This window comes from Schistocerca cancellata, chromosome 4, assembly GCF_023864275.1.
Source record: "Schistocerca cancellata isolate TAMUIC-IGC-003103 chromosome 4, iqSchCanc2.1, whole genome shotgun sequence".
NCBI classification, from domain to species: Eukaryota; Metazoa; Arthropoda; class Insecta; order Orthoptera; family Acrididae; genus Schistocerca; species Schistocerca cancellata.
The window spans coordinates 180,676,401-180,918,870 of NC_064629.1; the positions used below are offsets into that span (position 1 = coordinate 180,676,401).

Sequence of the window (242,470 nt, forward strand, 5' to 3'; positions counted from 1 at the left end):
ACAGGGAGAGTCTGTATAAGATCTGTGTCAGTAGTTATCAAAGGAAACCATTTTTATTAACGACTCTGCCTCAAAACGCCGACACATATATCCTTATGCGTGTTCACTTATCTTCCTACTGCATTGTGGAAATATCCTTAATTTCATTAGATGCATTTGTAGCTGTCATTCAGTTACAAATTAGCTGCTTATATTGCTTCGATATACAGTGTCATATAGTAATACCTTCCCTCTCTCTTCTCGATTTTCGTTATCTTTTGCTAAGGCTATTTTTCTCCCATATATATTCATATTATTTCACGTGCAATCTAGACCGTTACCAGAGACTACCTTCCTTTCTTAACGTATTGCGATTTTTGTGTTATTACCCACAAACATGCACTATGTGACCAAAGTATCCAGATACCCCCCAAAACATAAGTTTTTCATATTAGGTGCATTGTGCTACCACCGACTGCCAGGTACTCCATATCGCCGACCTCGGTAGCCATTAGACATCGTGAGAGAGCAGAATGCGGTGCTCTGCGGAACTCACAGACTTCGAACGGCGTCAGGTGGTTGGGAGTCACTTGTGTCATACATCTGTACATGAGATTTCCACACTCCTAGGCATCCCTAGGTCCATTGTTTCCGATGTGATAGTGAAGTAGGAACGTGAAGGGACACGCACAGAACAAAAACTTACAGGCTGACCTCGTCTGTAGACTGACAGAGACCGCCGACAGTTGAAGAGGGTCTTAATGTGTAATAGGCAGACATCTATCCAGGACATAGCACAGGAATTGCAAACTGCATCAGGATCCACTGCACATACTATGACAGTTAGATGGGAGGTGAGGAAACGTGTATTTCATGGTAGAGTGGCTGCTCATAAGCCACACATCACGCCGGAAAATACCAAACGACGCCTCGCTTGGTGTAAGGAGTGTAAACATTGGACGATTGAACAGTGGAAAAACGTTGTGTGGATTGACGAATCACGGTACCCAATGTGGCGATCCGATGGCAGGATGTGGCTATGGCGAATGCCCAGTGAACGTCATCTGCCAGCATGTGTAGTGCCAACAGTAAAATTTGGAGGAGATGGTGTTATGGTGTGGTTCTGTTTTTCATGGAGGGGGCTTACACCCTTGTTGTTTTGCGTGGTACTATCACAGCACAGGCCTACATTGATGTTTTAAGCACCTTCTTGCCTCTTACTGTTAAAGAGCAATTCAGGGATGGCGACTGCATCTTTCAACACGATAGAGCACCTGTTCATAATGCACGGCCTGTGGCGGATTGGTTACACGATAATAACGTCCCCGTAACTGACTGGCCTACACAGAGTCCTGACCTGAATCCTATACAACACCTTTAGGATGTTTTGGAACGCCGACTTCGTGCCAGGTCTCACTGACCGACATCGATACCTCTCCTAAGTGCAGCACTCCGTGAAGAATGGGCTGCCATTCCCCAAGAAACCTTCCAACACCTGATTTAACGTATGCCTGCGAGAGTGGAAGCTGTCATCAAGGCTAAGGGTGGGCCAACATGATACACACCGAATACTTTTGATCACATTTAATTTTTGCAAAAGCACTCGTACAAAAACTATCATTCTGTATTCTGCAACATCTTGCTTCCTTGTTCGTTACCGTCTTTCCTCACATCGGCTGCTTTATTGCCTTCAGTAATGCCACTAACCACCTCGACCGTTTTCATGCATACGGGTTAAGCTTTTTTAATTTCTCTAACCAGTATGGCGGCAGTTGTACAACACTGTGATGTCTATGGAGACAGCTGCTCCAACACAATTACTAGCAATTGTATTGGGATGGAGGCAAATAAAAGTGGCGCGAATCGTTAATCAATTCTAGGAAATCGTTTTGCGAAGATACTTTCTCCTATTATTTATAAAATAAAAGTGATAGTATAACAATCTTTTATGTTTATCTTGCTATACAGAAGATGAGTTTGGAGACTGCAAGTAGTTCGAACAGAAAGTATGTTAAGAAAACTGAAATAAAATAAAAACTAATGCCTGGTGACTACAGAATCATAGAGCCTGATCCAACTCTCAAAAGTTCAATTTGATCAGTGTTTAAGCCGGTAGTAGATGGTGATGGCAACAGTGTTAACTATCTTCACTGTGTCGAGTGCAATGCCAACAGTCATCTGGCACTTCGCATATTTAATGGCATTCGCGTTTGTCTTTACTAACAAGTGTCATGCGTTGGCCAAAAACGCCTTCCCAAATCTGCTCCGGACAAATTTACTGACTCTGTGTACAGGAGAAGCTATTGGGGGTGAAGGAGTTTAGGATCCTACTCAGAGATTAATCGACAATCAGCGACTTACGGAAAATTATCCGTAAAACCTACTATGCCTCATCCCACAACTGTCTCACGGCACATAACAGAAAAAGCGAAAAACTTAGAAAGGAAATTGTGCCTAAAACAAATTATCGAGTGAATGAGGTGAAAGCTAGGCGACCACAGACATGTGAGATGTAGCACAACGAGAGATCATTACCTGAGACGTGAGTGTCTTATTTCGTTAACTGGGACCTCAGTTCGCACTTCTTGCTTATGACACGGTTTCTTGATGAACCTAAAAACAATATCAGAAACAAATTGTTGAGACTATTTATCTCCTTTTGTATTCACGAGTTGTTGTTGTTGTGGTCTTCAGTCCTGAGACTGGTTTGATGCAGCTCTCCATGCTACTCTATCCTGTGCAAGCTTCTTCATCTCCCAGTACCTACTGCAACCTACATCCTTCTGAATCTGCTTAGTGTATTCATCTCTTGGTCTCCCCCTATGATTTTTACCCTCCACGCTGCCCTCCAATACTAAATTGGTGATCCCTTGATGCCTCAGAACATGTCCTACCAACCGATCCCTTCTTCTGGTCAAGTTGTGCCACAAACTTCTCTTCTCCCCAATCCTATTCAATACTTCCTCATTAGTTATGTGATCTACCCATATTCACGAGAATAGTCTCAAAGATGTATCTTTTACGACTGACCGAGATATCAACATTACCGCTACTCTTCATAAATATTCTACACTGAATTTTCCCTGTCACATGCTGAACAGAATCCTAAGAAATGAGTTTAATGTGTGGTGTATGCTGTCCAATTGCCGACAACTTTATATTGTTCTGATTGTAGTGAAGGAACATTTGGAATTTGCAAAGCACAGTGGCGTTGTTCATACCCTAGTGAGAACACTGGAGCAGTCGAACGATACTCACTGGAACACAGGATTGACCATGCTTGAATCAGTTAAAAGCCAGTATTCTGTACTGTGTAAAAAGGTCTCTGAGAAATGAGATACAGAGAGAACAGAAGGATCTGACACCACATTTATGGACGAACTGGTTTCTGTTCTGACTGTATGTATGCTGTAGTGGTTTTATATCAATGGGACATTTTATGTCCTATGCTACCAATGTTAAATTATCGAATTTTGTGACCCATTATCTTGGAAACTTTTTAAGACATCAACTTACAATTTTCCATAATCTTTCTAGATACACTGAACTAGAATTATTGCTAAAATTGTATTGTGGGGCATGTTACCTTTTTTTCAAACACTCAATTTTTGACAGAATTTTGTAAATAAATTAACATAAAAACAAAACAACTCAGGATATTTTAATTATTCTAGTATCATATGTGTTGAGTCTCACACTTGGTATGCTGTGAAAATTTCATGTCTCTACCATCAGTAATTTTTTAAAAAATGGGTCATTTATTGCAAAAAATTTAGGTCAGAGATATTGAGGTTTAAGGGGACCACACCCTACCTATCTAACCCACGATAATTTAGGCAAGTATTTGACCCATTTCTGAAAAAACTATTTGATGCAGGACCTCAATATTTTTACTGTACGTTACATGATGCTAATGGAGTCTACTGCACTAAAATTTACTTTATCCATTTTATAGTTTTTAAGAAATACTTTTTTTTAAATCTATTAGCAAATAATATTAAGTTTTTTCTGCAGAAAATATTTTTTGTGAACTTCCTAATGGGGGAATATTAATGAATGTATTACCAGAGGTGGCTTTTTATGTTATGCAGAGTCTCTGAAAATTTCATTCATTTTATCTATGATAGTTTCTGATGTAATGGGTCATATGTCCTGAAAATTTTAGTTTGCGGGAAATTGACTTTAAAGAAAAAACTTTTGAAATTTGTTACTTACAGTTAATTAAAACTGTCCTGCTGCATATGATGGCCCTTCTTTGGCCTCTAGCAGGTCTTCCAGCTTCTTTATCACCCTCCTAGATATTTGTCTTGCTGCCTTGGGCATATTAGATGCAGACCTGTCTGCACCAGCTATCCTCATTTTATCGCAGTGTTGCAGCCCAGTGACCATATTTCCACCAGGGTTGATTCCCAGCTTTTTCAGTACCCAACACTTTCCAATATTACCACAATTGAATGTAATAACAGCGTGATGAACTCCTAGTTTCGTTGTATGCATGCCTACAAATACAGTTTTAGGAAGGCGGTTCCAAATTATGCTGTTGGAGCATTCATTTGGGTTCTGTGTCTTCCCATTCAGACATTTACTTAGAAGGTCAGGATGAGACAAGTCCCTGAAAATAGGTTTAATTGCTGTAATAACAGCAGCAGAAAGAGAATGCTGGTGAGAATAAGATTCTCCAGTTGCCTGAGCCCTAAGGCTATGGCCACACGAGCGTTTTTTTCACGCGCGTTTCTGCCGGCGTTCACGCCGACATTATAGACCACTGCGTGTTGAATGGGGCTGGCCACACGAGGCGTTTTCGCACGGCGCGGGCCCGCAAACTTCAGCGTTCACGCTGAGCGAACGCTCTCGGGTGCATTCGTTCTGCGTTTTTTTCACGCTGGGCGCTGGCCACACGGGCGGGAGACACGCTGCGGCAGAGTCCGGAACCTCAGCCCTTTCCTCCGACGCTTACCGACAACTACCGAACTGAAATCGTAGCGATGCCAACATATCCAACAATGCGTGGAGCGGTATTATTTCAATAGGTATTTCATACTAAGGAACATATGCAGTCTAACAATGCGTGGTGCGATATTATAAAAAGTAGGTATTTCATAATGAAGTAGCCACACATGTCTTATTTTTGGTTTTATAACATGTCTAATGCATGATAAATGTACTTGGTTTGAAAGCCAAAGTACGAGATTTTAGTTGTTTATGTACGAGGAAAAAAGTTCTATGGTTGGCAACCCTGCTCGGCAGCTCGCTGTTCAGTTTACGGACAGACTTTGCCGTCCTCACTTCGTTGTCATTGTAGCAGTCTTCTTGTAATTTATAAAGTGCCAGAATGGAGCTTCTGGACAGTGAAATAATCATTATGGAAGTGCAGAAACATCCATGGCTGAACAATACAAGGGATGCAGAATACAAAATTAGAGAAAGAAAAAGAGAATCGTGGGGAGCAGTTACAGCGGCAGTTCTGGGAGAAAAATGGGATGGAATGGATAACAAGCAAAAATCAGATCTAGGTAATTACAGACAGTAAATATTTTATTAATTGCTATAAACAGTGTATAATGAAATTTATACATGAATAAAATGTTAACAAGCCAATACACAAATTAGTCTTCATCCGAAGATGTTTGCATAATGATCTTGCCATGGTACAGATCCTTGAGGGGAACAGATGTAATAAGCAAAATGATCTCTGATACTTTTGCCACTGATCGTCCCTTTTGTCCCATGTGCAGGAATACTTTCCATTGTGCAAGTCAGTGTGTCTTCAAAATTGTAACCATTCATGTTGTCTCACAAAATTGTGAAGTACACAACATGCTTGAACAATAGTATCCGCTACATCCACGTTAACATCGATTGGACGATGGAAAATTCTCCATTTATTGGATAAAATGCCAAATGCATATTCCACATAACGTCGTGCTCGTGACGGTCTGTAATTAAACACTTTTTGTTTATTCGTAAGCTTTTTCGCGGGATACGGTCTTATTAAATGGTCACTCATCGCAAAAGCCTCATCAGCCACAAACACATAAGGAATTTTCAGTCCACAAGGATCATTAGGAAGTGGCGCAGCTTCTGGCAAATTCAAGGCTTGTTGGTAAAATTTTTTACCCAATTCAGTTGCTTTGAATATATTGCAGTCTCCTTGATGATCAAATGCCCCTACATCTATGAATCTGAAACAATATTTGCTGTCTACTACGGCCATCAATACAATAGAAAAATACTTTTTGTAGTTATAAAATTCGCTGCCTGATGTCCATGGTTTAACGATTCTAACGTGTTTTCCATCTATGGACCCCACACAATGAGGAAAGTCTGCTGTCTTCTCATACTGGTCGCTGATATTCTTCCACTCTTCTGTAGTCGGGGGTTTCATATACTCCACTTTCAGCATCTCCCATATGGAAGTTCAAGTGTCTCTAATAATATTAGCAATAGTGGATCGGCCGAGAAGAAACTCAAAATGCAGAGAACGCATCGAATTTCCAGTCCCCAGATGCCTGTAAAATTTGATTTGATCAGTTAGAAATGGTTGGGGAAAGCCAATGGTTTTTTTTTATTTATGTTTCAGGAAATTGTTCTCAATGCCAAACGTATTTTTGTGTGCTATGCTACTTTATCGTGATTTTTTCCGTGTGTAAGGTGCTCCGTTGTCCTGTTGTCTTCATTGTAATATATAAAACAAAGAGGAATATTGAAATAATTGTCTGTCTTTATATATAGTTAATGGTGAAAGTCTGCAAAAACGTCGATCATTAGTTAAAAACTGCACATGGATTTATACATTATACTAAAGACAACACAAGACTGCAGTACCGGACAGCACGCAGAAATTCACTTGAAAATGGGAACCATTTCATAAAACACATTGTGGAAAATATAAATGGAAAAAATCGTTCTTGGTAGTAGAAAAATTGTTTAATACACAAAACTGTTAAATGAGTTCATTTTAAGTATGAGAAATTAAATGAGCTCCAGGTAATTACATAAATCTACAATACTTTTATTCATTATCTTTTAGGGATAGAAGTGGAAAAGTATGAGAGATTCCTATACAAAATATATGAAAAGCAAAGGAAGAAGTGGTGATGCCGCCACATCCAGCAAACCATATGTATTTTATAAGCAAATGACGTTCCTTGAAGGAGTGCTGCAACTAAGGACATAAGTGACAATTACCCCTTACTGTCTGTGGATTATAAGGTCACTTGTTGAACATAGTAGCTGTTTCAGTAGGTTTAATATGAAAGGATACCGTTTCAAATTATTAAAAAAAGTTATTTTTTCAGAACTGCTGGGAATATGAACGTCATTGAGAATGACGACAGAACAGAGAGGGCACTAGCACCAGAAACTCGACGTGCAGAAAATATTTCAAGGCCAAAACCAAAAAAGCGGAAACAAGATACGTTCGAGGACGAAATTGTGAAGGTCTTAAAACGGCATTTGGAAAACCTGCACGTCACGTGCCTGATGCGGATGAGATGTTCCTCATGTCGCAACTTCCTGTTATCAGGAAGCTTAAAACGGAGGACAAATTAGATTTTCAAATGAAATTCCTTCAACTTTTAAGGTCTTACACAATTCCGACGTCTTCACCTTCACCAAGTGGCAGCGCAATTAATCAGTCTTTTGTACATCACCACGAAAGCTATTCGTCACAGTCCACAGAAGAAAGAGAGTCCACAGAAGAAAGTGAAGATGCTTTTGTGACACTTTTTGACTTGTAATTAAAAACTATGTCAGGTCTTTCAGATCTAGATTTTTTCCTTGGCATAAACATTTTTAATTAATATTAATTTCTAAACAGAGAAAGAATTAAAAAATAAAACGTACCTCAAGGTTACTGGGAGTTTTTCTTCTGCACTGATACATTCCCTCATGTTCGTGTTCTTTTTAGAAATTTTCTCTCCACTCATATTCAGAAGCATTTCAAATGAGTTAACCGACATCCTGTAGTATTCAAAGAACCTGTCTGGATTTGCCTTCAGTTTGTTGTGTAGAAGCACGAACTTTCCTTTAGTTGATCTGTCGCTTAACATGGGATGAATCCAGTATTTTTTTCCTGCCGTCGTTTCCGACGCCTATGTACAACTAACGCAGCACATACTGCAAAAACCGCGTTCTTGTTTAATGTATTTCCGCTCATAGTTGATACTAAACTGCGCACAGTAGATGTTGTCACAGCTTGCACCAAAGCACTATTGGCGTTTCGCTGGGCTTCACGCCGCGTGAGAGGCGGCCATGTGACCGCGCGTGTTGCGTGAATTCTGGCAGAAACGAGCGTGGAAAAAACGCTCGTGTGGCCGTAGCCTAAAGTCGGCGTGCACGCCGGCAGAAACGCGATGTATTTACACCACGAATTTTCTCCTGATGGACACAATACATGACATGGTTTATCATCAGTAGAGGACTTATGGAAGAATATGGCCCAAACATCTCTCTTCATTGCCTTCAGATTTTCTTTATTTCTCTTAATTCCCTGACCATTGTATACCTGCAAGTTTTCTATTTCAGTTTTAGTTAACCGAGCCTCTCCAGTCAACAATTTTCCACCTTCTAATTTTGTTCCTCTCATATCAACAGTTAGTTTTCTTAGCCTTGTTTCCAAACGTTTTTAAACATGGTCTACACATTCTATTTTGTTAATAATGGCGTCTTCATATGGCTTAGAGTTCACCACATTGTTGTATGCCTTACTGTCACCATCGCCCAAATATTTGGTGTACCGTACGCCTCTTGTTTCTACAGAGCAATTAAATATTTGTTGTACTCCATGAACTTCCATACCACCACGTTTTCCTCTAAAATTAGCCACACAGTTGTGTTCTTTATATTCATTGACTTTACAACATTTGAAATATTTAGACATTATCTCCACATCTAACACTTTACCAGTGTCTACACTCTTGACAGTCACTACTCCATTCAGAGAAGTATGTCCTCTTTTCTGCCAACTTCCATCAAGTGCAACTGCAATATCCGAACATCAATCATTTTGTTCCACTGCTTCCCTAGCAGCCAGCTTCATGCTTTGCTCACTGACCTCACATACAGCTTTCTCTAATATTGCAGTCAGTTTTTCAAACTTATTTGGTGGTTGATGTAAGTTCATCACCGAACAAAATGTTCTCCCAGCAGCCATGCTCTTGCCAATGGATCGTAAGGCATAAACTAATCTAGTATTGATTTCGTAAGGGCCACTTGCATCTGGTTTTGAAGAACTCATAAATGAAGTCACAGCTGAGCATTTAGTGCAAATTATATCCAAAGCAATTTCTAGGCCTTTGCTCCCACTGGCACTCTCACAAATTTTCACACTCTGTGACTCATCACACTGCTACATTGTACAAATTTAGAAATTACATCTGATAATATTCTCAAATTTATAATAATGTTACTGCACCCCTTGTCACTTACAGTAAATTCGTTGGGACTCTCTTGAAATGCTGAGAGCTTCTTTGATGATGCACTTGTTGAAGAATTACAATTAGAAACATCGTTGCCATGAGACATAACCTCTTGTACAGAAAGATTTCTAAACTTCTTTCCTCTAAATTGTCATTTCTTGAAAATGCCTTTACGTTTCATCATCTTCAATAAACACAACGAAACACACGTAAACAAGCACTGCAAACGTAAGTATAACAACTACTCGCAATCACCCTTGAATAAAACTAACTGTGTGCTTGAAAGCATGTTGTTTACAAACAGCAGAAACAAAAGAATACCAATCGTTGCATTCCAATTATATCCAACACAATCGGGGGTAAAAAAAAAGTCCATAACGTGCAATGTAGGAGATATGAGGATCTAAAATATATGCAGAAAAGTGGGTGACAGAAAAGTGGGCATGGCACATAAACACATGTGGTAGGAAAATGCTCTTTAAATGCTCAAAACATTTTTTTTCAGCAAAATCCTTTTCAGAGTACGTAAATAAAACCTTAATATATCGAAATATGATGAAAACCGAAAATCGATTTTTTCGACCTGAACCATGGTGTTGTTCCCTTAAAACTTTTTTTGTTACAAAATCTTATAGACTTACATGTTTGTGTCTTTTATGCACTAGAATTGCCCTTGCCGATAATCTGTCGTCGTCTTCTGTGTCACAACAGCTCAGTGCTTGCCGCCTCCATTTCTTTCTTGCTTCTTTCGTCATTTGCTGAGTGGCTAACTCTACTTCACGTACACAAAGCTCATCCAGTTCCCACAGTCCTTTAGCTGTGTTCTGTCCAAAACTAACCCCTAACTTCTCCAGAACCTTAAGTCTTTCATAGTTCCCACTATTAAAAGTTATTATAGCATCACAAACTGCTAACTTTAAAGGCATAAGGCCAAAAAAACACATTTTTAGGCAAACAGCACCACACAACATTATTGAAGGACTCATTCACATTCTGGGTCTTCCCATGTAACTTCTTGAGCAGCTCAGGATTTGCCAAATCTCTACAAATAGGTTTGATTGCCTCCATTACTGCCAAAGGAAGAGAATGTTTGTGTGTAAATTCATGCAGGGTGCTAGGAAATTCAGCTTGCCTATAGTTACACCAAGTGTTTGGTGCAGGTAGACACGAGGCATGATATTACTTTTCATCAGTTGATATTCGATGAAAGAAAGTGCTCCAGACAACTCTTTTCATCTTCTCTGAATTGTCACAGTTATCTCTAATGGCCTTCCCATAATTCATTAATCACTTTGTCCATTAGTCTAGCAGCACATTTTATTGTCTTGCCATCAGACAGTTTTGTGTTACCCAGCTTGGCTTTTAGGTTACACAGACGTGTTCCCATCCTTTTCCTGACATGTCATACACACTCAAGTTCTGAGACGTAGCAGTAGGCACAAAACAAAGCAATTTACAGTCTTCTAGACTGTGCAGTTCCCAAAATATGACCGCTCAACTGTGGCAGTATATGCATAGCAGCGAAATTTGAAGTCACACGTCAACATTCAAAATATTATTTGAAGGTCTCACAACTGTCCGATTTTAATGTATTATGTACCAAAACATTCAGGAAAGTCCAAAGTACATAACTGGCATACATAAGCACGTAAATTAGAGTAGATCGGAAGAAGATGCCATACTTACGGTTTTGAGGATCAAAAGGCTAGCTATAATTGGAGATTTAGGATCAGCACTGAAATATTGTTCATTGATGAGATTTTTTTATGTAAAGGCCAGTTGGCGTTACGACACCATTAGTAATTATATGTGTATTTAATTTTTTTATGAACAGTGTCGTTTAGGCATCTCACCCCAGGCATCAGGGTGAGATGACAGTTATATTGCAAGGAGATTTCAGCACTAGTTTTGTGCATTTATGATACAACACGGCTACATAAGTAATTCAGAAAGCAAATTTATTACGTTTGTAAGGAATAGAATACAAAACAACTATATAAATACATTTAAGAATAAGCAAATGACACGAAAGCAACCAAATGAAATCACAATTCCTTTGCACAGTTATTGCACACGTTTTCTTCCTCTGTACAGGTTTCATGCAGCCATTTATTGCAAATGACACTCAATTCAATCCACCTGTGGACCATTTTTATCATAGTAATTCTTGGCACACTCAGCACAATAATCACTGTTATTTGCTGAGTTACTTGGTTTGCTAAACTTAGACCGACCTGGAGTTGGTTTTAATTCACTGTGACCTAGCTCTTGCTCATTCTTTCAGACTCCCTTCTGTGAGAAATTCAGCGGTTTTCTATCTGCACTTAGATGGTAATGGATCCAAGAAAGGCATAGGAGTAATTTCTTCGAACGATGTTCCTGGCATCACCTCATTATCAACCTGTGCTTCAAGTATTCTATTGTCTTTCTGTGGGAGAACAACCTGAGCACATCCTCTACAGTCGGTGTTATATCCTTCATTCTTGTCTGCCACAACAGTAGCAACCAGATCAGAAATTTCCTCTGGAATTTTTTCCGGGTTGTATGGGTACAAGCCACAAGTTTCAAATCCAGATTGAGCATCGGATGGAACTGCAGCTTTCTTCCAGGCTTCACTGAGGAAGAGTGGGAACTGTGCTCTTGAGACATTACGAGGTGCATTCAAGTTCTAAGACCTCGGATCTTTTTTCTCCGGACTGGAAAGAGATAGAAACATGTGCATTGTTTTAAAATGAGGCCGCGTTCATTGTCAATACGTCCCAGAGATGGCAGCACCGTATGGCAGATGGAATTTTACCGCCAGCGGCGAGAATGAGAACTGTTTTAAATACTTAAAATGGCGACGTTTTCCTTACTTAAACGGCATGCAATCATTCGTTTTCTGAATTTGCGTGGTGTGAAACCAATTGAAATTCATCGACAGTTGGAGGAGACATGTGGTGATGGAGTTATGGATGTGTCAAAAGTGCGTTCGTGGGTGCGACAGTTTAATGAAGGCAGAACATCGTGTGACAACAAACCAAAACAACCTCGGGCTTGCACAAGCCGGTCTGACGACATGATCGAGAAAGTGGAGAGAATTGTTTTGGGGGATCGCCGAATGACTGTTGAACAGATCGCCTCCAGAGTTGGCATTTCTGTGGGTTCTGTGCACACAATCCTGCATGACGACCTGAAAATGCGAAAAGTGTCATCCACGTGGGTGCCACGAATGCTGACGGACGACCACATGGCTGCCCGTGTGGCATGTTGCCAAGCAATGTTGACGCGCAACGACAGCATGAATGGGACTTTCTTTTCGTCGGTTGTGACAATGGATGAGACGTGGATGCCATTTTTCAATCCAGAAACAAAGCACCAGTCAGCTCAATGGAAGCACACAGATTCACCACCACAAAAAAAATTTCGGGTAACCGCCAGTGCTGAAAAAATGATGGCGTCCATGTTCTGGGACAGCGAGGGTGCAATCCTTACCCATTGCGTGCCAAAGGGCACTACAGTAACAGGTGCATCCTACGAAAATGTTTTGAAGAACAAATTCCTTCCTGCACTGCAACAAAAACGTCCAGGAAGGGCTGCGCGTGTGCTGTTTCACCAAGACAATGCACCCGCACATCGAGCTAACGTTACGCAACAGTTTCTTCGTGATAACAACTTTGAAGTGATTTCTCATGCTCCCTACTCACCTGACCTAGCTCCTAGCAACTTTTGGCTTTTTCCAACAATGAAAGACACTCTCCGTGGCCGCACATTCACCAGCCGTGTTGCTATTGCCTCGGCGATTTTCCAGTGGTCAAAACAGACTCCTAAAGAAGCCTTCGCTGCTGCCATGGAATCATGGCGTCAGCGTTGTGAAAAATGTGTACGTCTGCAGGGCGATTACGTCGAGAAGTAATGCCAGTTTCATCGATTTCGGGTGAGTAGTTAATTAGAAAAAAAATTGGAGGCCTTAGAACTTGAATGCACCTCATACGTCCGGGATGACACAATGTCCACTTTCGCATTGTCCTGTAAAAAGCTTTTTCAGTGATTTGAAAACACACCTGTCAAGAGACTGAAGGCTGTGTGCTGAACGCGGAGGTAAACAAATCATGAGCACATCATTTTCTGTTGCAAGATCAAGCACATCTGGATCAGTAGCATGTGAGGTGTGCCCATCACGAAGCGAAACTACTTTTCCTTGTTGTTTTCTGGGAATAAAGTGGTCTTTCATCCAACTCATGAGTATATCAGGGTTGACATACCCTGGTCTCTCATTCACAAATACAATCGAACCATTCAGAAGTTCATCCTCCCATTCAGACTTCTTTCTTTTACCTTTTAAAATGCACGCTGGAGGAATAAAGTTGCCCTCAGCATTGCAGCAATTGATTACCGTTAAGGTTTCCCCTTTTTCTTGGGAAGTTACTTGATAAAAAGGAGAACCTTTTTCTGTTATCACTTTGTCTGGCCTAGGATTCATCTGAGACCCAGTTTCGTCCATGTTGTACAGGCGACCAGGCTTATCCAGTAAAAAATTTGCTGTTAAGACATCCAGAACTAAAGAAAAAAAATGCTGCAATATCTTCTCTCTTCATTCCCATAGTCCTATCAATAGAGACCTTGTAGCCTCTTCATAGCTAGCTGTGGGTTACGTTTCAGAAAGGACTGTAACCAGTTCCAATCTGCCATTTGATTTCCTTTACAAAATCTATGAGGAATTCCATTTCTTTCCACAAACTAGAATACGAGCTTACGAACAGTTTCACCAGTTGGTGGAAAACCACACCATCGCAATTATTATCTAAGTGAGCAATTGTTTCTCATTCTCTTCACCAAGGCTACAGGTAAATAATAAAAATAATTATAATGTGACAGTTATTCATCACTGACAAAAGTTTGAGGAATTAAAAAAGTGCAATTCAATCATTAATTTTTAGGTGAATTAATATTTAAGCTAGAAATTACTCTCATTTTGCTCCATAATCAAAGAAAACATAATTAATAGAATACTGCTTACTTTGTGGGCCCACGCCATGCTTCCTTTCATCTTTCTTCGCCAGACATCGTTTCAGAGTTCTATGTGGGATCCCATATTCTTGAGCAGCTCTAAAACAATTCATTTCACCAGTCCTTACATGTTCCATAGGGATTCTTCAGACCACTGACCCTTGTTTGAATGTTCTAACGTATGTTCGAGGGATTTCCTACGAAAAGAAAGTCTGTGTACCTGAGGAATGCGATTCGGCATCTTACACCGAGAAAACAGTGGCGTCTCTCCCGAGGAGTGGAGCGAGATGCTACTTACCATGACTGGCACAACATGGCCATTGTGTGCCAACGGCGGATGGAAAATTAAACTCCAAAGTATCTTCTACACTCAACATGTGCTGCATTTGGCTCTACTACATTTTTCAGACGCTCTTACGCTCTTGAAAATAGCTATGCACTATTAAGAAGGCGTCAGTTTTAGCTCTTACCTTGTATTTGTTGCTTCCAAAGCGGAGAAACTATTACCACAGCAATACACGGAGCTGCCTTCGCCCCCATACAACAGCTAGCGATTGCCGTGCAGATTGGTGTCGCTTTAGGCATCTCCCCCCGATCTACTCTATTTCAAGAGTTGTAAAGTAGGAATTTTTCTTATATCCCATTAAGGAGACTTCAAAAGAAGTGGAAAAATCACCTGCACTGCACCTCCTGTTGCCACTGAAGGTGATATTCCTGAAACACTTAAATGAAGAACCTTAGGACGGAGACGCCCCTGAAATAAATCTTGCGAGTCAGCCTGAAAAATTATCTAGAGGAAAAAGCCCCACGAGCTAGGAAATTTCCCGTGGGCACAATTTCGCCATCTTAAAATGATGTCAGAACCTCAGAGGTGTGAAGTCATGGGAGAGGTGAAGCATACCATTCACTAGCTACTACATCAATAATTTGTAGTGACCAGTCACAAAAGGGTGCTTCCCTGTGAAGCACCATCTGCCAGACAAAACTAAATTCGGCTGTAGAAAAGACAATCATCTCAGGTACTCTCTCACCTAAAGTATAGCCAAATATACGTGAACTATTTGCTAGACTGTTCCGGTAGAATCTGAGAGCAACTTCGATGAAGTCCTGCAGTTCTGGAAAATAATTCAGATATTTTTAAGAACGGAACATTTGGTTTAGTTTTCAGTAGTACTTTCACATTCTATTGATTTGCCAAACGGTAATTAAAAGTCTTTGTTTTACTGCCATGAACAAACGTATAGAAGTTTGCTCTGTAGGCAGATATTGACGACAATCATACTTCCACAGATGAGTTACATAGGTGCTTAAACCAGAACTGTAAACAGACAAATGTTAGCGACTCTCCAGATCACCTGAAAAATTGTGTGTGTACCGTCATCCAGTTTTGCATCAGAGAGAAATCTGAGTTCTGCAAGTTTCATTCTAAATGCAAGACTGTCACTTCTCTTTCTTCATAGCAACTCCAATAACAGAGAAACTGAATGATGGAATATGTTGTAAATATTTTTTCCACACCACATTTTGTTTTACATTCTCTGTAAATTGATTATTGTATGTTGGCAGTTTTACCACACCCAAAGTCGTCATGTTTTGAAGTTAGTGCAGTAACAATCGTTCAACACGAAAACGCTTAATTTGAATAATGCATCGACATAAAATAGTACTGTGTGGACCCGGCGTAATGTCGTACTCAGTTTTTATTTAGCACGAAACAAAATTGTTTGACATGGCGATAATCTGCTTCTCAGGTAAACTAGATATTCAGTACCTACTTTATGCAGTCGCTTCGACACTCAGAAGTTTTATCTGTTTATTTGTTTGACCGAACAGCAGTAACAATGCTGCCTTTGGGCAGCTTCAAGTACTGCCAGTGTCAGAGCATTTCATTATACTAGTCAGTTGGTTTTCGAATTCGGTTCTGGATGTGTCGAAATCCAATAATGGCTTTGAACTCTACACGGATACCATCCTTCATTTTGCTTAAAGTGAGGATATTGAAAGTGTAAACAAGCATATCTAATCAGCTGTATTAGCAACTGCATGTGTACATTTTAGCAGCAAATAGCATTTCAAAAAATTGCTTCGAATTTGTTGCTGAGCATTTATTTCACATGCATTAAGTAAAATGAAACTCTTAACAGAGAAAAATACTTCGTCTCCATGGGTTCAGTGTTAAACGCTTTTCAAGGTATAGAGAGGAGGTGACAGCACATCTAGAGTGGTAGAGCTCGGTATGCGGTGTGGGACATATGTTTGATAGGCGGCCCAGCCCATCCAGTGCGGTGCGCTCAGCAGCCCAGTGCGACCGTGTCACATGAGGTGGTGACCTCGAGGCCTGGACTGGGCGAGCCCGTGGGCTGGCAGTGCTGAGCGGCAGCCCGCCGTTTAGGAACTTTGGTAGGAGAACCATCACTGAGGAGGCAGAGATCATTATCTGTGATAAGTTGTCAATTAGAACACACCTACCAGATGAAGTAGTATTCCTCCGCAATGGGTTGTGTGTGTTGAAGTCCCCAAGTATAAGAAATAGGTGGTGGTGGTGGTGATTGCTGGATTAAAGTAGCCAATTCAATATAAGTAAGTGACTTGGAAAGAGACAGGTAAATGTTATAAATGGTAATCGCTCAGGTGGTATGCACTTGCACCATTACTGTGGTATGAAGGGGAATCTGTTCAGGAATGACAGCTGCACGAACCAAAGTACAGGCCCCTCCAGATGCCCTCTAGGGGCCAGCGCGGTTCTGAGAGATAGCATGATGACCACAGAGTGTTGGAGAATGGTCACCAGCATTTTACAGTTTTTCCAAGAGCAATGCAAACCACAGAAGAAGAGGAAATAGGGTGTTACAGTTCTGGCACATGACAGTGGTACTCATTACAGTTCCCTGAATGATCACGTGACGGGTGACCAGGTTAGTCGTGAAGGGGCCAAGGGGGCCAGTCATGCAACAGGATCACTGCCTGTCAGTGGGGATGGAACCACATCCACAAATGTTGGTTCAGAATTGGACTGTGTGAGGGGATCTGGTGGCCCGGGAGCACTGGTAGAGTCTTTTCTCAATTCTTATTGATTTTCTTCATAACCTCTAGTGGGCAAGGTTCGTTCAAGGGGCTATGCGCAGTGTGTGTGGGGACAGATGAAGAACAGCAGCCCTGTGACCCATAGGCCATGGCTCCTTCAGCCTTTGTTTGACATCAGGCCCCTAGTCCAGCGGTTGTCAGGGAGAAGAGTCCCCGAGACAGAGCCCTGTCACTGGTATATGCCGAATGAGGACAATGCTTCTCATGCTGAGAGCGGCAAGTGGATCCCGCAAAAGGACTGTGGGAACAAGAGGAGAGGAAGGTGGAGAGAGGGTGACAGTCATTATGTTAGCATAATTGATTGCCCTATCTGCAGGGTCCATATTTCTTCCATACCTTAGTATATGAGAGTCAACAGATTTGTATTCCTGGATCTTCGGTTCTTTTTTGAAAACTGGGTAAACTGGCTAATGTGGAGGATAATGGTCCAGCAGTTGACACACAAAGGTGGATGTTCACAATGATTATATGCGTGGAGTGATCATCCACAGCTGCCGCATTTTGGGTCTGCCGTACAGCGAGATGACATATGCCCAAAGCGTCAACATCTGAAGCACTGCGTAGGAGGTGGGACATATGATTTCAGTTCGCAACTGTAAACCATGTCCTTCAACTTCTCCGGAAGGCCAATTTATTCAAAGGCTAAGATACGAGTGCCTGTGTCTGGACAATTATTTTTTGGCACTGACTGTACACATCTCATTAAATGCCCACATCACCGCTGGAGATTAGTCCAAAGTTCCTGATCTGTTAGGTTAGGAGCGTATGATTTCTGCAACAGTTGGTTCCTAGGACCATGTTTGAAGTATCGTATGGGGGCAATAGTCACAGGTATGTCACCTAGACGATCACATGCCTCAAGAGCTGTAAATTGGGCAGCAAAGGAAGTTTTAATTAGTAACAAACCATTTAACATTTTTCCCAGAGGCTCAAGTTGGCAAAATTTGTCTTTAGTGTTTTTGACAAGAAATAATTGTTTTATTGGAGTAAAGGTGTCCAGACCAAGCATTGTGTGGAGTATTTCAATTTCAGGTGTCTTGCTTGTCCCTCTTCCCACTGTGCGGCCAGGGAAGGAAACATAGTATCTTTCTAAATTATAATCATCTTTCCCATCTAAAGAGACTTCTGAGGTCTTGTGGCCACTAGCAGAAGAAAATTTAATTTGCTTCATGTGTGAATCTTACGCCATGGTACTACCTACTCTGAACGGGATCTCTTCCCATGGGCACCACCCAGCCACAACAATGGTTACCTAGCCAGCAAACTGTTGCCTGCAATCCCCGAACCCAAGCCCTGACGGGCACATACTCCTTAGCCTGCGTGGGTAGTTTCCAGCTCAGGCACGAACAGTGTGAACCCAGCATGGTCAGGGGACTACCACCCTGCAGGTGATACTCGACGACACCCCTCCTCCACGCAACAGAATGGCTACCATGCTGGGTTTTGGGTGTACTACCTTTGCAAGAAAGGAAGGGTGCAGAGCATAAGAGGTGAAATATATGCCGCACTGGGCTACCTTCCCTGCATGATAAAATTTAGAAAAGGAGTAGCAAGTCAAAACCAAAAAGGGGACAATGACTGTAGAATGCTGAAAGGGAAGAAAATGAGTCTCCAAAGTCACAAACAAGATCTAAGCACAATCGGTACCAAGAAGACCATCCAATGGAAAAGCAGATAGGGTGGGGATGGGGGTAGGGGGTAGAGGGTGGGGGTGGGGGAGGAGAAGGATAGTTGGAGGACAGACTTGTAGCATGGAAAGGGAAGTAGTATTGCAAGGGCTGGGGTCCCATGTTGGCCAAAGAAGAGATGTGAGCCCCCGGGAGGTGAGCAAGTTTTTATTGTTTTGTGTGTGCCTGTCAATGACTCAATGTTTCTGCTATTTGGTGAGTGGTCTCCTTTACTCCTAAATTATTTACATTCTACCACGACTTTCCTACTATATTTATAACACAAAATAATAAAGAGAAGGCCTCAGAGAGATGATCATCAATTTTAAAGTAAAGTTTAATTCATTTCTCTTCCAGCCTTTATGCACTGAATTTGTGGCATACTATAAATACAGTATACACATGTCATTGTTGATTTGTACCATCAGTAAAACACATTAAATTCACACTGGTTGACAAACAATGGTTATAAAAGTAATTTTAAATAGTACCTAGTTATCTCAAGTCTATGTGTTATATTTTTGTAGTTCATGTCCAGTTGAGCATAAAATATTGAGTAATGTATGACTACATATTTATTATTTCTTTGTACAATAAGTTCACTTACTGCTAAAATATAGACGGATAACAGTCTTGACACAGTATGTATTAAAGCCCATTGAATGAATTATTTACAACATATTATACCAATAAAAACTGGTAATTTACAAATCACAGAAGTGGAATATCCTCAGCCATATACAAATGTACTATGCTGAGAACTTGTATTTTTGTTAACAGAGGAGTTATGGCTATAATACACAAATATTTTGTTCAGGTTGCAACTCTGTATACACATGACATACTGTTTCTCTTGGCTACACGTCACTGTCATCAAGTGGAGCACACCACTGATAAAGCAAGTCTAAACAGCTCATCCCAGAGTCCTTTCACTGTCTTTTTCACAAAACTACATCTACTGACTGAAAACAAGAAATACCTTATCACTTAGGTAACTGCACAAATATCACAGCCCTGTAGTGGTTTTTAGCTACCATTTCAAGTTTTCTGTAACTGACAATGTCGCATGTTCTTGCAACCCACAAAAAATAGACCAGTTTTAACTACTCAGTCCCAGCCATTGCTGCTTGATGTAGAATTATAGGGATGAAATTACTTTCCACATTAAGAGGTCCCATTCAACACTGGAATCGAATCGCTCTCCCCTATATTCTCTTTTTTCAGTTGTTGATCCCACATGTCTTTGTATACTCCATCAAAAGCCAGTAATTCTTCATGACTGGAATCAAAAACATAATTTTTAAATGGAAAGTTTTCTTACAATACTAGATCTGCTTAGTAGCATAATTATTAGTAAAGTACTATTTACATTAAGGGCTCTAAAAATATTTTAAGCAGATGCGATGGTTTGAATGTATAAAGAGGCAAGATTTCCCAATTAAGTTTCAGCTGTATCAATAAATGTTTACCTTCCTCTTTCAATTATTTCTCCATCTTTGAGCACCAGTATCTGATTGGCATGAATTATAGTAGACAGTCGATGGGCAACAATTAGAGTGGTTCTACTTGCACACACTCTTGAAAGCGCAGCTTGTATATTTCTCTCTGTCTGAGTGTCCAAAGCACTTGTTGCCTCATCCAGAAGAACTATGGGAGGTGATTTCAAGACTGTTCGAGCAATTGCAACCCTCTGTTTCTCTCCACCGCTCAGCTTCAGACCACGTTCACCAACCTAAACAAAAGAGAGAGAAAACATTTTTTCTAATATATGTCCAGTGGACTAAGTTTAAGATTCAATATATAACACTTTTCCAAAAATTCCAAGACCGATTTTATTCCTGTCATATAGGCAACATCAGCACAGTAACTACAGCAGCAGTCTGAATTAACAACTGAGAACATTAGATGTTCATTCAACTAGTCAACTGCGAGCAGGCAGTGTTAAATAGTGAACATTGTGTCACAAATCACAATGAAGCACCATCTTTAAATCAAGTGCTCAAGACATTCTCCAGAATGTTTTGAAGAATAGAAAATGTGTGCAAAAAGTTTATCTAGCAAAACCAGATCTGGTGCATTTTGAAAACACACGTCTGAAAATGAGAATGTCACAACAGTGTCACATCATGCAGTGCATTCTAATATAGAGGAACATGTCTCACCCCCCATTATGGTATCGGCTTTCTTAGCTCTTTGAGTAGACTGATGGGTCATCAAACCCAGTGCCCACCATGGAGCTATGGTCTGAATCCTCATCAGGTTCCTTTTTTATTTTTTAGACGTCCATTCCCTAGTTCTCGTCATTTGCAAGCAGAACATAATTTTGTCACATGACAATAGCCTATCACATGACAGAGGGGTCCATTAAACTGCCTGGATGTGTCTACTAATCACACAGAGCACAAACATAACTGGTCCTGTAATACTCATGTAAGGTGGCTTCCTGATGGAGCACACAAACAATGAATGCGTTATGCTTTTGGTGCTGGGTGCATCCGATAACCAAACCGCCGCCGCTGCTGCTGCTGCTGCTGCTGCTCATGCATATGCTGCATTTTACCCTCGAAGGTGCCATCCCGATAAGAATGTTTTTCATCACCGGGGGCAACACGTTTGGGAAAACAGTAATCTTCATCCACAAGTAACAGACAGAGGTCGTCCAAAAACAAGACGTACTATACAGGGGATGCGATTCTTGAAACGATACAATAGTCATCTTGGGGAAGTACCCATGGTATTGCAAGGCAGTTACAGATATCTCAAAGACTGATTGTTCACATACTGCGCGATGAAGAACTGCATCATTACACAGTAACACCAGCAGCCAAGAGACCACATTCGAAAAGCACAGTTTTGTGAATGGCTTTTGCACCAAATAGAAGATAACAAACATTTCAGAAATAACTTTTTATGAATTGACAAATCGAGTTTCACTTGTGAAGGTATTTTCCACCTCCACAAAAGCAATTACTGGACGGAACACAACCCACACATCATCTGTAAATGTGGGTTTCAGTCATGTTTTGGCATAAACCTGTGGGCTGGAATCATGGGAGGAATGCTTTTGAGCCCATATCTATTGCCGGACAAGTTGAATGCATCCCTGCATCATGTGTTTTCTTGCAATAATTTGCCTGACACATTAGAAAACGTTCCACTTTGAGTTCGGTAACAGCTATGATTTCAACATGATGGTGCACCACCACACTTTGGAATGAATTTACATAACCCTTTAAATGAAGCATTTCCAAGAAAATGGATTGGATGTGGAGGTCCAATATTATGGCCTCCATGATCCCCAGGTCGTGATCCACTAGATGTTTATTAGTGGGGACACATGAAGGAACAAGCTTATAGTACTCCACCCATTGATGTAAGCGAATGGTGGATGCAAGTGTGTTACGTAGGGTTCAGAGAAGTATGATCCCATGAGTGGCAAAGTGATCACAAATGCATGGTGATCGCTTTGATCATCATCTCTAAAGTGAATGTTGCTCATATGTATACATACTGGCTCTGAAGAGATATACCTGGACATCAAACATAGAGAATGGAATTATTGTACATGGCATACTGTGCAATCTAGTGTTGCCTACCTATTGTGTTTTTTGTACCTCTTTGGATAGAGATTGGTTGGTTGGTTGGTTTGGGGAAGGAGACCAGACAGCGTGGTCATTGGTCTCATCGGATTAGGGAAGGATGGGGAAGGAAGTCGGCTGTGCCCTTTCAGAGGAACCATCCCGGCTTTTGCCTGGAGTGATTTAGGGAAATCACAATAGAGATGATATTACTGTATTCACTGTTATTTTCTATTGCCTTTATTTTTGTCATGGTTGAAACAAAGTGGTCATTTATATCTGTAAGGAGGTCATGTTATGTCTTTAGAAAGAAACACACAAGATACCGCATTGTCGAGTGTTGAGGCATAAACTGGAAACAAGTTGATGCTATACCAGGGAGGGAGGGGGGGGGGGGGGGGGGGGGGGGAAGAATGTGACTCAAACAGGTGAGTCTGCATATCCATTTTTCCCATCACTGCCACGTCTCATTGAGCTAATGGGACAGTTCCAGCACAACACAGAGTTCATGCTACCTGTTATTGGCCACACTGCACACAGTTACAATGTTGCCAGAGTCTCATTTTTTAGATCGCAACACCCTGAATCATTCAAGCAATAAAAGAGGAGCAAGTTTCTGGTGACTCGTCTTGTCCCTCTCCCTCTCATTTTGTGTGTGTGTGTGTGTGTGTGTGTGTGTGTGTGTGTGTGTGTGTGTGTGTGTGTGTGTGTGTTTCTGGAACTGGGATGAGGAATTGCATGCCGACCGCCAAGTGCAGTATTTTTTCTTCACCCTGTACAATCATTACCAGCGACAGCTTATCCATGTAGCACTTGCTACAGGCACTGCACTGTCTAGGGCTCCCACAGCTACAGCTATATTGCCCCCCCCCCCCCCCCCCCCCCCAACCATAAACCCCATCCCTTTTTGGGAGAAATTTATAGTTAAAAGCTTTCGGTAGAAATTAATAAAAAATTTAGGAATTAGAGTGTATTATCAAACTTTTGAAGAATATAATTGACATACTTCTATTGTATTCAACCCACATTTTACATATTAAAACTTGGGAATAAGGTTTTTATCTATGTCTATGGTTCCACTACAGTTTGCTGTGCATTATTACAAGCTTGTGCCACACTATTCTGGGCATGGGCACCCACAAAACTTTATCCAAAGAAGGGGAGCAACAAGATTTTAAACTTTTCATATTTTTGTACAGGGTCACTCATCTAAAATGTGTACCCTTTTTATTTTGTGAGCAGTTCAATATATCAAAATGAATTTTTTGGAAAATGATTATAGGCAGAGGGGAACATAATCCTGTTTAACTGTTAATCTTCATAAGACATGTACCAACCAACAAATTCAAGACTGTAAAAAAAAACCACAATAACTCAATGATATAATTTTTAAATGGCATGTGAAAGCTTGTGAAAAGGTAAGTACAGTGATGTAAAACTTGTTAATGCTGGCATTTAAATTTACTGCAAAAGTGAAAAGTGCTGACATTGAAATGCTAGGCTGTCTAAATGGACAACTGCACTGTTAACTCTGCCAAGTATGTTCTCGTGCCAGGCTCTGTCATTACACGCATTGAGAAGACACGACTAAGGTACAACATATTTCCTCTCTGCCTTACTTCTCAAAACAGACACAGTCAGCTTTCGTTGTTGTAAATGGTATTATATACTAATTTCCAGCACATCAAAAAGGTATTAGGGAAAGTATTTCAAATGTCTGCACATATATTTAAGTGAGCAGCTTTTGTGGGAATGAGTAAAAAGTCAACAGGCTCAATACGGTGGTGGTGCTGGACACACGACACACATCTGGTGACATCTGCATTGCAGTTGTTAAGTCTGGCCAACTTGCTTTTCACTTTAAGCAATTTTCTCAGATAAAGGAAACATTCTCTCTCTCTCTCTCTCTCTCTCTCTCTCTCTCTGTCTGTGTGTGTGTGTGTGTGTGTGTGTGTGTGTGTGTGTAAAATTCAGTTGCCCCAACAACTGAATTTTACAGGAGATATACAACTTATATGCCAAATGAGTGATAGTTATCCATTAGTATTTATAGTAGATAGATTACTACATATGTAAAATGTACACATGGCAGTTGTTATGTGCCAAGAGTGGTTTGCACTGATATGTGAATGAAGTTTATAAGAGTCAAATATGATGGACCATTTTATTGTCTTGAATAATGTCCCTTATGTTTCTCTGATAATGGTTAAAGAATCCAAGTAAACAGCATCTGTTAGTGCTTAAATTCATTAAATAAAAAGTATAAAAAATGTGAGTACAAATGACAGAATATGGGCCCCACAGTACGTCTGTGCTGCAGGCCCTGCCCAAGTGTAAACAGGTCCTTATTTCTCCCAGCTGTTTAAACTATGCTTGTCACTAATTTAAAAGCAACAATTACACAATATAAGATGGTAAACACTCCATCAATAACGAACACAAATTTTAACACAGACGAAATTAATCTCTCATATTTTATGTTAACAGAAACGAGTTTGTTCAAGTCATAGTGAAGATCTCTTTGTACAGAATAGAAATGGCATTTATACCAATGAAATTTTGTTTTTGGTATGTTTGTACATGTGCAATAATTCAAATTAAATATCAACTTCATCTACTTTCTGGAGTAGGCTAATGGTTTGTGTGTGTTTTAATGAAATGGCTCAGCTCAAATAGTGTGACCAAGCTTCATTCTAGACAGTTAAGAAATAGGTGGTTAAATTTAAATACTTTACTAATGTAAATAATACTTTAGCAATACTTTACTAAATACAACACTGATTGACGTATTTTCACAAATTTACAAAACATGAGGGTGGTCAATAGATGTACATAGAACTACTTTGAATGCAAGCTAAGTGGATTTTGTATATTCACACTGCCAAAAACCCTACTAACTGCTGACAGGCATATGAAGTGTGCTTGACTTCTGCCAGTGCACCAATTCTTCTTAGAAGAGAAAGTGCCAAGTACTATCACTAAGCTACTATTTTTAAAACTATTAACATAAGAAAGTTCTTGTGTAGGAATGTGCGAAGAGAGCCACATGAATGAATTTAAAATATTAAACGAGTAATTCTCTTGATGAACATAATGCCTCCGGCTGCTTACATTGCAGTTGGTTTGGAGGACATTACACACAAGTAATTTCTTGTAATTACCTAACATAGTTGGCCTGGCATCTGTAAACTTCAATGCTGTAGATTTTTTATTGAAACCTTTATTTACCAAGACCACAATCTGCTAGTTTCAACCGCCTAACTGGTCATCTTCAGATCAAGATATCACACACTATGTCTACATCAAGAGAACAGGTATGACACTGTCATTTCAGTGTTTCCTTAATGACTTCAACACTGAAATGATTATTGTATCTATTCTCTTGACTGACTGATCGAGGGGTGCAGGCTGTTATGGTATCTATTCTCTTGATGTAGGCACTGCATGTCTGTATCCTGTTCTGAAGATGACCATTCAAGTGGCTGAAACTAGTAATCACAGTTTTCTATACTGCAGTCTTGGTAAATAAAGTTTTGAATTAAAAAAATCTACAGCATGCAAGTAATTTCATTTGTGTTTCTAGCTCTGTCCCGTGTACTGCCCGATGGTGAACTGCACTTTCACCATATTTCCCTTTTGCTGACCACTGCTGCTGTACTCCCTGCATTATCAAAAATCATTTGCTTACTTCCACATTGAGTACCATTCAGTAACTGATCAAGTGGTTTACACTTTACACAGGTAGATTATGAAGAAATTTCCCATAACTGAATTTTACTAGAGCTCATCATTTTAATTACATATAATTAACTAATATGAAAATAATATACCAACATGGTGTGAAAAAAGAAAAACTGAAAAGGCACAGATAAGCTGTTCTCCATTATCAGCATATCTAAACGAACCAACAGAAAAGGAAGACTTATGGGTCAGCATTATTACATCAACAGGTAAGGACTATTTTAACTTGTGCTGCTACCCTGTTACCATTAAACAAGAAGAAAACAACAATGGTCTCTTATCACAATAAACAGTTTTCCAACATCAGTTCACTTCCATACAGTTTAATTGCTTATGTTAATCTGAGGTAAAAATGAAAGCAAGCTTACCTATCATTTGTCGTACTCCTTGTTAAAAAAAATCTAGTATGATACTTCAAATACTCTGTAGTTCGTACGTTACACAATTTGTAGTGTGGTGATGACACTTGTTTGGGAATACAATAACTGTACATTATTCTCATGAAACAATTGTGGTTAAGAGAGGAACCCCCATCACATTTTTAACATGAATTCACATGTAAATGTTCCCTAAAAACATACGGTGTTGGTAGTATGAGATGGAGATGTGTGCATGGCTGATGGCCATGGAGGAGTTCTGCCGGACTCTTCTCCCTGGTTAGTGTCAAGCAGTAGGAACTTAAAAGGTGTTATGTCATTCATAGGAGTGTCTGCAACATATTTCTTCACCTGCAGTACACACTGAGGACAATCACCCACATAGCATCCAGGAAGAGACTCACAAAGTCGAAACAAATGCACTCCCACAAGGGTGAGGGCTTCACCCAGGCTGAGAACATTAGATGGTGATCTGCTTGTTGATGTTCACACTGATGACAGTTGTGGACAAGATGTTTGACCTGCCAGTCTATGCCTGGCCAGTACACATGGCACTGGGTGAGCAGTTTAGTTTCCTAGACACCCTAGTGACCTTGGTGCCAGAGCCTTAAGATAGTCAGGCACAGAGGTTCTGCCAGGACTAACAGCACAGCCTGTTGATCTGTGAGTAATAGGATAACTCTGTTCACTAGGGTAAGCCACTGATGGAGATGAAAGTAATGCTGCAATGGGCTGGAGTCCCATCTGAGAATTCAGTCTGACAAACCCTTTTGTACATATCGCTATAACTGTCCTTGGCCATGACTGCAGCCACATGGGGCCTCACAACAGGAAAATATCCACTGCCTGTTCAGCCTCTTCGTCAAACTGGAAGCACAAGATCTCTTTTTGGTCGAACTCCACGATGGGGCCCACTGGGAGACAGGACAGGGTGTCTGCAATGGCATGTTGAGCGGTACTGTGGAAGTGAATTTTGTAATTGTACCTGGTGGGAAAGACTGTCCAGTGCTGGAGTCTGTGGGCAATCCTCTCAGGTAGCTGTGCTGCAGGACTGAAGAGGGTGATCAGTGGCTTATGATCCGTAGTGACTTGAAACTTCATTCTCTCTATGAATACATGAATTCCTTCAGTTTAAAGATCATCACAAGGGCCACTTTTTCGATTTGTGAATACCTCTTCTTAGCAGCTGTGAGCATCTTCAATGCAAATGCGATCAAATGTTTGGAGCCATCCATGTCTACGTGTCAGGATGGCCCCTAGGCCCCATTCAGAGGTATCTGCAGCTCCTGCCAGTGGCTGTTTTCACACACACACACACACACACACACACACACACACACACACACACACACACACACACACACACAGGATTGTCCATTGATCGTGACCGGGCCAAGTATCTCATGAAATAAGCATCAAACACAAAAAAACTGCAAAGAACGAAACTTGTCTAGCTTGAAGGGGGAAACCAGATGGCGCTATGGTTGGCCCGCTAGATGGCGCTGCCATTGGTCAAACTGATATATTCCTTCAAAATATTATGGTGGTTACCTCACTTGAAATGCCAGCTCGCTTAAAGATCTTTGTACAAACAATTTCTTATCCTAATTTACTTTGAAAATTTACCTACATGTAGTCAAAAGGATACAAGAAGCAAAGAAAATTACAGCAATTGACAGCAGATATAAGTAACACAAACAATTTAAATTTTTTAAAATAATGACTCATTTTGACATCAGTGTCTCAAAGAATAGAGTCCATCTTCTTGACTAAAATTAATTATACTAGTATGTGTTGTGTTTTTATTGATTTAATCACACACACTGAATACACATTTTTCTTGCATATTTGTCGAGCTGTGATGCTGAACAATGAATAGCATGATAACAGAACACTGAATTACAATGGCAGTGCCACGAAAAAACCACTACAAATAGCACAAACAATTTTCTCTTTGTAGATGACAAAAGTATCATTGTGAAAGACATGGAACATAATTTAAATAATGACATGGCTAATAGTGTAATCAATAATATCAGCATGTGGCTTTCAGAGAAAAGATTACAACTTACGTGTAACAAAAAGCAATGTAAGCTGTTTCTCACATGGTACTCTCATAACAGTGAAACTTTTTTGTCTGAAAGTGAAATCAACCACTTTCAATTTTTAGGACTGGGGGAGATGGAAGGTTACAGTGCTTACCATCACATCATTATCTTGTACAGTATTATATTTAAGGACAACTCCGTACATTCACTGAGAATATTTTCAGTCCAGAAATGGGTAGTCAGCTTGATCTGCAATTTCTGTCTGTGAACTTCATCTAGGCCTTTGTACAGGTGTCTCACAATTCTAACATATATAATCCACCATGGGCTTTCTTGTTGACAATAGTAACTCATTTAGAAGAAACTGCAACATTTATTTAGTGAGCACATCATAACACTTCCTTAAGCACTGTACCGAAAAGTGTGCACAATACAGCAGGTTTTAATTTTCAACTGGTGTCCAACAGAACTGAAAAAAATTGAATGATAAACTCGAAATATTCAAATCTGAGTTGAAAGGTTTCCTTGTGATAAAATCCTCTTGTTTTGTTAAGGAGTTCCTTGCAGTATTTGGTAACTTTTCTTGGTGATGTGTTATTTATTTGCATGTCCTGTTTCTTCATATTTTATTAATTCTTTACTTCTTTGTTTATAAATTTTCTAATCGGCATCTGTAAACTATGTAATGACTCATTTCATGACCAAGTAGCTTTAGCTTGTACAGTTCCACAGAACTTACTAAATAAATAAATAAATAAATAAAAAGGGACGTTTGAATGAGAAAAACCACAAGTGCCTAAGCCACATACGAAGTTAACTAATAGTAGTGTAATGGGAGGAAGACAAACCTGTGCCATATTACAAGAAGCCAGCCCAGTCCAGATGAGTAATCTAGAATTGAGCCACTTATGAAATGAAGTCAGAGTAATGGGAGGAAAAAGAAACTGAACCATATGAAATGAAGAGAGGCCAGTTTAAGCTTAGACGGTCATTCTCATGTCAAATTAGAGTTTATTTTGTGTCAATATATGTCTTTCTCAAATACAGAATACAGTGAAACCCTTTTTAATGAGTCCTTGTGGAATCCATTATTTTTTTCCTTACAGGGGTTTTTCCTTAAACAGGGGTTTACCTCATTTACACTGAAGAAGTGACTGGGATGTACGTTTGAACATTTTAGTATTCATTAACCATAAACTATTATGTATGGAAACTAAAGTGTAGCTTAGCATGAACTTAGTAACTTTTCACTTTCAAGTTACTTGTTAAACTGTTAATTTATATTGCGAATGAAAGAAAAAATGCAGAGTGTATCATTATTATTCAAATATTGTTTTATCTGTCTCATGATGCCATGAAGGCCATAAAGGAACAAAAATATTTTTTTTCCTTTTTTCCCTACAAACAGAATCAGTTCTAATCCTACTGAATTTCAATGTGCTGACAACTGGTTGTCACTCTAGTTGAAAGATGCTGCAAGAATTAACTTAACTGATGCAAAATAGCTTCTAACACTACCAAATTCTTGCATAGACACAGTGACCACCACCACCACCACCACCACCACCACCACCACCACCACCACCACCACCGCCGCCGCTGTCGTTCTGTCACCACCTCCACTTCAATTCATACACTCTTACATCTACAACACCATACATAATGAGATTTTCACTCTGCAGCGGAGTGTGCGCTGATATGAAACTTACTGGCAGATTAAAATTGTGTGCCGGACCGAGACTCGAACTCGGGCCTTTCGCGGGCAATTGCTCTACCATCTGAGCTACCCAAGCACTACTCACGCCCCGTCCTCACAGCTTCATTTCTGCCAGTCTCTCATCTCCTACGAGAGACTGAGAGAAGTGAAGCTGTGAGGACGGGGCGTGAGTCGTGCTTGGGTAGCTCAGATGGTAGAGCAATTGCCCACAAAAGGCGAAGGTACCGAGTTCGAGTCTCAGTCCGACACACAGTTTTAATCTGCCAGGAAGTTTCAACCCCATACATATTCTGCAAACTACCATATAGCATGTGGTGGAGTGTACCCTGTACTTCTACTAGCCATTTCCTTTCATAAGCAAGGGAAAAACAACTATCTCTATGCCTCTGTACGAGCCCTAATATTTCAAATCTTACCTTTGTGGTCCTTACATGAAACATTTGTTGGTGCCAGTAGAATCGTTCTGCAGTCAGCCTCAAGTGCCGTTTCTCTAAATTTTCTAAATAGTGCTCCTCGAAAATAATGTCGCCTTCCCTCCAGTGATTCCCACTTCAGTTCCTGAAGCATCTCTGTAATACTTTTGTGTTGTTCCCAACTCTGTCTCTGATTTTCTTCGATGTCTTCTTTAATCTGACCTGGTGTAGTAACAGTACTCAACAAAGGGTTACACTAGTTGAAAGATGAATCACACTTTCCGAAAATACTCCCGATATACATAAGTCGACCATTTGCCTTCCTCACTTCAATCCTTACATGCTCATTCCATTTCATATAGCTTTGCAGTGTTACGCCTAGGTTTTTAATTGATGTGACTGTGTCAAGCACCACATTACTAACGCTGTAGTTAAACATTACAGGTTTGTTTTTCTGACTCATCTGCAAACTTACATTTTTCTACACTTGGAGCTAACTGCCATTCATCACACCAACTAGAAATTTTGTTCAAGTCCTCTTGTATTCTCCTACAGTCACCCAACGATGACACCTTCTCATACACCACAGCATCATCAGCAACCAGCTGCAGACTGCTACTTACCTTGCTGCCAGATCATTGATGCATATAGAAAATAACAGTGGTCCAATCACACTTTCCTGGCACATTCCTGATGACATCCTTTGTCTCTAATGAATACTTGCCATCAAGAACAACATTCTGGGTTCTGTTACTTAAGAAGTCTTCGAGCCACTCACATATCTGAGAACTTATTCCATATGCTTGTACTTTCGTCAACAGTCAGAAGTGTGGCACCACGCCAAATGATATACAGAAAGCTAGGAATATGGAATCCATCTGTTGCTCTTCATCCACAGTTTGCAGGATATCATGCGAGAGAAGAGCAAGCCGAGTGTTGCACAAGTGATGCTTTCCAAAATTATGGTGGTCTGTGGACATAACCTTTTCCTTCTCAAGGAAATTATATTCAAACTGAGAATGTGTCTAAGAACCCTGCAGCAAACTGATGTCATGGACACTGGTCTGTAATTTTGCGAGTGTTGTTTTACCCTTGTTCTATATGAGTCGACTGCAGTTTTCTCCAGTTGCTTGTGACTTTGCACTGGGAGAGAGATTCACGATAAATGTGAGCTAAATAAGGGGCCAATGCTGCAGACTACTATTTTTAAAACCAAACTGGAATTCCATAGGGACTTATTTGCTTTCAACTCTTTCAGTTGTTTATCTACACCAGGGATGCTTATTACTACATCGTCCACAGGGGAATCTGTGTGATGGTCAAACAACAATAAGTTCGTATGATTCTCCCACATGATTTCTTAAACGTGAATTTTAAAACTCCAACTTTACTTTCTTCCACTGCAATACCAGATGGGTCAAAGAGTGACTGGATAGAAGACTTACACCCACTTAGTGATAATAAGTGGGACCAAAATTTTCTCGGGTTCATGGCAAGATCTTTTGCTAAGGTGTATGGTGGTGGGAGTTGTAAGTTGCACACATCTATCTTTTACAGACCCACTAATTTCTACTAACATTTTCCTGTGGTCATTTGCAAATTCTGTTTTGAACCGAGAATGCAACAGCCTTTTGCTTCCTTATCACTTTTTTTAATTTCATTGTTAAGCCACGGTAGGTCTTTTCTGCCCTTAATCCACTTCCTCAGCCCATACTTCACCAGAGTATGATTTACAATGTGTTTAAATTTTGCCCATAATTCCTCTATGTCCATTGGACTAGAAGTAAATGATGTCAATTCATTGTCTAAGTGGAATGCTAACAACTGTCTCTCTGCTCTTTCCAGCACAAATATTCTCCTAGCCTTCTTGACTGATTTATTAACTTTAGTAACCAAAGATGCTATGATAACATCATAGTCACTAATCAGTGTCCCTGATGCCATCGATTAGGTCAGGCCTGCATACACACTATGTGATCAAAAGTATCCAGACATCTGGTTGAAAATGACCTACAAGTTTGTGGCGTCCTCCATTGGTAATGCTGGAATTCAAGATGGTGTTGGCATACCCTTAGCCTTGATGACAGCTTCCACTCTCGCAGGCATACGTTCAATCAGGTGCTGGAAGGTTTCATTCTTCACAAAGTGCTGCACTGAGGAGAGGTATCGATGTTGGTCGGTGAGTTCTGGCATGAAGTCAGTGTTCCAAAAAATCCAAAAGGTGTTCTATGGGATTCAGGTAAGGACTCTGTGCAGGGCAGTCCATTACAGGGATGATGATGATTAACCATTCCGCCACAGGCTGTGCATTATGAACAGGTGCTTGATCATGTTAAAAGATGCTATTGTCATCCCCAAATTGCTCTTCAAAAAGTGGGAAGCAAGAAGGTGCTTAAAACATCAATGTAGGCTTGTGCTGGGACAGTGCCATGCAAAATAACAAGGGGTGTAAGCCCCCTCCACGAGAAACAGGACCACACCATAACACCACCTCCTCCAAATTTTACTGTTGGCACTACACACGCCGGCAGATTACGCTCACCGGGCATTCTGCCATACCCACATCCTGCCATAGGATCGCCATATTGTGTACCATGATTTGTCACTCTATGCAACGTTTTTCCATTGCTGAATCATCCAATGTTTATGCTCCTTTCACCAAGGAAGGTGTGGTTTGGCATTTACCAGCGTGTTGTGTACCTCAAGAGCTGCCGCTCGACCATGAAATCCAAGTTTTCTCACCTCCCGCCTAACTGTCATACTACTTGCAGTGGATCCTGATGCAGTTTGCAATTATTGTGTGATGGTCTGCCTATTACACATTACGACCCTCTTCAACAGTCTGCGGTCTCTGTCAGTTAACAGACGAGGTCGACTGGCATGCTTTTGTGCTGTACATGTCCCTTCACATTTCCACTTCACTATCACATCAGAAAGAGTGGACCTAGGGACGTTTAGGAATGTGGAAATCCTGCATACAGACGTATTACACAAGTGACACCCAATCACCTGACCACGTTCGAAGTCCATGAGTTCCGCAGAGTGCCCCATTCTGCTTTCTCATGATGTCTAATGACTACTGAGGTCGCAGATATGGAGTACCTAGCAGTAGGTGGCAGTACAATACACCTAATATGAAAAACTTATGTTTTTGGGGGTGTCTGTATACCTTTGATCACATAGTGTAGCTATAATGTCTACAATATTTCCAATGTGTATGGGGTGAAAAACTAGCTGCTCAAGACAGTTTTCAGAAGACATGCTAAAAAAAACTTTGCAAGATCGTCTGTACTGCTGATGATACATTTGTGAAGTATTTGTATTTGACAGTGTTTGTATAGTTCAACGCCATGTTCCTTCAGACATATATTCATGCATCGAGATGTGCTCGGATAGCCGAAGTGGTTAGGGCGACCGCTTGCGACAGTCAGGAAATCTGGGTTTGAGTCCCAGTCTGGCAAAAATTTTCATGTTTCTAGTAAATTGTAAAGCTGTTGTGGTGTCATACTTGCAATTTGTGAATATATTTCTCAACTTAATACAACTACCCATCATCACAGAGTCTGTCAGACATGCATGTATGTCTGAAGGAACATTGCACTCAACTATACAGCCACTGCACTAATGTACTTCATGCCACAGCCAAAGCAACCTGGCCTGAAAAATAAAATAAGTCTCTCACCGTATTGGAATCGCCTAATTGTGTGACCATTATAGGAAGCAGACACTGGGACATATAGAGACTTCCTGGAGGTGTGCTTGAATAGCGTAAATGGTAAGACTCATGACAAGTGAGAAATCCAGGTTCGAGTCCTGGTCTACACAAATTTGTTTCTAGTAAACTGTATAGCTGTTGTCAGACTGTGTTCACAGTTTGAAAATACATTTCATGATACTGCTGATGAAACTTTGCTACATAATTTTGATACAGGCAAGTATCAGCAAAGCTCCATGGTAACCTCAATCACCAATTTAAAAAAAAAAAAAAACTGAAGTGGTTGTTTTTATATTCACATAATGGTTTATCAGCATGTTGTACTGATGCACACATCAACAACTGACCAATAATACAGGGCTGTTCTGAAAACCTTGCAATTCCTTATCAGGCACAAAATGCCATATATATCTGTAAATTGGGCTGGACACTGCATCATGATAATGCACAGCTGCATATTGCAAATGATGTTAGTGAATATTCCGCAAAAATCAGTGTGAAGTACATCCCTTAAGATCTCCACAATCTTATTTAGACCCTTGTGACTTTTCTGTTCCCAAACCTGAAGAAACTGATCTGTGAGGCATTTTCCACCATCAGAAGCAGCAGTGAAGGCTGTGTCAGTGATTCTGTTGGAGCTTTGAAAAAATTATTTCTATCATGTCTTTGCAGACAGGTAGAAACACTGGGACAAGTGTGTCACATCCAAAGGAGACTATTTTGAGAAGATTCATCTGAATTATGATGATTAATTAAGGTATTTCAGTATCCTACGCAGTTTCGGGCATCCTGCTTCCCTCTACATTGACCCACACAGCGAGTTTCCATTCCCTCTTGCCAGGTTCTGTCTCTGGCTTCTTGTCAAGCCACTGCTGGCCCACCCAGGGTCTTGTACCAACAGTGTTATTTAGAGGCGTTGTAGTGACAAAGGGTGTTCTTATGCATGTGACAGTTGTAATTTTTTTTCTGTTTTATAGTATTAATTATGGACCAGCAATTCTGGCATTTCTGCAATGCTGACAGGAAAACTTGTGTCTACAGAATGAGCAGCAGTAGCTGCAGCAGCAACAGGTGCAGGTTCTGTTAACCCAGGATACATAATTGCTTTGTACCCACACCATGCAGGTGGCCAGCCAAACACTTTTTGTGCTATTTTCTTCCCTGCCCCTGATGTTTGCCGGTTTCGATGAGTCTACAGAAAGGTGGGAAAATTACCTACAACAGTTCTTCCTGCACTGGCTGGTAAGGCATATCATTGACCTGGTCAACAAAGCTACCTTGTTATTGTCCAGCAGTGCAGGGTTTTAAGAAGAAGTGCAAAAGTTGAAGCCTTCCACTGAGCCCATGAAACTCTCCTTTGATGAACTTTTGTCGGTTACTTACACATCATTTCGGGCACCAAAACCATGTGATGGCAGCATGGTTGATGCTTAATCTGCACCATAAGTGCTGCAGGCACTTGTATGCAACCTGGATTGCTGATATGCAGGGTCTCTCAATCAAGGGTCATTTTGAGTGCTCCAAATGTGTTACCTCATATGCAGACTTGCTAATGCAGAGCTGGATTGTCCAGGTAGCACATAATCCTGAAATCCAAACTTAGGTCTTTATCTTGTCCGATCCCCTTTCAGCCGACATGGCCGAGACTGCAGAGCCACGTGCGCTAATAGCAGCAGCAAGGAATGCACTTCCCAACGATTGGATGGTGGTGCAATTAGGTGTGCATGATAAACAGCATCATGGAGTTTCCCCATCTGCCTTTCCTCCTGTCATATTACCATGTGTTGATGCCCTGACAGTTCCACCACAGTAGTGTCATGGCTCTGCCTATCGCCCGCTGCTCTGCCTATCGCCCGCGTTGCACTCAGCAGATTCGCATCAATTGCGGCATTGTAACTCCTGCCTGTAGTGTTTTGCAGGTCCTCAGCGTCACTCTCCATCCGCTCACTGGGAGATCCAGCGATCCTGCCCTAACTGTCTTTTGGGACATGTTCAAAGAGATTTCCTGGAGATGAAGGCCATATGTGAGATATGCCATCAGGTGGGCTATTTAGCACCTGTTTGTGACAGCAGGTGAACCATGTGTCGGTCATCAGATGCACCTGTGTTTTCCATGGTCTCTGATGCTGTCTCCAATGCCCTACAAGTGATGCCCCAAAGTATTTTACTGATGCTTGTAGTGGATGGGTGACCAGCTGAATTTAAAGCACACATGAGAGGGATGGTCAGCTGCAATAATTCCCATAGTTGCAATGACAGCTACATCAAGTTGTGTCTTATAGTAATCAGTATATTCCTTGGGGGAGGGTTGGGGGGGGGGGGGCAATTCTCAGTCTCTGCACATTATAAGAATGTAGAATGGAAACTTAAATTGTTAGTGATCAATTCCTGCTGGTGCAATACCAGTTGTTTGAGAATACCTTGGGCTGGACAAAAAAAAAAATTTTGAGGCACACATTTCTCTCAAGCTATTGGCTGTACCTAAATTTTGTCAACCTCAGCCATTCCTTTCTCCATGTGCAACAAGGTAAAGGTCAACTTGCAGAGTTGACATGATCAGGGCATCGTTTCTCTTATTTAATCAAGTCAGTGGGCCACCCCTTTGGTGGTGATTCAGAAGCCCGGTGGCATTGTGCGCTTTTCAGGCAGGGGAGGGGATGGACACAACAGTATTTTTCATGATTTGACTTGTACAATGTGCACCCGCAGTTGCCATTGAATGAAGATTCTTGGACTTTCTTGATACTCATGACCCCCTTTTGGTTTAACCAGTTTAATCGGTTGCCTTTTGGAATCTTGTCTGTGCCAGGAATTTATCAATGATATTTGAAGCAGTTGATGCAGGACATTTGCTGTTGTATAAACTATCTTGATGACATTTGCGTTATGGGCTCTACATGAGATGAGCACTTGGATAAACTACATACAGATTTCCAATGTCTTCTAGAGAATGCCCTCCACTGAAAACTGTAAAAGTTCAGTTTTTTCTGCCAAATTGTGCATTTTTTGGGACATATGCTTAGCAAAAATGGCCTCATTCCTACGGATTGAACACACCAAAGCTGTTGCCAACCTGCCAGCACCTAAGAACCACAAGGAGTGCCAGTATTTTTTGAGCAAGATTTCATATTATTCTAAGTGTCAAAGGGTCATCCCATTGCCCTTGCATATCCGAGTTGCTGCGTGTCTTCACTGGGGTACGGCTCCTACAAAGGTGTTGACGTGGCATAATGTGCACACATTGGCAACTGATTGTGACACTGAACATCTGAAGCGAGCTTGTGGGACCTGTGCACGGAACCTGGCTGCGTCATAACACCAGGTTTCCCTATGGCCAGGTTTGGAGCACCATCGGGATAGGGTGCACATTGATTTCATGGGTCCATTTTTGGGCAGCATGTGGTTGTTGTGGTCAATGTTTTGTCAAATTTCCCATGTGTAGCCCAGCCATCCTCCACGTCAACAACTGCCACTGTCTGAACGTTGTCAGTCATTTTTGGATCAGGGGACCCCCCAGGGTCTCTTGTCTGATAAAGTGACACATGAGTTTGAAGACTTATTTTCACTATGATATTCAGCTTATGACTACTGTCCCATTACACCCAGCTTCTAACTCAGAGCTGGAGCAGTTCATGCATTTACTCAAGACAAATGAACAAATGAAGAAGTTTGTATCTGCCTCTTCCTGCGACTATGCAATGTTGGGTTTTGTGGGAACATACTGGGCGACACAGGTCAATAAATGCAGTCCGGAGGAACTCTTACATGGGCACCAGTTGTGGAGTTTCTTAGATTTGCTGCATCCTGAGTCACATGACCTGGACCACCAAGGCCCGCTGTGTTTTCCTCACAGGACTGCAGTTTAAGCTTGGTCTTTTGGACAACAGGAGGGGGTGGACACCACGTCTCATCATGGGTCATAATGTCAGGAGTAGCTATCCCATCACGCTAATCAGTTGCGCTCACACCCTTCTGGGTCCTCACAGTCGTGGTCTTCCACCCAGCTGGCTGGAGGGGTTTGTTGTGATGCTGTTCAGGGTGCAGGCTCCCACCTACAGCGGTGCACTTCCTCATACTCCCCCCCCCCCCTTTCATTTCACACCCTGGACTGCCTCCCCTTTGTCTGCCACCTTGGACCCCGGCACGTCTCATTCCCCATGGACTCTGGCACGCCCTCCTCCTCCTCGTCCTCGCCTCCCTTCCCCTTCCCTTTCCCTCACCAGTATGGCCTTGTTTCTGCCATTGGTGGTGGACCTACTGTTGCTTGTGCCTCTGAACTCTTCTGTCCCTCTGGTAGAGCCAATGGTGTTGATCTCCTTCTGGCACTCGCTCTGGTTTTGAGCTGGAAGTCTTGGCCCAAGCCAGGCCACTTCCAGCTCTATGTAGCCTTTTCAGGGTGAAGGTATTTAGTATCCTCGCCAACAGACACCTGGCTGAAGGTGGAGCAGCTGGGAGGGTTATCGAGATTGGAATAGTGTGGACAACTGCCACGGGGGAAAGGGAGAGGGAAGGGCACGCGACATGGTATGGGCAGACCTGCCAACAGGAGTGTTTACCTGCCGGCAGCAATAAGCCAGGAAGAGTAGTTATAATGCTGAGTTTAACCAATGTGGACCTCGTTTTATGCATTGTGCAGTATACATGTGCTCAATGGTCTGTTGACCACCCCTGCCATGTGTTGTGTTTATCTTCGTGCACGCCTCTACATGGTTTCAGACTTTCTGCTTCCCCGTGCATTGACTCACATGGTGAGTTTTCATTCCCACTTGCAAGGCTCTGTTTCCTGGCTTGCTGTCTACCATCATCGGCCTGTTCAGTACCTTACGTAGACAGTGCTGTTTGGTGGTGTTGTCACACTTCTGCAGAAACTAAAGGTACGCTGCCAAAACCAGTCATTCTTTATTGACCAGCCCTTGTACTAAAGTTAAACCCAATTGTTTTTTCTGTGTGTGGGACTGTGAAGAACTACTGACTGACTATGAAGAACTATATGGTAGAAGAACCGATCATCAGTTGTTCACACACACACACACACACACACACACACACACACACACACACACACACACACACACACACACACACTTACCTGTGTTTCATAGCCATCAGGAAATGAAAGGATCCTTTCGTGAATATCTGCCGCTTTTGCTGCTGTTATAATATCTGCGTCATTGGCACCAACTCTTCCATACTGGATATTGAACCTAAAATTTCAGGCACTAATTAGTATCAAATATGGCCAGTAGCATGAAATGTACTGAATAATTTGAAGAAATGTTGCAACAATTAGAGAGTAAATGACTTCTTTGATTAATAGGCCACTAAATGTCCAACAAGACAAGCTCCTGTTACATCTAGCGTTTTTCCACTTTTAGGGGAAGGAAGAAGAAGATGCTGAAAACGAAATGATTTTTCCTGCCTGTATCACTGTCAGGAAATTTTTATAATAGAAGTGGCAGAAATGAAGTTATAATGCTCTCTTATAAAAAGAAATTGAGATGGGAGAAAATGTAGAGAAAAGAAGAGATCCAGAATGAATTTTTCACTCTGCAGCAAAGTCAGCACCAATATGAAACTTCCATGGTCTGAGGCTCAGTCTGGCACACAGTTTTAATCTACCAGGAAGTTTCAAAAGAATAGAATATATGTTCAACGAGGGAGGAAGATAGAATAAGTGTACAATGAAGTATGAGAACAGTGGGTTACAGGATGGAGGGGGGTTTAAAAAAGGGGAATGTAGTTCTCTGAAGGCCTTCACCTATTAAGCACACCTGATAACCCTCATATTTTACAGTCACATGTATTGTTCAATGCTTTTTTATGAGATTAGTAAACATATTACTATTCTAACTATTTTACATCAATATATTAACATTTCATAATATTTTCATGTATTCCATATAAGACTGATGTTTTAGAATATGCACTGTTTGTAGAATTTTGATGCAATACAACATACTTGCTATAAATAGGAATATGTGGACATTCGTGTTTAAAATATTTTCTTGCTCAAATTGGTTTTAGATATTGCACAAAGAGAGAGAAATAAAAAACTACCAAAACTTCTCTGTAATGCAGCAGAATGTCGATAGTTGAAATCAGCACAAGGCTGTGTGACTAGTACGAGCCGACAGGTACAACACCCTGGATGAGTCAATCACAATAAATGCAACAGTGACTAGCTCAAATATGCATGCTTGTTAAAGGAAATATGTAGGTGCGCGTAACTTTCCCAGATACAAGGATATTTCATTGAAGTGTCAGAGTCCACCAGTGTACTGATAATACTGCATTTGAACATTCCAGTAATGTTTCTCCAACCCATTTGTATTAACTTTTATGCATCAACATTTAAAGTGAGCTGACATTCATTACACCAAATAGAAGATATGTCTAGGTCATCCTGAATCTCCCAACAACAACTCGACAGTGACATTTTTCTGTGCACAACAACAATGTTAGCAGATGGTGCTCCATAGTGCTATGTGGTTGACTTGAAATGCAGTCACTGCTGTACAGGGAGTAAACAACCATGGCTCTGCATGCTAGTAAAAGTCTTTTCCAGGTACTTCCTATCCAATTGCTGTGTTCATTACACTGTAAAAGCTATTTTTGCTTATGCACCTTTAAGTGGAGTGAGTCATGCACTTAACATTTCCTTTAACAGGTATTTGAGCTAATCATTTTTGCAATAAGTACCAAAGATGAGCAACGTTCAGTGATCTGTTTTTTATCGTTGGAAGGTGTATCAGGTGCCAAAATTCATGGAAGACTTTAGATCTTTCGGTCTTTTGCCACAACACAGTGACTACGAATGGATTTAAAAATTCCAAAATGGTCGCACAACTGTTAAGCACGATGAAGGAGCCGGACGACAGTTTACCGCCACAAACGAAGACACCATTGAGTGTTCACATGAAATGATTCTCTCAGACACACAATTAACTATTGACAAAGTGGCACATTGTCTGCAAATTAGTCACGGTTCTACCTACAAAATCATCCACAACAGACTTGGGTTTCATAAAGTTTGTGCAAGATGAGTCCCATAACAACTCACACAGTTGCAAAAACAAATGCACTGACATCTGCAAAAAACATTTGGATCGCTATGGTCATGTAGGGGACAGCTTCTTAGGCAGGATTATTACTGGTGATGAAACATGGATCCATCATTACAAGCCGGAGAGTAAACAGCCGAGTATGGAATGGAAACATCCAAATTCACCGTGCAAGAAAAGTTCAAGGCCCAATCATCCGCAGGAAAACTGATGCTTACAGTTTTTTGGGACTCACAAAGTCCAGTACTGGAACATTATGGGGAGAGCGGCATAACAATAAACAGTTTACGTTACAGTGAGATGCTTACTGCCAGGCTAAAGCCAGCAAATTTGAAGCAAACACCAAGGATCGTTGTCAAAAAGGAGTTGTGTTGTTGCACGACAATGCCCGTCCGCATACTGCTGGCTACACTGCTGAAATGCTCCAGAAACTCAAATTTGAAATGCTGGATAATCCTCCATATTGTTGTGATCTTGCCCCTCCTTGCTATCACTTGTTTGGTCCACTCCAACAGGCATTAAGGGGCCACCGATTTGCCTCGGACGAAGCAGTGCATTCCTGGCTAGCAGCTCAACCGAGAACCTTCTTTTATGAGGGCATCAGGAAGCCTGTACAACGATGGACAAAGTGCGTTGAAACGCAAGGAGACTATGTCGAAAAATGATGTTCTTATATGTTTCCTATTTGATTACAATAAAATTTTATAACTACGTTGCGGATAATAATTGACTTAGCCTCATACAATTGCTTGCAGAGTAGAAAACAAACCAGACAGTGCATACATTGCACTCATTGGTCTGCTATGTTGCCATATTACCTATGTTTTTCTAATTTTCCACAGAAACACTTTCAATGTTAGCCTAGAAACGTACAGACATTCTTTACGTATTTTTTTTTGTGTTGAAAGAACACAATAACTATAAAGTGCAGTGGAAACTCCTTTTATAATATAATCATATACTATGTGTCGGTTAAACAACTACACAATTTTTGTGTCTTTTAGCATTCTCCTAGAAAACATTACCACTTCCAGTGCATTGTACTCTTGTGGCCACATCAGGGGTTCCTCCTTGTATTGGGGATACTTCCTTCTAACAAACTCCCATATATTTCTGTTGTTCTGCCAACTCTACAGTGCACTCACAACTCGCAATCATAAAAACAATGTGACTACAGGAATAAGTCCACAGCTGTCACATTAAGGCGACAGAGTTCGTTAGTGTGTCAACACCTAAATGAATAAATCTATGTTCCTTAAATAAAAAAAAAAAATAAAAAAACTTTGAACTAAAATTCTTTCTAGCACAGGAGTACTGTATCTCATTAAACATTTAAAAGAGGGATGCTCACTTTTAACATACGAGAAGGACATACCGAAAAGTAATGCCTCAGAATTTTTCACGTGAAAATAAAGTTTTTCAAATAAAAACAAACATTACTAATATTCTACATCTTTATTGCTCATGTCTATACATTTGCAGCCCTCTGCCACTGGAGGGCTTCAAGTTGTAGCATGCAACGTGGCAGCATGTAATGTAATTATGTCAGTGCATGAGAAACAGCATGCTGCAATAGAGTTTCAAATTCGAAGAGTTTGTTCACACACTGAGCATCCTCTCCTTCAGCATGACGATGTCAGAGCACACGTGAATGTTGGGACACCTGCAACATCTTATGCCTGGGGTTCACTATCATCAGTCACCCTCAATAATTCCCAACTTGGCTCCATCCAATTTTCGTCTGTTTCCGTATCTTAAGGAACGCCTTCAAGGCACTTCACTTTGATAGTGACAAAGCAGTGCAAGCTGTGGTGAGGTAAAAAAGTCACTCTACAATGACAGTATCAAGAAACTTGTGTCTCATTGGGGGAAATGTGTTCACTCTCAGGGTGACAATGTTGAGAAATAAATATGTAGAAATGAACAATAAAGATGTTGAATGTTAATAACATTTGCCTTACTTAAAAAGATTTAAGAGGTTTCACATAAAAATTTTTGGAGGCATTACTTTCCAGCATGTCCCCATAAATTGAGTGATACCACTTACATTGTACTGAAAAATCTTTTGTGAGCCACTATTTTCAAAAAGTTTTTTGTCAGAAATATTTTTGTGTTATACAGTATCTCTTTTCCTTACAGTTACTAGGGATCCAAAAAACTCATTTGCTGTAAATGCAAATCTAGATGTAAGTTTTGCCTCAAAATCCAAAAACACAAAATTAGCTAATAAACACAGTTTCATAATAAACTTTATCCAAATGAACCATTTTATCAGAGATAATTTAAAACGGTCTTCTTTTCTGCGTGTAAATATTGAAAATTTAACCAATTTTTGGTTAATAGTATTGCACGTCAGGCAAAGTCTCACTTTGAAAGATACTGTGTTTAAGAAAATAAAAAGCTCACAAACAAAACAATCCATCAGTGTGCAAGGTGCTCTGTTGCCGTATCAACTGTGGGAGGGTGACCCATATCTACATGATACAAAGCACGTAATGCAATGTAGGACCTATCATTTTAAAATAAAGAGACGTGTACGTTTGTCTGCTAGCTAAAGTTCAAAAGTTGCTCTAGTGGCAGGTGTTTTAAACTGTGGTTGCATCAAATATTGGTAGAGGTCACACTCCAACCACCTCGTTTACAACACTGCCAACCTCGGCAAGCAATTTCAAGTAGCTGTTACCAAATGGTTTGTATTGTGTGTTGCTCATCATTTTTATTTCTTATTTTGAAATTACAACTCTCACAATGGCAGAAGATATTAGTGATCCCCAAGGCCATGTGTCACTTCTGCTTTCGCAGAAATACACAACACGAGTGTAGATGCTCACCTGTGACAGGGAGGCAGGGCTTATTTCCCTGCTTTATTCCTCTCCCCTCTGGTGGTCATATCACTAGTTTGTTTAAGATCATTACCGAATGCCAGTTTATAGTGCCCGCACTCTGCACAACACTGATTGAAAAACAAAACCTGTCAATGTATTTTGAGCATGCCGAAAGTCATCCCTTAATAGGCTCAGAGTAATTTTTTGCTTATACTTCTAGGCTAGATACCTTTCAATTCTATCTGTAGCAGTTACAAATGCCCATGAAATATCAGTAGCAATGTTCTGCTGATCTTGTAATAATCAAATTGTGTGGGGGTAAAAAGAATAATGTCAAGAAACAGCGTAATTCAGAAAAGCACTCTGTTCACTGGTGGGTAAATAATACACCAGTGGGTAAATAATAATGATGATCAAGATAAACACTCATTTGTTGAAAGCTTAAATAGAGAAAAAAGAAGAAAACAAGGAAACACCATTTTGTAAAGAGAGTGTTGAACTTTTTGCAAAAGCAAACATTCCAATTGAACAGCTCCCCAATCTCCACTTTTTTTCCCTTTAACAGTCAATTTTGTCTTTAGGCACACAGCCTATTTCACCAAAATTAGATGTGAATTTCACCAATAATGGGGGCTGTATTTTCAGATGACTAATGAATATTAATGCTTGTGTGTTTATAGTGAGTAAAATTCAGTTACGTTGTGTTCAATACTTTGTTGCCCCACAACTCATTATTTCAACAGATGATGGATCCAGCAATGCAAGATGAACCCTATTTTCGCGAGAAATTTATATCGAGTATGCAATGGCACTACCTGACGTTATCAAGGAAAGCGAGTAGCTACCACGACATTAGTACTGTCTGCTGTGGTTCCACTACTAACTCTGTGCCGATCCTCAGACATGCCCTCTGATGGGATGACGACAGACTCTGGCATATATATATCAGCCCACGGCCAGCCTAAGCCAGTGCCGACGTGAACAGTGGCGTGCATGTCACAAGTGTTATCGTACTGCAGAGAGTGTTAGTCTGGTGGGCTCTATTTGTAATAGACAGAACTCTGATGCTGCCTGAAGTGGTCTGTGTTCGGTAATACAGAGCTATGAATGCTTTCACTGTTTCTAGATAGTGTCCACTATTTAGATCTCTCGTTGTGAATAAACTCAATTGTTTGTGGGTGTAGATTACCTTTTACAAAACTCAAGATATGAGATGTGTACAAATCGGACTTTGAACAATTTTACAATTAGCTGAAAGTTCAGGTTTTCAACTGTTGAACATTTACAATTCCTTATGCAAACGGCACAAGGTGAACGAGAGCTAACAACATGTATATTACACATAGTGTGTCAGTGAATGTAGCACTCTCATCAGCCACTATTACAGTCTTCCAACCATTTATCGAACAACTTGAAGAGCTAGATGCTTACAGTTGATGGTTGTAGCTATATTTTTCAGCCTGTCAAGTTCCTGATATGGAAACACAAAAGGTCATCTCAAAATATATATAAAATGTAATGTAAAAACTAGGACTGTAAACAAATCCATCAGAACGTGAGTTGCTAGAATGTTTTCTTTATTGGAAGAACATTTTCCTATACAGAAACATATTATTGCAGCCAGGTTATAATTCTGACAGCACAAAAAGGACATGTAAGCTTTCACGGCCAGCGTCTTCATTAATTAAAACTTCCGGGCTGAATTGCCATGGTCCATATATAAAACTGCTTCTCCTTCCTGATGTTTCGTTGCCTACTGCAGGCAACATCTTTTGAGGTGAGCCGGCTCACCTCAGAAGATGTTGCCCGCAATAGGCAATGAAGCGTCAGGAAAGAGAAGCAGTTTTATATATGGACCACGGTAATTTAGCCCGGAAGTTTTAATGAATGAAAAAGGACCTCTATCAATCATATGCAAACTAGGCTGCCAATCAACAAGGATTATGTACGAATTCCAAATTTAAATGTTTGTGTGGAACGGACTACATAGATACACTAATGTGGACGTTACGGTGCAGTTTATGCTCGGCTCTGGATGGAAGTTATGTGAATAGTCAAGCTCATGAAGAAGTTGGTGCAGTCCAGATTTTGATTCTGGTGGAAGAAGATGTCATGGAGGTCACATTCTCCAGTACAGGTTATGTGGGACATCCTGCTCATGCCACTTCTGGGGGGGGGTACCCCACCTACACTGTAGCCAGGAAGACCTCACAAACAACTACACCACCAGCAGTGCTTCTGTGTCACTGCTAAACCAGTCCAGTTTCTTAAGTTTAGGGTCACCAGTGTTGCAGGCAGCCAACACAAACCTTTGGGCATACATGCATCATTTGTCTTTTACAGCAGTTCCCAGTTTCACTTCACCCTTTTAGTAAATTTTCTGGTGATAGCTGACTCCAAGGTGGACATTGTTTGGGGGCTGACTCTTTCCACACTTTTGGATTTATGGCTCATGAAACAGTGCATGCCATGCAATCTGAAGGGCCTTGCGTCACCATAAAGATATTCTGAGATAAACAGGCAAAAATTCTCTCACGTGAACTAGGGAAGACACCTGGTTTCGAAGCTCATGTCACTAAGTCATGGTGACCCACAATTCTTTCAGAAGCTGTCAAGTGTCCTTGGCTCTTAAGAACACTGTCATAACTAGAGCTGGACAGACTTACTCATGAAGACATTTTAACACCTTATTCCCCACACTCAATGGGCAACTCTCCCAGTCATGGAACACAAACTCAACAGCACCTTAAGACTTTGTGCTGATTTCAAAATAACAATAAATGTGCAAGCTGAAGTGGAGTGTACAGAAGATTAGTCTACCTCAAGCAAAAATATTATTTGTTGTTAAAACTACATTTTCTTGTGAGCTATGGCTAGGCTTGGGTTATCTGGTACCAAATGTTTGCTGGATGCCACCATCAACTGATGCCCTATTCATGTGCCTGGGCAAACTCCACTCGCATGGGTGGCAATGCTGATGAGGCCACACTTCCAGAACAAGCATATGTAGAAGCAGCCTGCCAATCATGGAGTTGGAAATGATCACATGAAGGCCAGTTGCAGACCGAGGAACATGGTCGAGCCTAGACGTCAGCCTCTTTCATCAGCTGGCTCTTAACCTAAACAGACGCTCCTTTCCCATCCTCTCAGAAGCCAGATCCACACACCATCGGTGACCTCCGTAGACACTGATGTATCCCACGATTTCTAGAAAATAAAGCTGGAAATTGTCCAGTTTTACCATGGGATCTCTCTGTTGTTATTTCAACCATCCTCGCAAACTGGACACCCACAGATCTGGACAATATTTCCATCAGCCATCATGCACAACTTGTGTCAGAACTTGGTATAGTTCACAACATTTGGTCCAGTATTAGGATTAATTATCCTCCGAAGATGGTGGCCACACGAACATTGTCAGTCGAGAGCTGCGAACAGCATATCATTTTAGCCCATAGTCACATTAGAGTGCTATCTATAGTCAGTGTGACTGAGCAGAGCTCGACCTCCTAGTGACATATTTTACCATCTGCCACAGGCAAGTGCCACCGGCCCTGACTTGGCTCTCCCGTGCAACAGTGGGAGGCTCCTTAGAGCCAACAGTCACTCCCAGCACACTGTATGTGATGCATGCCACACCATCCCATGGAAAGCCACCTGTGCCGATCGCTGTTGGCACCAGCACTGTGAGGGGCCTGCGGCCTTTACGGTGGGTCAACACCACATCACATAGCCACTGTGGAGCCAGCACTACCAGCACGCCACTGTTGCTGCTAACCCCATTCACGCGATGGACTGTCATCACGTCCACACCCACTGCTTCCACACAGTGAAAATTAATATAAGTGTTATTAGCACCGCACACTCGTTTGTTGCTGTCACTTCACTAAGAGTACAGTGAGAACATTGTTGTGGACAGACACGAGTTTCAATTTCTGTGAGAATATCAGCCTTCTCTCAAAAGTTTATCATTCAGTAATTGCCTTTTCCTAAATTGAAACCGTGTCCGATTTGCATTCTCAGCAACAAGAAAGACAGGAACCTGCTGCCGAAAGTAAAAATTGAATCCCGTTGCCACTTTAAATGAAGAAATTAATAGGCTCACTCTCAGAAAAATTCAGGTAAGGTCTGAAGCATTGAGGTATCGAGTGACTATGCAAAAAGGTAGTAAAAACTATTGTAGGAGCCCCTAAGAAATCCACAGGTAGTTCCATTACCTCTCTCCCTGCTACTGCAAACAGTTTCCCTGCTGTAACTTTTATACTCATCTTTTCTAGAAAGACTAATGGAAATGCCACTACTTTCTTGCAAAGTGCCTGTGATGCAGTACACACTTGGTTCCTAACCACATGGATTCTTTTTAAATGTAGCCAGGTTGAAGTTCTCAGGATATGCCCCTACATGCGTCGAACCAGTAAATGCCTTAACAGATACAAAAATATTCGAAGTTTTGGCACAAGGGTTATCAGAGCGCAACTCAGATAAGAGAGGACTTAGTTACTGCAGAGGCTGTTATCCACACAGTGGTAAAAACAAAGTGAGGACTTCGAGGCTTTTGCTGCACAGGTATACAAACGGTTTTGTGTCACTGATACGTATTGGTGTCAGATGTGAAACAAAATGAAGTACTAATTGAGGGGGCTGAACCTATTGCTGTGGACGTATTCATTAGGGGTAGTATAAACCCACAAATAGGTGAGGTTAAAGTGGCCTCACAGCCTCCTTACATGAGGCAGTAAGGTTAGTCTTGCTGCACAAAGAGGCAGCAAGATTTGTGTCCATCTCATTGTGTAGTACCAAGCTGCACAAAGTTTTTAAAAATGACACCCACTGTTATCTCTGTGTAAAACCTGGATGTCCCACTGACTGGTGTCAGGCAATATACTGTCCACACTGTCATGAAGCAGGGCACATTAGCAGTCACTGTCCCCAGATGAGAGGGCAGTACAACCAGCAGAAAAACCCTCTTCAAAATTATAGACAATATGAGGGACCTCATTGGTGAAACAGGAAAGGGGTGTGGGTGGATTTGGTGGCAGGCACTCAGGCCCTGCCACCAAATACCATCCCCATGAAATTTACAATCCTTACTGTTATAAGAAGATATATGAGGTGGAGAACATAATTTTAGAAGGAAAACTTGATAGGAGGGCTGTCAAAATTGTAGTTGATACCAGTGCACAAACTATTGTTTTATTTCTTTCTCATAGCTATAAGCAGTTGCTGGGGGTTGGGTTGTGTTGTTTGGGGGAAGAGACCAAACTGTGAGGTCATCGGTCTCATCAGATTAAGGAAGGAAGTCGGCCGTGCCCTTTCAAAGGAACCATCGCCTGGAGCAATTTAGGGAAATCACGGAAAACCTAAATCAGGATGGACGGACGCGGGATCGAACCGTCATCCTCCCGAATGAGAGTCCAGTGTGCTAACCACTACGCCACCTCGCTCAGTAAGCAGTTGCTGAAGTCGCACACTGCCACATTAATGGGCTAGACGAGGACCTAATAGTACCGGCAGGAAAACATTTTGTGAAGCTACAAATCAGTGGTAGCAGTTACCAGTTTAATGTGGAAGAAGTGAAGGAGTGAAAAAGGGATTTCAATGTAACCTTAGGGAATGATTTCTTACATCAGCTTCAGGGCATGGTAAGATTATATGATGCAAACTGCTTAATTCAGTGTGGTAACTCACTGTTTCGGCAGTGCCCACACCTCACAGTGATGAGGAGCTTGCAAAGAAAGAAACATTTTGCAGATTTCCACACAACCATGAACTTGGATATTAAAAACCATCACTACCATTGCAATCAGCAGATGGCAAGAGAAAGTTCTCTGGACTGATATCAAAGCCCAAGAAACTGCTGAATCTGTCTTTTTTGTTAGTCCATTGAGCCAAAATGATGTTCTTGACAGGTTACAGATTTGCATAAAGAGAGGTAATAGTACAATGGAAGCAGTAGGAAAGAAGTTCTGTGTTCCAGGATGTATTGCTAACTTTGGTCAGGGAGGAATGGATACACCCCTTGGGACAATTCTTGCAAGTTTACAAAAGATTGAGAGGGAAAAAGTTACAGTAGTGCAATCAGTATAGATGTGGGAAAAAGAAACAGTTACCTGTAAAAAAAAAGTGAACAATTGCACAATTCCCTATAAATTAGTCGTATGAGAAGTTAGCTCACCTACCTCAGTCAAAGCAAAATTTATTATACCCAGTTTTAGAGGGTTTTGCTTGGTTGTTCAAGCAACAGCAATATTTGCCAGCAACAGCCCTGCTGCACTACAAAATTCCAACTGGAGATGCTAGGCCAATACAAAGAAACCATACGGAATTACTCCTCATTTACAATCAGTTGAGGAGGACACTATCCAAAAAGCAGTTAGTTGCAGGAATAATATAACCTTCAGATGGCTCCTGGGTTTCACCAATCATGGTTGTGCCACAGAAATCAATCAATGGTGAAAAGAGCTATCATCTACGCGCAATATGGGAACTGTAAATAAAATAACCACACCTGGTACTTACCCTCTACCCTGTATTGATGAAACACTAGACAGAGTAGGGAATTGTGGGTATTTTGCCAACCTTGATATGCAATCTAGCTACCACCACATTCCAACTGCACCCCAAGACCAGCCAAGAACTGGTTCTATGGTACCCTCAGAGTTGTAAGAGTTTTAAAGCATGTCCTTTGTTTTTAGAAACACACCTGTCACCTTTCAGAGGTTCGCTGACTTGTTGGAGGACTAAGCATACTACGCCTCTAGTCTATCCAGATGACAATTATCTTTCCCAGGACCATTGATGGACTTGTGGACAGGTTGAGAAATGTACTGTCAAAGTTGCAATGTGCAAATCTAAGTTTAAAGATAGAGAAGTGTTGTACTGCAGAGTCACAGGTTCAGTACCTGAGGCACATCATTAGTTCAGTGGGGGTGACGCCACACCCTTGTTTAACAGAAGAAGTTGAGAGTTTCCCAGTGCTCACTAATGCTAATGAGTTAAAGTTTTTCAGGTCTCATGAATTATTACTCTAGATTCGTGAAGGATTACACCATGATAACTAACCATTAACTAATGTGTTAAAAGAGTGTGCAGTTTTTGAGTGGATTGAAGACAATTAGTGATGAAGATGAAAGATATTTTGACAAGTTCACCAGATTTCTAAAAGCCTTTTATCTTTTCAACTGACACATCGGATTTTGCTGTCAGAGCAGTTCCGAGTCAAGAATATAATGATGATGAAAGGCTCATTAGTTATGCCTCCCACCAACTTAACCAGGCAGTGATAAACTACAGAACAATGGAGAAAGAATTACTGTCTCTCGTGTTTGGAATATACTACTTCAAATGTTATTCGTAAGGAAGAAAATTCACTGTGGTCACTGACCATGCTGCCATTTAGTGGATGTTGAGTTTCCAGGACCTAAGTAGTCATGTAACCCACTGGCCCTTAAAATTGTTGGAATACAACTGTGACGTGTGTCACAAACCAAGTAGATTACACAAAAACACAGATGTCCTAAGTTGGAAAGTCAGGGTGGTAGAAACAGATGATATGCCGATAGGGTTGAGACACACAAGAACGGAGCTGTAGAATATCACCAGTATGCTTCTCTTCCAGATTTTGTTACAAAGGACAGCATTTTATACTGAAAGATTCCCATTGGGAAGGGGGTAGTAATTGCTAAAGTTACACAATTTTGGTGGAAAATAAGAAAAAGTGATGTTGAGAAATATATTTGGAACTGTTTGTCTTGTGCACAACCCCCAAGAACCATGCCAGTTTCACATCACTGGATTAGGTATCATAGGATTGTTTCTACAAAGCATATAAGAAAATAAATATGTCCTACCCATTATCGATCATTTTTCTAAGTACTTAATCCTCGTGCCTTTTGCTGACATGGCAGCAGAAATGGTGGCTCATGCATGAGGCTATCATTACCGATCAGGGGACTAGTTTCATGTCTGTCTTGTTTCTGCAGGCAAGTAAACTATTATGAATTAAGAAATGGAGAACAATGCCTTTACATGATAAAGTGAATGGCCACCTTGAACGTGTACACTGAACTATAGTTCAGATGCCATCCTACTATGTTAACAGAACACATAATGACTGGGACACACAGTTTCTGCATATAATAGTCATATCCTTGAATCAACTGGGTATACACCCTATGAGGTGACATACAGGTGACTTAGGAACTCCTCATTCTTACTCAATAAGCTGCTGCCTGATGCAGAGCTTGCCAAAATTAAAATGCTGTCTTAAAACCATCTGTAAAATAGTGCAACAAAAATATGCCAAGACTACTGCCACACAAGTTCAACAAAGCAACAAAGGAGCTGTGCTTCCCCCTTACAAACTGGGTGATTTTGTCGTACTCTGTAACCCAGCCATTAATAAAGGAAAAACATAGAAATTCTCTCCCCTGTATGAAGAGCCTTATCTGGTCACATACTTAACATCTCCTGTTACTGCAGAAATTCGACTGTACCATGCTGTAATTTTTCACTTTGACAGACTAAAACCATATCATGGGCAAGCTCTGCCACCACCTGCTGTAACTGTGTAACCACCCCAAGCTAAAAATTCTGTTGTAAAGAAAGCAAAAAACATCCATATGCTTTACTGTCAAGGGATTGAAAATATTTCCTATTTCAATGTAAAGTCTTGCTGCCTACTGTTTTACGGGTATTATGGTTTTATTTGTTACTGCTAGTGACCCGTTGATGTCGATTTGAGTTGGTGCTGTAGTCTGTTTTATTTGTTCTATTGTGGATGATTTTTGTGTGGTTACTGATTTCATTGTACTTTTGTGTCATAAAGAAACAGATGCAGTCACAGATTTTCAATGAGAATATTATGTGGTTGCATAGAATTAGTGTAATTTTTTGCTATACAGAAAGGATAGTTTCGTAGGACAAAGAGTTTTTGTGAGCTGTACTTTAAATGTATTACGTTACTATAAGTTGTAACGTGTTATAAGGGTTAGCAAAGTGACAAGAGCAGTGACACCCCTTGCTTTTACTGTCTAAGTAGTGTGAGTAAAGTGAATATTTGTGTAATAACCGGCCGTATAAAATTAATTGAACCAGTATGTTGCTTTACGCCAAGTATTAGTAAATCAGTTATAGGAGATATGGGTGTGCTGCTGATACCATGAAAGTACAACTTTTTTCACAATAAAATTCAGTCATCAACTGCAAATTTACTTTAATTATGCTTTACTGGATGCAACAAATTAATTTGTCATCTTCAGAAGCCTACTGACAATATAAATCTTTAGAACTTAGCTACAGATTTATTTAAAGCATAAGAAGTATATTACAGAAACTTACTTACTATGGTTTAGCAGATGTCAATATCTTCTTCATACAAGCATAATGCCATGATATGTCCCAAAATGTATATATTGTATGTGAGTATTGTAAACACAGATTGACAATTTAGAGTAGCTGAATCACATCTATGTATCTGTTGTGCTAGGAGCAAGGAACATATATAAAATGTGAAAATTATCCCATTCCTTTTATATATTAGTAGAACTATGTGCCATTTTTTTCTAAATGTAACTGCTTTATATACAAACAACAGAAAATTCAAGATGGAACACAACAATATTATGAAAAGGATAGTTGCAACTCACCATTTAGCTAAGATTCTGAGTTGCAGATAGGCACAACAAAACAACTTCCAGAAAGCGAGCTTCTGGCCTCAATCAGACCCTCAGCATATTTCGAGAGGAACTGCTCCTCACTACAGATGTAACGGCATTGCTGTAGTTTTGTTTTAGGGTGCAAGAACAACTAATGTCATACATACTCATATCAGAACCTTAGAACATGAAAATGAAAAAGGAGGTAAGAGCAACTACACATTAAGCCCAATCAACAGAAGGAAAGACTGCTAAAAACAGGAACTTTCTCTGGGAGAAAGGTCCATAAAATACGTCACAGGGAAAACAGAGGTCCTAAACTAAAGATTAAATATCCTTTGCCATATTGCTATGACAGATAAAAAGTAAAACACAGTTGACAGCCCACACATCATTCGCTAAAGCAACCGATAACTAAGACGACAATCATACATTAGAACGAAAGTGGTTAAAAATGGGCGATCTGTCAGGAAATGGCGAATTGTCAATGGTTGACGACAATGAGCACGAAGTAGTGGGAGATCACCAATTAACAAATGGCAGTGGCTAAAATGACGGTGCCCAATACGCGACCTAGCTAAAATGATCACCTCGCACAGAGTGCTGAGATGTGGTCAGCCAAGCATTGGGGCAGGTTTAATTCCCCAGAGCTCATTCCTATGAAGGGAAGACCATTTGTGATGCCAAAGTGACACCACTTGCTGACAGACAGCAGCACAGAGATCATCAGAGGTGTTGCTGTGTAAGTCCAGCACTGGCTTGCCAGTTGGGAACGATAGAGAAGAGATGGCTGTGAGAAGACATCAGCCAATCGCATGCTGAGAAACTCCTTTCCAGGACAACAACACGACAGCAGGCCCCCCTATGTGAGGAGGAAAGAGGCGCCACACCTGACTGGTCACAGTCCATGGTCCAGTTGAGTAGCAGGTAGCAGCTTCGAGATTAGGCACTTAGGACTGTCTGTATTGCAAAAGATTGCTTATTTAGTACGTCACCCTTTGCTTGTGAATCATCTGTGTAATTCTTAAGTTAAGTATTGTCATTTACTTTTTTGTAATAAAATTCATCAAAACAATTTGTTTGAATGTTGTCTAGTGATCCAAGTAAGGAGGTTTCCTAGACACCCCATATTTGACGACTAACATGGAAACATAATATTTAACGATGAGGTGACAAGAAGGTGAACAAATACCATAGCAACACTGCAGAGCCTAGCTGCCACTTTTCTTTTTTTTTTTTTTTTGTGGTTTTCTGGCGCCTTAATTCTACCTTGTCTTTTCTATGCAGGGATGTATTTACAAGTTATAACAGGGTCTTCTATAGTGTTTTTGCTAATCAGTGTTTTCAGGTGGGCATTGCAGAAATTTTCTTTGCTTGTGTGCATATTTTTGTTGCTTGCATTGTCTATTTATTGCCTTTGCCTATTCCAAAATGAGCAACCAACCTCTACCATCCCCTGCTCAGGTGTCTCAGCTGCGATCGATAGATGCGACGCAGCTAATACAGATTTTTCAGTTTCAGATGCAGCAGATACCCACACTGCAGAACACTGTACAGCAGTTGCTGGCAAATGCTGCATGCCCAAAAGAATAGCAAGCAATACCTGTAGCTCCAAGTGCTATACCGCCTTTTCGCCAGTCTAACGAAAAAGAAGAGGAACGACTAATGGCTGCAACAGGATGAAGCCCATGTAATTGCTCAAAACATACCATGTACTGTGAAACTACATTACTTTTTGTCAACAAAGTGAATGTAGTAGCAACTAGGTACCAATTCTTTCATTGCAAGGAAAGGTCAGCACAATCTTATCACAAGTGGGTAACAAAATTGCAGGATATGACGAGGAAATGCAAATTCAAATTTTATATTCAGATGTTATGTTGCGTGACGCAATCATGTACAATGTAACTGATGTCAAACTTAGAGAACAGATTTTGAAACAGTCAGATCCATCATTTCAGCACGTAGTGCAAATTCTCGCTCACTAAGATTCAGGTGCCGTAACGGTTGATAAATTGGATTTAGTCATCCCTTGTTTGCAACTGGCCCAATAGGCAGCAACAGCGCGTGCATGCGACACTTTGCGTAAACAGTTCTCTAAACAGGCGAACAGAATTAAGTCATGCACTCGGTGCTATTCACAGCAGACACACCAAGACTGCCTATGCAGACAAGCACAGTGTTACACCTGTGGAAAGACAGGTCACATACAATCCATATGTTTGCAACGGAACAAACATAAGAATTCTGCCCACTCATACAAAGCTAATCACAAGGCCCATGTAATCAATGCAGTGTATTCAAAATACAAATTAGCAAAACTAGCAAGCGAACAGTTTATTCAGTGCTACGTCAGTCCAACAAACTCTGTTCATTTGCGTATTGGTGGAAAATGTGTGATGTTTCAGTTGGACATACGTGCCTCTGTTATATTGCTGAATTGTAACACATATGAACTATTAGGCTCCCCAGACCTGTCTAGAACTAGCACATACCTGTCAGCTTATGATGGGCAAGACATTCCTGTTCTCGGAAAATGTACTTTGCCTGCCATGTATCGCTCGCATACGCGAACTGTGACTTTCACTGTGCTATCATCACGCGATTGTGAGAACATATTTGGCCCTGATTCATTTGTGTTTAAAATTCAGATCAATGTGTTGTCAGTGACTGCATTCAATGCCAAAGACATTGTAGCTAGCTTGCTGAAAGAATTCCCTGAACTCTTTTCTGAAGGTTTAGGCAAGGCTAACAATTTTGTTGCACACATTACTATGAAAGACAATGCTCAGCTGAAATTTTGCCGGGCCAGAAGTGTTCCCATTGCATTACAGGACAATGTCTCTGCTGAATTTAAAGAATTGCAAGATAGCGGAGCTATTGCACCCATAAAGCTAGTCAATGGGAAAGTCCACTGGTTTTACTCCCCAAACCTTCAGGTCGCATTCGCCTCTGTGCTGACTTTAAGTCTACAGTCAACCCACAAACTGTCATTGATACTTATCCATTGCCATGCCGGAGGATATCATGGCCAGGTTAGGTGCTGGTCGCTTTTCAAAAATTGATTTGCGTGACTCGTACCTTCAAATACCACTAGATGAAGAATCTCATTGTGAACACTTATATGGGCTTGTTTAAATATTTGGCAGCGCTCCTGCACCTGCCATTTTCCATGGTATTTGGAACAGCTGTCTACGCCAGTATCAAACTGTTTGAACTATTTGGACAGTATTATCATAGCAGGTCGTACACCTGAAGAACACATTGCAAATTTGCGTGCTTTGTTTCGTGTGTTATCTGAACAGGATTTAAGTGTAGACTGGACAAGTGTGATTTTTTTTTAAACCTGAGTTGCAGTATCTTGGTCATGTCAAAGCCACAATGTACAACCTCTTGTCACATTTGTTAGCCATACGGGACCTGCCAGTTCCCCCGACAATGTCACAGAATTGCGGTCAGTCTTAAGAAAAATGATCTACTATATTTGGTTCATACCAAATGCTACACAAATCGCAGCTCCATTGCATCACTTGCATTACAAGAATGTTCCCTTTGATTGGACAGATGAGTGTTGAGAAGCTTTTCAAAAACAAAGATGCATTGCTCTGTGATCAATGCTTGGTTCACTTTGATCCTGACAAACCAGTTGTTTTGCAAGTTCACACTTCTATCGGTGCAGTGCTTTCACTCAGAATTTGTGATAAAGACAGGCCTATTGCTTTCACATCAAAAGTGTTGTCCAGAGCACAGTGTAACAATTCACAAATAGAGAAAGAGGCACTGGCTATTGTGTATAGTGTCATCACATTCCACCATTATTTGTATGGCAGAAAATTCTAATTAGTAACGAATCACAAGCCATTGCAGTCCTTGCTTCATCTGATGAAGCCAGTTTCTGTACAAACTGCACAAAAACTGCAAAGATGGGCTTTGTTGTCTTCTCAATACCAGTACAAGATTGTGTATCGTCTGACAACTAAACATGGCAATGTGGATGCACTTTCACGTCTTCCGATTGGCCCTGATACAGACTGATGCTTCTGCTGCATCTTCTTGTCCAATTGATGCTCAGGATTCTGAACTGCTTCAATCCTTTCCTCTGAATTATAGGAAAATTGCACAGGCCACGGAAGCTGATACAGGTTTGAACATTATGCTAAAATACATTCACACATCTTGGCCTCACTCATAGCATAGCATTAAGAACTCTGTAGTGCACCGATACTTTGCAATGTCTGCATAACCTCACTTACGGCAAGGTGTGATTCTTGTTCAAAATGACAGTGGACAGTCATATGTGTTTATCCCTAAAGCTTTGCCAAAAGAAGTGTTGCAGTTACTTCACCAAGGACACCGGGGGATTGTTTGTACGAAACAATAGCGCGTCGACACTGTACTTGGCAGAGTATGGACACCCAAGTAGAAAAGATGACGTCAGTGTCACGCATGTGTGGAAAATCAGTCCACTGCACCACAAAAATTCTCTGCTTGGCCTAAGTCTCTATCACCATGGCAACGTGTGAACATAGACTTTTGGAACATTCGTTGGTTGACTGCGGTTGATTCGTATATCGAGTTTCCTTCTGCTGCACCAATGAACTCAACGACGTCATGTAGCACAATTCAGGTGTTGTCCTGTATTTTTTTCTTCGAAGGTTTGCCTGAAGTCATATTGTCGGACAACAGCCCTCAGTTCATGTCAAATGAATTTCAAACATCCTATGAACACAATGGCATACAGTATCCAACTAGTGCACCATTCAAACCAGAGTCAAACAGCGAAGCGGAATGTTTTGTCAGAACCTTCAAGTAGTACATGGCCAAACTTCACACCGCACACAGCAGGGATCAAGCATTGCAACTTTTCTCGCCTCCTGTCATTCGCATACACAAGATGGACTTTTCCGGCGGAATTGCTTCATGGCTGCCGCCATCGGACACTGCTCCACCCTCCTCAGCATGCAGCACCAAAGGAAGGCCACAAATATTGCTTCGCGCTGCATGATATTGTGTTCTTCAGGGTTTTTAATGGCAGCAGATGGTGGGCACGAGGCGAGAGCCTCCGTCCACTTGGCACATGCAAGTATCTAATTTCATGTTCCAACAGATTGCAGTGCCGACATCGCAATCAAATTTGCCACTGTCACATGCATGGTGATCCTTCCATATCTCTTCCCCCAGATTCACGGATCCCAAGGACAGTGCGGCCACAGCAGCCGCCAGAGGGTGGCAGCACGACATCGCAGGACTACCCCCACAGAGATGGAACCTTCACCATCTCCACCACCTCTTGTGCTACCAATGGAGCTGGACCCGCCCATGCTGCAGCAGCCGTTGCCTTCTAAATCTTGTTATGGTCCTCAGGAGGTGGACGCGTAACCTTCTGGGCATTTTCCGGGGAACGTTTCCATCAGAGTGAAGGCTGGATATGACAAAGTTTGACATTCCCCGCAGCCATAGCTTCCAGTCCATCACGGCGTCCACGCTCCTACCTCCCTCACCATTGTCACGCTCCATATGCGGCGATGGTCCATTGCTTTGGGGGGGGGGGGGGGGGGGGAAATGTTACAGTGTAAAGTCAAGTGCCAACAAACCAGTCAGGAACGATAGATAAGAGATGGTTGTGAGAAGATGTTGGCCAACCGTGAACTGATCGACCCGTCTCCAGGATGACAACGCGAAAGCAGGGTGGTACGACAGCTTCCGCGTACAAACTCTCAACTGGACTAGTTGAAAGGTGCCAGTGGCCAAACGGACTCCGCGATGGTGGATTGTATTGAGATGGCATCAGAGGGACAGACGTGCAGATGCAGAAACGAAACACCCATAGTCTAGTTTCGAACAGACAATGGATCGGTACAAATGGAGGAGGGTGGTCTGATCAGCTCCACAGGAAGTACTACTGAGGACACATAGGATATTGAGGGGCCAGGTATAGTGGGCGGCCAGATAAGACTAGTGGGAGGACCAAGAAATTTTCCTATGAAGCATGAGCTCCAGGAATTTTGTAGGTTCAGTGAATGGAATAGCAACAGGCCCAAGGTGTAAAGACAGTGGAAGAAACTCATTGCACTGCCAGATATTCATTGGAAAAGCAAAAGCTGTTGTCGATGCTCCACAAGTAAAGACAATTGAGACATCACCAAAGATGCAGCTCACAGAGCAAAGTCCAAGGAGAACTGCAATAGATGGCAAAATTGTCAACAAAAAGGGAGCTGGAGATGCCCAGTGGTAGACAGGCCGTTATAGGGTTAATGGCGATAGCAAAGCGGACAATGCTCAGGATGGAACCCTGAGGCATGTAGGTTACCTGGATAAAGGTGTCCAACCAGGCAGAACCCACATATACCCATTGAGGATGTAGAGATTGATGACCCTGTGAATCTGGGTGTGAATGTTACTTTAGCTGGAAACAGATTGGAAAGGGTTTTTTAGAAGACTTTTCTGAGGAACCTGTTCAAATTAGAATAACTCACCCTATTATAAAAACTGACATATCAGACTTGACAGAGCATTGCCTTCTTGATAGCTGTGAAGCAAGTGCTTTGTCCCAATCATTCTTTGATTCTATCCCTAAAAAGTATGAACAAACTGTCATGAAAGGAAGTGGCTTAAGAATAACAGGTGCTACTGGAAAAGTTTCTAGACCAGTAAAGCAAGAGGCTTGATACCAGTTGGCATAGGTAACATAACAAAATTTCTGATCAACAGAGAGGCAGTAAAAATGAAGCATGATAATTGCCTGTTAGAGTAATGAGGAATAAGGGATAGTTGCACAAAGATACTGAATTTGGTAAGAAGGTGCAAGATGCTAATGCAGAAGGGAACTGCATCCTAAGAGATAGAGGCAAAGGCTCAGCCAACAAATCAAATTTATGATAAAAGAGCCTTGGATGGAAAAAAGGCATGATGCAAAATATTCCCCCACTAGTTTTAACATTGGTGAACTAGTGTTAGTCAAAACTAAACAGAAACCTAAGAAAATTTCAGCAGAAACAAGGAAGTTTATGCATGTCTATCAAGGACCATTCAGGATAATTGGTAAGCCACATGCAAACACATACCACTTGGAGTACCTGAAAATTAAGAAAGAACTAGGTCTCACGAAGCACTGTAGATCTGAAAAATTTTCAACTTAAAGAGTGACTAGATTTTGCAGGGAGTCCGCCACTCTTTTGCAGATAAACAGTTTGGCGTACTGTGCGATCCCAGCTGGATGAAACTTTATTTCCCTTTCAAGTTTCATTCTCTCCTTCTGTCCTACCATAGTAAGTAAGGAATATATGTCTTCATGTTGTACATAGGCTATTAGTTTGTAATGTCTTCCTAGTAAGTAAGAATAATTCCCGAAAGACTATACCCAAATGATGACTTACAAGAAAACATGACGGGTAGTTTGCAGTAATAAATACTAAATGTTAAAATAATAGTGGGTAACTTTTGAGCACCAGTGATAGAAAAATAATGGCTGACATAAATAAATGAGATCCGCAAAAAGGACTACTAACAGTAAAATACGGAATACTCTGCATTAACAGAGGTTATTGAACCTGGAAATTCATAAGATCTGAAACAATAAACTCTGGCACAAATTAATAATGTTCAGTTGGAAGTAAGATTGTCCGTAGTTAAGAGAGGGTAATAAAATGGTGCCACTATAGTGCGCGTCATTTACGACAGTGGCTGAGTTTAGGTTCGTTCTGCACATCTGACGTCACAAAACACAGTCAGCCAATGAACAGAGAACGACGTTGTCAAAGCGCGACTGCAGTTCAGAGCTCGGACGGGGGTCTTCAGTTTTAGAAACGTTCAGTCATAAATAAAGTAACAGAACAAAAGCAATGTCTTGATAGCAGACTCTTTTATAGAAAGTTTGGAAAAACCACTCTTCATACCAATTGCTTCATATTCCATTAATTAATTAAACCAAACAAGCAATAAGCCTCCTAATTCAGGCGACAGCAAGGAAAGGTGTTTGTATCATTCTCACGAACCGCTTTTTTGCAATAAAGAACAGCGGTAATTGTTTATTTCCTATTGTACTTCGATGAAACATGAGTAATTCATAATCATAACAACAGTGTTTGTCGGTATTTTGCGTAATATTTTAGAGTCCTCCAGGAGTACTGTTGAATGATGAGCTGCGTTAGCGTAATGCTTAAAGTGTTTGGCTGCGAAGCGAAAAGTTCCGAGTTCAAACCCCGTTCAGTGCTTAAGATTTTCTTTATTTAAAAACAATATCGAAGAGTCTTACTTCATGAATTTATTAATTTGAATGTAATTTTTTGAAATTTCTAGTGCTTTGTCTCTTCATTATAATCTTCAGTGGACAGTATTTTGTCTCCTCAATTGCCATGTCACCTTTCGTAGTTTTGTCTGCGGTAACAATATTCAACATTTGTGTCGGCTGATCAGAGTTTTAGCAAATAAATGCTGTTTGTGTGTGCCACACACAAAAATTATGTTTGACATAGTTCAGAGCACTTCACTGATACACAGTATATTCAACTCCTAATGTTTTTGTATGTCCACACTTTTGTTTAATGTATTTTGTCTACTTCCTTTTGGTTGATTGAAGTGCTTTAAAATAAAGCCAAACGCGCCCAGTGTAAATAAAAATTTTATTAGTCGCGAAAGACGGAATATTTCTCAATATTACATACGACACCTATCTGGTACTTAAATTAAATGAGATATTGTTATATAGTAAATTTTATATGAAATTTAGGTATCTTGTCCACATTTCATTCTCAACATTGTGGCAACTAAACTCGACCATACGGAAAGTATACGCTATGAACTTTTACCTCTGCAAACTCTCCAAAATGTTGTGCAATGGTTTACTATATTTAATGCTGCACAATAACTGTGTTGAACATCGAAACACAATTAAGTCATTTGTGGGGGGAAGGTATCAGTCAAGAAGACGTGTAAAAATCAAATTTTTGGGCCAAATAGTTTTTGTGGAATCGAATGATAAGTGTGTCAAAGAAGTCTGAACACCATGTGTCTGCACAGGCGAGCAGTGCAGTGATGACAAAATCGAGCACAGGGCGGAATGGGGGGAGCACGTCTCTAGCAGCGGAAGGGTTAATGCGGCCTTTTTTTTTTGTGATTTTAGGGCGCACAACTTCAATGGTCATTAGCGTCCTGACTACGTTAAGAATGCACCGCGAGGCACAAGTTTAAAACAACAACTAAAAGGGAAAACACGATAAAAGACAGACTGACAGGCATAGGATTAAAAAACAGCATCATCAAATGTCCTGAGAGAGGTTTGTCAAATTGATAAAACGAAGAACACGAGCAGCTGCTCGTGGGTCATCCACTAAAATGGCATCTAAAGTACATGGCAGGTTAAGATCTAGACGCAGTGTGTTAAAATCCGGACAGGACATTAAAATGTGGCGGACCGTCAGCAATTGCCCACATGGGCAGAACGGCGCCGGCGCAGCCGTCAGCAGATGGCGATGGCTGAACCGGCAGTGTCCAATTCTTAACCAGGCCAAAACTACCTCCTCCCGCCGAGAAGGGCGTGAGGAGGACCTCCAAGCCACGGGAAGAGGTTTTAAGGCCCGAAGCTTGTTGTCTGTAAGTGCAGCCCAATCGGCATGCCACAGCGATAAAATGCGCCGACAAATAACCCTGCTACAATTGGATGAAGGGACACAACAAGAAGCTGTCCGAGGCTGGAGGACCGCAGCCTTGGCCGCGGCATCTGCAGCTTCGTTCCCAGGGATACCGACATGGCCAGGGACCCACATAAAGCTAACCGGAGAACCGACGTCCACCAGCTGCCGAAGAGAGCATTGGATCCGGTGCACGAAAGGGTGAACCGGATACGGATCACTGAGGCTCTGGATGGCGCTCAGGGAATCGGAGCAGACGACATAAGCAGAATGTCGGTGGCGGCAGATGTAAAGAACAGCCTGGTAGAGGGCAAAGAGCTCAGCTGTGAAGACCGAACAATGGCCATGGAGCCGGTATTTGAAACTTTGTGCCCCGACAATAAAGGAACACCCGACCCCGTCACTGGTCTTAGAGCCATCTGTATAAATGAAGGTCATATTGATGAACTTCGAACGAAGTTCCACAAAACGGGAGTGGTAGACCGAACCGGGGGTAACCTCTTTTGGGAGCGAGCTGAGGTCAAGGTGAACGCGGACCCGAGCCTCGAACCAAGGTGGCGTGTGGCTCTCGCCCACTCGAAAGGTTGCAGGGAGTGAAAAATTAAGGTGTTGAAGGAGGCGACGAAAGCGAACTCCAGGGGGTAGCAGGGCAGAGACATACAACCCGTATTGACGGTCGAGAGAGTCGTCAAAAAAGGAACGATAAGACGGGTGGTCGGGCATTGACAGTAGCCGACAGGCATACCGACAAAGCAGTATATCGCGCCGGTAGGTGAGTGGCAATTCGCCAGCGTCAGCATGAAGACTCTCTACGGGACTAGTATAAAATGCTCCGATCGCAAGTCGTAAACCCCGATGTTGTATGGAGTTGAGGTGGTGTAAGATGGATGGCCGTGCAGAGGAGTAGACAAAGCTCCCATAATCCAACTTGGAGTGGACGATCGACCGATATAGACGAAGTAGGACGGTTCGATCCGCTCCCCACGACATACCACTGAGAACACGGAGGACATTTAAAGAACGGGTACAACAGGCAGCCAAATATGACACATGTGGAGACCAGCTAAGTTTCCTGTCAAATGTAAGACATAAAAATTTGGTTGTCTCCACGATTGGGAGAGCAACGGGACCGAGTCGTAAGGACGGTGGGAGAAACTCTTTGTAGCGCCAGAAGTTAATACAGACCGTCTTCTCGGCAGAAAAACGGAAGCCATTGGCGACACTCCAGGAGTAAAGACGGTCAAGAGAACGCTGAAGACAGCACTCCAGGACACGTGTACACTGCGCGCTGCAATAGATGGTAAAATCGTCCACGAAAAGGGAGCCTGATACATCAGCTGGGAGGCAATCAATTATTGGATTGATCGCGATGGCGAAGAGAGCGACGCTCAAAACTGAGCCCTGTGGCACCCCATTCTCCTGGCGAAAGGTGTCTGACAGGACAGAACCTACACGTACCCTGAACTGTCGATCCATTAAAAAGGAACGAATAAAAAGAGGGAGGCGACCGCGAAGGCCCCATGTATGCATGGTGCGGAGAATGCCCGCCCTCCAACAGGTGTCGTAAGCCTTCTCCAAATCAAAGAACACAGCCGCGGTCGGGCGCTTCCGCAAGAAGTTATTCATAATGAAGGTCGACAAGGTAACCAGATGGTCAACAGCAGAGCAGCGCCTACGAAATCCACATTGTACATTGGTAAGTAGGCGTCGAGACTCGAGCAGCCAAACCAATCAAGAGTTAACCATTCGCTCCATCACTTTACAGACACAGCTGGTAAGCGAGATGGGTCGATAACTGGAAGGCAAGTGCTTGTCCTTCCCCGGCTTCGGAATCGGGACAACAATAGACTCGCGCCAGCATGCGGGAACATGTCCCTCAATCCAGATGCGATTGTATGTACGAAGAAGAAAACCTTTACCCGCAGGAGAAAGGTTCTTCAGCATCTGAATATGAATAGAATCAGGCCCTGGAGTGGAGGACCGTGATCGGCCAAGTGCGGTTTCGAGTTCCCGCATGGTGAATGGGGCATTATAACTTTCACAATTCGAGGAGCGGAAGTCAGGTGGCCTAGCCTCCTCTGCCTGTTTGCGGGGGAGGAAGGCAGGGTGGTAATGAGCGGAGCTCGAAACCTCTGCGAAAAAGCGGCCGAAGGCATTGGAGACATCCCCAGGGGCCACAAGGACGTCATTCGCGACCGTCAAGCCAGAAACTGGTGAGTGGACCTTAGTGCCAGATAGCCGGCGCAGGCTACCCCAGACAACAGAAGAAGGAGTAAAACTGTTGAAGGTGCTTGTGAAAGCAGCCCAGCTGGCTTTCTTGCTTTCTTTAATAATACGACGACACTGAGCACGTAATCATTTATAATTGATACAATTCGCCACTGTAGGGTGGCGTTTAAAGGTGCGTAAAGCACGCCGACGAGCATGTAAAGCGTCTCTACATGCTGCGGTCCACCAGGGGACCGGTACGCGACGTGGAGAAGAAGTATGGTGAGGGATGGAATATTCAGCAGCAGCGAGAATGACGTCCGTGAGGTGTGCGACCTGACGATCACAGCTTGTGAAGGTTCGATCCTGAAAGGTCGCCCTGGAAGAGAAGAGCCCCCAGTCTGCCTTGGAGATGGTCCAACTAGAGGAGCACGGAGAGGGGGTATGCTGCAGGAGATGGATAACACACGGGAAGTGGTCGCTCGAATATGTATCAGAAAGTGCATACCACTCAAACCGGCGTGCAAGTTGGGGAGTACATATAGAGAGGTCTAAATGGGAATAGGTGTGAGATGTGTCCAAAAGAAAAGTAGGGGCGCCAGTATTGAGGCAGACAAGAGTGAGCTGGTTGAAAAGGTCTGCTAACAGGGAGCCCCTCGGGCAGGATGCTGGAGAGCCCCAAAGGGGATGGTGGGCATTGAAGTCTCCAGTTAACAAAAATGGTGCAGGTAGCTGAGCAATAAGTTGCATCATGTCTGCCCTGGTAATGGCAGATGACGATGGAGTGTAAACGGTACAAATGGAGAATGTAAAAGTGGGGAGAGTAATGCGGATGGCAACTGCCTGCAGGCCGGTGTGCAACGTGATGGGATCGTAGTAAATATCATCCCAGACCAGCAACATAACCCCTCCATGAGCTGGGATACCTACCACAGGGGGTAGGTCAAAACACACAGAGGTGTAGTGTGCCAAGGCAATGTGATCGCATGGGCGTAGCTTCGTTTCCTGAAGGGCTACGACGAGCGGACGGTGCAAGCGGAGCAGCAACTTCAGGTCCTCTCGGTTGGAGCGAATGATGCGAATATTCCAGTGAATAAGTGCCATCGTAAGAAGAAAGGAAAATGAAAGAAGGGGTCACCTCGAAGGCCGCTGAGGGCCTGGCTTCGAGCGAGCACCGCCGCCGCTATCAGTAGGCGGACAGTCATCGTCCATTGGGTCTATAGGTTCATCGGCCATCTTGGGAGTATGGCCGGGAGGGGGAGCTTCCTCCGCCGGTGAACGGCCAGATGTTCGGCTACCAGCGGTGCGGCCAGGCGAAACGGATGACGGCCTGGGGCGGCAACTGCTGGGTGGCGCAGGAGAAGAAATGCGCCGTGGCGGAGAAGGAGAACTGTGCTTCCTATGAGCCTTCTTGGAAGGACGTTTGGTGGAAGTACCGGTCGAAGGCTGGGAGGTCGAGGTACGTAGGAAGTCTGCACGGGATGGTTCCTTCTTGAAGGCCCGTGCATCTGACTTCTGGGTCTTCGTCTTAGCAGAAGCTGATGAAGGGGCTGGTGTCTGTGGGGTGATGGGAGGAAGAGGAGACGTCGACCTCGCGATCTTAGCACTGGCCGAACGGACGACCGTGGTGCTGAAGGTCAGATCGCATGTCTGGGTTGCCACCTCCCTGGTAGTCCGAGGGGAGGCGAGGACAGTACTGTATTTCCCCGCTGGGAGCAGCATGGGCTTCCTACTAGCCAATAGCTTGCGAGCAGCCGAAGTGGACACTTTCTCTTTGACCCGAATTTCTTGGATACAGCGTTCTTCCTTATAGACAGGACAGTCGCGGGAGGATGCGGCATGGTCAGCCTGACAGTTCAGACAACGAGGAGACGGAGGTGGACAGTCACCCTGATGGGCATCCCTGCTACAAGTGACACATTTAGCCGCATTGGAACAAGACTGTCAAGTGTGATTGAAACGCTGACACTGGTAGCAGCGCGTAGGTGTCGGGACATAGGGGCGAACAGAAATAACCTCGTAGCCCGCCTTGATGCGCGATGGCAGCTTAACACTATCGAAGGTCAAGAAAAGTGTCCGGGTCGGTACAAGGTCATTGTTGACCTTTTTCATGACCCTATGGACAGCCGTCACGCCCTGCTCAGCGAGGAAAGACTGAATCTCCTCGTCAGTCAATCCGTCGAGGGAGCTAGTATAGACTACACCACGAGACGAATTCAAAGTTCGGTGGGCCTCCACCCGGACAGGGAACGTGTACAGGAGTGTGGCCCGAAGCAGTTTTTGTGCCTGAAAGGCGCTCTCAGTTTCTAGTAATAAGGTACCGTTACGCAACCTGGTACAAGATTTGACAGATCCGGCTATGGCATCTACGCCCTTCTGGATAACGAAAGGGTTGACAGAGGAAAAATCCTTTCCGTCCTCAGATCGAGAAACGACGAGGAACTGTGGGCAGGCAGTAGTACTTTTGTCACTGGTGGCTGGTCACGTTTCCGTTTTTGGGCAGGAGTCGAGAGAGATGGAGTGAAATCCATTGCGGAGGAATCCCCCATGATTGCCAGCGTCTCCGATGGCGCGCTCCTTCCTTGTGGGGACCCTCTCAGAGGGCACTCCCGCCTTAGGTGAATGTTTACACCTCAGGTCACACCTCCCGAGAAACAGACGGAGGGACCAATCGGCATGGTCAGAAGGTATCAGCTCAGGCAATCACCCCTCCCCGGGCCTGGCCTTTACCAGGGGGTACGCGCGTGCCTTACATGTCTACCCAGGGCGGGGAATTACGCGTTACCCTATCACCGGCTACGCGTGCGAATGCGTGGGTCGGCCTTCAGGCACGCACAGGGAGGAAGGAAGAAGAGGAAAAAGGAGAGGGGGAGAGGGGGAGAGGGGGAGAGGGGGAGAGGGGGAGAGGGGGAGAGGGGGAGAGGGGGAGAGGGGGAGAGGGGGAGAGGGGGAGAGGGGGAGAGGGGGAGAGGGGGAGAGGGGGAGAGGGGGAGAGGGGGAGAGGGGGAGAGGGGGAGAGGGGGAGAGGGGGAGAGGGGGAGAGGGGGAGAGGGGGAGAGGGGGAGAGGGGGAGAGGGGGAGAGGGGGAGAGGGGGAGAGGGGGAGAGGGGGAGAGGGGGAGAGGGGGAGAGGGGGAGAGGGGGAGAGGGGGAGAGGGGGAGAGGGGGAGAGGGGGAGAGGGGGAGAGGGGGAGAGGGGGAGAGGGGGAGAGGGGGAGAGGGGGAGAGGGGGAGAGAGAGGACAGACTGTCTCAAACGCCGAGGCGGAGACCAGAGAAGGCAAGGAGAAGAAGGCAATGAGAAGGCAAGGAGATTGTGCAGGGGAAAGAGTAAGGAAGACAGTGAGGTGGAGAAGAGCAAAGAAAGGAACCAACCAAAGGTAGGAAGAAATGAGAAGTGAAAAAGCAAAATGACCGCAAATAGAGGTCGTGGAACCGTCCGTCTCCGGACGCAGGCGCTAACTACCCCCGTGAGGGGGATGGACTCCTTTTAGTCGCCTCTTACGACAGGCAGGAATACCTCGGGCCTATTCTAATCCCCGGACCCGCAGGGGGGAATGCGGCCGTGGTGGCTTTACTTCATAAACTGCGCTCTCCCCCCCCTAAACGTAAGTTTGTGAACTATACTATACTATGGCGCTGCGTCTCTTGGCGCGTGCGTCGTTTGCAAACGGGCAACGGAGCTATCTCCCGCGTCTGGGCGGGCATGCGCGAGCCGCCAAGATATAAGAATTGAACTATAGAAGCAAGCTAAATTGCTTTGATATTAATTAAAGGAGATATGTGGAAGTGGTGTGAGGATTTCACCAAAAGTGTAAGTAAATAATGAGGTCAATAGCTGGCGAAGACAAAAGGGAGAATGAATTGTCGATAAATATGAATGAATGAATGAAAATAGGGAGAAACAGGAGACAAAGTCAGTAGGCTAATGCATATGGTAAAATGATGGAAAATTAATGAGTACTTCCCTTTCATCTCATAAAAAGGTTTGAGAAACACGTAATCTTGCTCAAGGCAAATGGTCAATTAACACATAAATACATACAATAGAGGTAAATGAATGTGCAAGATATTCAGAGTGTAGAGTATCTGTATGTTATAATAAAAACAGCTTTTTGACTAAGCAAAGTACCTGCTGTCGAACAAATGACTTCTTTAGCATACTAATACACAAGATAATTGAGGCATATTAATACAGAATTTAAAAAGGTTACTCAATACTCTAAGGTAATAAAGTATATTGCAAACTAGCCCAAAATGTGACTATTTGAACCGTCTATATTGACTTCCAGAGCATGCTAGCTATGGGTAAAAAAGAAAATTTGCAAGGTTTGCAACTCAAGCTTAATAATGAAGTACAATGTAATGGTTTTCTGAAGAAACGTATTGCCAATAATCATTTTTCATTAAATTAATAGTAGTTTTCCAACTAATAAGTTTTAAGAAAAAAAGAAAAATTCTTTCTGGTAACGTCTCAGTTATTTACTTAAAATACAGAAGGAAAATAAATTATAGTATGTGTTTTGTCCTGCCTTAGATTTAAGCTGAGAACAGAAGCTTAGGTTATGTTATTTGTTTCTCAAGGATATGGAGGCTTCATGAAAGGCAGCCTACAAGCTGTACTGGAGAAGGAAACAAGGACGACACGGTTTACAGTGAATCCTCCCCTTCCTCTTTTTGTAATAGAATATCATGAAGAACACCATGGTGACTTCCCACCATCTGCCTCAAATGTTTTACTGAAAGTAGTTCATATGGAAGCTCACAGCAATGCCTATGACTGATTAAATGAGTGGGTACTGTACACTTACTCACACTCATATATCATATTTACACAACTCCCTGTATTGTGGTCTCGGCAGGCAGAGGGAGTAGTCGTGTGTGTGTGTGAGAGTTGCATTTGCATTTGCGGAAATGTGTGTGCTCATATCTATTATAAGAGAAGAGAACATCCCACACATTGTTCATGTCACTTCAAAAAGATCTTTTTAAAGGAACCAAATTTTCAACGTGTACAGTGCTCACAGACTGAAGCTTCTGATATTCTCCATTTAATGATGTAAAATATTAATGGGAAGGACAAATGTTGTTGCATGGCGGTGCATATTTCTGTACAGGATTATGGGTGTGGCATTCACAAGTATAGTGTGACTATATGAAACTTTGATTAATGCTAGCCATTCATTACACTGAGGCTGGAGAGAAAGAACACTTGAGGGTACAATAGTACTTGCTGGAGGAGGGGGTTGAATTATTATTTTACATGCTGATACATCAGATGGTTTTGTGCCAAACTGCCTGTTAACATTTTGTTCAAAAAATACAGGTGATTATCATGAAGAGATAAACAGTGTAGTTTTTCACAAGTGGTTCGAGATAAATCTGAAAGGCCATCAGTGATTGTTAAGGATAATGTCCTATGTCATTCTGTTGTTCATGATAAAACATCAACTTTGGCAACAGGAAAACAATATTCTTCAGTAGCTGAAAAGAAAAGATGTGGATATCAGAGATGATTTGAAGAACACTGAATTGCTCAAAATTGTGGCACAAAAAACAATTTCCAGTATAAATATCTGATGAGTGTTAAAAGGCATGGGCATAAAACAGTTTGACTTCCTCTATACCATTGCTGTTTCAAAGCCAGTGAAGATGTCTGGGTGTAAATAAAAAATTATGTTGTTACAAGTAACACAAAACTGACCATCTCTGAAGTTGAGAATCTCCATACGGAAGCTATAAATGAAGCGACAAGTTAGATATGGACGAAAATTGTGAACAGCACTGCACGCATCAGATGTAGCAAAGAATGAAGGCATTGTGGAAGAATGTATAGAATACTGAATTACGTATATGAGAGGGAGCAGTGCAGTAGGAAACTATTCTCAATTAGATTCTGATGACAGTTAAGTGAGTGGTGTTTTCCCATTAGCGTAACTGCAACACACGCTGGGAATTTAAGAGGGAAGCACACCATCAACCTATCATCACACTGCAAGTACTTTCTTCGAATTATAATTGATAAATTATTCTGTCACACATTGTAGAACTAGTTGATAATGCAAATATTTAACAATAAAAACAAAAACCGAACCTTCTATGATGTTGCTCTAATAGTTTGTATATCTACTGCAAAGCACAACAAATAACTTATGATACCTCAGCATAATAGATACTAAATAGCTCTTTTCAGTTTATCAAGATTACATCTTTACAAGCAGTAACTGTAAATAAATTCATGCCTACAAGTATAATCTGCACAGTGTCTAGGTTTTTGTTTCTGCTGCAAAAGGATGCAAGTAGTACTTCAAAAATGGTCCAAATGGCTCTGAGCACTATGGGACTCAACTGCTGAGGTCATTAGTCCCCTAGAACTTAGAACTAGTTAAACCTACCTAACCTAAGGACATCACACACATCCATGCCCGAGGCAGGATTCGAACCTGCGACCGTAGCGGTCTTGCGGTTCCAGACTGCAGCGCCAGAACCGCGCGGCCACTTCGGCCGGCGCAAGTAGTAGTGACTGGCCACAGGGTGACGTAAGCAAAGTCTGGCAACATTACTGTCTACCCACATGAACTGTCCATGCTGATCATTCATCTCCTAGACTATCATGTTGATGGCAGAGTACAACTTCACAGAAAACCACACGAGGTGATGCATCATGACTGTCAACAGTACAATGTTAATGCAGGTGGTGGTGGTGGTGGTGGTGGTGGTGGTGGTGGTGGTGCTGTGTGGAGGATGTTTACAGGAAATGAAATTAGGTCCCCGTTATGTCATTCATCAGTGAGAGATAGCAAATACACAAATGTACATCCCAATTGGGCATATATTTGTTTGCCTAAGCACCTTGCAAGTGAGCTGCTCCTTCAGCAAAATTTGTTTGTTTTGGAGAATAAATGAATCAAATTACATGGTCATCAGTCCCTTTTTCCTGATGCAACCAAGGATCAAGGTACAAAAACACCCAACACCACACCTAAAAAGAAAATGAATGGAACGAACAAAAAACGGAAAAAACATACACCACAAGGAAAAGTAGAAGAAAGTATTAAAACCATAGAACATATGGTCTGGGCTGGCTGATCACAATAATAAAAGAGGACGAGCTAGCCACTTTGGAATACATTAAAATGTAAACCGCAAAAAGATAAGGCGAGATGAACACATGTAAGGAAAAGACGACCACCAAGACAAACAAATGCAAAGAAAGTGCAACAGAGTTAAAATGGAGCGAAGGTGGCAACCTCAGAGAGAAGGCTAAATGCCCACCCTTAGATGGTATGATAAAGACTCCCCTCACGAATAAAACGTAAAACTAAATCTGTTGATGAGGCATTGTCACCAAACACCAAAGGTAGGGTGCTGGGAAGGTCAGAAGTCTGCCGCAGAGTGGCTAAAAGTGGGCAGTCCAGCAAAATGTGGACGAGTCATACGTAAGCCACAGTGACCCCGAGGTGGGTCCTCATGACGGAGGAGGTAGCCATGTGTTAGCCACGTATGGCCAATGCGGAGCCGGCAGAGAACCACAGGGTTCCTGCGAGAGGCCCGCACGGAGGTCTTCCACACATTCGTAGTCTCCTTAAGGGCACACAGTTTGTTGTGCGTACTGAGAATATGCCATTCTGTCTCCCAAAGATGAAAAACCTTGCAGCGTAATAATAATCGCAGGTCAGTAACAGGGATGCTGATCTCCAGAAGCGGTTTCCGTGTAGCCTGTTGGGTCAGCCTGTCGGGAAGTACATTTCCTGGGATTCCGATGTGGCCTGGGGTCCACACAAAAACACCATAGAATGACTGGACCATTCCAGGGCATAGATGAACTCCTGGATGGTCGCTACCAAAGGATGGCGAGGATAGCACTGGTTGGTAGCTTTTTTTTTTTTTTTTTTGGGGCGCGAAACTGCTACAGTCATTAGCGCCCGGTCTGTGACTGAGGAAAAGGTAAAAAAACGAAACTGGAATGGGAACAGCAATGGGAACGAAACTCAAAAAATTGGAGAAACTAAAAACAGAAGGAAAGCTTAAAAAACCACTATAGAAGGGGGTTGGTTGTCCCCCAAAAAGATCTTCAAATGACTGATGTCATCTCACTGACACTAATAAACTCGAGAACACGGATGGCTGAGCGCGTGTCATCTGCTAAAATGGAACATATATCAAGCAACAGCTGTAGACGGGTGCATAACGGAGTAAAATAGGGGCACTCAAGTAAAAGGTGTCTTACTGTCCACAGCTGAGAGCAGTGGGGACAGAGTGGGGGAGGATCGCCACTTACAAGATGTCGATGGCTAAAAAGACAGTGCCCTATCCGGAGTCTAGTTAAAATTACCTCCTCCCGACGATGCGTTCGGGACGAAGAGGTCCAAGCACAGGGAAGAGCTTTCACGTCCCGCAATTTATTATTGGGAAGTGTCGACCAATGTGCGTGCCATAAAAGAGCAAAACGACGACATAAAACTGTCTGTAGATCGGCGAAGGGAATCATGCAAATAGCTGGCTGAAGAAGAGAGACTGCAGCGTTGGCCGCTATATCGGCCGCCTCATTTCCACAGATACCAACATGTTCTGGGATCCAGAGGAACGCCACAGAGACCCTCCCCCCCCCCCCCCCCCCCCCCCAAGTGGAGCAAGTGCAGGCAGTCCTGAATCCAGTGGACCAGAGGGTGGACAGGGTAGAGAGCTTGGAGACTGAGGAGAGAGCTGAGAGAATCTGAACAGATAACATACTGTATCTGCTGATGGAAACTGAACAGCATAAAGCTCCGCAGTATAAACCGAACACTGGTCGGGAAGCTGAAATCGATTTGGGGTGTTGCCAACAATATAGGCACTCCCTACACCAACCTATGTTTTTGAGCCATCAGTGTAAATAAATGTGGCTTCCTTCATTTGTGCACATAGAGCAGCAAATGCCCGACGATAAACAAGTGAAGGGGTACCATCCTTGGGAAACTGACAAAGGTCACAGAGCAGGCAGATCCGGGAACGAAGCCAAGGTGGTGCTGTACCCCAAGTTGTCAAGAAAGTTTTAAGAAAGCGGAAGGAAAGAGAATGGAGCAATTGACGGAAGCGGACTCCCGGTGGTAGTGGGGGGGGGGAGGGGGGGGGGGGGGCGGCCTACATACCCTAAATCCAAGGAGGCGTCGAAAAAAATGTCATGTCATGGGCTGGATTAGCAGGCATGGAAGACAGATGGCTAGCATAACGACTCAGAAGGACAGCTTGCTGATTGGACAGCGGAGGTTCAGCAGTCTCAGCATAAAGGCTTTCCACAGGGCTGGTATAAAAAGCTCCAGACACTAAACGTAATCCACGGTGGTGTATAGAGTCGAGACGCCGAAGAATAGATGGCCGAGCAGAGGAGTAAACTATGCTTCCATAGTCCAACTTCGAGTGCACTAAGGCGCGATAGAGGCGGAGAAGGACCACTCGGTCTGCTCCCCAGGAGGTACCATTCAGGACACGGAGGGTGTTAAGGGATCGCAGACAGCGAGCCGAAAGATAGGAAACGTGAGAGGACCAGCACAGTTTTCTGTCAAACATAAGACCCAAGAATTTAGCGACGTCCGAAAACGGAAGGTTGACAGGTCCTAGATGTAAGGAAGTTGGAAGAAACTCCGTACGACACCAAAAATTAACACAAACGGTCTTACTGGGAGGAAAGCGGAAACCTGTTTCGATGCTCCAAGAGTGGAGGTGATTGAGATATCCTTGAAGACATCGTTCAAGAAGGCTGGCCCGTTGAGAGCTGTAGTAGACCGCAAAATCGTCCACAAAGAGGGAGCCAGAGACATCAGGAAGGAGAAAATCCATAATTGGATTTATGGCAATGGCAAACAGTACAACACTCAGCACGGAGCCCTGGGGTACCCTGTTTTCTTGGGAGAAAGTACGGGAGAGAGTATTGTTCACCCGCACTCTAAATGTGCACTTTGCCATAAATTCGCGAACAAAAAGGGGCAGCCGACCTCGAAAGCCCCCAGAGAACAGTGTGCAGAGGATGCCTGTCCTCCAACAGGTATCGTATGCTCTCTCCAGATCAAAAAATATTGCTACTGTTTGGCGTTTCCGGAGAAAATTGTTCATGACATAAGTGGGGAGAGCAACAAGATGGTCAACTGCAGAACGATGCTTTCGGAAACCGCATTGGGCAGGTGTTAAAAGACTGCGGGACTCCAGCCACCAAGCTAAACGGCAATTCACCATACGCTCCAAAACCTTACATACACTACTCGTGAGAGAAATGGGGCGATAGCCAAGGGGGAGATGTATGTCCTTTCCAGGTTTCGGAACAGGAACGACGATAGCTTCCCGCCATTGTCTGGGAAAAGTACTGTCAGTCCAAATTCGATTATAAAGGCGAAGGAGGTAATTCAGACTATGGTATGATAAATGGAGCAACATTTGGATGTGGATACCATCCGGTCCTGGGTCGGAGGAGCGAGAAGAAGAGAGCGCAGGTTGGAGTTCCCGCATGGAGAAAACAGTATTATAGCTTTCGCGATTTTGAGAGGAGAAGACAAGAGGTTGCACTTCTGCTGCACGTTTCTTCGGGAGAAACGCTCGTGGGTAATTTGAAGGGCTCAAAATCTCAGCAAAGTGTTGACCCAATGAGTTAGAAATTGCAATGGGGTCCACTAATGTATCATGCGCAACAATGAGCCCAGAGACCGGGGAGAAACTAGGCGCAACAGATAACCGTCAAATCCGACTCCAAACTTCTGAGGAGGGAGTGAAGGTGTTAAATGAGCTAGTAAAGAAGTCCCAGCTTGCCTTCTTGCTATCGCAGATGACGCGACGGCATCGCGCACGGAACTTCTTATAGCAGATACAGTTGGCCAAAGTAGGTTGGCGTCTGAAAACGCGAAGAGCACATCCCCACTCACGTATTACGTCACGGCATGCCTCATTCCACCAAGGAACTGGGGGGCACTGGGGCAATTCGGAGTTGCAAGGTATTGAACGTTCCGCTGCTGTAAGAATAACTTCTGTAATATGAGTGACCTCATCGTCGACGCTAGGAAAGTGACGGTCATTGAATGTCACTAGAGACGAAAAAAGTGTCCACGTCCAGTGTCGCGGGCGCATCTATGGCAGTTGTGGCTGCAATCGAAGGACACATGGAAAGTGGTCACTCGAGTGTGTATCAGCAAGAGCGAACCATTCGAAGCGCCGAGCTAGCAGAACAGTACCGACCGAAAGGTCCTAATGAGAGAAATTTGTCATGGAGGCAGACAAAAATGTAGGGTCCCCAGTGTTGAGGCAAACAAGATCCGCTTGGTGGAAGATGTCTATCAATAGTGAGCCACGCAGAAAAGGATGTGGAGATCCCCAAAGCGGGTGGTGGGCATTGAAGTTCCCCACCAGCAAATAGGGGGGTGGAAGCTGACCAAGAACATGAAGGAGATCAGCTCGTGCCATTGGTGTGGACGATGGAATGTATACAGTACAAAGAGAGGTGTATCCAGAAAGGGAAAGACGGACAGCGACTACTTGGAAGGAAGTGTTTAAGGGGATTGGGTGATAATGGAGAGTATCATGGAGAAGAATCATGAGTTCTCCAAGTGCTGGAGTGCCTTCAAGAGAGGGGAGATCAAATCGGACTGACTGAAAATGGGGGAAAACAAACCGGTCGTGGGGACGCAGCTTTGTTTCCTGAAGACAGAAGATGACCGGCGAGTAGGATCGACAATTCATCCCAATTGGCTCGAATGCCGCGGATATTCGAATGGATAATGGACATAGGGTGGACAAAAAAATGGAGGAATGTGACCAAGGTTGCCGTCAACTCAACGACTGCTCAGAGCTTGCGACCAACAGCGTGGAACGGCATTCAGCCAAAGGCACAACAACCTGATCCATAGGTTGTTCAGGAGCAGCTCCTGCCACCAGCGATCGGCCAGTTGATCGGCCGCCAGCAGTGCGCCTCGGCGACACAGAAGACGGCCGAGGGCGGCTACCGCCAGGTGGTGCTGTAGATGAGACACGCTGTGGCGGAGAAGGAGAGGAGCTGGGTTTCTTATTAGCCTTCTTGGAAACAGGATGTTTAGATGAAAGAGGAACTGATGGTTGTCAAGTTGGGGTACGTGAAAAATCTTCACGAGTAGGCTCTTTTTTGGAAGTCCGGGTATCTGACTTTTGGGCTCGAGATTTAGCAGAATCCGATGAAGGGTGACCCATAGAGTGAGCAGGCGAGAGTGGGGAGGTTGAACGGGCGATCTTTGCGCTGGCCGATCTGACGACCGTGGCACTAAAGGTGAGATCACAAGTCTGCGTGGCTGCCTCCTTTCTTGGCCGAGAAGAGGTAAGGACAGTGCTGTATTTACTTGTCTGAGGCATAGTGGGCTTTCGACTGGTGAATAATTTTCGAGCAGCAAAGGTCGACAACTTTTCCTTCACTCTGATTTCCTGAATGAGCTTTTTGTCTTTAAAAATGGGGCAATCTCTAGAGGAAGCAGCGTGGTCACCCATACAGTTGATGCAACACCCTCATGGGCATCCTTGCCACACGTAACGCATTTGGCCGGATTGGAACAGGACTGGCTGGTATGATTGAACAGCTGACACCGATAGCAACGTGTAGTGTTTGGTATGTAAGGGCGAATGGAAATTATCTCATAGCCCACTTTTATGTTCGATGGGAGTTGAACTTTGTCAACTGTCAAGAAGACAGTATGGGTTGGAATGATGTTCGTGTCAACCCTTTTCATGACTATGAACAGCCGTTACGCCCTAGACAGGTAGTGTTGATGTATAAACGACCCCACATGAGGAATTTAAAGTGTGGTGCGCTTCCACCCGGACAGGGAAGGTGTGTAGCAGTGAAGTACGCAGCAATTTTTGTGCCCGGAGGGCACTGACTGTTTCTAACAACAAGGTGCCATTTCGTAATCTGGAACAAGACTTTACAGGACCTGCAATTGCGTCGACACCTTTCTGAATAATGAACGGGTTGACGGTGGAGAAGTCGTGACCTTCGTCTGACCGAGAAACAACAAGGAACTGTGGCAACGATGGAAGAACTGTCTGTGGCTGAGACTCATTGAACTTACGCTTGTGAGCAGACAGAGTAGAAGATGAGGAAACCATTGCATAAGTATCCCCCATGATTACCGGCGTCTCCGATGGCGCACTCCTCCCTTGTGGGGGCCCTCTCTGAGGGCACTCCCGCCTTAGGTGATTGTTCACACCGCTGGTCACACCTCCCGAGAAACATACGGAGGGACCAATCGGCACTTTCGGAAGGTATCAGCTCAGGTAATCACCCCTCCCTGGGCCTGGCCGTTACCAGGGGGTACATATGTGTCCTACCTGTCTACCCGGGGCGGGGAATTACGTGTTACCCTGTCACCGGCTACGCATGAAAATGCATGGGTCGGCCTTCAGACACGCACAGGGAGGAAACAAGAGAAAGGGAAAAACAAAGAAAGGGAAAGGAAAGAAGAGAAGTATCAAATGCCGCAGCAGAGAATAGGGTAAAGAGAAGAGGTAAGGAAAAGAGAAGGACAAAGGAAGGATGAAGACTTGCAAGCATAGAAAGCGAAGAATGTGTTAAATTTTTGAGCGTCCGTCTCCGGACGTAGGCACAAAACATACTCCCAGAGGGGGACAAAGGGAAGGGAAGAGGCAGAGGTGAGGGCGGGAGGGGGGGGCGAATGGGTGATGGGGAAGGATGCGGAAAAGGAAGGTATGCAGCCCGGAAAGGAATGATGGTGCTCTCCCGCCATTGCGATGGAAAGACACCATCGCACCATATCCGGTTGAAGATGATAATAAGATATCACTTATAGTCAGACGAGAGATTTTTTATCATCTGACTGTTGATCAAGGACGTTAAGGAGCTCCCATTCTGTAAATGGAGCATTATAGAGTTTACTGTGACGTTCAGTGAATGAGAGAGGTTTCCTTTCCATCCACCATTTGAGGGTGTGAAATGCTGGGGGATAATTCTCCAACTCGGAGGCTCGAGCATAGTACTCAGCAATCTTGTTTGCGTCGATGGGTAACACGCCATTTATGTTGATGCCAGGGTAACCTGGGGTCTGGTACCCACAAACATGTCCAGACTTGGGAAGGTGACGTATAGAATGGAGCCGTTTAAAAGCTACTAGGTGCTCTAGGGAAGGGTGCTGCTATGTCACTGTAGAGCTCGCCGATCCTCTTTAATGGCCTCAGCGATTTCCAGCGACCACCAAGGTACTGACATTTGCCGGAGCCACTCTAAAGAACCGGGGATCGTGTTTTCCGCTGCAGAAACGATTGTCGTAGTTACCTGCTCAACCACCACATCGATGATACCATGTTTGGGGAAGATTAAATGGTGACAGCAGATGTGAAAGCTTCGCAGTCTGCCTAGTTTAAAGCCCACCTTGGCCGTCTGGGGGAATGACAGGAAGATGGGAAAGTGGTCACTACCACACAAGTCATTGTGGGCTTTCCAGTGGACAGATGGGAGTAGTCCTGGGATGCATAGGGATAAATCAATGGCCGAAATGTGTGTGTGGGGAGGGGGGGGGGGGGGACATTTAAGAGGCAGAGGTCAAGTTGAGACAGGAAAGTTTTGACATATCTACCTCAGCCAGTAAGCGCAGTGCCACCCAACATGGGGTTATGGGCGTTAAAATCTCCTAAAAGTAGGAAAGGTTTAGGGAGTTGATCAATCCGTGCAGCCAATGCATTCAGGGGTATTGCATCATTTGGAGGAAGATGTATGTTGCAGACAGTTATTTTCTGCATCATCCTTATCCTGACAGTCACAACTTCAAGAGGGGTTTGACCTACAGTTCTTGTAAAATCCCCTATAGCTGCAAAGGGCAGGAGTCCGCATTGCCAGAAACCAGGTTTCCTGGAGGGCAATGCAGAAAGCAGGTGTAAAGCTTAACAGTTGCCACAGGTCAGCCAGGTGGTGGAAAAAACTGCAACAATTCCACTGGAGGACGACTTTATCGTGAGGCAGGAAAAGCATGAAGCATGCAGCATCCAAGGAACCAGGTTATGCCTCAGGGTCACCTGCTGCCACTGATTCAGTATTTGTATCTATTCCTATTGTGGATGAGGCATCAGTGAAATCCAGATCCTCAGGGGACGCAGAGATCTCCACCTCATCTGCAGTTGCAGAATTGGTAGGGAGTAATAGTGTTGAGGCCACTGGAGGGTCGTTTTTCGTAGCAGACTTCTTTGTTTGCTTGCCCTCTCACTTCTCGTTAGGGGCTTGCTGGGAGGACTTATTGAAAGTAGCTTCAGGCACAGAGGAAGACCGTGAAGCTCTTCGTCCAGCAGTTTTTGGCTCCTTTCGCCACTGGCAAGTGTCTGCTGTGGTATTAGTGGAGACCTTTGGAAAGAGCGTCCCAAGCGACCGCTTCCGCACAAGAGGAGCCGGAGGAGGCTGTTGCTTCTCCGGCTGAGGGGAGGGGACCGATCTCCTCTGTATTCGGGGGAGGGGCCTTGCTCGCGAAGTAGGTACTTTCTCCAGGTAGTACAAAATCAAAGGTCTGTGGGGGTTAGTGTTTAACGTCCCGTCGACAACGACGTCATTAGAGACGGAGCGCAAGCTTGGGTTAGGGAAGGATTGGGAAGGAAATCGGCCGTGGCCTTTCAAAGGAACCATCCCGGCATTTGCCTGAAACGATTTAGGGAAATCACGGAAAACCTAAATCAGGATGGCTGGAGATGGGATTGAACCGTCGTCCTCCCGAATGCGAGTCACTGCGCCACCTCGCTCAGTAAAGCTCTGTAGAATCACATAAGAACTGTGCTGACTGTGCCCCAGGAGGTGCTCCAGTGAAATCTGAGTGCAGTAAGTTTCCTCATACAACCTGCCTCAAGCTGGCATACACGTTGTACCACGTTAACTTATTGTCAAATAAAAGGTCTAAAAAATTTGGTAGTTTCAACAACTTTAAGTAAATGGTTAGCAAGGTAAAGTTCTGTGTGCAGCTGCACAGTCTCGACTCTACAGTGCAAGATGCGAGTTTTTGTGGTAGAAAACTTATATCCACGATTCAGGACCCACTTATGTACTTTCTGTACAGCCCACTGAAGTTGGTGCTCTGCAGTGCACAATTATGTGGTAATATGGACAAAAGTTGTCCTCATACAGTGACAGTGAAAATGTATGTCCCACAGCATTCACAATACCACTGATTGCGACGGTGAAGAGGGTTACACTCTCAACTGATTCCTGTACATATTGGCTGCTGAGGGATGAACCTATCCAGACCCGGAACAGTCAGAGGGATAAGAAATTCTGGATAAAAATGGGTAAGAAGTCCTGGAAGCTCCGCTCATGGAGAATACATAGGATATAACAATGCCAGGTGGTCATGACACACAAAAGCATTGTGCACTGCAGATTCCAGAGGAATCAGTTGGTCTGTGGCAGACCAGAATGCCAAAAAGACACTGTCAAATCGTGATTAATGTCCTCTGGCTTTGAGACACCAACACAATTGTTGACTGACAATTCTTTCAAATAATTTACACAGCCCACCTGTTAGAGAGATTGGTTGATAGTTAGACAAAGCCGGAGTGTATTTTCCTGATTTCAGGATAGGAACAATGATATCCTTCTGCCATTGGGGGTGCGGGTGGGGAAGCAGGGAAACTCCCCTTCTCACCAAATGAGACTGAAAAACCTGGAGATTTGTTTTATGCTGTCGTGGCTAATGTGTTTAAGCATTTGATTATAGATTTTATCGGGTCCAGGGGCTGCGTCATCACAGTATGCTGAAGTACCGCAGAACTCTCATTCACTGCATGGAACATTATACGAATCAAAGCTGTGTGCATGGAAGGATAAAGTGATGTGCTACACCAGGAATTTCTGGGTCAGAAAATTAGGATGGTAGTTACTGCATGCAGACATTCAGCAATGACCGTATTATAAGTAAAAATGTTGCCACAAACTACTGTGTATGGTGGGTGCACATATGTGAAGCAGAGTTTAGTCCTTACTTGAGCTGATGGCGTGTGGGCTCTCATACAGTGGTTGGACAACACTATGGAAACACCAAAAACACATTACATTACCATGCCTAAAACAGTACAGGAAACCAGTTGGCATTCCAAACAGCTTCCAGTTATCTAGAAATGGATAAAAACAGGTCCCATATGGCTTTGGAGGGAATCTTATGCCATTCTTTCTGCAAAATGGTGGCAAGTTCAGGTAACGATGATGGAGGTGGCCAGTGGTCATGTACCTTTCTCTCTGGTGTAGGCCATAAAGGCTCAATAACACTGAGATCTGGTGACTGGTGGCCAGGGAAAATGAGACAATTCATCCTCATGTTCACAAAACCAGTCATGGACAATGCAGGCTGTGTGAACAAGGTCCCTATAGTCTTGGAACGCAGCATCACCATTAGGAAACAAACATTGTACCATGGGATGGACCTGATCATCCAAAATGGTCACAATCTTTGTTAGTATTGTGACCTTGCAGAGCAACCATGGGGCCCACAAAAATACCACATTATGGCTGCTCAAATTATCATGGAACCCCCACCATGTTTCACTCTTATGATGTAAACTTGGCCAGAAATTGGAAACTGTGTGCAATAAGACTCATCCAATCAAATGACTTTCTTCTATTGCTTTGTAGTCCAGGTTTTATGGCTTCGGCATAATTTTTTCCTGTTACGGGAATTAGCATCAACAATGAGTGGTATTAGAATTCCAGCTTGCCCTGTAATTTCCTACTCAAGGAGCTATCTTCCTATCATTTTGGTGCCGACAGGGTTAGCGAGTGCCACATTCAAGTCTGCAGTGACTTTTGCAGGTGTCATTGTCCTATTTTTTGTCACAATCCTCTTCAATGACCATCTATCATGATCACTCGTCACACACCTTTGTGTGACTTACTGTACGATGTATTTTTACTTTCCCTGTAAGCAATTTAAATCTTTGATACAATGCCTCTTGAAAAACCACATACTTTGGCTACCTTAGTTACAGAAGCACCCACCATATAAGCAGCAGCAAGTTGCCCACATTCAAATTTACTTACCTCTGACACAATGCATTCACACCTACAAAGAACCCTGTTCTGACCGCGACTGACACTTGCAACCTATTGAGGCCATTTCACACGTGTCGTTTGTGGTCAAATACAAATGTGCAACCTGCATACTTGCCTGGGATCTGCATTTATGTTCGGGCATGCATTTCTTGCAGTGTTTCCATATTATTAACCAACCCCAGAAAGTGATACATACTGTTCCTAACACTCCTGCTTTCTCTTTTTTATTAAAAATTGTGCCTTCACTCTAATTCTCTTGCATGGTATTAAATGTTCAGTAGAAGAATGGCGTCTGTGTTGCTGAAACTGCCTTTTGATGCACTCTGATAGCCACAACTGTTTCTTCAGACCACCATGCCACAGGTTTCCAGGGCAAAAGACCTGAAGAACTGGGTATCATTGCTTCGGCAGCAGGTATAATAATATCAAATAGTACCTTGTACCACTCCTTTGATATCCTTGTCCTGACTGGTTTAAAAAATTGGTATGAAGGTGGAGCTTGCCATTTGGCTTGTGAAATCTGACCAATGTGGTGCACGATCCATCAGTCAGTGGGTTAAGAAACAGTGCTAGGAGAGTGGTCACTGACTCAGAGGTCACCATGGATGGCCAACTGGATTAAATGTGATTTGCTTGGGCTACAGACTGTAATATCTACGGCTGGGTTCATTCCATGGGCCAGACTGAAATGTGTTGCAGCTCAAGTGTTAAGGAAGCAGACTTCAAGTTCTGAAATTGGTTGCTCTGTTCCTTCGCCCCTGTAAGACGTGGTTTCCCAAAATGGCCCACACTTTTGTGAAATTTAGAAAAGTGGAGAAAAGGGCTGAGCAAAGACTGTGAAATGATCTGAAATTGACTGGTGTCCTAATAATAACCAAGTTGTCAACATAGAAGCTTTACTACAATTAAGACTGCTTTTAATCACCTCTTATGACAGGCAAGGAATAACCACAGGCCTATTCTAGCCTCTGACATCACAGGGGGTAACATTTATCGATTTGAACCTCACTGAGTCATCGTGCCCTAATGTGGAGAAACAACAGTGCACTAACTTTCACAGTCCATTTCAAGTAATAGCAACATCTTTTGGGTGAGAGCGATGGTAATAAGCCCCATTGTCTGCAATTTACACTTGACATTTGGCTGTTTACAAGCGCTGTACCTGGTGCCAACTGTGACAATACACTACAGTATAATATACTACATTATACTATAGTATATGTTGGTTTATATTATTTTAGTGCAAGTCTAAACATGTATAGCACTACACTAATTACAAAAGTGCAACATGGATTGAAAGTAATTATCTTTAAGAAAATTATTTGTAATTATATTAATTTTATCATTTTAACTGCTATGTATGATTAAAAAATACATCATATGTTAATGAACAAAATGTTCTCAGTTTACAAGCTGCATCACATTGAATGAAACATGAGCTTTTGACACCAATCTCCGCCATCTATACCTACATACATACTCCGTGAGCCACTATACGGCGCATGGTGGAGGGTACCACATACCACTACTAGTCATGTCCTTTTCTGTTCCACTCTCAAATAGAGCAAGAGAAAAATGACTGTCTATATGCCACCATATGAGCCCTAATTTCTTTTATCTTTGTGGTCCTTATGCGAAATATAAATTGGGAGCGGTAGTATTGTTTTGCAGTCAGCGGCAAATGCCATTCCTCTAAATTTTCTCAATAGTGTTCCTCAAAAAGAATGTCGCCTTCCTTTCGTGATCCTCACTTGAGTTCCTAAAGCATCTCTGTAATATGTGTAGTTCGAACCTACCAGTACCGAATTTAGTAACCCACTTCTGAATTGCTTCAATTTCTTCCTTTAATCTGACCTCGTGGGGATTCCAAACACACGAGAAGTACTCAGAGAATGGTTCGCAAAAGTATTCTATATGCTGCCTACTTTATGGAAGAGCTACACCCCTCAAAATTCTCAAAAATAGAATGAAGTTGAGCATTCACTTTCCCTACTACCAACATGACCCGCTCATTCCATTTCATACTGCTCTGTAATGTTATGCCTAGATATTTAATCAATGTGACTGTATCAACAGTATCGTCATAATGCTGTACTCAAATGTCACAGTATCATTATTCCTACTCATCTGCATTAAATTACATTTTTCTACATTTAGAGCACGCTGCCACTCATCACACAAACTAAAAATTCTGTCCAAGTCATCTTGTATGCTTCTACAGTCACTCCACAAAGACACCTTTCCATGTATCACAGCATTACCAGCAAACAACCGCAAATTGCAATCCGTCACATCATCCTGGGGCACTCCTGATGATAGGCCTACCTTTTCTCCTATGAAAACTTGCCTTCAAGCCACTCACATCCCTGGGAACTTAAAGTACATGCTTGGACCTTTGTCAACAGGCTGCAGTGGGGCACTGTGTCAAAATCTTTGCAGGATATCCTGTGAGAAATGCGCAAGCTGAGTTTCGCACGAGTGATGCTTTCTAAATCCGTGTCAATTTGTGGACAGGAGCTTTTCTGTCACAAGGAAATATATTATATTCAAATTCAGAATGTGTACAAGAATTCTGCAGCCCACCAATGTTAACGTTATTGGTCTGTAATTATGCATGCCTGTTCTTTGACTTTTCTTTTAAACAGGAGTCACCTGCACTTTTTTCAAGTCACCTGAGACTTTGCAATGGGTGTGAGTTTCACAATAGATGAAAGCTAAATAAGGGTCTAACACTGCACACAAAGCTGAACTCAGATTCCTTCTCAAACTGGGGATTTATTTGTTTTCAACTCTTTCAGTTGTTTAAATTCAGCTTTCCTTTGACTGTCTCCTACTGCCAGCCCAGATTGGTTGATGAGTGGTTGGACAGAAGTATTTGACCCATTTACTGAGTCTACATACAACCAGGTTCTCAGCAAGATCTTTCGCTAAGCTATGATGGTTGAAGTACAAGACGACAATTATTGAACTACATGAAAAAAAAAAAAAAAAAAAACGTAAATTAGTTACAAATTATGGCATGCAAAAATTTATTCAACATGTAAACGTCACTACATATATTCGGATTTAGGTTATGACCTGTTCGATATGCCTGCCATCCTTGGCAGTGATGTGGCACACACAAACAGCGAAATTCTGCATGACCCGCTGAAGTGTCGGGACATTGATACTGTCTATGACCTCCTGAATGGCTGTTTTCAGCTCAGCAATGTCTTTGGGGCTATTGCTGTACACCTTGTCTTTAATACAGCCCCACAAAAAGGAGTTGCACGTGTTCAGATCTGGAGAACACGGCGGCCAATTGGGGCCCATGGCAGTGGTCTCTGGGCTCCCAAAACCAGAATGTGGTCACCAAAGTGCTCCTCTAGGACATCGAACACTCTACTGCTTTCATGGGGTAGAGTTCAGTCATCCATGAACCAAATCTCATCAAAATCAGGGCCACTTTGGATAATGGGGATGAAATCATCTTCCATAATCTTCACATACTGTTCGATAGTCACTGTGCCATCAAGGAATATCGCACTAAGTGTTCCGTGAGTGAATGTTGCACACCACACAGACACCTGTTGAGGATGAAGAGACTTCTCAATTGCAAAATGCAGATTCTCAATCCTCCAAATGCACCAATTTTGCTTATTGACAAACCCATACAAATGAAAGTACGCTTCGTCATAAAACCAAACCATACTCACATGAAAGTCCTGTTCAGTTCTGTGGAGAATAGTGTTGGTGAAACACAATTGCTGTTCCAGGGCCTTGGGGCTTAATGGATGATCTGTTTTAATTTTGCGTGGGAAGAGATGCAGGTCTTCAACAACAGTTTGTCACAGTGTATACTGGTTGATTCTGACCTGTTTTGCAGCTCATCTGATCGATTTCGTGGGGGCTGGTTTGAAACACAGTATGCGTTTCTCGATGTTTTCGGGCGTTTTCACCCTTTACGGATGACAGTCATTGCCAACAGTCATCACGTACAACACCCATTCTCTCAAACTTGTTAATCGAATTATTGATCGTTAGCACACTGGGACCAGTTGTCTTTATCTTTAACTCTGTTGCAAACTTCCTTTGAGCCGCAGTTAGGATATCATTGCTCGCATAGTAGGCCTTCACAAGCACTATGCTCAGGCACATTGTACTGTGACATTTTCACATCAAATGGCTGACAACAACAAGGCGTGTGCACATGCACGTACTGATTACCTTCATGCCCTGCAGTCAACCATGCAGTTTGAATGTCCCATCGCAAACTGTTCGGAGATTTTGACGATTTTTTTTCATATAGTTCAATAATTTTCACCCTGTAGTTGTACGCTCCATGTATTGATCTTCTTACAGACAAACTAATTTCTACTAACTATTGCCAGTCAATACTTGCACATTCCCTTTTTAACCAAGAGTGCTACAATCTGTTTCCTCAGCATTTTTTGAATTTTATTATTTCACCATGGAAGGTCTGTTCCAGCTTTAATCCACTTACTTGGCACATGTTTCTCCGAAGTGCAATTTACCATCAGTTTAAACTTAGCCCGTAATTCCTCTACATCCATTATATTGTAGCTAAATGATGTCCATTCACTGTCTAAGGGGACATTAACAACTGCCTTTTTTTCCCTAGCAGAAACACTCACCTACTCGTCTTGACTGGTTTATTAACTTCAGTAATCATTGACACTATGATGAAATCATGATCACTAAACACTGTTCCTACACTGACACTGTCAATAAGATCGTGCCTGTTAGTAGCTACAAGGGATAAAATATTTCCATTATGTATGGGCTGGCTGTCTAGCTGATGGAGGCAGTTTTGGCAAAATGTGTTAAATATTTCTCAAGACTGATTGTCCATACCAACTGCATTTAGTCAATAGATGACCCTTTTTATACGCGTAGATTAAATTCGCCTCCAACTAATACCGCACGAGATTTTTTTTGTCCCCTGCACTACTGAATGTAGACTTTCCTTGAACAGCAGAATCAGGTGGCCAGTAAAAATATTCGATAATTAACACGAGTTTGCCTAGGCCTGCTACTCGTGTCTAATTAACAGTCATACTCAAATACTACCTCAATAGACACAATGTTTTTGTTGACTGTTATGAACGCACTCCCTCCTAAAGCATCTAATCTGTCTTTTCGATATACATTCCGTGCCTAACGAAATATTTTGAAGCTCTCAACTTGGGGTTTCAGGCAGGTCTTGGTTCACAGAATAATTTGAGCATGACAATTTTCCTGGAGGATATTAAGTTCAGGAACTTTGTTATGAATACTTCGACGATTTGATTTACTTCACTATCCAAGTAACTGCTTCCTTTGTGTAGTGCACCCCTGACCTATAAAGGAGTGTCCCACAACTCTCCACACCGTAATGCAGGTCCAGAAATCCATGGCCATGACTGTCAGAATTGACAGCATCCAGCCATGACCCTCCACTCTGCTCCAAACTGAAGAACACCATCAACTCTGGGTACGATGCTGCAAACTGTGAGCTCTGCTTGCACCCTGGGAGTAAGGCTAGCAGTCTTCATTTTTACCAGCCACCTAAAGGAACTAATGATGTCATCACAATGCACGTGATAGGCGTCAATAACTTGCCGACTACTGCATCCTCAATAGTCGCAGACAGAGCCTCCTCCACATCTCGGATAAGGCCCACCAGCAAACACGCTGAGTGCACAATGGAATTCTTTCCACCCCTGGATACTATTTCCCTAAGGGACCTCAATAAGGTGCCAAACACTGGAGCTCCTAATAACTAGTAAACCCCTCCACCCATGTGCCTGCTCGGATCCTGTTGAAAGAGTGGTCACTTGTCCACTCACAGAGTGAGTCTGCACACAGCACACATGCACCCTATCCATTGTATTACTACTACTAATGTGGGAACTAAACAATGAACATAAAAGTTGAATATGTGACTTGCTAGTCTCCTGGTGCTGAACAGAAGAAGGCCAATGGCTGGCTGTGACGAGTGGTCACTGGCCATCCAAAAGAAACACACAACTACTGCGCTACAGACTGCACAAATGTACATGTTACCATTAATAGAATGCTGTACTACACCTCTCATTACAGAAATATGTAATTAAGAATCTAACTATGCAAGCACACAAAAACACATCATCATCATGAGTAAAAAAAATCACTGACTGCAGGGCCTCGCAGTGTTTCATTTTTATAGACACAATAGCAATGACTGTATCCTTTCAGAGACGGCCGAAGTGACATACATGCGGGAAGGTGAGTTTGGCAGCTCATAGCAGCTTCTGCCTGCTGCGTGACCAGTATTTTATTTGAAGTGACACTGCTTGTGAACTGAGAAGATTTTAGTCAGGCATGCCACCACAAAAGACTAAGGACAAATTAATACCTTACCTGATAGTGTTGTTGAAAAGAACAGTGTCTTGTGGGACAACACCAATGGCTTCTCTCAGAGAACTCTGAGTAACAGTTTTAATATTTGTGTTGTCAATGTACACACCACCTTCATGTACATCATAAAACCTAAATAGCAGTCTTACAATAGTACTTTTCCCACTACCTGATGGTCCAACCTAGAGAATGGAAAACCTGATATGAAACACAGCTTTAAACATTAATGATGTTCTTTTCACTAAAAACACCTAGAGTGCCTTAAGAAATAATATGAGTAATAACCAATGGCATTTCAAATTGAGCATTTGTTCTTTGGTCCGACACAGAGGAGCAGATAATTCACTTTACCTGTGCATTATGTATTTACCCTTCTCTAACTGAATTAATAACACTTACAATTAGGGGTTTTGCATGTTAAAACTCACTTGTTTTAGTATCTAATCACATGATAACTACAAAAAAATTAAAATTAAGGCACGAGTGGAATTAACTTACATTCCGTATCATGGTGAAACTACTCTTTAGAAGCTAGCAAAAAACAACAGAAATAAACCAAAAAAATCTTAATCTCATCAACTGCTACAAATTTCTCAATTAAATGACAAAATATTAAATATTAAAGTTCCAACAGCAAATAAAAGTACAAAATAATAATGCACTATGTCCATAGGAAGATCATGCAAGTAGTTGTTTCTAATGAATGAATGCATAGTAGCTCAGTAAATATTAGCAGTAGTTTCAACATGAAAGAAGAAAGCTTCAAGGTAAACGCATCCTGGATTCCTATAGTGCTGCAAATGATCACTGCAGGTAGCTAGGTGAGAACCACAGTGGTAATGAACATGAAAAAGCCCTCATACATTGATGCGATAGGTATAATATTATCTCCGGTCCACAGGCTTGACTCCAGTCCATTGCCAGCAATGGAAGGTGAACCTTTGACAATGTCACCCCTTGTGCTGGATAAACAAAGAAAACTGTCAAACAAAAGCCGACCAAAGACCCAGAGACATACAATATGTTTTGTTGGTAAATATGTCGTGTTTCATATTGTCTAGTGACTTCACAGTTGACCATCTAGATTTGCATTTTTATTGCTCCACATATGGTACCTCATACAAAAAGATAGATAAAATAGCAAATCTGGATTATCTACTTATTGCACTACTGGACATTTACACAGATATTTTAATTTTTCCTACTATCTCTTCTTTAAAATTCTTCCAATTTCTTAAAACACTGCAACGAACAGTAATGACTGCAAACGGCATAGCTTTATGTCACTGGCAAGCTATTAAAAGCTTGATATAACAGCTAACTTTCAAGCTAATTAGTGGAGACAAAGGAATTTTTGATACCATTTTGTCTATTTTTAAAACTAGCAACTCAATATTATCAGCATGTAGGAAGAAAACAAGCCAAAATTGAAGTATCAATTTGCTGAAATTTGTTTATGAATTACAATGTTTTGATATATGCACTCCTCAAATTACATTTTAACATTTTAATTGGTAGGATTCGAATTGACGTGGCTCAGAAACCGAGTACATTTTATTCAGGATATCTCTTACAAAAGTGTTGGCCCAAATGATCTGTCAACACTTTAATATGAATGCCCAGACTAAAAGTAAACTCTCTGGACACCAAATTTGCATTATTAGATAGTCTGTCTCCAAATTATTAAAAAAATATCATCAAAATGTTCCTTTGATCAACATCTTGACCAAGCTTATAAAAAAATTACTGAGTGTTATCCTGATTGACTTATTAATACTGAAACTGCCAAAACCTATACAAACTATTCCTAGTACCTTTTCAGCACTAACTGAAAGCACAGCAATTTCTGTTGTGATTAATGCTACCTGGCTCACTGAAAGCTGCTGCTTCACCACCAACACCAATTTCACTTGTTCTTTCTCGTAACAGAGTTAACTGCACTGGATACCACACTATGTAATGTTAACCATTTCAGTTATAATTTCTCCGTTTTACCAATGCAACCTAATTTAAAAAAATTGCATTCAGACACACGTACACTTGTATAAATTTACGTATCACAGCAACTGACCTGCAGCAATGTCTTCACAGTTCAACCTAGATTCTCTTGCTCACTGTGTACAAGATGTAACTGAGCAGAACAAGGCACATGCAAATTTCAGGAACCTTTCAATTTTCAAGGCATATACAATACCAATATGGAACCACATACAAGAATTCAAAACTAATATATTAAATTCCAACATATGTCAACAGAGTCTGGTTTCAATACCTAACATACAATGGTGTGCTGAAAAGCAAAGCCTCCAAATTTTCTATTCTGTTTTCAATATTGGCTGACACATTACATGTCACGCACATTGCTCGGTCGAGTTTCACGCTTCGTTGATGCTAGGTGAAACCCTCTGCCACTAGAGGGCTCTGAATTGTAGGCCATAATATGGCAGGGTGTAACATAACTATGTCAGCGCACGAGAAAAAAGGTGCCGTAATTTAATTTCTAACTACAGAAAACATGCCTCTAACTTAAATTCATAGAAGAATGAAAGCCGTGCATGGTGGTGATTGTATCAAGGTCAAAAATGTTGCGGCATCATTAATGTTGCGGCATCATTAATGTTGCGGCATCATTAATGTTGCGGCATCATTAATGTTGCGGCATCATTAATGTTGCGGCATCATTAATGTTGCGGCATCATTAATGTTGCGGCATCATTAATGTTGCGGCATCATTAATGTTGCGGCATCATTAATGTTGCGGCATCATTAATGTTGCGGCATCATTAATGTTGCGGCATCATTAATGTTGCGGCATCATTAATGTTGCGGCATCATTAATGTTGCGGCATCATTAATGTTGCGGCATCATTAATGTTGCGGCATCATTAATGTTGCGGCATCATTAATGTTGCGGCATCATTAATGTTGCGGCATCATTAATGTTGCGGCATCATTAATGTTGCGGCATCATTAATGTTGCGGCATCATTAATGTTGCGGCATCATTAATGTTGCGGCATCATTAATGTTGCGGCATCATTAATGTTGCGGCATCATTAATGTTGCGGCATCATTAATGTTGCGGCATCATTAATGTTGCGGCATCATTAATGTTGCGGCATCATTAATGTTGCGGCATCATTAATGTTGCGGCATCATTAATGTTGCGGCATCATTAATGTTGCGGCATCATTAATGTTGCGGCATCATTAATGTTGCGGCATCATTAATGTTGCGGCATCATTAATGTTGCGGCATCATTAATGTTGCGGCATCATTAATGTTGCGGCATCATTAATGTTGCGGCATCATTAATGTTGCGGCATCATTAATGTTGCGGCATCATTAATGTTGCGGCATCATTAATGTTGCGGCATCATTAATGTTGCGGCATCATTAATGTTGCGGCATCATTAATGTTGCGGCATCATTAATGTTGCGGCATCATTAATGTTGCGGCATCATTAATGTTGCGGCATCATTAATGTTGCGGCATCATTAATGTGCGGCATCATTAATGTGCGGCATTGGTTTATTCATGTTCGTAATTAAGAAAACTGAGGTGCTAAATTCAATTTGTGACACAGTGCTTGGAGTGGACGACCGTGAACAGGAACCGAAGAGACTTGTCAGAATCAGATTGATGAACTCTGAGAAAATTGAGGCACCCACTGTGCACACAATTTTCTATATCGCAGTCCTGCAACGATAGCCTGTACATGCTCTTATGACATGCCATACTTACCTGACAGTTGCCTCTGTGTTACACAATGATTCTGTGACGAGTTCATCAATCCCATTCCGATGAGCCTCTCGACTGCCATATGCCGTCATCCACTCCAAGCTTTGTCACACACGTTGAGGTTACTGCCACTACATCCTTCATTATGTGAGCACAAACAACCTAATCTCACACGTTACTTATGTTAACACAATCATCACAATACAGCTTCCATTATTCTATGGATTTCAATTGGAAACATGTTTTGCGTGTTTAGAAACTCAATTACAGCACATCGTTTCTCACATAATGTCATAGTAATCCTACAAACCGTTATGTTACATGCTAGAACTGTGAGCCCTCTAGTGGCAGAGGGTTGCAACTTGCGTTAGCGAGGCGCTTAAGTTGACCGAGCAATATGCATGACATGTAATACCTTAACCAATACTGAGAACAGAATAAAAAAGCATGCCCACATACAATGCACAAAGACGGTGCTTAATTTGGATGAGTTGTGTACTACACACCAAAACTCTCTCTCTCTCTCTCTCTCTCTCTCTCTCTCTCTCTCTCTCTCTCTCTCATAGTAATACTTTTGGATTAAAGGAGACTATTCACCAAAAACATGCACACAAAAAGAAAGAAAACTTGCTAGCTTTCAGAGTAATCCTCTTCTGAGGAAAGATAGCAAGTTCTCTCTTCTTTTTTGTGTGCCTATCGATGACTTAGTGCTTCTGCTGCTTTTCGGTAAGTGTCTCCTTTAATCTAAAAGGATTACATTTACCGTAATAATAATAATAATAATAATAATAATAATAATAATATGGGCAACATACCAGTGCAACAGTATGTCCTGGAGGTATTTCAAAAGAAATGTTTTTCAATACAGTCTTTTCAGGAATATATGAAAAGCTCACATTCACAAATTTTATTTCACCCTTAACAACCTCTAGAGGTTTTGCTCCAGGTGCATCAAAAACTTCTTGATCTTCTTGAAGCAAGTCAAACATGTTTTCCATATCCACAAAGTTTTTTTGTATAGCCCTGGAAGAAAATCAGTAGTATATTTAGAGCCAACAGTAAGAAAATACAAAAAACAGTTTCCATGAACACCGATTTGGAGCTCATTTTGGTATGTATGAGTATACTAATGGTGGAACTGAACTACATTGTATTCAGTACTGACTTAACTATTAATGTTCATATTAACTACAGGCATAATATACTTCACAGAAACTGTGTGAATTTTGCAGGCAAATTTCAATACAGGAAGCACTGGTTGGTTTTGGTTCAACATTTTGCCACAAGAAAAGCAATTGGGGATTTTCCTATGAATGATCCAGGAGGCGAGTGTCAAATATCTAGAAAGCAAGCATTTATTGCCTAATAATATGCTAACCAAAGAGACAGTTTGCATTTTTATAATGAAACCTAATGCTTCTCTAATAGTTGGGAAATAAGAGATGCATTTCTGTAACAACAATGATATGTTAATACTGATGGAAGAAGGAGAAGCAGAAGGAGGAGGAGCTAAGTGTGGTTGTTATGCATAGTATTAATGTTAATGACACAAAAAGTGTCTGAGGAAGGAAATCAAATGCACTAGTCTGGAACACCAAAGAAAGTTCCAGTCTCAACAGATAGTTACAATTCAGCTTCACATGATGAAATGGAACTGGTATGTGATAACCTGAGTAAGACACCACTAATGTAGAAACTGAAAAACTCACTCACAAAACTTAGTGTTTGACATTACATCAGAAGAAAGAATTGAAAAAGGGTGACTTTCTCCGACTCTCAGTTACAACGGAGAAGAGTATTCAGGAATATCCAGAAACTTTGTGCCGATGACAAGAAAGCACTTACTGCTAGTAGTATGGAAAAGTTTGGGTGAACCTAGAAAGATTCTTTAGAATGTGAAGGTAAAAATATAATAATGTAAGTAGCTCCTCCTACACTGTTCAGTAAAACAGGCTTCCCTGTGGATTATAGTTAAATTCTTTTGTTGAAGTAGGTGGTTAGCAGCTGTCTGGTAGGAAATAATTTTAACTTTGTAGCAACTCTTCAATTTTTTAATGAGATCTTATTACTGTATCTATTTCTGACAAGCATTTTTCTTGATAATCTGAAGTTTTTCTTTGCGTCTGATTTCTGTGTTTTATCAATAAAACAAACTTTTGGAATATTAGAACATAATATTTTCTTTGAATATACATACAGCCATCCCTGGGGCATCGATTTGACGAGTCCTCACAAGGTTTCTGGAGTTATGTGCCACCACACAGTTCACATAAATTGCTGGCCAGGGGCTTGAGGGTGCTGGCACCTCATAGTATTACAGATGTGTGCTATTGGATTCAGACCAGGCAGATTTGGTGGTTGTAACATAGGTGAGTGTTCACTACGGTGCTCCTCAAACCACTGTAGCACAATTCTGGCCTCATAACACTGATAGTTATCCTGCTGGAATATGCCCTAACCATCACAGAAGACACCAAGCAGACGGCACACAATAAAGTTTGTACTGGCCACAGATATCATGCCTTCGTTACTATCACAGGTCCTATGGAAGTCCAGATGTTTGTCCCCACAGCACAATAATGTCTCAGCAGCCCGCATTCACAGTGCAGTCGACATTTCGAGAACTTGTCCTTCCCGGAGATGGCGTCCAAGGAAACAACCACAGCCGCGGTCAGACACCACAGAGACCACGTTCAACATTGTGAGCCGGACGTTGCACTCTAAAAATCTCATGCCTGCACCAGCATTATACTCTGATTTCAGATCGAACACAGATTGCCACCTATCCTGGGTGAGTCTCCGACCCGCACATTCCACAATATACAGATGTCTTATACGTTGCTGCCAACTCGTAGTTTCACTGCCCTTTGACCACTTTCTGGAGATGCTAACAAAAGTAATATGCAAACAGATGGGCAGCTTTGCCATTTCTGAGACATGCGTTCCTAGGTGCCGGTCCATACCGATTGGCCATTTGTCAAAGTCTCTTACTTCAGTGGATTTCCCCATTTGCGGCACACATTGTAGCGACAATGATTCCTCATAATTCTCTTCTCTGTTGGTGTCGTTTCCTTACTGAGTCGTGAACACGCAACCCCACCAAGTGGCATTGGGCAATTGTCCTAATGTTTTGGCTGTTAGAATACACCTACATAAACTACAAGGCAGCTATTATTGCCTTATAAGCTACATTTCTTATTGATGCTAGTGTTTCCTTCAAAATTTCTTAGAAAACAATAATCCACACAACAGAAAGAAATCTTAAATATTCTGAATTTTCAGTTGCTCCTAACATTATATCAAAGAATTTCCAGTTGTGTCTGCGTGTAACTGAATGAATGCAATTTCTGTTTTGCCAACACTTTGTGTCTCAGTTCACTTAAGCACAATCAGTGGTAGTGCCTTTCGGTATTGCATTACACGTGGTTTGCTTTTGGGTTGGTGGAGCTGTTCTGCTTCCAGCACTTAAGTTTTGTTAACACACCACGAACTGAAAACATTTTTCCACCACATTATTACAGGAATGTTTGCTGCTGCTTCTTACTCTATCCCAGGCAAGCCACTTTATCTCTGAATAACTATTGCAACCTACATCGTTCTTAATCTTCTTACTGTACTCATCTCCTCATCTCCCTTTACAATTTTTATCCCCCCCCCCCCTCCTCCCCCAGGCGGGTGTACACACACACACACACACACACACATTTCCAATACTAAACTGGTGATGTCTCAGAATGTGTACTATCAACTGATTCCTTCTAGAGATGCAGCGCCACAAATTTCCTTCCCCCCCCCCCAGTTCTGTTCTGTGCTCCTCATTAGTTACATGAGCTACCCGTTTCATTTTCAATATGCTTCTGCAGCACTATTTTTTAAACATTTCTATTCTCTTCTTGTCTACACTGTTTATCATGCATATTTCCCTGCCATAAATGGCTACACTGTATGGAAATTCCTTCAGAAGAGATGTCCTAACACTTAAATTTATACTCAATGTTAACAAATCTCTCTTCTTCTATAACACTTTTTTTGCCATTGCCAGTCTATGTTTTATATCCTCTCTAGTGCAGTCATCATCAGTTAGTAGGCAGTCAAGGGTAGCCCTGCGCCTGCTATACGGACGTCCGAGTCACAGCTCTCGTACAAGATAAGTAATTTAAGTAGTAATAAACTGTTTTTAACCCTTTAAACTAATTTATTACGTTAATTATAGTGCTCTTCAAGCGTACCATTAAAGGTTTTTGTCTTACTCGTGTATTTTCACAGTAATCACGTAAAGTTCATTTTGTTTACATATCGCGGCCAGGCCGAACTTTTGAGCTTTCAGATTAAACTTCATACCGCAATTTTAAGTGCATTTACTGATAGTTTAGTGTGCTAAATACGTTTGCTGCCCCTTTATATCTCTTAAGTAATTTCCAGTAAAAAACTTCTGAACCACTGTTCACATAGTCGGAAGTAGGCCTAATTTCTCGTACATGTATTTTCACTGTTTTCCGGTAACTTAATTGTCTTTCTGTCACTAAAATCGATTTGTACCATGAGTGTAAAGTGCCTGACACGCCATAGAATCGTTAGCTCCGGGGTCTGGTGTGATGGATGTAATAACTTTTTCCATTGGGGCGATTGTAGTGGCGTGGGAATTGGAAAAATGAGCGAGACTCATCAGTGGTTCTGTAGGCTATGCAGAGATAGAAAGATTGTGGAACAGGAAACAGGAGGGGAAAATTGTTGCCCTTCAGGCTGAGTTAGATGAGGCTAGGCGAGAACTGGGCAGGTTAAGGGGGGAGAAGGGTAAACGGGTGGGAAGTGCAACAGGCATAAGGAACAGGCCAAGAAATTCTTCTGACAGCTTTGTTATTAATGTACAAAAAACGTTTGACCTGTTGCCTCAGTCAGAAACTGATGAGCCTCTCACAGAAGTAGATGTATACAGGGTTCAACAAGCTTTCAGCAGCAAATTGAATAAGAGCGTAGGGAAGTCTGCAAAGAGAAAAAGTCTTGTTGCTAGGTAGTTCGCATGCTAGGGGTGTGGGCCAACTTCTGCAGGATGATTTAGGGTCAGTATACCAGGTCACAACTTTTTTCAAACCTAGTGCTGGACTGGGGCAGGTTACAGAGGATTTAGGTTCAACTGTGTAGAGGCTTTACTAAGGAAGATACTGTGGTTATTGTGGGGGGCCGGGCAACAGTACTGACAGAGATCCGGGGTACAGCATAGAGTGTGACCTGGCAAAGATTGCATCAACATCGAGTCATACCAGTGTTGGGTTTGTGTCGGTTCTGGAGTGCCACGACCGACCTCATTTGAGCTCTTCTGTCAGGAGAGTTAATTTGGAGTTGGAATGGCTACTTGGATCTGGTGCAGGGTCACAGATGTGTGTGGTTCCTGTTGATTCACTCTGTAGTTGGGACTATACTAGACATGGCCTACACCTCAACTAGAAAGGGAAGGGTAAACTGGCTGGGCTGATAGCAGGAAATTAAAAGGGTAGGGCAGGGGGGGGGCAACTACATCTCATGGTGGAAACTCTTTTTTAGTGTAAGATCAGTGTCCAGTGGGAAACTTAGCCAGGCAAGTAATAAAGATGTTAAAAAAGTTCAAGATACTCACAAAAGTTAAGTGAAAAATAATGTTAGTATATTTCATCAAAACATTGGGGGATTGAAGAATAAAATTGATGAGCTTCAGCTTTGTTTAGAAGATATAGAAACTGAGAATGTAACAGATGTACTATGCCAGTCTGAGCATCACAATGTCACTGATATGCAAAAGGTTAGCATCAATGGGTACAAATTAGCTGCACATGTAAGTAAGTAGAGATAATATGATGAGAGGAGGAGTTGCCATATATGTCAAAAGCTTCCACAGGGTAAAAAATTTAGAAACTAAAAAATTTTGTGTAGAGCAACATATGGAAGCATGTGCCACTGAACTTAAACTAAATGATGGCACTTTCATAATTGTAACACTGTATAGGTCCCCCTCAGGGAATTTCCAGCTATTTCTAGAAAACTTGGATGCTTTGTTGTGCTATCTGTCAGACAGGAGGAAGCAAATTATCATTTGTGGGGATTTCAATGTTGATTCCCTGAAAGAGTGTAATAGGAAGAATGACCTTGTAGTATTATTCAGTTCTTTCAATTTGAGCTCCGTCATTGATTTTCCTACTCAGATAACAAAGAACAGCAGTACATTGATAGATAACTTTTTTATAGACCAAGATAAGTTTAAGAACATAAATGCTTATCCTGTTGAGAATGGTCTTTCAGATCATGGTGCACAGCTAGTTACAGTACATGACATAGTTCCATGCAGTATATCAAATCAGACTCTCAAAGCAGTGTGTTCAATTAACAATATAAATATTGCAAACTTTAGGGAAAGCCTACAGCAGCTAGACTGGGATGAAGTGTATAAGGAACCCGATGCAAACTTGAAATATAAGTTATTTCACGATACATTTTTAATGGTATTTGAAAATTGTTTTTCCAAGAAAATAGTTAAACATAATTCCAAGAAAACATATAAAAAACCTTGGCTAACTAAAGGAATAAGAATATCTTGCAACGATAAAAGAGAACTGTATCTAACAGCAAGAGCGAGTACTGACCCCGAAATTGTTCAATATTATAAAAACTATTGTGTGGTACTAAGAAAAGTTATTAAAAAGTCCGGAAGCATGTGTATCATGTCTGAGATCAGTAACCCTGATAATAAAATTAAAGCAATTTGGAATATTATTGAAAGGGAAACAGCGCAACCAAGAGCACAGGAAGACTTTAGTGCCATAAAACTGAATGACAAGTGTACTAACAAACAATCAGAAATTGAAAATATTTTCAATAATCATTTTTTAAATGTTGTGGAGAAAATAGGATCTAGATCTTCACTAGAAGAGCCAAGGCTACTAATAGAAGAGGCCATACCTGTGCAGTTTGAAACAACTGTAATTCCACCAACCTCTCCCTCTGAAATCAGTAAAATAATAAGCTCACTGAAAAGTAAAAGCTCTTATGGAATTGATGGCATTTCCAGCAAGGTACTTAAAAGTTTGTTCCCCACAGATAAGTAAGATTCTCAGCCACGTATGTAATAGCTCTTTGGAGCAGGGTGTTTTCCCCGATAGACTGAAATATGCCATCGTAAAACCATCGCATAAAAAGGGGGGATATGTCGGATGTCAACAACTACCGCCCAATCTCTCTTCTGACAGCTCTATCAAACATTTTTGAGAAAGTAATGTATTCAAGAGTGGCCTCCCATATTTGTAAAAATAAAGTACTAACAAAATGTCACTTTGGTTTTCAGAAAGGCTTTTCAACAGAAAATGCTATATACGCTTTCTCTGATCAAATATTAAATGCTCTGAATAACCGGACATCACCCATTGGTATTTTTTGTGATCTCTCAAAGGCCTTTGATTGTGTAAATCATGGAATTCTTTCAGATAAGCTAAATCATTATGGTTCGAGTGGGGCAGTGCACAAATGGTTTAATTCATACTTAACTGGAAGAATGCAGAAAGTTGAAATAAGTGGTTCATGTAATGTTAAAACAGCTGATTCCTCAAACTGGGGGGCTATCAAGTATGGGGTCCCACAGGGTTTGGTCTTAGGTCCTTTACTGTTCTTGATATACATTAATGACTTACCATTCCACATTGATGATGATGCTAACATCCAAAAACCAAGAAATAAGTGATGTAATTGTAAATGATGTTTTTCACAAAATTATTAAGTGGTTCTCAACAAACAGACTGCCTTTAAATTTCGATAAAACACAGTATATACAGTTCCGTACAGTAAATGGCACAATTCCAGTGATAAATATAGACTTTGAACAGAAGTCTGTAGCTAAGGTAGAATTTTCAAAATTTTTAGGTGTGTCCATTGATGAGAGGTTAAACTGGAAGCAACAAATTGATGGTCTGCTGAAACGTCTGAGTTCAGCTACGTATGCTATTAGGATTATTGCAAATTTTGGTGATAAGAATCTCAGTAAATTAGCTTACTATGCCTACTTTCATTCACTGCTTTCATATGATGACATATTCTGGCGTAATTCATCGTTGAATAGAAAAGTATTCATTGCTCAAAAACGTGTAATCAGAATAATTGCTGGAGCCCACCCACGGTCATCCTGCAGACATCTATTTAAGGATCTAGGGATCCTCACAGTATATATATCCACTTATGAAATTTGTTGTTAATAATCCAACCCAGTTAAAAACTAATAGCAGTGTGCATAGCTATAAACACCAGGAGAAAGGATGATCTTCATTATGCAGGGTTAAATCTGACTGTGGCACAGAAAGGGGTAATTTATGCTGCCACAAAAGTCTTTGGCCGCCTACCAAACAGCATCAAAAGCCTGACAGATAGCCAACTAACATTTAAAAATAAATTAAAAGAATTTCTAGATGACAACTCCTTCTACTCATTGGCTGAATTTTTAGATATAAATTAGGGGGGGGGGGGAGACTTAAACATTAGTGTCATGCAATATTTTGTGTAATGTAATCTCTTGTAGAGACATCTTTTATTAACCTGACACGTTCCACATCATTACGAAGTGTCGTATTCATGATCTATGGAACAAGTATTAATCTAATCTAATCAACATAACAAAACCCATCTACTAATTTAAGTATCTTGTTTCTTAATCTAATTCCCTCAGCATCACCCAATTTAACTGACTACATTCCATTATCTGTGTTTTGCTTCTGCTGATGTTCATCTTTTATACTCCTTTCAAGAAACTACCCATTCCGTTCAACTGCTCTTACAAGTCCTTTGCTGTCTGACAGATTTACAATGGCATTGGCAAACCTCAAGGTTCTTATTTCTTCTTCCTGAACTTTAATTCCTACTCCAAACATTTTGAATAACATCGGACATATGCTACAACCCTGTCTTACCCCCTTCTCAACCACTGCTTCCCTGTCACATCACCGAACTCTCAAAAGTCAGCCGGCTTTCGTACAAGCTGTAAATAGCTTTCTGCTACTGTATTTTACCCCAGAAAACTTCAGAATTTTGAAGAGTGTGTTCCAGTCAATGCCGTCAAAAGCTTTCTCTAGGTCTACAAATGCTATGAACATAGGATTGCCTTTCCTTAACGTAACCTATAACCTAACTTATCTTAGAATTTGTAGCATCAGTATTGCCTTACATGTTCCTACATCCAAAATGATCTTCCCATGTTGGTTTCTACCAATTTTTTCTATTCTCCTGTAAGGAATTCCTGATAGTATTTTGCAAACATATTATTACACTTGTACTGCAGTAACATTCATACCAGTCAGCACCTGCTTTCTTTGGAATTGGAATTATTATATTCTTCTTGAGTCTGAAGGTATTTCAGCTGTCTCACACATCCTGCACACAAGATAGAAAAATTTCGTTACGGCTGGCTTTCCCAAGACTATCAGTAGTTCTGACTGAATGTTTTCTACTCCCAGGGCCTTGTTTCGACTCTTTCACGACTCTATCAATTTTTTCTCACAGTATCATATCTCCCACCTTATCTTCATCTACATCTGCTTTTAGTTCTATAATACTGCCTTCAAGTTCAACTCCCTTGTGTAGATCCTCTAGATGCTCCTTCCACCTTCCATTCCCTTCATTGTTAAGGACTGGTTTTCCTTCTGAGCTCTTGATATTCATATCACATTAACATAATAGAATAAATACATAGTAACATAATATAAAAGTGTGCAGTTCTGGGCTATGCTGAGAAGTATTTACAGTGCAGGTGGAAAATGAACAGCTTCACCAACATAAACACAAGAACACACATTGTGCACCACCAAGACATACTCCCATCAAATATGCTTCAATAAACTGAGGCAAAGCAGGCATGGAAAAAAATTCCTTCGGTTGCTCAAATATAACACAAAACTCATTTGTATAACAGCAGAGAAATTACTCGTGTAACATAGAGGGTGATAATTATTGAACTGCATGAATTAAGATAGTTATAACTTCTGAACAGTTTGCGTTAGGATGCTCAAGCTGCATGGTTGGCTGTTAGGCATGACAGAAATTAGTATGTGCATGCACATGCACCTTGCTGTTGTCACCCATTTGCACATAAAAGTGTCACAATACAGCTTGCCTGAGCATATAGTGCTTGTGAGGGCCTACTATGGGAGCAATGATATCCTAACTGCGGCTCAAAGGAAGTTTGTGACCGAGTTCAAGATGAAGACAACCAGTCCAAGTGTGCTGTTGTTGTTGTTGTTGTTGTTGTTGTTGTTGTAGTCGTCAGTCTGGAGACTGGTTAGATGCAGCTCTCCATGCTACTCTATCCTGTGCAAGCTTCTTCATCTCCCAGTACTTACTGCAACCTACATCCTTCTGAATCTGTTTAGTGTATTCATCTCCTGGTCTCCCTCTACGATTTTTACCCTCCACGCTGCCCCCCAATACTAAATTGGTGATGCCTCAGAACATGTCCTACAAACCGGTTCCTTCTTCTAGTCAAGGTGTGCCACAAATTTCTCTTCACTCGAATTCTATTCAATTCCTCCTCATTAGTTATGTGATCTACCCATCTAATCTTCAGCATCCTTCTGTAACACCACATTTCGAAAGCTTCTATTCTCTTCTTGTCTAAACTATTTATTGTCCATGTTTCGCTTCCATACACGGCTACACTCCATACAAATACTTTCAGAAACGACTTCCTGACACTTAAATCAATACTCAATGTTAACAAATTTCTCTTCTTCAGAAACGCTTTCCTTGCAATTGCCAGTCTACATTTTATATCCTCTCTACTTCAACCATCATTAGTTATTTGGCTCCCCAAATAGCAAAACTCATTTACTACTTTAAGCGTCTCATTTCCTGATCTAATACTCTCAGCATCACCCGATTTAATTCGAAAGCATTCCATTATCCTCATTTTGCTTTTGTTGATGTTCATCTTATATCCTCATTTCAAGACACTGTCCATTCGGTTCAGCTGCTCTTCCAGGTCCTTTGCTGTCTCTGAGGTTCGCCGATGACATTGTAATTCTGTCAAAGTTTTAATTTCTCCTCCATGGATTTTAATTCCTACTCCAAATTTTTCTTTTGTTTCCTTTACTGCTTGCTCAATATACAGATTGAATAACCTTGGGGACAGGCTACAACCCTGTCTCACTCCCTTCCCCAACCACTGCTTCCCTTTCATGCCCCTCGACTCTCATAATCGCCATCTGGTTTCTGTACAAATTGTAAATAGCATTTCGCTCCATGTATTTTATCCCTGCCACCTTCAGAATTTGAAAGAGTATTCCAGTCAACATTGTCAAAAGCTTTCTCTAAGTTTACAAATGCTAGAAACATAGGTTTGCTTTTCCTTCATCTATTTTCTAAGATAAGTCGTAGGGTCAGTATTGCCTCGCGAGTTACAATATTTCTACGGAATCCAAACTGATCTTCTCCGAGGTTGGCTTCTGCCAGTTTTTCCATTCGTATGTAAAGTATTCGTGTTAGTATTTTTGCAGCTGTGGCTTATTAAACTGATAGTTCGGTAATTTTCACACCTGTCAACCCCTGCTTTCTTTGGGATTGGAATTATTATATTCTTCTTGAAGTCTGAGGGTATTTCGCCTGTCTCATACAGCTTGCTCACCAGATGCTAATAATCAATAATTTGATTCTCATGTTTGAGAGAATGGGTATTATTCGTGATGAATGTTGGCAATGTCTCTCATCCAAAAATGGTGAAAACGCCTGAAAACATCGAGAAGACACATGCTGTGTTTCAAACCAGCCCCACAAAATCGATCAGATGAGCTGCACAACAGGTCAGAATCAACCAGTATACACTGTGACAAATTGTTGTTGAAGACCTCGCATCTCTTCCCACATGAAATTAAAACCCATCAACCATTAAGCCCCAAGGCCCTGGAATAGCAATTGTGTTTCACTAACACTATTGTCCACAGAACTGAACAGGACTTCCATGTGAATATGGTTTGGTTTCGTGACGAAGCGTACTTTCATTTGCATGGGTTCATAAATAAGCAAAATTGGCGCATTTGGAGGATTGAGAATCTGCATTTTGCAATTGAGAAGTCTCTTCATCCTCAACGTGTGTCTGTGTGGTGTGCAACATTCACTCACGGAACACTTAGTGCGATATTCCTTGATGGCACAGTGACTACCGAACATTATGTGAAGGTTCTGGAAGATGGTTTCATCCCCATTATCCTAAGTGGCCCCGATTTTGATGAGATTTGGTTCACGGATGACTGAACTCTACCCCATGAAAGCAGTAGAGTGTTTGATGTCCTAGAGGAGCACTTTGGTGACCAAATACTGGTTCTGGGGACCCAGAGGCCACTGCTATGGGCCTCGATTGTCCGCCATGTTCTCCAGATCTGAATACATGCAACTCCTTTTTGTGGGGCTATATTACAGACAAGGTGTACAGCAATAGCCCCAAAGCCATTGCTGAGCTGAAAACAGCCATTCAGGAGGTCATAGACAGTATCAATGTCCCGACACTTCAGCAGGTCATACAGAATTTCGCTATTCGTCTGCGCCACATCATTGCCAAGGATGCCAGGCATATCAAACATGTCCTAACATACATCCAAAGATATGTAGTGACCTTTACATGGCGAATAAAGTGTGTGCATGCTGTAATTTGTAACTAATTTAGGTTTTTTCATATAGTTAAATAATTATTCCCTGTAACTGTAGAGAGAGGCAAGTGACATAAAAAAAGTAGGTAAAATGTAGCAAAGTGGAATAACTCCATATTCTGTAATTCTACTGCTTAGATAACTTCTTTTTTATACTGGCAGTAAATGCATCACATTTACATACAATATTAAGATTTTTATCTAGGCAATATCTCAGTAAAATCTCAGTAAAATTCATTATTCATTAGTTTGAGTTCTGTTAATGATAATGGAACAATTAGTGTTTGGGTAAACGTGCTCTTTCAAGAGAAACCAGTAATTTATTATGTTCAGAAACCACATGCCCGGAAAAATAGAGTTAGCTAGTAACTGTATTTCCAAAAGGACATAAATTAAATAAAAGACCCAATTTCACTCTTTCTAGTGAACGTTTTTCCTTTCCTGAAAAGCCATTAACTAAAAAGTAATTTGCAAATGCAGTTTCCACCACCCAGATGATATTTTCGTTATTTGGACCACTAAGCACAGTTCATTCTGAATACTGATGTTATAATTTTGTTGTCCTAAATTTTTTTGAACAAGAAAATACCTTCGGTTGTCAGGCTACTTTGATTAAGAAATTACGAAAATTATGACCCAGTTAAATTTACAATACGTGTGGTAGCACTCATGGTATGAAAAAAAAAAAAAAAAATCAGTCCGTCTGACTTTGTTAATTTTGCAATCATCTCTCATACAGATAAACAACTGCCACTAATTTTGACATCATTCTCTCTATAAAACAATACACATTTAACAATTTGAGCAAATATTCATACACTTTTCTGTAAGTGCAAGCAGTGGACAATAAATCTGTTCTGCCAACATCTCTGTGATAAGAGCCCACGATTAGCAATTTTTACGTTAAAACCTAAATGTAAAAATTCTCAGTTTGCACTTGTCCGATCAACATTTAAATGTGAAGGTCACTAATATGTGCAGATCTGAGTGTGACAGTCTGTCAGTGTGAATATTTTATGACCGTACAGTCCAGGTGTAGTCTTTCACATAACGTCCCTCTTAATGTGTAAGTGAAGCTTCTGGGAACAACCATATCTGTTCTCTTTCAAATGGTGTTTTGTGAAGATTTATTGTCCATACAAACATGAGTGACACCTGAACTATGGAAACGTATACCATTAAACTGCGACTGTTTAGAGTGCAGTTGCTAACCTGGATTACTCAAACAATGAAACCAGCTGATAGCAGAAGCCGATCATTCACATTAAATATTTTAGCACTAACAAATGTGAAGTAATCCCAGTTTCAGTCAGTCAATGGTGTCACGTCTGTGACTGAAATATTATGTTACATGATGATTGTATGTTTAAAGGGATTAAACTACTCAGTCATCAGTACCTTCTTACGACACGGGGGGAAAAAAAATTATGGGACTAGGGTGCTCAAATTACATAATCAAGTCAAAGTGCTTAAAAGGGCATAACAGTAGTCATAACACACTAGGTAAAAGAAAAGAGAGTTAACCCAGACCACATCGGACACAAAAAGGTCTAAAGGCACAACCAGGTGAGAGGAGAAGAAAGTAACCTGCGGTCATTTGGTGTGTACCCACCACAGGGGAGGCTCAAGTGGAACAGTATTGTATTTTGGAGCAAAATTCATTCTCCCCTCAGAAAATGCAACACTGTTTGCCTACCACACTACCTCAGATGTTTGCAGATGACGTGACAGCCACACTACCAGAGGGTACCACAGTTTGGCCAGCACGGTGCACTAAACGAGAACATGTATTATCATCAGTAGACTCGTGCAGCTGCAGTGAAGAGGATCCTCCTGACACCGAAGGAACTTGTGGGCAAGTCTCATAATCGGCACAACACAACTGCACGTTTCTGAGAGGCCTGGAAAGATGTATGCCACACCTTACTGGACCCTTTAATCTCTCTCAACTTGTTTTGGGTCATAGCAGCCTGCCATTCCATTTCCCAGAGCCTCAAAATATTGCACCAAAGTTGTAATTGTATGTTGGTGTCCAGTATTCTGATGTTAAGTGGATCTCCTGTAGTCGTATCTTTAGCTAAACAGTCGGCGAGTTCATTTCCTGGAATGCCTGTGTGGCTTTGTGTAGAGATGAAGATTACTGTCTTTCCAGAGCTGTAGAGGTCAGCCAGTAAGTCTTGGATGTTGGCAACCAAAATCCTTTTGGGATGGCAACTTGTGGAATCACTACATATCAGAAAATTCTGTTGTGATCTGGAATTTGATGTACCACAAAGCCTGAGAGATGGCAACCAACTGTGCAGTGTATACACTGCAGACACCCAGCACAGGATGCTTCTTGTTCCCTCTTGCATGCGCAAAAGTGTAACTGACCCTGCCATTGACTTTCAATTCATCTGTGTACATGCATACCAAATTAGAATAAATGTGGAGGATTGGAAGAAACATGTCTGAGAAGGATAGGATTAGCATCCTTCTTGGAGTCACAAAAGAGATCCATCCGTATCACAGGACAAAGTACAGACCACGGGGGATGTCGAGGAAGCTCTAGGAACACAGACTAATGGAGGTTGTTGGAGGTTCTTTAGTAGAATATTGAGTTGGATCCCAGCTGGTCTTCCCAGTTTGGGACAATGCGCAAAGTCTGAACTGCTGGTTGTGGAAAAGAGTCGAGTGAAATGAGTGGGTAGGCACCTGACAGATTGTGACTGCATAATTTGCTAGAAGTTGCCGTTGTCTAACCTGGAGTGGTCCGACACCAGCTTCTGCCAGGAGGCTGTCGACAGGGCTCCTACGGAAAGTCACCGTTGCCAACCACACGATTGAACGGGGCCCATTAAGCACAACACAGACAGTGCTGTGGGCACACAGGCAACACATCCAGAGCCCAAGCGGGATAAAATCAGCACTTTGTAAAATCTCAGACGAACTACACGGTCCCCATACCCATGAGTTGTTGCTAAAAACTCAGAGCATTTAGCTCTTCACGCACGTTGCCACAAGCCGGCAGACGTGAGGCAGCCAAGTTAGCTTGTGGTCGAATAAAATACGTAAGAATTGAAAAGTTTCAACAACTTCAAGTACCTGGTCAACAAGATAAATTTCTGTGGGTGGATGCACAATCCAGAGTTGACAAAAACACATAACTAATGATTTTGCAGGACAGAATTTATAGCTGTGATTCAGGGCCCAGTCATGGACCCTCCAGGCAGCCTTCTGAAGTTGGCGCTCAGTGGCACAATGATGCATACACGCATAGTACAGGCAAAGACCATCCACATAAAGTGACAGACTGTGGGGTCCACTGCATTTACGACACTGCGATACTGTTGATGACAATAGAAAACAGCATTATGTTCAGAACCGATCACTGAGGGACTCATTTCCTGCACATATTGGCTGCTGGGAGTCAAACCTAAAAAAAAAAAAAAAAAACCGGCAGAGATAGGAAATTCCAGATAAAAATGGGTAAACGCCCCAGAAAACCCACTCATGAAGTGTAGACAGGATGTGATGTTGCCAGGTGGTATCGTATGCCTTCTGCAGGTCAGAGAACACAGCAAGCAGATGTTGGTCATGCGCAAAAGCAATGTGCACTGTGGATTCCAAATGAAACAGGTGATCTGTGGTGGACTGGGAAGCCCGACGCCACTTTGGAATCTTGATACATGCCCTCCAAGCTTCAAGGCACCAACAAAGATGGCAGTTGACTGTTCGTTTGAATAGTTTACACAACCCATTTAGCAGAGAGATTGGCTGGTAGTTAGTTAAACTAAGCAGCTCCTTTCTCGGTTTCAGGACAGGGATGATAATATCTTCCCACCATTGAGAACGAAATACTCCCTTCCGCCAAATGAGATTAAAAAGCCTGAGGATATGTTTCATGCTGTTGGCACAAAGATGTTTGAGCAACTGGTTGTGGATTTTGTCACATCCAGGGTCCAAAGTGTTGCATAGCCCCCATTCACTAAAAGGGACATTATATGATAGAGAGCTGTGTGCATGGAAAGACAGAAGGCGGTGCTCAATAAGGTGTTTCTGGGTCAGGAATTGATGATGGTAGTTACTGAAAGTGGACACTTCACTTCAGCAAAGTGCGCTGCGAAACATTTGGCAAGTACCACGGGATCAGTGCAGGTGTTACCAATTGACAAACGATGCCAGGAACTGTTGCGGATGGTGGATGGCTGCAAATGCAGCAGAATTTAGTCCATACTTGGAACGATAGGGTGTTGGATCGCATAGTTGAGATATACTGCTCCATCAGTGGTTTGGTTAGGTTAGGTTATGTTCTGTTTCCTTTTCTATATTGAAAACTGTGCCTTTGCCCGGAGTCTTTTGAATGCTATTACATTATCCACAGAGGGATGGCACTTGTGCCATTTAAGTGGCCTGCGTCGTTCTCCGACAGCTGTGGCTGTATCTTCAAAACCTGCCGGTCGGCTATCATAAGCAACCAATGTGGAGCATCTTCTATGAGTCCGTGAGCGGAGAGGGAGAGAAAGATAGGAAAATAGTTGCCGCCACAAATATCGCGATGGACACGTCACTGAATCAGGGGCATGATACTCTAGCTGCAAACTGCGAGATCTGTAGTTGAAAATGTTCCATGGGCCACACTGAAATGGGTTGCAGACAACTTCAGTGTTGAGTAGGCAGATGTCCAACAGGAGGTGTTGTGCGAGACCTTGTCATTGCGTGAGGTACGGAGTGTGACAAGTCGCAAAATTTGAGAAAAATGACAGTTGGATTAAGTCTTTCAAACTTTTTCTTTGCATCTTGATAAGACAAGTGGTCAAAAATTTTAAACTCTTGAATTTTCTTCTCCCTCTTGAACAATGAGCATTGCAGTGAACGAGGAGGGTGCAGTTCCAGACAGTTGACACACTGAGGGGGGTTGTCACAAGAGCTGCCATCATGGGATGCCCATCCACATGGCCTACATATAGCCTCATTAGAACAGCGAGAGGGCGTGTATCCGAACCTTTGGCACTTGAAACATCGAATCTGAGGAGGAAAGTAAGGCCCGACATCACACCTAAAAACCATGATCTTAACTTTCTCAGGTAATATGTTGTCTTCAGAGACTATTATGCTTTGGTCCCTTCTGGATGCGGCCAACAAAATGGACTCCATGTCGCACCAGATTAGTACACAACTCTATCAGTTTGTAGCATCAGGTCCAGATAGAAAATAACACCTTGCATTCTGTTAAGTTTGTTACAAGGAGAAATGGTGACTGGTATATTTCCTAACTTGATGCAGGCCTGAAGTGCCTGTTACTGGTTGGCGTGTGACATTTTGATCAGCAAAGAGCTATTTCTCATCCTCTCTATTGCCGCAACCTCCCCAAACCAATTTCCAATATTTTCAATGAAAGACGTTGGCTTCATTGAAGCGAAGGAGTCGCCGTCAGTGCAGGAACAAACCAACAACTCGGCAAGCCGTCCACTTCCATTTCTCCTTGCCTGGCTCTCATCTTGAGGCATGGTCAATGACAGAAGTGCTGTAGGATTGTAATCTTTTGCCTTAAAAGCACAGTTCCCGACTGATAAAATGGTCACATTGGCATGGCCACCATTAAGTTGGACCCCTTTCATTGCGGGTCATCCACCCCGAATCCACTCACTCCAATCAGAGTTCTCCCCTTGGGTGCCACCCCACCAAGGCAAAGGCCACCTGGCACAGTAGCCATTCCCCGGAGTCCCGGTACTCTGAAGTGGACAGGCAACTACTCCTTGGCTGACACAGGGAGGTCAGAGCTTACTCATCAGCTGTGTGATACCTGCATTGTCTGGGGGCTACCACTAAGAGGGCACCTGACAATCCCACCACGACGGACTGGCTACCGAGCTGGATTTTCAGTGCAGAGGTAGATCCACTTGTTTGGTAAGTGCAAAAGATAATAGTGCACAGTGGAGAGAGAATGCAGCACAGTAATGAATTCTTACCCACACAGCCTGCACTTCGGTAAAATTTGGAAAGTGGAGGTCAAACCCAAAAAGGGGGCCTGAATTTAAAAAGCCGAAAACTGTGTGTGTGTGTGTGTGGGGGGGGGGGGGGGGGGGGGGGGAGTGTTAAAAACGTGAAAAGAGCAAAAACCTTCAAAAGCCCAAAGTACAGAGACAATACCAAGGTAAAAAAAACCTGATCCCATAAAAAAAAGTCTCCTATTAGTCACATCTTATGACAGTGAAGGAAGGGGCGTGGGTCTATTCTAGCCCGACACAGCAGGGGGTATTAGGTTACAGCTCCAACCAATTTCAAAAACAGAGATTTTGAAATTTCAGCAGGTCATATACTATACCCTGATCCATAACAGATTGGTGACTAGGATGAAAATCATCTTTGCAAGATCTCTTTCCACGAATGATGATGCTGTTTCCACATTACTCTCCTCATTTTCATCATTGACACTGAGGGTAACCAATTTTGTTAGTCTTGTTCTTGTGCAAATATCTGAATAGGTGGTGATCACAGCATATCCAGTCTCATCTGACCTCTGGCCATCATCCCCTCCAGCCTCCCGATGCTGCTTCGAATTGCATCCTCGAGTTGCAGCCATGGCAAGCCCTCTTCTAACATGTGGCCCTGCTTCAGACAAAGGAATTGGCACTGAAATTGTATTTTTCACTCATTCCAGTGCTGCTTCTCCCAGTCTTGCCCCATAGTAGGTTTGGCAATGACACACTGCATTTTCACCCTTGGTCCCACTCGCTGAAAGTTCTTCTTGCCAATTAGGTCCATTACATTTTACCTGTTTGGCTCTAGTTGACCGAGATGTTAAAACCAGATTCCAGTCGGACAGATGCCAGGTCTGTGTTGTATCTACAGCCCAAAAAGTTTGAGAATTTAATTTATGGTGACTGATTAGAATTAAAGTTGTAAAGTAAGTACCAGACACACATGATACTTGTACACTACACAGCATATGGTAGCTTATAGACTACAGCTATACAATATAATTTGCTGGATAAAATATCTACTCACTGAGTGGTAGCAGAAGAACACATGTATAAAAGGTATTGCAGTCTGTGAGCTTTTGGAGCCAGTGGCTGCTCCTTCTGGCACTGGGTTGAAGGGGAAGGAAGAGGGGTGAAGGAGAAGGACATATGAGTTTTAGGAAAAGGGGTAGACTTCAGAAAAGTCACCCAGAACCCCGAGTCACGGGAAAAGTCACCCAGAACCCCGAGTCACGGGAAAAGTCACCCAGAACCCCGAGTCACGGGAAAAGTCACCCAGAACCCCGAGTCACGGGAAAAGTCACCCAGAACCCCGAGTCACGGGAAAAGTCACCCAGAACCCCGAGTCACGGGAAAAGTCACCCAGAACCCCGAGTCACGGGAAAAGTCACCCAGAACCCCGAGTCACGGGAAAAGTCACCCAGAACCCCGAGTCACGGGAAAAGTCACCCAGAACCCCGAGTCACGGGAAAAGTCACCCAGAACCCCGAGTCACGGGAAAAGTCACCCAGAACCCCGAGTCACGGGAAAAGTCACCCAGAACCCCGAGTCACGGGAAAAGTCACCCAGAACCCCGAGTCACGGGAAAAGTCACCCAGAACCCCGAGTCACGGGAAAAGTCACCCAGAACCCCGAGTCACGGGAAAAGTCACCCAGAACCCCGAGTCACGGGAAAAGTCACCCAGAACCCCGAGTCACGGGAAAAGTCACCCAGAACCCCGAGTCACGGGAAAAGTCACCCAGAACCCCGAGTCACGGGAAAAGTCACCCAGAACCCCGAGTCACGGGAAAAGTCACCCAGAACCCCGAGTCACGGGAAAAGTCACCCAGAACCCCGAGTCACGGGAAAAGTCACCCAGAAACCCGAGTCACAGGAGACAGGATGAGAAGGAAAGACTAACTGTTGCATTGTGTGTGATGGAGGCAGGAGCGGGCTGACAAAAAATAGACAAGTCAGAAAATGAAAGATACAGAAAACTAAAAGGGAGTGAAGAAAGAAAGTTACTGTGAAGAAATGCTGAGGCCAAAGAAATTAATGTAAATTAAGACCAACTGGGTGGCAACAACCAAGGAAGTGGGGGTGACACAAAGCTATTCTAGGTTAATGGGCAAAATGTCTGACAGAATCGACCACACTTCAGGACAATTTTAGGACATCATAGCTTTCATCATAATGAGCGACAAGTGGTGTACTCCGAAGTTGTTTTTTGGAGGGATCAGCAGTACCAGGATGGTGGGGTCATTATATCCAGTGAAGGCTGAGGTGAGAATGGTAGTGTACTCCTGTGAAAAGTCTGCATCTGAACAAATATGTTTGCCTCGAATGTCAAAGCTGTATGGGCGAGGATGTCCGACGTGGAAAGGATGACAACGGAGTGTGTAGTTGACCTTCAGTGAGGATGAGATCAATTTCAAGGGAAGTGGCATGGGATTCAGAATAGGATCATGTGAAATTTAATTAGGACAATGTATTTAGAGTCAGCCCTCGCAATGAGTCCATATGGCAAAGATGTCGTAAATGTATCTAAACCCAACCAGGGGCTGAAGGCATATGGATCCTGGGGAAGCCCCCTCCCAAACAACTCACGAAAAGGCTGGCACAGAAAAGTGCCATCCTGGTTCACGTGGCTGTGCCCCTGATCTGTTTGTTTGTCTGCCCCTCAAAGGTAAATTAGTTGTTGGTAAGTATAAAGTTGATTAAGGTGAGCAGGAACAATTTTGTAGGTCTGGAATCAGGTAGGTGTGGATAGACCATCTACATGGAGGATATCGGTATAGAGGGAGGTTGCATCAATGGTGACAAACAGGGTGTAGGGCAGGAGTGGGACAGATACAGATTTCAGACGCTCTATGAAATGATTGGTGTCTTTAATAGAGTACGAAGTCTTTGAACTATGGTTTGCAAGTGTTTATCAACTAAGGGTAAAGCAAACCAATGACTGAATTATTGGCAGAACACTTAGAAGAAAGTGTCACAGGTCTACTGAGCAGACTGTTTGCCTGCATCTTCTGGAGTACTGCTGTGTAGTGATCGATCCACGTCAGATAGGATTGATGGAGGACATCAAAAAAGTTCAAAGAAAGGCAGCTCATTTTGTATAATCACAAAATAGTGAAGAGAGTGCCATGGATACGATACACAAAATGAGATGGCAGTCATTAAAACAAAGGCATTTTTCACTGCGGCAGTACCTTCTCTTGAAATTTCTGTCACCGATTTCCTCCTCAAAGTGTGAAAATATTTTGTTGGGTCCACTTATATCAGGAGAAATGATAATCTTAATAAAATAAGAGAAATCACAGCTTGCACAGAAAGATTTAAGTGTTTGTTTTTCCCGCGTGCTGTTTGAGAGTGGAATGGTGGAAAAGTAGCTTAAAGGTAATTTGATGAACCCTCTGCCAGACACTTGGGAGGAAGATACAAGGTGGGGACACATGGTTTGAGTGGGATGAGGTGTTAGTACCTGTGAGAGGCCTGAGGTTTTAAGGAGGGAAAGCACGTCAGTTTGAATCAGAGTGACGGGATCTTGATGGCAGATGTTGGAAATAGGGGTGTAAGACAGTTGGTGCAGACCTTCACTACTTACATACTCCCATCAATCAAGTACCACAATGGTAGATCACTTGTCTGCCGAGTGTAAAATGATGGAGTCATCAACTTTTAGGAACCGAAGAGACTCATGTTCTGCAGAAGACACTTAGCAGTGGTGGATCAAGTTGGGGTTATGGTCAGAACTGTTCAAGGCCAGGTTCAGTGTCAAGTTTGCTGCTGAAATGGTTTTGGGTTGCAATGTGACTTGTGTGTCAAGGAAAGTGGATCCTTCACAAAAGCAGCATGATTAAATGCAGGTTTAGATTTTAAAGTGAGACTGTTGGATAACACAGGTAATTCAGGAGGGAAGAGTGCTTCAAATGAGAGACTGAGAATGCTGTACTGTTGAGACTGGTCCTTGCGATCATCCTTCTGCACCCATCTCCCTATCCTATGGCTCCTACTCCTGTGACTGTGACTGTCACCACTATAAGACTTACCTCACACACACACACACACACACACACACACACACACACAGAGAGAGAGAGAGAGAGAGAGAGAGAGAGAGAGAGAGAGAGATGTGAAATAACCCGTCATATACCAGCTGCCAGCTGTTATGTACGCACTGTTCAGTGTTTTATTTACATCAGCATGACTACCACCAGGTTATCAGTTAGGATGAACAGACATAGATAAAATGCTCTACAACATGACAGTTGTGACCTTGGTGCCTGTTTCACCACACATGCCATTTGTAGTCTTCCCCCAGGCACCAATTTCTCAGAACTCCACAGGTAGGAACATGTGCTGTAACATGTCCTTGGTTCTCCCCACCCACCTGGCCTCAATTTACATTAACTTCTTTGCTCTCAGGATTTCTTCATGGTAACTATTCCTTTCTTCACTCCCTCTTTAATTTTCTGACCCATATATTTTCCTCACCAGCCCCCCCCCCCCCCCCCCCCAATCTCTATCACATACAATGCACTCAGCTTTTCACTTTTATTAACTTGTGCATAATGTCTTGGCAGTAATCTTTATCTTATGTTACCTGATCTTCCATCATTAAGCTCTCAGGTTTCCACATGTTGTCCGGTGCAGTCCCTAACAATATCTGTCTTTCCCTCTCATTCCATTCGCAAAGTCTCCCCTGACCCAGGGTTCTGGGTGCCTTTGCCGAAGTATACCCCTTTTCCAAAATCTCATGAGTCCCTTTCCTTCACACCTCTTCCTTCCCCTTCAACCCTTCTGCCAGAAGAACGAACCATTGGCTCTGAAAGCTTGAAAATATTAGTATTTTAAATATGTGTGTTCTCCTGTCACCACTGGGCAACTAGATTTTTTTGTCTATGCCAATTACATTACATTTTCCAAAATCGTTTATTTTCATTGACAGACAACAAATGTAGATGCAGAAATGGAAGAATTTCCAAGCAATTATTTTCTACATTTCAGAGTGGGTTACAGTGAAAATGATCCCTCAAGAAACTGCACATAATGAATGGATAGTGCTCTCCACTCACACCCATAATCTCAGCACATTTGGCACAATTGCATGATTAGATCAATGTCAGAAAGGTCTGCAGTCTTCAGACACAATCTATCCTCAAAAGAAGGTTCGCTGCCACAAGTCTTGTCTGTCGATACTCTGTGTGTATGTCAGAATCAACCCTCAACAGCATTATTGGTGACACCACATTGGTTTAAAGATTTTGCCCTAACGAAGTGGCAGCCAAATTACTGACTCTTCCTATGTGAAACTCATCTGACAAAACTGAAGAGAGTGAGGAGTGTAGGCAAAAGAACACTGCAAACTTTCTCTATTGGAAATCAACATTTCATCATTGTAACAGTTTGAGAAATGGAACAATAATTACAGATTGTACAACTCAGTAAGATTTACTAAGCCTTAAGTAGGACTCCAGGCATAGCTGCAGAAACCTTTTTCCTACATGAAAACTTACCCTCCACAAAGGGCATATGAAACACTAGCCATTTTTAAGAAATTCCAAATCCAAAACATACTTTTCACACCTGCCCTCGTACAATTTTCTCACTCTTTCCAAAATTGGAAACTAAATATGTAGGCAAAATTTCGAGACCTTGGAAGCAGCAACACTACTGTTGTTTTGGAACACTCACTAATGGTGAAAAGGTTAGTTTGAAAAACTTTCAAAGTGGCCTTTGAATTTTCACTTCCCACAGAAACTTGACCTTTTATGTAGTCTAAAGTTTCGTTTGCAAGGTCATTCATGCTTTTTACGACACACAAAACTATGAATATATTCTTTATAATTTTAAATATAAACTAACTCACTAAAACTGCTTATTTGAAACATAACCTGTTCACTAAAATGACTTCTAATAAACAGGTTTGAAAAAGGCAATAACGCAAACAAGGTTTATTTTGTTTTTTCCCAAGATTCAATATTTCCTAAAAAAATTAAATGTATGTAATACAGAAAAAATCTTTTGCAAATAATCTATTTGTATTTCTCAGTACTCTAATAAATGGTGACATCACACAGTACCCTTCAGTTTCACACTGAAAGTTTCAAGTAAATATGCATAGCACAATCAAGTCTATTGGTAAGCAGAGTTGAGCACTATTATTCACTTTCTTGAAGCTGAGGGTCACAACCCAGCAAAAAGTTATTGATATATGAATAAAATGCACACTGAGAGGTTTATGCATTGTAATGCTGTGCTGCAATGGAGCAGGAATTTTGCACTGGGATGTGCTAACACTGATGCTGCTGGTTGCCAGGAAAGGAAGTGCATTCTGTACATCTTCTGCATGCAGTTGGATCAGATGATAGGGGAAAGACATCTAGTGCCCTTCAATCTTTCAAATGAAAGACGTCACATCAACTGTCTTTCAGCCCAAACTAAATGGCTAGTGATTTGATCTGTTTTGTAAAATGAAGTAGTTGTGAGAACAATATTTCAGTAAGGAGTTGCAGACCACTGTGTGGAAGTGGCTGAACTTACAGTTTGTCGCCATCTATAACAGCAGTCAAGGAGAACTAATACTGTGGTGTGGCAAACGTCTGAGTCATTTCGACAACTATATGGAGTAGTACTACTTATGTATACCCAACTATGGTGAACAAAGAGTGTTCTTTTATCACATGTAGTTTTATTTTTCAGCTAATTGCTCCATTGGGGGAAAAAAGAGCCCAATAGTACATGTACAACTGAGATAATCAATACTGATAACACAACACTTTTTTAAAAGCAAGCATAAAATTAAGCTTCCAAGTGAAAATGTATGCACATTTCATTGTATGTTTGTTTATATTATAAGTCAAACGGGGAACAGAAAAGGCCATACCTGTAATAGGTTCCAAACCAGTTGAGAGGAACATATAACTGTATGATGTATGATGCAAACAGCACATAATCTCCAACTGTGAGGCCTTGCTTTGCAACAACCATGTGGACACACAACAATGATCCAGCTAAGAGTCCACCACATATTATAATGTTCTGAAGAGTGTTCAGGATATTCAAAGTTATCAATGATTTCCATTCTTCACCCTAAACAGAGGTACCAAATAGTAACTGATCACTTCTTATTATAAATACAGTGTTGTTTGCACACAGCAAAGAATTTTAATAGTACACTTATTTATGAGCACAGCCCCAGAGACAGTACGATGTGATAAGATCTGATTCTATGGCAGGGAAGTAACTAAGTCTAGTATATACCCACACAACAGATAAAAATCCTTCATCAGCTATACCAGGCAGTTTGAATGCTTATAGCTTTTAGGCAGTGTTGCACATCTGTTATGAAACTATCAGGCTGTTACCCCATTTCTGTACCTCAAAACTTTCGTAGGATGAAAACAAGTTACACAATTTACAGATAAATGGTATACTGAACTCTCCTCTGCAATATAGGATACCATATTACTGCTTTTGTCTACATGATCTGGGCAATATGTGGAGGTATCACATGTCAACAAAATATGTTTTCTGATTACTTTCATTAGGTAACAGCTCAACATGGAATTTATTGTTACTCCAATTGGATTGATGTATAGTCACTTTTGATGTCTTGGTAAATCTGCTCACCTTGGTCATCACTGACACTGCCTAGAAAAAAAAATCAACATGACTGTTCAAACAGTGAATAGTAATGCCATCAAACAGTTTAATTTCTTTAACGTTTTCTGCGTGTTGGCTACAACAGAAATATAATGTGGATTCTTTTTGTTGCTCAAGATCTTAGTAACAACTCTCTTGAATATACTCCAGTCTGTCTCTTAGTCACAGTTATTTTTGATTCAAAGTTTGAATCAGACGTAATTTTTTCAAATGCAAGATTCAATGAACACGTTGTGGGATCGTTATTGTTTCATTTGTGTAAGTTGCAAATGAAACTTATCACGGAGATACGTGAATCATTCTCTACTTCTAGTTAAGGTTTTCATAAGGTATATCATTAAGCTCAATTTAATGTGTAAATATGACAATAACATTTATTTGGGGGTAAAAGAGGATCATGCACAACAGAACGAAAGAAGGGCTGAGTGAAACACAAGCTAACCAGTGCAACCATCATCACAAAAATTTCAACTTTTCTATTAGAATATAGCACACAAAAACCAAAAAAATAAGCTACTTTCATTACAAAACTTTTTTCATCATTGGCCTATGTACTGGGCACATAAAAAATACAAAATATGAATGGAGAACACTTTCAATGTCTCGGTTTCACCTCCTTGTAAACAAAGCTTCTCGTATCTTATCAGTTGTTTTGAAAGCATATTATTTAAATTTTATATTTATTTCCTTACTGTGTTTCTGTTCCCTAGATCTGAAATAAAAAATGGAACAAAACCAATGAGGTTCATTGGAAATAAATGCCATGGGCAATCTGCGAAAGCTCACCTTGACAGTAATGGACATCTCTAGTGGTAAGAGCTTTTGAACTACACAGCCAAGGACTCTCAGTTAGTTAGTTTCTTGTTCTAAATGCGGGGTTGCTCTTTTACTGTTCTTGTGCGTGCACACAAATTGAAGTGGCAGTTTTACCAAACACAGACGCAATCCTCAGTGAAAGAAAAAATGTGCAACAATATAATAGCAGATGGCTGCTAACATACTGTGACACATTTTGCGACATTATTTCCCTGAATCTTTGTGTTTAATGTCTTGTCATAACTGATGAGGCACAGTACCTGATAACCTCAAAAAGACGGCTACAGTGCAAGAGACACAGAATAACACATATTCAAACACCATATAAAATATTTATTTACGTATTTGCGCTTGACAATGGGAAAAATTCTCAAGAAGCATCATGTTAAGCATGAAAAAATACGTAACTAGTGCATATTTCATTATTTAAATAGTAAATGACAGCTGCAGGCTTTCAAAAGCATCAATTATGACATATGAAATTGAGTCAAATGTTCCTACTTCCCACACAGTTATCAGTTATAGTTACATCAGCAGTTTTTATTAGATGAAACAACTCCATTAGATAATAAACAATTCCATGACAAGTCTTTTGATGCCTGTTATGTACATATATCATACATAAAGTGCAAGGGGGTATTCTATACATAACTTTTAGAGCATTAAATGTTATTTCCTACATTTTATATTTTCCTGCATTTTATGCCATTTTTTGAAGACCCTTGAAAAGTGTAAAAGCAGGGTTTCACTGTATCTCCTGGTCTGGATGGAATCCCAGTTCAGTTTTAGAGAATATTCTTTGGCACTGGCCTCTTACCTAACTTGCAATTTATCGCAAATAGTGCAAAGTCCCAAGAGACTGGAAAAAAGCACAGATCATTCCTGTATATAAGAAGTGGAAAAAGATAGATCCACAAAACTGCAGACAGATATCTTCAACATCGGTTTACTGCAGAAACCTCAAGTATGTTCTCAGTTCTAATATAGTAAATTTCCTTGAGACAGAAAAGTTGCTATCCACAATTCAGCACGGATTTACAACGCATCACTTGTGTAAAACTCGAGCTTCCTCTTTTTTCACCCGATTTGCTGTGAACCATGGATGAACGGTAACATGCACGTCCTATATTACTAGATTGCCACAGATCATTCAAGAGAGTGCCCCATTGTAGACTTAACAGTGGTCCAAGCATATAGAGTAGGTTTCCACATACGCGAATTGTTCCATGTTTTAATCAGTAATAGTACCCAATAGACCCAATAGGTTGTCCTGGACAGCAAGTGTTCATCAGAGATTAAGATACTGTCAGGAGTGTCTCAGGGAGCATGACAGGACTAGTCTTGGTCTCTATATACATATGTGATCCGACTGACGGGATGAGCAGCAATCAACAACTGTTTGCTAATGATGCTGTACTTTATGGGGGAAGTACTGTCACCGCAGTGACCGTAGGAGGCTACAGGGTGACTTTGACAGAGTTTCTGTTTGATACGATAAATGACAACTGGCCCTAAATTTAGAAAAATGTAAGTTAAAATAGACAAGTGGAAAAAACTATCCTGTAATGTTCGAATGCCGTACTGCTTGACAGTCACAAAAATGAAATATCTAAGGATAATGTTGCAAAGCTATATGAAATAGAATGAGCAAATAAGGTCGTTAGTAGGGAGGGAAAACTGTAGACTTCTGTTTATTGAGATAATTTTAGGACAGTGTAGCTCTTTTATAAATTGCATATAGGACACTAATGTGGCCCATTCTTGAGTAATGCTGGAGTGTTTGGGATCCCCACCAGGTCAGATTAAAGGAAGACAGTGCAGAAATTCATATGCATACCACTAGATTTGTTACTGCCAGGTTCAATCAAGTAACAATCACAGGGAGACTTCCTGAACTCAAATGGAAATCCCTGGAGGGAAAACAACACACTTTGCATGAAACACTATTGAGAAAATTTAGATAATGGCATTTGCAGCAGACCGCAGAATGATTCTGCTGATGCCAACATATATTTCACATAAGGACTGCGAAGGCATATGAGGATTCAGGGCTCGTAGAGCGACGAATGGAACAGGAAACTGAATGACTGATAGTGGTGAAAGGTACCCTCTGCCATACACTATATGGTGGCTTGTGGAGTATGTATGTAGAGTCAGATGTAGGATAAGGGCTGACTCTTTATACCTTGCGATGCTGTGCCAACTGCAACGCTATTAAATTATTCAGTGTTAATAAGTGTACTGTACTGGTGCAAGGTGCCCTCGTGAGGGCAGAGCAGCAGCAATTGACCAATCACTATAGGTAAGGATTTCTTCCCTGCCTCCACACATAGGACCTCCAGACAAGGGCAGAAGTAGTGGAGACAAGTCGTGACTGCCAAACCATGCAGATATACCTGTAACTTTGTCTCACAATGTAGTGTTAAATACACCGTCCACTTTTACCAACTACGTACTTTTATTTTCAATGTCACTTCCTTTGCAATGAGTGTATGCATTTATCTGGACTGTGTAAAGTGTGAGGCAGCGCAGAATTACCGTGTTTTGTGCCTGCCTACATTTTGATCCTCTGGGTGCAAATAACACTATTTGAAAGTGTTCCAGCACAAACATTATGTGCTTCGATTTGTATGTACTGCAAGCTATCAGTATAAGACTACTGTGGCTGTGTGTGTGTGTGTGTCTGAAACTAGCCAGCATTAAGAATTTCTCCCACGCATCAACAGTGAGGTATGCCTGCAGTAGAGCTCTACAGACTACAGATTCCACAAGAATAGTGTTTTGAAGTGCATCTCAAGCCAGCAGACATCTCAACATCCTCATCCTCACAGTTTCGACACCATGACACAAGTGAGCAGCGCTGTCTGTCGCCAATGCTGCCAGCAACTGCAGCCCAGTGAGCACACCACAGGTATCGCACCTTCCTCTGTAAACAATCTCGCTCTATTTCCTTAATCTATCATCTCCCATATTAACATCCTTAATCATGGATTCTGTCGAGAAACGAAGTTAAATTAAGAAAAGAACAGTGATAAAGTCACAAGCGACTAGACTCTCCACATTTGTAAACCTCTTTCAGGCAGGATCAAATCTCAATGACATTAGAGTACAGCAGTCACTATTAAATATAAGAAAAGAAGAATACAACATCCAAACTCAGTGAGATATTAACAATCTGGAAGAACCTCACCATAAAGACACGGCATCATTTGAAGACTTATGCTTACATATAGCATCAACGACAACGCCATTACTCTAGTCAAATGCTGTCTGACCACCTCATTCTGCAAGTTCATGCAATGAACATGCAATAAAGCTCCCAGCAATTTCACTGCCAAAATTCAATGGTAGTGCTGCAGATTTTGTGCAATTTTTTTCAGTATCTTTAAGGCACTAGTTTTTAACAATAAGGCCTTAACTTACGTCCAACGATATTATTATTTGTCAACATGTGTGTCTGGTGAACCTTGTAAGCTGACTGAAAACTTACCAGTTACAGAAAGTAACTTAAAAATTGCATGTAATCTCATAGTTCAAATGTATAACAATCCCAAGCTAATTTTGATTGACAGGCAAAGAAACTGCTGAATCCATCCACCGCCAAAACTGAATCTGCTAATGACTTATTGATGTTAATCAACCATCTGATGAGAAATCCAAACACAACTGACGTCATGCAGGTTGGCATTCCACTCCACGAACTGTTACTATTGCAAGATTTGCTGCAACATATTAGTGCAAATCAGGAAACAGTGGGATTTTTAAAATAGCTGACTTCACATTTCCTTGTCTGAAATGTCTGGTAACATTTCTACGAACTAGCTGTCAGAAATTAGACATTATTCATTTAGACAAAATCCTGCATCAGTCCCACCAGCCAGCCATGGAGCATACTAACATTGCACAAGAGCACAGTTCTCGAGAAAGATTTCTTGCCACTGTTCTCAGTTGCGAATTCTTTAATTCAGTGCACAAACTAAGTCTGTGACCCAAGTTCAAAGGTTCAAAGAGAGCGATATTGCAAGGAGACTAGACTTTGTGAACACACAAACGCTGCTTCAACTGTACAGGTACAAATCATAGGCAGAAGGTATGTCATAATGGCAGCTGCCGCATTTGTAACAAGCACCACAGTATGCTACTGTATAAGGAACAAGAGAGTCACACTGCCAATAAAAAGCAAGAAGTGGGTATACCACCACAGCAAACATACAGCAGTGTGCACCAGCATGCAAAAGTACTGTTATCAATTGCCCTTGTAAACAATGCCAACAAGAAAGGTAAGGTATACCAATGCCAAGCACTTCTTGAAATGAACTTTAAGTCTAAGTTTAAGTCTAAGTTTAGAAGATTGGATGGGACTACAGCCCAACCAGCATCCAATTCCAATAAGTGGTGTAAGCAATGTTCAAACCATAGAATTGTCACACATTTGGAAGGTGTACATTTCCTCAAGAGTAGCTGACTACCACACACATGCTACCTGTGCATTACTGTCATGTATAACAGGGCCACTCCCAACAACATCCTTTGAAGCCTCTACCTAGCAACTTCCTAAGCACATAACACTAGCAAATCCATCAATCAATGAAAGTGGTGGGATTGATCTTCTCCTTGAAGTATCAATCTTTTTTTGAAGTACTGAAATCTGGTCAGCTAAAGAGAGAGAACCAACCAACCTTACGGGAGAGTGTTTGGTTGGATTGTGTCAGGAAAGATACCACCACTCACTCATGTGTAACACACAAAGCATACTGTTGGGTCTCACATACAACAACTACCCTAACAGGTCGAACAGTTACGGCAACAAGAAGAAATTAAGCCTTGTTTCTATGTACACGGAAAAAGAGTGATCAAGGGAGGAGTATTTTTTGAAATCAATTCAGAGGAATCTTAAATACAGGAGAACTTCACACAGCAGAAAATGCATTCATTTCTTTGATACAACAGCAAGACTATTACAAGAAAACTGAAGAACTATAAAATGGTCGAACAATCCCAAAGGAAAGCAAACTGCACTCACTTCATCCCTTTCTGGACAAAGAACAAGGTGTTAATGGTGGGTGGCAGACTGGAACAGTCAGAGGCTGCTTACAATCAGAAGTACCCCACAATTATTCTTCCTGAACACCACATACCTACATTAATAGTCAGGTAAAATATCTTCATTTGTTACACGCAGGACCTCAACACCTGTTAGCAAGCCTCAGACAAAGGCACTGATACCAGACAGAAGATATGTAACCAGGCAAGTAATTGTCAACTGCGTTCACTGCTATAACTCAAAGGCAACCACAGCAACGCAGCTCATGTGACAACTTCCTTCAGTCAGAGTAGAACAAAGCAGACTTTCCCTTAATTGTGGCATTGACTGTGGAGGGTCAACATACGTCAGAAATAGTGGAAAGAGGTGCAAAACTAGGGCAAAGGTCTACAATGTGTTGTTCATTTGCATCTCAACAAATGCAGTATATGTTGAGCTTTTCACTGGTCTGCCCTCTCAAGCTATATATGTTGAGGCAGTATATGCTGAGCTTGTCAGCAGTCTGTCCTTTCAAGTTTTCACTGCTGTTCTTCAATGATTTATTTCACAATGAGGTGTATGTTCAAACACGTATACTGACAATGGGAGTACATTCGTGGCAGCAAGGAATGAGCTGCATGAACTGCACAAACTGTTCAGCTTTCAGTTTCAAGCAACACAAATCAACAACTATCCACCATAGAATGTGATAAAGTGGCATTTCATTCCACCTCAGGTACTGCATTTTGGTAGACTGCAGGAAGCAGGTATGAACTCCAGCAAGACACATTTAAAGAGGGCTGAGGGAAACCAAGCATTGGTATTTGATGAATTATACACAATTCTAACTCAAAATTGAAGTGTGTCTGAATCCCCAATCCACTACACAACTCCCTGATAAACCAGATGAATTTTCATGCCTTACTCCAGGTCATTTTCTTATGGGTGAACCCTGACAACAGTTTGAGAGCCAGGATTTCTTTCAGAGCCATCATCTAAACCAGGGAGTCATAACCAAAGACAATCTACAGCCAGGTACATTGCTTCTCCTGCAGGAAGACAATCTGCCAAACCTTGTGTGGTGGTCTGGGATCACTGCTTGCACATACCCTGATCCCAATCGATTGATGGAAGCTGTTTCAGTGCTCTATCAATGGAAATCTACAAATGACCACTGTAAAAGATCTGTGTTGTTCCACCGGAAACAGACTCTAGAGATCAAAACTATTCATTTACTAACTGAATTTGTGTTACTTGTGAGCAGTGGACATAATTTCTTCAGAAATTTTTAAGTCCTTGTTTGTTGGGCCGAACTTGGGCTGTTTATGATTATTCATATTTGTGTTTTTTTTTTTTTTTTTTTTTTTGTGGTTTTAGGGCGCACAACTTCAATGGTCATTAGCGCCCTGACTACTCTAAAAATGCACCGCGAGCCACAAGTTGACAACAACAACTAAAAGGAAAAACACAATAAAAGACAGACTGACAGGCATAGGATTAAAAAACTTCATCAAATGTCCTTAGCAAGGTGTGTCAAATTGATAAAACAAAGAACACGAGCAGCTGCTCGTGGGTCATCCGCTAAAACAGCATCGAAAGTAATAGGCAGGTTAAGATCGAGGCGCAGTTGGTTAAGATCGGGACAGGACATTAAAATGTGTCTAACCGTCAGCAAGTGCCCACATGGGCAGAACGGCGCCGGCGCAGCCGTCAGCAGATGGCGATGGCTGAACCGGCAGTGTCCAATCCTTAACCTTGCTAAAACGACCTCCTCCCGCCGAGAAGGGCGTGAGGAGGACGTCCAAGCCACGGGAAGAGGTTTTAAGGCCCGAAGCTTGTTGTCGGTAAGTGCAGCCCAATCGGCATGCCACAGCGACACAACGCGCCGACAAATGACCCTGCTAAGATCGGACGAAGGGACACAACAAGAAGCTGTCCGAGGCTGGAGGACCGCAGCCTTGGCCGCGGCATCTGCAGCTTCGTTCCCAGGGATACCGACATGGCCGGGAACCCACATAAAGCTAACCGGCGGACCGACGTCCACCAGCCGCTGAAGAGAGCGTTGGATCCGGTGTACGAAAGGGTGAACCGGGTACGGATCACTGAGGCTCTGGATGGCGCTCAGGGAATCTGAGCAGATGACATAAGCAGAATGTCGGTGGCGGCAGATGTAAAGAACAGCCTGGTAGAGGGCAAAGAGCTCAGCTGTGAAGACCGAACAATGGTCATGGAGCCGGTATTGGAAACTTTGTGCCCCGACTATAAAGGAACACCCAACCCCGTCATTGGTCTTAGAGCCATCTGTATAAATGAAAGTCATGGTGATGAACTTCGAACGAAGTTCCAAAAAACGGGAGTGGTAGACCGAACTGGGGGTGACCTCTTTTGGGAGCGAGCTGAGGTCAAGGTGAACGCGGACCTGAGCCTGGAGCCAAGGTGGCGTGTGGCTCTCGCCCACTCGAAAGGTTGCAGGGAGTGAAAAATGAAGGTGTTGAAGGAGGCGACGAAAGCGAACTCCAGGGGGTAGCAGGGCAGAGACATACAACCCGTATTGACGGTCGAGAGAGTCGTCAAAAAAGGAACGATAAGACGGATGGTCGGGCATTGACAGTAGCCGACAGGCATACCGACAAAGCAGTATATCGCGCCGGTAAGTGAGCGGCAATTCGCCAGCGTCAGCATGAAGACTCTCTACGGGACTGGTATAAAATGCTCCGATCGCAAGTCGTAAACCCCGATGTTGTATGGAGTTGAGGCGGCGTAAGATGGATGGCCGTGCAGAGGAGTATACAAAGCTCCCATAATCCAGCTTGGAGCGGACGATCGACCGATATAGACGAAGTAGGACGGTTCGATCCGCTCCCCACGACATACCACTGAGAACACGGAGGACATTTAAAGAACGGGTACATCGGGCGGCCAAATATGACACATGTGGAGACCAGCTAAGTTTCCTGTCAAAGGTAAGGCCTAAAAATTTGGTTGTCTCCACGATTGGGAGAGCAACGGGACCAAGTCGTAAGGACGGTGGGAGAAACTCTTTGTAGCGCCAGAAGTTAATACAGACCGTCTTCTCGGCAGAAAAACGGAAGCCATTGGCGACACTCCAGGAGTAAAGACGGTCAAGAGAACGCTGAAGACAGCGCTCCAGGACACGTGTACGCTGCGCGCTGCAATAGATGGTAAAATCGTCCACAAAAAGGGAGCCTGATACATCAGCTGGGAGGCAATCCATTATTGGATTGATCGCGATGGCGAACAGAGCGACGCTCAAAACTGAGCCCTGTGGCACCCCATTCTCCTGGCGAAAGGTGTCGGACAGGACAGAACCCACACGTACCCTGAACTGTCGATCCATTAAAAAGGAACGAATAAAAGGAGGGAGGCGACCGCGAAGGCCCCATGTATGCATGGTGCGGAGAATGCCCGCCCTCCAACAGGTGTCGTAAGCCTTCTCCAAATCAAAGAACACAGCCGCGGTCGGGCGCTTCCGCAAGAAGTTATTCATAATGAAGGTCGACAAGGTAACCAGATGGTCAACAGCAGAGCGGCGCCTACGAAATCCACATTGTACATTTGTAAGTAGGCGTCGAGACTCAAGCAGCCAAACCAATCGAGAGTTAACCATTCGCTCCATCACTTTACAGACACAGCTGGTAAGTGAGATAGGTCGATAACTGGAAGGCAAGTGCTTGTCCTTCCCCGGCTTAGGAATCGGGACAACAATAGACTCGCGCCAGCATGCGGGAACATGTCCCTCAATCCAGATGCGATTGTATGTACAAAGAAGAAAACCTTTACCCGCAGGAGAAAGGTTCTTCAGCATCTGAATATGAATAGAATCAGGCCCTGGAGCGGAGGACCGTGATCGGCCAAGTGCGGTTTCGAGTTCCCGCATGGTGAATGGGGCATTATAACTTTCACAATTCGAGGAGCAAAAGTCAGGTGGCCTAGCCTCCTCTGCCTGTTTGCGGGGGAGGAAGGCAGGGTGGTAATGAGCGGAGCTCGAAACCTCGGCGAAAAAGCGGCCGAAGGCATTGGAGACAGCCTCAGGGGCCACAAGGACTTCATTCGCGACCTTCAAGCCAGAAACTGGGGAGTGGACCTTAGTGCCAGATAGCCGGCGCAGGCTACCCCAGACAACAGAAGAAGGAGTAAAACTGTTGAAGGTGCTTGTGAAAGCAGCCCAGCTGGCTTTCTTGCTTTCGTTAATAATACGACGACACTGAGAACGTAATCGTTTATAATTAATACAATTCGCCACTGTAGGGTGGCGTTTAAAGGTGCGTAAAGCACGTCGACGAGCACGTAAAGCGTCTCTACATGCTGCAGTCCACCAGGGGACCGGTACACGACGTAGAGAAGAAGTAGGGTGAGGGATGGAATATTCAGCAGCAGCGAGAATGACTTCCGTGAGGTGTGCGACCTGACGATCGCAGCTTGTGAAGGTTTGATCCTGAAAGGTCGCCCTGGAAGAAAAGAGCCCCCAGTCTGCCTTGGAGATGGTCCAACTAGAAGAGCACGGAGAGGGAGTATGCTGCAGGAGATGGATAACACACGGGAAGTGGTCGCTCGAATATGTATCAGCAAGTGCATACCACTCAAACCGGCGTGCAAGTTGGGGAGTACATATAGAGAGGTCTAAATGGGAATAGGTATGAGATGTGTCCGAAAGAAAAGTAGGGGCGCCAGTATTAAGGCAGACAAGATTGAGCTAGTTGAAAAGGTCTGCTAACAAGGAGCCCCTCGGGCAGGAGGCTGGAGAACCCCAAAGGGGATGGTGGGCATTGAAGTCTCCAGTTAACAAAAACGGTGCAGGTAGCTGAGCAATAAGTTGCATCATGTCTGCCCTGGTAACGGCAGATGACGATGGAGTGTAAACGGTACAAAAGGAAAACGTAAAAGTGGGGAGAGTAATGCGGATGGCAACTGCCTGCAGGCCGGTGTGCAACGTGATGGGATCGTAGTAAATATCATCCCGGACCAGCAACATAACCCCTCCATGAGCTGGGATACCTACCATAGGGGGTAGGTCAAAACGCACAGAGGTGTAGTGTGCCAAGGCAATGTGATCGCATGGGCGTAGCTTCGTTTCCTGGAGGGCTACGACGAGCGGACGATGCAAGCGGAGCAGCAACTTCAAGTCCTCTCGGTTGGAGCGAATGCTGCGAATATTCCAGTGAATAAGTGCCATCGTAAGAAAAGGAAGATGAGAGAAGGGGTCACCTCGAAGGCCGCTTAGGGCCTGGCTTCGAGCGAGCACTGCCGCCGCTATCAGTAGGCGGACAGTCATCGTCCATGGGGTCTATAGGGTCATCGGCCATCTCAGGAGGATGGCCGGGAGGGGGAGCTTCCTCCGCCGGTGAACGGCCAGATGTACGGCTACCGGCGGTGCGGCCAGGCGAAACGGATGACGGCCTGGGGCGGCAACCGCTGGGTGGCGCAGGAGAAGAGATGCGCCGTGGCGGGGAAGGAGAACTGTGCTTCCTATGCGCCTTTTTGGAAGGACGTTTGGTGGAAGTATCGGTCGAAGGCTGGGAGGTCGAGGGACGGAGGAAGTCTGCACGGGATGGTTCCTTCTTGAAGGACCGTGCATCTGACTTCGGTGTCTTCGACTTAGCAGAAGCTGAGGAAGTGGCTGGTGTCTGTGGTGTGATGGGAGGAAGAGGAGACGTCGACCGCGCGATCTTAGCACTGGCCGAACGGACGACCGTGGTGCTGAAGGTCAGATCGCATGTCTGGGTTGCGACCTCCCGGGTAGTCCGAGGAGAGGCGAGGACAGTACTATATTTCCCCGCTGGGAGCAGCGTGGGCTTCCTACTAGCCAATAGCTTGCGAGCAGCCGAGGTTGACACTTTCTCTTTGACACGAATTTCTTGGATGCAACGTTCGTCCTTATAGACAGGACAGTCGCGGGAGGATGCGGCATGGTCACCCTGACAGTTCACACAATGAGGAGACGGAGGTGGACAGTCACCCTCATGGGCATCCCTGCCACAAGTGACACATTTAGCCGCATTGGAACAAGACTGTCGAGTGTGATTGAAACGCTGACACTGGTAGCAGCGCGTAGGTGTCGGGACATAGGGGCGAACAGAAATAACCTCGTAGCCCGCCTTGATGCGCGATGGCAGCTTAACACTATCTAAGGTCAAGAAGAGTGTCCGGGTCGGTACAAGGTCGTTGTTGACCTTTTTCATGACCCGATGGACAGCCGTCACGCCCTGCTCAGCGAGGAAAGATTGAAGCTCCTCGTCAGTCAATCCGTCGAGGGAGCTAGTATACACTACACCACGAGACGAATTCAAAGTTCGGTGGGCCTCCACCCGGACAGGGAACGTGTACAGGAGGGTGGCCCGAAGCAGTTTTTGTGCCTGAAAGGCATTCTCAGTTTCTAGTAATAAGGTGCCGTTACGCAACCTGGTACAAGATTTGACAGATCCGGCTATGGCATCAACGCCCTTCTGAATAACAAAAGGGTTGACAGAGGAAAAATCCTTTCCGTCCTCAGTGCGAGAAACTACGAGGAACTGTGGGGCAGGCGGTAGTACTTTTGTCACTGTTGGCTGGTCACGTTTCCGTTTTTGGGTCGAAGTCGAAAGCGATGGAGTAGAATCCATTGCGGAGGAATCCCCCATGATTGCCAGCGTCTCCGATGGCGCGCTCCTTCCTTGTGGGGACCCTCTCAGAGGGCACTCCCGCCTTAGGTGAATGTTTACACCTCAGGTCACACCTCCCGAGAAACAGACGGAGGGACCAATCGGCATGGTCAGAAGGTATCAGCTCAGGCAATCACCCCTCCCCGGGCCTGGCCTTTACCAGGGGGTACGCGCGTGCCTTACATGTCTACCCAGGGCGGGGACTTACGCGTTACCCCGTCACCGGCTACGCGTGCGAACGCGTGGGTCGGCCTTCAGACACGCACAGGGAGGAAGGAAGAAGAGGAAAAAGAAGAGAGAGAGGGAGAAAGAGGACAGACTGTCTCAAACGCCGAGGCGGAGACCAGAGAAGGCAAGGACAAGAAGGCAATGAGAAGGCAGGGAGAAGGCAAGGAGAAAAAGGCAATGAGAAGGCAAGGAGAAAAAGGCAATGAGAAGGCAAGGAGAAAAAGGCAATGAGAAGGCAAGGAGAAAAAAGCAATGAGAAGGCAAGGAGAAAAAGGCAATGAGAAGGCAAGGAGAAAAAGGCAATGAGAAGGCAAGGAGAAGTCAAGGGAAAGAGTAAGGAAGACAGTGAGGTGGAGAAGAGCAAAGAAAGGGACCAACAAAAGGAAGGAAGAAACGAGAAGTTTAAAACCAAAAAGACCACGATTATAGGTCGTGAAGATCGTCCGTCTCCGGACGCAGGCGCTAACTACCCCCGTGAGGGGGATGGACTCCTTTTAGTCGCCTCTTACGACAGGCAGGAATACCTCGGGCCTATTCTAATCCCCGGACCCGCAGGGGGGGTATTTGTGTAATTTATATAAATTAGGTGGGCAGAATGTTGTGCATCAGTGCAAGGTGCTCTCACAAGGGTGCAGCAATGACCAAACAGTACAATTTCTACCTGGCCTTCCACACAAGGGAATGGCTGTATGAGGGCAGAAGTAGGGGAGATGGGTCTTGACCACCAGACCACACAGATGTACCTGTAACTGTGTCACACAATGGAGTGTTAAATATACAGCCCACTTCCACCAACTATGTACTTTTATTTTTCAACTGCCTTTCATTTGCAATGAGTGTATGCATTTGTCTGGATTGTGGAAAGAGCAAGGCAGCACAGAATTACTACACATTTTGCAGCTGCCTACAATAAGAAACCCTACAAGAGGAAGTTGCTTATATACAGGGAAAATGCCAGTCTTCAGAGGCACCCTATGGACCTTTATCTGAATCTTCACCCAGCTGACAAACTGCAGTTCAGAATAATTGCACACTGGATCTGAAGATGACCTGTAACAAAGGTCAAAGCTGTTAATTGGAATAGCCATACAAAGTAACCCAGGTGGTATTTGTCTTCCTTCATTACATTCTCTCTATTACAACTCAATACATACAACTTTTTTCATACTCTTTGTGCATATTGTGCATCAGTACAACAACAAAGAGTAACTACTAGTATCTTCTTTGATATCCACAAGTGAATGTTGTTATGGAAGTCAAAGAACAAGATGAATCTTAAGGTAATTATTTGTGGCCAGTCAACAGTATACATTCAAATTGCCCTACAGCACTTTTAAAGGATCAATTTCTAGTGATCAGACATTGTTCATTTGTTAGGCCAGGTATACAGACTTATTACTGCGCGAATTAAAAATGGTGCAGACTGTTTAATCTGTAGTTTCTTTTTCACACCTCTAAATGAAAGTTAGGATTCTTTTCAATGTAATTTTGCAACAGCTATTTCATTTCAACACACAATTAGCCAGACTTCATTGTCTGTTTACCTGCATAAGATCATAAGATCTACTGTAGGCATTTTTGTTCTACAGCCCGCTCTTCTGCAATCAGCCATATTAATCTCACATTTATTCAATGTATCCACATGAACTAAATACAGCTATATGTGACTGTTTAGCAAGAGTGTCACACACAACATTGGACACAAAACACTAACACAGATTGGTGGAGGTTCCTTCTGTCATCCTTTTGTTTATAAACAGCATTCTTAAACTACTTTAATTGCCATTTCCTAGGATCCCTGGTTTTGGAGGGTCTGAGCATTTTATTTATTTATTTTTCAGGCTGGGGAGGGGGGGTTGTATTTGGACGTATCCTAGCAGATGGTGGGTGACTGTTAGCTGCTCAGCTTTTACATTATTCTGTAGATGATTGGTCTGCATTTCGATTGCCATTTCAGCATATGGGAACTCCGCTAGTTCACCAGACACTACAAGTAAGAGTATCACATGCACGTTCAACAGGATTTTATTTCCGACATCTGCTATGTAGCAAAAATTAACTGATTATGAATGCTGGATCATCCCATAATCTTTTTTTGATCTGAAAGTGACTTAATTTTGTGAACTGCACCCGATGATACAGCTAAAATGCTGTGAAAGGATTATAAAGGCATTAATGGTAAAGCGATCTACCAAAATGATGTATCTAGATTGTGGCTGCCCTGACTTCCAAGTCCGTCGCTGGGCCATAATCTTTGCTTCCAGGGCAGCATTAGCTTCAGTGCCAGTCTTCAGTAGCACACCACGCAGAAGTTTGTTCAGAAGGGCATTTTCATCCTGAACCTTTCTTCATACTGCTTCAGTAATATTGTCAAAGGAATGCTATGCAGTTACACAACATAAAATCTTGACATTTCATATTCTATGTGTATCTAGGTTGTGTTGGCCACATCCAGGTGGGTGCCCAAACATGTGGTATTACAATTTGATACACTTTGGAGTGTCGTCTTCTCTACATCGACATTCTTTCAATGCATTCCAAATTAGAGGCTTAAGGAATGCAACCTATCGAAAAGTCTGTGTCTTCTTGAGGTTTACAACTGTCTTAAACTAACACATTGCACAATGCTTAGTAGTAGTAGTAGTAGTAGTAGTAGTAGCAGCAGCAGCAGCAGCAGCAGCAGCAGCATGTTCAACTTTTTTTCAGCACTGTCCCTTCATATCTGACAATGAATGAGCCCCTGATGAGCCTCTGATTACAGGCTACGATCAAAAAGAAGAATTTACCCTACTACTATTGTGCACTTGGCAATTGTTCCTGCACTCTAACCTCACTCTGTTGATTCCCTCAATGCTTAAAAATACAGACAATGTATTCCAAGTCTCACTGGAAGTGCTATCTCTGTTATAGAACAAAGGGCTTCCGATGACCTGAGCAGTATTCCTCATCAGATTAATGATCAAGTTGAAATTACTTGTAGCAGCTCTGTGGGCTTAAACACTGATAGTTAAGTTTTTGACACAGTCTTATTGCTTGTATAGGGCACTTTTAGTCACATTGATTATTTTGTTAACCTTTATCTGCTTCCTTTCCCCAATTCTTTTATAAGTTATGAAATCACATCATTCATCCTGAAAGACATCTAAATATATGAGCAAGTCTTCAGTTTTACAAGAAATATGCAGATAACACTGTATTTGAGAATGAAACAGTGACCCTGTAGTGGTGTGTATGCTGTAATGCAATGCCAGAGTTCCTAAGTGGGAACAATGTACAATGTGTGTCAAATACTGTATAGGCTGGCACCATCAAGGTCCCTGTTGGCGTGTTCAGACCAATGTTCCAGTTGGGAACAGCTTTCCTAATGGTTACTATCTAGTTGCTAATGAAAAACATATATGGAACAATGTTTGAGGCTGAACTGCATGTGAGGTAAATCTCTGTTAATAGTATCCCAGTACTCACCTGGTAATGCAAGATTGCCTTTTTGAAGCATTCTACTTCGTAGCTCTCTGCTCCATAATACTTCACAGTTTCAAAATTGAGCAATGAATCTACACTTCTGGCTTTCTGAGCATTATCTGCCAAATTCATACTGCGTTGGAATTTTGTGCGCCATTCTGTTACGAACACAGTGCTGACTGAAAGGAAAAGATCAAAACACTTACACAGATATCTCACAAAACTATAACATCACTAAACTGAACAAGATCGGTATCTAATAACTGATAACTGACACTGTTCATTACACTATTTGTCCTAGTAAACACAAACCAGGTGTGTGTGTGTGTGTGTGTGTGTGTGTAAGGAAGGGGGAAGGTGGCAGGGGGTAGGGGATTGGGGTGGGTGTGGGTGTGGGTGGTGGCGGCAGCTTACAATTGCACTTTCTCTGTCCCAATCTCACCCACATTCACCCTATTGTATGACAGTAAGAAACTGTAAATTTGGTCAATAGTTCTAAAATTTTCCTTTGAAACATGAATAACACAAGGAGGCTTAAATAACAACACAGGGATGTGTGACTGATCACATACAAAAACATGAATTAGTCACCCTCCCCCTACTAATACATCAAAAACTCTTCCCTAATTATTTCAAAGCCACTCAGACATTTCACAAAGAATAAGGGATAGATCCTCCCGTATTTTAGCTGATGCCCTCTTGTCCGACTATAAAACAAAGCCAACAAATATGTGGTGCATTAAGATCCGTACATCACAGGCACAGCCCATTGGAGAGTCCTCTTGCTGGAGCACGAAGCCTTGCATCATAGGACTGGCTGTGTCCTATGCGTACACATCTCATCTGTTGGACTACAATAAGTTATGCCATAGCTATGTTGTCAACTTTCCAACTGCAGCTTACCGTGTTTCACTTCCAGCCATTTTTCTTCCCATCTATAAGATGACAGTATGTAGGGGGATGGCATACAACATTATCTGATTATCAATGTATACTTTCTTCGCTGCTACGTCTGCTAATTCATTTCCCACATACCCCAGCACCCAGCAGAATGATGCCTTTGTAGGTAGAGAAAGGTGTCCTGAAAATTCTGGATTACATCGCCTTCTGGATACTAGCACGAAGGCACAGAATGGCACTCAGGATGTCACAAAAGATCAGGAATTTTACAGTCTAAATTTATCTCATCTGCTTCAGTGCCCTTGAAACTGTGTGTACGTCTGCATCACCACACACAGTAAATTCTTTAGGTAGTCATATCTTGACAACAATGTCAGCCAATAACGTCCCCTACTATTCTAGACACACACACACACACACACACACACACACACACACACACACACACACACACAGGGTTTTCACAATTCACGTACACTCAGGCGTTTTAGAGCAAAGTCAGTAGATCAAATTTTTCATAGAAACCAATGTCCAGAAACAGTTAGTTTTCACATTACAAGGAAAATGAGATACTCAATTGCACACTAGATGTTTCTTACGCAGATCACCAGTTATGGTAGCCCACATTCACAAATGGTATGACAATGCAATGTCACATGATGTCTCCATTTCCAACTACCTCATTTTTGTGCTTCCAGGTGACACTTCAGTTGACAATACAGTGGCTAGTACAGCAGTAACAGGATGACTTAGAACACGTTCGCAGAGTACACAGATATGTTGTTAATTTATGGTGAAACTCCCCATAATAGAAGAGACTCGACATTTGTACCACAAGTACTTTCCAAGTCGTGCGACTCCATCTCATCCCATATTTGCCAAAGTAGAACAACAGCTACGGGAAAGTGGGAAATTCACTAATGACAGAACAAACTGTGGTGCTCAAATAACACGGCACATTGTTGTATTGGAAGAGGACGTTCTTTATCAAAACTCCAGCCACATACCCCTCAAAGGTACACTACCGATCATTAATTTCGATACACCCTGGTATTTCATATTTACAACACAAATCAAACATTATTTCTCGCAAAAATATGATTATATTAACTTCCACTTATATAATACAATAACAATCATTACATTTTACTTTCATCAAAGTATCTTCCTTTGTATTTAATGACTGCCTCACAAACTTGAGGCATGCAGTTGATCAGTTTTTGTAGGTATCTTGAATCTATGATTCCACACATTCTTAACAATATTCCAGAGATGTTCCCTGATATGTCGGTCCACTTCATCCCCTACCATTTCAATGGGATTACAATCGGGGCTTTGGGATGGCGATACCATATCAGTCAGTACTTTCTGTTTTTCCTTTGATGCAGTGTAGTTCGTACAGTAGGCCGACCGATGTTTTGGGTCATTATCCTGTTGCAATGTGAACCCTTTCGCTATTAAGCGCAATCCACTTCGAACTGCACGATACTGAAGTATGCGGTGGTACTGCTTCTGATCCATACATCCTATTTTTACAATGTCGTCAACTCTATCTCTGGCAAAACATCCCCAAACCGTAATAGAACCTCCACTGTGTTTAACTGTAGGTAGAACACATTGCTGGGCTGCCCTTTCTCCTACAAATAGGTGAACAAATATTCTCCCCTTATGGTTCCAAAAATCTCTAACTTTGATTCATCGGTGAGTCCACTCTTTCGATGTCCGATTACGGTGTTTTCTAGCCCATTCAAGTCACTTCTGTTTATTTATGGGCCTTAGAAGTGGCTTTCCTGCTGTGATACATCCTTTCAAGCCGGCTTAAATCAGTCTCCTTTTTACTGTTGCAACAGATGTTGTTGTTGTGTCAATTTCTACCAATTCTGCACGAATTTCGGGTGTTGTTTTGAATCTATTTCTCTTACTGGTAATTCTGATATATTTATCATCACTTTTAGTTGTTTTACGAGGTCGTTCCGGTCTTGGTATGTTGCTACTTGCTACTTGTTGTCTTCTGGTAGTGAAGGGTGTATTGCACTACCCCTATACACACACTACACTGTTCCGCAACTTGGCGCGTAGATAAACCTGCTTGGCTAAGTGCTACAATTGCAGCATGTTTTTCTATAAATATCTCCACTAAAGGAGCCATACTAGCGATGTGCACTCTTCGATGTCATGAAGGAGCTGACGTGCCGAAACCATGTTATGTATCACAGCAATGCTTGCTGTTCGCTGCGAACATAACATCACTACAGGGAACAACACAGGTGCACCAAATGCAGCGCCCGTCGGCAAATAGGTAAACAAATGTATCAGATAGGTAGATAATGTTTATGTACACAACATTGTTTGTTGGAAACTCTCTATGGCCATAAACAAAAATCATGACATGTGTACAACTGTTGTACTATTCCTTTGCTTCCTCAACTGAACCCACTCTATGAGACCTTATCTACAGATAACTAGTTGTTATTTATTGGTTGTATTGAAATTAACGAGCAGTGGTGTACGTGCCATGCTCCCTAAATATTATGTGGTATTGGGTTTTTACACTGTTGTGTGGATTTTCCTCAGTTCCCAAAGTGAATTTTGTTCACGGACGAAGCACACTTCAACAGGTAAGGTGTTTTGGAAGCTCGAAATAGCCATATTTGAGATGAAGAAAACACCAAAGCCACATGTACAAGAAGATTTCAGCACGACACTGGCATCAATGTCTAGGCAGGCATCTGCGATGGTCATATGACTGGGCAATAATACAGCCTTCCTCCCTACCTAATGGGTGCCTGGTACTTGATATTACTGCAAAAAGTGATGGAGTTTTTGAAAGTTGTGCCACTGGACTTTGGGCATGAACTGTGGTTACATCATGATGATGCAACAGTACATCGTGCAGTTAGTGTCCGAAACCATCTGAACATAGTCTATGGGAACAGGTGGATCAGTCGAGGTGGACCACATACTTGGCCACCAAGATACCCAGATTTAACCCCTTTGGACTTTTTGTTATGGAGTTTCTGGTGATTAGCCATACACCACATATGTTGGACAGAGTTTATGTGAACTTACTGCGCAGATACACTGCATGCACCGAAATTGGTGGTTGTCACATTTAACAGCTGTTGTAACATCATAGTAAATAGGAGAGAAATCTGCAGATCTTGTTTTCCTTGTAGCATGGAGACAAAACAGTTTCTGGGCATGGGTTCCTATGTATAACTTTATCTACTAACTCCGCTCTACAACCTCTTTAGATTAGATTAGATTTACTTTCATTCCAATTGATCCGTAGTGAGGAGGTCCTCCAGGATGTGGAACATGTCAGAAAAACAACAATACATGACAAATAATTACAACTAAAACAAATAAGCTAATGTACCATTCCACAGGTCCAGAGTGGAATGATCGTCATTTTTTAATGAACACTATATGAAAGTCAGTTTACAAATACTAATGCACTGAATTTAAAATAAAAAAGTTTTTTATTTATTTATAAGGTAATAAACATGTAATAAAACTACTATAATACTTATTTACAATGAACACATTACTGCACTGAAATTGCGCAGAAGTTATACTGTACTTCTATATACACACACACACACACACACACACACACACACACACACACACATATACAAATCAGTTGGTTTTACTGAGAATCATCAATGGAGTAGAAGGAGTTGGCCACCAATAAATCCTTTAGGCTTCTCTTAAACTGAATTTCATTGGTTGTTAAGCTTTTTATGGCTGCTGGCAAGTTATTGAAAATGTGTGTTCCTGAATAATGCACACCTCTTTGTACACGACTAAGTGACTTTAAATCCTTGTGAAGATTATTATTATTTCTAGTATTGATTCCATGAATTGAGCTGTTGGTTTGAAAAAGTGATATTTTTTAATGACAAATTTCATTAAGGAATAAATATATTGGGAAGCAGTAGTTAGTATCCCTAGTTCCCTAAACGGGCTTCTGCAGGATGTTCTTGAGTTCACACCACATACAACTCTTACTGCACGTTTTTGTATCCGGAAAACTTTAGCTTGGCTTGATGAATTACCGCAAAAAATAATCCCATATGCCATTATGGAATGAAAGTAAGCATAGTATGCCAGCTTTTTCATTTTTATATCCCCTATGTCTGACAAAATTCGCATTGCAAACAGAGATTTGTTAAGACGCTTCAGCAGTTCTGTGGTGTGCTCCTCCCAGTTGAATTTATTATCAAGCTGTAATCCAAAGAATTTAACACTGTCCACTTCTTCTATCTTCTTGTCATCGTATGTTAGACATATACTCGTGGGACACCCCTTACAAGTTCTGAACTGCATGTAGTGCGTTTTTTCAAAGTTTAGTGACAAAGAATTGGCTAGGAACCAGTGATAAATGTCCACAAATATTTTATTAGCTGATCTTTCTAAGACTACGCTTGGTTTGCTATTTATTGCAATGTTTGTATCATCGGCAAACAAAACGAACTTGGCATTTGGTAATGTTACTGATGAAAGGTCATTGATACACACCAGAAAAAGTAAGGGCCCCAAAATGGAACCTTGTGGGACCCCACATGTAATTAGTTCCCAGTTGGATGATGCCTCATAGCTTGATACATGTCTCTTTCCTAATAACACCCTTTGTTTCCTGCCAAAGATATAAGATTTGAACCATTTTGCAGCATTTCCTGTTACACTATAATACTCTAATTTACTTAAAAGGATATTGTGATTTACACAGTCAAATGCCTTTGACAGATCAAAAAATATACCTGTTGCCTGCAATTTTTTGTCTAATGAATTAAGCACATTTTCACTAGTGTAGATAGCCTTCTCAATATCAGAACCTTTTAGAAATCCAAACTGTGACTTTGACAGTATGTTATTTGAGATAAGATGGTTATAAAGCCAACTGTACATTACTTTTTCGAAAATTTTTGAGAATGCTGGTAACAGTGAAATTGGATGGAAATTTGATGCTATTTCTTTATCTCCCTTCTTAAACAGTGGCTTAACTTCAGCATATTTCAGCCATTCAGGAAATGTTCCACTGATAAATGACTGGTTACACAGATAGCTTAATATGTTACTTAGCTCAGAATCACATTCTTTAATTAACTTTGTTGATATTTCATCATACCCACTAGATGTTTTTGATTTTAAAGATTTTATGATGGACATTACTTCTGTTGGGGTAGTGAGGGTCAAATTCGTATTATGGAAGTTGCTTGAAATTTCTGGTCTGAGGTATTCCATAGCAGCATCTACCGAACCTGACAACCCCATCTTTTCGGTACTTTTCGGTAACAGTTATAAAATGTTTATTAAAAAAGTTCTGCAACACTATACACATCTGTCACCGATGTATCGTTTACTCTTAATGCTATTTGTTCCTCTTCATGTCTGGTTCTACCGGTCTCCTCCTTCACTATATCCCATATTGTCTTTATTTTGTTATCTGATATGACTATCTTTTCATTGTAATATATTTGCTTTGACATCCGTATTACAGTCTTTAATATTTTGCAGTATTTCTTGTAATGTGTTATAGCATCAACATCGGAACTCTTTCGGATTGACAGATACAGTTTTCTTTTTGTTTTACAAGATACCCCTATTCCTCGAGTAATCCATGACTTTTTTGTAGACTTTGCTCTAACCTTAGTAAGTTTTGGGGGAAAACAGTGTTCGAATAAGGTAAGCACTTCATTAGCAAAAGTGTTATATTTTCATTCATGCCATGAGCACTGTAAACATCAGTCCAGTGAATGTCTCTGAGGAGTGTCCTAAAATAATCAATTTTTGGCTTCTTGATTACCCTCTTGAGCACAGATTTAACAGATTTTATATCCTGTTCAGTATTAACATTTAACAGAAGGAACCGCATGTCATGGTCTGAGAGGCCATCGACTATTGGTTTTGTAATATAATTTTGTTCATTGGACTTTTCTATAAAGATATTATCAATGGCTGTGAGCAATTGGCTACCCTAGTGGGGAACTTAATTCCCACTGTAAAGTTGAAGTTACTAACTCAAATAAGTTCTTATTGGGAGAGTCTTCAAGGAAATCTACATTGAAATCACCAGCAACCACTATTTCTTTGTTTTTGGTTGTTAAATGGGCCAGTACAGCTTCAAAGTGGTTTACAAACAGATTAAAGTTACCTGCAGGTGCTCGATATACACTTAATATTATGAAGGATTTTTTGTGAAATTCTAATTCTGTTGCACATGCTTCCATATGCTGTTCTAGGCAAAATTTATGAATGTCTATGTTCTTAAATTTATAACAGTTCCTAATGAATGTGGCAACTCCTCCTTTCTGCATTTCGATTCACAAAAGTGAGATGCTAGCCTAAACCCTGTAACACTTAAAAGTTCTATACCAGTGGTCACATGATGTTCAGAGAGGCAGATTATGTCAGCTGGCTTTGAAGACTAATTCATCTATGCAGATAATTCATTAATTTTATTTCTCAGTCCTCGAATATTTTGATGCAATAAAGATAGCTGACATTTCACATTGACCGAGTTAATATTTGGTAGAGTTATAATATCTGCTGATTGTTGAAAATTCTTAACCAATAGCTGTTTATGCTGATGTAATAAGCTGGAATTATGTTTTTTGATTTCTTTCTCAAACTTAAGGTTTGTCTCAGTTCTAACCTCTCTTAAAATTTGCTTCTTTCTGTCCTCCCTACCCTAAAAAAAGGATCTTTTCTTAACCCTATAACCACTGGTATTTTACCACTCATGACAGTGCCTCCCCCCTTTAACTTCCCTGCTATTTCCCCAGCCAATTTACCCTTCTTCTTCCTGTTGAGGTGAAGGCCATGCCTAGTATAAGAAGTGTGTAACATTAATTGTGAAACAACCTGTACAAAGTATTTTGAAAGTGTGAATACCAACACCTGTTTTATATAAATTATACAGCAGAGAAAGTTCCATCGTACTACAACTAAAAACCTACAGTTCTGATTTTTTCTTGTCAGAGATGTCTAGTACAGGGTACCTGTAACCTCAAACTACTCTGGGCCCCTTCAGTAACCAGAGTGGCAGTCCATTCCAAGCCCGAGTTACGATTTGTCCATGCCCCATACAGAGTGTCGGTACCTCATGCTTCAAAGGGAATAATGACAGCCATTGTTGCTTGTGGACAAATTGTGCAAATTTGTTCTATAGCAGAGCGAGCAATAGTTTGTTATGATGATGTGTTGGGAACATTTAGGATACTACAAGGCTTGTCCATAAAATACGGTCTCTGAGGTGTTGGAGCCGTGAGGTGAGATCTAGCAACACTGGCATGTAGCTTGAGGGCCCTTGTCTCTGATCGTTTAGGTATGGCAGTCACATCAGTTTAGAGTCAAATATGATGCTCACAAACTCACTAACTCTATAATAATATTATAGATTTCACGAGATAGAATGGCGTCGCTCGTTTCCAAGGGAACATCACAACATCCATTGCAAATTACTTTTGGGCAAAACCAAATTCGATGGTTTGCTGCAGGCAATGAAGAAGGTCTAATATTTAAAATTCTCATTAATTATTACCTCTTATCCAGTAATTACTTTACAGACTTAATCACGGTTATTCTCAGGAAACTACTGTACCACTGATTTTTTTGTAATTAATGGTCAGCTGCTAATAGTCTTTTGGTCAGCATTGCTGATTCACTATCATGGGACCCTGGATTCAATTCTCGGTCAGGTGGGTGATTTATTCCACTCAGGACTGAATGGGCATACTGTCACTGTCACCGACGCACAATCTGTCGAAGTGACCTCAAATAAAAAGACTTGCACCAGGCAGCCAAACTCCCCAGAAGGGGACTCCCGACCAAAAATACACTATGTGATCAAAAGTATCTGGACACCTGGCTGAAAATGACAAGTTCGTGGCGCCCTCCATCGGTAATGCTGAAATTGATTATGGTGTTGGCCCATCCTTAGCCTTGATGACAGCTTCTACTCTCACAAGCATACGTTCAATCAGGTGCCGGAAGTTTTCTTGGGGAATGGCAGCCCATTCTCAGAGTGCTGCACTGAGGAGAGGTATCAATTCGGTCAATGAGGCCTGGCATGAAGTCAGCGTTCCAAAACATCCCAAAGGTGTTCTATAGGATTCAGGTCAGGAATCTGTGCAGGCCAGTCCATTACAGGAAAGTAGTAGTAGTAGTAGTAGTAGTAGTAGTAGTAGTAGTAGTAGTTGTTGTTGGGCAACTACTCTGCCACAGGCCATGCATTACGAACAGGTGCTCTATCATGTTGAAAGATGCAATCGCTCTTCAACAGTGGGAAGCAAGAAGGTGTTTAAAACATCAATGTAGGCCCGTGCTGTGAAAGTGCCATGCAAAACAGAAAGGGGTGCAAGCCCCCTCCATGAAAAACATGACCACACTATAACACCACCGCCTCCGAATTTTACTGTTGGCACTACACACACTGGCAGATGACATTCACCATGCATTCGCTATACCCATACACTGCCATTGAATCACCACATTCTGTACCGCGATTTGTCACTCCACACAACGTTTTTCCACTGTTCAGTCATCCAATGTTTACCCTCCTCACACCAAGTGAGGTTCATTTGGCATTTACCAGCCTGATTTGTGGCTTATGAGCAGCTGCTCGACCATGAAATCCACATTTTCTCAACTCCCGCGTAACTGTCATAGTACTTGCAGTGGATCCTGATGCAGTTTGCAATTCCTGTGTGATTGTCTGGATAGATGTTTGCCTATTACACATTACGACCCTCTTCAACTGTCGGCGGTCTCTGTCAGTCAACAGATGAGGTTTGCCTGTACGCTTTTGTGCTGTATCTGTCCCTTCGCCTTTCCACTTCACTATCACATCGGAAACAGTGGACCTCAGGATGTTTAGGAATGTGGAAATCTCGCTTACAGACATATGACAAGTGACACTCGTCACCTGACCACGTTCAAAGCCCGGAGTTCCACGGAGCACCCCAGTCTGCTCTCTCACTAAGTCCAATAACTACTGAGGTCACTGATACGGAGTACATGGCAGTAGGTAACAGAACAATGCACCTAATATGAAAAACATATGCTTTTGGGGGTGTCCGGATACTTTTGAACACACAATGTACCATGTGCAATTTTTTTGTAATTAATGAAATAAAATAGTGGTATAGCTCTAGACACAATATTTTTTATATGACATATAAAAGAGGTACTACTATATGTGTGACACTAAAACAAGCAAGTTATACATAATTGTCAATCTTTTTCAAACTTACCAATATACAGAATCATGGTGGTGAAAACTATTAAGCCAAACCAACTATTAAAGGCTGAGATGAAGAATACCACAGCAATAATTATATCCACAATTGTAGGTAATATGCTGAACAAAATGTAATTAAGTAGATTGTCTATGCTATCTGTCCCACGGTCCATTACTCTGAGTACTTCACCAGTTTTACGTCCAAGATGCCATCTTAAGCTCAGACTATGGAGATGTCTGAACAATTCCACCTAAAATTTAAATGAAAAGAAAACTTATCTTAGGATCCAACATATGTACAGCACTACATGTTAACCGTAAGCAGTAGACACAGATAAACGTTACAGACTGGTAATGTATTAGAACTGCTCACAACACTTGATAGAAGTCCTTTAAAGTCGAGAGAAGTCCTTTAAAGTCAGGACAAATAAGAGCCACAAATGCTTACACATAATTAGAATCAAAAGTTGGGTCATGTAACACGTTGGTGTGAGTGTTAACCAAATATTACTGGTATGATCTGAATATGAAACATTTCAGTACTTTTTACTATGGTATCATTCCGAACAGCACAGAAACCATACACTTTAGTACCAGTTGGTTAAGTCCTCAATGTGTGTGTGTGTGTGTGTGTGTGTGTGTGTGTGTGTGTGTGTGTGTGTTTATCCTGATCTGATTGCTGTCTTCCTACACGATTTTACCACTACAGTGTTCTAATGAGCCATTCCATTCATGTGTTACTAAGATCTGATCTGTCACCACCACCACTGCTGCTGCTGCTGCTGCTGCTGCTGCAACACAACCTGATGCATGGCAATTAGAATTTTAGCAAATGTATTGCTCACAAATTCCTCATTAGGAACTTCATGTACCATTTTGCACAGTAGATTTAACTCTATATACCGGTACTGTATGTTTATTTGTGCACAGACAGCGAGACAGCTACTCACACCTGACCATCCTACTTGCTACTTATCCATTATGACACTGCAGTAACCCAGCACTCAAATGCATATAAAGCCATAGTGACAGCACAAACTGCAGTATGTCTCATTTGCAAACATGACTTGTTGCCAAAAGTGTGCCACTGTTTGAACACTGCTTTTCATTATAGTACAAGAAAATTAGAAATGAGGATTGAGGAAACTACCAACAAACAAATGCTTGCATAAAGGATTGTGTACAGTAGATGTTATCAAAATACATAAAAATGTCATTTTTATCATTGAATCTATTTTGTTCTTAGCTCCCATAATAAGATGCATAGCTTTTCCTTCTTGGAGGATGAGCTGTTTCTCATCCTGTTGTTCTGACACTGTGGTCCTCTAAAATTTTTGTTTATGTAATTGTCTTTAGTCCACCACTGAAACAGTTGAGGTGTAAAACGCCTGCTGAGAAAAATCCACATAAAAAAAATCCTCCTTTATGCGAGCCTGTTAGTCATCTCTCTGTAGTTTGCTTATATCGTGTGATGTCTGGCACTGACATGGCACACACACCGCTGCCAGACACCGATGACAATAGTTTCCTTTGCTTGTCAACAACCATGTACTTATACAGCCCACAGAAACTCTCCAGTGCCCAACCATACATATTCAGTTGACTAACTGCTCTGTATTTTCCATATCTTTTAAATTTCATTTTGACAATCACTTCATGCTACTGTGATATTCACTGATACAACTCTCTCTGTAAAGTGACCTTGTCATCTAGTGAAAGACTTCTTATAAAAAGCAACGAAATGCTTTTTAATGGTTATTTCTATATCATTAGACTGATGTCATCATACACACCAATGATAATCACCTTGCAGAAGTGATTACAGCATGTTATCACCACTGGAATCACAGCAGCCACTGATTTGCAGCAAAACTGTCAATTTATTGAGCTTACTGAAAGCCTAATGCTGTACTGAGTAAACACATCCATTATGAATGCATCATGAATGCAGTTTCTTTAGATTTTTGACTTTGTGCAATGGTGCCAACTTGAGTCTATACAACAGTTAACTTTGATCATGAGCTTACAATCATTTCAGAAACTTTCATTGGAGTCTTATACTTTCTGCAAATTACCAGCACGTAAGAAATAGACACTTAAACGTAGGACCTCACCCATACCAAACAAATCTGTGTTTTGTAAATCAGAAGAATCAAAGAGAAGGTCCAAAGTACTTAAAAAAGATCTTATTACACAGTTCTGTCACATTAATGTGACCACTTGTAAAAAGACTGAATAAGCATATTTTGCAGTGCGGACATGCAGAGAGAGAGAGAGAGAGAGAGAGAGAGAGAGAGAGAGAGAGTCAACGAGGTTCTGAAAGGTACCAACAGCAATGTGGAGCAGTGCCAACTACAATGCTGTGGCCAGCTGTGCTAGATTTCACTGTTAAGGATTTACGACGCAAATAGCCTGATCGTGGTGGTCCCACAGATTCTCAAATGGGTTTAAATCTAGGGGTCGGGCAGAGGGTGGGGGGTCACCAGGGGACTACGGTAAACTCATCCTGATGCTCTTCAAACCACACATGTACCTGCAAGCTGTGTGACATGTTGCATTGTCCTTCTGGCTGATGCCACCCCACTGAGGAGAAACAAACTGCATGTAGGAGTGGACACGGTCCCCAAGGATAGACGCATACTTGCCTTGATCCATTGTGCCTTCCAGACATACGAGATCACCCACAGAATGCCACAGAAACATCACCCAGACCATAATGTTCTCCCCCCTGGCCTGGATCCTTCCAACAATTGTTGCAGGGCTGTACACGTCAAAGGCCATCAGTCTGATGGAATGCAGAATGTGGTTCATCTGAAAAGGTCACTTGTCACCACTTACTGGATGCCCAGTTGCAGTACTGATGTGCAAATTCCAGCCTCCATCACCAATAAACAGCAGTCAGCATGGTTGCGTAAACCAGGTACCTTCTACAGAGGCCCATACACAGCAACAGTCAGGGGACGGTCATTGAAGAGCCATGGCTGGTAGCCCCTTGGTTCATCTGGGCAGTCAGTAGCTGAACATACTATTTTAGAGGTCAGGCAACCGCAGCCAAAATTCCACACGGTGAATAAAATCTTCTGCACTGGCTGTTAAAATACTCTTATAAGTCACTACCAGTTTCATATAAGTAAAGCTGCATCTCTGGCTGTTTAAAAAACCTGAAGATGGCTCTCTACTGATACAAAAGCAGTAGTGACTTTTTATTAAATGTATTTTAACAACCAGTGTGGAAGATTTGTTTTATCAGTTGAATGGTTGGTTGGTTGGATTGTTAAAGGGACTAAACTACTAGGTCATCACACCCTTTATCCTCTATATGACTGCAGATCAGAGAGAGCATACCGTGCAAAACCCAGAGGCGAAACCCCAAGGTCTAAATGTCCTCTCGGGCCCAGCATGGTACCGAGAGAATGCACAATAACCATGGGGCATAGGGGAATGGTAACTAGTGAATCTTGTTTCATGTAGAGCAACGCAAACTAGTGAATCTTGTTTCATGTAGAGCAACGCAAATTGTGGAAGAGGAGGAAATAAGGTGTTGCAGTTCCAGCAGGTAACAACCACTACACTTCCACTGAACGATCATGTTATGGATGTCCAACTTAGGCGTGAAGAGGCCAGGAGGACCAAACATGCCGCAAGATCACTGCCTGTCACCAGTGGGAATAAAATGACGTTAATGACTACTGGTTCAGAATTCAACAGCATGGGGGGCGGGGGGGTGGTGTAGGAGGGGGCGGGGGATCTGATACCTCTGGGGTCACCACCATTAGTCTAGTCTTGTCCCACTCCCACTCCCAATCCTCCTCCCGCTCCTGCTCTTCTTCCACCACCACCACCACCACCACCACCACCACCACCACCACCACCACCACTAGGACATAAGGTTTCATGTGGGAAGTAGGGTTCCATGTCAGACCTGTATACCACTACTTTAATGACACTAACTGTTTCGGGGAGGAGAATTCCTTCAAAGGCTAAGATAAAAGCATACCTGTTCAAGTGTCCAGACATCCAGATATTTTTCGTTTAATAGCACCATTTTTTAACAGAGTGACTGAATGGTTATGCGTAGTCCTTTATCACACACAGTTGCCAATTTATTTATGGAGGACTTTGAGGATACAGCACTGAGGACTTCAGTTTTGCAAACAACATGCTTCTGGAGCAGGGTGTATACAGGGACAAGGAAAAAAAATTCCCGGATTATTCCCGGATTTCTCCCGGATATCCCGTTTAAAAAATATGCTTTTTCCCGGGCGACCTACTGTCACTTAGCACAGAAAAAGTTCCCTCGGAACTGTAAAACTTATCAATCCTTTGAATGGTTAACGTTTTATATAATCGCATAGAACTTCCCGGAAAAAAAAGAAAAGACGGAGCAGAGAAGTTTTGGAAATACCTTTGATTTGCAGCAACATATACGCTGCATATTTTCGTATTACGAAAGTATAAATTCGAATTGCACCAAACACAGCTTGTTAGTTTCCGGAGCGTTGCAAGCGAGGTTGTGATGTCCTTTTGTAAGCGAGTCATATCTCAAGCCACGAGATCTCGCCAACCGATGACAGCAGCTATTCAGAGCATAGGACACGTGTTATAGTCAGCCACTAGCAAGATTACTGGTTACATAGCGCGAACACACAAGAGGAAAAGTTAACGGTTTACATTAATGTACACAGTACCGTATATCTACAAGAAAAGCTAAGCTTTCACATGTAATATTGGTCTTTTTTTGGTGTGATATACTTTAAGATACATCACACAAATGTGCCAGTAAATTTAAAATTGTGACATAAATGCCTCGGCTCGAAATTCTTGAAGTCGCTGGTCCTCAAACTGTTCAGTTTCGAACGCTCTGTGATTTAGATATCCATCCCACTTTCACACACGTAACATAATTCATCTTGCGTATAAAGAAATTTACTTTGAAAGTAACGCTTTTCTAACCACCGTTCGCAATACTGTTAGTTATAGGTTCGATTTACCAGTTGCCAGAGAGCGCCAAAAACGAATTATTGTGCGTGTGCACCTGCAGTGGTGTAGGAAGCCCGCATGTTCGTGTGTATAAAGCACTAAGAGAGCTTACACCACACCATAAAAAAAACCAGGGCATCAGAGGATACTCCAAAAAGCATCAAAATTTCGTGAACCATACTAAAATGCATAATTCGGCTTGAAGTGCAAATTTGCTTTTTCCAGATTCACAATGAAGTAGGTCCCTTCTGATATTAAGCTTTTCAGTGTGGTTTTTGGGATGTAAATTTTCTTGGTGTACCAGTACTCTACGATCTCATGTTTGGTTCTTTATTATGGCATAATGCCATACATGGCAGAAGATGATAACGTGCACTTGAAATTCACCGAACAGTTGGAAGTACCCAAAATTGTTAAATGAAACACTTCGTTTCAAATAAAATGTTTGCCTCAGCGGAATTTCTTTAGCAAACCTGCAAAAATAACTTCATTCTTCTGCAAGGCGATTAATGCTTGACTGCTACTAACTTGGAAAGAAAATAAAATCAGAAACTGAAATTAATAATATATTTTTGCCCTCTGTAATTATGTGAATATATTTTAATTCACTTGATAGCTCCCGGCCACAGAAATCCGTTTTGTTTTCATTTGACGTGGGAGCTGCACACGAAGAAAAGCAGCGGAATCACTTAACGTAAACACGGGTCACGTGGAGAGTAACCCCCTCCCCACTACAACTCAGACAACTCTGTGCAAGCGCGAATCTGGCAGCTAGGCCGCGTGAGAAAAATTTTTCTCGTTTGCATCTGGCTGCTTGCTGCTACTACCGATGCAGCTAACAGCCAAACTTCAAGAAGCGGGAAGCGGGAGAAGGTACTGCTTATACGCGAGTCAAATGCGCATGCGCAACAGACCGCTGGCAACTGGTCAAACGAACCTAATGTGAGCAGTTGTGACGTCATGCTCATGGCAAGCAGTTTATTGTTACGAAGAATTACAGTCTGCGCCCTACGGCCTTTAACATATTTTTGCTATCTGTAGACGCTTGTGCGTGCACGGTGTTTTGTTGTCGTAAAATGCACATTTCCTTTGCCACTACAGTTTTATTTTTTTCCCTCTCGTTTATATTTTATTGCTGCAGTATCATTCTCCAGTAGCAGGATACAATAACATTCTTTGCTAGAGAATCAATCCTGCAGTCAAAATTACAAAAATGTAACTGAAAGCTAAAACAATGAAAAATTCCCGGAATTCCGAAAAATTCCCGGGTTTTTCCCGGTTTTCTCCCGGATGAAAAAATTCCCGGGTTTTTCCCGGAATTCCCGGTTGTCCCGGGTCGTATACACCCTGTGGAGGTACATGAACAATACCTGGGTTTTTGTCTGGTCACATGGACATGATGTTCAACAGACTTTTAGAGAACCACTACTGTCTTCATCTGAGCATTAAATTTAGCATGGAAGTTGAAAGTGATGGGATGCTTACAATAAGCGAGATTGAACTTTGGGAAATAGTATTTACCTAAAGCCGACTCGCACCAATTGGTATCTGCATGCTAAGAGTTACCATCCACCATATCAATGCAGCCGTGTCCTTAAGATTCTGGTACACAAATAGTATGCCATTTCAGACACGCGCAATTTAATGCAAGAATTTGCACGTCTGATAGCTGTTTCTAAGGAAATTGGAAAGTCTTAGAAGCAGATTCATTTGGCTAGGGAGTTTGGACCCTCTCCAGAGGTACACTACGAAGAGACTAGATCTGTGGCCTTTATTCCTTGTGCTGTGGGCATATAATTTAAGACTGGAAGAACTTTAAGTAGTTTTAACATTAGTAGTGTGTTCTGCCCACTTTGCTAGATTATATGTGGAAGATGATTTGGGGCTTAGGAAGCCTGGAATATATAAAATTGTATCAGTGTGAGAAGGTTTACATCTGTTGTTTGATTCGCATACTACAGGACAAGTCCATGGAACATAGCCATCATACAAGGCTACAACAGCTTAAAAAATCGGGGAGGGGGAGAGGCAGGAGGGAGGAGGGGTGTGTGGCTAGTGGCTCAAAGGGAGGCAGCCAGTTCACCGGTTAGGACTGCATGATGAAAGGGTGGCAGATATATGGGCTATGCATATGATGCACAATTTTAGTAGCCAGTGAGGAGGACTGCACACTGAAGGTGATGTGGGGACATGAGTTGTGTGGGGGCGACAGGAAGGAAGGAAGGAAGGAAGATTAAGGTTCAATGTCCCGTCGACATCAAGGTCATTAGAGATGGAACATAAACTCGGATTGTTTCAATGAGGGGTGAAAGAAATCAGCTGTGCCCTTTCAAAATAACTATCCTGGCATTTGCCTGGAGCAATTAGGGAAATAATGGAATACCTCAATCTGGACGGCCGGATGCAGGTTTCAACTGTCGTCCTCTTGAATGCAAGCCCAGTGTGCTAAACACTGCACCACCTTGGTTGGAGGGGGTGGGGGAGGAGGGGGTGTGGGGGTGTGACAGGATAGATGATGCGGAAACTATTAGGTGGAGGGTGTGGACGGGGACAGTGGGTTCCCCCGAGATTAAGACCAGGACGATTACAGGATCGTCGGACAAGTTTTAAGGATAACTCCCATCTGCTTAGTTCACAGAAGCTGGTAGTGCAGGGAAGGGTGCAAATGGCCCTGGTTGTGAAGCAACCACTGCAATGGAGCAGGTTGTTCTCAGTTGCAGGATGCACCACTGGGTGGTGCAGTATTTGTAGCAAAGTCAATATAGCATTTTGCTGCTTTCACAGGTTGCCAGGCCTCCAACGCGGTACAATAAGCCAGTGATATGACTAGAGTAGGAGGGGCTGAGTGGATTAGGCAGGTCTTTTACCTCAGTCTGCCACAGGGACTCCCACTCCCCACAGGGGCTGGGAGTCTGAGTGATATACGGATGGACCAGGATGTTGTGGAGGTTGTGTGGGTGATCAATATCTCACAATCCAAAAGTGTTTACATTCTACCAGAAATTTCCTACATTCATAATGTAGGAAATTTCTAATTTTGATTGGTCAGAACATGTTAAAAACAACATCTTCTCACGGAACCTCTTTTAAAAAAAGCAGGTCACCTTATATTCAACATTGTCTTATTATATTCAGATTCCAGTGTCATCTGAAGACCAAGGTGCCAAAGCAAGGTCAGTACCTCACTATATGACCAGAAGAAGAGAGAGTCACTTCGAGCCGCACTGGCGAACGAGTGACATCAACATAGTCACACCCACCAATGTTTTGCTGTGCCACTGTAACCACCGTTCTACTTACGGCTAAGCACAGTACCACTCATCCCAGTCCGCAATCATCAACTGAGAGGAAAGTGTCATCTTCTAATACACCAGCTATGAGATCAATGTACTACGCAGAAATCCACATGAAAGTAATTTTTAAATGTACTCCGAGTGAGCGACAGATTTTCTCTGAATCTAGTGATACATTAACATTAAGAGGCAGTTACAATTACTTCTGACATTCCTGTGGAAATGGATTGTACAAAATAAAGTAATTCTTCTTATGTATGTTATAATAAAGTGAACTAATACTTCGTGTGTTGTTGTATCCATTCGGTCTCCTCCCAGAACAAAGTAAAGAACTCACCTTTGCATCAACGAGTATATTTTCATCTGGTACGATGAGGGTAAACAAGGTTTTAAAGGAAATTAGTCCCTACTACCTAAATTAAACAATCTAAATAATATAAGTTAGAGGTTGAAGACAGAAATGACCACTTTACTCAAACAACTGAGCCACTGCACTGAGCATTTGTTTGCCACTACCACCACAAATTCATTGCTGGCAGAGGTGCATTGGATTGAAGTCTCTTGCTGAGAAAACAGAAAATCTTGCTACATGATGCACAGAGTACTGGGGGGTGTGAGAAACATCAACACCACACACAGTAGTGTTCATCACCACTAACACAGATTTGTCACCATGAGGTGTGGAGCGAGATGAAGTCTCTTGCAGGGAAAACAAATTCTTACTGTGATGCACTGCAGGGATAGAGACAGCATGATGTGGCTGTATTTCAATACATTGAAACAGGTTTCTAAGAACGTACTCTGCACTGAGTACTGCACCATCTGAGGTGCAAAGTCTGTAGCCACGTGGCTCATCTGTCACACTGCACATGCGGGACCGAGCTCTGATGTTGTCGACGAGGAGAAGAAGAGAAGGAAACAAGATTATGTCGATGGAAGTGTCACTAGGAGTGAGGCTATTGTCTAGCTCAGATTAGCCAGCAACCATAGTAGCCAGGGTGTTTGGTCACACAGCAGAAACAGGAGCTTTGTCCAGCAATGGTCAGAGGCACACAAAGAAGGAACATCATTGGCTTTACAGATGATAAGAGCAAAAATAGGTGATTATGGAACAGGGCTGGACTGATATATATATATATACATATCTGTGTGTGTGTGTGTGTGTGTGTGTGTGTGTGTGTGTGTGTGTGTGTGTGTGTGTGTGTGTGTGTGTAAAAACTTAAGTTAATGAGGATAAGTATGAAGAACAAATCTGTAATGTTTGGATACAGCATTACTAGTGTCCTTCTTGACACAGTCAAGGTGGATAAATAACTGGTCGTAACACTGCGAAGTGATATGAAATTGAATGAGCATGTGAGAACTGGTAGGGAAGCCAAATGGTCAACTTTGGTTTATTGTGAGAATTTTGGGAAAAAGTGGCTCACCTGTAAAGGAGACCGCATATAGGATGCTGATGCAACCTATTCTTTAATGCCGAATGAGTGTTTGGGATCTGTACCAGGACGGATTGAAGGAAGACACTGAAGCAATTCAGAGACGGCTGCTAGATTTGTTAATGCTTCAAGAACTAAAATGGGAATCAATGGAGGGAAGGCGACATTCTTTACGAGAAACACTATTGAGAAAATTTATAGAACCAACATTTGAAGCTGACTGCCAAACAGTTCTACTGCCACCAACATACACTGTGCATAAGGACCACAAAAGATAAGATACAAGACATTAGGGCTCATACAGAGGCATATAGATAGTCTTTTTTCCCCTCAATCTATTTACGAGTGGAACAGGAAATGACTAGTAGTTGTACAGGGTACCCTCTGCCACACACCGTACAGCGGCTTGCGGAATATCCATGTAGATGTAGATGTATGCAGAGCAACTTCAAAGACTGCTGTAAATTTATGTCTGCACTGAATGAATTTCATATGTTTTCTGTCCAAAGTGTGGACTGTGGCATCCAATTTCTTCCAGACATCACTCTTCCTCTCATGGCACACATCTGCAACTGCACTGCATTTTGGTAACCATGCCTGCCGATAATGCCATGCCAATGAAGGCTGCAAAACCAACGGTCCTGGCACCCAGCGAACTGGTTACAGCGGCTGCCAACAGTGTATGCCCACGTCGTGTGTATTGGGAAGAGCCTTTCATTTCCAAAGCACAAAGTTAAGATGGCTGCCAACTCAAGTCACTTGTGTGTTTGTTTGCTTAAAAGTCTGACCTTCTGATATTCTGCCACACTTAGACATTTGCTCATTTAGGGGTATATCTTTCTCAGTTTGCACTCCCATCATATTAAGTGCACTGTTGACCATTCTGGCTCATGCACGGTTTTGTTTGGTCGTTAGAGCTCTCAGTATCAACAACCTGGTTGAACTCTGACATACTATGCCATTTTTTCCCAGTTTGCAAATTCATACCTTTTAACCCACACTCTGGTAGGAAGTTGTTAAAGTGGTGACAAGTCCGTTTCATGTGTGCATCAGTCGTGTTACACCATAACGGGTGATCAGGTTATGGAGTTATGTCAGCAGTAGCAACAACTACAGCAACAACAAGCAGAGCTTCTGCAGTGTGACCATGTCAAAAGCAACTGCAGCAACAGGTGATACCAACTCCAGTTCCCCACTCTCCAGCTTTCGGACCATTTGATGTAGGTATGGAGAGGTGGGACAAAGCCCGACACATTTCTTGCTCTACTGCAAGGTAAGAAATGTTGCCGACTCTGTAAATATGAGTCCCTTTCTCCTTCCTTCTAGTTCCTTTCTTTATAATTTGGTGCAAAAGCTTTGTCCACGTAGGTACCCGACTTCACCGAAATTTGACGAGTCATGTACCACATTTTGAGGGTAAGTCTTATGTCGAAGCAGAAGGCCGCAAGAAAAATTGGTGATGAAAGCCAGTTATCAAGTCTTTCATGGGATGGAGACCAGAGTTACAGGGTTCATCTAGAGACTGTAAGTTTGATTGTAGTGAGTGTGGCTTATCTTACACCATTTTTTGACCCGAGATGTAATTATTCGATTAGCTCCAGACAAGTAACTTCAAGTTAAGGCCTTAAGATTTCATGACCTGTCTCTAGCTTATGTGGCACAGTTAACTGTTTATGGCAGTCCAGGAAGACTTTGTTAACGAGTGGCACATACTGGAAATGGGCTGTAGTTCTTCCCATAGTAAATCATCAGACAACACAGTGGCGTCTCGTTCTCTAGGGTCCGACATGCCCACGTCCACCTTCAGTTATTAAAAAGCAGTCTTGCCACTGCTGTCAAGCAACTTAATAAGGTAGATACCAGGAATCAGTTTTCCCCACCACCGCATCAGTCTTCACGTAAAAGGTGGAGCGATTATCGCAATTCCCAGTCAGGTACGGCAGATGGTAACGACTGCCCTCCTTCAGCATTGGGTAGTTCCTCAAATTGTAGGGCTCATCCCGGTTGGCATGACCGACCCTCAGCATTGCATAGTTCCTCAGATTGTAGGGCTCATCCAAGTTACACACCGCCCACAAGTATCAAAAATGTCTGTATTTAAATAACACTTGTTTCGAGTGTGAGTGCAGGGGACACATTGCTGTCATCTCAGCTATACTGTCTCACCTGCAATGTCGACCAGTTGTCTATTGACCCATTTGCCGTGCCGAGCTCACGTACCTGCCAAACAGGTCTTTTAAGTTTAGCTGCAACTGTCTATTTTGGAACACTCGGTTAAGTTTCAGCTCAATTACAGGGTTGCAGCCTCACCGGTCGATTTGGCTACGTATCCCGAGTTGGGTAGGCCAACATCACAAGCAGTTACAGAAAGAGTGGTTTCCTATAATCACCAACTAATTCTATCAAAGAGTGAACTGGTTGTGGCGGTAAAATACACTTTAACAATGCAGTACAAAGGAATTATCCGAATGGGATGGAAATTTGTAGACTTGATTTGTGTGTATAGACAAACAAATGATCACGGTTTCAGAAAACTTCGACAATTTATTTAAGAGAAACAGCTTCAAAAAATTGCGCAAGTCAATAAGGTGTTGGTTATGCAAGCAGTTACTTTGGCTTGGCATTGATTAACTGAGGTGTTGGATATCCTCCAAAGCTATATTGTGCCACATTCTGTGCAATTAGTGCGTTAGACTGTCAAAATACTGAGCTCGTTGGAGGGCCCTGCTCATAGTGCTCCAAATGCGCTCAACTGGGGAGAAATCCAGTGACCTTGCTGGCTGAGATCGGGTTTGGCAAGCACGAAACAAGCAGTAGAAACTCTCACCACATGCAGGCGGGTATTATATTGCTGAAATGTAAGTCCAGAATAGCTTGCCATTAAGGGCAACAAAACAGGGTGTAGAATATTGTCAATGTACTGCTGTGCTGTAAGGGTGATGCAGATGATGACCAAAAGGATTCTGCTATGAAAAGAAATGGCACCCCAGTCTCCAGATAAATCTTCGGCCTGGAATCTCACTGACTGGTGTAGAATTGCCTTTAACGATGAATTCCACTTCGAAATGAGCCCCCATCACCAGCGAAGATGAAGTTGGAGGCATCCCAAACAGAGATGGGATACCAAGCCGATTACCCACCACATGACCCTACAAGCAAGAATGGATTTTAATAGCAGGATTTCTTTGTTTGTCATTCACAGCAGCTTTACAGCACAGCTGTAAATTGATGACATTCTCATTCTGCCTCAGCATCTAATATTTTTGGACTGAACACTTAAAGCATTCGATTTCAAAGCTGCAGATCATGTTAATTTAGTGATAAACAGTTGTTTGAGCCCATGTTAGGTAAAGTGAGAGATTTTCTGGTTCACATTCAGCTTAAGCCACCTGCGACCTCAAAGTTTGGCCGTGCTAACCCTTTCCCATTTGCTATGAGATATGTAGTTAAAACTTAATTAGACAGACTACAGGAATTAGGGCTTATTTCACCTGTAGCATCGAGCCACTGAGCAACGCCATTGGTAGTGGTTAAAAAACTCAATGGAGCAATTCAGTTGTGTGGCAATTTTGAATCTACAATTAACACCCAGAGTGAGGGGGGACATTTATTCAATTGTTCATACTGAGGAGTTATTGGGGAGATTGGCTGTTGGGCAGAATTTTTTTAATATCGATCTGCAAGATGCCTATCTGCAGTTACCCCTCAATGCTGAGTCACAGCAATTGCTCATTATCAATATGCCATTTGGCTTATGTAAGTTTACCAGTTACCTTTTGGTGTTGCGTCAGCCCCTGGAATTATTCAGCATTTTATTGAGTAGAGAGTTTGTCATATCCTGAAGTGTGCAACTTATCTGGATGATTTAACTGTGACAGGTACCACAAGGGGATAATATTTGTAAAACTTACAGGCAGTGTTTCAGGCACTGGAGGACAGTGGTACGCATTGTTAAGTTAGGAAAGTGTACTTTTTTGCATCCACTGTCAAGTATTTAGGACATTTCTTAATTAAGGAGGGAATTAAAATCACTATGACCACGTCAAAGCAATTGCTCAGTTGCCCATTCCTCTGAACTTAAAGAAGCTGCAGTCATTCATTGGCAAGATCAACTATTACAATGAATTAATGCCAAATGCATTAGAGCTCTCTCAGCCTCTCAATCAACTTCGTACGAAAGGTGTGAAATTTGTTTGGTAAGATGCTTGTCAACGAGCTTTTTTGTGACAAACACTGTTTACACACTGCTCCTTTGATCGACAGAAAAGCTTAATACTGGCTGTCGACACATCACAATATGCGATTGGTGCCTTACCATCCCACAGAAATCCAGATAGATCAGAGCAACCAAATGCTTTCGCATCCAAGACTATCTTGCCCACCCAAACGGATCACTCCCAGATAGTGAGAGACACTAGCCATAGCCTATGGTGTTAAGAAGTTTCACTTTCTACTACATGGCTATAATTTCACTTTGTCACAGGTCATAAACTGATGGTATCATTAGCCAGACTTACTGACAAGACTGGTCAGAGACTACATCATTTTTATGATATTCATTTTTGAACCATCGCACAACATGCGAATGCTGGTTCATTGTCCATGTTGTCCACTGGTCCTGATGCGCGGAGTTTAATAGAGCTGAAACAGTTTGTTTTGAGCTTGACTATTCATTAAGACACAATCCTGCAAGATTTTCCCATCACCACCAAGGAAGTAGCAGCAGCCACAAGTCACAAATCAATGTTGCTGCAGTGGTTCAATCGGCATGGCTCGTGCACTCTCCTAAGGACACCCATCCCAATTTTCTGTCTTACTTCAGTATGAAACAGTGTCTTAATGTACGTCAGGGAGTGTTGTTGCCTACAATGAAGAATGACAAGTGCCACATTGTAGACCCAACTTCACTCTGTCCACGGGTCCTCCAGTTCTCACATTCTTCTCACTGGGGCACATTTCATTTGAAAGCATTAGCTTGACATCATGTACATCGGCCTGTGATAAGCACTCATATCAAATGTGCAGTGAGACATTGTCTCATCTTATCACAGAACCAGGTGGACCCTCCCAGAAAGCTTTTGTGGTGGCATCAACTGTCTCAGCCGTGGGATAGAGTGCATGTGGATGACACCAGTTCTTTTCGAGGGGAAATGTGGGTGACACTGGTGGACGCCCTGTCCAATATTCCCTATACAGCACAGGTGTCTACCACAATGGCAAGATCTACTATCAGGGCACTCCCAACTATATTTGCAACAAAGGGTGCATTAGTGATGCTGGTCTCTGATAATGGCCTCCAGTTTACAGCACCAGAGTTTCAGGCATCCTGTCGTCACAATGGTATCCGTCATCTAAACACCACTCCCTTCCACCCAGCTTGTAACTCCAAGGCAGAGTGGACAGTCAGATCGCTTAAGATCCAAATGTGATAGGTGGGGCAAACTAAGCCAGTAGGTGAGGCTCTTTCACATTTCTTGTGCCACATACCACACCACCCTGATAAATCAGTGTAGTCAGGTGGAGATGTTGCAGTGACAACAGCCCCACACATTGTTGGATCTCTTGCACCCTACCCCCAACGCCCAGTAGCCATATTTTATGCCCCACTTCCTGAAGGCTTTGTTGGTCTGGACTTGGGTACGGTTTTGACAGGTTAGCTCGCTGGTCATTAGAACTCACTGTTGACAACTTGGTTAGGCCCAGACGTAGTGTAGTGTTTTCCTCAAGTTTGTGAATTTATACTTTTTAACCCATATGCTAGGAAAGAGTTGCTAAATTTGTCTAACAGCCTTCACAGTCTCTCATAATACAGCTTCATTGGAGGCCATCCAATCTCGAGAGTCAGTCATTTTTGCCCTGTCAGTGCAGCACTACAACAGCAAGATCGTGCACTCAAATTTTGTGCTACATTTCAGCTGCATGGTTTAGTAAGAGGACACCAGACAAGTACAAGTAGAAAGCAACGGCAGCAAAACCCTCCTCAGTCTCATGATATGTAACTATAGCAACAAGGATGAAGCCAGTATAGCACTAATGTAAGAGTGGCACTTTTATTTCTAATATATGCATCTCTCATCATGAGGCTCATGCTTTCTCCGTTTCTGGTCTCTAATCTGTATACAGCTTTCCATCAACACCAAACATATATAAAAGTATAGATTTTAATGTATACGGCAAGTATCATGTCTCATTACACTCTAGCACATAAGCATATTTTTGATTGTTAGAATTATTTTATGTTATACTGGCACAAAACAATACCTCATGCTACACACCCGTGAGGAAACAGTAACAAACCTCTATTTCACGTGTAGTGTACTGCTGAACACGTATCCACAGAAAGGACCGTAAATTATTTAATAGTCCCATTCCTCCAGTCCCTCCACCTTGTAGAAACTTAAATGCTACATATGTTAATATATAGTCCCAACGAAACACAACAGGTTCGTCTGCCATGCTGTCAACTGCAACAAAAATCCCAACACACGATCTAATAAATATAGTACACAGTTAGTTCTTAATTTACTTGCTACACCATATTATGATACATGTGATGAAAATGACAACATGGTTTGAGGGACAGAAAATACTAACCTATTAATTTGCTGTAGATAGGGACATAGAGATTTATAATACGGCCTCCTGCTAGGAGTAGTAAGCAAAAAATTACTCTCAGTTCCAGCAGAATACTTTTCTTTGGCCATAAGAATGGGAAAAGTTTCTTTAGCTTACTCCAAAAATTCCTGAATGTGGAACCCTGAGAAGTGGTGTCATTTCCCTGTAAAAGTAAACATTTAATATTATTACAACAGTAATATTTCTTCTCATACATGCACTTACTTTCACTAAATCAAAGTTAAATCGCACAATAACCTACCATGGAGATACGTAGGTCATTGTGAGAATGCAGCTGAGAGTAACTTGATGGTGATAAAACACCTGGTGCACAGAACCCAAGAATAAAAAGTGCAAAACAGCCTGTGTACCTCAAACCAAATAAGACCAGCTCAATTTTCTCAGATAAACTGAAAATGAGAGGAAAAATGTCAATGTCATTGATATCATCATTCTGATAATTTCATAATCAAAAATATTCATAGTTTTCAAAATTTTCATTGTTGTCTACGAAGGTTTTTGTGGTATGTTAATGCAATGAAATCTCCACATGTTACTTGCTGTATAAGATCACATTGTAAGCGCAAGGTTCTGAAAATGCTCTTCTCTTGTGCCATCTTGTGACAAAGTCTGGGAAAGCAATTTTCAGAAAGGCGACACTATTGTGTGTGTGTGTGTGTGTGTGTGTGTGTGTGTGTGTGTGTGTGTGTGTGTGTGTGTGTGGCCTTCCCGAAAGTTTGTGCTCCCACTATAATCTTATGAGGCAAGAAACCTGTGTAGATTTTATTGCAATATTCAACCAATAATATGATTAAAATTGTGGCTTGTTGACCACTGATAAAAATGTGAAGGAATCGTCCACTCCAACAAATGTTAAGGTCTTTAGATGTGTGTGCAATCTCAATCTCACTCTCACTCCTCTCCCCCCCCCCCCCCCCTTTTCCACAATCGCCTCAAACCATTCTAAGAATCCACCTGAGGCTATATAAACCTGCTCCACATAGCACAGAGTCCAGCTCCTAATTTAGGTTATGATTACAACCCACAGTCTAATTCAGCACAGCAAATTCGTGCATCACTCTCAAACGTCAGTCTATTCAATTCACGTTAGTTATTGGCTGCAGTTTTAAAATTCAATCCCCTGTGGTGATTTTATTCTATATTTGTCTTATTGTAAAATTAAATGGTTGGTTTTAAAAGATAGACTGGAGTGTAGGCTTAAAGGTGTTGCAACAAAATCTTGCACTGGAAGTTCAAAGGTGGTTCACTAAGAAAATGTGGCATCACCCTCAAGGATTTCCGACAGACAGACTCAAGAAGGTGATGTAATGACTCCAAGCTTCCTGGTTTCAAGCAGTAAGATATCTAACGACTCCCTACATGTGAAAAAATTATAATGAATCTTTCATGATTTTCAGATTTGCAGCTCACTTCTCTGTGTGTTGTGTACTAAGCTACTTCTGAATAGTTCCATGGTGCCTGCTAAGACGTGCCGACGTTTAGAAATGGTGATGCGGGCTTCAAACCATAAGAGAGAGAGAGAGAGAGAGAGAGAGGACATAATCACATCAACACTTAAGACATGACAAAAACAATAAAACAATTATGGAAAGCATTAAGAGGAGGTGAACAACTGAATATTTCTATATAATTAATTCTTACATCTAAGGCATGGGAACTTACTTTGCGAAGTCAAACCACGAATCAAGTTTATGAATGTCAACAAATACAATATTTTCCTTCACGAATGTTAAACTCCAAAACAGCAGCAATGTAAGACTGTGGCCATACGGTGGAACTGATGGTAACAAGTAATTACGCTCATCCATGAGTAGGCGCAATGCAAAACCATATGTCACTACCGCAGAAACACAATTAAGGATCTGTAATAAAATAATATATAGTAAGTAATGTGGACTTGTGCATATATGCGAAAGAAATGGCCTGCCTTCCCCATAAGACTGTCCCAGACTTCAACTTCTAGATATTTCACATTGTACTTGTTCTCAGTCAGTTATCATTAATGTGTAATGGGACAATAGTCAGCCCTTCTAGCTACACGTACACAACAGACTGAAGGTGAACTACCAGTCCCTGCACCATGCACGACTTCTTGCATTTTTGCGCTCAAGATATAGAAGATAATGTGACTTTAATAAGGTTCATACAAAATGCAATGCCCAAAACATGAACACATCAGAAAAATCTACAAAAAGAACATGGTACAGAAACTGTTTCTTCAGAATGCATTTATGTGGTGAATAAATGCATTATTTTTATCATTTATTCACCATAATCAAACAGCACCTGTCAAGATAACTGATTTGAAACTACAAGCAACTTACAACATCTGAGTTCCCTGAGGTACAGATCATTTAGCATGACGCAGGAGGAACTTCAGCTTATCAACATCAAATCTACACTTACAGCACAAGAAGAAACAATTGTCTGCTAAGAAATTTGACAATACAGGTAATGCCATTTAAAATGCAACAGATTTTAACTGTATTCTCCCATTTCCGAATGGGTCCCAATTCTTTACGGTTCTCATGATAAACTATAAAACCCAAATAATTTTTTTTTTCTTTTAGGAGCAGAAACTTATGATTTAAAGTTGTCTAATTTCTATTAGTTATTTGGGAGATACATGTATATTCTCACATAAGCAGTGAAAAATACTTATTGGCCAGTTTCTGTGTTTTATGGTATCATTTTTTGTGCAAGTTATTTAGAATGCCACACAGTTCTTTCCCATTTCTCTTCGCAATGAAAAAGTGACGGCATAAACATTACCTATACAACTATACACAGCTTAATACTGGTACTATGTTACTCACATCCATTGAAATGGTGTAACATTTTCAACAAAACCAATTAAGATACAAAAAAGAAAGGCATTGTTGGCTGAAAGTGCCCAAAGAGTTGGCCAACTGCTTTAATGGAAACTGTTTTCTTGCTCCACACTCAATAGCCCCTTTCTGTGCAGTGTATGAGAATCGTGTCTGAAGTGTAAATGTTGGCTATAGGTGACTAACATATGTATGCAGTGTGGTGTCACGTTTATGTTGCCTGGTGACAAGAAAAGGGAGACGGTGAAAACTGGTACCAACATACAGCCTAGGCCTCGCTAACAGAACTGAGGGGACCACTTTGTGTAACATCCCCATGCAACAGATGGATCACTATCAACAGGCACACATGGTCTCATTCCATGAGACACTTCAGAGAGGTTTTAAATTCAAACACTGGCACAAAGTATGCTTATCAGAAACTTTATCCCACCAACTCTGTTCTGCTCGGTGGCAAAATAATGATGGTGAAAATGTTTTCCACCATCATAATTTGACCTAGCTACTTAAAGGTCAGGCACCACCACAAAACCCACAAAGTATAGTTTGAGTTAAGTAATATTTACTGGAACGTAGGTACTGACATTCATTTAAACAACAACATGAAGTCATATAGTTAATGAACATGTTTCTACTTTCACTGTCTGGTTAAAACAACTTACAATTTAAGTACTAAATTGTGTGTAATATTATACACAACGTTCCATTTTAATTTATTTAAAAAATGTAACTTCCTCTCTGTGGTATCCCGTGCTATCAATATATCCTGCGCTATCAATACCACACTCCACCAGCCCACATCTAGAAGTTGGCAGTAACTCATGTGACTGCAGTGCCAACATGTGGCCAACTCTTGAGGCACACCTTCAGTGTCACCACAGAGCTGACGAAAAGGATGCCTCACCGAATTCCGTATCATCTGTTCGTCAAGTTCTGCCTGTCTAGTGTAAACGTTGCCAGTTAGCCTCTGCAGATATTGTAGCTATCTAAATGGCATTTCTTGATGACTCTCTTTGTACTGTGCTCTGGACTTGCTGTTATTCAAGGTCAGTAAAAGAAGTGAAACACTACAGGTGCAGCCCATTATTCAGCTCTCTATCTTGGAACCCACCCACTCCTTTGCATCCACCATCCAGACAACCAAACATCTGGAAATGGAAAACTACATTTGGTCACTACCAAGTTCTACTTCTCACTGTACAAACAACTGGCACAAGTATTAATTGTGTGTATTTCTTTCAGAACACTGGGCCTTCAACTGACTGCTTTTTTTGTGCTTTTCAGAGGGTGTTCTTTCTAGTGACACTAATCCATGCTTTCTTTAGTGGTTGTGCTCTAATTGCAAGCATTATTTTTGTATGTTTCATCATGACCAGTCATGCGCAAGCACTGTCAGCATCTCAGACTGTCCAGATGCAGCAACTCATGGAAATGACAACTGAACTGCTGTGCAAGCAAGCTTAACGGCACCACCACCACCACCACCACCACCACCACCACCACCACCACCACCAGCTGTTTCCATACTGCCATTCTGAGTACTTGATTCTACACAAGAGTAACGGCTGGAGTACCACACACAGCACGCCTCCGAGTTCATGGTGCATCACGCAGAAAGGACAGCCTCAGCTGCCTTCAACTCCTTCCCACCAGTGCTGGATGGGAGCCACAGATGTGAACATAGTACCATTGCCATTGTTGCAGTGTTAGGAACACCAGCAGTGGGAAGTGCCCCCCCCCCCCCCCCTTTCACCTTGCCATCTTCTGGTGGGCCGCCGTGGAACTTCCAGTTGCTACTGCACCTCCATCAGTGAAAGAAGATGCTCTTTCCCTGGACATGGGTCTGCACCCTATAGCCCATTTTTTGGCTGATGTTTCCAGCTATTGGCAAGACAAATATTGGGCTGTGGGCAAGAAAAAGTTCCGGCTCCTGACTCCTCAGTGGAGCCGTCCTAAAGGATGCTGCACCAGTATCCAGTTAGTCTGACAGTGAGTTCTGCCTGTCTAGTCTCAGTGTTGTCCATTAGCCTCTGTGGACATCGAACCAGCCTATCTCAAGGAATTTCCTTGGATCGTGGTCTGGGCTTGCTGTTATTAAAGTTAAGTGAAATAGGTTTCTTAAACACTGTGTGTGTATCTCAATATTCTGCTCTGTCTTATAACCTACCAACCCCTGGACATCCACCAAGAGGATGAACAAACATAGTCATTGTGTTAATACACGCAATAAGAAGTTAAATAAGTACTGCGAGAGAGTGATGTGGATGGTGTCTCTTATAAATTTCAAGATATGCTAACACAAGATACAAATAGCTCAAAAACTGGGATACTCACCATATATCCATATATGCAACCATCATTTATTACAGTGGCTTGTAAACCAAATCGAGTTATTGCCAATACTGGCAAAAACAACATTAACAAAATCTGAATTACAAACAACTTGGACTTCGGAAGCAGTGCTGATTCCACCAGTGTTCCATAACGTCTGTACAGTCTCAGTCGCCATCCTCCTAGTAATAAAACCAGTCCACTGATAACACAACTTGCAACTGTTTCTGTGAAACATGGTGACAGACCAGGGTGGAGCCATACTTGGCTTAGAGTAATATTTGGTGGGCAGTACAACATTCCGATCTTCGTTTATGCCTCAGCTATTATTATCTGAAAAAAATTATAGATCATAAAAAAATAAACAAGATCACAATTTCTACAATTACCACAACTAAGTTTCAAATGTTAAGAGACAGTTATAGAAAGACAAGAATGGGGAAACAACCTGACACCTTTCTATAGGCACTGTCCTGGTACTTGCTTAATCTGTTTACAGAAACCATGAAAAACCTAAATCAAGCAGGACATTTGAACACTGTTGTACGAAGTACCACAATGTACAGTTCACAGAGAGGGGGGAGGGAGGAAAGGGGGAGAGGAAGGGGGGGAAGGGGGGAAAGGGGGGAGAGGAAGGGGGGGGAGGGTGGAGGGGGAAACTCATTTTGTACATATTTACTTGGCGTTTTTCTTTTTGCTTTATGTGTTACAAATATATTAAATGAAATTGTATGTTCTGTCCCAGCTGAAAAATAAAATTACATCGATTAAAATCCAACATGTCAATAGTGTGCTAGAGAAGAGCAAACCATCATATGGCAGTAAATGCATTCATTCATTCATGCCCAAAGGAACAGACACTGCTGACAACTAACAGTCGTATTAAATTACGAGATGTATTCGCAAATTGTGAATACGATTGTACGACTATATGATTTACTCGTAATATATGAAAATTTGTGCCGGGCCGCAACCCGAACCTGGTTTTCCCATTTTACGCAAGCTGTCACTCTACCTACCTCAGCAAAAACTTGGTGCCTAATTCTGATAGTACACAGTTATGACCTTCTGGAAGAACAGATTTTAAACTTCCAAGCACACTGCTTGTTTGTCACTTGCTCTGCCCCAATGCAGCCGCCTAATGCCCAAGTACAAAGTACTCTACAGCGGAGTGAGTAAAGATCTTTATGAAACACTGCTGACACTGATAACGTGCTTTGTTCATTTTGTCACAGTGTGTGGTTTCTAACCTGCAGCATTTTTATATTGTGATTCACCACAGTGCTATTTAATTATTATTATCACTGTTGTGCGGTTTTTAAGCTGACATAGTTAAAGGGAAGTATATCTGCAGGAGATGCACTATTCTTCAACACGATAGGAAGGATTAAATTTTAAATCAAAAATCGTGAACCCCATTCCATAATTATTTTTTTTAGTTACTTAGGTTCCTTAATTGGTTGTTGAGGTTTTTTTTTTTTTTTATCTGAAGAATATCAATACGAGGCCACTGTTAAAAAGCATTACATGTATATGTGCACGATTTTGATGTATTACATACTCCTATTCTTTACTACTTCTCTCTCAGAAAAACATGCATTCTTGTACAAGATTACAAAACACAACAAGCAGATGTGTCCACCTGCCCCCTCCTCCTCTTCCCTCATGTTCAAGACCCCATGAATAGGGCAGCTCTAGTTGTCACTCCGCTGTGCAGCACTTTGTGCTCGGAAATTTGGTGCCTTCGGTGGGACAGAATAAGTGACACACAACTGGTGTGTGCAACATTTAAAAGCTGTACTTCCTGAAGGGCACAGCCACATACTATCAGAATTAGGGACTAAATTTTTATACGAGATCAACTGCTGTAGTTGACGTCTTCCCAGTGTTCATTTTACTCCTTAAAATATGAAGTCTAGTTGGTAATGTTTCCTTGTAAGGCATACACAATAAAACAAAGGGGGAGAGAGAAAGAATGTCAGTGGAAGGATAAGAAATGATGACCACTGTTGTTGGGGGAATGGGGCATTCAAATGTATAATAAGGGTAAGGATGTTTGTGACAGTGGTAAGAAGCGGTGGTACAGTACCATCACAAACCTAAAAAACAGTGGTAAGTAGCAGTGGTACAGTACCATCACAAACCTAAAAAACTTTAAATCCCATAACTACACAACACTTTTACAAATGGGAACTTCCAAATCAACCAAATGGTCAAGTGAATTTTGTCCACTGAGACCAACACAATACGGACTGAAGTGCAGTCTACATATCACAACTGCCAAATGATATTCATACACATCAACACATTAAAATTTTAGGAATTAGATGGCATATAATTTCTTTAAAAAACCGCACTATTCATACGAATTGGATACATGAACACTGTGATAACACAACAAACTTATCATTCCTATCAAAGTATTTTCATCCGCCCAGCCACATTGACTTCTGAAAAATGTTGTGTCCATCTGCTACATACATTGTCACTTTACCTTTCTGCTCTCTAAAGTGAGAAATAACATAACACGTCATACACTATGCTAATGGTGAGATTTAAAAATGGGAAACACATTAAAGAGTGTAGAGCCCCTCAACAAGAGAACTATTTCAAGGTTGATGGTAATGCGTAAGGAATAAAGACAAATAATGAGAAAACGCTACAAAAATCATGTATTTTTCAGATATTGTAAATTATATATCACTGTGTGTAATAGGTCATACCCACTCTATTCTCCATCTCCAACTCTGTCTCTCTCTTTTCAAGAAACTCATCAACATAAGAAAAAACACAAAACTCTCAATACATGGTGGTTATATTTAAACTTTCATTACCTGAGCCAGTGTAGATGGATAGCTATTTACAGTATGGGCACTAAACTTTATAGGAACAATGTTCAGACTCTGTACTGCAGATTCTACATAGCTAGTAGTGTTAGTGTCATAACTTGCTGTTAGGTGCCTGTACTGGTATGGTGATGTACATTTGAAACACAAGCACTAGTGTGCATTATAGTTGCAGACAGCCATCACGGATCTGGACAAGGTGACCAGTGCTTTACTGGTAAAGCTATTGGTCAACAGTATTGGTCTTGTGATAATTACTGAAGATTTTTGCTCAACATACTGCCATTAATAGAGCTTTTTAAAAAATTCTGTAAATACAACTAACTTAAATGGTAAAACTACTATCTTTTGAATTTAATAACAAAATTCAGAACTTCCATTCGTGACTTCTCAAACAATATGAAGCATGACTATTAATGTACGCTTTTGGCTTCAGATGTACAGAGCTAGTGAAGCTAATTTACATAGTACCTACAGTACACTAACGAAGTCTTTCTTTATTCGATACAGTGAGAAATAACAGTGTGTAATCATTTGGCTTTTCAGACCATCACACCCTAGTATATGCAGTATTCTAGTGAAGACTCTGTAAAATGAAACATTTTCCATTGAAAGCATAATGTTCCTGTCAAAGCAAACAACATGATTTACCAATCACATTTACAATTCCTTGTGTTACATCCACTAGACTAAATCTGGACATTCACAACACAACCAACCTCAGACTACAAAACAGAAATTTATACAAATTCTGAAAATTTGACAATTAGCAGTTTCCATTAGACAGCAGTCCATAAGAACTGAAGGGTCATCAACCTGTAAGTTGGTATGAACGTCATCATATTGCTAAACTTTGTCCTATAGCTTACCACAAACTGTACACTGATGCATTCCACTGGTAATAGGGAGTCCCTGCATGTTTAGTGTGAAATTCAAATCTGTGCCAGTGTAGCTTGTCAAAGAACAAACCTCATTAAGTAGTTACAGTAGGAAAAAAAAGAGTAACCAAAATGTACATAAGAAATGTAATACTTTAAGTCTGCAATTGGCTTTAGATAAAGTTAATTGTAGGAGGGAAAAAACTGTTGTTTCTGTGGACAAGCTTCAGAAACTCATGAATGCCCCTTTTACCCCTTAACAATAGCCTCCCTACAAGTATCAAAGGAAGTAAAAAAGTGGATGGATTGCCATTTACTTGTGCTTCCCATCATCATTCACCACATAACTTACAGTAAATTCAGCATTTAAAAATTTACAGCCTGTATTATATTGGCCTGGCAGTTTTGTCTACAGCCAACGAAATTCTAAAATACAAAAAGCTGATTTGTCAGCTGAGGAGAAAAAGAGTATATCCAATGATTCTAACAAAACAATAATACAATATTTGATATGCTTGTGTAGAGAGATTTTATTTTGAACAGGACAGCAGTAATGTACCAACCTATAAACTAGGAGAGAATTAACTGACACTACCTTATGGGTTCACTGACAACTTCCACCCTCACAGTAATTAAAGAAAGGAATACAGTGCTCTATACCATTCAGAAATGAAATTAATAAGAGCTGCAAGAAAGCTAAAGCAAAATAAAGGTAGAAAAAATTTGAAGACCTTAAAAAAAGGGACAAATACAACACACAGAACAGTCAATATAACTTTCAAAGAATTGAAAAGTAGAAGTGTGAACATTAAGTGTGTAAAATTAATTCCACTGTTAAATACAGAGGCGTCGATAAGTGGAAAGAGCACACCAAGAAAAGCTGAAAGCTAAGGGCTTTTTTGTAACGATTTCACAAATATGACGAGATATTAATTGTAGCTGGGCACGCCACAGCTTCAATAAGGATAGGGCAGGGCATACAGCATAGGTGGTGACTGGGCAAGATAGATTCCCTAATTGGTTTCACCAACAAGCGCACAGTCGAGTTGTACCGGTGGCACAATCTGCCTCTGCTCAGCAGTGCTGCATGGCAGATAAGTGCAGAGCTGAAGATAGTACAGATGGTTGTTGACCAGGCAGTGCACATTGCACTGGTGCCAGTGTGAACTATTGGGACACAGAGTCACATTAAGAATGATCTGCACCTCAGCAGGACTGGGAAGGGAAGGTTGGTAGAATTCATTATTGAGATTATAATAGGTATGTGTGGTCAAACATCTGTTGTCGTGGGTAGGATAACTAGGTCTTTTTGTAAGATAAATTATGACAACAGGCTCCCCTCCCTTAAAACTGTCACAACCAGTTTAGAAATTTCAGCAACATGTGCATGGAAGATAAAATGTACCACACCAGACCGCACGAACACCACAAAAACTTGGGCAGAATTATTTATTCTTCATCAAAACGTGTTGTCTATTAAAAAGAAAGTATCAGCTTTAATCTTAATTACGGTCTTTGAACAGCACAGTGGTATACATTACAGAGCACTGATGCAGAGGCAATGAAATACTGCATATAATGCTATCATATGAATGTCAAGCTGCTACTACAGCAGAACTATCTTAAAGGGTAATCAATCACAAATTTATATCGGAGATGGCACACTTTACAGCTACAGAAGAAATAAACAAATAAATAAATAAATATCACAATTGGTGTATGTAAAATATTGCATTACCATTCAAACTTACATAGCTAGCCATCCATACGAGTTAATCATTCTTTGCATGTACCAATCACCAAGTGATAATGTGGACAATTCCTTCAACAAATTAACAGAAGTCCTGGAAAGAGTTTCAGCCCCCATATCTAATATTATAACAGGGCCTATGGGTAGATGTGAATATTAACACAGGTGTTGAGGGTGAAATAACTAATAATGTCCTAGACCTTTTGAACACTTCTAATATGGCACAAATGGCAAACCTTGTTACTAGGATACCAAAAAGTTGAGCATCACTCTTAGATCATGTGTCATACACTGACAACTTAATGACTTTTACATTGTTACACTTAGGGATGTTGGGAGTCATCAAGGGCACTTCAAGATAGGAACTCAGAAAAACAATGCAGAGAGCAGGCAAAATTAGTAGTGGTTAGGTTCCCGGAGCTAAAAAGTAACACTAGAGCCCTGCAAATTGCAGACACATTGGGCAGCTGTCCCAGGTGAGAAGTTCCAGTTCAGAGAATTGACTGGTAACTCCATCCACCACCTACATGCTGTCTTAAGGCATCACAGTAGAAGATGGCAATGACAAGGCATGTCTTAGCAGAAGCAGCAAGCTTGATACTTGCTCCTAACAACTGCAATGTCAGTGGGTTTACACAGGTTAGAATGCTGCTACAGCAACACTCACTCTCAAAAGGATGGAGGGTGGGGCCAAGTGACATACAATACTATTGTTGCTGGCCATAATGGGAGTGGCAGTGACATTCAGCTATCAACTGAACGCTGTTGATACCAAACTTCGAGTTTGTTAATGTAAAATCAAGAAGCATCCCTACTTACCAAGTAAAAGTACAGGAGGACTCTAAATCTGGTTGTCAGAAGTGCCTGGAGGTGCAGAGCAACTCACCAGATTGGCTGAAGCTTGTTAAGTGCAGTGGATTGTTGGGCTAACAACAGGAAGGGAGAAATAGTGTGCTGCCACAATTCTTTAAAAATCTATGTTTTTGTATTCAGTGGGAGTTCTCAGTCACATTGCTGAGGCACAGACTCAGTGTCACTCATGACCAGCCTCGGTAAGCTCCGACATGTCTGTTTTTCTCACCGAGTGCTGCACTACTTCTGTTAGTACTCACCCTGTGACTTAAGACACTGACTTCTGTTGTGCAACCAATGTTTAGAATTAGATTCCAGTGTAGTAGTTATTCTGGGCGTATATAGTGTTGATTCCATGAGCCTCCTGCTGCAAGTATCCTGTGGAGTCCCTGAATCCGCAACTGTAGTAGGTGATCTGTGACACTGTTTGGCGCTGATCCAAGTTATCCACCTTCCTTCACTGGGAATCTGTCTTTCTGCATTTGCTCTTCACTGCTCTGAAATTGCAGACTGACTCCAAAACCCAGTCTTCCCTCTATCCTTTGTTAGGACATGGTATGTACTTACAGACAACAGGGAGCACTATAAAATATTTATAATAGATTTTGGTCTCTCTGATCATTACTGTTAAATAATAAAGCTAAATTGGTAAAATCTGCAAAACTGCAGTCCTGTAAATGGATCTTCTCGAAACATAAAATTCATACCTTCTCTTTAAGGCATTGGCAATCAAACCTGTGACGAAATGTAAATCATCAGACGAAGAGTTCTCTAAATCCAGCACACTGTTTAAATTAATTTTTAAAGCGACATTTCCAACAACAATCACTACTACAGCAGCATCTAAGGAAAAGGAGATGGATAACTGCAGATATTAGAAAGTCGCCCCCCACCCCCACCCCAACACTTAAATTTCACAGTTTTTTTACAAAACACTACACTAAACCACAGTTCCTCGATTACTATCACAAGTATAAGATGATACACAGAAGGGTACAGCTTGCAACACAAAAATCATTCAGTGACAAAATAACATACAATACAAAAAATTAAAGCAACGGGTATGGAGTAAAATTAAATCCTCAGGACCTGAAAAATTTTGTAATTGACTATTTTTCTGGTAGTGTGGAGAAGTTGCAACAAAAACACATGTAGCACCCACAATTAATTACACAGCAATTACAATAATGATGTTTCCCTCCATAAAGCTTGAATTCAGGAGGCCAATACAGAAGCTAAAAAAGAAGTCAGCAGATACAAATGAAGTTCCAGTATCTGTTCTCAAGACATGTGCAGGGACCATAGAAACCCTATTAACGAACATAAATGAGTCTTTTACTTCAGGTGTCTAAAGAATGCATGGATTGTACCTTCACTAAAGAAATGCAATGCGGAGAATCAAGAAAACTACAGGTCACTTTCATTATCTTATGCATTCTCAAAAATAATTGAATCAATCCAGAAAGATAGACTAATGAGTTGCATGATTAGATACAACCTTTTGAATGAAGTACAGCTCAGTTTGTGGACTGGAAGAAGTACATCAGCCATTACAGATTTCACAAAAGTGGAACTGCAAGCTCTTGACAAGAATGACTGCATTACAGGTGTGTTCTTAGCCTTGTGCAAGGCTTTTAACACTGCTGACCACAAAATACTACTAAACACAATAAAAATGCTAGGTGTCAGAGGAATGGTGAACGAGCTGTTTCAGTATGGAAAACAGGGTGCCTAAGTTAGAGGTAGTTCACAAATCTGCAAATGATAATTTTTTTTAGTAAATTAAATTGTCAGGTAAGAAACATGTAAACATAGGATTTCATCAGGGAAGTATTGGGTCCCATTTTGTTCTTAACACACGACTTTTCTGACAGTATAAGACATGGAGAGAAAGGTCTTATAAAACACCAGACCATCTATTATGAGCAGCAAATAAATCCCTCAAGAATGTTCACAACTGGGCAAAATATAACAAATTACCACTTAACACAAAGAAAATGAACAGCAGCAGGGGGAGCATAATTCTGTTGCATTAAGCATAGGTGATAAATCAAAAGCTTCTGTAACAAACACGAAGTCTTTAAGTATAAATACTGTTTGCAATTAAACAAAGAAAGAGTCTGGCAAAAAGAATGTCATCATATGTTACGCTCTTATAAGTTCTGTTATCAATTAGTAACAGCCAATGGTCTGTGGTTTCTTATTTACACTCAGTTCTTAGCTATGGGATTCTTTTCTGAGGATCAAAGGCACAAAACCTAGACAATTTTCAAACTGCAGAAAAGGGCAATGAAAATAGTAACTGGAAGTTGTTGTCAGCTCACTGTATGGAACTGTTTCCAAAACTGGGTATCCTTCCTGTACCAAGTGAGTACATCGAGCAATCTGTTGTGGGTCTCAGGGAAAACATTAAGTGCTTCACAAACTGTCTTAACATAATCACAGACTAAGAGACACTTTGGACTTACATTTACCAAGGAAGAAACAAATAAAAAAACTCAAAAACATATTTTCTATCAAGGAAAAAAGTGTACAATCAATTTATCTAGCACACGAAACCAATTACTAAAATATATTTCTTTGAAAAGGTGGTAAAACTTTACAAAGGGCTGTTGGGGAAATCTAAGATGGCAGAACAGCTGAATTGTGAGCGTTTCATATGATTTTTAAAAAAATAATAAATCGTGGGGCTAGGGAGATGAGGACAGTTGTAAACTTTAGCCAAAAGGACAGGACACATACTTCATAAGTAATGCCTATAATAAAATAAATAAATAAAACTATAATAAATACACTATTGTTGCCAGCATCATATTTAAAGTACCAGGGAAGCAGGTTGCTAGCCTTACTTGCCCCGAGTCCCACTGGGTTTTACCCCTAACGGCTGAGGGACTAACCGATGGATTTGGTAGTCTTTGCCGTATGAGCACAAAGGTGACCACGACTCAGAATATGTCTGAGATGCCCAGCCTTATTCCGAAGTAACTGGTATCCCGACTGTCGGGACCACTTACTTGGCCACTCATACGTTGCCCGTGGTTCATGAACTAGGACATGACTACAGGAACCCACACCATGAACCAAAGTTAGCACTGAATAGGGGATCATGGGGGAACTGTATAAGGGGGGCTATGCTCCAGACTGAACGCTGAAAGGCATAATCAGTCTTAAATGATGATGACGATGATAAATACACTATTAAAGAATACTTATGGGACTCTGTAGTGGTTAATAATGAAACAGGACAACTACAGCACATTACAATATATTATCATAATGTAATGCTTTTACAAGGAATCATGTGCGAAGATCCATAGTGCATGCTACTACAGTCTTATCATTATCATGAGTTTAACATCTCACGCGTCTGGCGAGTCAGTTTTTCACACAGTCCGAACATAGAACATGAAGCCACACAAGGTTCATAGTTGCATGTTCATGCACCTGGAGTCAGTTTTCCAAGCAGACTCGTAGGAATGCAAAGGACACAGCCACATGTTCATGGTACAGGAGTTACTAGTTGGTGTCCTTGGTGTGTACAGTGATAAGCTATGGTCTAGAATACAAGTTATCAGGTGCAAACTGCAGATCATCAAAAGAACACTGTACAACAGGGATGAATCAAATGAAGCAGTGCAGCTGTTTAGATGATGACCTCATATTTGGAAGGACAGATTTGCTCTGTCCAGGATGTATTTGCTCTGTCTGGTCATCCTGATTTAGGTTTTCTGTGGTTCTCCTTAATCGGTTCAGGCTAATGCCAGGTTGACCCCATGAGCAAGGTCATGGTGACCACCTGTCCCAGTAAAAAAAAAAAAAAAAACACGTGTTCTATGTAGATGTATATTTTGAGCTACCTGTTTTCATTGTATCACAAAGACAAATCCTATATTATTGTGAGATGATACCGGGATGAATAATAACTAAATCCTGGGAGAAGTGGTAGATATCATTACTTCAGAATTTCTAAAACCGTTGTGAGGAATGCCAACCACACAGTTATTCTAGTTACTGTGCAGGATTTACGAGACTGGAGAGATACCTTAAGACTTTTTGAAGAATATCATCCCCACAACACTGAAGATAGAAAAGCTGATTAACATGAGACTGGACAGACAATCTGCTAGACAGCTCAAGCAACCGAGTTCTTGACCAGAATAATATACAAAAGATGGGAAAAGAAAGCAGAGGATCTGTCAAACAATGATCAGTTGGCTTTAGGAAACCTACAGGTGTCACACAGGCAGTCCTAACACTTGGACTGAGAATGAAAGTAAGGCATCAGCAAAACCCAGACACTTCCATAAAATTTCTCAATCTAGGAAGAAAACAAAAACCATGACAAAATAATCAAGAGATACATCATACATGCTATAGGGAAAGATGTAGGCCTATACAATTTGCAGAAGAAAAGGGAACAATGAGAATGGAAGAGTAAGAAAGAAGTCATTAGGTTAAAAAAGGCAGAAGAGGACTATATATAGCTTTTCCTCTACTGTCCAACTTGGATATCACAGAAGCAATGGGCTTAGTAAACAACAAAACACCCCACCAGTAGAATAAATACAATGACAGACTCTTCATCAAAGCTACGGCCTATCACCTGTCCTATCTTAATAATGCATACTTATATATTCTGTGTATGTATATTTTTGAGCTGTATATTACCATTGTATTATTACAACAAATCCAATATCAATGTAAGATGATCCCCCCCCCATGAATAAATGAATAAATAAATGAATATGGTGGAGATGACCATTTGAGTGCTTCACTAAAAATGAAAACATTAGCAAAACAAAAACTGATCAACTATTGGGACCTTTAGAGGAATAAGGGGTTTTGGGGCAGGCATGTTCCTATTGTTAACACATTCAAACACATTAAAAGCTTGAGAATCTCAGTCCACAAAAGACAGAGGAAAGTTTTCTTCAGAAAGGTAAATACAACCACATTCCTGATGAAAACTCTGTAAAGAATTTCGATGACCAATTCCATAGCCTCAACAACATACAACCAAACTGAACTTAACATAACCTAGGCCTCCAAAGACACTAAAAGAAATATTCAAAAATGGGATAAAAATTCGGGGAGACTGGACGACGATGACAATGTTGTTGTCCTCTTTGAGAGTGATGAAGAATTACAGGACTTTATGAACTGACTGGACAGTCTACTGAAATGAACTCAGCATCAAAATTAGAGACCACATAATAAACATAGTGAGGGAATTCTGCTACCAGCAAGTAAAATTATAAACAGTACAACAGATGAAGCAAGAACATGAAGAGACTCAACAGCACAGACAGCTTCCTGCATCAAAGTAAGTCTGCTAACAACATTATCTAACACAGGCCTTCATTTCTGAGAATTTTTCCAACAACAGAACATTCCATGGAATTGTGACATGAACAGTAGAACAGTTAAAGAAGAAATTTACAGCATTTGATATGTGGTGTTAAAGAAGGTTATTGAAAATTAAGCAGACTGACAATATAAGGAGTCACAAGGTTCTGTGTAAGGAAATGAATATATGGTAACTAGAAAGAACATGACTATAAGGTTTGTGTTAAAAAGTCACGAAACAACTTCCATGATTCTAAATGGAGCCAAAGAGAGCAAAAATTGTGGGAAAATAGGCCTGCTGAGATTGGAATGTACACACCATACAATTTACAACATAGGAAATGTTACATTGATATTATGAGAGCAGCATAAAAGAATTATCATTCGGAAATTTACAAAATACGTTACGAACACACACACACACACACACACACACACACATTCTCTCTCTCTCTCTGCCGGCTATCGGAGATGCGTCTTGTTTATCTACAATTACTGGCTTTCGACAGAAAATAAACGCTGGGCGACTGCTACAGTTGTCAGTTGAGAAAAGAACTGGCGCAGAGTCACACCAAATGGAGCTGAGCCCAAGATGTAATGAGGCAACTCTCCCAATGAGCTACAACTTGCAAGTATGCGGTCTGCAAATCTGAGTTACCCTAGCACAACATTTTTATCTTTAAATGAATCTAAAATCCACTTACGGATACAATAATGTAGCCTACAAATACAAAACTTTTTCACGGTGACGAGATCCTTTCATTAAGGCTTTACAAAAACAGGTTCATTCCCTTAGAAACCGAACACGCCTAGAACACCCGGCACGCAAGCACACACGATCCAAACTAGTAGTCTTCTGAAACAGATGACATCTGATCCCACCAATTCAAAGTTATCAAAAATGCATCGTCATCCTAAATATTTTACAGTGTAACTTTACTTTCATTCAAACGCTACAAATAAAAAAAGGCTGTCTTAAAAAAACTCACTCGTACAAACATGTTACAAACTGCGAACATCACACTCACTAATCTGTTTGACAACTCTGAACGCCAAGCAGTTTTCTGAAGCGGATATCAAAACACTTGCGTCACTTCTTCTGACGATTCTCCCTTCTTTTCCTCTCAGACTTAAGGTGCTCCAGAAGAAATTCGTAGTTCTCAGCTGTTGTGTTTACGTCCCTCTTAATTTCTCTTAATAACAGTAAATACTTTGTTAAAACAAGTCTTAAACGTCTCAACGTAAGTAATTCAATCCGAGAGTAAGGCTCACTACCCGTTGTAGAATTACTTTCAACGTCTGAAGACAAGGCCTCTGAATTATTAAAATCTGAGTCCATAATGCTTAGCTACGCTAACCACTACGCACCCCTTTATAACATCCAACTTGTACTCAAATTTTGTCTACGAAATTATGCCGCCATAATTATATGTGGTGGCATGCCTGCTAAAGGAAACAATTGAACGTAGAGCAATCCTATAGTGATAGAAATTGGAAAAGACAGAGAGTGCATCAGATTTCATACAGTTGTCATTGCCTGTAAATACATTTAAAAGGAAAAAAGAAGCAGTATGACTTTTTTTATCTTAAAACTGCAGTTCCTAAGGCGGCTACAATTCTGCTATGTGTGTAGAGGGGTGGGGAAGAAACGCGCCACTTCGAACATCGTGTGTGTGTGTGTGTGTGTGTGTGTGTAATTAATTTTTATAGCAGTGTCATAGAATTGTTGGTGTGTGTGTGTAATGAACTTTTACAGTCTTTTTAAGCAAGTTTAGCGCAAGTTGTGATTTTTTTAAGAGAACAACATGGGGAGCTATTGAAGTACCAGCAACTGAAATACCACCAGGGCCAATTCATACTTTACGGAACGGAACTTCACCACGAAACATTCCACAGTGCGCTTCAAACGGCAGCATTCACACAGGCCTGCTACGGCAGGAACGGGACGCCAAAACCTCAAAAGAGAGATAATATTTCCTGCAACTCTAAAAAAGTTTGTAATAGAATAAGAATGCTATAGCGTGGCTGAGTTGGGTTAACTGGGTCGGCTTTTTTTTATTTTTTTAATTGCTTGAGTCATTATCTATGTAACTTACTTTCATTAGATTTTACAATAAGTCTGAGGTACATGTTTTCTTTACAAGAGGTGTTCGAGGACTCTATTACTTTCAATTTTTGTTAAATCTTAACTAATTAACTTATTCACAAAGTGACCACTTAACCTAACTAGTAAGGTTGTCTGGTCCGAGCTATAAATGTTATTGCAACAACATTTAGTTAGTGGTTGATACATTAAACATAACCGATCGAAATTTTAAATAACAACAATCGTATAGGAGGCTGTATTTCTATAAATCAACAGTGAAACAAATCGTGTTCAAATCTTTGGCGGAAGTCTTTAAGTGGATGGGGAAGTTCTGTAATAATATTATTAATGGCAACAAATGCATTTTCATCCCTCAAGGAAAATCTATTGGAAGGTATGTGGTGCTTATAGAAAGTCACTTGAACACCAGGCCAAAGGTACTTCTTCACAACAGCTATAAAGTTGAACCTGTGCCCTTTTTTACTCCATGCGCTTTATCAATTATGAAGTCACCTGTTTCAATTCCTGAAATATCCTCATCATCTTGAACGTCTTCATTTCAAGAATAGTCAGAATCCTTTAATGCCAACTGAGTACTGGTTTTTGTGGAGTAGGTTTCTTCTTTTTCTTTGATTATCTGGGAAAGGCTTCTTCTAGGTGTGCCTTTACAGGTGAACTCATAAAGATAAGAGATTCTCCTTTCTTTCGGCAATGACTATTTCTTTTTCATGGGAAACACTGTGGAAATGGAAGCAAGGCTTCAGGAGGCACAAATAATTCTGCTTGGAGTTCTTGTTCATGAGGACAAGAGGGAATTATATTACCAATGAAGGTACCAGAAACTGAAGGAACTCGATCACTAAGAGACACCAGAGAAGGTGAAGGAACTGGACCTGGAACTGCAGTAGGGACACTACTTTTTGAAACTACTCTTGCAGTCTCAGGCCACTCAAAAGGCTGAACAGAAAACCTGCTTCCTCAAACGTTTTGTCATTGAAAGTCATTATTCCTGTAGCTTTGAAACATCTGTTGATATTAGAGGGAGTGAGAGCAGATAGAAATGCTTCAACCACTAAGCCAACTACGTCATAGATACGAAGTGCCTAACCAGGATGATTTAGTAGCCACCTGTCACAGGCTTTCTTGTAATAGGACTTGTAAGCCCCATAAATGGTAACATCCAAAGGCTGCAGCTTATGGCTGCAATGTGGCAGTATTGTTACCAAAACTTTGTGATTTTCTTTGGCAAATGTTTTTACGATTATTGGTGATAATCAGTTTTTTATTTTCTTTGGCCACCCGAACTGGTTGAGCAGTTCTAGGCGCTTCAGTCTGGAACTGTGCGACCGCTACAGTCGCAGGTTCGAATCCTGCTTCGAGCATGGATTTGTGTAATGTCCTTAGGTTAGTTAGGTTTAAGTACGAGATGCATTCAAGTCCTAAGGCCTCCGATTTTTTTTCTAATTAACTACTCACCCAAAATCGATGAACCTGGCGTTACTTCTCGACGTAATCGTCCTGCAGACGTACACATTTTTCACAACGCTGACGCCATGATTCCATGGCAGCGGCGAAGGCTTCTTTAGGAGTCTGTTTTGACCACTGGAAAATCGCTGAGGCAATAGCAGCACGGCTGGTGAATGTGCGGCCACGGAGAGTGTCTTTCATTGTTGGAAAAAGCCAAAAGTCACTAGGAGCCAGGTCAGGTGAGTAGGGAGCATGAGGAATCACTTCAAAGTTGTTATCACGAAGAAACTGTTGCATAACATTAGCTCGATGTGCGGGTGCGTTGTCTTGGTGAAACAGCACACGTGCAGCCCTTACCAGACGTTTTTGTTGCAGTGCAGGAAGGAATTTGTTCTTCAAAACATTTTCGTAGGATTGACCTGTTACCGTAGTGCCCTTTGGAATGCAGTGGGTAAGGATTACGCCCTCGCTGTCCCAGAACATGGACACCATCATTTTTTCAGCACTGGCGGTTACCCGAAATTGTTTTGGTGGCGGTGAATCTGTGTGCTTCCATTGATCTGACTGGCGCTTTGTTTCTGGATTGAAAAATGGCATCCACGTCTCATCCATTGTCACAACCGACGAAAAGAAAGTCCCATTCGTGCTCTCGTTGCGCGTCAACATTGCTTGGCAACATGCCACACGGGCAGCCATGTGGTCGTCCGCCAGCATTCGTGGCACCCACCTGGATGACACTTTTCGCATTTTCAGGTCGTCATGCAGGATTGTGTGCACAGAACCCACAGAAATGCCAACTCTGGAGACGATCTGTTCAACAGTCATTTGGCGATCCCCTAAAACAATTCTCTCCACTTTCTCGATCATGTCGTCAGACCGGCTTGTGCGAGCCCGAGGTTGTTTCGGTTTGTTGTCACACGATGTTCTGCCTTCATTAAACTGTCGCACCCACGAACGCACTTTCGACATATCCATAACTCCATCACTACATGTCTCCTTCAACTGTCGATGAATTTCAATTGGTTTCACACCACGCAAATTCAGAAAACGAATGATTGCATGCTGTTCAAGTAAGGAAAACGTCGCCATTTTAAGTATTTAAAACAGTTCTCATCCTCGCCGCTGGCGGTAAAATTCCATCTGCTGTACGGTGCTGCCATCTCTGGGACGTACTGGCAATGAACGCAGCCTCATTTTAAAACTATGTGCATGTTTCTATCTCTTTCCAGTCCAGAGAAAAAAAATCAGAGGCCTTAGAACTTGAATGCACCTCGTAGTTCTAAGTTCTAGGGGACTCATGACCTCAGATGTTAAGTCCCATAGTGCTCTGAGCCATTTGAACCATTTTTGATTTTCTTTGCTTGGTCGTTCGTGTTTGACAAAAAGAGCCAATATGTCCATAAATATGTCACCAGTTATCCAAACTGAGGCAGGAGCTGCCACCGCACTTCCAGTTAGGCCGTTGTGGAGTATATGATCTTGAAAATGGACATGTGGGAACACAAAAAATGGAGGAACTCCTTTTCAAGTGCTCCTGATAATTCTACACATCGTTACAAGTGTGTTTCTTTCTGCAGAAGTTATCTTCACCACTTGCTTCTAGCCATGTGGAGACACTACCTTTCCTGGCTTCTGTACCATTGTGAGGCAAAGTCATCAAGGTTGTACTAGAGTAACTCTTCGACAGTTGGCAGCATTGGTATGCGGCTGGTACTGGCGTGTTCCATAGTCTCTTCTCTACAGCTCCAGTTGGTGGGAAGCCTTAGCATTGAATAGTTGTGTTGTTACAATGTAAAGTATGGAACCCTGCACAGACAGTTGGTCAATGCAATTTAAGCAATGTGCAGTCATTGAATTCTTGACAGCAGAAGGTGTCACCCCAAAGGAGCTTCATCAGAGAATGAAAGAAGTTTTTTGGTGATTGTGTTGATGTGAGTACCGTGCATCGTTGGGCAAGTAAGTTTAAAGATGTTAAGGTGGGAACATCTGACCTGCATGACAAACAAGGAGTTGGATGTCCTGTGACCGCAACCACTGAGTTTCACAATCAAAATGTTGACGATCTTTGTATTACTGAGAGAGAAATTGCAAGCAAAATCGGCATTTCACAAGAACGTGTGGGTCACATTATTGCTTTGCTTGGCTATCGGAAGAACTGTGCATGATGGGCTCCCCGGATGCTGACTCCTGAAATGAAAGTGCACAGACTTGAAATTTGCCAGGAACTTCTCTCATGTTACAAGAATGAAGGTGACGCCTTTGTCCATTCAATTGTGACAGTAGACAAAACGTGGGTGCACCATTACGACCCAGAGACCAAACGTCAGTCTATGGACTGTCGACACAAAGACTCGCCGCAGAAAAATAAATTCAAGACTCAGCCCTCAGCTGGAAAAATCATGGCCACAGTGTTCTGGGATGCAGATGGCGTAATCCTTGTTAATTTCCTTGATCATGGAACAATAATAAATTCAGAGTGTTACATCACAACCCTGTGAACTCTGAAACGATGGCTAACAAGGGACCAAAAGGAAAAGGGAAATGTTTTCCTTCAGCATGACCATGCCAAACCACACACTACAGGTGCCATCACAGCAGATCTTCAGAGACTGAATCTCACCACAATACAGCATCCTCCATACAGTCCAGATTTAGCACCGTCTGACTTCCATCTGTTCCTGATAATGAAAGATGATTTGCGGGGACATCATTATGCTTCTGATGAAGATGTTGAGAGAACTGTGAGACTGTGGTTGCAGGAACAGAGTGTCGACTCCTTCCATGGCGGCTTCAGAAAACTTGTTCATTGTTAACAGAAATGTATCCAATTGGCTGGTGATTATGTGGAAAATTGAATATTGGTAATTAAAGATCACATTCTAAGGATTATTTATGCATTTGATTTATTGAAATATTCCCATCCAAACCCAATTAACGAAGTTGGAGGCATTACTTTTCATTCAACCCTCTTAGATGTCTTTTGGTCCAAATTTGAATTTTTGATAAGCTTCTTTCAAATTGGTACAAAATTTACTAACGTTTGACCTACTGAAAGTAGTTGCACTACTCAGACTAGTAGCTTCAGGTTGCCTAAGAGAGAGTTTATGCCTTTTCATGAAAGAACAAAACCACTTCTTCCAGCCATTTTTCTTTTTGCCAGTCTTGCAGGAGTTACTTGTTGTTAGCAGCAGCAAATTCATATGCTAACTTCCTCATAACTTTGAAAGATAAATCATAAGGCATACCAGCAATTTCTTTTGAGTGGGAACGCACAGAAAGGTTTTATTTTGGAGTAAACATTTTTTGTGCTCATTTGATGGCCTAAAATTTACTTCACAGTCATCAATAGATCTGCTGACGAAACATACTAGCATTGTTTGAGGAATTTTAAATTCATTAGATGCTGCAATAATTATAGTTCTTTCTTTGATAAGTGTCACTGCTACTTTGAGATCTTCCACTGAATATAATAGGTGTTTGGTTGTATGGCATCTGAAAGAAAAAAAACTGTAATTGAACTAAAGTAGGTCTAAAGTACACTTTATCACAATTTGTAAAAAAAATGATGGAAAATGCTTTTGAAATGAAAAAGATCTGTAATTTACAAAAGGAAATAATTACATTGGGGTTATGTGGTCTCGCCCACATACCATAACTGCCTTGGTGTCCATTTAACCTAACCACACATTTTTCCCCTCTAAGTCACTAAAACAATTGTTTAACAAGGGTTAATACAAAACTATCTGCTGTAAGGAGTAAGCACCTTTGCTGTAGTGTGTTTGGCTTTTCCAGTACTCTTCTTGAAATAACAAACTAACTATAAACAAAATGAGTGGGGGAAAAAACTTCTAACCTTTGGAAACAAACAAACCCACTCAAAACAATTGCTTGCTTGTTTTGAGCTGTTTCTAATAGCTGTAGTTGTTTGATCTGAGAAGTTTCTTGAGCCATCAGGTGGAAGACACAGGAAAAAACTTCTGCTACGATTTACAGGGAAGGACCAGTTGGCTTGACCTGTCTGCTTAACCTAACTCTTCTCTACATAAGCAGGCAGTGAGCAAAAGTTCATCCAGTGAGTGGTGTATTTTATGTACCACATTAAGAGAAACTTAAATTATAAATTAGTGTTAGAAAGTAAACCAGAATTAAAACTACTCATGTACAATATAAGATAATATTATATCACAAAACTTTGTTTTTTAACTCTTTTGTATGCATTGTAAATCATTGTGCACTATGTAATGTTATGAAGATACTGTGCAAGCTATTATATGTATTTACTGCTTAATATATTGTACATATATTGTTTAGATTGTAAGCATAATTATTAGAGATGGGCAAACCCATTCATCCTTGGGAACTAGATCACTGCTGATCGTTCTTTTTTGGGAACCGTTCATTTTTACTCGTTCACCGTTCATTTGTGCTTGGTATATGGTTCTTATAAAAAACTGAAAACTAATAGTGTAGGTGACTGAAGGATGGAGGGCACCAAAGGGGACACTTGCCTCCTCCCTAGAGTATAGAGTTTTTATTCATTACAGAATTCTTACACACTTTTAGAAGTAATTTCTGTAATTCTGCAGAACCTCTCGTTTAGCCAACTGTAGCCTTGTGTGGCTGATCGCAAGGAAGTAATATAGGGTGGAGCACGGAAAATCGGCCCCAAGTACAGACTGCTCGCCAATTACGGACGATGTGTTGCCCGTTACGAGCAGATACAACAAACAGACAAACATCTAATAATTAGGCAGTGAAGAAATAACAAGCTAATGCAAGCAACAATTGCGAAACAATCGATGACGATGTGTAGAGAGCTGGAGAAGAGAACATGAAAATCTCACATGACACGCATGGGCTATAGCTCATGTAGTCTTGTAAACCTGTTGGTGGCTGTTTCCCAACTTAATAGACCACAAGTGTCTTGTATAAAATTCTTTGTTTCGACTTCCACTACATAGCTACGCTACATTGTAAACAATAATCGTTTACACCCTATATATACTTCACATTGTCTCTGAGTTCGTAGGCAAAGTAGAGACTTTATGGAAGCTTAAAATAAAATGTGGTTTTCTCATACTTAGTAAAAATTAGGTTTTTTATGATACATTATTAAAGTTAATGCAGCAATAATAATAATAATTAAGTTCGCAGTAATAAAGTTTTGGTTTGAAAGCTCCTTCTGAACAAATGTTTTTGAGATAATGAGTAAATACGATTTTATGGCAATCTATGTCTTTTCAAATGGAGAGGCACCGCTTTTCCTACTGAGCCAAAATGACCCACAACCCACTTTTTTCCCAAAGAAACCAAACTAGCAGGTAATGCAAATTGGAAACAACCAAATTTAAAAATAATTAGTGCCTTCCTAAATGTAATGTTTTGTATATGAAAGATACACGAAAATCGTTTTATATGAATTTTCTTACACTAAAAATTAAGCAAATCATTGAAAGTTAGCTGCTAAATCAAGTTGATGAAACCAAAAAATAGGAATAACAAAAAAACTTGCCTTGTTATGTCTTCTGCTGTTCATCGATATAATGAAGTGAGCTGATATGCCCTTTTGTTGCCTGAAAAGACGTACCTATTACATACAACGTAATTTTTATGTAATTTATGTAATTATAAAATACTTTTTGATTACCGGTCGTGGACGGTAACAGCCAGAACCAAGTGCAAGAACAATTTGGAACACATGTAAAATAGGCGAGCGCAGTGAACGAAACCAACAACTGGATACTGAACTAACTAGGAGCAGTCGGCAGTGAAACTGAGACAGGTGGTCATGCGAAGAACGACGAGTGCGGCCGAGGGAGACCGAGACTGAGATGAGCACGCTACCGAGGCTGGAACGAGAACTGTCGAAGTGACCTCCACGACCGAAGTGCACTAGGGAACTATGAACCGATCGTTCCTCGTTCCCAGGAGCTATAAGTAGACAGCCGCGACCGAAGTGAACTATGAACCGGTCGTTCCTTGGAATTCGTTCCTCAGTCCTTTCGTTCATCTTGGTGAACCATTCCTTTGCACCCATTCGTTCGTGAACTACCCATCTCTAATAATGATGTGTTCAATATTACAAGAACATAGCTGTAACTTACAGGACAAATAAAGATCACAATCACAGTCAAGGTATCTTGGGAAGAAAGTTTTGATTTTGACACTGGAGGGGGGGAAACTGTTTCGTGGATTGCTAAACTGGTATTACTGGCATGTAGTAACAGTAACCACATGATATCAAGTGGGATATTGCTGTTTTCAATACTGTTAGTATTATACACTCCTGGAAATTGAAATAAGAACACTTTGAATTCATTGTCCCAGGAAGGGGAAACTTTATTGACACATTCTTGGGGTCAGATACATCACATGATCACACTGACAGAACCACAGGCACATAGACACAGGCAACAGAGCATGCACAATGTCGGCACTAGTACAGTGTATATCCACCTTTCGCAGCAATGCAGGCTGCTATTCTCCCATGGAGACGATCGTAGAGATGCTGGATATAGTCCTGTGGAACGGCTGGCCATGCCATTTCCACCTGGCGCCTCAGTTGGACCAGCGTTCGTGCTGGACGTGCAGACCGCGTGAGACGACGCTTCATCCAGTCCCAAACATGCTCAATGGGGGACAGATCCGGAGATCTTGCTGGCCAGGGTAGTTGACTTACACCTTCTAGAGCACGTTGGGTGGCACGGGATACATGCGGACGTGCATTGTCCTGTTGGAACAGCACGTTCCCTTGCCGGTCTAGGAATGGTAGAACGATGGGTTCGATGATGGTTTGGATGTACCGTGCACTATTCAGTGTCCCCTCGACGATCACCAGTGGTGTACGGCCAGTGTAGGAGATCGCTCCCCACACCATGATGCCGGGTGTTGGCCCTGTGTGCCTCGGTCGTATGCAGTCCTGATTGTGGCGCTCACCTGCACGGCGCCAAACACGCATACGACCATCATTGGCACCAAGGCAGAAGCGACTCTCATCACTGAAGACGACACGTCTCCATTCGTCCCTCCATTCACGCCTGTCGCGACACCACTGGAGGCGGGCTGCATGATGTTGGGGCGTGAGCGGAAGACGGCCTAACGGTGTGCGGGACCGTAGCCCAGCTTCATGGAGACGGTTGCGAATGGTCCTCGCCGATACCCCAGGAGCAACAGTGTCCCTAATTTGCTGGGAAGTGGCGGTGCGGTCCCCTACGGCACTGCATAGGATCCTACGGTCTTGGCGTGCATCCGTGCGTCGCTGCGGTCCGGTCCCAGGTCGACGGGCACGTGCACCTTCCGCCGACCACTGGCGACAACATCGATGTACTGTGGAGACCTCACGCCCCACGTGTTGAGCAATTCGGCGGTACGTCCACCCGGCCTCCCGCATGCCCACTATACGCCCTCGCTCAAAGTCCGTCAACTGCACATACGGTTCACGTCCACGCTGTCGCGGCATGCTACCAGTGTTAAAGACTGCGATGGAGCTCCGTATGCCACGGCAAACTGGCTGACACTGACGACAGCGGTGCACAAATGCTGCACAGCTAGCGCCATTCGACGGCCAACACCGCGGTTCCTGGTGTGTCCGCTGTGCCGTGCGTGTGATCATTGCTTGTACAGCCTTCTCGCAGTGTCCGGAGCAAGTATGGTGGGTCTGACACACCGGTGTCAATGTGTTCTTTTTTCCATTTCCAGGAGTGTATGTCTCAGTCACTAAACGAAACAGTGATTTTTCCCCAACACGAATACAAATGGCAATAAAATGGTTATGAATTGTAATTAAACTAATATCCCTCACCTTGTTAATTTTAACATGTAATAACAACATTTGAGTCTGTTGTAATGTATGTAGTTCATAGTAGCCAAGGCATAATTGTATAATCGAAAACGCTTGAACACGAGAGATGAATTGTGACGTGATCAGTTCAAAAGGGACTGATTATGAGTACATCCACATGCTTGCCAAGTACTTTCTGATGCTTTTTAAGCCTATTGTATGCCATTTCGGCAATTTCTTTATGAGCTGCAGACTAATATTAATACATTCAAAACTATTTACATTCTTGAACATTAGCTGCTATTTATTCGTATACAAGACCTTGGGGCCTTGTCATTGCTTCTGCGCCTTGTGTGTACGTATCAAGTTTCTCTTCCCTGCCTGCAACATTTAGCTCTCTAGCATGTCTGCCAATGACACTTTCTTCATGTGCATTTTTTAACCCACAGCCAACACATATTCTATTACAGTTAGCACAAAACTCAATTCCTACTCAGTTTCAGCTACCACTGCTGCATACTCAAATGATTTGTATTGTGCTAATTTTCTGTCATTAACAAACAACAACAGTTCTTTAATTTCCTTTTCAATGAACAAATAAACAACAGTGGTGACAATGAACTAGTCTCACATCTTTCCTGGTTTGGGCTTCTTATACAAATCTGAAAGTGCAGACTATTCGAATTCGCTTTGAAGGAAGAGAGTGGATTGCCTCTTCCCAGCTTAAAAAAAGGAAAAACATTTTATTTGATTACAGATCATGAAACATATTTCTATATTTTTAGCGCCACAATAAGCTATTAAATATAACCTCCTTTGTATTCTGAATGTGCCTGTCCCTCAATATACAAAATACCCAGTGGTTCCTCACTGTGGTCATGTGTGGCAGCCGCTTACAGTAAACAGAAGACGATCGCTTCCTTTGATCAAATCTAAAAGGTTAGAGACTAGATCTGATCACATCAGTTTGACAAAAGGCAACATTTGACAAAATTTCCTTATTACACTACGTCAAATGTATTTGACTCACCAACTTTGTCAAAGAAATTTGATTGTGGAACACCAGCCTTAAGGCCATTTAGATTTGATCAAAGAAAGTAATCGTCTTCTGTTTACTGCAAGTAGAAATCTAGCCTCCTTTGTTTAATGTAGTGTCTATGGATACTGGAAACTTTACTTGGTGTATTTCGTCAATGACAAAGTTGGTTGAAATGTATAAAGTCCTGTATAACTTTCAGCATCCATAACATAAAAATATATTAAGACAGAGTGAAAGCTATAAAAAATTGCAGGTGCCATTAGCTGTGAAGTGCGACCAGGATGTACTTCAGAAGATATAAATAAGAAAGTCAGTGGGCTCTGAACTAGTTATTTCAATTAGAAGCCAAAGTTTGTAATGACATTCTTATTTAATTCACTATATATATATATATATATATATATATATATATATGTATGTATGTATGTATATGTATATATATATATGCAAATAATATTTACATAACATACAAGTATTTTACATAATTTTGTTTGTTGCAGATATGGCAAAGAATGAACAAAACTGTAGCCAGTGTACAGACTGTTTACCAGTTGGAAGTGTATTGGTTTCCACTTTTAAAATTTCTTGAACCATCCGTCATGGCTGACGAAAGTGTGAGTAACGTTGAGAGTGTGCGTGAGAGAGGAGCTTCCAACTTCGATGATGTTCCTGAGAGAGATACATATCTTTACATTTGGTTATTAAATGTGATTTGTCTGGCAAGGACATTTTTCCCAGCACCATTATAATATGTTTTGAAATTGTCTCTGTTCGCTCCTCCACATATAGCACATCCAGAGGCAGCTTCACAACATGTAGGTTGCATTTAACGTACATCGTCAGTACTTTGTGGCTCAAGATACAACAGATATCCTGTTTATGTGGACACAGCTTCACTTTTAGTGGAGGTAGATTTATAGGAGTGAGAAAAATCCTGAAGCGACAGGCCAGAATACTGAACACACTTTCCACTATCCTTCTTCCTCGTCACAACCTGTAATTCAGAACCTTTTCTTCCTTAGTAATTCCCTTCAAGGAATACAGTTTCATAATATTCTTGTGGCACAACCACTGGGCTTGTTGTATTTATGTTCCCTATCTTTTTGCTCCAGAAATGTTCAGAATAATTCCACCAACATGACATTCCCAGAACATAATTTTTGCAAATATCCGAGCATAGTCCATTGGTTCCAACTTCTACATCTAACTGCAAGTTAGCTTCTTCAAGTTGTTGTTGTTGTTGTTATTGTGGTCTTAAGTCCTGAGACTGGTTTGATGCAGCTCTCCACGCTACTCTATCCTGTGCAAGCTTCTTCATCTCCCAGTACTTACTGCAACCTACATCCTTCTGAATCTGCTTAGTGTATTCATCTCTTGGTCTCCCTCTACGATTTTTACCCTCCACACTGCCCTCCAATGCTAATTTTGTGATCCCTTGATGCCTCAGATCATGTCATACCAACCGGTCTCTTCTTCTAGTCAAGTTGTGCCACAAACTCCTCTTCTCCCCAATTCTATTCAATACCTCTTTTACTACTTTAAGTGTCTCATTTCCTAATCTCATCCCCTCAGCATCACCTGACTTAATTCGATTACATTCCAGTATCGTCGTTTTGCTTTTGTTGATGTTCATCTTATATCCTCCTTTCAAGACACTGTCCATTCCATTCAACTGCTCTTCCAAGTCCTTTGCTGTCTCTGACAGAATTATAATGTCATCGGCGAACCTCAAAGTTTTTATTTCTTCTCCATGGATTTTAATACCTACTCCGAATTTTTCTTTTGTTTTCTTTACTGCTTGCTCCATATACAGATTGAATAACATCGATGTCCCTCGACTCTTATAACTGCCATCTGCTTTCTGTACAAATTGTAAATAGCCTTTCACTCCCTGTATTTTACCCCTGCCACCTTTAGAATTTGAAAGAGAGTATTCCGGTCAACATTGTCAAAAGCTTTCTCTAAGTCTACAAATGCTACAAACGCAGGTTTGCCTTTCCTTAATCTTTCTTCTAAGATAAGTCGTAAGGTCAGTATTGCCTCACGTGTTCCAATATTTCTACGGAATCCAAACTGATCTTCCCCAAGGTTGGCTTCTACCAGTTTTTCCATTCGTCTGTTAAGAATTCGCGTTAGTATTTTGCAGCTGTGGCTTATTAAACTGATTGTTCGGTAATTTTCACATTTGTCAACACCTGCTTTCGTTGGGATTGGAATTATTACATTCATCTTGAAGTCTGAGGGTATTTCGCCTGTCTTATACATCTTGCTCACCAGATGGTACAGTTTTGTCAGGACTGGCTGTCCCAAGGCCGGCAGTAGTTCTAATGGAATGTTGTCTACTCCCGGGGGCCTTGTTTCGACTCAGGTCTTTCAGTGCTCTGTCAAACTCTTCACGCAGTATTATATCTCCCATTTCGTCTTCATCTACATTCTCTTCCATTTCCAGAACATTGTCCTTAAGTACGTCGCCCTTGTATAGACCCTCTATATACTCTTTCCACCTTTCTGCTTTCCCCTCTTTGCTTAGAACTGGGTTTCCATTTGACCTCTTGATATTCATACAAGTGGTTCTCTTTCCTCCAAAGGTCTCTTTAATTTTCATGTAGGCAGTATCTATCTTACCCCTAGTGAGATAAGCCTCTACATCCTTACATTTCTCCTCTAGCCATCCCTAATTAGCCATTTTGCACTTCCTGTCGATCTCATTTTTGAGACGTTTGTATTCCTTTTTGCCTGCTTCATTTACTGCATTTTTATATTTTGTCCTTTCATCAGTTAAATTCAATATTTCTTCTGTTACCCAAGGATTTCTACTAGCCCTTGTCATTTTACCTACTTGATCCTCTGCTGCCTTCATTACTTCATCCCTCAGAGCTACCCATTCTTCTTCTACTGTATTTCTTTCCCCCATTTGTGACAATTGTTCCCTTATGCTCTCCCTGAAACTCTGTACAACCTCTGGTTTAATCAGTTTGCCCAGATCCCATCTCCTTAAATTCCCACCTTTTTGCAGTTTCTTATGTTTTAATCTACAGCTCATAACCAAAAGATTGTGGTCAGAGTCCACATCCGCCCCTGGAAATGTCTTGCAATTTAATACCTGGTTCCTAAATCTCTGTCTTACCATTATATAATCTATCTGATACCTTCTAGTATCTCCAGGATTCTTCCATGTATACAACCTTCTTTTATGATTCTTGAAGCAAGTGTTAGCTATGATTAAGTTATGCTCTGTGCAAAATTCTACCAGATGGCTTCCTCTTTCATTTCTTTCCCCCAATCCATATTCACCTACTATGTTTCTTTCTGTCCCTTTTCCTACTCTCGAATTCCAGTCACCTATGACTATTAAATTTTCGTCTCTCTTCACTACCTGAATAATTTCTCTTATCTCATCATACATTTCATCAATTTCTTCATCATCTGCAGAGCTAGTTGGCATATAAACTTGTACTATTGTAGTAGGTGTGGGCTTCGTGTCTATCTTGGCCACAATAATGTGTTCACTATGCTGTTTGTAGTAGCTTACCCGCACTCCTATTTTTTTTATTCATTATTAAACCTACTCCTGCATTACCCCTATTTGATTTTGTATTTATAGCCCTGTATTCACCTGACATGTTCCTCCTGCCACCGAACTTCACTAATTCCCACTATATCTAACTTTAACCTATCTATTTCCCTTTTTAAGTTTTCTAACCTACCTGCTTGATTAAGGGATCTGACATTCCACGCTCCGATCCGCAGAACGCCAGTTTTCTTTCTCCTGATAACGACGTCCTCTTGAGTAGTCCCCGCCTGGAGATCCGAATGGGGGACTATTTTACCTCCGAAATATTTTACCCAAGAGGACGCCATCATCATTTAACCATACAGCAAAGCTGCATGTCCTCGGGAAAAATTACGGCTGTAGTTTCCCCTTGCTTTCAACCGTTTGCAGTACCAGCACAGCAAGGCCGTTTTGGTTAGTGTTACAAGGCCAGATCAGTCAATCATCCAGACTGTTGCCCCTGCAACTACTGAAAAGGCTGCTGCCCCTCTTCAGGAATCACGCGTTTGTCTGGCCTCTCAACAGATACCCCTCCGTTGTGGTTGCACCTATGGTACGGCCATCTGTATCGCTGAGGCACGCAAGCCTCCCCACCAACGACAAGGTCCATGGTTCATGGGGGGAAAATGAAATTATGCTGTTGAAGGATATCTGATTCAGCAAGTGAGAGCCACTAGTGTGTGGACATTTTGAGTGAAGATACTTTCTATCTATTGCTCTTCTTGTGTTATAAGCATTCTACTTTCCTTCAAAATCATTTGCAATTTGTTCCATTCTTCTTTGCATGTGTGTACCTGTAAACAAATCTTTGTATACCTAATACAATATATAACTAGTGTTCTTCGTTCTATGTTTATAGCAGGCATCAGAGGACCAAGAAGAACAAGGAGAGGGGGATGAAGTTGAAGTTGGCCAGTGTGAGCCCCAGCCTCCAAAGCCTCCAAGAGAGAGAAAAGGAAAATCCTATAATGTTTTTCTGAAGGCTGAAGGCAGTGGTCGAAATGATGAGGAGGCATGCAGAACCAGCCAGTGAAGGTTCGTTTCTGTGCCTTCTAGAACCATGTTGCTTGCGAATTGTGAGAGATGAGTGTTGTGTGTGTTTGGGGGGGGGGGAGGGGGGAGGGGGGGAGGAGGCGCAGATATATTTCTGAGAGGTGCAATAAACAAACGAGATCAATCAAGTGCTGACACATAAGTGGAACATATTACAAAGACTACCACAGCTTTCCACTGCTGGTTATATTCAAACTGTTTTTGAACTGGCAGGGATAGAGGAGGAGGACACTTTGGGAAGTGAAGAGAGAGAGAGAGAGAGAGAGAGAGAGAGAGTATTTTCCAATCTATTTTCAACAAGTGCTTTATAGATGAGAACCGTTCTTAGTGGCTATATTGTCTACTAAACACCTATCTAACTCCATCTACATACATACTCAGCAGTCCACTTATGATGCATGGCACAGGTAGCGATGTACCATTAGCAGTCATTTCCTCTCTTGTCCCACTCGCAAATAGAGCGAGTGAAAAAAACACTGTTTGAAAGCTTGCATACAAGCCCTAATTTCTCGCATCATATCTTCTTCATCCTCACTCATAATGCACACTGGCGGCAATATAATTATTCTGCAGTCGGCCTGAAATGCTAATTCTCTAAATTTCAGCATTAATGACATGCGAAAAGACCATTGACTTCCCTCCAGGGATTCCCATTTAAGTTCACAAACCATATCTGCAATAACTGCATGCTGATCCAACCTATGGTAACAAATCTAGCAGCATGTCTCTGAATTGCTTCAGTATCTTCCCTTAATTCAACCTTGCGGGGATCCCAAACACTTGAACAATCCTCAAGAATGGGATTCACTAGAATGGTGTATTTCGCCTTTATGGATGAGCTACACTTTCCTAGAATTCTTTCGATTAAACAAAGTTGGGCATTCGGCTTCCCAATATTATGATTACATGCTTGTTCCATTTCGTATCAGTTTCCAACATTACGCCTAGCTATTTAATCAATGTGACTACGTCAAGTAGCACACAACTGTATTCGAACATTGTTTTTACTACTTACCAGCATCAACTTACATTTTTTCTACATGTAGAGCAAGTTGCCATTCAACACACCAACTAGAAATTTTGTTTAAGTTATCTTGTATACTCCTGCAGTCACTCAATGATGGTACTTCCCTTTACACCACAGCATCATCAGCAAACAGCCTTAAATTGCTGCTCTCTCTGTCTGTCAGATCATTTATGTATCTAAAGAACAGGAGTAGCCCTATCACACTTCCCTGGAGCCCTCCTGACGATACCCTTGTCTCTGATGATATTCATTCTACAATGCTTTATAAATAGCTTCACACATTTCTAGTATTATCTTTGTCAATGCCCACTGCTGTATTTGAGTGCTATACTGTAAACTAGAGTACCTTTTTACCGTTGCACACAGTGTTACGGCAAGTCTGTCTTTCCGGATACAGCATTTCTCAGGCGAGTGTTCTGCTTCGCAGTATGAGGAGCCACTTTCCTGAGCACATATTTAGATATACTCTCGTCCATTTTCAAGTAATTTTCATGCAACTTTACGTCCTCAGCTTGCAGTTCCTCTAACAAATTTTCTTGAATGCTTTTATTGTCTCACTGTGAAACCCACAGCTTCACCCAAGTACGTTTTATGTTTTTCTGCTGCTCGCCTAAATGTAAATACACTGCAGTTCTAGTCCAGACAACTAGAGTGTAGTAACAAGTCTTCATTGGCTGTTGTGAAGAAACTATGACAAAATGCTTGACGATATTGTAATACAGTAAACTCCAGTTTATCCGAAATGATAGGGACTGGCCGGCCGCAGTGGCCGAGCGGTTCTAGGCGCTTCAGTCTGGAACCGCGCGACCGCTACGATCGCAGGTTCGAATCCTGCCTCGGGCATGGATGTGTGTGATGTCCTTAGGTTAGTTAGGTTTGAGTAGTTCTAAGTTCTAGGGGACTGATGACCTCAGATGTTAAGTCCCATAGTGCTCAGAGCCATTTGAACCATTTTTTTATAGGGACGGCGGCTGGTTCGGATAACGAAAATTTCGGATAAACCGAAGTCCCCTTGTTTTCATGCGTGAAACACCCCGAATTGCGTCAATACCGCGAAATATCATGGTAAAACTGCGTAGGGTACATAGAATGTTATTGATATGGTTGTTAATAAGCCTGGATGTTTTTGTCTGAAAAAATGTTAAAAAGGCGCCAAAGTATGACTGAAATCGCGAACTTTTTAAATGCTAAATAACCAAGCTCTTTTATTTTGCGGTCTTACAAAAAAACCACCTTATTTGGCAACAGGAAAAAAATAGGAATTTTAATTTTATTACCTATTCTTCTGAATAAAAAATAAACTATTGTACAAACTTATGAACAAATCTAGAGATTACTCAAAGGAACGAAAAGTTTGTCTAGAGGAACTGTAAAGTAAAAAAACAAAAACCTTTAACTTACGGACGTTGAAGTTCTAGGACGCTTTATTAGAATTTATTTTTTGGTAAAATGTCTGTTATGATTTTTTGTGTTTTGGCTTGAGAAACTTTTGTTTCGGCAATATATCTGCAACGTTGGAATATTGGGATAAGTCGCCTCCTCTTCTTGGCTGATGTACTCCAGGGCGGTTTGAATCGCTTCGTAACCAACTGTGTGAGGAATCTTTTTGTCTTCTTCGTCATCAGAGACATATTCTTCTGACGCTTTCTGAGTGATCGCAATTTGAACGATTTCTTCCTCAGTCAAATCAAAAAAGTCGTTTGCCATTCACTCTTCAACGTCATCGAAGTTCGTGTCTTCACAACCCTGTAGTTTCTCCAGTAAATTTACCAAAATTACGTCATTTTCATCTGTTTCTGGCACATCAGCTTGAATTTCGGTGTTACCTCCTTCTTCCCACCACTGGTGAGTTGTCTTATGATCTAAGAGTTTTTCCAAGACCTAGCGAGAGAAACTGGAGGAATTAGATTGCAAGCTTCAGCAATCCAATGAATGATACTTAAAACATCGATTTTTTTAAGAGCTTGCACAAAATCTTCTTCAGCATCAATCGCACCAATTAAGTATTCCAACGGCTTGTTTCTGCAATGGTTTTTCATCTCCTCGAGAACACCTTGGTCCGTCAGTTGACATAGAGATGTGACATTTGGTGGGAGAAACGTAACTTTGGCATCCGCATCTTGTAGATTATCGGGGTGAGAAGGAGCGTTGTCCACAATAAGCAGCACTTTTCGAGGAAGTCCGTATTCCGCCATGTATTTTTCTACAGCTGGAACAAACTCTGCCAGGAACCAATTTTTGAAGATGACACCATTCATCCATGTCTTAGACTGATTCGTGTACCACAATGGCAAAGATTTATCAGCTGGTTGCCGTCTAATTGCTCTTGGTTTTTAGCTTTGCCAATTAAAGCAAGGTTCTAGGCGCTGCAGTCTGGAACCGCGCGACCGCTACGGTCGCAGGTTCGAATCCTGCCTCGGGCATGGATGTGTTTGATATCCTTCGGTTAGTTAGGTTTAAGTAGTTCTAAGTTCTAGGGGACTGATGACCTCAGAAGTTAAGTCTTATGGTGCTCAGAGCCAGACAATTAAAGCAAGGCACAGTTTATGATTGCCAGTGACATTACTACATGCGAGGACAGTAACTCTTTCTTTGCTTTTTTATATCTGGATGGCGTTTTGTCTTGTTTCTAGGCAAGGGTTTTTGTTGGCAACATTTTGTAATTTAACCCGGTTTCATCACAGTTGTAAAGTTGATTGCCAGTATAACCTCCTTTATCGATGATTGTGTGCAGTTTCTTATCAACCCCGGGTAATGATTCACCGCTGATGGCCATTTCACGAATGCCATGCTGCTTCTTGAACCGATCCAGCCAGCCATCACTTCCGAGGAATTCTTGCTCCTTTCCTTCAATCAGCTCATAAAAAGTCATCGCTTTTTGACGAAGTAGAGGACCTGAAACTGGCACATCTTTGGCTCTTATTTGTTCGTGCCACAAAAATTAGGCCTCTTCTAATTGAGGATGTGCACCTTTTCTCATTGTTTTTCGAGATTTCACTGCGCTGCGTGACGCTTCGACGGAACAAAATTTTTCAATTTTGATCGATTTGTCGTCCTATCAGTAATCGTACTCCCACCGACGTTTAAATCCGCAGCAACTTTCGCAGGTGGCCCACCAGCATCAATTCCCTGCAAAGCGCGAAGCTTTTGTTCCAACGACCTATACTTGAGTATTGCTCATCAGTGTGGGATCCGTACCAAGTTGGACTGACAGAAGAGATAGAGAAGATCCAAAGAAGAGCGGTGCGTTTCGTCACAGGGTTATTTGGCAAGCGTGATAGCGTTACGGAGATGTTTAGCAAACTCAACTGGCAGACTCTGCAAGAGAGGCGCTCTGCATCGCGGTGTAGCTTGCTGTCCAGGTTTCGAGAGGGTGATTTTCTGGATGAAGTATCGAATATATTGCTTCCCCCTACTTATACCTCCCGAGGAGATCAAGAATGTAAAATTAGAGAGATTCGAGCGCGCACGGAGGCTTTCCGGCAGTCGTTCTTCCCGCGAACCATACGCGACTGGAACAGGAAAGGGAGGTAATGACAGTGGCTCGTAAAGTGCCTTCCACCACACACCGTTGGGTAGCTTGCGGAGTATAAATGTACATGTAGATCACATTCCCTTTTCGTTTCGCATCCGTAGTTACGTTCAGCGTTTTTTTTTTTTTTTTTTTTTACCGACGCTCGACAGATTTTTTTTTTTTTTTTTTTTTTTTTTTTTAAGCCACTTTCATCTCTGGACATTTTAAAGCATGTAGCGCGAGCGCGAAACGTAAAATCTAAAACACACGACACAGGACTTGACAACACTCGAGACGCACTAGACAAAGCTTTTGGCTTTTGAAACCAGGCTGTAGCAGCCATCGAATGAAGACATTCGATACATCTATCCCCTCTCCCCTATCCTATCCAAGCCCATGCGGCAACACAACAGTGCGATGAAAGTTCACTGCTAAATTGTGAAACGCTCGGCTTCGTCTGATGTACCGACAACAGGCGGGAAGTGTTTAACGCCGCACCCTCATTGTCGGTTTCGACTGCTCTACGTCGTGCAGTACTGCACGTACTGTACTTCCAAGGAGTTCCAATAGATGACAGTGGCATGAAACCACGCAGTACGAAAAAGAAACACGCTAAAATTCAACCAACACACGCACGAATTCACGACACTCGGAATTTTGACACGCGCCAGTGCACTGAGTAGCAGTAGACTGCCGAAAAACACCAGCAAATGCACGGCTTCAGGCGCAGACAAGTTGAAACTTACGAAGTGTCAGTCTAGCTAGCCAAAAGCGCAGCTGCGCCATGTGTCAGACAGCGCCAATGTGAGCCGCGAAAATAGGAAAAATTTGTTCGGATAAAGCGGATTTCGGATAAATGCGATTCGGATAAACGGGAGTTTACTGTACTCCATTTTGTGCCACACCATAGATCTTTCTCAAAGAAATATTATGAATATTTGACCGAATTTCTTTGTCAAAGTAATTTGATGGTATAATACTGGCCGAAAGGCCCGCCCACATGCAACAATATGTGTGTACACATCGCATATGTACAGACAGGTTGTTCTGTGTGAATAGGATATTTGTGCCGAACCTGGAAGTTGAAGTTGGAGGTTTGAGCAAAATTGCTCAAATCTGTGGGCAGACAAATTTTAGTATGTGAACGGCAGCTTGTTGTAAACCTGGCGTGCAAAACGTGTTTGAGTCAGCAGTTTGCTCAGTCTAGTGTTTCTTGTCTGTGTATGCACAGTGAATTCTAAAATGACAGGTACATTTCACTGCTCTGTAATGTTCGTTGCTGAACATATTGAAATGTTTAGGAGTCACAAATTTTTGGAAAATTAAGACCAAGGAATACAGTGATCAAGGTAAGAAGACAGCTATTTCCAATTTTTTTTTTAATAGAGAATTTACGAGCGGTTGACCATATGACAAACAGGGAAGTGGTAATACAAATACATATACCCGCTGTGTACTGTTTACCATAAAGAGATCTATTCGATCTGGCCCTGGAGATGACGAAATATATAAGGGAAGTTTGTAATATTTTGACATCCTCTGCTTTCTGAGTGATTCCAATAAAGGTGAATCATATGAGACACAGCTTGAGATTATCTTGTAGATAACAGTAACGATTACTTGTGATTTTTTAACTTTATTCACTTATCTACAAGACAAAAAGTATACAAGTAACAACTGAGGGATATGTCTACAGATATTAACACAGAGCTTTACCCAATTTCTGTTTAACATGCTACTGACTGAAATCGCTTCATCACACTGAGGTGATACTAGCATATGGATAACTGAATCAGAATTCTCAGTTCTGCTTACTCTGTACTTAGAAATCTTTCGCATTATATTGACCTGCAAAAGGGTTTGCTAGTGTACTTTCACTTAGTAGTGTCCTATGCCTTAATTTTAAGTTACAGTGCAGCAAAAATAAAAAAGTCACTATTTATTCTAAAGAAAAGTGCAGTTAGAATATTGTGTTAAGCCAATAGTGGAATATCTTGGAGCAGCGCCTTCATGGCCATAGAGATTCTTACACTTTCTTTACTTCCCAAAATAATATGTGCTTCATAACGAGAGGGAATAAGCTGTGAACTTTAGCATTCGCTACCACATTACTAGAAGTAAAACTTTCAAGACAGACTATGAATCCCCTTCTAGATTTCAGAATGGAGCTTTATATTCTGGTGCAAAAGTCTATAACAGGTTGTTGGTATACGTCAGGCAGCAAATTAAAAATACCAAGTCAGAAACAAATTACACTATAGCTCATTGGTTGCACCTATAATTTCTAAGAAAATACTAAATTTCAAAAATGTCTGAAACAGTGAAAATATCTGTAACTTATCAGAATTAATATATTACAAAATCGAGGTACTTTACTTACCTTCACGAAATCCTCCTTCAGGGTAGCATAAATAACTTTTAACTCAATGGGTGTTTCAGAATTGCAGCAGAGTATTCTAGCTCCTTGTAGCCTCTTCCTCTTACCCAGAACTTTAACTTTAATGTCAGCCATTCATTTTGAGCAATTGCTCTCCTCATACGTGTACTTTTCCATATTATATGAAGGGTTATGAATGTCAAAAGATAATTATATTTTTTCACATCCACCCTCAAATGTTTATGCCAGTCATTCAGTTCATCCTCTAACATGTGAAGAAAAATTTATGTCTGAAAACTATCTTCACTTAGGTTGACACTTTTGTAGACCATTTTTATCAGTATTTCTGGTTCTTGCATTATGGTTTTTTTGCGACAGTTTCTTAACACTTTTCACAACAGAACTACTTCCATTACAGGTCTAGGAATAAATGAAATAAACTTTACTACTAGGACAGCCTGGTCGTTTACCACTGAAATTTTTATTCTAAACTGACGGATGGCTGGCGAGCAGTGGACTTGGACTTTTGTTATATAAACGCATCACATTTGCAGCGATTGATTGCATGGTCAGAGTTTGTACAGATATCTGTGCAGACAGATTATTGTGGGTGGATGGGCCATTAAGCTAGAATTACACTGTAGGCGGAGACTGAAGTGACTCAAAGTGGTCTACACAGACAGGTGTCTTGTCAATGCTACTATCACCTCCCAGCAGATGTGACGATGCTACAGATGCTATCAAGAATTGTGATTTGGATGAAACGATCCATTTCTTACTGTGTGACAGAAATGTTGGTTTATATATAGCTAGGAAGAGCCAAGTCTGGCTACACGAATTTAGCAAAGATAGAAGTGATGGAGAATTTCTTAAAACATGTTTACCACTTAGAGAATTTTCTGTTAAACTGGGAATTCCACAGATTGAAATTTGAGACATTTGACTACATTTTCTACAAGGTGAAGCAAGATCTTACTTCAAGCTGTAGCTTCAGAATGTTCATTTCATCAGAAGAGAAACTGAATCTGACTTTAGGGTAGGATTATTACTGTTTACTAAATACACAGTATGTATCTTTTAAGGATGCCTACTATGTTGATACTGCCTACAGGAAATTTAAAGGGACCTTTGGAGAAAAGAGAGCCACTTGTATGAATATCAAGAGCTCAGATGGAAACCCAGTTCTAAGCAAAGAAGGGAAAGCAGAAAGGTGGAAAGAGTATATAGAGGGTCTATACAAGGGCGATGTACTTGAGGACAATATTCTGAAAAAGGAAGAGGATGTAGGTGAAGATGAAATGGGAGATACGATACTGCGTGAAGAGTTTGACAGAGCACTGAAAGACCTGAGTCGAAACAAGGCCCCGGTAGTAGACAACATTCCATTAGAACTACTGACAGCCTTGGGAGAGCCAGTCCTGACAAAACTCTACAATCTGGTGAGCAAGATGTATGAGACAGGCGAAATACCCTCAGACTTCAAGAAGAATATAATAATTCCAATCCCAAAGAAATCAGGTGTTGACAGAAGTGAAAATTACCGAACTATCAGTTTAATCGACAGCTGCAAAATACTAACGCGAATTCTTTACAGATGAATGGAAAAACTGGTAGAAGCCGACCTCGGGGAAGGTCAGTTTGGATTCCATAGAAATATTGGAACACGTGACGCAATGCTGACCCTACCACTTATCTTAGAAGATAGATTAATGAAAGGCAAACCTACGTTTGTAGCATTTGTAGACTTAGAGAAAGCTTTTGACAATGTTGACCGGAATACTCTCTTTCAAATTCTGAAGGTGGCAGGGGTAAAATACAGGGAGCGAAAGGCTATTTACAATTTGTACAGAAACCAGATGGCAGTTATGAGAGTCGAGGGGCATGAAAGGGAAGCAGTGGTTGAGAAGGGAGTGAGACAGGGTAGTAGCCTCTCCCCAATGTTATTCTATCTGTATATTGAGCAAGCAGTAAAGGAAACAAAAGAAAAATTCGAAGTAGGTATTAAAATCCGTGGAGAAGAAATAAAAACTATGAGATTCGGCGATGACATTGTAATTCTATCAGAAAGCAAAGGACTTGGAAGAGCAGTTGAACGGAATGGACAGTGTCTTGAAAGGAGGATATAAGAGGATAATAGAATGTAGTCTAATTAAGTCGGGTGATGCTGAGGGAAATAGATCAGGAAATGAGACACTTAAAGTGGTAAAGGAGTTTTGCTATTTGGGGAGCAAAATAACTGATGATGGTCGAAGTAGAGAGGATATAAAATGTAGACTGGCAGTGGCAAGGAAAGCGTTTCTGAAGAAGAGAAATTTGATAACATCGAGTATAGATTTAAGTGTCAGGAAGTCGTTTCTGAAAGTATTTGTATGGAGTGTAGCCATGTATGGAAGTGAAACATGGACGGGTAATAGTTTGGACAAGAAGACAATAGAAGCTTTCGAAATGTGGTGCTACAGAAGAATGCTGAAGATTAGATGGATAGATCACATAACTAATGAGGAGGTATTGAATAGAATTCGGGAGAAGAGGAGTTTGTGGCACAACTTGTCAAGAAGAAGGGACCGGTTGGTCGGACATGTTCTGAGGCATCAAGGGATCACAAATTTAGCATTGGAGGGCAGCGTGGAGGGTAAAAGTCGTAGAGGGAGACCAAGAGATGAATACACTAAGCAGATTCAGAAGGATGCAGGTTGCAGTAAGTAGTGGGAGATAAAGAAGCTTGCACAGGATAGAGTAGCATAGAGAGCTGCATCAATCCAGTCTCAGGACAGAAGACCACAACAACAACAACTATATGGATTATATATCATGAGATGCAAACATTTTGTAATAAAACTTGTAACACTCTTGTATTGTGTATAATTATCATAACCACATCATTCTTGGACTTACCATAATGTGTGCTGCAATTGTGTCTATGTCTCAAGTGAACAATTAAAACATGACATGCAAACTACAATGTAGAGTAAGGAGGGCTCCAGAGATATGGTGAAGTCAGATTCCCGAAAGGAGTAAACCTGATGCAAATCCTGATCTTCCAGGCTGGGTGATGGACATAGGATCCATAGCCTCATTCAGTAAAAAGGAAAAAAAGGCAATTGTGAGAAGTCAGCACAGGCCTCGATACTCAATGGGAAACATACATATTACAATTGCAGCAAAGGAAGCAGATAAAGACTTTGACAGTAGCAACGTGGAATGTGAGAACAATGCTCCAGCTCGGAAAAATGAAAGAAATAACCAAAGAAATTTTAAAATTTAAGTGTGACGTATTAGGGCAACAGGAAATAATGTGGCAGTAAAATGGGCAGATCGACAAACGTGAGTACTTGTTAATGTACAATGAGCCAAAGAAAAGAACTGGCCAATTTGGAACAGGGTTTATAAGAAACAGGAAAGCTGTGGATAGCTTAATAGAATTCGAATACATTAATGAAATAATGTGCAAACTTAAGAAGAGTTAATGCACACGCACCAATGGAGGAAAATGAGGATATGATAAAAGATCTGGAAACAGTATGTTGTGCAGTACCTAAGTACGACTTGAAGTTAGTAATAGGATATTTTAGCATAAAAATTAGGAAGAATGACCATCAACATGGAGCCTCTGGAAAACATTCATTACAGAAAGAAAAAAAACTAGAATGGAGATGTATAGTGCTAATTCACAGTCAGGAATAGTATGATAATTAAGAACATCTGCTTTCTACACAAAAGGATACATCTGGGTACATGGAAGTCGGCAGTGAAAGGAATATTCAACCAGATGTGGTAAAATCAATTCTGAGACAGGAATTTTCATTAACGAATAGTAATAGAACAGAAAAGGGGTGGATCAGAATTCAACAAACTTAAAAGTCCTGTTAAAATGAAAAAAAAAAATTACCAGCTAACACTAAGTGAGGAACTGAGTAATGAAGCGTCATCGGCAGGAGTAAGTTAAAAGTGGAGCAGGATTGAAAAAGCCATTAAAGATTCTGCAGGAGAAATAATAGGCATAAGAAGAAGCAGAGGAACTCAGGTATAGTTTGTTGAAAATTGTAGCTTAGCAATAGAGGAAAAGAATAGGGCAAGAACGAGATTGTTACAAAGAGAAACCAGAAATAACATGTAACCAAACCCCTAGCAAATGAGACAGGAACTGAAATAGAGTGTAGTAAAGCAAAAACCTGAACCGTCTAACTTCATTTTTAAATATTCCTTTACAAAGGAAAACCCAGGAGAATTGCCCCAACTTAAGTCTCACACCACTGAGAAGATGAATGAAATAAGTATTAGTGTCAGTGATGTTGAGAAACAGCTGAAATCGTTAAAACTGAACAAAGTTCCAGGGCCGGATGGAGTCCCAGTCAGAGTCTATTCTGAATCTGCGGCTGAGTTAGTCCCTCTTCTAACTACAATCTATCGTAGATCCCTCAAATGATAAACGTGCCCAGTTCTTGGGAAAAAGCAAGGGTAGTAGAAATGATCCACAATACTAACGTCCAGTATCGTTGACATCGACTTGTTACAGAGTCTTAGAACATATTCTGAGCTTAAACATAATGAGGTATCTTGAACAGCATGATCTCTTCAATGTCATCCAGCATGGATTCTGAAAACATCGATCAGGTAAGACCCAACTCGCACTTTTCTCACATAACGTACTGAAAGCTTTAGATCAAGGCGGTCAGGTAGATACAGTATTTCTCGATTTCCGTAAAGAGTTTGCCTCCGTGCCACAACTACACTTATTGGCAAAAGTACGATCATATGGGTTACCATGCAAAATTTGTGACTGGTGAGGACTTTTCGGTAGGGAGGACACAGCATGTTGCCTTGGATGGAGAATCATCGACAGATGTAGAAGTAATGTCAGGCGAGCCCCAGGGAAGTGTGTTGGAACACTTGCTGTTCCTGTTTTAATCATCATGCAGACAATATTAATAGTTACTTCAGACTTTTTGCAGTCCAGCTTTAAATGGTGACTAGAAATATACTGCAACCCCCTGTGTATTGCTTACATAGGGATCGTGACAATAAGATTAGAATAATTACTGCAGACACAGAGGCATTCAAACAACCATTCTCCCCATACTCCATATGTGAATGGAACAGGAACAAATCTTAATAACTGGTAAAATGGGATGTAACATCTGCCATGGACCTCACGGTGGTTTGCAGAGTATAGATGTAGATGTAGAATAATAGGGAGAATTAAGGAGAAGAGCTAACAGACAAGGCAAGAGAAGGAAAAGAGAGTTGTCTAAAAAGAAATTCTGAGAACTAGAAGAGCTAAAGGAACAGAGTGAGTTAAGGAAATTCTGCCATGCTATAGGCAAAATAAGGAGTACCTTCAAGCAAAAAATAAAGGCATGCTCGATTAAAGATGGGAAAATGATAAGGGAGGAAGGCCCATTAGTGGGCAGAGTACTAACTTAACTAAACAATAGCCTAGAAGAAAACCAGAGAGTCCTACAGGAAAAAAGAGGGGAGCTAGAAGCAGGTAGTGATGCAAGAAAACCGACACTGCAAGAGGTTTCTCTGGCTGCCCACAAGATGTGCAACAATCGAACCCCTGTTGAACATGGCGTAATCTCTGATTTAATAAAAAGTGGTGAAGGTGCTTTAATAAAGGATCTGCACTCACTAATATCAGACTTATAGGAAACTGAAACAATGGCAGATAACTAGAAAATATGAATAATAACCCTCATTTATAGGACAGAAGATAGAATAGCATGTCAAACTACAGAACTATAACACTATTAACCACAACTTGTAAGGTCCTCACAAGTATAATACTGAATGAAAGGATACAAAAGTGTGCAGAAGGCATATTTGGAGAATATCAGTGTGGATTTAGACCAGACAAAGGAAAAACTGATAAACTAATTCTGATGAGACAGATGATGGAAGAATTCTACGAACATGGCACATTTCCACACTTCCCATTCACTCATTTCAAATCTACCTTTGGCAGTAAACATCGCCAAAAACTATACAGAGTGCTGAAGGAAGTTGGTACAGGGTGTTTCAAAAATGACCGGTGTATTTGAAACGGCAATACAAACTAAACGAGCAGCGATAGAAATACACCGTTTGTTGCAATATGCTTGGGACAACAGTACATTTTCAGGCAGACAAACTTTCGAAATTACAGTAGTTACAATTGTCAACAACAGATGGCGCTGCGGTCTGGGAAACTCTATAGTACGATCTTTTCCACATATCCACCATGCGTAGCAATAATATGGCGTAGTCCCTGAATGAAACTACCCGAAACCTTTGACAACGTGTCTGGCGGAATGGCTTCACATGCAGATGAGATGTACTGCTTCAGCTGTTCAATTGTTTCTGGATTCTGGCGGTACACCTGGTCTTTCAAGTGTCCCCACAGAAAGAAGTCACAGGGGTTCATGTCTGGCGAATAGGGAGGCCAATCCACGCCGCCTCCTGTATGTTTCGGATAGCCCAAAGCAATCACACGATCATCGAAATATTCATTCAGGAAATTAAAGACGTCGGCCATGCGATGTGGCCGGGCACCATCTTGCATAAACCACGAGGTGTTCGCAGTGTCGTCTAAGGCAGTTTGTACAGCCACAAATTCACGAAGAATGTCCAGATAGCATGATGCAGTAATCGTTTCGGATCTGAAAAATGGGCCAATGATTCCTTTGGAAGAAATGGCGGCCCAGACCAGTACTTTTTGAGGATGCAGGGACGATGGGACTGCAACATGGGGCTTTTCGATTCCCAATATGCGCCAGTTCTGTTTATTGACGAATCCGTCCAGGTAAAAATAAGCTTCGTCAGTAAACCAAATGCTGCCCACATGCATATCGCCGTCATCAATCCTGTGCACTATATCATTAGCGAATGTCACTCGTGCAGCAATGGTAGCGGCGCTGAGGGGTTGCCGCGTTTGAATTTTGTATGGATAGAGGTGTAAACTCTGGCGCATGAGACGATACGTGGACGTTGGCGTCATTTGGACCGCAGCTGCAACACGGCGAACGGAAACCCGAGGCCGCTGTTGGATTACCTGCTGCACTAGCTGCGCGTTGCCCTCTGTGGTTGCCGTACGCGGTCGCCCTACCTTTCCAGCACGTTCATCCGTCACGTTCCCAGTCCGTTGAAATTTTTCAAACAGGTCCTTTATTGTATCACTTTTCGGTCCTTTGGTTACATTAAACCTCTGTTGAAAACTTCGTCTTGTTGCAACAACACTGTGTTCTAGGCGGTGGAATTCCAACACCAGAAAAATCCTCTGTTCTAAGGAATAAACCATGTTGTCCACAGCACACTTGCCCGTTGTGAACAGCACACGCTTACAGCAGAAAGACGACGTACAGAATGGCGCACCCACAGACTGCGTTGTCTTCTATATCTTTCACATCACTTGCAGCGCCATCTGTTGTTGAAAATTGTAACTACTGTAATTTCGAAAGTTTGTCCGCCTGAAAATGTACTGTTGTCCCAAGCATATTGCAACAAACGGTGTATTTCTATCGCTGCTCGTTTAGTTTGCATTGTCGTTTCAAATATACCGGTCATTTTTGAAACACCCTGTATATGTGTCGAACTACACACATCAAAACGTTTTGCATCACCCCAGTTCCCAGAACTCCTGAAGAAAGACGTTGTCTGTGGATATTGTATCACAGACACAGTCCCTTTGACTGTTCAGAGATGTCACTAAACCCGCCCATAGATGTAAACAACCATGCATGAGCAGCTTCTATTAGACGGAGGGGGTCCAATAGCCGATCAGTTCCAGTCACTCCACCAGGAAGGAGGCACACGGCTCGTGTTGTCTGTAGTTCAACCATGCCTAGACGGTCAATAACGCGATTCGATCGCGTCCGCATTGTTACTTTGTGACAGGAAGGGCTCTCAACAAGGGAAGTGTCCAGGCGTCTCAGAGTGAACCAAAGCGATGGAGGATATACAGAGACACTGGAACTGTCGATGACATGCCTCGCTCAGGCTGCCGAGGGCTACTACTGCCAGTGGATGACCGCTACATACGGATTATGGCTCGGAGGAACCCTGACAGCAACGCCACCATGTTGAATAATGTTACGACAAACTGTGCACAATAGGCTGCATGATGCGCAACTTCACTCCCAACGTCCATGGTGAGGTCGATCTTTGCAACCACGACACCTTGCAGCACAGTACAGACGAGAACAACAAGATGCCGAATTGAGGCAACCCCGTCAGGCACCATATTTCTGAAAACTAGCCAAATATGTAAAAATTGGTCCCATAGTAAATGAAAATAAAATATATTGTAATGTCACACTTTGAGGCCAGAAGAACCCCTAAAGATCTAAATAAAATTGGGAATGTTTAAAAGGAGTATCGTCTTTTAGTTACTTGGAAGACTTAACATCATACAATAACAGCATTGGGAAGGCTATAAGGTAAGTGGGACAAGTGAGGAATCGAGCTTACTTTGCAAATTTACAACTCTGAGAGAGAGCCTTATTACAAGAAGAACAAAACTGCTAATATATAGCTCCCCAGTTTACCCAGTTGTCATATATGGGTCAGAGGTGTGACACTGATATATGACAAAACCGCTTTAATAAGCTTGAACGAGTAGTGCTATGTACAATATATGTCCCAATAATGGAGGAAGAAGCTTGCAGGATACGCTATAACACTGAGCTACACTGAAGAGCCAAAGAAACTGGTACACCTGCCTAATGTCGTGTAGGGCCCCCTGAGAGCATGCAAAAGTGCTGCAACACCATATGGCATGGACTCGAATAATGTCTGAAGTAGTGCTGGAGGGATCTGCCACATGAATCTTGCAGGGATGTCTATAAATCCGTAAGAGTACGAGGGGGTGGAGATCTCTGCTGAACAGCATGTTGCAAGACATCCCAGATATGCTCAACAGTGTTCATGTCTGGAGGGTTTGGTGACCAGCGGAAGTGTTTAAACTCAGCAATTCTGGACGTGTGGGATGTCGCATTGTCCTGCTGGAATTACCCAAGTCCGTATGAATGCACAACGGGCGCATCAGCGTCACTGCTGAAACTCAGGCGGAAGAAAGGTGGGAGCATCAGACACTATGGGGACTATAGAGCTCTCAACTTCTGAACAGTGTATGACACCTATTTGATACCGAATATCCAGGACTTCACACACTCACTTGCCTCACTTGCAGGTGCAACTATCTTCAGTGAGATCGACTGTAAACAGGTGTACCTCCAAATTCCCATGCACCATGATGAAGCTACAAAAACGGCGATGATCACACCATTTCGCATGTTTCGATACTTCTTCATGCTACATGGCCTAAGAATGCAGCGCTAACGTGCCAGTGCATCATAGACGGTATACTTACTTAAAAATTATCTTCATTTTTTTCGGCCACATCACAGCAACACAACCAGCACCTCAAATAAGTTTGCCTTACAGAATAGGGGCGTGGGCGTTAATGAAGAGAAGTGAGCTGCAGAAGGTTGAAGTGACCTTTCTAGGCCATACAGTAAATGCCACAGGTATCAAACCTACAGCACACCGAACTGACCTCTCCAAACAACTTCCCCTCTGTCTGAATTACAAGTAGCTTCGACAAGGAAAACATGAGTAGTTTGGACCGATAAAATAAAGGACCCTTCTGAACTTGCTAAGGACTGTCTATCAGGAGCAATTACATTGGCTCAGCCGGCCGCTGTGGCCGAGCAGTTCTAGGCGCTTCAGTCCGGAACCGCGCTGCTGCTACTGTCGCAGGTTCGAATCCTGCCCGGGGCATGTATGTTTGTGATGTCCTTAGGTTAGTTAGGTTTAAGTAGTTTTAAGTCTAGGGGACTCATGACCTCAGATGTTAAGTCCCATAGTGCTTAGAGCCATTTGAACCATTTTACACTAGCTCATCCCATCTCAGATGTGCTGCTCATCGTTACCACAGACACAAATGACACCACAATCTAGGCTGTACTGCAACAAGTTGTGGGAAGCGAGACTCAACCTCTATGGTTCTTTTCAAAAAAGCTCACGACTTCACAGTCCAAGTGGTCTGCCTTTGACTGCAAACTACCAGCCATCTGTGAGGTGGTCACTTACTTCAGGGAAGATATTGAGGTAAACGCTTCATAATGTTTATAGATCACAAGCCACTCGCCAATGCGATTCGCAACCAGTCAAAGAGTGCCTGTGTCAATGGCTACCAACATCTTGACCTCATCACACAACACCCAAAAGTTGTTCGCCACCTGCGTGGGGCCAACAATATTATTGTGGATTACTTATCGTGAGTCAACGTAGTTTCTCTCCACACTGACTGTAGTGAGTTATCAGCCAAACAGGACAGTGAGGCAAACATTACAGACATACTAAACAATGATTCCACAGGATTTCACTTTGAACAGTGAACGAAACCTAGGTCTGAAGCGCTGATACTTTGTGACATATCCCACAACAGATTCCGACCCATGGTACCAAAGACAAAATGGTATGCAACCTTAGAACAGCTTCACAACTTGTCTCATCCCGGCATCAGGTCGACAGTTCGTCTCATTACACAGAGATTCGTCTGGTCAAACATAAAACAAGAGTGCCACACTTGGGTACAAGCATTCATAACATACCAAAACGGCCAAGTTAGCAGACATACACACCACAGTTAGGAAAATTTGATATACCACTGGCACGCTTCTGTCATGTACACATCGACCCTGTCGGCCCCTTCCAGGATCAGAGAGAGATAAAAACTTGTTGTCAGTAATCTACAGACTGTCCCAATCGGTCAAAATGATACCACTCAAGGACATCACAGCAGAATCAATGGCTCACTCTCTCATAGCTAATTTGATAGCCCGATTCAGCTCACCCTTGACAGTAACAACCAGTCAGCATTGACAGTTTAGCTCGTCACTATTCGAAGCTCTATGCAACCTAAGCAGCATTAAGCACAACAGCATACACCTGCAGAGCTATGGGTTGATTGAGCAGTGTCACAGAGAACTGGAAGCCACTCTCATACCACCAGGGGTTGTTGACAGAATTTTTACAGTGGGTGCTGTTAGGAGTATGAACAGCATTCTAAGAAGATCTGCAAGCATTGCTAGTCAAAATTCTATACAACCATCCACTAATACTACCTTCAGGTTTCGTCTTGCTGACACAGCCTCCTGAACAGATGGACCTTCCTCCTCTGGCGCAATGTGTGAAAGATCAGATCAGATGCATGTGGGTGCCTCTATCTGCACTACTGCACTCAACTCCTATGGTGTTCATTCACAAGGCACTGCAATACTGTGGTTATGTCATGCTGTGCAACGACCCAGTTAGACCAGCTCTACTACAATCCTACACAGTACCACTCTAAGTCCTCAAGAGCGATACACATAAATTCGACATCTTGCTCAACAGCAAAGCAACGACTGTCTCGATCAAGCACTTAAAGCCTGGAAGGGTACTACATGTTGACAATCCAGAGAATGCCGCCAGCACTGCAGCGAGAGTCAATGACGGTGATGACTGACTCCCATCCAGAATGCAGTCGACCTCTCTGAACTGAGAAGAACCTGTCATTATCAATATAGACCTTAAAGGCTTCGACCTGGAGAACATAAGTGCGATAATCATCAATAATACTTCAATGGTGAATGTCCATAGGTACATCGCACTAACTTTGAACGTAGCCTGCATTCAGAGAGTCGAATACATATATGCACTACCGCACAATGCCGACAATGCTTCTATTTCATATCGTTTACCAACAGACAGTGCACTAAGAATCATTTGCCTGAGTGTTCCAACATGACACACGCCACTTCTGTCTACATACTGTTGCAGATGCACCTGCTGATGCACTATCTCCACTGCCCATCCAGTCTGAATCCTGCTACAGCTACATCAGACAGCTCCCACGCCGTGTACTACCTTACCATTTGTAGGGTATCAGCGCTACAGGCAACATCTCTATTGATGAATGGTCCTTTCATGTCTCACTTACATGCCTACCACAGCACGACCGGTCAGGTGGCCCTCCACAATGCATGTAAGAGGAACGATCCAGCTGTGCCTGGCCCTGACCCCATACATAACATGGCTCATCATCACATCTGTACACTCCACGCCAGACGGTCGATGACAGAGACACACAGCTTCCCACAGTCATCGGCACAACAAGGGGTGTGCTATGTGGGGATATTGACATTGCTAGCGTTGCCTGTAAGTATCACTGGGTGACAGAGCAGGGACAGCGAACATTAATATCTGTGTACCAAACAAAGACTTTAGTGTGGTGTGAGAAATGTAGCTATGCAGCCACACTTTTGTATCATTCATTCACAAGAAAGTATTATTCACGTACACACTCGTCTTTGTTATTGGAGCTTTCCTTACACACGATAGGGAAATCTTCCGTAAAATCTTCCGTACACTCTCCATATGTGAATGGAACTTGTTTAATCTATAGTGTTTTATCCGTTAACCTATGAGCAGTCATGCTCTGAGTATTTTACTCGCAGAAATTTTAAAACACTGTTCCTTTTTGTCACCAGTGCCTACAGGGTTCTCGTCCACTCAATAGCTGGGCTTTATGTGTCCCCCAACCTGCGCAAACTGTTGCCGTTGTGTCAGTATGCGAGTGTCACTCGCAGAGGTCAGTTAGTTGGGCCGATGAACGCCGTGCGGCAATTAGATCATCGCGTGAGTGTCGACGTAAATATTCACTACGCTAATTGTATTTTTTAAAATGTCATTTTTATGCATTGCTCTTGTTTTATTGTGTTCTTTTATTATTTACGATGGCTAAGTATATATGAAATGAATAAACTAAGATTATTTTATATTTTTATACATGAACAGGCAAGAACAAAGAATTTTGGAGTGGCTGGAAGAGTATGACCTAGAAGAAGTTAAAGTAGCATTTGTTAGCGCCGATAATATTGATGGTGACGTAGACAGTGAAAACAGCGGTCGCTGTACCAAGACAGAACAGTCATCAGAAGAGCATGAATGTGATATCGGCGGTCTCTGTCAGGCAACAGACGAAGTCAGCCTGTACGCTGTACGCCTGTGCTGTATGTGTCCCTTCACGTTTCCGCTTCACTATCACATCCGAAAGAGTGGACCTAGGGATGTTTAGGAGTGTGGAAATCTCGCGTACAGACGTATGACACAAGTGACACGCAATCACCTGACCACGTTCGAAGTCCGTGAGTTCCGCGGAGCGCCCCATTCTGCTCTCTCACGATGTCTAACGACTACTGAGGTCGCAGATACGGAGTACCTGGCAGTAGGTGGCAGCACAATGCACCTAATATGAAAAACGTATGTGTTTGGAGGTGTCTGGATACCTTTGATCACATAGCGTACTTTTGAGTTTCATGTGGAAAGGTTCTGGTTTCCTATATAACAAATAAAAAAAGAAAAAATGTTGTCGTTATGATTAGTACAATCCATGATGATGACCAGACTGATCCAACAACAGAGTAATATGCAAAACCCGAAATAATCACTTATTATAATCGGTAAAAGGAGATGCTGATTTAGTGGGTTCTCAGAAAGAAGAATTTTCGGTGGCTCGAGTAGCATGTACGTGGCCACTGAGATTGTTTTTTCATTTTAAATATTTCTGGCATACATAGTCAAAGAATATATAAAGAAAACACAAATGTAATTATACTAGGAGACAGTACCTGAAAATGCTGGCCGGTCATTGTGGCTGTGCGGTTCTAGGTGCTTCAGTCTGGAATCGCGCGACCGCTACGGTCGCAGGTTCGAATCCTACCTCGGGCATGGATGTGTGTGATATTCTTAGGTTAGTTATGTTTAAGTAGTTCTAAGTTCTAGGGGACTGATGACCTCAGATGTTAAGTCCCATAGTGCTCAGACCCATTTGAACCATTTGAAAATGCTGGCCCTGGAGCTAACACGGTCACAAATTGTGCATGGCAGTGCAATGCAAAATCTGTCTTATCCTCTACAGCAAGTTATAAGCGAAAATGAAGTGGTATATGTCATGTCTGTCGAAGATGCAAAAACCAGAAAAAAGGCATGTATTCGCTGTCAAAAAATTTTGTGTAGTGAACATGCTGTAACATTACATAATATGTGCATAGCTCTTGTATATGACAAAGATTAAGTCACCAAAGTTACGTAACAACAAATACTTGCCATTTGAACCAAACCAATTTTTTTACAAGTGCCTTCGGAGGCTGGCACTTGTAGTTGTCCTAAAATTATTATCGACATTATAGATCTACTGATTGTTTTGTACTCCAAATAAATATTTTAAATAGCAAAATATGAGTATTTTATTATAAAATGACAAAAATATACTACACTCCTGGAAATGGAAAAAAGAACACATTCACACTGGTGTGTCAGACCCACCATACTTGCTCCGGACACTGCGAGAGGGCTGTACAAGCAATGATCACACGCACGGCACAGCGGACACACCAGGAACCGCGGTGTTGGCCGTCGAATGGCGCTAGCTGCGCAGCATTTGTGCACCGCCGCCGTCAGTGTCAGCCAGTTTGCCGTGGCATACGGAGCTCCATCGCAGTCTTTAACACTGGTAGCATGCCGCGACAGCGTGGACGTGAACCGTATGTGCAGTTGACGGACTTTGAGCGAGGGCGTATAGTGGGCATGCGGGAGGCCGGGTGGACGTACCGCCGAATTGCTCAACACGTGGGGCGTGAGGTCTCCACAGTATATCGATGTTGTCGCCAGTGGTCGGCGGAAGGTGCACGTGCCCGTCGACCTGGGACCGGACCGCAGCGACGCACGGATGCACGCCAAGACCGTAGGATCCTACGCAGTGCCGTAGGGGACCGCACCGCCACTTCCCAGCAAATTAGGGACACTGTTGCTCCTGGGGTATCGGCGAGGACCATTCGCAACCGTCTCCATGAAGCTGGGCTATGGTCCCGCACACCGTTAGGCCGTCTTCCGCTCACGCCCCAACATCGTGCAGCCCGCCTCCAGTGGTGTCGCGACAGGCGTGAATGGAGGGACGAATGGAGATGTGTCGTCTTCAGCGATGAGAGTCGCTTCTGCCTTGGTGCCAATGATGGTCGTATGCGTGTTTGGCGCCGTGCAGGTGAGCGCCACAATCAGGACTGCATACGACCGAGGCACACAGGGCCAACACCCGGCATCATGGTGTGGGGAGCGATCTCCTACACTGGCCGTACACCACTGGTGATCGTCGAAGGGACACTGAATAGTGCACGGTACATCCAAACCGTCATCGAACCCATCGTTCTACCATTCCTAGACCGGCAAGGGAACTTGCTGTTCCAACAGGACAATGCACGTCCGCATGTATCCCGTGCCACCCAACGTGCTCTAGAAGGTGTAAGTCAACTACCCTGGCCAGCAAGATCTCCGGATCTGTCCCCCATTGAGCATGTTTGGGACTGGATGAAGCGTCGTCTCACGCGGTCTGCACGTCCAGCACGAACGCTGGTCCAACTGAGGCGCCAGGTGGAAATGGCATGGCAAGCCGTACGCATCTCTACGATCGTCTCCATGGGAGAATAGCAGCCTGCATTGCTGCGAAAGGTGGATATACACTGTACTAGTGCCGACATTGTGCATGCTCTGTTGCCTGTGTCTATGTGCCTGTGGTTCTGTCAGTGTGATCATGTGATGTATCTGACCCCAGGAATGTGTCAATAAAGTTTCCCCTTCCTGGGACAATGAATTCACAGTGTTCTTATTTCAATTTCCAGGAGTGTAATTTACACATATTAGGTACATTTCAGACAGCTTGTTGAGCGTGAGCAAAATACTCGAAATGTGACCGATTGCGTAACTTTTAAAAGCAAGAGTTCTCGCGGTTTAATAACTCCATATCAGCTTGATTGGTATATGAGTGATGCAGAACATAAACCAACCTGTCGTATTAGATCTGCGGTCTGCTCTAATGCGGTCATGGAACTCCACAGCTTGCAGACGTCCAGCAAATCTTGCTGTGACAGAGTGAAGCAGTGCGTAATTTGTTACAATTTTTGTTGTATCATGGGGTGCTTTGTTATAACTTTACTGTAACATGAGACCTTTTTGTTACGATTTCTTCTGTAACGTGGGTATTTTGATGCAATTTCAGTGTTACATGTACATGTATAGGGCAAAGTGTTGTGTTTTAGTTACAGTTTTGTAATATCATGCGGTTGTTACAGTTTTACTATAACAGGGGCATTTTGTTACAATTTCACTGTAACCTGTTGATGTAAAGGGTGGAATGATATGTAGCCTCCACTGATCAACACACGAATATTTCAGTTTCCCATCATATTCCCACTCCATATAAAATACTCGAAGTCTGAACTTCATCTGAAATATTCCAGAAGAGCCTTGATAAAATCAAACTATCCATGGCACTGAACAGCTCTAAGTTCGATACTTGTCGGCAATATTTAAAAGTCTAACTCTAGTCGAACGTATTTTGATGTCCCAAAACCTAGCAAACTGGCAACATTTCCTCAAATCCACTCACAAAGCTGTTTCACATCTCATCTCTTGACACTTAGTATCATGACCATCCACAATCTTGCCAGCAAAAGACTCCTCCATATGCGCCCTTACAGCTGTCTACAGTATCAAGTTTAATATGCACTACAATGGATTGAGGAGCACTAGGGTTGACGTCTTAGCCATCAAATGTGTCTAATCTGAACGCATCTGGCATTATAATGGACATCAGCACTGCAACCGCTCTTTGCAGAAGTTGTGAAAAGAGATGATGTCAAATACCTCCTGAAACCTGGAAGAATCTTCTCTAGCAGTGCTTTGCTAACTTGTTTGATCTGTCAAAAATCCTAAGTCGTCATGTGAAGTGCTGTCTAATTCATAATAGCAAACCCTCACTATCTTGGCCATCTGCAAATAATTCTCACACAAATGTCTTGTTTAAGAAACCACACCTCCATTCATCAGAAATGAATTATAAATCTTGAGGAAACATGTGATGCCTATGTCTGATGACCAACTCACTGTACGTCTTCTGCACAGCTTTCAAATGGATGCACAGTGCCACCAGTTATGTTCACCTGCAATCCTGCAATGCTTATCACTATGAATCTAGCAAGTTACATTACCTATCGAAGTTGGAGTTTGCCAAACGAAGAAGTGACTGGGTAATGTGAAGTACACAATTTCTCTGTAGCATCTTACCAACTAATTTCAACATAGAATGAGACGATTTTGATGTGACAATTGACTGATTTGCAGGATTTTGGCACAAAATCATTGATTATATATATACATATATATATATATATATATATATATATATATATATATATATGTGTGTATATATATATACAGGATCTCCTCCTTACAAATCAACAGATTGACTTCAACCAAATTTGGCAGAGACACAGCAAGCCTAACAAGTATCAAGACTGTGGGATTTATAACCTCCTAGCTCCAATAGGAGCAGAGATACAAGCAAAAACGTGTTTTTCCATCTGCTGGTCCATAGGCTGCCCTGCATGATAGGCATTCGTGTGGGAATACTATTGGTCTTCAAAATCAGGTGTATAGGCTGTCCTGCAAGATAGACATTCGTGCGGGAATAATATTGGCCTGCAAAATCAATCTGCTTTGGAAGGCAGCCTACAAGTCATTGGCAAGAAAGATTTTTCTGGGCCCTAACATGTAGGCTGCCCTGTATGGCATACACGCTGTGTTGGAGTAGAATTGGCCTGCTTTATTGAATAAATCACTTAGTAGCTAAGTAAGGAGAGAATGAGTACAACAAGGGATACTAACACCCTGATGTCGCTGATGATGATGTGGATGACATCGTTAAAGAGTCATGGGTTTTCCACACCGCACCAATCCCCCATCTGATGAAGGCCAATTGCACTATACTATGCTGAGACTGCACCAAAATTCCAGGTCAACCATTTTTTATCCAGATTCGCCATTTAGTATTCTGATCTCATAGCAAGATCTCTTAAAAAAGACCTTTGATTCAGTTACTGACAGCTTGGGGTTATTGGACCCGGTAAACAGAGCAATGCAATATCTGAAACAAGTCTTTAAAAATAACTTCAGTAAAATGGAATGACACTCACGTCTCCCAAAGAAGCAGCATTCCTCATAAAACTACATCTTGAGTTGTGATGTCATTCTGAGTCTGCACCAGAATACCAGGTCAGCTGTGTTTTATCTATGTTGGCGATCTTGTGTCAGCCACATTTTATCCATATACACCAACTTGCATCACTATCTTCCATTCAGATGTCATAGAGCCTGTTCCAGTATTCCAAGTGTCACATACCCTGTCACAGTATTCCAAGTCAAGCAGTATGACAATGCGCTCTTTTGAGTTTTCCACCAATTTATACTTAGGACAACAAGAACTCTACTTCCACACTAGTGCAGTTGGGCTAGTTTTTGAATGTCCCGCCAGTATTTTGGATTTACCACCAAAATTTTAATTCCCATAATTTTATATACGGGGTGGTCCATTGATCGTGACTGGGCCAATTATCTCACGAAATAAGTGTAAAACGAAAAAAACTACAAAGAACGAAACTTGTCTAGCTTGAAGGGGGAAACCAGATGGAGCTATGGTTAGCCCGCTAGATGGCGCTGCCATAGGTTAAACAGATATCAACTGCGTTTTTTAAAGTAGGAACCCCCATTTTTATTACATGTTCGTGTAGTACGTAAAGAAATATGAATGTCTTAGTTGGACCACTTTGTTCGCTTTGTGATAGATGGCGCTATAATAGTCACTAACATATGGCTCACAATTTCAGAAGAACAGTTGGTAACAGGTAGGTTTTTTAAATTAAAATACAGAACGTAGGTACATTTGAACATTTTATTTCGGTTGTTCCAATGTGATACATGTACCTTTGTGAACTCATCAGTTCTGATAACGCATACTGTTACAGCGTGATTACCTGTAAATACCACATTAATGCAATAAATGCTCAAAATGATGTCCATCAACCTCAATGCATTTGGCAATACGTGTAACGACATTCCTCTCAACAGCGAGTAGTTCGCCTTGCGTAATATTCGCACTTGCATTGACAATGCTCTGACGCATGTTGTCAGGCGTTGTCGGTGGATCACGATAGCAAATATCCTTCAACTTTCCTCACAGAAAGAAATCCGGGGACGTCAGATCCGGTGAACGTGCGAGCCACCAATCCACCTGTCGTGAAATATGCTATTCTATACCGTTTCAACCGCACGCGAGCGGTTGGAAGTACATCGCCATTCTGTCATGCAGTGAAACATCTTGTAGTAACATCAGTAGAAAATTACGTAGGAAATAAGCATACACTGCACCATTTAGATTGGCATCGATAAAATGGGGGCCAATTATCCTTCCTCCCATACTGCCGCACTATACATTAATCCGCCAAGGTCGCTGATGTTCCACTTGTCGCAGCCATCGTGGATTTTCCGTTGCCCAATAGTGTATATTATGCCGGTTTACGTTACCGCTGTTGGTGAATGACGATTCGTCGCTAAATAGAACGCGTGCAAAAAATCTGTCATCGTCCCGTAATTTCTCTTGTGCCCAGTGGCAGAACTGTACACGACGTTCAAAGTCGTCGCCATGCAATTCCTGGTGCACAGAAATATGGTACAGGTGTAATCGATTTTGATGTAGCATTCTCAACACCGACGTTTTTGAGATTCCCGATCTCGCGCAATTTGTCTGCTACTGATGTGCGGATTAGCCGCGACAGCAGCTAAAACACCTACTTGGGCATCATCATTTGTTGCAGGTCGTGGTTGACGTTTCACATGTGGCTGAACTCTTCCTGTGCAAAACTCTGTCCGTGAACAATTATTACAATCATTAAGACTGTCATTCAGTTTAATTCCTACTGTGAACTTTGCAACCAGGGTGTGTATATGCTCTGAGATTGCTATTGATGATATCTTTGTAGACAAATTTAGGGAAAAAAGTCACATCACAAAACCAGTAGTAAATGGGCTATTTGATCATGAGATTCAGAATCTTATGTTTAATGTTGAAACTCGTCAGGATACGAAATCTGTTGTATCTGAGTACAGGAGGGTAATATATAAGTAAAAAATTGAGAATTTTGGGAGACTGATCAAAGACATGAACTGGATAGATGTTTACGATACTTCTGACTCAAATGGAAAATACAAATCTTTCATTGAATTTTTTGAAAATCGTTTTCACCTAAAGGTAACTCAAATCAAACAGGTCTAAAAATAAACCATGGACTACACAAGAAATAAAGATATCATGGGAGACAAAAAGGAAACTGTATCTACTTTCTAGGAACAGCTCTGATGTTAGCATGGTGGTTGTGTCATCCAGTTGTGACTGACCTGCTGGGTCATGCACCCCAGCGACTTCTCTCCACCTGGAGATGTGGAGTCCAGTCAGTGTGCATTAATCATATGTGACACTGTGCAGTGGGTAGTGCTTTCACACGTCTTTTCCCTTACTTTCTGCTCATACTCTCAAGGCATGGCGTTCATACGCCGTCCACCAGACTAAGCTAAACCTGTGCTGTGTCATTGGGTGATGCTACATTCATCAACCATCAGCTGGCGCTGCACTCTTTTGATGGTAGCAGTTCAGTTTCCGTCTTGAAATATGATGTACAAATATGGTGCAGACCATTACTCGCATAGAAGATATCATACTTTTCCATTGTATGATTTTCACGTTTATATGGGTATGATTCAACTTATAAATATGTATAAGCCTGATTCGTTCTCAAATGTCGATGCTATATGTTTTGTGCATATAAGTTTGCATGTTTCAATGCCCTAACAAAAAAACCACTACTGCTCTGTGTATAGGCTAAAGAGCAGCGCCTATGCTGCTGCTAGCCAGCTCTGGATGGGGGATTGAAATTCAATAAAGGAGAAAAAAATAAATAAAGGAACTGCCCTGTGAGGCTGGATATGTCGTTGTCGGTAAATAGCCACAGTCTGCTCCGCAAAAATTTATTTTTTCTGTAAATTTTACAACCATAGTCTCTGAACCTGCACAAAGTGTCTGAGATCAAGAGGACGCATGTACATTTGTTGTTAACAGGAAGAACCAAACTTAAGAGTTAGTCGAAGCAGTGGCCACACACCTTTGAGTGAATAGTAGCAGAGGAAAATAAGTCAGGTAGGTTAGTTAGCAAGGAAGGCTGGACCTGTACAAACATCCTTTTTCTCAAACGTCATACTGCCAGTATTCCGGAGATTAGATTAGATTCAGTTTTAGTTCCATAGACCCAAAAATGAGATGATAAACGTGAGTGTGGAACAAGTCAGAAAATATAACATAAGGAACATAACTTATTTGAATATAATACTCACTTCCCTGATCCTTTGTCTGTAGAGTGTCAAAATATGTGAGTACATTATAGTAAACTGAAAATGCTAATATGTACAGAATTAATATCCTGTCAGAATGAAAGATAGTTATGCTCTTTTAATAAATTTGTCATATACCAAATACCTAATCTTGACTGTTGTGACCAAGTGCTGTCAAATCTGAAGACTAACACACATTTTCACTTAAGTTGGTCTAACAGTCCGTGTTAAGATATTCATCTATAGAGTAAAAGGAGTTGCCTCCCAAAAATTCATTCAAACTTTGTTTAAACTGTGCGTTATTTGAATCCAAGTTTTTAATGGTTGCTGGAAATTAATTGAAAATGTGTGTTCCTGAACATTGGATCCCTTTTTGGACCAAGATGGTGTTAGATCTTTAAGTAGATCGTTCTTATTGTTAGTATTGCTACTATGTATTAAGCTATTGTTACACAACTTAAACGTTGCAGACTGAACACCAGTTGCCTCCAAAGGATTCCTAAATGGTGACAGGCATCACACATACAGCAAGTCGTTGAATTTACATGTCTATTTATGGTGAAATCAAAGACCAAAGTATCGAAAGTTACGCTATCCAGGGTCCTGAACGAACAGAACGAAGCTCCCTCCCTTACCTTTAAGAACAACATGATATTTGCTATGAATCCCAGCATAAACATTCCGTATTTTCCCAAGTTGTAACATCTCAGAACTAAACACTAAATTTTACTGTGTTGGTTCACCTCTTTTCATTGTCGTGATTCTGTGTTACATGGATTAAACAGGTTATTGATAGGTTGAAAGGGAAGGAACGCATGTTGTTGTTATTCTTTTCACAGAAAAGGCATAAGACGTTCCCCAAAACTGAACATCCGACTAGCGCTAGCGATATAGACCTTCGACTGTACGAATCAACACGCTAATATTTTGCACAGTGCATTTTACAAGTCTACTATAACTTCAAACTAGTAGAACAGGTGTAGTTCTGACGTATAGTAGTACTATCCATTGAATTGTCACATTAAGGTATTTGCATTTCTGCCGCAAACCCGAAACCATCACAACTTTGAAGCTGAACTTTTCATACACATTTCTGACGAGCATTGCAATTTTTGAATCGGTGGACCATTTTTTCGTCTTTCTTGAGAATCAGAAGTATGCACACAAGGTGGGAGTGCAGAACAAACGTAATCCGAAAATGCTGATGGTGATTTAACGCCATCCAGCAGACCTTAAACTTACATTCAGCTAGCAAGTTCCACACACTCCGGTACCAAACTTTAAGAGAATGAAATTATACCTTAGACGCCAAATACAAGGGTGCTTCTGTCTGACACAACTCATTTATATGTTTCTGAAGGTGTTAACAGCAACTCTTCACAAAATTAATATCCGAATACAGTTCAGAAATTGTGGTATATTCACATGATCCCCTATAAAATTATAGTCAGCGATGGTAAACGTATGCGACGAAACAGCGACATCTTACGAGAGTAATAGCTTTTTCCTTTGTTATCCATGACATTTCAGCACTTAAAACAGACACTAGCGGTAGACCATAGTGTATTTCAACACAAAAAGCAGCCACCAGACCACAGCAGACCATAGACTGAGTGTCTCCATGATGATCCATATTGCAGAGTATAGCTCGCACAGGTTTGCCGCAACTGAATGCTTATATTTAATTAACAGAGGCACATTTTCGTTCTCCCACTGCTCCATCTCTGCATATGCAACGTCGGTCTTAGCTGGCGCAGGACGATGGGTGAACTCCCGCACGGGTCTCTCCCGCATTCAAACCTTCCCCGCCCCTCCTCCAACACAGGTTATAAAATATCGTCACGTTCAAAAGAAGTTTTATCGTTACATACTACCAATTTATCAAAAAAACTGTTACTACAGCAGGCCTACTGTTGTTATAGGAAAGTAATTAATTAGAGGCGAAATCTTAATAGGTATGGTAATTACTAAAATGTTAATGGTAAAAACTAACTTAGCTGTTGGAATCCTTCCAATTTAATGAAATTCAAAATCAAATAAGGTTCACAAATGTTATTCAGGATATTCACTTCTTTGTTTTCATCACTTGAATGTGCTTTATATTTTACAAGAAATTAAATGAGTTGCAGATTATAAACACTATGGCTTTCCTACTTTACACACTTTACACAGAACATCTATTCCTTGCTTTTTGACGAGGAAATTCATCAATCATATCTTCAAAATTCAATTTTGAAATAACATCGTGTTAAACTAACAGCATGGCAAGAAAAGACAGGCGTTCTTGCGAGATGCTGCTTCTGAAATAAATCTTGTTGAGCTTTAAACACAAAAAACGCCTTTCAGCGGAGGCATAGTCACTGGCACTGTTAGCAAAATTCTGCAGGCAATATAAATGTTGGGAAATAGATTTCCAATATCATTCAAGTCTTTCAGTATTAATAGAGGAGTTTTCACATTGTCGTGCACCATTTCTCTGAACGCTCTAATTTCCGTCAAAAGGTCAGATCCTTTCGAACATTCAAGATTTAAGTTTACACTCAGCTCTTCCTCAAGGATTTTATATAGCACTTTCAGTTCTTCGTCCTGTATGTATTTTAAACTTTCTGGAGAAAACAAAAAGCAAGATATTTCAGAATAGTTAGCCAGTTGCCCAAATCTTTCTTTCAAACTTTTTAACACTGTGTCAACGACAGGGTAGGAAAAAACCGATTTTGTATTTCTCCTCTGAAGGTTAAGTTCTTCATACCAGGTCGTCGCCTTCATAAACAAACAGCTTCACCTTGTTGGCAATTCTTTTTTCTCCAAATTTTGGTTCAATCTGTAAAATTTCAGCTATCTCTTTCGCTGTTATCTGCACATTAACAAAACCTTCTTATTAGAAATTCTCAATAAACTTCACTAGACTTTCAAGTGATTTAGATGCTACATTTGCATCCATGTTTTCTGCTTGAAGTGCCTTACTTGCTGCATTAATGGCAAAGAGAAGGTAATACCGTATGACAACGCCTGTAGTAAACTCAAAGCTTTCTAATTCGTTCACAGCAAGTGAGTGTGCTTCACTCCTTGTTTTCGATTTAACAATGCTGTTGCTCACATCAAGAAAGACATCTCTGACTTTTCTTGTCTGGTACCTTACATCTCTGACACTCTCCACCCTACTTTCCCATTGGGTATCTGAAATCTTCTTCACTGTTAAAGTTGGTACCATGTTTAATAAGATTTCCAGTCTCTGAGTAAATGCACTGAAAACAGTGTATATCCTTTGAATTACACCAAAAAATGTGAGTGCTTATACTGTAGATTTTGCCACATCTGATAATTCAAGATTAAGAGTGTCTGGCACATGGCATGTAAAATGCTCTTGGATCGTAACTTTGGCCTCTAGAATCATGAATATGGAGTCCTAGTTAATCTAGTTCTGACAAAAGGGTTTCAGTCATACTTTCTCCTGTTGGTGAAGTGACGTTCAGAAAGTCAAGGAAGTGTGCTTCTCCAGTCACTGAGTAAACTGATAAATTTATGAACCAGACAAACAATGTCATTTGTTCATTGTGGCTTGAATCAGGAGTACAACCAAGTATGACAGAAAAAGATTTACTTTCTTTTAAATAATTAACAATGCTGTTTCTTACTTTGTTCACAAACAAATTTATGAGTTCATTTTGAATGTTTTTCCAAAGATAATGGTCTTGAATTTCTTGAGTTTTTATCTGCCTTAAATTTTCCTGCAAAACAGGGTCAAATTCTGCTTTCAATTCGATGATTAGCTGATAGCTGATGGTGACTATAGTTCTTTTTAGTACCTGACGCCAATGTTCCTTCTCTTTTTCTAGTAGGTCAAGTTGATCAATTCCACTTATAGTTTAAAACGTATCTCACATTATATCCATTGTTTTGTACAGTTTATGTGGTTAAATGATTGTTCATGCTCTTGAAGCCGATTTCCTAAATGAACCCAATCACAGAGTCCATCGCTTGACAGTTCGTTTCAAGGAGATCCAAAAAGTTTACAACAAAAACAAAAACTTTGTCGGTAGATTTCGAATACACGAGGCATTTACGATCCATTTTTTTCTCTATTTTGCAAAGTTCTTACGTAAAAACGAGTTGAAAATTTTCTTCCGTTCTTGTTTAAGAGATACTCAAAATCTGCAATTTTAGTAGGATCTTCCTGTAAAGTTTTATTTATTATGGGGGATGTTAACGTGTTAGTCCAAGTGCATGAGTGAGAATTTGTGATTACTTCAAAATTGCTACTACTAGGCCTATCTGAATGTGGGATAATAGGAGGTCCGCATTGCAGTGCTTCATGTTCAGTTGTATTTAAAGCACAACATGATGAGACGCTACTGTTAATCCAATCGTCGTTTAAGCACACTTTAACCTCACTACCTGAAGCTGAAAGTCGAAGAAATTTTTCGAAAGCGCCTTTTTGTGAGTTCAGAAACTGTCCATGTTGTAGCTTTTTCTTGATCTGAGCACCTGAATCGTATTTTCTAACTCTGTCCCTCTCACGAAACATTTCCCTGTTGGCACTTTTAACTTCACAGGACAGACTAAAAGACTGTATCTTCACACAGAGAGCACACACAACAACTGAAATGGGGTGAACTGAAAAAGTAACGTACATTTAAACTGACAACAATGAACAAATTTTGCTGTGGGAACACCTGCTGATGGAAAAATGTAGTGCTTGATTGTTAGCTACAATAATGAATAGAAAGGGCATGGAAAGGCTCTGAGAAACAATTTATCAGGTACCTTTTAATTTATGCATGAGCAAGAGTCATGAATTGACAATAGATATTACTGAAGTGGATCGGCATCATTCCCCCTGGTTTCCTCGACTCAGATGCAAGTATAATTTTCGGAGACGTTCTCCAGTGGCCATAGTCGTTTCACAATGGATATATAACTGAATTGCATTACATTAAAAGTAGCTTCAGAGTCACCTCATTTTTTCAATTTATCTGTAATAACAAAATTACGGATGACAGTTTTCAAATTATCTTCTAATGTTTTGTGCAGGGTGCCTAGAAGCGCGGGGCCCTGTGTGGATGCATCGTTTGTACATGCCTAAAGCCGGCCTTGTATGCATGTAGAATAGCAGAAGGAGTCAAACAAGTCATCTCTCTCTCTGAATGTGCCTGTCCTCCGGATGGTAGATCGTTTCCTTCTTACATAAGACATTTGAAAACGAAAAACAGTCACCTGACCATAGCGCTAACTGTGTTTAGCACCGACCAGAGGTCAGGAAAGCTAACTTTATCTTCCAACACTTTACAACATAATCGAACAGTGGCTACAAGATATGTTCACCACAGATTGAGTCTTTTCTTAACTATCCATACTGGGTAGAGTACAACTCACACAGGTTCACCACAATTTAGCGCTTTAAGTTACCTGTCAGAGGCAGATATTCGTTCTCCCACTACTCCATATGCAAGTGGAAGAGAAAGGGAACCAACTAGCAGTGATATAAGATATTGCCCACATTGTGTTGTATGCAGGCCTACTAACCATCAAGAATATGTTGGAGCAAGACAGCTTCAAAATCCTTAACACAATATAATTAGAATAAATTTGTATGTTTTCCCAAATTGTCAAAAAACGCAAAATTCTTCGGAATTCCCTTGGAATTCCACGATTTTTTCAATTTCTGGGAAAATTAGCTAGAACATACAAATTTGTTCTACTATTCATTTTCATAATATCATAGTAAACAAAGAGGAATGACCCGTTAATTTTTTTTTTCAAGTATTTTCTTCATTTTTCTAGGATTTTCGACCATTTTTCTATTATTTTCGCTATTGTTTGAGTTATTTAGAATCTGATAAAAGTTACAAAAATGTGGTAAATGGACGGAAACAATGGTAAATCTATTCGAAATTCACAGTGAGTTCCAGATCATGTGATTCATTACCATTATATCCATGAACTTTTTTTCATTCCTTTCTATCTCAGCTTAATACTTCTATTTTCAAAAAACTGAATATCCCTGCCAATAATTAATTCCAAATATATGTCTGGAAAAATAACTTTAAGACCATTATTGATCTCCAAACAAATGTTCTCTTTATATCTACTGTTCAAATATTCACATTCAGTAACACTATACAGAATATTTAGTTTCAACTCATTAATTCTTTTAAAAGAAATACAACTGCTCAAGCTGCTGAGCTTCTTCAGTAGAGCTCCCTTTGATGTAGGAAAATGTTTAATAATGAAATTAAAATTTACTTGAAAAGTTACTATTCAAAACACGATTTTTTCTCCAAAACTCCAGTCTTGTGTGGAAAAACCGTGGGCAGCTATACTCAGGATTTTTTAAATATGGCCACTATCTGAGCAGGATTCTTTCCATGAAATGTCCCTAGGAAACATCTCATAGTTGCAAACGCACTCACCTACATGCAGAGCAAACCATGCAAGGTAGTGTAAGCCACTTTAATTTAATATCTCAAGCAGTGCGAGAGCAGTCTACTGTGTCTTATCTCATTTCGTCTTCCATCTGCTAGTGGAAGACACAGGCCACACATTGAAGCATTTCAGAATACGGGGAGTAGCTCACAATTGGTTCACCTCTTTTTTAGTAACAAACAGCGAAAGATCATTATTCACAATGTTGAGAATGGCTGTGATGTGGGGTCTGAGTGGTGTATGGTCAAATGGGGGTGCCCCATGGATCAGTGTTGGGGCCACTCCTGTTCCATATTTATGTAATGATATGCCCTCTAGTATTATGGGTAACTCTAAAATATTTCAGTTTGCTGATGAGACTAGCTTGGTAGCAAAAGATGTTGTGTGCAACATTGGCTCGGCTTCAAATAGTGCAGTTCATAACCTAAGTTCATGGCTTGTAGACAATAGTAGTAGTAGTAGTAGTAGTAGTAGTAGTAATATGGTATTCTGCCTTATGGCAGGTCTTGTCATGGGTTAAGCCTCTTCCACTTTTGTCTGTCCATACCCAGTCTTTTCATTTCTGAATATTAGTCTCCTCTGATTGTGTCCAGCATTTGATATCTTCTTTTTCCTCTTCTCCTTTTTCCCTCCACCATTCCTTCTGTTCCTTCCTTCAATAAACAGTCCCTTCTCAAACAATGTCCAATCCAGATCCGTTTTCTCTTTCTGATGACTTCAGCATATTTCTTTCTTCTCCAACTCTTCTTAATACTTCTTCATTCCTTGCTCGGCTTCCCATTTCACTTTTTCCATTCTTCTCCACATCCACATCTCTGGTACCTCCAATCTTCTTTCATCTTCCTTCCTCAATGTCCAGGTCTCCACACCATACAGTGCAAGTCTTTTCCTCAGATCTTTGTTTAGTAGTCTGCAAAGTAATTTCTGTTACCTCTGGAATCCTTCTTTTGCCATTCCAATTCTTTTCCTAACTTCTTTTGAGCAATACATATCATCCATTATTACACTACCCAAGAAATTGAAGTTATTCACTTGCTCTATTTCCTCTCCCCCTAATTTCATACGACATTTTATTCCCTTTTCTCTAATTACTATGCTTTTCGTTTTCTTCTTTTTAATCTTCATTCCATTGAGAGGCACCCACAATGCCTTGCTCATACTGTGGCATCAAGCAGTCAGGCCTGCAAGATGAGTGGTCTGCCAAGCGAGTGGACTCGTTCTTAATTATCGAGTAACATGAACTCTCGTACTCACAATTAAGTTACAAATTACCCTCCTGTATGAATATTACGCAACGGAAACGCACATCTGACTATCAGTAATTTATAGAACTCTGACTGTTCACTACGCACTGGCAATACCACATTTTCTTTCTTATTTAACGGCTTTGATCAACATGTGGCCATCGCACTGAATATGAATGGTGCACACATTATAAATTCTGGATATCATGACAACATAGAATTCGAAGGAAAAGGCCACCAATCTCTTTCTTTTCACTATCTTATTTATTCCGATAAATTCTATGACCTAAACACACAAATTCCATAACCTACAACAATAACACATTAGAAATCCCGCCCAGTGGGCATGGCTTTACATTGGTGACTCTCTGTCTTATGGTCTAGTAATTATTTAATGCTACAGTGCCCTTTCTGGATAGGATGGTGGATCTTTTACTATATCTCACACTTCGACTCTCACAACCATCATCACGAAACTTTCCTCCAGACTGAGCGGTACAAAAGGAACATGCATAACCCACTACCTCTGAAGCTACCTTGCTACTCTGCAACACCACATACTTAAATTACATGACATACACCACACTGCAACATGGAATGCAACATAAGGAATAGTCACAACATTATAATCACATCACTTTTAGCTTTACCACTTCAATTAGTATTCATCCCAATTTCACACGACACTGCCTCACTTTGTAACTTTTCTTTCCTACTACGAACTCTGAACGATATATACACGTCTTCCTGTGCAATGCAAGCCAAGTGGTGTTGCTGGATAGACGGCTCACTCACCTTGCTTCTCTCTCAGAGTATTATAGTTTGAATCAAGCACCATACGGAAACATAACACGCAAAGTAATATTAAGAACATATTCAACACACACGCGAGTCCTCAACTGATACCATGGACAAGTACTTCTCTTTATCCTATGTCTCATACACAGATTGAGACTCACACAGTACTCACCACATGTAAGTACTCGTCTCTAATTTCAAGTCCTGCACACGCCATTTCTTAAATATTTCCAGCTTAAAGTGCACACGCTAGTAATTCAGCTTAACTTAAGCACTCGGAAGTATTTCAACTTATTGCTACACGTGGTTTCATTGTGATCTACTTCAAATATATATCCATCTTGACTATTATTTGACATTTCACTTACGTTTGTACAATTAAAATTATTTGGTTTTTCCCATTTAAATACACCATATGGTAAATATTGTTTCATAGCATAGTCATATAAATTTTTTGCATCTAGATACGTTATAGAAATTCCTCTTTCTTTATTATTATAATCTTTTAAATATTCATTGTTTGCTTTTACATATATTTTACAATATTGTGAAATTCCTCCTCTTTTTCCTTTTTCAACAATTATAAGCATATCATCAACACACATCCCAAGATAAACCTGGTGCTATAAAATAACAAGATGGATCTAGATTATATACATTTATACATGTTTTTCTAACATTTTCGAATACATCACTTAATAATAATACATCAGTTTGAAGTTATAAATCGTCATATTCACCAAGATTTTTAATATAGAATTTTTCCCAAACTAATTTTGCATGTTCATAATTTTCATCACTTATTTCACAATCATTTAATTAACTATGAAATTTATCTTTTGTTGGTAATTGCGTTTCTTGAAATTTTTTCCAAGAGTCCATGTTATCGTAAGGATAAACAACTTTTCTAATTACTAAGTTAATTAATCCTGGAGAAACGTACTTTTTAATATTTTTAATTGTCTTTTCTTTAAATTTGATGAAAGTTTATCAAGTGAACAAGCCATAAATCTCAATGTATCAACGAATCTCATTTTTAATTTTTTCGTATATTTACTAAACAAAGGTATTTATTTGGTATTAAACTATTTGTTTATTATCATAACCAAGTTTTTTTTACAAAAAGATGTGAATCATAACTAGATAAATTATGTAGGTAAATAGGTACAAAATCAGGTTGTTGTAGTTATAAATTACAAGTATTGCATAATAGATCAATATACGAGGGCCGTTCAGAAAGTAACCTCCGGTTGATTTTAAAAAATACACCAAGTTAAATAAAAATATTTTAATATATACATCTTACAACTACATCTTTGCACTATTTTTCTACATAGTCTCCATAGCGATTGAGGCACTTATCGTATCTCTTCACAAGCTTTGAAATTCCTTCTGCATAAAAATCACCCGCTTGTGCCTGGAGCCAGCCTGTGACCACATCTTTGAGCTCTTCGTCGTCATCAAACCGCTGTGACCCGAGCAATTTCTTCAAATGCATGAAGAGGTGATAATCACTTGCCGCCAGGTCTGGGCTGTAAGGTGGATGGTTGATAACGTCCCACTTGAAGGACTCAAGAAGGGCCGTTGTTCTGCAAGCAGAGTGAGGACGGGCGTTATCGTGCAAAAAAACGATACCGGAAGTCAGCATACCACGGCGTTTGTTCTGTATAGCCCGTCGTAACTTTTTTATTGTTTCACAGTACACGTCTTGATTAATGGTCGTACCAAGTTCCATGAATTCAACCAACAACACCCCTTTGGCATCCCAAAACACCGTTGCCATCAGTTTTCTGGCAGAAAAATCTTGCGAGGCTTTTCTCGGTTTGGTAGGCGAATTTGAATGTGCCCACATCTTTGATTGTTCTTTTGTCTCAGGGTTCACGTACTTAATCCAGGTTTCGTCACCGGTCACGATTCTGTTTAACAATGGTTCTCCTTCGTCCTCGTAACGTGACAGAAAGTCTAATGCAGAGGCCATTCTTTGAGTTTTGTGGTGGTCGGTAAGAATTTTGGGCACCCATCATGCACAGAACTTACAGTAACCCAATCTTGCTGTCACTATCTCGTACAAGAGAGTCTTAGAAATCTGTGGAAAACCAGTAGACAACTCCGACATTGAGAAACGTCGATGTTCATGAACTTTTGCATCAACTGTCTGAACGAGTTCGTCAGTCACCAATGATGGTCTACCACTCCTCTCTTCATCATGAACGTTTTCTCGTCCACTTTTAAATAAACGTACCCATTCACGGACAACTCTTTCACTCATAACTCTTGGTCCGTACACGGCACAAAGCTCACGATGAATAGCTGCTGCAGAATATCCTTTGGCTGTAAAAAACCTTATGACAGCACGCACTTCACATTTGGTGGGGTTTTCTATTGCAGCACACATTTCAAACTGCCACAAAAACTAAACTAGCGCAGGTACGACGTTCACTCGACCACGGCTTGACGGCGACTGACCTGTTGAGTGCGTGAACGCACAGATGGCTTCGCTACTCCCCCCACAACCCGCACTGTGACCGATCGGAGGTTACTTTCTGAACCGCCCTCGTATTTTCCAGTTACATAATCATGATGACGAAATTTTTTAATTGTTGTTTCTATAATAATATTTCCATAATGTACAAAATTTTGAATTATTATGTAGTTCTTTTCTTCATTTGTAAGTAGTTTCATTTACTTAGTTTCAGAATAAATTCTTCCAATTTATTCAACTTCTTGTTTTATATATTCTATAAAAATTGTATTACCATTTGTCCTCTATAAACAACAGGGTCTTTATAATTTGTGTATATATATTTAATATAATAAGTAAATCCACTTGGTTCATGTTTTTGAAATTTCATTGTATATGGTGTTCCTGGATTTGGTTCACAATTATCCATTTTTAGTAATAAACTTTCAACATCAGCATAAATTACAAATGGAACCATTTCTGAAAATTGATAATTTTTAAAATATACAGATTCTCCTTTACCTGGCATTACAACTTTTAATGGTTTATTAGGTAAACAATTTTTTGTGAGTTCATCTAATTTTTCTTTACTATTAAAATGTAGTAAACATATATCAGAAATAGATTTTACTTCAGTATGTTTAGTAATTTGACTTGATACAAGTCTAGATTTATTTTTTATTCTCGAAATAAAGTAAATTTAGATGTTTTTCCATTTTAGATTTTGTTATTTTTAATGGATACACTTGATATATTTCATCTTCATCATCAATTGAATATACATGAATAGATACATTAATTATATTTTGTAATTTTGGATTATGATCAGCTAGTAAAGGAAATTCGATTTTTTCAATTTTTTATCAAGATCAAGACCAACATTTTCAAATTTTGTTAGTCTTTCTGCATGTTCAGCTACAGGAAACAAAGCTCCTTTTGTAGAAAATAAAAAAAAACACTTTTGATTATTTTTTTACATTAATACAAGCTTTTTTGTTTTTTATTACTTAAGGTAAATCTATATAAGTTGATCCTCTTAGTGGAACATAATTATCTCATGACCATCCTGATCCTTGCGCTTGAAAATTAGAAATTTGTTTCTAAATATGTCTTTTATCATATTAAAATTTTTTATTACAGTCTTTTAGTATAAAAATAGTGTAATTTGGTGTTTGTTATCCAAATTCTTGTACTTTTTCATTTATTTCATCTGTTTGTATTTTATATTCAGAATATATATTAAAATTTATCTGTACACCATGATGTACTGTGAAATAGTTTTTAACAATTTAAAAAAATTTTGTTTTTACTGCTTTGAGGAATAATTAGGATCAAGTATATCTATACTATTTTCTAAATTGATAGTTTGTAATCTGTCTACAAATGCTTTTGCGACTAAGTAATCTTAAATTGTTTTTATATCTTTTGGTTTTACAAATATATTAGTAGAAAATAGGAATTTTTAATGGTTTATCTTCTTTAGTTAGAAAAACATCATTAATATCATGATGTGGTAACTTTTTCCAAACGTTTTCCCTTACTTTGAGTATTATTTTTAACAATATTTGTTTGATTATCACTTCTTCAGATATATATATATAAACAGTATTTTTGTAAATTTTACTTAGTTCTGTTATTAAATTTTAATGTTTTTCTCTTATTTCAGCAATACTATTTTTAACAATATTTGTATTCTTTTCAGAAGTATTATTTTCAATTAGTACAAGTGTATTATTTGTAACAATATTTTCATGATTCCTAAAAATAATTGAATGATTACTAACAATAAATCTAACTGAATCAGCTTTTCATAGAAAATTCACGAAATCTTGCAGCAGTATATCGCTGTCGTCGAAAATCAATTTGTTCTAGTTCAACAGCAGTGTATCTTTCCATTTTCCTCTTTTATTTATTACAAAAAAATTTAATACATATCAAAAATAATTTTTATTAATCAAATGATAATTATTTAATAGATGAATACGGATTATTTTTTAATAAATAATTAATCAAAAAGAGAACAAGTTAAACAATAAATTACTTTTCCAAAAATTATAATAACAATTAAAAAGTTTATTGTTTAGTTTATAACCAATAATTTTTAAAAGTTAGTTTTTAAGAGAATTACTTCAGTATTTAGTTTACTATTTTGTTTAACAATCAATTAGTTTCCTCCTAGATTTATTACAAAAAAATTCATTATAATTGTAAAAATTATTGTAATAATTATTTAATAGATGTGTAGGAAACGTATCATAAAAGATTATTATTTAAATTTCATTATTCATTGTAGATTCATTTTCCATTTTAGTATGTTCTTCACTTGGATTTCGTCTTAAATGTTGTGTAAAATTATATTTAGCAACACTTTTTCCACATACACAAGGAATTTATTTTTAATTGTAATTTTCTACATAATATTTATTTAAACATAGCCTACATATAGTTCTGTAACCATTTTTTGTGTAATTTTGTAAACTAAAATTATCAATTGATTTTTTCTGTATTACAAAATTTAAAAAAATTAGTTTTCACAGAATAACCTTGTTGAACTTGAACGTGCTCCATTCTTATAGAAAAAATTTATTAGAATTATAAAGTAGTATATTTTTAAAATTTTAATTAATCATATAAATCATTTAAAAATAAGAATTAATATCAGAATCGTAATAATCATCATCAGATTCAATGTCCTAGTTTCTAATTTGTCGATTTCTATCAAATAAAGGATCGAAAGACCTTGTAGTTTCTGCAAAATGTTTCGCATACCTCAATTAGTACATGAGTTTCTTGTAGTTAAGTTTGCATTTCGTTTTGGTTCTCCATTTATAAGAAAATACTGTTTACGAGATTTATAAAAAAAGTTAAATTCTTCAATGTAAATTCTAACTACAAATTTCACATAATGTTTATTTTTGGGAAACTAATAAAAAACATTACTCTTTCATGGAATCGATTGTAGATCTGTTCAACAACAAGCTTACTTACAACAATAAACAAGTTTTAATTACTATTGATGCAGAACGAAATCCATGGTTAACAGCAATAGATGTTGCTAAGAATTTTGAATACATTAATCCACTACAAGCTATTATAGTAAATGTTGATGTTGGTTATAGAATTGCATTAGAAAATGTATTAGAAGCCTGCTATTGAATAGCACCAATTTAGATAAACAAAAAATACTATAATTAACAATGAATCAGGATTATATTCATTAATATTATTTTCCAAAAAATATGAAGCTAAATAATTTAAGTAATGGGTTACTCATGAAGTGTTACCATCAATTAGAAAACATGGAGAATATAAGATTACAAAAGAGTGACTGATGCTTATAAATATCAAATAAAACACAATGATAATTGTATACATCAACTAGCAGAATTGAATAAATTAAACACAAAATTAATTCAAGATGATAGAATTTAAATGAAAGATGATCATATGCATAATTTAAGAGGAACAATTAATATTGCAACAGAAATAATAGGTAAAAGAAACGAAAAAATAAAAAGTTTATTGCCACATGTGGTTTCTAAAACAATTGATGACAGTTTATGACCAACATTCATTCTTTTAAAATTATTTGATGATGAATGTGAATATGACTATTGTGTCATTAGTACACAACGAAAAATTTACAGCAACAATTATATAAGAAAGACATACAAGTTGTGAAGAAATGTTAAGATTGAATTATAATCCTAATTCAATAAATCTGTATCAAAGAATGAAAGAAAATTTTTGGATTGTCTGTCATCTGAACTATTTTAATATTTTGATAACTATACACAAGAACAATTGATTAATGACATTAAAATGCTTGACGCAGTCCAAGACTGCTTTAGCAGTTGTTCATCAAACTCAACTACTATAAAATTACTTTATCTTTATTTACCCAACTGTTATGTAAATTATCAAAACCTAACCATTTAACATAAAGTTCACCTTCTTTCTTTCTTAAAACTCTTTCAACTAAGGATACATCTGGATATTTATTTTTTTGTAGTTCTTGTTCATAAAAATTTCCTATTATATCTTTTAATTATATGTAATTGGATTAGAATAAATTACATTTTAAATTTCAAATATTTCTGTTGACCAATTACCTGTATATGCTTTTTCTAGAAGTCCTTTGATTTACTAATTCCTACTTTATCACCTTTTTTAAATTTAGCTTGGTCACTACATACAATGTGAATTATATTTAATTTTTTTCGTTAACTTCTATTGTTTTCATCTTTATTATAGAATGTTTTGAGTTATAGTATTTATCAATTAGATCTTTAACTAAATTTATCCATTTATAATTTCCTTATAAGGCAAATTTCTTCCATGTCTTTTCTTTAAGTGTTCTGTTAAATCGTTCAACAGGAGGTGCTTTTAATTCTAAAACGTTGAATAATGATTAATGTTATAATTTTTGATTAATTCTTTAAATTCTTTGTTATAGACTTCTTTACCATTATCTGCTTGTAAATTATTTGGTCATCTATCCATAAAAAATTTTTGAAAAACATCAAATATATTTTTAGCTGTTTTATCTGTAATAGGAACAGCGATTGCATATTTTGAAAAAACATCAATTATTGTTAATAAATATTTATAACCTTTGATTATTTTACAATTTCATCTTCAATTACCAGAATCCATTTCAACTAAATCACCTTGCCATAAATCATCCTTATTAAAAAAAACATTTGTTCTTTTAAAATTCATTCTAATTGGTTATGTAATTCATTAATTATTTTTTCACGATTATTATAATCATTATTTATACCTTCACCATTTACAAAATTTTTTTACAGATTTACTCTTTTTACTTATAGAAATTGTACAAAGGCCTTAAATTCTTTGTATTCGTTTTTAGTTTATACTGTATGTGGATTATTTGTAACGGTAAACTTTTTTTACTTTAAAAAATTAATGTGATAGTCTTGTGAAGAATGGTTTTCCTTTTAAATATTAAAAATTTAATAAAGTGAAAATTAATGTAATTTTTCCAATACTTCTAGATCTTCACCTACTTTTTTGTCCAAGCTTTTTTTTAAATTTCTGATTGTATTGATTTAACATAACTTTATTCTGAATCATTTTTATTTAAAGAACTAATAAGATTTCTTATCATATTGTTTATTTCTTTATTATTATGCGCAATAATACTGTCTATATCACCATTTCTTTGGTTTAAATCTCAAAGAATCTTATATAATCTTCTTTATTAACATAGTTATTAAACTGTGTTACAATGCTTGTGTATTCTGGTTTTGTACCATATTCTTTTTCTAAGTATTGTTTGTTAACTTCATCTTTTAAATTAATTGCATCATTAACATTGGCAAGTCTTCTACCTTCAAACCAATACAGCCTTAAGTGACTTTAAAAATAGCAATAAATTCTTTTTTAAAGTGTTTAATTGCATTAGTAATCTTTGGATCCAACTGATTAATCATATTTTCAAATTTTTCTAGATCGAATGTAGATGTATTATGTACTTGTTCATTTTGTTTGATTAGATATATCTCATTTCCAAAAATGTCCATTTATTAAAAGTAAAATATCATTCAAATTATAGTTCTCACAAAGCAATTTTAAAACAAATATACATAAATTTTGTATTCTTTCTGTATTGTAATACAGTTTATTTTTTCCTAAATAGTTAAATGGTTGTTATGGAATATTACCACCAAGCGAATGGAAAACATATTTTTTAGAATGTTTTTTATAATAACAAAACCAATGTGTTCCAGGGTTATCTGATGTATCTAAAATAACTGTACCACATTCAATTTTAAATGGCTTATTTGGTAATTCGTCAATCATATATACACCGAGAAAGTGTTTAATTTTTAATTGTTTAGTAAGATCTTCTATATCAAAGTTACTTAATGTATTAGGATATTTATCAATTCCTTTTTGGAAATTCTTTTTCTTTTCTTTATTCCATTAACAGCTTTCTTTTCCATTTCTAAATTATGTCTTTTTTGTTCTTCAAGTTCAATATCAGCTTTCTTTTTGTTTATAACTGCATTAGCAATTGCTGCAGATCCACCAGGTAAAGAACCAATTGTTGCTAAATAAAGTAATGCAGCTAATAATGATAGTAAAAATCAGCCTTCATGTTGTATAAGTCCTTAACCATCTGTCTTTTTTGTTACATATTCAATAATTGTTTTCAACACCAGAAATACCTAATGTAATAAGTAAATTTCCAACAATCTTATTTTCTTTCTTTCTTTTTGGAGCATCTGTTAAAAATGGTTCAAATGCATTTAATTGTTCATTGTTTAACTTTAATTTAGTTGACTTCAGTTGTGTTTTACCACTACATAGTATAATC

The 242,470-nt window shown here is 41.2% G+C and overlaps 1 protein-coding gene across 4 annotated transcripts; it reads right to left on the minus strand.

Annotated features, from left to right (window-relative positions):
- Positions 1–19,695: 19,695 nt before the first annotated feature.
- On the minus strand, positions 19,696–181,476 carry LOC126183663 (ATP-binding cassette sub-family B member 6). 4 transcript variants are annotated; one of them, XM_049925815.1, is made up of 14 exons: positions 181,380–181,476; positions 168,343–168,672; positions 164,843–165,042; positions 163,422–163,569; positions 163,139–163,322; positions 162,842–163,008; positions 146,849–147,086; positions 136,692–136,867; positions 119,722–119,927; positions 95,061–95,268; positions 90,508–90,686; positions 39,817–39,931; positions 20,608–20,870; positions 19,696–20,417 (listed from the first exon to the last, which is right to left on the minus strand). In XM_049925815.1, exons 2-14 carry the CDS (start codon positions 168,637–168,639, stop codon positions 20,303–20,305), a joined length of 2,496 nt encoding a protein of 831 aa, XP_049781772.1. In that variant the 5' UTR covers positions 168,640–168,672; positions 181,380–181,476; the 3' UTR covers positions 19,696–20,302. The 4 variants fall into 4 exon arrangements, with proteins under 4 accessions (XP_049781772.1, XP_049781771.1, XP_049781769.1 ...); XM_049925814.1 differs by lacking the exon at positions 181,380–181,476 and adding an exon at positions 181,040–181,368; XM_049925812.1 differs by lacking the exon at positions 181,380–181,476 and adding an exon at positions 181,001–181,368.
- Between the last annotated feature and the right edge of the window lie 60,994 nt (positions 181,477–242,470).

Coding starts and splice junctions, on each gene's coding strand:
- LOC126183663 (XM_049925815.1), bottom strand. CDS start 168,639: ATGTTGTACTGCCCACCAAATATTACTCTAAGCCAAGTATGGCTCCAC. Junction 147,087..162,841: donor ACACTACACGTGAAATAGAG/GTTTGTTACTGT, acceptor TTTAAATTTTAG/GTGGAATTGTTCAGACATCT. Junction 20,871..39,816: donor CTGATGGCTATGAAACACAG/GTAAGTGTGTGT, acceptor TCTTTTGTTTAG/GTTGGTGAACGTGGTCTGAA.